Source organism: Schistocerca serialis, chromosome 8 (assembly GCF_023864345.2).
Source record: "Schistocerca serialis cubense isolate TAMUIC-IGC-003099 chromosome 8, iqSchSeri2.2, whole genome shotgun sequence".
Lineage (NCBI taxonomy): Eukaryota > Metazoa > Arthropoda > Insecta > Orthoptera > Acrididae > Schistocerca > Schistocerca serialis.
The window spans coordinates 460,096,992-460,385,349 of record NC_064645.1 but is presented as its reverse complement, the minus strand read 5'-3'; the positions used below and the strand labels follow the sequence as shown (position 1 = coordinate 460,385,349).

At 42.7% G+C, this 288,358-nt stretch overlaps 1 protein-coding gene across 1 annotated transcript; it reads left to right on the top strand.

The window, feature by feature from the left end:
- Positions 1-70,981: 70,981 nt before the first annotated feature.
- Positions 70,982-238,581, top strand: LOC126417069 (lipase 1-like). The gene is made up of 7 exons (XM_050084962.1): positions 70,982-71,068; positions 76,218-76,413; positions 154,893-155,007; positions 160,545-160,788; positions 201,658-201,742; positions 219,250-219,392; positions 236,794-238,581. Exons 1-7 carry the CDS (start codon positions 70,982-70,984, stop codon positions 236,959-236,961), a joined length of 1,038 nt encoding a protein of 345 aa, XP_049940919.1. The 3' UTR covers positions 236,962-238,581.
- Positions 238,582-288,358: the final 49,777 nt, after the last annotated feature.

Here is a 288,358-nt window from a genome sequence, read left to right as displayed (position 1 = left end):
TTCCAAGTTAAACCACGACGTTGCCTCATTGGCGGAATTTAGCCAGCACGCTGCGAATTGTTCCGAACTTTCTACCTGTGCTCCACCTTCCCCTGGCAGTGTTCTTCCTTTGAAAAGTCCTTCACACCCCTCTTCATAACTCTGGCTGCCTCCCTATTTAGCTGACCTCTGTTCAGCTTCTAGTGAACAAGCCTCGCATCTACGTTTACACCCATCCAGAAGAAACCTTAATACGGAAATGTAGTAAAGGATGTAGCTATCACTGATAGTGACTTAAATCGTACTCTCTTTTCCACCTGACTAACTAATTTATGGGAGTTTCATAATGGTAAGTAACAATTTTGACAAAATGGTTTCGTAACATGCGCAGGGCTTATACAAGGCTCATCAACATCAGGGTCATTGAAAGACGGTTGGAGGAGCAATGGAGGAAACAGCATCCTGACACTTGCATGAAACAATTTAATGATTCGACGATCGCTCTTTCCGGATATGATATGTCTAGTGTCTTAACTACTCAGACACTATTTCTTGTCCTAAAGGTGCTGAGGATATAGAAAAGGCTTATGGAAACTCACAACAAACGTAAGCTTTGATAATGATAGAACCAGAAGTGGCGAAATGTAAAGATGATATATGAGGTTGCTAGTGAAGATGGACAATGTACTCATCACTAAGTATGGGTAATGGATAAACACAGCAGAGGCGAATGTGCTAATCAGTATCAGAATTGAAAGTAATGATTTGCTTATCAAAACTGCAGTTATATATTAGCGGAAGAAGTGAGAGAATACTTCTATCTACGAAGCTAGATTACATGGGATGAGCAAATAAAGGGAGATCTCAGGAGTAGATTACAGAACTGACGAAAGAGTTCTTTACACGAGAGAGAGTGAGAGTGGGAGAGAGAGAGAGGGAAACAAGTTGCTGAAAATGTACATCTAGAGCACAGAATTGTTCTAGTGTTTAACTTGGACTGCCGGAAGTCCAGATAAGAAGAAAATTGAAGCTTCAAAAATGTTGTTTTGTCGAAGAGCGCTAAAATTGAATTGGACAGAGAGCAAATTAAATAAAAAAGCACTAAAAATTAGAGGTAAGATCAGTTTCTCTCTGGCATATGAATTTCTCCCAGCGCGCTAACACGCCCAGGAAGATGTTTAGCCAAAGAACTGACAGATTAATAGGACATCCCCAGTGATTTCTAGAGATATCGAACCTTGTACTTGAAATTGCAATACAGGGGGAAAACAGTAGGTAGAGACAACGACTAGAGTACGAAAAACAGAGTATAGGTTATGTGGGGGTCTAGCATCATCTGGAGACGAAAAGATGGGCACAATATAGCGAAAAGTAGAGGACAGCATCAAGCCCATCAAAAGAGATTATAACTTAAAAGAAAGAAGAGAGAAGCTGAATCCCAGTGAACGACGACAGGACTTATTAATCGAAACCTCAAAAGATAGTCAAGGAGGCATGACAAATTAGCATAAAAGTTTGTACACTGCGAGCGTACAAGCTGTGGCGGGAGTTTAGAGCGGCAGTTTCTAGCCGCAGAGCACGTGGCTGGCGGTTGCTATGGGGCCGTGGCGAGCGGCTAGCGTTTATGCGGCCTTGAAAAAACCGAGCGGGAGTTGGCAGGGGTGCGTATGGCCGTGTTAGCGCGCTGGGAGAAATTCATATGCCAGAGAGAAACTGATAAAAACAGAGCTAAGAGTGACACGCAAGTGCGAGTTGGCACTCATTCACAGAAAAATATGTAAATCTAAATTACCTAGACGTGCCACAGAAGTATATAATAGATTAACAGTTACTGTCGTCTTAAAAATTGTAAATTTATGAAAGTTCAAAAGCTAATATCTCGGTAATGTTTTGGCTGATTAATATGAACAAAGTATTTACGGATGTGGCTAGTAGAGCTGCATCGAACAATTATAGCCAATTTAGGTGAATATGTACTATTGTTGAATGAGAGGTCGGAATATGGGATTCGACTGAGAGAAACTGTGTTTTTGGTAACAAATTTAAAGAGACGATACTAGCGGAAGCATTCTGAAGTTAAATAATAGATGAGTATTTAAGTATGCAGTTTGATTTGTTTATTTATATTTAGTATCAAAAATTTGGTAAAACAATATCACGCCACAAGAACATTTTTTGTGAAAAAACGGTGCAAATACAGAAAATTGGACCTTAAATTGGTATTGCCTGGAAATTTTCCATATTTTTCAATGTGTCATATGTGTTTTTGTGTTTAGTTTTAGAAAATTCATAATTCTTTTTGTCAAACATTGTTTTGAGTTAGGCAGTCGTTTCGAGGGTGCATAGGGCGGCCATCTTTGATGACAGGGAGTTGGGTTTGACCGACGCTAAGAGACGGACGTGCCGCCTATCTGGGGGTAGTAGTGGGTTGGCAGCCACGTTCGCGGCAAGTATGTATGTAGCGACGTCGAAAACGGTCAAGTGGAGCGGAATATAGTGGATTAGGACAACAGACAACAGTATATTTTGTGAACCGTGAACAGATTGTCGAGTGTCGTGATCGCGACATATGAATTTTATAGTGAACTGTTGTAGCATCAATTATTAATGTACGCTCTTACGTAAAAGCCCCTCAGACTGCATTTTAAGTTTTTAGTGAATATATTGAAGACTTTTGTGGAAAAATAGATATAAACTACTTGTTCAAATTAAAAATCAACGTGAGTGACTCAATATTTTTTAAATTTCACCGCAATACCTGCGTGCATTGTATTTTTATATTTTATTTCGGCTTGAAAATTGAGTGTGCTGGTACCCTATGACGAAAAACGTAGTCAAACATTGAGACCAGCCACATCTCTGGGCCGCTCAATTAACCTGAGTGTTGAGTATAACAAATATGTATATTTTATGTATATTTTCGTACCATAGCACGCTGGGGCTCGAGCCAAACTATTCAACTACAGTAGGTAGCGCCCAGTACCGTCGTAACACACATTTCAGTCGCCTGTGATTTCCTTTCTATTTGCATCTAAAAGTCTTGGCAGTTCAGACATTCGCCATTACAAGTGGTATTATCAAGCGCACCGTACAAAATAATCACTTGCCCCCTCCCTCCCAGGAGACACCGTTTTACTGACATGGTAACGCCGCCTCTAGTCTTTACAATGGCGTCAGTTTGGTGAGGAAGAGGGTACACACGTTTCTTCAGGTATCCAGCTGAAACCACCCACTCAGTGATAATTAGGTCCAGTTGAGCTACAAAACTGCTGGAATGTTCATTCTTGCGCTGCATTCGCTGATCCGCATAGTCCCAGATTTTCATAAGGGATTAATATCGCGCCAGTTGGTGTGTGCTGGTATAGTGAGTGTTTATCAAACCAGAAACTCATGCATGCAGCAGTGTGAACAAGGATGTTTTCATCCTCGATGAGGAGAGTGTCTCAGCAAACTCACCATGAAGATTTAGAAGAAACAGAGACTCTTAGCCAGCACGAATGTTTAAATAAGCTTTTTAAAGGTAACTTCAATGAATCAGCTAGAGTCATGGTACAAATAACGCCGCAGAAACATCGCAGAACCATCCCCACGTTCCATACACAGTGGCCTAAGCACCTCATTGGCTCGTCGGTGTATTCGACACCTTCTATCATTTGAAGAGAGGCAGAAATGCGACCCATCCGACCAGAGTCCCGGTGATATGTGAGCTACTGGCCGGTTTCTGTGCTTTCACATTTATTGATGATGTTCAGCTTTTTGTGCCATTGCCTTTTGCGAGGCACCCAACACAAATATCCAGTGCATGCAGTTGCTTTTGCAGTAATCGTTCGCAAACTAGATGAGGTGGACCTACATTTACTGATAGCTGCAATTTCTGTCGACAAACAGACCGTCGTTGACAATTCTTCTGTAATGCCCATCGACGACGTTGTTTTTACGACCAGTGTTCTCACAGTCTGCTCCCTCGTTTTCTCCCAGTCTGCTCACAGAGAGATGAATGAGTGCTCCCTAGTTGCGGATCGTTAGAAGTCGGTAGATGTCGGCCGACTTCGGCCCGCATATGTTTCATGTCCAGCCGCTGCCAACCTCTGGACTGTAATACCGGACTCTTGAGTACGTATCCATTACGAAGTGACTGTAGTGCCGTGTTGTGCTGTGTCGCAAATATACATCTCTTGATGAATAACGAAGCGGTTCCTGGCCCATCAAGGACAGTACCAGTTACTTTTTCCACTTCCCGGAGGAATCAAGGAGTAGTACTTTACGGAGTTGCACTAGGAAAATAATTAATTCTGTCGCTGAATGTTACGAGCTGGGGAACAAACATAAGTTGCCACCCCTCTCTCATCACTCTCAGCCGTTGACGGTGATGTATGCGGGAGTAAGCTTCAGCTCTGTGAGACGGTTCAAATGGCTCTGAGCACTATGGGACTCAACATCTGAGGTCATCAGTCCCCTAGAACTTAGAACTACTTAAACCTAACTAACCTAAGGACATCACACATATCCATGCCCGAGGCAGGATTCGAATCTGCGACCGTAGCGGTCGCGCTGTTCCAGACTGAAGCGCCTAGAACCGCTGGGCCACATCTGCCGGCTCTGAGAGACGAAATTTTTTTTTTTAAGGTAATCCTGGGATATCACCAAACTCTCTCATCAAAAAGAAGTATATTTCAGCGTTTCATTTGAATTATTTTAAAAATGGTCATTTTGTTCATGTGTGTAAGGTCACGCGTACGGCTGCGTATGTTATGTTACCAGATCACACCCTGCAATCATTTATCCTGGTGGATTCTCACTTGCGAGTAATAAACAAAAAGAGATTCCTTTGGTATACTGGACGACTAATGTAACAGTAACAACGTCCATTAATCAATGTCTATTGCAGCGTAGCGGTAAAGTTGTTTGGCTGGCTTGCCGAAGGTAATGGATCAGAGTCCTGACACATCAGGATGTGGAATCCGCATCAGACAGGATTGATGGATGACACCGAAAAACTTCAAAGACGGGCAGCTCGTTTTGCACTGTCGCGAAAAAATGGAGAGAGTGCCACGGATATTACACGCGAATTGGGGTGGCGGTCATTAAAACAAGGCGTTTTTGGCTGCAGCAGAAACTTCCTATGAAATTTCAATGACCAACATTCTCCTCAGAGAGTGAAAATATTTGTTGTTGCCCACCGACATAGGGAGAAAATATCATCATAGTAAAATCTGAGACATCAGAGCACGCACGGAGAGTTTTAAGTTTCTTCTTTTCCCTCGGAGTGGTGGAGAATGGAACGATACAAAAATTGCCCGAATGTGGTTGGATGAACGCCCTATCAGGCACTTAATTGTGAATTGCAGAGTAATCATGCAGATGTAGACGTTGAATATGAAGATCAATGTCATCATTATTTTTATTCTAATTAATTACGGTTGAAATAAGAATATGGTTCTCCCAAGTATTCTTCCAGAGACAGTCATTGACTTGGACAACGATCCATAACATAACAGACAGGTGGAAAACCACGGCACGATGCCAAAGCGAGGTTATTGAGTGGCTGGAAAACGGATGTGTTGCTTGCTATGAGTGGGTGAGGAAGAAGAACGTAGACTTGCTAAACAATCGTAAGTGGTCAACGCGATTGATAAAGAGAAAGGTGATGCGGTTGTCCGCTTGCCGCTCTACAACTGTGATTTTAGTGCTGTGGAACAATAATGGGCCAAAATGAGAAGGATGTTTAGGGAGCGCAGCATTTCGTGGCACACGTCCAGTGACAATCTGTTTAAAATTTCCCGTGAATCCCTTTTGTTAGTAACTGCTGGTGACTCGGAAGGCTACTGCAGGAGGGTTCAACAGCTGGTAGGTGGCGCTACGGTCACGTCGAACTCGCAGTAGAGGAAATCATTATTCATGATACTGAATCGGGCTGTAGCGATGGTAGTCATGAATTATGCACAGATGAGGAATATAATGAGACTGATTCTCGACTGGTTTACGTGTGCTTACAGTACAGCGGTACATATGTTAATAAGTGTTCGAAATTTAAATCTTTTTTTTTTTTTTCATTGCCGCAGTGTAAATTTTACTATTAGGTCTTTTTAATTTCGATTTCACGAATCGTGTATCTCTCGACACGCTTATGTGTCAGTTTTTATTTCCGTAGACCTGCAATACGTAGCAGTCGACAGCTGCTAAGGCGCCCAGTAGATGGCACAGTCTGCGTGTGGTAAGTGCGGCCCGTTCCTCACGTGTGCCCTCTCCCTCTTCTGCTGAACATGTGCTTGGGAGGCGATTGGCCTACCTCAAATATCCATCATCTCCTTGTGAGCAGACTATCAGTGGTACATCTCTCCTTGTAGATAAACTGTACAGTCCGCGACGATAGACCAACGAAACGGACACTTTCATTGGCGATGTGGCCATGTTGACGTTCAAACACGAGAGCTCCGTTCTGAAGTTTCGTTAAGTCTCTCCATCAACCCATCTTAATGCTCTAATTCCATACAACGACTCGCACGTACACAGTATGTCCTGTGCATTGAGCTTGCTATTACAGTGGCGCACGAAAAACCCACCCAGAGCGCTAGACTGGACATTGCGCCCACCAACTGTCATCTATCGTTTCGAAGCTGTTGTGACTACGTATTGTATTGTCAGTGCGAAAGCCGTTAAGATGCGTGAAGTAAATAGAGATGTTCCTCTTCAAGAAAGAATCGCGGTAGAGAAGGCGTACGAGTCGGATCGTTCATTTAAGGAAACTCGAGACATGTTTTCAAAGAAATTTCCTGCCCTTCCCACACCAGCAAAGAGAAGTTTACAGGATTTGTTGACAAAATGGCGTATCATAGCGACAGTAGCAAACGCAAAAAAAGGGGAATCGAGCCCCGTCCGCTCGTAGACCTGGTGTCATCGCAGATATAGAGCACGAATGATCCATACTCCAAAGAAGTCGACACGTAAATTGTCACTACAAGTTCACGTTTCGCTTAGTTCTTGTCAGCATGTTTTGTGCCATATGACGGTGAAACCTTGAATACAGACATGTGTCTAAGAGCTGCAGCAGGTAGATAAGGCTAAGCGTGGGAATTACTGTACCTGGCAATACTGAACAACTGCAAGTGGATCCACTGCTGTACTTCACGACTGGTGAAGCCTGGTTCCATCAGATAGCACATGTGAACTTCTAGGAAGGCAGATACTGATCAACATATAATCCCTGTAGGATTAATGAGGAACCTCTTTACGGTGAAAAAAATCGGAGTGTGATGAGCCGTGTCAACATGTCGGATTGTTCGTTTCATATGTTAGAGAAGAGTAAACACTGCAGTCTATAGACAAATATTTGAGGAATTTTACGCACAGATGACCCAACACGAATGTACGTGTGCTGCCTTTCGACAGGATGGGGCAAGCTGTCACATTTCACGCGAGTCATCTCGCGAACTCATCAAAGATTCACAGAAGAAAAGACTGTCGGCAAAGGATTGTGGTCGCCGAGTTCACCTGAACTGTGACCTTTATGACAATTATCTGTAGGGCAGTCTAAAGTGAAAAATGTAGGCGAGTCACGTAATAACTTTGGAAGACCTGAAGGACAACATTCGTTATGAAATTTTGAGAACTGACGCGGCAGTGTTGCGTAAAACGTATATTAACGTATTAGGGCACGCGCAAAAGTGCACTGAAGCGAAAGGTCATTCTTCAACACGTAATATAATGTACCAACGGCCTTGTTGCGGTGGTAACACCGGTTCCCGTCGGATCACTGAAGTTAAGCGCTATCGGGCTGGGCTAGTACTTGAATGGATGACCATCCGGTCTGCCGAGCGCTGTTGGCAGGCAGGGTGCACTCAGCCCTTGTGAGGCGAACTGAGGAGCTACTTGATTGAGAGTAGCGGCTCCGGTCTCGTAAACTGACATACGGCCGGGAAAGCGGTGTGCCGACCACATGCCCCTCCATGTCGGCATCCAATGATACCTATGGGCTGACATGGCCGCTGGTCGGTACTGTTGGGCCTTCATGGCATTTTCGGGTCGTAATAGGTCCATGACTAAGGAATTTATTGCTAGCGAACTCGAGCAGTAGTAATTTCGACGGACTGCTCACGCACTGCCTGCGATATGTAAGCTATAAGAGAATCTCAGACCAGAGAGCAGTGTTGGCTGCAGTAGAAACTGTGTGGCAGTAGGAGTGGTAGTAGCTAGCAGTCGTGTCTATGGAGTTGGCTGGGCCGGTCGTGGGGAGCGATGGCAGTGCCTGAGCCATGTAGTATAAGGTAAAAGCAGCCTCGCGCGTATGTACTATTGTTATATCTGGTCCCATGTAAGAGAATCAAAAATTCTTTTAATAATAATCCTTTTTATAAAATTAACTTTTTGACAATCATTCATCTGAATTTAAAGAATTTACTAATTTCTGCAATCCATGGTCATCCCGATTATCGTAAATAAAAATCAGTCGTTTCCTTTTATACATGACAAATGTAGCAGCCACCATTGCACTGGGCTGTGCCAGAAAAATTTCATATAGGAGCAAATATACGGGTTATCCGGTGACTTCATTCAGGTAAGAATTTTCTATTTATACAGAATGATCTTTCAGGGCCATGACACAGCACTGCTGACGTCCAAATTTACCAGTTTCGATTCGCAGTCAGTTATTGAAAGGTTATATATAAGTCACCAATTTTATTGAGAGGTTAGTTACTTTATTATTGCGAGGTTAGAGAATAATAAACTGTTGGGACGTTACACTAAATGTGAATGTTATACGTATTTTTACTGTTGGGGTGTTACACTACTAACCAACCTCTCAATAAAATTGGTGACTCACATATAACCTTTCAATAATTAACTGACTGTGAACTTAAACTGATAAATTTTGGACGTCAGCAGTGCTGCGTCATGGCCCTAAAAGATCATTCTGAATAAATTGAAAATACTTACCTCAGTGATGTTGCCGGATAACGCGTATATATCTCCTCCTATAAGAAATTTTTCTGGCACAGCCCAGTGCAATGCTGGCCGCTAGATTTGTCATGTACAGAAGGAAGACTGAATTTTCTTTACGATAATCGGGATGAACATGGATTGCAGAAATTAGTAAATTCCTTAAATTGAGATGAATGATTGTCAAAAAGTTAATTTTATAAAAAGGATTAATATTGAAAGATTTTTTGAAACATTTACATGGGACTTGATATAACAATAGTACATATGCGCGCGGCTGCTTTTACCTTATACTACGTGGCTCAGGCACCGCCATCGCTCCCCACTACCAGCCCAGCCAACTCCATACACCTGACTGCTAGCTACTACTTACTCCTACTGACATTGCTCTTACTGTAGCCAACACTGCTCACTGGTCTGAGATTCTCTTATAGCTTACATATCGCAGGCAGCGCGTGAGCAATCCATCGAAATTACATCTGCTCGAGTTCGCTAGCAATAAATTCCTTAGTCATGGACCTCTTACAGGGTGAAGTTTAGTTCATAATGTAATGTAATGCAAAACACAGAATCAGTCCAATAGATATAGATCTTAGCATTATCTTATTTGTTATTTCTTTATTATCCAGTTATTACACATTTATCTATTTGTTGTTGTATCTGTTCGTGGCGGACAACAGTTCGTGCGTAGTTGGCGAGAAGTTTGTACTATGGCCCAGTTTCTCGTGCGCAGCGGCATAGTATGTAAGGGTTTGGTGTGTATTACGAAAAATCGATTTTGGGGTTGACAGAAATACACTAATAGCCATTAAAATTGCTACACCAAGAAGAAAAGCAGATGATAAACGGGTATTCATTGGACAAATATATTATACTAGAACTGACATGATTACATTTTCACGCAATCTGGGTGAATAGATCCTGAGAAATCAGTTCCCAGAACAACGACCTCTGGCCGTAATAACGGCCATGATACGCCTGGGCATTGAGTCAAACAGAGCTTCGGTGGCGTGTACAGGTACAACTGCCCATGCAGCATCAACACGATACCACAGATCATCAAGAGCAGTGATTGGCGTATTGTGACGAGCCAGTTGCTCGGCCACCATTGACCAGACGTTTTCAGTTCGTGAGATATCTGAAGAATGTGCTGGCCAGGGCAGCAGTCGAACATTTTCTGTATCCAGAAAGGACCGTACAGGACCTACAGCATGCGGTCGTGCATTATCCTGCTGAAATGTAGGGTTTCGCAGGGATCGAATGAAGGGTAGAGCCACGGGTCGTAACACATCTGAGATGTAACGTCCACTCTTCAAAGTGCCGTCATTGCGAAGAAGAGGTGACCGAGACGTGTAACCAATGGCACACCATACCATCACGCAGGGTGATACGGCAGTATGGCGATGCCGAATACACGCTTCCAATGTGCGTTCACCGCGATGTCACCAAATACGGATACGACCATCATGATGCTGTCAACAGCACCTGGATTTATCCGAAAACATGACGATTTGCCATTAGTGCATCGAGGTTTGTCGTTGAGTTCACCATCACAGGTGCTCCTGTCTGTGATGCAGCGTCAAGGGTAACCGCAGCCATGGTCTCCGAGCTGATAGTACAAGCTGCTGCAAGCGTCGTCGAACTGTTCGTGCAGATGGTTGTTGTCTTGCAAACGTCCCCATCAGCTGACTCAGGGATCGAGACGTGGCTGCACGATCCGTTAGAGCCATGCGGATAAGATGCCTGTCATATCGACTGCTAGTGATACGAGGCCGCTGGGATCCAGCACGGCGTTCCGTATTACCCTCCTGAACCCTCCGATTCCATTTTCTGCTAACAGTCATTGGATCTCGACCAACGCGAGCAGCAATGTCGCTATACGATAAACCGCAATCGCGATAGGCTACAATCCGACCTTTAAGTCGGAAACGTGATGGTACGCATTTCTCCTCCTTACACGAGGCATCACAACAACGTTTCGTCAGGCAACGCCGGTCAAGTGCTGTTTGTGTATGAGAAATCGGTTGGAAACTTTCCTCACGTCAGCATGTTGTAGGTGTCGCCACCGGCGCCAAGCTTGTGTGAATGCTCTGAAAAGCTAATCATTTGCATATCACAGCGTCTTCTTCCTGGCGGTTAAATTTCGCGTCTGTAGCACGTCATAATCTCCATGGTGTAGCAATTTTAATGGCCAGTAGTGTAGGTAGCCATGAACTGTCATAGGCTGTAGTGAAGGGTGTAGTGGTATCTCCTCTTCGCACAAAGACTAATGTGCAGGAAAGCACCGCTTTGGTGTGAACCTCTTTTCGTCAGTTTCGGCTCCCACCCAGAAGCGCGCTTTGCCGTTCTCCGCGGACGCTGTCAGAGAAGGCTGCCCGGGGAGGGAAACTCGAGCGGGCTAATTCCTGGGGGACTGCTAGTGCTTCATCGCAATGCGACACCGCGCCGACCCGCTCTCGTGTAGCGCGGCGTTGCACTCATTTTCCTGCCAGCGACAGCCAGTCCGCCCTGCTTCGGGGCTTTATTGCTTCCTGAACAGGTGAAACCCGAGCACGTCGCCGTTAGGAGCGAAACTCAAGTGTGCTATTCGGCAGAAAGAAAGCTCGAACCGAAATAAAGGTCAATGGACTCCTGCTGTAATTATTACAGAAAGAAAGCTGCAGTACGCATTTCCACGGCTAATAGTCGCGCGAAGTTTATTGTGAATACGACTCTACTAGGAAGGATAGGAAAGTTTTGCGACAGATTTTCTCATAGGTCTATAACACTATCAGTGCCCCTACAACTACATTTATACTACGCAAACCACTCAACGGTGTGTGGCGTGGGGCACTTTACGTGCCACTGTCATTACCTCCCTTTCCTGTTCCAGTCCCGTATGGTTCGCGAGAAGAACGACTGCCGGAAAGCCCCCGTGCGCGCTCGAATCTCTGTAATTTTACATTCGTGATCTCCTCGGGAGGTATAAGTAGGGGGAAGCAATACATTCGATACCTCATACAGAAACTCACCCTCTCGAAACCTGGACAGCAAGCTACACCGCCATGCAGGGCGCCTCTCTTGCAGAGTCTGCCACTTGAATTTGCTAAACATCTCCGTAACGCTATCAAGCTTACCAAATAACCCTGTGACGAAACGCGGCGCTCTTCTTTGGATCTTCTCTATCTCCTCTGTCATCCCGACCTTGTACGGATCCCACACTGATGAACAGTACTCAAGTGTAGGTCGAACGAGTGTTTTGTAAGCCACCTCCTTTGTGATGGACTACATTTTCTAAGGACTCTCCCAATGAATCTCAACCAGGCACCCGCCTTACCAACAATTAATATTATATATTCATTCCACTTCAAATCGTTCCGCACGCATAGTAGATATTTTACAGAAGTAACTGCTACCAGTGTTTGTTCTGTTATCATATAATCATACAATAAAGGATCCTTCTTTCTATGTATTCGCAATACATTACATTTGTCTATGTTAAGGGTCAGTTGCCACTCAATGCACCAAGTGCCTATCCGCAACAGATCTTCCTGCATTTCGCTGCAGTTTTCTAATGCTGCAACTTCTCTGTATACTACAGCGTCATCCGCGAAAAGCCGCATGGAACTTCCGACACTACCTGCTAGGTCATTTATATATATTGTGAAAAGCAATGGTACCATAACACTTCCCTGTGGCACGCCAGAGGTTACTTTAACGTCTGTAGACGTCTCTCCATTGAGAACAACATGTTGTGTTCTGTTTGCTAAAAACTCTTCAATCCAGCCACACAGCTGGTCTGATATTCCGTAGGCTCTTACTTTGTTTATCAGGCGACATTGCGGAACTGTATCGAACGTCTTCCAAAAGTCGAGGAAAATGGCATCTACCTGGAAGTCTGTATCTAATATTTTCTGGGTCTCATGAACAAATAAAGCGAGTTGGGTCTCACCGTTTTGCTATGTCAGCATATAGATAATACCCAAGTTTAGTATTTGAGTACAGTATAATGTTACCCTCTGTGAGGATTTTATACATTTAACCGTGAAATGCCTAAAGGATTTTTGCTTATCAGACTTGAAATGTTATTTTACGTAAAATCACTGAAAGCGTCAGATCCAATTTAGAAAATGTTTTCAACTAATCAAATTTATTCAAAAGATAAGAATAAGGTCGCCAGCATAATTAGCCACAGAAATGTGAAACATTTCTTTTAAAGACAAGGTAAATAGTTTTGGTGGAAAAGCGGCACCTATACCCCTTTCTTACGAGAGTGCAATGAACCGTACCACAAGCAGAAAAATGTTATAGCGGATAAAAGTAGATATTGTGAGATATTCAAGTTTTCACAAACAAAAATGACACTTTAACCCTCGTCAACATTAAATACTTCGCCAAACCTGAATTATTTCATCATTACAGCAATTGCAATTCATTACTAAACTAGAAATGGATATGGGCCTAGTCTTATTTAATCAGATATTTCCTACACAGTACAAATTTAATTAAAATTCACTTGCATTAAAATTCACACATTCCTTAGTAATCAACGTTGTAAATGTGTTTGTGAATAAGGGCACTCGTAGTAGCTTTGCCTTCAGTAATAAAAAGGCCGGCCGGTGTGGCCCTTGCGGTTCTAGACACTTCAGTCTGGAAGCGCGTGACCGCTACGGTCGCAGGTTCGAATTCTGCCTCGGGCATGGATGTGTGTGATGTCCTTAGGTTAGTGAGGTTTAAGTAGTTCTAAGTTCTAGGGGACTGATGACCACAGATGTTAAGTCCCATAGTGCTCAGAGCCATTTGAACCATTTTTCAGTAATAAAAACAGTAAGTAGGGGACTCCCAATCTGATATTACTCTTTTTATCACAAAATGTGCACCAAACTCAACATAAACTTTAAAAACATTTGGTATATTCACTAACCAAGTAACTTTATGCATTTTGAACAACTTACAATTGGGGGGGGGGGGGGGGGGGGGCACTTAATCTTGACTGCTATTATAAAGCAAACTGGACATATTTTTCTGAAGCAAATTAAAATCAGTAAACTTTGGTAGCACTCTTTCATAAATTTGACTCACCTTATATGCCTTTCCAACAGTTAATGCAGCAGATTTTTTTTACCAGATATTGTATTTCAAATCTACCTTTGAAAACATTTACTTTAATTAACCTCAACATGACTTGTTAACTGTTCGTCATCAGCACAATCATTTACGTTTATAGCCAGAATTTAACCAAGAAATCTTTAAAACCACAAAAAACTTTGAACTGAAGCAGTTCAGTTACTAGGAAGGGTTTCATAAATGCAACACTTATTTCCTCCCTCAACTTCAACAAAATCAACAGTAATTTTACGCATCTGTTAGCATTCAATTTCAAGCAAAAATAATCAAACATTTTGTTTTGATTATCAGTTCTCATACTCAGTTCACTCGGAAATCATTATTCAAAACGAAAGGATCCTAAGAGGTATCAGGATATGAAACAATTCGAGGTAGGTACACGAATTTAACATGGGTAACTATTTGCACATACTAAATGTGCTGATCCAACACTTTACGAAAGTACTGACTTCTCCCTTCTGCTGAAGTGATTGCGCAATGTTGGTAGCGAGTACATAACAACAGGTTGACTTTCCGTTGGAAGTGATATGCTCTGTTATTTTCTTCTTGGCGACAATCATCAGCTTTTATGGTATGTTCCACCAACAGAACAATGTATTAGAGCCATTCATCCACCCGAGGCTTTTCCATAATATCTCCAAGCACTGAAAGCCTCACTCGGCACCTGCACAAAGCACTTTCCAATTACTAGCTGCCGACTGTACGGTTGCTAGTCTCCGACTGACTATTGTTCCACCTTCTCCCTTGCACCAACCACATTTTGCGCGCGCTAACTCACTTTCGTTTCAGAGGGGAAGCACACCAAGTTTTCATTTATACAATTCAAAAGTCCTAAGTGTGAATCAGCATATACATACTTGTATATTCATACCTGTTACAAAATCCTTTCATTTACATATATTAGTAAATCAACAAAAAATACATATAATTAAAGTCATCCTCCTCCAAATGATGTAAAGTGTTCTAACGGTGAAGAGAAAACATAGTGCATATCTTTCTACACCTTTACAGAATATCAAAGATTACATACCAAAGAAAACATAGTTTATATAAAGCATAATTACTGAGAAAAAAATATTTAGGATCTTAACTATGGTGTTACAGGTGGTTTGATGATCAAATACTCCCGGTAATGAGAAGTGGAACACTGGACTGAAGACCACAACACAACACACACAAAACCACTCTTCTGTTATAGTGTATCAATTATTTATGTGCCTTCATTCGAGCCGACATGCTGACGACTACTAAAACTATGGATTTGAAAAAGAGGTTGTGAGTTGTACATTGGCTTAACAGGTATCGTTCAGTTCTCCGTAATTCTCACAACTTACATATATTCTCAATACGCCTGCCTTAAAGCCAATTTTATGTACTGAATCCACTTTCTATCACTTGCTGAATGTTACCGCTATATGTTTAATAGAAGCCACTGAGACGTAAGTCTCTGGTCTAAACGCTTGACGGCATACACTGTTTGAGAAGGACTTAGGATTTTGACTTAACTTGTTACCTTTCTTGCTGTCTCTTTCTGTGGACGTCTTTATCAGAATATAAGGAAATATGCGCTTCATCTAGTAACTCTATTTTCTGTCACAATCGCCTATGATTTATTTTTCATCTTAGCTAGGAATTTTCTGCAGAATTTATACTGTATAATCCGTTCTGAATACGATTAAAATATCTTAACTAGTCAGAAATGCGTAAACTTTACGCGACTTGGACAATAAACGGCAATTAATATATTTAATCACACTGTGGCAAATATAAATGCTTAAACTCTATGACGCAAATAGTTCCCCGAAATAAGTGTGTCAAATAGTTTTTGCTAACAATACTGAATTCAGCGAAACGATGTCTTTCTCTTTCATTAATTTGTGCAACGAAAGATCATGTGAAGAAAGGAACCACGAAGCGGGTCCATTGTAGTTAAACACCTTTGGCAGCACTTGAAACTGGGAAAGTTAAGGCTGTATTGGCGATGGAACAGCGTTAACGAGATTACTTGACCTTTTTGCTGGAATACACGAGAATAGAATGTTTCTATGGGTGGTGGATCAGGTACAGTTCCTTTCTGTCGGTATGCTTTTGTGAGTAGTAAAAGAAAAATGTAATGACCTATGTAATCAGAAAGATAGTGGGCGTTCTGTCTATACTAAATCTCTAAAACGAAAAGAGGCTGTCGTATTGAAACAGAGGGCTCATTGTAAACTCTTTTGTGCACAGTATTTTCCCATTGTGGCATTCTCTGAAATTATTTCAATACGCAAATTATATGCACCACGACTCCCACTCCGACGCCCTTAAAGGAAATTGTCTCCTGAACTCAGCTTTAGGTTGTGGCGCATTCGGGAAACGAAACACCTAGAGCATAGAAATGGCTTTCCACGTCCACAATTATCTCCCCACGTAGGGGAAAACAGGATAAAGAAATGCACTTCAGTAGATCAGCAACGAAAGACTTATAGCCAGTACGTGTAGGTATGTTATTGCGCAAAATTTACGCTATCCATCTCAGTATTCTCAGTTAAAATCAGCGCGACATCACAAACCCTCGTGGTCAATGCCTTTTAAGATCTCTTTTCATGTTGCTGTAAGAGATTTAACTTGGACAGTTTGCAGTTCCTTAGTGGGAAATTGACATGTTTGTGTTTCTGAATATTCCATAAATAATCCACCATTTTGGATTATTTCGTATTAGATCACTATCAGTAACAACAGAATTGTTCTACCCTCCTTCCACAAAAAGAAGTCAATGGCCCTACAGAAGAAGCGCAATGAGTTGGAATGAAATCCATAAGACAAGTCGCTGACGTGGCAGACATGCTACTTAACCTCGTGGTGTACATGTCCACTGCAGTGGACAGGTGTTACTGGTCGCTTCTTTGGCGTTTTCGATTAGTCCTGGCGCTGAAAATGCATGCAGCCCACTCCAGTGGACACTCCCAACAGGTTCTTTGCCCTACTTCATTTGCAGGCACAGGATTGGCCGAAAACGCCGAAGATGCGACCAGTAACAGTTGCCGCTGCAGTGGACAAGTGCACCACGAGGTTAAGACAGACGTCCTGCATTGTCCAATAGCCTGCGACTGTTACACTGGCGCCAGCGTATTTCTCGGATACGGCACATGAGAATACGATTAGAGAGGTTGAGACGAGTACAGAGGCATATGGCAAGTCATTTTTCCGTTTCTCAACGCGCAAATCGAATGACAGAAGATCAGTAACGTGAGAAAATGAAACGGATACAGCTGTTCTTACGATCTTATTTATTGTCTACTTATCAGTTTCGACGCTTCAATGTGCCATCTTCAGGCCTTAATTGATGCCGAAGGGGTTAGCACGATCCATATATTCGCTGCATCAGTGGCCAATATAACTGATTGGGGCAGACTATCTGTAACTGAGATGTTAGCACACCAACCATCAACATCACAGTTAGAGGTAGTCTGCGCAAATCAGTTATGTTGGCCACTGATGCAGCGTATATATGGTTCGTGATAACCCCTTCACCACCAACTAAGGCCTGAGGTTCCCGCACTGAAGCGCCGAAGCTGATAGCTACACAATAAATGAGATCATAAGGACAGCTGTAGGCATTTCATTTTTTTACAGTAATGAGGGGCCGTGGTCCTCAAGACCTCCAGTCAAAAGGATGGCCGGCCGCGGTGGCCGAGCAGTTCTAGGCGCTTCAGTCTAGAACCGCGCGACTGCTACGGTCGCAGGTTCGAATCCTGCCTCGGGCATGTATGTGTGTGATGTCCTTAGGTTAGTTAGGTTTAAGTAGTTCTAAGTTCTAGGGGACTGATGACCTCAGATGTTAAGTCCCATAGTTCTCAGAGCCAGTTGAACCATTCAAAAGGATGGACATACTAAAATCAGTGACGTTGTTATTAGGTATTCAAGACCTCGCCTTTTTTCAGTGGCTTCAACACCGGATAAAACGTTGCCCAATCTCTGGAGATATCAAGCTAATACCATGTAATACCGCCTATTTGCCTTGATTATGGCATATTTTCAGCGAGGAACAGAGTACTCAAATTTCCTCCGTATCCAACTGAAGAAACACTAATGAATAAATTCCGCAGCATGACGAAATTTAGGGTGATGTTGACATACGTTTGACCCACAGTTCCAGAGAGTCACAGACATGTTGTGTGTGTATAAGGAACGTATGCATATAGTCCAATACACTTGTTGGTGGGTTGGTGATTCACATGTGTACGGAGTCCTTTAGACTCGTAGTCATATGCAAGAGCAAGAAGACCACTTTTTGCTCCCTTTTCAAGGCAGCTCATATCAAGTAGTCTTCTGATGGTGTAAAGATGCGCCAGCTGTCACCCTAACTGCAACAGGAACTGCCGCCTCTTCTGATTTGGAGTCAGGCTTCGTGGGTGATGATGCAACCATATAATCATTGCAGCGATTCCACCAATGTCGATCATATTATACGGAGGTTGGAACTTTAATAGTGGCAACTATTTATTTACAGCTCGTACAAAATAGATACGTTTTTTCAAAGTTTTACTGACCTTCAAAGTAGTCACCAACATTGTGTATAACCCGTTGCCATCCATGTGGAAGTCGCGGATACTCTTAGCAGTGTCAGTTGTGGTGACAGTTCGAGCGGCGCGGTCTATTGCCCGACGTATCTGTAGCAGTTCTGAAGCGAATGCCGTGAAGTGTTTCCTTCAGTTTAGAAATAGAGTTGAACTCACGAGGGCTTAAGTCATGGAGTGCAGTAGGTGGTATAGCACTTAGCACCCCATCAGTCAAACAAATCAGTAACAGCTTGCACTGTACGTGCTTGACCATTGTCCTGCAAAATGATGATCTGGTCCTGCAGAAAGTGTCATCACTTCTGTCTCTAAGCTGGTCGAATGATGTATTCCAAAAGTGAACAGCATAGAGACAGAAGTGATGACACTTTCTGCAGGACCTGACCATCATTTTGCAGGACATGCAGAATGGATGGTAGATTTCGTATTTTCAGTGAACTTGACTCCACACTGCCCACAGTAAGAGAGGCTATGCAACATAACTTCTTCCTGATTTGATGGGGATGCATTTCAAATGGAAACCGCTTTAAACGACGGATACATTCTGACAAAGCTTAGTTCCTCACTGGCGTTAAAGAAAATGCAAATTCGGAAGAATTCATTGCGGCCTTGAAGTAATTACGAGGATAGTTGTACAAAGGTTTTTAAGCCGTTTTCGAGACCGTTTGCCGTTTCAGTTGAAAGCATCCCTGTGCACATGCAAATGTAACCGACCTACGTGCAGGGTAATTCCAGTTTTAATGACAAATATTTTTACATTAAAACTGTCCACGACATCTACATCACTTTCCTCAAGTGGTGTTTCCTTAACAACGTTGCAAAAGTGCTACAACATTTCAATCGACATATTTGTGTCAAAGGCTTCTATCCGATTGTGAAATTAGATAAGTTACGATTACATGGCCAATGAAGTGCGAAACACTGTGAAATTTTCTGCGTCTGTCCATAAGCCGACAGTTTGTACCAAATAAACGTTATATTGCGTCTTCAGTGCCTCAAAAATATTTAGATAATACTGAAAATTTGTCTTGCTTGTGATCTATCTTGTTGAGAAATTTGAAGCGTTCACAGATTTCCCCTCCCCCCCTTCCTCACGCCTAGACAGCGTGGCGTGGCAGTGGGGGAAGTGTGCCAGCCAGGCTGAGTGCTTTGGTACTCGGGTTCCAACCATGGCCTGCAAGAAAAAAACGCATCACAAAGGAATTATACAAATTGGCTACAAATCGATATTCCTCTGGTACCGACGGAAAATGTGAAATTGTAAACTTTAGACAGTCGTTCCATGAATGTGTGACGCTGCATTGCAATTTCATTACACAGCTGGCAAGGAAAGTAAACAGGGGATATGTCGATACCAGGGTGTAAAGTCTTTGCGAATTTCATTGTGGGTACTCAGCTGGACAGTATCTATGTCATGCAGAAGCGCAATGGACAATATATGCAGATGTCTGGATTCGAGAGTGGACATATAGGTGGACTCAAAGAATCCAGATAGAGAAACTTGGTTCTGTACATGGGCTATCGCCTGTATTAGTCACACTTACAGCACGAATGGTTTGAAACTGGACGCAGGTGGCCGAAACTAGTCACCATCAAGAAATAAAAAATGGATACTTCTCAATGCAACTTATGACAAAGTACAACCATTTATTGCAATTATTTTTATTTATAAATTAATCATCTGCTAGCGCAGGCAATACAACACCTCATCAGGCAACTACAGTCTCACACCTCTGGAGCATCTGAGGAGGGCAGCAAACTGGAACGAAGAACAGCCGAGACGAGATGTTCTGAACTTTTAAGGGGACCCTAAACGTCCTATAACTCCAATGTTAAATCTACATTTTCTTATGAACTATTAACACCAGAATGATGAAACTTTTACAGTATAATATGACATATATTTAATACCATGTACAATCTGGATTTTAATTTATTGGTGTTTTTTTGGGAAGATATTAATTATTTTGTTACTGAAAATAATTGACACATTTTTGGCATAGTATCTTGGAAATAAAATCTGTTATCAATTATGTATCACAAAAAGGCTATGATACAAGGTGTATATTGGCACTGTTTACATTTCTTGAAAATTTTAAGTCTTTATCTCTAATAGTTTAGCAGAAAATGTTCCTTATATGGCAAGAAAGTGAACTTGTGGAAAACGTGATTCAAAGTATCACTAACATTTTAGTGGAGTCCAGCACCATAAGAGGGGTTTTCACTGTCACTAGACATCTCCCCATCTAGCCTTCTTTTCACACCTTTCATTCTTTGTCTGGCGTGCCTCTCACACTCCTTTTCTTTCCTTTCAGCATCCCATTTCCTCTCATTGTCTATCGACATCATTGCACTCACCATGTACTTTCCGGGCATCACATCCAACTTCTGCAGCACATTTCACTTTATAATGTTACCTTTGTTGTACGTGGCAATGGCATCATATACTCCAAAATGATGAATATGAATTTCCACAAACACATTTTTTGTTATTCTGGTCCAAATTACATTATTCACACTCATTTTGATTTTGTGTACGTCCATGGAGACATTTCTTCAAAAGTTCAGTTGAAGAAAGATCTCTGAAAATTGGTTTTATAGCCTTCGTGACAGTTTCTGGTAGACTGTGATGATGCTTGTATACACGTTCAGATCCCTGATCCATAGTCTCTCTGCAATCTGTTGATTACCTCGTCTGTCAATCTTTTAGCTCCACCCAAAGGTTTACCATCACTGAGTACTTGGCCTTTCATTGTGATCTTCAGTCGACGCAGCCTTGTTCCCATACGTTTATGAACGTGACCTATGCACTCCTGTTTAGTAATGGTAACATCATTTCCATAAGGTTTCAGCTCAGATACAGCAGCAAAAGACTTCGAATCACCATCACCCAGGAACTGTAGGTATCTGACCTTGTACCACAGAAGAGAGCGACTGAAAATGTCTTTCACACCGGAAACTTCCATGACCCCACTAGACCCACTGTAATTCCTTCGACAGTTTTCTGCGTGCTCATCCTTCACTGTTTTAGGACACCTACAGTGCTTGGATTTAATTACAACATCTATAACTTTTGTAGTATCAGCACTTGTTGCCGTTACTACCCCATTATGTGAAGTGTGCTCGCGCTTCTGCCACGTACCATCTATTGCGACAGTCAGGTCCCGAGGATTCTGAACATCTGGAATTTCTTCATTCACCGCCACAGCCTCCTCCATTGCTTCTTTCATGGATTCTTTGGCAATATCTTCAACACAGGATCCAACAACCGAGTTATATTTTGAGAATTTCGTTGGTGGTGGTGGCAGATTCATTACATCACAAAACATTTGACCAGCAGAGTATCCCTTACCGACTGATCTTAGAGCATAAACACATCTAATATTTGCACCATAGTACTTGCTTTTTCACTATCAGTTTCACCTTGGCCTATTTCGACATATTCTGAGTTCCAAAATGAAACACTATAATGACAATTAGTACAATGGAGACAGATTTCTGCTGCAAGTCCTATGTGTCGCTTGACATTTACTGACATACTCAATTTGGAACATTCCTTACACAGTACTGAGCTCTCAATCACCTTTGAGTGCAATGAAATGTTAATTATTTCGTTCACATTATCCTCACTACACTTCTCCAATAAACTGCAATATTTTTCAGTTGATTCATGCAACTTCTTGCTTGTGCTAGAGACAGGAGTAGATCTCACTTCATGAATAACCTCACTATTTTCAGAATCATTTCCCAAGGTCGGAGAAATTGTCACAGTTCCACTAGTGTACCTCGGAGGAGGCTTCTTCCGCTTGTAAAATCTGTTACTATATCGAGGCATATTTGATAAGTTCCAGTTACGCAATAGAAATAAAACACAAATCGTGCAATAGCCACCAAATGCTCAATGTAAACAACAGTATCCAAAGACTACAATACGTAGACAAAACAATTGCCTATCAAATCGTGTTGCCAACATGATATAAAGTCTTTGGAAAGACCGGAAGTTTTGAAAAACGATGTTTTCAATGAACATGTATCCTTGGAAATTTAATGTCGCGACATGCCCTCTATAGCACATTATTGAAAATAATATTTTCAATACTTGGAGTTGAGCTACAGGGAAGATTAATACGTCATTTTAAAGAGGAAGATCTGTAGTATTTTATTTCACAATAAACTAGAAACCCAAAATTTCATTAATTTTAGGTCCCGGGTTCACTTAACATTCAGTATTTGATACTGGGACAACGTGTTGTGCCCATAGAACATTTAATCTGCTGGGGGGCTCATAGCATTTGGGTTTGTCTAGCCCGAAGTGCCGTTCCGCTATCTCTGTGAACAAAAACTAATACGGAAACACCGTAATTTGAGCAATGCAAATTTATTGACTAGCTCTAAAAATTCAACAGCGAGAAATAATATTATATTCCCAAGAGCGTAGTTACTTAATGTCGAGTTGGATATGTAAGGCTAATTCATCGAGTGACCTCAATAAAGAGTACATACGAATGTATTTGATTTTAATATTGATTCATATAAACTGACAGGCGTGTTAGTCACGTTAAGCTTGTGCAGCATATGTTTTATTTAGATCTGAAATAAAAGCACCTAAAATATTAAGTGCATTATTAGTAACCTAACCGTTGATTTTGTATACCAGTTTTGCAGGTGTCTTAAAAGCTTTAGTTTATTTTTGGGGTGAATTTGGCTAACAGCTTAGAAACGCATAGTGCAAGAACATCGCCTGTTTTCGACAATTCACACATGTCGCTATTTGTTTCTGTGGGAAAAGGGCTGCCTTCATTTTTCAAACTACAGTAATATTCAAAATTTCCACGTCTTTATTTATCACATTTCATAATAAATTTTGACTTCATTATACAACAAATATCGCGTCTAAAAATTCAGAAACTGAATAAATATCCAGAAAAGCCAGCTAAAATTGGAAAATTTTTTTTAAAAAAAGGTCACACACAAATACACACAAACAGCATCACATAGAAATAAAATTATCTGATCAAAGGAATCCGGATGCAACTATATAGTGCGGAACTGGACACTAGATGTCAGTAGAGGCGGACCCGCCGGTATAGAAGGTGGCCGGGAGTACTGTGTTGTCCAACAGGAATGTCCCGAAAACCTTGGTCGGAACCGGAGGATTGTAACCATATTGATTTATTTCTGAGACAATGCCCTTCAACGAGAAAGTTCTCGTCGCCAAACGTTAAAATTTGTGTGTGTGTGTGGGGGGGGGGGGGGGGGGGGAGGGTGTGTGTGTTGTACAAGTGTGTGTATACAGGGTGTTTCAAAAATAATATACGTATTATAAAGTATCATTTTGTCCCAACTAACGATCACTGCGCCTCGGCTCGACTACTGGAGAAACGAATATATATTCTAGTTTATATTACTAGTCGCTAGATGTCAGTTGCCTTCTGTTTTGCTTCGTAATCATCATGTTTTTAAAATGGCTACTCCGCAGCAGAAATCATTTTGTGTTTTCGTGTTTGCGAAGTGCAATTTCGTGATTACAGTGCAAAGACGTTTCAGGTTGAGGCACCAAATCGATCCTCCGAATGGATGGAACATTCGCAGTTGGTACCGACAGTTTCTACGTACAGGATGTGTATGAAAAGAAACTGTCCTGGCCGCCCTCGTGTTCCTGAAGATGTTGCACGAATCCAAACCGCTTCCCAACGTAGTCCGTCAAAATCAACTCGTCGTGCCAGTCGGGGGTTACGACTGCCTACAACACCAATTTGGCGTGTTTTGAGACGTCGATTGGTTATGAAAACGTACAAGTTACAGCTGTTACAGGCTCTGCGTCCTGATGACAAACGCAAACGTGTGGCTTTTTGTAACGAGATTCTTGATGCTATTGACAATGATAACACTTTCGCACAACGCATTGTGTTCAGTGATGAAGCGACTTTCCATGTTAGTGTTCAGGTAAACAAACACAACATTCGAATTTGTGGCCTACAGAACCCACATGCAGCCATTGAACATGTACGAGAAAGCCCAAAGTCAATGCGTTTTGGGTGGTATCCCGATCATCTGTTTACAGCCCATTCTTCTTTGAGAACTGTTAACATAGCAGCGCGTCAGCAATCGTGAATAATTTAATGATTATAAAGAAACCGCCTCGATTGCAAATAGAAACTGGATGTTGACCTAGGTTTCGGCGCGGATAACCACGCCTTCTTCGGAACACACTAAAACTACAAACTGCCTAAAGAGGCATGATGGTCCAACATTAATACAGATCGCCAAAAAGGGCAAAAGACTCGCATAAAATGTAAAATAAACGGTACGTGTGTACCATGTCAATAGCTGTACTTAGCTCAAACGTCAATTTACCTGAGAGCCTGCGGCCCACCGAACGTTGGCTGGGGTGAGGAATCACACTTCTGACGTTTGAGCTAAGTACAGCTATTGACATGGTACATACGTACCGTTTATTTTACATTTTATGTGAGTCTTTTGCCCTTTTGGGGGTTCTGTATTAATTTTGGACCATGCCTCTTTAGGTAGTTTGCAGTTTTAGTATGTTCCGAAGAAGGCGTGGTTGTAATCATTCCATTCTTCTTGGATGGAAACACGATTAACGGTCAGCAGTATCTCGCTATATTACAAAACTGATTGTTTCCGAGGCTGCACGAAGACAACCTCATTTTTCAACAAGGAGCTGGCGAGTTAGCACGTCTCAGCTGGGCTCCACGGTCACCGGATTTGACACCCTCTGACTTCCTCCTGTGGGGTTTCGTTAAAGACAACGTTCATGTACCACCACTCTCACAGGACCTGGAAGAGTTGAAGAACCGGATCTGTACTGCCATAACACCAGTGACGAGTGACATGCTTGCCCGCGTATGGGAGGAATTTGAGTATCGATGTGATATTGTTCGTGTCACTGATGGAGGATATATTCAACATCTGTAATCTGAACTTGAGAGATTCGTAAACATGTGTGTAAAGTTTCATATTTGTATGCCTTAAAGTTTAATAAATATTGTTGTTGTTGTTGTGGTCTTCAGTCCTGAGACTGGTTTGATGCAGCTCTCCATGCTACTTTATCCTGTGCAAGCTTCTTCATCTCCCAGTACCTACTGCAGCCTACACCCTTCTGAATCTGCTTAGTGTTTTCATCTCTTGGTCTCCCTCTACGATTTTTACCCTCCACGCTGCCCTCCAATACTAAATTGGTGATCCCTCAATGTCTCAGAACATGTCCTATCAACAGATCTCTTCTTCTAGTCAAGTTGTGCCAGAAGCTCCTCTTCTCCCCAATTCTATTCAATACCTCCTTATTAGTTACGTGATCTACCCATCTAATCTTCAGCATTCTCCTGTAACACCACATTTAGAAAGCTTCTATTCTCTTGTTGTCTAAACTATTTATCGTCCACGTTTCATTTCCATACATGGCTACACTGCATACAAGTACTTTCAGAAACGACTTCCTGACATTTTAAATCTATACTCGATGTTAACAAATGTTTCTTCTTCAAAAACGCTTTCCTTGCCATTGCCATTCTACATTTTATATCCTCTCTACTTAATCCATCATCAGTTATTTTGCTCCCCAAATAGCAAAACTCCTTTACTACTTTAAGTGTCTCATTTCCTAATCTAATTCTCTCAGCATCACCCGACTTGATTCGACTACATTCCATTATCCTCGTTTTGCTTTTGTTGATGTTCATCTCATATCCTCCCTTCAAGACATTGTCCATTCCGTTGCATTGCTCTTCCAAGTCCTTTGCAGTCTCTGACAGAATTACAATGTCATCGGCGAACCTTAAAGTTTTTATTTCTTCTCCATGGATTTTAATACCTACTCCCAACTTTTCTTTTGTTTCCTTTATTGCTTTCTCAATATACAGATTGAATAACATCAGGGATAGGCTACGACCCTGTCTCACTCCCTTCCCAACCACTGCTTCCCTTTCATGCCCCTCGGCTCTTATAACTGCCATCTGGTTTCTGTACAAATTGTAAATAGCCTTCCGCTCCCCGTATGTTACCCCTGCCACCTTCAGAATTTGAAAATATTATGCATTCGATATACGTATATTCTTTTTGAAACACCCTGTATTACTGAATGGAGTGAAGGTGTATGCCGGAACTGGTAAGCCCTCCCATTTATTGGCAGTTGGGATTCCCCGTCTGTCCACTGCCAGCTTGACTGAAGAGAACTGCGCTCTTGAGTCGGCCAGATCTCAAACAGCCCGCTCCACTACTAGAAGTGGAGAACGAGAGGAGTTTTAAAAAATGGGTCCTCACAAGGGAACCTCCCCATCGCACCCCCCTCAGATTTAGTTATAAGTTGGCACAGTGGATAGGCCTTGAAAAACTGAACACAGATCAATTGAGAAAACAGGAAGAAGTTGTGTGGAACTACGAAAAAATTAGAAAATTATCAAACTGATTAGTCCATGCCAAGATAGGCAACAACATGGACCGTGGGACTGTAGGAGCGACGTGGTCCCGTGGTTAGCGAGACCATCTGCGGAGCGAGAGGTCGTAGGTTCAAGTCTTCCCCGTGTGAAAATTTTAATTTTTTATTTTCAGTTTATGTGACAAACTCTTACGTTTTCATCACTTTTTTGGGGGTGATTATCACATCCACAAGAAAACCTAAATCGGGCAAGGTTGAAGAATCTTTTTACCCATTCGCTAAGTGTACAAGTTAGGTGGGTCGACAACATATTCCTGTCATGTGACGCACATGCCGTCACCAGTGTCGTATAGAATATATCAGATGTGTTTTCCTGTGGAGGAATCGGCTGATCTATGACCTTGCGATCAAATGTTTTCGGTTCCCATTGGAGAGGCACGTCCTTTCGGCAGCTAATCGCACGGTTTTGCGGTGCGGTCGCAAAACACAGACACTAAACTTATTACAGCGAACAGAGACGTCAATGAACGAACGTTTAGATCACAACTTTGCGAAAATAAAGAAAGTAAAATTTTCAGTGGAGGGAAGATTTGAACCAAAGACCTGTCATTCCGCAGCTACTCACGCTAACCGCAGGACCACGGCGCTCCTCAGCCTATTATTTCCTTGATGTTGCTTATATTGCTCATGGATTACTCAGTTCGTATATTTTGCTTATTTTTTTCATAGTTCCACACAACTTCTTCCTGTTTTCTCGACTGACCTGTGTTCAGTTTTTCAAGGCCTATCTACTGTGCCAACTTATAACTAAATCTGAGGGGGGTGCGATGGGAAGGTTCCCTTGTCAGTAGGAAAGCTATACCAGCAGAACAACTCAAGCAGCTCACGTATATTGTTGGTGCTCGACTGTGAAGTGGAGACGCAAAGGAACAGCCACAGAACTTAGAACTACTTAAACCTAACTAACCTAAGGACAACACGCACATCCATGCCCGAGGCAGGATTCGAACCTGCGACCGTAGCGGTCGCGCGTAGCCTGTTGCACAAGGACCTTTATGTTTTTAAATATTTTAGCGATGACTATCCTTTTATAAAGAACTATCTTTATCGGCTTAACATGTTGTGCATAAGTTCAGCGCAAAATAAAAATGTCTTACAACAAGACGTTTTACGACCTTAAGATGACGGCATAATCTGTTGAAACCTGGTTGTCTTAGATCAAAAAATATTTCATGCGATCTTGGCTGTTGAATGGTTTTTTAACGACAGCTAAATGAAGATGAGGTGTACACCTACTGAAGGAGAGGAACTGTGCACTGCAGAGAGTGGTTGTAAAGAATCGCACACAGCTAGAAGGCCGTACACAGCTAGAAGGAATAAGTCATGAGTTCCAAAGTGCTACAAGCTGTCCGACTAGCACGACGACTGTGTGTAGGGAGTTAAAAAAGAATGTGGTACAAAGGCCGAGTAACTGCTCGAACATCATTCCAGTCAAAGCTAAGCGACGCTGGAAGTGGTGTACAAAGAGTGGAGTCACTGGACAATGGATGACTGGAAACTAGCGATAAGGAATGATGAATCACGCTGTGCCATGCGACATTCCGATGGAAGTGTTTGGGTTTGGCTAATGCCTGAAGAGCCTTACCTGCTATCATGAGTAGTATCATCAGCGAAATACGGAGAAGGTGGTGATACGGTGTGGAGGTGTCTTTCGTGGTAGGAGTGTGGTCCCTTTGTTCCAGTGAATGAGGACGGAGAACATTACATTTTGTAGCACTGTGTACTGCGTGCAATAGGGGAGCAGTTCGGAGACGATTTTGTTTGCATCAATATGGCGTTTCACCCTGTCGTAAAACAGAATCTGTGAGGCAATGGTTTTTGAACTGTAACATTGCCGACCTGAACCAAAGAGAACACTTTTGGGATGAGTTAGACAGTCGACGTTGTTCCAGACGCCAGCACCCGACATCAGTAGCTTCTCTGGTTTCGGTTCTTCAGGAAGAATGAGCTGCCATTCCTCCACAGACATTCAGACACTTCTTTGATAGTGTCCTGAGCAGAGATGAAACTGCCGTAAAGGCGAAGGGAGGACGCAACCCATATTAATGCTCGCTACTGGGTGTCCGGATTCTTTTGACCAGGTTGTGTACACTTTTAAACATTTTGAAGGACAAAATTCTTCCGTTTTTATTTCTCGTGCAATATTTTTTATCTTCGTTCATCTCTAGGCAAACTAAGATATTAATCGCACATAACCATTTGCCACATCTTACGGACTAGTAATGTACCGGCCGCGTGCGACTGTAATAATTGATATGTTTATGCGAGTAAAACGTAAAAAATTAGTCATCCTGTCGTCTGCAAATGTTATCTGCAGATTGACAGTGCTCGAAATGTCGAAATGTGTATTCATTGAATGGGTTGACTTACAGTATACTAACACAGTCGTAAATTTACATTGACTTGTAAAATATGTCCATGGGAGATCAGTTTGAGTTCCAGAGAATTGTTGGAACACGAGAGGTAGTACTGACTCTTCGAATTATCTCAAAACATTCACTGCAGAAAGGAAAACCTACATTTTTAGCATTCGTAGATTTACGTAGAACTTTTGACATTATTATTTCGAATACACTCTTTGAAATTCTGTACCTGTTGCGGGTGGAATGCACGGAGGAAAGATTTATTTACAACTCGTACAGGAGCAAGACTGTAGTAAAATAGTCGAAAGCCATGGAAGGGGAGCAGTATTTGAGAAAGGATTGAGACAGTGTTGTAGCCTCTCACCAGTGTTATTCAATCTGTGTACTGAGCATACATTAAAGGTAAGCAAGAAGAAATTTAGAACTGAAGAGGAAATGAAAACCTTGAGTTCTGCCGATAACGTAATTTCATCAGAAACGGCAAAAAAGTTCAAGATCATATGGTCGGAATGGATGGCATCCTGAAAGGAAGTTATAAGATGAAAGCCAGCGTCAGTAAAACAAAGGTTGTGGAATGTAGTAGGATCAATTCCATGTAATGATGATATTAGATTACTAATGATCCACTAAAAGTATTTGATGAGTATTGCTGTTTGGAAAGGAAAATAGCTGTAGATGACCGAAATAGGGAGGATTTAAAGTACAGACTGACAATGGAAGAAAAGCTTTCCTGCTGGAGCCAAATTTATTGACATAAAATATAACGTTTAATGTTAGGAAGTCTTTTCTGAAGGTATTTGTATTGGGTGTAGGCTAGTACTTAAGCTGTGGTGAAGTAAGCTTGAGGGGCGCCGAGGAGGGGGATGGGGATTAGCCTATACCCCCCACCCTCAGGACAATAACTGTTCTTCTTGATCTGAGAAAACAAAAGATGCTTTGTAACATAACTTTCAGAGTGAACAGCCTCGGAAATTTTCTGAATATTTTAGTTGATTTTATAGTAGATTAAGGAAGCACCTTCGTCTTCGTTCACTCTAAAGGTTTTGGCACAGTGATACAAAATTTCTATAACGTTAGCCCCCTGGTTCCACTCTGACCGAAGGGAAATGTGGACAATAAGCATTTTGGGCAAGAAGAGAATAGAAATTTCTGAAATGTGGTGATACAGAAGAATGCTGAAAAGTGGCTTGGTCAAACAACAAAGAAGGAGATACTGCTCGGAATCGGGGAAAAAATGTAACTGTAGCACAGTGTGACTAAAAGAATGGCTCGGTTGATAGGACGCATCAGAGATACCAAGGAATTTTCAATTTGGCGAAGAAAGGAAGTTGGTTTATGAGGTTTGGGGAGGGGGGGGGGGGAGCGACCAACGTTTGAGTACGATAAGCAGGTTTAAGTGGATGCGATGCTGGTTGCAGTAGTTATGCAGACATAGAGAGCATTACCCAGGATAGATTGTTGGGAGATCTGCGTGAAACTTACTTACGGAATTAAGACGACAACAGCAACACTATCGGAAAAGTTCGTCATGTTTTATTACTCCTGCATTAAACTCTGTCTCGATATTGTCTAGTATGTGAAGTACTTCTTGATAGTAAAATTGTAATCAGACAACTGTGAGACTTTTCAACAGAGAGTACCGGTAACTCTTTCTCCTTTTATAAGAATTTCTCGTTGTACCTGTAGTAACAAGAGTGGTTCAGCACTATAGTCATAAATCATAAAAGGAAGGTGAGTAAGTGCTGTAATTTCGCTTTTTGCGTACCGTTTAATGGAACACCGCTTTACCTAAGTCAGGTGACAGTCGCAAACTGATGTTGACTATATGCGGGATTAAAAATGCTGACATTTCTATCCGTATTTGGTACTAAAGGTATTTCACCTTCTATACATTACGATGACGCAGTGTGACCACAGTTTCTCTTCCTTGTTGAGATAGTGAAGCTGACAGCCCGTGCTTCCAGTTTTGTTAGTTGACTGAATCTTTTTCCCATTTTTATATGTTGGCTCCAGGACCACGAGCCGTATCAACTGAAGTCTTCTTCCCATCTTATCTTTGACTCCGTAACCTAGCAACGAGTGCTGCGGTGTCCCGCCAGAGTGCAGCACTTGCGCTTCCCCCCAACCCCCCTCCTCGCTTGCCTTCCATTAGAGCGGTGTCCGCTAAGGCTCGCTTGTACAAGGGAACTGCGCCTACTCGTAAATCAGCGATTTCGTCCATATGAAAGTGACAAAAGTGGGAAATACAGATGACCAAGTGTCATCAGAAGTAGCATTTTTCGTGCGGTTCGGGCGAAGCATGAGCCATCTGTGTTAGCTTTGTTTTCAGGAAGCGGTGGGCGCAGCGGCAAGATTACCGAACCAGCCGCGATAGTTGTGTCGAACCCCTGCGCGGGAACGATTTTCGTATTTCAAATTTTTACGTTATTTCAATGCAAAAACGGAAGTAATGCTTTGTATAATATGTTCACTATCGTTTTCTTAAAAGGCATCGAAACTAAAGGAAAAGAAAATTTGGAATTATAAATAAATTTCCAGGGAGATTGTAAGGCGTACATTTAGTATTTCACAGTTGACGATTTACACGTGTTGCGGTAATATTCATTGTAAAAACAGGGGAGTCAACTAAATACCAAGGAAGTACAATTACAGACGACTTAAATTGGAACAATCACATAGATAATGTTGTGAGGAAGGCAAACCAGAGATTGTGTTTTATTGGCAGAACACTCAGAAGATGCAACAGGTGTACCAAAGATACTGCCTACACTACGCTTGTCCGACTTCTTCTGGAGTACTGCTGTGCGGTATGGGATCCTTATCAGACAGGATTGACGGAGAACATCGAAAAAGTCTAAAGAAGGGCTGATCGTTTTGTATTATCGAGAAATGGGGGAGAGAGTGTCACGAATGTGTTAAGCGAGTTGGGGTGGACATAATTAAAACAAAGGCATTTTTCCTTGAGGCGGGATCTATTCCCGAAATTTCAGTCACCGGGTTTCTTCTCTGAATGCGAAAATATTTTATTCCCGCAAAACTACATAGGGGGCAATGATCATCATGATGGAATACTAAAAATCAGAGCTCGTACAGGAAGATTTACGCACCGTTAGTTTGTGGAACGGTAGAGAAATTGAATATGGTTTAAAGAATCCACTGCCAGGCACATTAGTGTGAATTGCAGTAATTTTCTTGGCATCTTGCACACAACATAAATGCGGCATTTTTAAAGTTTCTTGATTGTTTTACGTTTTTCGTAAAAAAACGAACTTGATTTATATTCATAAAAGGTTCTCCTTCATCCGACAGTTTGGCAGAAAATCAGGAGTAACGCGTCATTTCGTCTAATATTAGCGAGGACAGAAGGTAGTAAGCAGTGGAATGTACTTTGATGCAGTTTTCTCGGGATGCGATTTCTTTAATAGTACGGTACTATTGAGATGCAGTAAAATACAGACTTTGAAAACCTAATTTCGTTTCCTCTTCCGATGTGTTGAGATCAGTTTTGAAGCCTTTTGATCAAATTCTTTACTCAACGACAAAAACAGACATCGTAGGGTTGCATTAGTGGAATGTATCTGGAGTCTAACACTTTAATACTGCACAATGACATTCTGTCTCCATACTAAGAAATCTCGTCGTACAACTGTTGATTTTTTTTTTTTTTTTTTTGTTCTTCCTACGAGTCAAATTGTTCGCTTCCACGTAGTAATTCATCATATCAGTTGAAAATTTTTTGTATAAGTTTGTTGTAAGACACCAAGAATCTGATAAAGTAGACATTTTATGTTTTCCCGCGCACTCATCCAACTTTTTTTTGAATCCTCGGTCCAGAAGAGCACTGGGGCCTATTGTTCGCGTACAGCTGCCGCGAGCTGTGGACGCTGCAAGTACAATCCTTCCTTTAGAAATTCGTTCGCAGTTCGGAATTTTCCTTTGCCTTTCTTTTCCATGAATTTTATGTAAATATTAATAAATAGAACTATAGAGTATTATTTCCTTTTTTTCAGTTTAAATATCGTAAAAACAAAAATTAATAGTTTTGGTATAGGAACTCGACGCACTCCCTCCCCTTCTTACCGTTCTGCAATGTTTACGCAGCGGAAACCGCTGCCTGGAAAGAAGACTAATAGGAATGGCACATACTCGCCCGACTTTCACCAAAAATGGGTAATTTTTTTTGTAAACGCTTGACAACCTGGGCTGATACTTCCTTCACTTTCATTTCTGCCCAAGCACTGCATATACCATAAAACTGGTCGAAAGCAGTGTTGGCGAATAGGTGCGGTGCTCTTGTAAGTGACCTCTCCGGACATAGGACACAGTCACTGCGGTGCTGGTTCAAATGGCTCTAAGTACTATGGGACTTAACGTCTGAGGTCATCAGTCCCCTAGACTTAGAACTACTTAAACCTAACTAATCTAAGGACATCACACACATCCATGCCCGAGGCAGGATTCGAACCGGCGACCGTAGCGGTCGCGCGGTTCCGGACTGTAGCTACTAGAACCGCTCGGCCACACCGGCCGGCGGCCGCTGCGGTGCGCGACATTGTTCAGACCAGCATCGTTCGAGAAAACCTCGAAACCTCGACCTGTGCACGCGATAGTCTGAAGGGTTGGGCTGCTGGCACACCAGGGCCAGCTATGCCGTCGGCACACGGGCCGTTCTTTCGAACACCAGCGGCAGTTGTCGGTTCAGAAATCACACAGTTTACGAAATGGACAGGCGTAAAATTCCTGCTTTAGCTCTGCTAAAACGCAAATTTTCTCCCTTGTAAATACGTTAGTGATGTTCTGCTGGCAGTGTAAATGAATAAAAACTTCAAAATGCATGAATATTGTATAAGGCAAAAGGGATAGTAACACGTCCAGTCAGTGAGGACATCGGCTTACAAAATGTACATTACAAATAATGGCATACAAATTTACAATAATTCTCCATATAAGATAAAAATTATTTCAACATTCTCACTTTTCAGTAAAACCTTAACGTCATTCTTACTTTGTCAGTGTTCCTATTCAGTAGCAGAACCTTTAAGACAAGTGAAATTAAAAAAAAAACTGAAATAAGAAAGTGGAAAATATCTTACTGTAATTAGTGCAAGCTGATTTGTAGATGAAGCCAATCGAAGAAACTGATTCCTCAGATCGATCGCACTTATATTTACGTAACATCAAATATTATAGAACATTCTTGTTTAAACTAATAAGAACATTTCAGAACATACTAGAAAACACGAACGTTAGTAACGAACTCGCATCAAGTGGGACACGAACCAGAACAAATTACGTGTTACGTTGCTAACCTGCATCTTTTTTCATTACATTTGTCCATCGCAAAAGATCTGCGACCATATTTTGCATCTTACCATCTCCTGAAAGCCTTAATCATAGATGTGTAATTAAGTGACATTTTATTATAAAAATTGTACCAAGAATAATGCGTTTTTATGGATTCTCAGTATTCCTTGAACCGGTATACGTTCAAGATACACGACCTACAATAATACTTTAATCGCCGTTAGGACCTTTCCCGTCATCTTATTACAACAAATCGTACAATTAATGACCGGTTTTAGAAGGATCCGCAGCTTGCTTCGTCGAACTACCAGTGGAGCGCCGAAGAAAATCAATCTGGCGGGAAACCTTTCTAACACACGTTTTCAATCGCCTTTGTAGCGCAGCAAGTGCCTTGTGTACGTGACTGATTACAAGAGGAACTTCAGCTAACTTTTCCAGCTTAATTTCAGTTCAGTGTCGTGTCAGTGCAGCATGTAGTCTGTCTCTGAAAGCGTTCTCATAATTTTTGCTCCCTTACTAAAATGCTAATAAGGCTCGTAGACCACGGCTGCAGTGTTTAACAAATGTCTTATGCAGGACCATCAGCCCCACACCGCAGGCGGCGGAAGTTCTTCTTAGAGTTATGTATAGAAGGCTATACGGAACGCTGAAAGATGCACTTGAAGAGGAGCAATATGGTTTTAGAAAGCGAAAAGGGACACGAGATGTCACAGGACTTATAAAGACTGTTGGTGAAATATAGAAAAGAGGTAAGAAGTATTTGCGGCCTTCGTAGACCCCGGAAAGGCCTTTGGATATCTTCAAGAGCATGGGAATAAAGTGGAAAGAAGGAAAACTGATAGCAAATTTGTACTTGAATCAGAAGCCAAAAATACGAATAGAAAATGAGACCTCGCAGGGCAGCAAGATCAGGAGAGGGCTAAGACAGACCTCTTGTCTCTCACCGATCCTATTTAACATCTATTTGAAGAAAATAGTGAAAAGTTATTTGCATGAGAAAAGAGGTTTCAGGATAGGGGGCAGAAAATACATGTAGTTATACAGTTAACAGAACAGGCAAGAGCATTCATCTATGTGGGAACTTGGATTAGGGAAAATATGCATCGTGAACAGAACAACAGAGTCAGGATGGAGCAGGCCAAAGGGGCATTTCAGAGGCAGAGAAGACTCTCAGCTGGTAATTTGAACACGGAATTAAGTAAGTGGGTAATTAAATGCCTGATCTAGAATATGGCCTTTTATGAAGCATGGACATTGAGAACGCAGAACGAGAGGAGAATTGAAGCTAGTGAAATGTGAATGGGGCGCAGAATGGAGAAGATCAAGTGCGTTGGTAAAGTCAGGAATGAGGATGTACTGGAAGGAGTTGGAAAGGATGGGAGAATTTGCTCACCTAAACTTTATAGCATATAATTCGTGAGGTGATTGCCTGCTAGTAAAAGTAAGTGAAGGTTTTGTCCCGAGGAAGAGATGGAGGGCAGAAGAAGACACCAGATGCTCAGTAGACCGCAAGGAAAAAGGAAAGTAAGGACATCTGTTCCTCTAAGCATGGAGAGATATGAAGTCCAAACCTGCCGAAAGGCACATAACCAAATACTGCTGATGGTTCGGAATGAAATTTTACTCTATGCTGGTATGAAACTTCTGGCAGGTTAAAACTGTGTACCGGCTCGAGACTCTAACTCGATACCTCTGTTTTTCGCGGGCAAGTGCTCGACCGACTGAGCTACCAAGACACGACTCCTGACATGTCCTCATAGCCTCACTTCCGGAGGGTGCTGATGATGAATAGCCGCGCGGGATTAGCCGTGCGTTCTAAGGCGCGAGTCCTCCCTCGGGCATGGGTGTGTGGGTTTTTCCTTAGGATATTTTAGGTTAAGTAGTGTGTAAGCTTAGGGACTGATGACCTTAGCAGTTAAGCCCCATAAGATTTCACACACATTTGAACATTTTTGATGATGAATATATAGAGCTAACCAGAGGTCTGCCGACAAATTTTCAGAGGTGGTAATGTGGACCAAAACAAAAAAAAAAAAAAAAAAAAAAGAAAAAAAGAAAACAGCTAGTTAACATGTGCTCTAAAATGCATACCTTAAGAGCTATGAGTACATTAAATAAAGTATTGTCAAATTATGAATTTTTTCCGTGGCGAGCCGCACTTTCAGTTGCATGGGAAACATCGGTACTTCTGATGAAGTTCCTGTTTTAACATGTTCCTTTTGCAGTTCTCCCCCTTTCCTTGCAAGTGGTTAAGGTACGCATTTTTATCCACGGCTGGCACTTCTCATAAAATGCTGAAATTTGGTAACTTACAAGGGAATTGTGTGACCACCAAACCTCGTAACTGCACAAAAATGTTCGCAGAATATAAATCGCCCATCCCAGAAACAGTGGCACGAGTCATTCGCATGGAGAACTGCGTGTCTTACCCCTACAGACATTTGAATAAACACATATACAAGGTCTAAGAGAGGAACTTCGGGTAGCGCTAACAAACTTAACGTCGATATTATGGGATCAAAAATATACTTATTTCAGTGTGGTACCTTACTGCTATATTTACCTTTACTTTAAATAATTTTATTATCTGAACAATAAACGTTTTCTGCTGACCTGCCAGTGTTGCACAGTTATTCAGTCTTGAAAGTTCACGTGTGACATTTCAGTGAAGTGGTCAAACCAAGGGGGGACAGCACTGCATTCATATCTGACAAAGACTACTTTTTCACCTTCAGCATCACTTCTGCATTCAAACAGTTCAATATTAAATGCCACTATAATTACACTGTCAAACGATGCTATTGGTATGTCATCGTCATTACCTCACGTTTGCAAAGCATATTGTAACATAGGCTTGTAATTCGATGAAGAAAATTATTTGTAAACACTGCCAGGTAAGTATAAAAAGTTTGTTGTTCGGATAGCGCAAATATTTTAAGGGGCTCCGGAAAGGCTCAAAATCATGAAAAGTTCAATTTTTACTTTTTTGCGTTTTCTGAATCAGCAGACTATTACCTTTTAATAGATATATAATTTATTCAATTCTGAAGACTACAAATATTTTTAAATTTTTTTTGAAATGTGTTCTACATGGGCGTGACCCACTGTGGCGCTGTTAAACTGCTGTCAAATGGTGTTATTATTAACGTCCGTGTTCATCAGGTACATTTTAGTGATGTGAGATAAAGTATGTGTTGTGGCTAACCTGTGATGGTTCAATATATATCGCTGGTGTGATTGTCGATTGTTTCATGTTTATTTACTCTGTCGTTATCTCGAAAATATTCATAATTAATTCTGTTTCTTGAGTCTCTGTTTTGTTGAAGTATAATAATGAGTAAAAGTAAAGTTATTAGAAATCCTCTGAAGGCTTTTAAGAAAAGGAGAAATGTTGGAAAGCCAAAGGTATGTGTTATTACTGTAAACAAGAAAGACGATAACCAAGTGAGTGAACCTAACCTCTCAAGTACACCTGCCCATAGCAGTCAAAGTGGGAAAGAAAATACTTCACAGAAGAAGCTTGGTTCAAAGAGTGAAAACTATGAATGTTTTATGGGCGAATCGGATGTGAATGAAATATTTGATATGTCGGTTCTCAAAGGAATTTTTTCAAACTGCGTAAGATGTATTCATTGTAGTGAAGTTGGTCTGGAACTCTCATAATAAAGCACGTAGGACTTGCTAGTGAAATACAACTGAAATGTGATAAGTGTTCATACATGACCACCTTTTGGAACAGTGTTGCAGTAACTGCAACTGAAGAAAATGGTAGCAAAATCTACGAACACAACAACGAGCGATGCTTGCTTTAGACAAGGAACGCCTTCGGGCTGCAGACAGGGCTGTAAAGAGTCTAGAAATACAAGCAAGAGTAAACAGGAGGAGGAACAAGAGGAAGCTGGAGGAGGAGTTTGCAGAGGATGAAGATAATCTATCCTATGGACCTGGAATGCACTAAAAAGTTAATCCAATCTTTGTCGCTCGATTCCCAAAACTTTTATTTTCTCATACTAATTACATGTTTTCTAAGGATCTTCCAAACATATTTGTTTCAAACTTTCAGTAAATGTTACACAGTACCTTCTGCATAATTTAACACAGCCTTTTTCCAAAAAAGCTGTATATTTTTGAATATATAAATAAAAAATTGCAAAAAAATATTGTGAATTTTCATTACAATTGGAAAAAAATCATATATAATAACTGAACTAAAATTTTGTAAAATCCCTGTGTTAAGTTGTAGCCCATATTCCAATAAATAATCTGTAAAAAGTTCAACTTCCTACCTCAAATACTTTGTGAGGAAAGATGTAATTTATAAGCGTTATTTTAACATTGCAAGTATCGGGCGTTCCGGAGCCCCTTAAGCAGAGGTATTTATAGCCGGAAGTCACGACATGAAGAAATATGTGTCGTTTTCTTCCTATAATACAGATGTTAAGTTTCTTCAATTTTGCAAATTTCCTCTCTTAGGTCGTGAATAGGTGATCAATGATCATTTAAGTATCTCCTCCAATAAGACGGGCAGTTTTGCAAGCGACCGGCTCATACTACTGTTTATAGGAAGATCGATTTGTATTGTAAGCACATTTTCGTACTGTTCTAAGTGTTCGAGATCACACATTTTCCTTGTTAGTATGTACGAAGATTAGAAGGTGTTAGTGGTCAGCAGTTGGTATTAAAACCTCACTGTAACTGCATGACGTTAGTGAAGTTTGCTTGTCAAATCTCGGTACAGTTCGTACATGGACACACACGCACACAACGTAAGGTGTTTTCCTGCTACGATACAAGAGCACAAGAATACACCCCTTCCATTTGTGCCAGCTGAGTGCAACAGAGTGCACCAAGGGCAAGACATTTGTCTTGCTCTTCGTAAGCGTATGAGATACAAGGTTTTGGTTCAAATGGTTCAAATGGCTCTGAGCACTATGGGACTTAACTTCTGAGGTCATCAGTCCCCTAGAACTTAAACCTAACTAAGGACATCACACATATCCATGCCCGAGGCAGAATTCGAACCTACGACCGTAGGGGTCGCGCGGTTCCAGACTGTAGCGCCTAGAACCGTGCGGCCACACCGGCCGGCTTCAAGGTTTAATGTAATTTCTTACTAAATGTCGAGATTCGTAGTTGTCTCTAGGCAACCACAACATTTCTTATCGATGATGTATTACGGATGGCGCAACGTAAGATCTGATCACTGGGGGCTTCACAATGTCATTCACACCTGTGAAATGCATCACCCCTTTATAGCGGTTACACTGCACTTCATACATCACATCGCCTGCTGTAGATAGTGACGTACGTACGGTGCCATATGAACAGAAGTCATCGGCTTTTGCCGGTGTACGTATAAAGAAATATGGATGGATATACATACACTAAGCTTTCAAATCTCGGATAGTCTCAAAACACAACTCAAAATAGTTCGTATTTCACGGCCCCGAATAAGGTTTTCGGGATGTTTCCCTTGGCTGTAACACAAAAATGCCGGTGCTCGATACAGCTTCCCTCGGTACCACTATTCAGCTGGGAAGACCCTGGCGCTATAGTCGGTAAAAGATCGAAAAGAGTGCACTATTTTTAGGGGTAGTGAATGAAAGTTAGTAAAAATAAATCCGAAACTATCATCCTTTTGACAACTGCAGTATTGACAAAGAAATTTGCTGTCGAAAATTTAGAATTATATATATTTCACGCAACAAAACCAAGAACTATTTACGCTTCAGGGAAAACACATTTCTTAAATATGCTCTTGGCGTTACGCAGCGTCATTATCAAATACTAACACAACTATAAGGTCAACGGCTTTGCCGCAGTGGTAACGCCGGTTCCCTTCATATCACCGATGTTAAGCACAGTCGGACAGGGTTGGTGCTGGGATGGGTGACCATCCTGTGTGCCGAACGCTATTGGCAAGCAGTGTGCGCTCAGCCCTTGAGAGACAAACTGAGGAGCTACTTGACTGAGAAGTAGCGGCTCCAGTCTTGCAACCTGACATACGGCTGGGAGAGCGGTGTGCTGATCACGTGCCCCTCCATATCCGCATCCAGTGACGCCTGTGGCCTCAGGATGACACGGCGGCCGATCGTTACCGCTGGGCCTGTTCGGATGGAGCTACAAACAACTGTAAATAAAAAACCACACAACTATGAAGACGACGTTTCGACCGTTGTTGCAGGGGTCCTATTTAAGACAAGTAAACTGTAGTACAAGATGGCTTTGCACTTGGTTTGGTGTTCCGTAATGACGCGGCGTAAAAACCAAAAGGCACGAAAAACAATATTTCCTTTATGTAATTTTGTCATGTGATGACATGATGGAGACCGTGGCTGTTGTATGAAGACAAATGTTGGTGGTGTTAGGACAGCAACCAGCCACAAATTTGCTTTTAGTTCCTTTATTCAAAGGGTACCGTTACCGGTTTCGAATCGTTGTGATTCATCCTCAGACGGTTTACACGCTTTTTTTATGACACGTGGTGTGTTTTTTACAGATTAATTTTCCCAAAATATAAATAATACATAATTATAAACACGCCACACACAGATGGTTGCGTTACAGATTTTCGTTGCATGTGACTTACGTGAAACGTCGGTTTGGAGTGTTTGTTTTCATAACATTCGTCCAACAGATGCAAATACATTCCCACTGCATTCTTATTGTTGCACACGTAAATTGTTCTCATTGAACACTTTAGATTTGTCACTGAGGAGATTTCTACCACGCACCACATGTTTTGATACATGCAAAGAGCTTACAAACATATGAGTATCACAGATGTTATGATATATCGCAACATTTGACGATGATGTCCTATGTTTGGAAAGGATCATATATTCATTTACGCAACTGTAATGCCTTTTACACTAGTACAGAGACATTGAATTTTTGAGTTGATATTGTTAAATTAATCATAAAGTAATATATAACTTTGCTACTTGATCTGCACATAGGTGTACTAATATTATTTGATTTGGAGGTTGGAAAGTAATTTTTGGAAATTTTTCAGGAAAGGGGTGTTAGCTAACTCTGTTCGTTAAGGATATAGTCTGGGGTGCTGTTTGTCCGTGTGTGTATTTCAAATTCTTCTAATATATTCCTGATTTACGGTAAGGGCTCTTGGAGGTATTTACATCATGGATTACTTTTTGTTGTAATTTATTATTTGTGGAAAAGCTGATTGTGATATTTTTCTTCTTTTTAAATAAGTTTGCTATTTGGTATGAAAGTCGGCCTATGTATGGGAGAGTAGCATATTTAGGTTTGGCTTCTGTGGCACACTGATTTACCTTGAAGTGACTGCTGTGAAGTGGATCTGTGGTTTTTGTTTGCATTTTGTTGTGGAGTTTTTCTATTATTGTGGGTTTATATCCATTATTATGAGCAACTGTTTTAATTATATTGATTTCATTTTGTTGATCCGTCTCGCTCATTGGTACTTTTTAATTCGATGTAGAAAGTTAGTTTGCAGAGATCTGTGAACTCACATAAATACTTTCACTTATTCTAGAGCGTAATTACTTTAGCTTCAACAACAAACTGTTCCAACAACGTGATGGTTTGGCAATGGGAAGTAGCTTAGCTGGGATATTGGCTGACATTTACATCGACCATATAGAACAAAAATTCTTCTCAACCAACCAGCACATCTCAAACAAAATAATCTACTACAGAAGATATGTTGATGATACAATCTTGCTTTTTGATGGTACAAGCGATGAAATCGATACATTAGCAGCAGATCTAAGCAAAATGCACAAAAGTATTAAATTCACAGTTGAACATGAAACTAATAAAAGCATTAACTTTCTAAAGTGGTCAGTGAGAACAATTTACGTGTGCAACAATAAGAATGTAGTGGGAATATATTTACATCTGTTGGACGAATGTTATGAAAACAAACACTCCAAACCGACGTTTCACGTACGTCACATGCAACGAAAATCTGTAACGCAACCATCTGTGTGTGGCGTGTTTATAATTATGTATTATTTATATTTTAGGACAATTAATCTGTAAAAAACACACCACGTGTCATAAAGAAAGCGTGTAAAACGTCTGAGGATGAATCATAACGATTCGAAACCGGTAACGGTACCCTTTGAATAAAGGAACTGAAAGTAAATTTGTGGCTGGTTGCTGTCGTAACACCATCAATATTTCCTTTAGTTCATTGTTCAATTTTCGTTTTTCCTGCTGGCTGCTGGTTTTGGTACTAAGCATCATTATCAGGTCGCCTTATGATGAAAAAAACACAGTACACAGTTAAAACAATTTCTTAAGAAACATAAAAGAAATATTTTTTCCCATGCTGGCAAATGCATGGTTTAGAGCGCAACCTTCACGGTTCAGGTAGCCCCGGTGTGCAATCGTCATGCCCACTTCCTAAGCAGATGTGACATGTACTGGAAATAAAGTTCAGTGCTGTACTTTAACAGGTATAAAACTGCTGCTAGCAGTGATTGGAGTAACGCCTTTTTCTTCCTAAAAACGTATGACAATATAAAAGCAGTCCAAAAAGCAAAAAAAAAAAAAAAAAATCATAAATTGTGAACAAAGAATAAAGCAGTCCCCACTGTAATAACATTAAAAGCAAAACAACAAATCTAGGTTGCTATGTTTCCGTTCATCGTTTGTCTATGGCATGTATCACTGTAAAATCCCGTTCTGAACATGAATCTTTTAAGCAAGCATTCGTTGTTCATAATAATACCATTATATACTAACAGCCGAAAGTACTTATACTGGAAAGATTAGCTAGTATCCAGTGAAAATAGTGGCGCACTATAACTGTATATTTCGTGGAGTGCTGGAAATAGTACGTGGGGCGGTCAGTAAATGACGCAACACACTTCTGTTCCCGGAAGCAGGTTGGTTTTTTCAGGATTTCAATACACCAGATTATTCACCACTCCTTTGGCGAGAAAACCCTATTTTGCAACATAATATTCCTTCAATGCGACATCCTTACGCCACTTTAGTGGGAGGACCCGTGCGCTCGTATGGTAGCACTCTGCTGGTCGACGTTGGAGCCAACGTCCTGTTGCATCAATCATCTCCCTGTCATCCACGAATTACTTCCCACCGAGTGAATCCTTCACTGGGCCAAACCGATGGAAGTCCGAAGGTGCGAAATCCGGGCTGTAGGGTGGAAGGGGAAGAACAGTCCAAAGACGTTTTGTGAACTGCTCTCGCATGCGCCGACTTGTGTGGGGCCTTGGGTTGTCATGGAGATGGAGAAGTTCGTTTGCAGTTTTGTGACGACGAACACACTGAAGTCGTTTCTTCAGTTTCTGGAGGGTAGCACAATACACTTCCGAGTTGGTCGTTGCACCGTGAGGGAGGACATCAAACAGAATAAACCTTTTAGAGTCCCAGAAGTTTGTCGCCATTTGCGGCTTTGAACTTTCTTTTCGGAGGAGAGGTACTGTGGCCTGTGGCACCACTCAGTGGACTGCCATTTTGTTTCCAGTTTGGAAGTGAATCCACGTTTCACCGCCGGTGACGATGTTCCGCAAAAATTTGTCACGATCAGCCACATATTGCGCAGGCAAATCCGTGCAAATTGTCCTTTGTTGCTCTTTATGGTCTACCTCTTGGAGGCGAGGAATCCAGTGGGCCCTGGAGGCTTTTAAATAAAATGATGTGGTGCGATGTCGTGGCCTTCAACTACGTACGCTCTGAATCAGAGTTGAAATATTAAACGTTTTGGCTGGTTTCTTTGTCTAATTGCCGCATTACAAGCCACATACTGCTGAGTCTGCAGTATACAGTATGATTAGACACATGAATCGAATGGTCGGAGGTTCCTATCACTCGGCAATTGCGAATTTTAATTGCAACATAGTAATTTATAAGTGAAAGATTGCAATTAAATAAATTCTGCCGGTACTATTTTAACGATTTTAAATGATGAGTATGATAGCCTTTAAGAATGCCCTTTATTACTGTAAAACACTTATTGGTGTCGATGGTCCAGCAGTTAAACAAAATATAAGTTGAATAACAGGAAAACAATAGATGCCTACTTCACGTAATTAGTTATGAGCAACGACAAGTCTCGCGAGGTATTCACTTCAAAACGCATACTACGTCTTCACTGCAGAGGCCATGGAAATCTCTTAAGTGCACCACTTTGCACTACGAAATACTTCTATCTCCAGCGACCGCACGCAAAACTGCTCCACTCCCCAAGTCTTTCCTGCGACTGTGCGTCCTTCGCGCCGTACTGTCCCTGACTCTCTCCATGTCCTGTGCGACTGTCCCTCGCGGTTAACTGTTCAGAACTCTCCCGTGTCCTCTCCCGTCTCTTCTCGTACTTACATCCAGTCTCCCCATTCACGAGCTCTATGATTGGCTAGAGCGCTCCTGCCATGTCTTTAAGCAATGCACACTCACAAACATAATGAAACACATTCGAAATACTGGATTTACATGTAAGTAACCTGAAATTAAATAAATATTCCTACGGCTGGACCATAAACACGCTCTAACACACATTATTAAATACATGAACAAATTAAATAAATATACGAGGCCTGTTCAGAAAGTAAGCTCCGATTGATTGCCAAATTGAAACCACAGTGAACATCAGAAATGTTGTACTTGTAACAATTAGCTACACCTTTCAGCTACGTCTCTACGTAGTCGCCGTTCTGACTTAGACTTTTGTCATAGCGTTGTACCAACTTTTCAATAGCCTCATCATAGAAGGCAGCCGCCAGTGCTTTCCGCCAATTCTCCATGCTGGCCTACACCTCGTTGTCTGTGTCAAAATGTTGTCTTCAAAGACAGCGGTTCATGTGACCAGAGATGAAACTCAGGGGGAGACAATTGCGGACTGTATCGTGGGTAATCTCACATTTCCATTTGAAAACGATGCAGGAGCATTGCCCCTGCAGAATGCGGCTGAGAATTGTCTTGAAGAAGAAACAGCACGACAGTTATGTAATGTTAGCTGCATAGCTTCAGGCGAAATTTCTCACCAGGCCCTCGTACTTGGCGGCAGACACTATTTTCTAGACATCTTTACGCACTCACTGCGAGCTCAGAAATGAGAAGAGCGACGTGATGCTAACTGGGGTTATACTAGAGACACTACCCAACACACCTGTGCAAAGCTTTATCGGATTTTCATAGTCGTTTCCATTTCGTGACCGATCGGAGCTTACTTTCTGAACGCCCCTCGTATATCAAAGGAATGGAGCAGAAGTAAGCCAGAAGCCTAATGTCTCTGTTCTTTCTAAAACACAGTAAATAATTGACCAATTTCTTCATGAATAGTATATGTGGGATCCAAACAAATTATTTACAAGCATGCTGCTACCATTTTTTCATGTCACTGTGGAGTACTTATACGATTAATAGTAATCTGCCACTTTGACCTCCAATAACTCATGTACTATTCAAGTTACTTGCCTGTAATTGATACCAGTTTAGGTTTCAGCTAATAGCTTTATATAGACACATTGATCGACAAAATCGGATGAACCGTTTAGATTTTGGGAATTCTTTACTGGGTGTTATACAATTTACAGCCAGTTACTAAACTTTAAACTAATATAGGTATTGAGAATCTGATCACACCATCAGAATGGTTGTGCAAATAATGGTAATGTACATGTTTCTTTTGAGGTATGATGATTCTTCTGTCTACTATTAATTTCCATATTAACTGTGAAATGTTTACCATGAAGGTTACACAAAGTCAGACATCTTTGGCACTCCCAGCGTACAAGTCTCTTTCATCGACACAGCGTCACCAAGGAATTCCCAGCTACATGGTCCGACCATTGTGCGGAATCACGCGCTTGCTAACGAACCACGGTCCGAGTGGCCACACGAACTCCGAACAGAATATTTTCAGGGCGCCACAACTCACCCGTTACTTCACAGCACACACCTTTGAAGGTGGACGAGTGTGTGAGCGCTGCCAACAGACACGCCCAGGTGTGCAGCGAGGTGTTTTTTCGTGATCTGGCACCACGAATGAAAGTGTCTGCACGTCCCAACTCTGCAGATACACTCCTGGAAATTGAAATAAGAACACCATGAATTCATTGTCCCAGGAAGGGGAAACTTTATTGACACATTCCTGGGGTCAGATACATCACATGATCACACTGACAGAACCACAGGCACATAGACACAGGCAACAGAGCATGCACAATGTCGGCACTAGTACAGTGTATATCCACCTTTCGCAGCAATGCAGGCTGCTATTCTCCCATGGAGACGATCGTAGAGATGCTGGATGTAGTCCTGTGGAACGGCTTGCCATGCCATTTCCACCTGGTGCCTCAGTTGGACCAGCGTTCGTGCTGGACGTGCAGACCGCGTGAGACGACGCTTCATCCAGTCCCAAACATGCTCAATGGGAGACAGATCCGGAGATCTTGCTGGCCAGGGTAGTTGACTTACACCTTCTAGAGCACGTTGGGTGACACGGGATACATGCGGACGTGCATTGTCCTGTTGGAACAGCAAGTTCCCTTGCCGGTCTAGGAATGGTAGAACGATGGGTTCGATGACGGTTTGGATGTACCGTGCACTATTCAGTGTCCCCTCGACGATCACCAGTGGTGTACGGCCAGTGTAGGAGATCGCTCCCCACACCATGGTGCCGGGTGTTGGCCCTGTGTGCCTCGGTCGTATGCAGTCCTGATTGTGGCGCTCACCTGCACGGCGCCAAACACGCATACGACCATCATTGGCACCAAGGCAGAAGCGACTCTCATCGCTGAAGACGACACGTCTCCATTCGTCCCTCCATTCACGCCTGTCGCGACACCACTGGAGGCGGGCTGCACGATGTTGGGGCGTGAGCGGAAGACGGCCTAACGGTGTGCCGGACCGTAGCCCAGCTTCACGGAGACGGTTGCGAATGGTCCTCGCCGATACCCCAGGAGCAACAGTGTCCCTAATTTGCTGGGAAGTGGCGGTGCGGTCCCCTACGGCACTGCGTAGGATCCTACGGTCTTGGCGTGCATCCGTGCGTCGCTGCGGTCCGGTCCCAGGTCGACGGGCACGTGCACCTTCCGCCGACCACTGGCGACAACATCGATGTACTGTGGAGACCTCACGCCCCACGTGTTGAGCAATTCGGCGGTACGTCCACCCGGCCTCCCGCATGCCCACTATGCGCCCTCGCTCAAATTCCGTCAATTGCACATACGGTTCACGTCCACGCTGTCGCGGCATGCTACCAGTGTTAAAGACTGCGATGGAGCTCCGTATGCCACGGCAACTGGCTGACACTGACGGCGGCGGTGCACAAATGCTGCGCAGCTAGCGCCATTCGACGGCCAACACCGCGGTTCCTGGTGTGTCCGCTGTGCCGTGCGTGTGATCATTGCTTGTACAGCCCTCTCGCAGTGTCCGGAGCAAGTATGGTGGGTCTGACACACCGGTGTCAATGTGTTCTTTTTTCCATTTCCAGGAGTGTAGATCGGCGGGCGGGATATCGGACAAGTTTGCTCGGACAAGTTTGTTGCAGTGATGAGAGACGCCTCGCCCAACGACTCGCCGTGATTTTGTTCACTATCAGGTCTCCGTAGACATTTTGCACGCAGCTTTGAACATCTGCGATGCTCTGGGTTTCCGCCAAAAGAAAATAGTGGCTCTCTGCTCAGAACGCACCTGCGTTACAGACGACATTTTGAAGGCTACGTATAGTGCCAGAACCTATGGGAACTTCATGGTACTGTAGAGGCAGAAGCGGAAATATTCCACCATGTACCACAACAAATTTCGCATTTTTTTCAACTGAAACCACCGAGAAAAAAGTGTTGCATTCTTTATTGAACACCTATCGTATATCTTCAAAAATGGATCAAATGGCTCTGAGCACTATGGGACTCAACTGCTGAGGTCATTAGTCCCCTAGAACTTAGAACTAGTTAAACCTAACTAACCTAAGGACATCACAACCATCTATGCACGAGGAAGGATTCGAACCTGCGACCGTAGCGGTCTTGCGGTTCCAGAGTGCAGCGCCTTTAACCGCACGGCCACTTCGGCCGGCCGTATATCTTCAGTTGGCCATGCTGCTAACATGCATATGTGCTTGCGCCATCTGCTGCATGTGATTGGACGCGTATGGTATACCATTCACTTCAGAACGGAGCGATGGCAGCGGAGACGGATATTAGGGAATTGCGAGGAGTTGTGTCGCGTGTACAGCGCTGGAGCTGTCCAACGCAAAAAGCGCCTGGAAGGGCACCGCCCGCCATATCTGTGTTCCAGACAGGAGTACGTATCCAGATGGATAAAACAGTACCGTGAAATGTATTCCGTAACCACTGTGAAGAAAAAGGACCCGAAATGACAGTCCGAACACCGGGAAATATCCGACGAGTTCGTGCAGCTCTGTACGGAATGCCATAGCGATCCGCCAGTCGCCATTCCAGAACATCAGAAATCCCTGGCAGGTGTCTGCATAAACGAAAAAATGGCTGACATCGAAATAAGTGTCCAAGGAATAGAAAAGCAACTGGAATCACTCAATAGAGGAAAGTCCACTGGACCTGACGGGATACCAATTCGATTCTACACAGAGTACGCGAAAGAATTTGCCCCCCTTCAAACAGCCGTGTACTGCAAGTCTCTAGAGGAACGGAGGGTTCCAAATGATTGGAAAAGAGCACAGATAGTCCCATTCTTCAAGAAGGGTCGTCGTGCAGATGCGTAAAACTATAGATCTATATCTCTGACGTCGATCTGTTGTAGAATTTTAGAACATGTTTTTTGCTCGAGTATCATGTCGTTTTTTGAAACCCAGAATTTACTATGTAGGAATCAACATGGATTCCGGAAACAGCGATCGTGTGAGACCCAACTCGCTTTATTTGTTCATGAGACCCAGAAAATATTAGATACAGGCTCCCAGGCAGATGCTATTTTTCTTGACTTCCGGAAGGCGTTCGATACAGTTCCGCACTGTCGCCTGATAAACAAAGTAAGAGCCTACGGAATATCAGACCAGCTGTGTGGTTGGATTGAAGAGTTTTTAGCAAACAGAACACAGCATGTTGTTATCAATGGAGAGACGTCTACAGACGTTAGAGTAACCTCTGGCGTGCCACAGGGGAGTGTTATGGGACCATTGCCTTTCACAATATATATAAATGACCTAGTAGATAGTGTCGGAAGTTCCATGCGGCTTTTCGCGGATGATGCTGTAGTATACAGAGAAGTTGCAACATTAGAAAATTGTAGCGAAATGCACGAAGATCTGCAGCGGATAGGCACTTGGTGCAGGGACTGGCAACTGACCCTTAACATAGACAAATGTAATGTATTGCGAATACATAGAAAGAAGGATCCTTTATTGTATGATTATACGATAGCGGAACAAACACTGGTAGCAGTTTCTTCTGTAAAATATCTCGGAGTATGCGTGCGGAATGATTTGAAGTGGAATGATCATATAAAATTAATTGTTGGTAAGGCGGGTACCAGGTTGAGATTCATTGGGAGAGTCCTTAGAAAATGTAGTCCATCAACAAAGGAGGTGGCTTACAAAACACTCGTTCGACCTATACTTGAGTATTGCTCATCAGTGTGGGATCCGTACCAGATCGGTCTGACGGAGGAGATAGAGAAGATCCAAAGAAGAGCGGCGCGTTTCGTCACAGGGTTATTTGGTAAGCTTGATAGCGTTACGGAGATGTTTAGCAAATTCTGCAAGAGAGGCGCCCTGCATGGCGGTGTAGCTTGCTCGCCAGGTTTCGAGAGTGTGCGTTTCTGGATGAGGTATCGAATATATTTCTTCCCCCTACTTATACCTCCCGAAGAGATCACGAATGTAAAATTAGAGAGATTAGAGCGCGCACGGAGGCTTTCAGACAGTCGTTCTTCCCGCGAACCATACGCGACTGGAACAGGGAAGGGAGGTAATGACAGTGGCACGTAAAGTGCACTCCGCCACACACCGTTGGGTGGCTTGCGGAGTATAAATGTAGATGTAGATGTAGATTGTGAAACGGGTCTACCGGCCACTGTGACCGAGTGGTTCTAGGCGATTCAGTTCGGAACCGCGCTGATGCTACGGTCGCAGGTTCGAATCCTGCCTCGGGCATGGATATGTGTGATGTCCTTAGCTTAGTTAAGTTTAAGTAGTTCAAAGTCTAGGGGACTGATGACCTCAGATGTTGAGTTCCATAGTGCCTAGACCTATTTGAACCATTTGAAACGGGTTTGAAGTTTCACAGTTACTGCTGGCAGATAGGCACAATTTCTGCACAACATTAGTAGACGGAATTGACCAATATGGCGCATTTCCGACAAAACTTGTGATACCTGAAGAGACAAAGTTTCGTCTGAATGGGTTTGTCAATAGACGAAATGTCCGACATTTCTCGCACACAAAGCACAGCCGACGAAGTCACCTGTCTTTTCAGCTCCTGATCTCATTCTCCACAAACTGATGCGCTGAAAGCTGCAATCCGGGAAGAGAGAGAGGTTTTAAGAAATAAACCTGTATTTGGCCTTTTAGTAATGGCAATGTATGTGGAACAGTTATCTATAAATTAGGTGCATGTAAATGTACACTAAATCTCGTAGTAGCCAAATGAAAGTGTATTACTTTCTTCAACTGTGTGTTATTCCGCAACTGTCAGTTGACGATCTTTCGCCGCTTTTCCAGTTCTGTGTTTAAGCCAGCAGTGTCCGTGAGTATGACAGAGCTCTCAGTGGCGCCGCATAACGCTTCCAGCATACCATGTCGCAGTTGATCAACCCTCCACTTTCACGATGAGCACTTCTCTTGTGCAACGTGCAGACGTGAGATGCTGCACCGATGCCCTTCTGGTATTAGGAGAAGAACCCAAAGAACTGCAACTCTAATTCATACAATCGTGTCGTGATGTGAAAGTTATCCCCTTCTGCCATTTAAATACAACATTTATGACCAAATGGTGGTGGTGCTGTAAAGCTATCAGCGAGGAAAACACTTTACGTATATACACTACAGGCCATTAAAATTTCTACACCAAGAAGAAATGCAGATAATAAACTGGTATTCATTGGACAAATATACTAGAACTGACATGTGATTACATTTTCATGCAATTTGGTTGAATAGATCCTGAGAAATCAGTACCCAGAACAACCACCTCTGGCCGCAATAACGGCTTGATACGCCTGGGCATTGAGTCAAACAGAGCTTGGATGGCGTGTACAAGTGCAGCTGCCCAAGCAGCTTCAACACGATACCACAGTTCATCAAGAGTAGTGGGTGGCGTATTGTGACGAGCCAGTTGCTCGACCACTATTGACCAGACGTTTTCAATTGGTGAGAGATCCGGAGAATGTGCTGGCCAGGGCAGCAGTCGAACATTTTCTGGATCCAGAAAGGCCCTTACAGGACCTGCAACATGCGGTCGTTCATTATCCTGCTGAAATATAGGTTTTCCGCAGGGATCGAATGAAGGGTAGAGCCACGGGTCGTAACACATCTGAGATGTAACGTCCACTGTTCGAAGTGCCATCAACGCGAACAAGAGGTGACCGAAACGTGTAACCATTGGCACACCATACCATCACGCCGGGTGATACGTCAGTATGGCGATGACGAATACACGCTTCCAATGTCCGTTCACTGCGATGTCACCAAACACGGATGCGACCATCACGATGCCGTAGACAGAACCTGGATTCATCCGAAAAAATGACGTTTTGCCATTCATGCACCCAGGTTCGTCGTTGAGTACACCATCGCAGGCGCTCCTGCCTGTGATGCAGCGTCAAGGGTAACTGCAGCCACGGTCTCAGAGCTGATAGTCCATGCTGCTGAAAACGTCGTCGAACTGTTCGTGCAGATGATTGTTGTCTTGCAAACGTCCCCATCTGTGGACTCACGGATCGAGACGTGGCTGCACGATCCGTTACAGCCATCCATATAAGATGCCTGTCATCTCACTGCTTTTTTTTGTTTTTTTTTTGTTCGTGATTGATCGTTGTGTTTGGTCGTTGCGGACGTCGCAAGACATCCTGCTCAAGTTCGGTGGTTGATCCTTCCGCTCAGTTTTTTTTTATTACAGAGGCCAACCGGCTTTCTGACCGAACACGCTGAGTTACCGTGTCGGCGCTGTTAGTGATACGAGGCTGTTGGGATCCAGCACGGCGTTCCGTATTACCCTCCTGAACCCACCGATTGCATATTCTGCTAACAATCATTGAATCTCGACCAAGGAGAACAGCAATGTCGCGATACGATAAACCGTAATCGCATTAGGTTACAATCCGACCTTTATCAAAGTTGGAAACGTGATGGTAGGCATTTCTCCTCCTTACACGAGGCATCACAACAACGTTTCATCAGGCAACGCCGGTCAACTGCTGTTTGTGTATGAGAAATCGGTTGGAAACCTTCCTCATGTCAGCACGTTGTAGGTGTCGCAACCGGCGCCAACCTTGTGTGAATGCTCTGAAAAACTAATCATTTGCATATCACAGCATCTTCTTCCTGTGGGTTAAATTTCGCGTTTCTAATACGACATCTTCGTGGTGTAACAATTTTAATGGCCAATAGTGTACTTCCCTTGCGTATCAAGATACCTTAAAATAGTAGGTGGATTGCATTTAAAGTATCATTGTATGTGGGCTGAAAGCGTTTTATGCAAAATGAGATCGCTAATGCAAGTCTACTTTCTTAAAATAGATATTTGTCTACAGAGCATTTGTTATGGTATTTCTGGCCTTTCTGTTCTGATGAGCCTAGTGGAACTGAGACAGTTTATCTCTTCGTTGACCGGTTTAGGTGATGAGCGCAATTGTCGAGCACGGTTAATCGGAGTTGGCGAACGCCCTCTACGGATATCATTGCCGGCGTGTGCTGCGCTCGCAGTTTGAAGCTCCCGAGAAGTGGGAGCGGCAACTTTCAGAAAGTTGGGCGCTATTAGCGTTATGTCTACGGAGGAAGGAATGCGGGCAGCCAAGTTGCACGTCAGCGGGGCTCGCTCAAGTTGAGCTGGCGGGCCGGGATTCAGATAGAGCTGCAGACGCGGCGACGTCGCGTGGGAGGCCGCTTATCTGGCGGCGCACGGGTGCCGCCTCCGCCTCCGCCGCCCCCGCCGCCTTCGCATATCGACCATAACGCGGCGCCAGCTGCAGGCGCCACGCCCCGAGTAAGCCCGCCGCGACTGACAGCCGCTTCCGACGCTGCGCCGGGGCCGGCCAGCGGGCTGCCTACCAGGCAGGCGCTCGTGCCTCCGTGAGTGGCCACTGGCAGTCGCTTTGCCCGTGTTATACGCAGCCGTCACTGGCCTTCCAGTCATGGTAGTGGTCCCAACCCACCCAGGAAGCCTGTTATCTTGCAATGCTCTTCCGTCCGTTTGCACCAGCAGTTCCAAGCATCGTAGTCGCTGCTCAGACGCTGAGCAGTGACGTGACGAGCACCTTGTAGATTTGACACTGACAAGCCAAAACATTAAGACTAACTCTTTAATAGTTTGTTTGTCTGTCTTTCGAACGAAATACATCATTGATTCTGCGTACCAGGGATCCGACAGTTTTTTGGAAGTTTTATGGATGTGTGTGGCATTAGATGACTACGATCGGTCATGCAGTTCCGATAAATATAAATATATATATAAATATATATATATATATATATATATATATATATATATATATATATATATATATATATATATGACCTAGTTGTTAGTGTCGGAAGATCCATGCGGCTCTTCGCGAATGATGCTGTAGTATACAGAGAAGTTGCAGCATTAGAAAATTGCACCGAATTGACGGAAGATCTGCAGCGGATAGGCACTTGGTGCAGGGAGTGGCAACTGACCCTTAACATAGACAAATATAATGTATTGCGAATACATAGAAAGAAGGATCCTTTATTGTATGATTATATGATACCGGAACAAACACTGCTAGCAATTACTTCTGTAAAATATCTAGGAGTATGTGTACGGAACGATTTGAAGTTGAATGATCATATAAAATTAATTGTTGGAAAGGCGAGTGCCAGGTTGAGATTCATTGGGAGAGTCCTTAGAAAATGTAGTCCATCAACAAAGGAGGTGGCTTACAAAACACTCGTTCGACCTATGCTTGAGTATTGCTCATCAGTGTGGGATCCGTACCAGATCCGGTTGACAGAGGAGATAGAGAAGATCCAAAGAAGAGCGGCACGTTTCGTCACAGGGTTATTTGGTAAGCGTGATAGTGTTATGGAGATGTTTAGCAAACTTAAGTGGCAGATTCTGCAAGAGAGGCGTTCTGCATCGCGGTGTAGCTTGCTGTCCAGGTTTCGAGAGGATGCGTTTCTGGATGAGGTATCGAATATATTTCTTCCCCCTACTTATACCTCCCGAGGAGATCACGAGTGTAAAATTAGAGAGATTCGAGCACGCACGGAGGCTTTCCGGCAGTCGTTCTCCCCGCGAACCATACGCGACTGGAACAGAAAAGGGAGATAATGACAGTGGCACGTTAAGTGCCCTCCACCACACACCGTTGGGTGGCTTGCGGAGTATAAATGTATATGTAGATGTAAATAACAAGCCGCTGATTTACGTAAGCAGTGATTCGATGATGGCGCCAGATAGTGACCTAGAAGGGTTGCATACGTTTACATCAGGCGAATTTGGTCGCCGAGACATCAGTGTTAGTTCAGTGTACTGCTCCTCAAACCACTGTAGCACTTCTCTGCTCCGAAACACACACAGTTATACTGCTGAAAGATGACATCGTTGTCGGGGAAGACACCAAGCATGAAGGGATGTAGGTCATTCGCAGCTGTTAGAGTGTCTTCGATTACCGCCACAGGTCATATACAAACGCAGGAGAATAATTCTATAGTGTAATACTGCCCCCAGCAGCCTGAGTCCGTGGTGCGCTGGAACGTTTCGAGCCGCCGTTAACCATGATGACGGCGTTTGTGGAGACGACCATCAACCTAGTGTAGCAAAAATGTTATTCACCCAAAGAGCCGACACATTTCCACTGATTGACGTTCGAATCCAGACCACCCCGTGCCCACTGCAGTTGTAATTGACGATGTCGTTGGGACATCATGTGAATATATAGGGATGGTCGGCTGCGGAGCTCCATGTTCAAATGTTCGATGAACGGTGTGTTCCGAAACACTTGTGCGAGCACCAGAACTGTGCTCTTTCGGCAGAGATGCCACCGATCAACATCTATCCAACTTTACAGAGCAGACAAGCCTCCGAAGCACACGTTCTGTGAAGAGTCGTGGACGCCCAACCACTTAGCGCCTAGTGATATTTTCACTGTCCTTCTACCTCTTTCTGTAGATGTTCACGACAGTAGCACGTGAGCATTCGACCAGCTTCGCCCTTTTCGAGATACTCGTTAGCAGACTCTGTGTAATAATAATCTGCCCTTTTCTAAGTCACTTATCTTCATGGATTTCCCCATTTGCAGCCCATATCTTCACTAGGGGGATCCCTTGTCCGTGTCTGCTGCGCTGACGTAGTTTTGTTACTGCGTCACGTGCCCGTAACGCCACTAGGCAGCATGCAGTGTCGCGGCAGACTGTCAGCATGATGTCTTGTCCTATCAGGTGTACATTGAATACGCAACGAAATTTGATTCTTTAATCTGCAGGCGCAGGTCAGTTCTGGGGGGTTAGGGTTGGTCCCAGTTTATTACTCTTCTCGGTCTTCTTTACCCTCTGAAGCAAAATTTATTTTCACCACGAACACATGCGTAGCGTTTCAAGATGCTTGTGACAAACGTCTAAGTGTGATGGGGAACAACTTCTGTTACAAACAAAACGCTCACTGTCGCTTCGCAGCAACGCTAGGCGTCCTTCAAGCGTTCGCCGGCTGCGGAATGACGAGATTTCGCCGAACCAGCAGGGTCTACTAACATGGTGTGCAGCGTACTACCTACCCCAGTAAACTGATAGTGATTCTCAACAAGAAAACCAAAGAATGAGTGTCTCTAAACGTTGAAAGATGTCTTAGAATCAAATCAGGGACTTCATTTTGCGCACCTTACCGCCTCTGAAGCCCAGCAGATGACTGGGAGACACACAACACAAATTCCCTACTCCCTGCCGCATGTTAGGGGCATAATGAGTTTTAAAGGAAGTCTAATGTCGCCGGGAAGCATTAGCAGACATTTTCTCCAAAACAGAATACGCAGTTGCAGTGCCTATGTTGTTAGGAAGAACGATGAAACTGTGAATACATTTTATGTGTTTCATACCCGCTGCAGTCGCCGCAGTGCATCTTCCTTTGGATATACCTGCATGTCCGAAAGAACATTGCATCGTTCTTCTGAATAAGACAGCACTGCAATATCGTTCTTATCCATCGATACCAGGCAGCGAGTTTCAGTCAAAATGTCCTCCCGGGTACACGAATTACACACTGTGTGTGCGAGTACAGGTTATTGCGCAGGAGCGGCGACATGGAAGTTCGGGCCTGCCCGTGAAACGTGCACGGATAGCTACAGCGGTTAAGGGGGGTAGGACGTCTAATGGACCGACTTGGAGCAGGAGAGGCACCACAGGACATTTTAATTTCCACTGTCTATCCTTTTACAAATAAATTTATTAAACTTTGTCAGCATCACCAGGAAGGATTCAGGATTCACACTCATAGCAGTGAAAGTTCGAAAACATAACTAAATGATTTTTTTTACATGTGAAATTTCATCATTTTTTCACTTACTAATCGCAGTATTTGTTCCTATAGGTACACTTTTCTTCATAAGTAAGAGAGATTCTTCGATGAATTTTGCACAGCGTACAAAACACACTTAAAGGTATATGAAACTCTAGAATTTTCCAAATCTATTAAAAACTGTGGTAAAATTGAGGTAATTAACTAGAAAATTTGTGTTTTTTCTAAACATTAAGTTTAAAATATAACAGCTCATTCGTTTTCTCATTAATTAAATAACTTCTAAAGTTTCATACACCTGTAAGTATGGTATGTATGCTGTGCAAAATTCATAGAAGAAACTCTCTAACTTATGAAGAAAAGTGTACCTACTGCAACAAATGCAGCCATTAGTAAGTGAAAAAAATGATGAAATTTCGCACGTAAAAAAAATAATTTTGTTATGTTTTCGAACATCCACTGCAATGAGTGTGAATCCTGAACCCTTCCTGGTGCTGCTGACAAAGTTTTATGAATTCATTTGTAAAAGTATAGACACTGGAAATTAAAATGTCTTGTGATGCCTCTCCTGATCAAAGTCGGCGCGATTGACGTCCTACCTCCCTTAAGGGGACCGCTTGCGTAAAGCGTAAAGGTCCAGGTTTGGGTCCTGGTCCAGCACAGATTTTCATTGTCTTCATTTTCTGATGGTACTTGCAACTAGGAATAAATTTAATGTGCTCTAACAAAAGTTGCTTTCCGTGATGTGATCTATTGCTCCCAGATATGTGTCGCAAAGACTTTGAAATACCCTGTGTCTATGACCGTGGTGCTCTGTGTAGACTCTAGTGGATAGAGTACTAGGCTCAATCACTGGTGTCCCATTCTAGATAAGGGCGTGAATTTTTTCCTCATTCCAGATTCTTTAGGAAGGCCCTTGGTCCACTGTATCCTGACATGAGACGAATACCGGGAATTTTTCTCGAGGGATGGAGTGTTAAATGTGACTGAGATGCAGGGCATGCCACCCTCCCAGTACTAGTACCACTGCAAGAAAGTGCTATACTCTACATTGCCAGGGGCTGTGCGCCACAGAGTTTACTTTGTATGTCTATGTAGGGTACCAGAAGACGCCTGCACAAGAAGTAAACGACGTACGGGAGACTGACACTTATCAGTGCGTAGACTATTTCTGCAAGTATTTGAGTGACATTACAGGTGCTCAACATGGGCACAATTTCTGAAGCAGCGAATGTCACTATATACGTGCAGTTATTGGAAAAGCTCAAACAAACTGCCCACGAAGCTGCGGCAGCAACCCGTTTAGGAAATCTGTTCATTAAATTGCCTATCTGCAGGCACAGACTAAATTCGATGTGACAGCTCAGAGCGGATAATTTGTCTGCAGGTTCTGTCACGTCTGCCTCCTAGCGCAAGTACGCGATGGCGCACATTACGGATAAAAACTTAGAGGACTGGTCTATCCACCGATGTGTCCGCTTCCCGTATATCTTCTAGTATTTGTCAACTCGTCTTCTCGTATCACGAAGGTACTTATGAATGTTTGCGATCCGCGCATGCTTTGCTAACTTGACTCAGCTGTTACTGAAACTTTCGGGTTCTACGGTCGTGGTCCTCGAAACTTTTTCCTTCCTGACGTTTCGTCCGGAGCTGCGCTGGAAATCTTCACAGGTGGTCCTAATTCGCGGAGTCTTGGCGACTGACCAGCTCATATTTATCGAGAATCTCGCGCAGCGTACAGTCTCGTATGAATGGGAAACAACGCAGGTCATTCCCGTTTACAAAAAGGATGAGGTCGGATGACGCACGGGATTACAATCTCTTTGCAGGATGACAACACGTTTCTCTATAAAAGAATCGCGGATTAAGGGAAGGCCACTATCGTGACACACAGCTTGCTTCATTCATACACGACAGCTTGCAAACAATAAATGCAGATGAGCAGATGAATTACATCTCTCCAGATTTGCGAATTGTGTTCCACACTGCATCACACCGTCGACTAGTAACCAAGATATGTTCACACTGAGTATTTTCGCAAATATAATAGGACTATTTAACTAATAGAACTAAGTACATTATATCTGACGGCGAGAGATTCACAGAAACGAAAGAAATATCTGGTGCGCGCCAGGGAACTTTAATAGGACCTCAGTTTACATAACCGGTTATTCGGATATGATCGGCACCAATATAAGCTTGTCTACTGACGACGTTGTTGAGTGCAAGCAAGTATCGTCTTTGGAAGGTCTGACCAATCTGAGAAAAACTTGAAAAAATATTTGCCCTTGGTGTAATGAATGACAGCTCTCTTTACATCTATGTAAATGTAACACAGGCCTACAACAAAGAGAAAGAACCCTATAGAGTTTCATTACAAGATCAGTGGTTAACGGCTTATAAACATTTAGAATTAATATCAAGAAGTGATATGGTAATGGAATAATCGCGTAAAATCAGTGTTAGGGATGGCGAATAGTACATTTAGATTATTATAAGGTTTCTGGAAAAATGCAGTGCATCTGAAACAAAATAGCATTCAAGACTCCAGTGTGACCAATTCTAGAGTACTGTTCCAATGTTTGGGTTCCTTATCCGATGGGAACGACGACAGGCATTGAAACAATTCAGAGATCCACTGCTAGGCGGCAGGGTCTTGATAACCCGGCATGCTCGGGGATCTGTCGATGATAGATTGCCCAATATGCCGGATCATCAAGGTCATCTTCAAATACCTGGTTTTAAAAAAGGGGCACCAGCAAAATCTACAGTTTTAAAGCACGAAAACATGTAACTATTATTTACTAAACACAACAGGAGAGATAGCAGAACAAAAAGCTATAAGTACCTGTTGCTTCTCTGTAACATCAGAACTGAATTAAAAGTCAAGTACTGTAACGCTCTATTAAATCAATTTAAGGCTCGAAGTGTTAGAAAACTGCAAAAAACGGAAATAGTTTTTTACACCAGTTACGAAGTAAAATAAGCACCACTGATTTGAAAATATCAAGAACAAGCTAATTAATAAAAAATGTTACTAAGAATTGGTGCAGTATAATCGGAAGCAATGTCTTCAGGATTGGCACAGATATCTGACGTTGGCAACGAGGTGAAATATGTTGAATTTATACCTACCACTGGTGATTATCCTGAAACTCTTTTGTCAGCCCTATAGAGCATTGCAGAAATGCTAACTTGTTCTTTGGATTTCCGTTTCTGACAAAAGTTATTTTGTATGACGAGTAGACTCAGAAATTGAGAAGTGTTATGTTGTTAGCTGCTCTCATCGAATTTCAGAAGTGTGTTTCAGGCTTCTGAAGCTTCAGGGTTGTTCCCTTTCGTTACTGTCAGTTTCTGGTGCCTCCTGTGGGCTGAAGACACTCTGTAATATCACGTCGTCTGTCAGCTCTTCTTCGATGGTCAAATTTCTGTCAATGTCGATCCACTCGTCAACTTCTGCGGCTGGAAACGCACTTAGAGCGTCCAGAATTCATCACTCGTACAATTTCAGAGCGATTAGTTGTCGACTCATCGTTTATATCGCTTTCCACTCGGCGTCTTCGACCAATTTGTGCCATAATTTTCTCCGGGCCTTGTATAATGTACTTTTTAACAGAGGTCCAAGGAGTTGCAGCCTTGCTGTGCACGTACGAACTTTCTACTGTGCTGTAGTCTATTTGACAGTCGCAGAAGTAGCTTAGTTTTGTACAGTACAATGACTTACAAAATCATTCAGCACATATGCAAATGTAAGTACTGTAACTGCATTGATTGACTGCACCGTCGGTTCGTGGTTGAATATTTTATACTTTATGAATGAAACACAAACAACACTTGTGTCTACAATATTTATTATTTGTTTCACGAATTGATTTTCGGCTGTTACGAAGTCATCAGGTAAAAGATAAGTATGCGATACCGTAAAATTTTGTTGATTCAAAGATTTTAAAATAGTGCACCTAAAAAGTATCTTCATTTCCAGAGATAAAAGATATTAATGTTATAATCAGGAATAAAACAAGGATTATTTCATTGTAAATGCGATGTAAGACTATATAACGAAGATAAAACATATGATAAATTAGCAAATGAATTATAGATAAATTACGACAATTGTTTATAGAAAAAATAATTGAACAATAACCTTTGGTGACATATTCCAAGGACACGGCTGTACAAAATAATCTTGTCTTTAATAGGTCCTAAATTACAAACAAATAAGATATGACAGTCATATTAAGCAGGTGAGTGAGGCAGGTGAGTGAGGTAGATGTGACTATACAAAGCAAAATTTTTAACATAATGAGAAAAACTATACTAATTAAAGGAATAGGAGGCATATGAGTAAGAGGGATAATTTATACCATGCCCATCCTTTATCTCATCTGGAAATGGAGTTACTCTTAGACTCATTAGTTTAAAATCTTTGATTCAACTAAATTTCACAGCACCACATATTTACCTTTGTATCTGATGATGGCGTAACAGCCGAAAAGTGATTTGTGGAACTGATAATAAATATTGTACAGAGTTATACCGTTCTTGTGTGTATTTAATTTATAAGTACTGTAAATTTAGGTCTATAGAAAGAGGAACTGTTGATACTAGCACAAAGCTAACAAAACAACTTGCGAAGATATAATCACTCAGTGGGGCTGACAATACTGTTACTTTTTCTTCTTCCGTGTCCGGATGCACCAATTATATCTTCCCTTCCCAGAAATTAGCAACGTAGATTGCTTTGTCATTGACTTTCAAAATATCATCTTTAGTGCATGTCATAGACATATCTGGGCAGATCAGTAGGTGGTCCAAGTCCTGTATTGCTCCGCATTCACACCTGTCGCCATCACTGTAACCCCATTTAAATAGGTTTGATTTGCACCCAGTTACTCCAGTGCGCAGCCGGTTTAGTGACCTCCAAGTTGTAAAAGGTAGTTGAAATCCTGCAGATCCCTCCTCAAGTAGATCCATTGTGGAGTGTGGCACCATTTCTTCCCAAAGAGATAGCCGCCTTGCGGCGGGTTTGGTGACGAGCTCTTCAGTAGTTTCAATGAAACTCCTACGGGATTTCAGCCGGACACGTTGTTTTCGGTGCATATGCAACGGGTGTCGAGAATCATTCTTTTGTTTTGATCTTTCGATCTCGGCGGCTACTTGTCTGCGGATAGTGGGTGGTGCTATGCCTATGATGGGGTAAATGATGTCTGTGGGAGTTGGTTTGAGGCATCCTGTGGCAATACGTACAGTTTCGTTTACGGCGACGTCAACTTGCTTAGTGTGAGCAGAATTCCTCCAAACTGGCGCCGCATATTCCGCTGCTGAGATACTCAGCACCAGACCCGTGGTGCGCAAAACATGTGGTTGAGCTCCCCACGATGAACCTGTTAGCTTCCGCAGTATGTTGTTCCTGGCACAGACCTTTTTTTTAGTGTTGTGACAGTGCTGCTTAAAAGTAAGTGCTCTGTCCAGTGTTACTCCCAGGTATTTTGAGCTGTTTGTATGTTTCAGCTCTTCCCCTTGCCACATGACTCGGAGTTTCCGTTTGGCTTGTTTGTTCCTAAGGTGGAAGGCGGATACTTGAGATTTACTAGGGTTTGGTTTGAGATTATTGCCGTCGTAATAGGTAGCAAGTTCTGTTAAGGCTCCTGTGAGATTCTCCTCCACTTGTTCAAAGGTTTTATCCTGTGTGGCCACTGCTGCATCATCAGCATACATGAACATTCGTGTTTGGCGGCTGATGGGAAGATCATTGGTATAGATGTTAAATAATATTGGAGCCAAGACACTACCCTGTGCAAGTCCATTTTTCTGTGTCCTCCAACGGCTGTTTTTAGATTGTAAGGTTACATAGTAGCGTCTGTTTTGTAGCAGACATTGCACGAACATGGAAAGGGTGTAGTCCTTAGTGACATTATACACTTTCTGGGTAAGCAACTTATGGTTAATTGTGTCATATGCAGCACTGAGATCCAGGAATGCGACCCCAGTTACTTCTCCTCTCTGATATCCGTCTTCGATGTACTGTGTGAGATTAAGAATTTGGCCACAGCATGATTTTCCTGGTCGGAATCCAGCTTGTTCGTTAATGAGGGCTTTGTCCACATAATCAGCTATGCGTTTGAGGACCATTCGCTCCAGCACTTTAAATAAATGACAAAGCAGTGATACAGGCCGGAAATTTTTAGCTTCAGCTGGGTCTTTCCCTGGTTTTAGTAACGCAATAACCCGAGCTTTCCTCCACAGTTTAGGAATTTGCATTGTTGTAATACAGTTATTCATTAGCTCTAGGATCCATGCTTGTACTCCCGGTCCAAAATGTTTAATTTGCTCAGATCTCAGATCGTCGAGGCCAACGCCCTTATTGTTTTTCAAATCATTGATGGCATCTTGTAGCTCCTGAATGAAGAACGGGCGAGCTAGGAAGCTAATCTCCTCGTTCAATTTTCTTTTAATTTTGCCATTCCTGATCTTCCTTTTAGTTTTTCCGTTCATGAGTAGTTGGTGAGCTATCTGATCGGGTGTAACTTCACTGTAATTTGGTTGTGGTTCTGTTGGGTCGTTGTTGAGACTTTTGACCAGTTTCCATGCCTTCCTACTGCTGTGCTTCATGTCCGTCTCTTGTAGGAGGTTGCACCACTTTTCCTTTCTCACTTCGGAGATACCAGACATCAGTGCCTCACCTGCCTGGATCGTTTCCTCTGAGAAGGGGTCCTTATTGTATAGTTCTTCATACTTTTTCAGAGCTTCCTTGCTGCTACCATTCAGTCCAGCGATATACTGGGTGCGGCACCCTCTAGGTATGCGCCGTCGAGAGATTTTCTTGACGAGGTCTATAAAAGTTTCATATGATAGTATCTCTGGTTTAATTTCCAAGATTTCCTTATCAAGGTCCTCTGTAAAAAGTTCCCAATGAGCTTTTTTGAAATTGAAGCGTCTCTTAAAGGGCATTACGTCTGATTTGATTACTGCAGTAATGCAGCAAGTTATTGCTCTGTGTTGCGATCTTGGAATTGGGTCCTCGATTTGCTTTACAGTTTGCAGGGATACCTTTTCGGAGACAAAGATGTTATCTGGATTAAATCCTCGTTTCCATCTTCCGCTGTTAAATGATGCAGGCAATTTCAGTTTAGCCTGGTCTGCCCAGGTCTCCAGCATTTCGCCATCGTAATTTGTCTCTTTATAACCCCATGCGAGACCGTGACAGTTAAAATCTCCTAGTACAACTTTAATGTTTTTTGAATGGAAATTTCCAGGCTCCGTAAATTTGAACCTCGCACTGGGTGGTTTGTACACGGATGTTACAGTACATGAATGTAGCTCAATAGTTAAAATTTCTATATTTTTTTCGCAGGTCAGAGCACAGGAGCATACGTCTAAGTTCGGTTTCACAAATATAGCACCTCCGTACCTTTCGTGTGGTCTCTCGAGAACTAATTTCATGCCCTGTATTTTTGGTCTATGGCTAGTTGGTGCTCTGTGTGTTTCTTGTAACACTAAAACATCACAGTTGTTTCGTTTGCACGTGTCAGATAATAAAATTTCTTTATTTACAGATAAGCCTTCAATATTGCAGGAAGTTGTCACTAGTGATGGTCTTAATAAAGGCCTTTTTTGAGTCTCTTCGGAGAGTTGTTTTGTCATCTTTGGTTTTGGTGCTCCGGTGTTTGCAGGATTGGCCGACTAGGTCGTTTCCAGGGGACGCCCGATTGCTTGTTGTTCGAGTGGTGAACGCAATCTTCGTGGAGGCTCCTGCAGTGTCTGTTACTGACGAGGCGTCACGCCGAACGCATCCGATGTTTCTCGAAGTCTTCCGACTGCACTGCCAACCGCGCTGAGCCGAAAATACGGGAAAATGTCTGTTGCGTGCCCGATTGAAGCGGCTGCCGGATTATCGACTGCCGGATTATCGCGGGCTTATTGCATAGTGCAACAGAAATTCTCTAGAGACATAAATGGATATCCTGGGAAGAGCGACGACGTAGTTTTCGCGAAACCCTCCCGGGTAAATCCAGATGTCTTTGAACAAGACTGTGCTATCTGCGTCGTACTTCTCGCCAAACGATCACGAGAACGAGGTGGGAGACACTACGCAACGTCTCTCCTGCGCCAACCTCTTCATCTCAGAGTAGCCCTGGCAACCTACGTCCTCGATTATTTGCCTGATATATTCCAATCTGTCTTCCTCTGGAGTTTTAACCCTCTACAGCTACCTCTAGCACCATGGAAGTTATTCTCTGATGTCTTAACAGTTGTCCTACCATCCTCTCCATTCTTGTTGTCAGTGTTTCCAACATATTCCTTTCCTCGCCGATTCTGCGCATTAACCTCTTTATATTTACCTTATCAGTTCACTTACTTTGCGACGTTCGTCTCTAGCACCACATTCCAAATGTTTCGATTTTCTTCTTATCTGGTTACCCCACAGTCCGTGTTTCATTACCACAAAATGCTGGGCTCCAAACCTACATTCTCAGAAATTTCTTCCTCAAATTAGGGGGTATGTTTGATACGAGTAGAACTCTCTTTGCCAGGAATATCCTTTTGCCAGAGGTAGTCTGCTTTTGATGTCGTACTTGCTCCGTCCATCATTTGTTATTATGCTGCCTAGGTAGCAGAATTCCTTAGCTTCACCTACTTCGCGACCACGAATCCTAATATTAAGTTCATCGCTGATGTCATTTCTGCTACATCTCTTTACTTTCGTCTTTCTTGGATTTAGACTCCATCCATATTCTGTACTCATTAGACTTCTCATTCCATTCAACAGGTCCTGTAATTTTTCTCTACTTCCTCTGAGGACAGTAACGTCATCACCGAATCTAGTCACTGATATCCTTTTACTTTGAATTTTAATTCTACCCTTGAACTTTTTAGAACGAACAATAGGGGCGATAGACTACATCCCTGTCTTACACCCTTTTCAATCCGAGCACTTCGTTGTTGGTCTTCCACTCTTATTGTTCCCTCTTGTCTCTTGTACATATTGTATATTACCCATCTTTCACTGTAGCTTATCTCTATTTTCCTCAGAATTTGGAACATCTTGCTGCATTTGATATAGTCGAATGCTTTTTCCAGGTTGACAAATCCTATCACCGTATCTGGATTTTTCTTTAGTCGGGCTTCCGCTATCACGTCAGAATTGCGTCTCTGGTGCCTTTACCTTTCCTAAGGCCAAACTGATCACCATCTAGCACATCTTCTATTTTCTTTTTCATTCTTTCGTATGTTATTCTTACCAGTAACTCGGATGCATGAGCTATTACGATGATTGTGCGATGATTCTCGCACTTGTTGGCTCTTACTGTCTTCGGAATTTTATGGATGATGTTACTCCAAAAGTCAGATGGTATATTGGCAGACCCATACATTCTGTACACCAAAGTGAATAGTCGTTTTGTTGCCACTTCCATCAATGATTTCAGAAATTCTGATGGAGTGTTACCTTTCCCTTCTGCCTTATTTGATCTTAAGTCTTCCGAAGCTCTTTTGAATTCTGATTCTAAAATGGCTTCTAAATCTAACTGTGTTTCCTCTTCTATCACGCCATCAGACAAGTCTTCGCCCCTCATAGAGGCCTCCAATGTACTCTTTCCATTTATCCGGTTTCTTCTCTGTATTAAACAATGGAATTACCATTGCACTCTTAATGTTACCACCCTTGGTTTTAATTTCACCGAAAGTTGATTAGACCTTCCCATATGCTGAGGCAGTGTTTCCGAAAATCATTTCTTTTTCGATTTCATTGCATTATTCCTGAAGCCATTTCGGCTTAGCTTCCCTACACTTCCTATTTATTTCATTCGTAAATGACTTTCTGTATCCCAGAATTTCCCAGGAAATTTTTCTAATTTCTTCTTTCATCGATTAACTGAATTATTTCTTCTGTTACCCATCGCTTTTTCAGTAGTTACTTTCTTTGTACTCATGTTTTTCTTTCCTTGTGTGATTGCCCTTTTTTGGAGATGTCCATTCCCTTTCAACTGACCTGCCTACTGAGCTATTCTTTATCACAGTATCTATAGCCTCAGAGAACTGTAAATGTGTCTCTTCATTCGTTAGTACTTCCACATCCCTCTACTTTTCCCACCGATTCTTCCTGACTAGTCTCTCAAACTGCAGCCTCCTCTTCGTCACCACCAAAGTGTGATCTGATTTCGTGACCATGATGTAATGTCACTGAAATCTTCCTGCATCTCCCGGCCTTCTCCAAGTATAGTTCCTTCTTCTCTCGCGATTCTTGAACAAATTATTCGCTATTAGTAGATGACATTTGTTGCAGGACTTAATTAGTTTCTCTCTTCTATCACTCCTGGCAGCAAGCTGATATTCTCCTGTAGCCCTTTCTTCACTTGTTTCCCCATTCGTCACACGGGCAGAAATTTTTCCCTCACTCACCACCAGAATTTAACAGGTTAGATAAATTGGTCGATGTACCCTCCTCCATCCGTTATGTAGGGGCTTTTTTTTACGGATATTTATGTAGATGTTCCGTTTCCATTGGTTTAGTACTGTGTGATAATTCACTTCTTTACAATAGCGCAAAATGTTTGTAATAGCAAGAAAATTTGGTATAGGTTGAATGTAGTCCTGTAATGCAGAATGCGTAAAAGAACTAAGTGGGATCAATAAGAATGGAAGATGAGAAGACAAGTCCCTAGATTAAAAGTGAAGTAAGGCTGGGATGCAGTCTTTCTTCTCTGATGTTTAACTTGTACATATACCAAAGAAGGAATTGTGGAAGTAAATCAAAGTTTCACAACTGGGATCAAAATTAAGGATAAAACTCCTCATAGGTAAGATTCGCTACGACACTGGTATTCTTCGCAAGAGTGAAGAAAAGTTACGGGACCTATTGAATGAAATGACAGTCTAATGAGAACACTGCAAGAACTGACAGCAAACAAAAGAAAGACGAGAATATTGTGCAGTTGCAAAAACGAGATTTGGGCAAACTTAGCATTTAAATTGGGGTCAACACAAAACCGTAGAGTTATGCTGCCTTCCAAGCGAAATAACGCTCGAACTGCGTAATGAGGACGTATAAAAATCCGGGAGGCAATGGCAAAGACAGAATTCTTCACCGAAAGAAGTCTATTAATATGTACCATATGCAAAGGCATTCGTGAGATGTACGTCTAGTACGTAACGTTGTGTGGAAGATAATCATGGACTCTAGTAACAGTGGAGAAGAAGGGTATTGAAACGTTTGAAACGTCGTGTTAGAGAAGGACTAAGTGTGCTAATTAGAAGTTAGGGTGTTCTCCACAGGACCGATGAGAAAAGGAGTATGTGGGAACACTGGCAGGATGAAGAGACAAGAGAACAGGAAATATGTTAAACTGCCAAGAAATAAATATAAAAGTTAATAGCTAACATCCGTCTACTGTCTTGTCGGCAGCGTTTTTATTTTTACTGTGCCTATGTACAGCTACATTTGATATAACATTATAAATAACTTAAGGGAATTTCCTGAGTGGGACGTCAAATACACTCAGTGTCAGTCAATAAAACTCACAGATACCCCTTCCTGCCGTGTTGCATAGAAGGCACTTACGTTACAATTGAAGCTTTTATGGCGAAGGTGCGACTTTGAAATTACGTTGGCGTAGGAAAAACGCTGTTGGAAGCCAGTAGAAAGATCTTTTAAAATATTATTGAGATTTCCATTTATTTCACTGTATCGTAATTGCCAAGAATATTCACTATGGTTGTTATGACACTAAGTAATAGCTACAATCGTCCTTGAGGGGTAAATAAAAGGAAAAATCCTTATGGAACGACAGAGAGTCGAATACGTCCAATAAATGAGGTCATTAATTGTACATGTTACTCTGAAACCAAGACGTTTAAATACAGAAGGTGTAAGCGTTGCAAGTTATTCCCCGATGCCTTAACACGATACCTATAACCCTGTCCCTTCTTATTGCCAGTGCTTTACATGTTTCTTTCTTCGCTGATTCTGCGAAGAATCTCCTTATTTCGTACCTTATCAGTCTATGAGTCCAGTGTAACACCACATCTCTAAAGGTTCGATTCTTTTCCGGTTCCCACACAGTCCATATCCCACTATCGTACAATGATGTGAGCCAAACGTATACGTTCTCAGAAATTACTTTCTCAAAATAAGGCCCATGTTTGATACCAGCACATGTCTTTTGGGCAGAAATGCCCTCGTTGCATGTGCTTGTCGGCTTTTCGTATACTTCTTGGTTCATTTCTCATGTGTTATTTAACTTCAAAGGCAGCATAATTTCTTAGGGGGAGGTTTACTATCTTTTGGGTAAAAAAATCATTTTTTTAAATTGCATTTTTGGATCAATAAAAGTGTTTAGAATCCATACCTGAAACGGTTTTTCCGAATAAGGAACGGAAATGTTTGTTATTCGCGGCTGAACAAAAAAATGCACCTGGCCGAAATCGGCCTTTTCCACGCACCAGTTTTTTTCTTTCGGAGGACGAGTTATTGTACCGGTACTTGGGAGGAAACACACAAAATTCAAATGAAAGTTTGATGCGTGTGTTTGGAAGTTAGCCCCCAAGCATTTGCATTCTGGTGCAAAGACTGTGGAGATTGCGACTTTCCAGCTTCAACGAAGGGTATTCAGCAATTCTGAAGACCATGAAAACGATGGACGTCACCCTGGGACTCTATTCGACGCAGTTCGCCAATCATTCGGACGACCACCGGATTCAAGCGGCCGAAAACTGCTTGTCGCCGGCCGTGCGAGTGGCTCTGGAGCAGCACAGGATAGCCCAGATCGAGCAGAACGCCCTCTATGAGAAAGAGGAAGGACTAGTTTACGGACCCGGAATACGAGATTTAACATACGTTGCATAATATTGCATTTATATGTAGTCATAACCTAAACGCGTTTTTCTCGAAATGACTTTTTTTTATCGCGCGGTATGGTAACTTCAAATCTACTGAACCGATTGGCATGATTCTTAGTTTCCGACGAAGCTATCTAAATTGTCTTGGAGTTGTACCACTTTTATTCCGATCCATCAACTATAAATATTTTTACTTGGCCGACGAAGTCGAAAAATCGATGAAAAAAACCCTATTTTTTTTCAAATGGACGCCATTTTGTTCCTACAGTCCAAATAACTTAAGTGAGGTACAACTCCCAAAGAATCTTATATACTTCGCTAACGTCAACTCAGTTTTGATTTCAGACGAGCCGGCTGACCTGTGACATACCGCGCGTGGAAGTCTACATCGAAATTTTGTTTCGTTCCGACGGCACTTCCGCCTTTGCTCTTCGACATTTCCGGTCGAAAAACTTCCACTTTGTAGAGGAAATATCAATAAACATTTTGACCAAATTTGACACTGATATCTATAACACATACCGAGAAAAAAAATCTCAAAAAACACGCTTTTTTCGGGCCAAAGACAGTAAACCGCTCCTTCGTATATTCTGTGGTCACAAATTTTTGTAACTTTATCGCCGATCTCATTTCTGCTAGTCCTCGAAATCTCGTTGCGGGTTTAAATAAACCATAACTGAAGCAGAAAATTATTATTACTGTTATATTCTGAAATCGGTCATAGCCCTTTAAAAACAGTACACTGAGGACAAAGCGTTTTAAAAGTAATTTAGTAATTGCCAGCGCAAGAAACAGACAGGCTCTACCATTTCTGCTATGAGACTGTATCCCGTGCACGAAAGACCGAGCACAACCCCTAATGCTGCTGCACTTTCACTGCCTTATGAGGAAGCATCCGGAAAGGTAAGGGAACAGGGGAGTTGGAGAACAACGGGTTCATGCTGCTATATTGGATTTCCTGACGCTGCTAGGCGGGCACGACGTCGATGCAGACTTGGCAAAATAACCTCCTCCGCTCGTGGAGGGAGCGTTCCCGGACAAGAAATTGCCCGCGATGCGAACATCCCCTCAGAAGAGCCAATAGGCGCCGGTAGCGGGGCAGGCAAACAGGGTGCGGTGCTATACGCGGATCGCGAGGGTGGATGCCGAAGAGACAGGTGCAAAAAAATACGCGAGGGAGTAGCGGAGCTTTGCCGGCGACGAGTGGAGGGAAGCGGCGGGCACGTGCTGATTCCCCCACTGTGGAAGAAAGCGGCAGAGCGCTTTGAGGAGTCGCTGCTAGGGGAGCGGCCCCCGCCTTTAGGACTCCCCAGGCTCTGCTCGCGTTCTAACAGCTCTGGAACAAGACCGACAACATTCAGAAGGCCTTTCTTCCAGTACTGATCTACTGGAATTGCTTTCGGTCCTTAGAGATGCGTACCATATTGAGGAAATCCTTTAGGCAAACGAGCAAAAATTTATAATACTTTTTTACGAGGTATTTTCATTTTTAACTATCACCTCGAAAAAATAAAGTTACTCAATTAATATTTTGTTTGTTTGTATGCTCATGAAAATAGTGGTGGCAAACAATGAAATACCGCGTACCGTAACTTGCCAACGGAGCAACCTCTCATGACGTGTTACCTAGTTGTGATCTGGGTATTTGTGTTTACACTATTACTACAGACGTAGACGTGCAATGAAAACGCTGGAGCGTAGTAATCAGTCGTCCTTTCTTTTCAGGCTTTATTAAAGCAAATCTAGATTTCGGCTAGTAACTAGCCAATATCAGTGCTGATACAGTAGTCTCGAAGAACTGTGACAGGAGCCCGAACAACAGGGGCCTGACGTATTAGGACATGTATTAAAGCTCTCAAATACTGCACTGATAATGGCTACTTAATAGCCTAAATCAAAATTTGATTTAATAAAGTCTGACAGTATAGGATGGCTGAATGCTGCGCTCCATCATTTTGAAACTCATATCATAGTCGTTGAGTGCATTCCACACTCGTAATTGAAGGTAACTTGATGCACATGGATTGGATTGGATTGGATTGGATTGTTTGGGGGAGGAGACCAGACAGCGAGGTCATCGGTCTCATCAGATTAGGGAAGGACGGGGATGGAAGTCGGCCGTGCCCTTTCAAAGGAGCCATCCCGGCATTTGCCTGGAGCGATTTAGGGAAATCACGGAAAACCTAAATCAGGATGGCCGGACGCGGGATTGAACAGTCGTCCTCCCGCATGCGAGTCAAGTGTGCTAGCCACTGCGCCACCTAGGTCGGTACACATGAATTATGTAAAACAATAACTAGATATTAAATTCAATTTAATGCTACTGCTGTAATAATAATTCAGCCACCACATCTGCTTTTTTTGTATTTTGTTTACTGCTACGAGTTTCAAGCGATGGATCATTTTCAAGCGCTGTCTTAATACAATAAAGCTATTACCAGCATGTACGACAGCTGTCCCGAAAGTAAGGTCTTGTTGTTGTTGTTGTTGTTGTTGTTGTGGTCCAGAGATCGGTTTCATGCAGCTCTCCATGCTACTCTATCCTGCACAAGCCTCTTCATCTCCGAACAACCACTGCAACCTACATTCCTCCAATACTTGATGCCTCAGAACGTGTCCTACCAACCGATTCCTTCTTCTAGTGAAGCTGTGCCACAAATTCATCTTCTCCCAAATTCTGTTCAGTACCTCTTCATTAGTTACGTGGTCTACCCATCTAATCTTCAGCATTCTACTGTAGTACCACATTTCGAAAGTTTCCATTCTCTTCTTGTCTACACTGTTTATAGTCCATGTTACACTTTCATACACGGCTACACTCCATACAAATCCTTTCAGAAGAGACTTCCTGACTCTTAAACTATACTCGATGTTAATATATTTCCCTTCTTCAGAAATGCTTTCCTTTCCATAGTCATTCTTCATTTTATATACTTTCTACTTCGATCATCATCAGTTATTTTGCCCCACAAGTAGCAGAACTTATCTTCTACTTTGAGTGTCTCATTTTCTTCTTTAATTCCCTCAGCCTTACCTGATTTAATTCGACTACAACCCCCGACCCTCGTTTTGTTCATATTGATCCTCAGATTATATCCTCCTTTCAAGACACTGTCCGTTCCGTTCAGCTGCTCTTCGATGTCCTTCGGTGTCTCTGACAGAATTACAATATCGTCGGCAAACCTGGAAGTTTTTGTTTCTTCTCCATGGATTTTAATTCCTATTCCTAATTTTTCTTTTGATTCCTGAATTGCTTGCTCAACATATATATTGAATAACATCGGGCTAGGCTACAACTCTGTCTCACTCCCTTCCCAATCACTGATTCCCTTTCATGCCCCTCGAATCATAACAGCCATATGGTTGCTGCACAAATTGTAAAAAGCCTTTCGCCCCCTGTGTTTGATCACTGCCACCTTTAGAGTTTGAAAGAGAGTATTCCAGTCATCAATTTCAAAAGCTTTCTTTAAGTCTAAAAATGCCATAAACGTAGGTTTACCTTTCCTTAACCTATCTTTTAAGATAAGTCGTAGGGTCAGTAGGTGGTCCAGTGAGGTCCTATCAGACGGGAAGTGGAAACCACAGTGAAAATAAAAATGTTTTATTTGCAACAGTTTGCTGCACCTTCCACCTACGTATCTACATAGTCGCCGCTATGATTCAGACGTTTGTCGTAGCGTTGTGCCAACTTTCCAATAACCTCGTCATAGAAGGAAGCCGCCTGTGCTTTCCGCCACTTCTCTACGCTGGTCTGCAGTTCCTTGTTTAGGCCGAAATGTTGTCTTTATAGCCAGCGGTTCATGTGAGCGGAGATACAACTCAGCGGCTGCCAATTACGGGCTTTATTGTAGGTGATCAGACACTTCCCATCGAAAACTATGCAGCAGCGTCCCCATTGATCTTTCAGTGTGCGGCAGAGAACTGTTATGAAGAAGAAAATACGTGACTGGTACGTTATGTGGTGTTCCATGAAATCAGGCGAAACCTCTCAGCGGGCACCCATTCTAGGCGGGAGACACTATTTTCTAGGCTTCTTTATGTTCTCAATGCGTGCTCATAACTGAAAGCAGCTAGGTGACGCGATCGACAGGCATACTAGAGGCACTTCCCAGCACATTTGTGAAAAGCTTCATCGGATTTTCACTGTCATTTCGCGAACTATCGCACCTTACTCTCAGAATAGCTCGTGTATACAGTAAAAATATGCTGCCTGTTATTATACAGCAGGTCGTACATTGTGCGACTTCGTATGTTATGTCATACAAATTTTATTTTATTAATAGTAAATTCTTTTTGTTGAAAGTTTTACAAAAGGATAACTAAAAGAAAATAACAAGTAAAAAATGTACATATACTATAAGTACTATGCATATATACAATTTTATTTAAACTTGTTGATAACTTAGGAAATGATAGTAAATAAGATTTATGTGGATGTATTTTAAATTAAAATTAAAGCTGTATTTAATGGAAGAAACAAGAGAGAGGAATTTGACTAATACGTGATGCAACAGTTCTTTTCTTCATACATTCTGCAGGTATGGTTACATGTGCTACATACGTTGCCTTGACAATGGTAATACTTAGTTTAATTTATTGATTAGTTAGCTTATACCGTGTTTCCGAACTTGACGTAACAGCGCAGATCGCGACTTGATTTAAAATGTCATTGTCAGCTGCATCAGGTGCGAGGGCTCGGTAAAACTTCCAGTCAGTCACACCTGATGCAGCGAACGAAGAAGAAATGTCACATCTTCAGACTGTGTTACATGCTATGAAGTGGTATAACAACAGTTACATAGAGAATTACATTTTCATACTTATGCGATTTAGTGGTAGAACCCTCGCTTACTTTTGTTATGTTTGTATGTTTACCTTGTCTTCATTTCCTGTGTGTGTTATAGCGTCTGATTTCGTGTCTGTGTCGTTTACTATGTACTGCTGATCTGCCCCATATGGAGTCTGTCGTATTCTAGCGTACGGTCTCTCCAGTTTGTATGTCGCATAAAGTGCTTGCAATACTTCGTCGGAGATGTTATTTATAGACTACTAGTCATCTTGTCTGCGTATTAACTGTCCTATTTCCTGGTTACCTAAACTCGGTCTTATGTGACCTAGAGCATCACAGATGAGCGCTACGTGTTCAGGTGTGCCATTCTCACCATAGGGACAAGTATGAATCTTTTTTAGGCCAAACCTGTGGGGATGCACAGGATACGGGCCACGGCCCGTGAGAAAGTGCACCATTCCGCATGCTGGATTTATGTACTTCAAATTCATCAGCTCTTGTATACCGATGAAGAAAGAGTAGAGTCGTCTTTCCTTATCAGTTGCGTCCCATTCTGTCTGCCATGTATCGATTATCCAGTTGTTGATTTCCGTTTGTGGGTTATGTCTTGTCCAGTTATTTCTCTCATTTTCCCACGTCTTCCCCCTCTTCTGCTCTGTGGCGAACTGAAATGTCATAGGGAAAACTCCCAGGACCACGCACATTGCCTTAATCGCGGTAGTGCCGAAAGCCCCTGAGATTCTGAGTACAACATGCCTTAGCGCTTATTGAATGAAACAGTAACGAAACGCCCTGCTCTTCTCTGGATCTTCTCTATTTCCTTCATCAGTCCTGTCTCGTACAGATCCCAGGCTGACGAGAAATTATCGAGTATTGATCGAGCGAGGGCTTTGTAAGCTAGCCCCTTCCTGGGTGGGTTACATTTCTTGACGATTCTTCTAACGTATCTCAGTCCAGCATCTGCCTTACTTTTATGTGGTCATTCCACTTTAAGCAGCTCCGTCGACAAAACCATATTTGTTTTAGTGACGTAATTGCTTCCAGTGATTATTGTGCAGTCTTGTAGTCATACAGTAACGGATGTTTCTGTCTATTCATTCGCAATACGTTACATTTGCGTGTGGTGAGGATCAATCGCAACTCCCTGAACCAAGGGCCAGTCCTCTGTAGATATTCCCGCACGTACTCGTGGCTGTATATGGTATCCAGCGACGAGGGAGCGTTTCGGCCACACTCGCACAACTCCATATCCGCCTGTCGCAGGTGGAGCTGGCGCGCCAGCACGGCTACGCGGCCGAGGAGCACCGCGCGGTGACGGCGGACGGCCACGTGCTGGCGCTGCACCGCATCCTGGCGCGCCAGTCCGCTGGCGCCACTGCCGCCCCCGTCGTCCTGCTGCAGCACGGGGTGCTCGCCAGTTCGCTGGACTGGGTCATCGCCGGACCGGACACCGGCCTGGGTGAGTTAAGGCAGCCCCTTCCCTTCTTTACCTTCCTCCCAAACGGGTCGAAAAGGGCAACAGTTAACGCGGAATATAAACCATTTTAAGTGTCTTAATACAATGAACAGCCAAAGAAACTTGTGCACCTGCCTAATATCGTGTAAGGCCCCCGCGAGCACATAGAGTTGCCGCAACACGACGTGGCATGGACTCGACTAATGTCTGAAGTAGTGCTAGAGGGAATTGACATCATGATCCTGCAAAGCTGTCCATAAATCCGTAAGAGTACGAGGAGGTGGAGATCTCTTTTGAATAGCACGCTGCAAGGCATCCTGTTGTTGTTGTGGTCCTCAGTCCTGAGACTGGTTTGATGCAGCTCTCCATGCTACTCTATTCTCTGTAAGCTTCTTCATCTCCCGGTACTTACTGCAACCTACATTCTTTTGAATCTGCTTAGTGTATTCATCTCTTGGTCTCCCTCTACGATTTTTACCATCATCGCTGCCCTCCTATGCTAAATTTGTGATCCCTTGATGCCTCAGAACATGTAATACCAACCGGTCCCTTCTTCTTGTCAAGTTGTGCCACAAACTCCTCTTCTCCCCAATTCTATTCAATACCTTCTCATTAGTTATGTGATCTACCCATCTAATCTTCAACAGGCCGGCCGAAGTGGCCGTGCGGTTAAAGGCGCTGCAGTCTGGAACCGCAAGACCGCTACGGTTGCAGATTCGAATACTGCCTCGGGCATGGATGTTTGTGATGTCCTTAGGTTAGTTAGGTTTAACTAGTTCTAAGTTCTAGGGGACTAATGACCTCAGCAGTTGAGTCCCATAGTGCTCAGAGCCATTTGAACCATTTTTTTAATCTTCAACATTCTTCTGTAGCACCACATTTCGAAAGGTTCTCTTTTCCTGACCAAACTATTTATCGTCAATGTTTCACTTCCATACATGGCTACAGTCCATACAAACACTTTCAGAAACGACTTGCTGACACTTAAATCTATACTAGACGTTAACAAATTTCTCTTCTTCAGAAAAGCTTTCCTTGCCATTATCAGTCTACATTTTATATCCTCTCTACTTCGATCATCATCAGTTATTTTGCTCCCCAAATAGAAAAACTCCTTTACTACTTTAAGTGTCTCATTTCCTAATCTAATTCCCTCAGCATCACCAGACTTATTCGACTACATTCCATTATCCTCGATTTGCTTTTGTTGATGTTCATCTTATATCCTCCTTTCAAGACACTGTCCAATCCGTTCAACTGCTCTTCCATGTTCTTTGCTGTCTCTGACAGAATTACAATGTCTTCGGCGAACCTCAAAGTTTTTATTTCTTCTTCATGGATTTTAATACCTAATCCGAATTTTTCTTTTTATTTCCTTTACTGCTTGCTCAATATACAGATTGAATAAAATCGGGGAGAGGCTACAACCCTGTCTCACTCCCTTCCCAACCGCAGCTACCCTTTCATGCCCCTCGACTCTTATAACTGCCCTCTGGGTTCTGTACAAATTGTAAATAGCCTTTCGCTCCCTGTATTTTATCCCTGCCACTTTCAGAATTTGAAAGAGAGTATTCCAGTCAACATTGTCAAAAGCTTTCTCTAAGTCTACAAATGCTAGAAACGTAGGTTTGCCTTTCCTTAATCTTTCTTCTAAGATAAGGCGTAAGGCCAGTATTGCCTCACGTGTTCCAACATTTCTACAGATTCCAAACTGATCTTCCCCGAGATCGCCTTCTACCAATTTTTCCATTCATCTGTAAAGAATTCGTGTTTGTATTTTGCAGCTGTGACTTATTAAACTGATAGTTCGGTAATTTTCACATCTGTCAACGCCTGCTTTCTTTTGGATTGGAATTATTATATTCTTCTTAAAGTCTGAGGGTATTTCGCCTGTCTCATACATCTTGCTCACCAGATGGTAGAGTTTTGTCAGTACTGCCTCTCCCAAGGCCGTCAGTAGTTCCAATGGAATGTTGTCTACTCCCGGGGCCTTGTTTCGACTAAGGTCTTTCAGTGCTCCGTCAAACTCTTCACGCAGTACCGTATCTCCCATTTCATCTTCATTTACATCCTCTTTCATTTCCATAATATTGTCCTGAAGTACATCGCCCTTGTATAGACCCGCCATGTACTCCTTCCACCTTTCTGCTTTCCCTTATTTGCTTAGAACTGGGTTTCCATCTGAGCTCTTGATATTCATACAAGTGGCTCTCTTTTCTCCAAAGGTCTTTTTAATTTTCCTGTAGGCAGTATCTAACTTACCCCTAGTGAGATAAGCCTCTACATCAGGGATCCTAGATATGCTTAATAATGTTCATGTTTGGGTACTTTGGTGACCAGTGGCAGTGTTCATGGAGCCACTCTGTAGCAATTCCGGACGTGTGGGGTGTCGCATTGTCCTGCTGGAATTGCCCAAGTCCGTTGGAATGCACGATGGACATGAATGGAAACACGTAATCAGACAGGATGCTTACGTACGTGTCAGCTGTCAGAGTCGTATCTAGACATATCAGGGGTCCCAGATCACGCCAACTGCGCACGCCTCACGCCATTAGAGTCTCCACCAGCTTCAACAGTCTCCTGCTGGCATGCAGAGTCCATGGATTTATGAGGTTGTCTCCATACCTGTACACGTCCATCTGCTCGATACAATTTGAAACGAGACTCGTCCGACAAGGCAACATGTTTCCAGTCATCAACTGTCCAACGCCAGTATTGACGGGCCCAGGCGAGACGTAATGATGTGTGTCGTGCAGTCATCAAGTGTGCTAGAGTGGTCCTTTGGCTCCAAAAGCCCGTGTCGTTGATGTTTCCTTGAATGGTTCGCACACTGACACTTGTTGATGGCCCAGCAATGAAATCTGCAGCAACTCGTGGAAGGGTTGCACTTCTGTCACGTTGAACGATTCTCTTAAGCCATCGTTCTTGCAGGATCTTTTTCTGGCCGCAGCGATGTCGGAGATTTGACGTTTTACCGGATTCCTGATATTCACGGTGCACTCGTGTAATGTTCGTCCGGGAAAATCCCGACTTCATCGCTACTTCGGAGATGCTGTGTCACATCGCTCGTGCGCTGACGATAACACCACATTCAAACTCACTTAAATCTTGATAACCTGCCATTGTAGCAGCAATAACCGAGCTAAGAACTGCGCCAGAGACTTGTTGTCTTGAAACTTCCTGGCAGATTAAAACTGTGTGCCGGACCGAGACTCGAACTCGGGAGGTACTGGTCGAATTAAAGCTGTGAGGACGGCGAGTGAGTCGTGCTTGAGTAGCTCAGTTGGTAGAGCACTTGCCCGCGAAAGGCAAAGGTCCAGAGTTCGAGTCTCGGTCCGGCACATAGTTTTAATCTGCTAGGAAGTTTCATATCAGCGCACAATACGCTGTAGAGTGAAAATTTCATTCTACTTGTCTTATATAAGCGTTGCAGACCGCAGTGCCAAATTCTGCCTGTTTACGTATCGCTGTATTTGAATATGCAAACCTAAACCAGTTTCTTTGGCGATTCAGTGTGTGATTTAATTAAAATGTTCAGTTGCGAGCGGCTAGGAATGGGAAAGGAACCAGTTTCTACTGCCTCAGAGATTGAAATAGAAAACAACTAAAGTCTTATGTCACTGTTGGCTGCGAGATATCAAAGAGAAGTTCAGCTGGCTAACTAAATGTTTTCTTATCCTTCGCGCACATTTGCACCTTTCCTCCGCAAAATGTGAGAGTTGCATGTTGAAGTGTATGTGATAAGTATAGTAGTTGAGTGGAATGGGAGTGTGTGTAGTGTGGTATCTGTCTGTGTCGGATGATGATGTGAAGATGGACTGTATCAAAGCCGGTGCTGGCTCGTATTCTACTCCTCTCGAATAGAAACAAAAGACGTTGCCGAGTTTAACGTCCCCATCCAACGGACGGATCACCATCAACAGTCTCATGATACCTTCACTCCATGACTCAATGCGGAGGGGTTTGGAATTTAATTAAGGGCACAAGCGTAAAATATGTTGAGGAGGAAATTTACGCAGCCATCCTTCCGCCAGTTTCCGTAAAGGCAAAATGTGAACCAGCCAACAGGGCGCGACGTACAGAAGCTGTTACTTAGACGAGAACAGCTCACGACCAACGTTGCATTTACGTCGGTTATCAAACGAGAACTGGCTTATTCAACTGCGAAAAGTGACGCTACTGAGAGTACACAATGGAAGCAAAAACTTTGCAGTACAACTGGTTCCACAAAGTAACTGTTGGCGAGATAACTTTGGATGCGTGTTTGCGAGCCGTCGCCGAATTCACTGTGAAATGTTGATCTATGTAGTACAAATATACTTGCAGCTGGAGCTTTTTAATTCACTTCCCATCCAATTGGGCTCAAATATCTGCAATGGCCACTGGATAGGAACGTGGTTCACACACGAGGGGAACTGACAAATTTTACTGCTGATTTGAGACTGCATCTAACGCTCCAGTATGGTCCACGGCCTATAAAGGCATAGAGTTCCGCGTTCTGGCCCTAGAGGGACTGTCGGTGTAGCCGACCGCCATGTCCTGCTTTGGCAGTGGCGTCATAGAATGCGCCATATGGTCGGCACACCGCTCTCTCGGCCGTTGCCGCGTTTCGTGACCTCGAAATAGCGACTACTTTTGGAAATAGTTCATCATTTGACCTCCACCAGTCCTCCCGCCGAGGAAAAATGCCTGGTAGTGCCGGGAATCGAACCCGTGTCCCGCACTTGGCAGTCAGACGCGTTGACCATGCATGTACGGAGGCGTACTACAGTCTATACCTCGTGCTTAGAGATGAGCTAACATCAATCTACAGAATTTCTCTGAGGCGATGCTGAGATCGCTGGATAACTAAGTCTGAAACAATTCGTAACCCACTGCAGAGACGAGTTCAGTAGCACTGTTTTCAAATGAGAGGCGATACGTGGACTATCCTCTACAAAAGGTACTTGCGTGCAATGAATTGTAACGTACGCTGAGGTGACAAAGTCACGAGGTACCTCCTAAAACCATGTCGGACCTCCTTTTGCCCAGTGTTGCGCAGAAACTAGACGTGGCATGGACTCAACAAATCGTTGGAAATCCCCTGCAGGAATATTGAACCATGCTACTCCTATAGCTGAATTGAGAAAGCTTCAACATAGGAATGACGCATCCAACCGGTTGCAAATAGCTGTTATTTGCAACCGGCTGGCTGTGTGATTCCTATGTTGCAACTAATATACGGTTGCTTAGAAACAGCCATGTTTAAAACTGTAAAATGGAGAAAGTGTTGCTGGTGCAGGAACCTGTGCACCAACTAACTGTCCCATAAATGTTCGTGGGCTTCATGTTGGGCGATCTGGGTTGCCAAACCAATCTGTCGAACTGTCCAGAATGTTCTTCATAGCAATGGTGAACAATTGTGGCGCAGTGACATGGCGCGTTGTTATCCATTAAAATTGCATCGCTGTTTGGGTGCGTGATATCCATGAATGGCTGCAGATCGTCTCCAGAGAACCCAATCCATTCCATGCAAACATAGCCCACACCATTATGGAGCTATTACAAGGTTGCACAGTGCCTTGTTAACAATTTGGGTCCTTGACTTCGTGATGTCTGCAGTACACTTGAACCCTACCATTAGCTCATACCAGCTGAAATCAGATCTGACCAGAACACGGTTTTACAGCCATCTAGGGTCCTATCGATATGGTCACGAACCCACGGAAGGCGCTGCAGGCGATGTCATGTTGTGAGCAAAGGCTCTTGGCGTATGTCGTCTGCTGCCATACACCATTAAGGCAAAATTTTTCCCCAATGTCCGAACGGAAACGTTTGTCGTGTGTCCCACACTGACTTCTGCGGCTACCTCTGACAATCATATACAAAGGCCTCTGCTCTCGGTCGTTAAGTGAAGATCGTCCACCACTGTGTTGTCCCTGCATAATGCCAGAAATTTGGTATTTTCGACACACTCTTTACACTGTGGATTTCGGAATAGCGAATACCTTAACAATTTCCAAAATGTATTGTTCCATCTGTCTAGCTCCAACTACCATTCCACGTTGAAAGTCTGTTAATTCTCGTCGTGCGTCCGTTATCACGCCCGAAACCATTTTACATGAATCTCCTGAGTACAAATCACCGCTCCACCAATGCGCTGTCCTTCTACAACTTCTGTAGGCGGTACTACCGCCATCTGTGTACGTGAATATCATTACCCCATGACTGCTGCCACATCAGTGTGTAAAGCGCTGATGTTCTTGTGTGTTTTAATTGCCTGACATTGTTAGTGTAGCAGAGTTGTAGTTTTCCTTAGAAAAACTATTTATTTTCCAATATCACAAGGAAAGATACATCGATTTCTACCACTTACGTGGCCCTCTTCAGATCACATAATAGAATGCATTATTTACGTCGACTCCAATAGCAAGACGTTTAGTCACAATCACGTTTACAGTTTTGACTTTGAAAGTGTGACGGTGACAAAGCGTCATACTTCAGGAGCCAATGTAGACACTGTATTTTATTATGCAATCTGAAGAAGGCCAATTAACTGGTCTAAACTAGTAACTGATGTATCCTTCCTTGCGATCTTCCAAAATAAAAAGGTTTATTTCTCGTTAAGGTAAGGCAAGGGTGACACTTGATCCAAATTTGATAGTCACTGAATCCTAAAGTTTACGTATCGAATATTTTGTTAAAAGAAGGAACATTTCATACAGAAGTCAATGGTAGAGAGTAACCACACATTCACTAAGATACTAGCAGATGTTGAGGGTACCATTTGTAAAGTATTGATAGACTAAAGTGTCTACCTGAGACAGAACTTTTTAACCGAACAGTATCCGCTTGATTAAGTCTTACTAAAAAGCATAACCCTACAACATTATTGCCCAAAAAAGACAGGGGTTACAACCGTTAAATAACATTGCCTCAAAGTAAACGAAGAAATTTTCTTCTTCTCTCTCCTCAGTTGATATGTAAATACTCTATCTTTTCTGTAAGTGACGCATCAGTGTTCTACGAGTGTACTGCTCTTAAAACAACTATTTCGCAACATTTGATACAGCATATTTATTAGTATATGCTTTGGTGGAGACATCACCATCAGAATTTCGAGAGCAGCTTGCACACAGTAGAGGGCTTCATTTCTGTCATGTGAGAATTTCCCTTTTGTAAAAAAATTAGGCTTGGGTGGTTCACACAGTATTCAGGGCATGCTGTACGCGTGACTTCATAGCAAAATCAGAATTTAAAATTTTTATGCTAATGTGGTTTAATGCAGAATAATAGAAATAACTTCTTGCGGAAACATTTCACATTGTGCAGCGGCTGTATCGCGCAAACTGAGGAAATAATTCAACATATTCGTGATAAATTAAAACGCATTTAATTGGAAATTTCCATTCCATTTTAATTTATAATTTCATCTCTTCCCCGTTTCTGATATCTATACAAAAGAGCACTTACTCGTAAATGAGTGTATCTGATCTCTATCATCGTGATTTTACTATATTTGTACATGAATCCTGTTTCCTAGTGGATGATTGTTTAGGCAGAACTATTATGGGGTCATATTCGCACGTATATTGAAGGAACATTCTCCAGGACTTCAGTTTTCACTGCGTGCAAAAATCACCTTACATGGCACTATCTGCATCTGCCTGGGTACACCACAAGTCGCCATATGGTGTATGGCGGAGGGTAGATTTTGCACTAAATTAAATCCTCTTCGCACCCTCGCCCCCTCCGCGGGCGGTACGCGAGAAGATTGATTAGAAAATGTTCCTCCGTAGTTTATGTCTGAGACACTACCACGCCGATTTAAAGAACTATCCAAAATATGCAGTTATATTTTGAAAACGAAATCAGTTTTACTGTTGTAACTATCCGTTTATATTGCACATGTGTAAATGAAACTTACAGGAATAGAAATAGAATGTGTGTGCTTATTAAAATGAATGTAACACGTCAAATCGTATGTTTTCTATCTCCAATAATTCAACTTTTAGAAATCTTAGATGTATGGTGAACGTAAGTGTCTATATCATTTGAGTGGTTTTCATAGTTCTCAGCAATCGCTAAATCGATTTTATGTCATGTTCTACATCTCCAACGTACAGAGAACCCAATTACTGTATACACGTTTATTGATCCAGACATCTTTTTTTCTATTATCCTACAGATTACACGTCCATCCGAAAGTGCGACACTATATTTAATTTATTTTCAGCAGTATCTCAATGTTTTGTTGCTATTATTAAAAGCAGATCATCTTTGACAGCTGTTTAAATTTTATGTCATATTTACTGAGATTTTACCAGCGTATGGATACTGAACAATTTTTTGTCAGTGCTGATTAGTTCACGTTAGCCTGCACGCATACGGGTTGTAATATTAAGTCTTTTTTAAAGTGTATAATGTTGTAAAATAGAACTGTTGCTGAAAGAGTGTATTTGGTTATCTTGTTGCCAAAACCTTAACTGCCCAGGCTTCACAATATGCATGCTTGCTGTGAAGGCCGGAATAATGCGGCAACTACGACGGTTTCTTCTCTGGTGTTATCGTACCATATTAGAGCCTCAGAGTTCATCAGCATGATAGTCTGCTAGTGTATTGGAAAATAAGTGAGGAATGGATATATTCGGCAGATATTCGTCTGAGTGGCTGTGAATCTAGTTACAGTCTCGAGGAACTTTTATACAGCGTTATGGAATTTCCGTGACTTCCTAACAATGAACATGGGAACGTTTTCATTACGAGCACACTGCCGGACCTGGACTCGAACCCAAGATCATTACATTTCCGGACAAATGGTTTTCTTCCCGTTCCCCCTTATACCTCATCCATTCGCTTTCGTTTATAGCCTTCTTCGACTAACTTCATTAGCTATATTTCATGAATGGTCGAATAAAGGCGAATTTTTTCATTTTCTAGTATTATCTCGTATTTGTATGAAGCGTTAAAAAAATGGAAACAGCTTCAGTGAGCTTCCTGCTACGTTATCTTCGTTGTCATGTAAACATAATTAAATTTCTTGAAGTTATACTTTTTGCAACTAAAAATTGCCTTCTTGCGTTTTGGATAACATTTTTTGTATCTAAATGCAGTTCTTATGACTAGTGCTGGTATGTATAGTACGTAAAATGAATGTTCTATTGAAATTTTTTGTAGGTGACTGTCTGCAGCTGTTAAATATTAAAAAAAAAAAAAACATTTGTGCCGTCAGCTCTACCACTGTGTGTTCATTCTCTACCCGTTTCGGTTATTACAAACATCTTCACAGGAGAAACGTGTAAGGCACAAAAAAGACGAATACAGAATGTACACAAGCATCATACAAAATGTGGGAATTAAAACAGGTCATTTTAAAGCCATAGCATATCATAATGTACATCAATAAATCAAAAATACAATTTCGTCAAATATGATTCAACCAAATTAGACGATACATAGCTAATAACGGTACGCCTGGACACAGTCCATATAATGGGAATGCCTTGGCACAGCTTCAGTAATACACAGTTGGTGACAACTCCATACTTAACAACTGACACGTTATAACTGTCAAAAGTACAGATACCATATGATCGCCAAAGAGATTAAATTCACGCACGCACAAAGTACAAATACCTAAAAGGTTACAAATACTCTTTGGTCTGTCGAATTTTACCTGTAACAAAAATAAAGAAACGATATGACTTGCATTCTCTGAACCACGACATGGTAAGTACGTACATAGCCCATTGTAGTAGGGCACATCGCATTTAGTGTTACAGAAATTAAAAAGTAAATATTTACTTAAACTGAACACTCTGGAATAAGTCAATTTAACTTATTGTAATGGAATAGAAACCGTCTGAAAATGTCTGGGAAGTTTGGTGGCCAGCGCAAGTGTTTAAACTCAGAATAGTGTTCCTGGAGCCACTCTGTAGAAATCTGGTCGTGAGGGATGTCGCATTGTCCTAATGGAATTATCCAAGTATGTCTGAACGCACAGTGAACATGAATGGATGCACGTGGCCAGACAGGATGCTAACGTACGTTTCACCTGGCAGAGTCGTATCTAGACGTATCAGGTATCCCATATCACTCCAACTGCGCACAACCCACACCATTACAGAGCCTCTACCAACTTGAGTAGTCCTCTGCTGACATGCACGGTCAACGGATTCATGACGTTGTCTCCGTACCCGTACTCGACCATCCGCTCGATACAATTTGAAGCGAGACTCGTTCCACCAAGAAACATGTTTCCTGTCATCAACAGTCCATTGTCGGTGTTGACGGGTCCAGTCGAGGGGTAAAGCTTTGTGTGGTGCAGTCACCAAGGGTTCGCGAGTGGGGCTTCAGCTCCGAAAGCCCATATCGATGATATTACGTACAATGGTTCGTACGCTGACACTTGTTGATGGCCGAGAATTGAAATCTGCAGCAACTTGGAAGCAAGTTGAACGATTCTCTTAAGTCGTCGTTGGTCTCGTTCTTGCGGGATCTTTTTAAGGCCCCTGCGATGTCGGAGATTTGAAGTTTTAGCGGATTCCTGATATTCACGGTTCATTCGTGAAACGTCTTCCGGGAAAATCACCACTTCATTGCTACCTCGGAGATGCTGTGTCCCGTCGCCCGTGCAAAGACTATAACACGACGTTCAAACTCACTTAAATCTTGATAACCTGCCATTGTAGGAGCAGTAACTGATCTAACAACTGCGCCAGACACTTGTTGTCTTAGATAGGTGTTGCCGACCGCAGCGCCGTATTCTTCCTGTTTACATATCTCTGTATTTGAATACGTATGCCTATCGACTTTCTTTGGCGCAGCAGTGTATATGCAAATGATCGGCATGGCAGCGCCAGCAGCGGCACGAAACTGGTTGGGTAGTGCCTTCCACGTATACGTGTAATCTTTCAGCCTCGTCACTTTCTTCTGTAGCAATACGAGTATCTACCCGAAGCCCGCATCTCGTGGTCGTGCGGTAGCGTTCTCGCTTCCCACGCCCGGGTTCCCGGGTTCGATTCCCGGCGGGGTCAGGGATTTTCTCTGCCTCGTGATAGCTGGGTGTTGTGTGCTGTCCTTAGGTTAGTTAGGTTTAAGTAGTTCTAAGTTCTAGGGGACTGATGACCATAGATGTTAAGTCCCATAGTGCTCAGAGCCATTTGCCATCTACCCGAACAATGCGACGACATGTGGAGCTCCAGGGGCTGTCGTCACGTCACTCTACAGTAGTGTCGCGGGAACAAAGAGAGGGCGGTGACTGGGAGGGGGGTGGGGCCTCCGGTAGTGGTGCGCCCAACCACAACAAGGGCCACAGGTCTGCCACCACGTCGTCTTTTCGAACGAATCTTGATCCTGTGTGCACAACGGGCGTATCCGTGTGTGAATCAAGTTTTGACGCACTGCTTTCGTTATCGTCATTTGGACCAGCAAGTTGTGGGGCGGCAAGTAATAATATCTCAAACAGTTTCATATTTAGTTTATAGGTTATAAGCAGAAATATTTGGTAGGCCTATGCAATTCTTATGAACTTCGCGCGGCCTTTTAAAAGGGCCTGAAAACTATTTGTGCAGACAACCAGAAAGCGATGGAGAACGTACTGTCCATAGTCTTCAATCTACAGGTCCACTTCTCAGCTCACCTAACAGAAACAAAATGTTGTAATTAGTTTCCTTTACTGCACGTCTACGGTCACAAATTTTTTACCACCAGACTACCTGTTTCGGTCTATAACGACTGTCATCAGATCTGTTTTATCTCGCTATGGCTCCAGTATATTAGGACATGTTTTTTTAAAACAGATCTGAGGGTGGTCATTGTAGACCGAAACCGGTAGTCTGATGACGAAAAATTTGTGACCATAGACGTGTAGTAAAGTAAATCTATTCTATATTCGTGTCACTGTTCAATTCGCGACCATGTCGCAGCTTCTGAAAAAGTTCTAACTCTCTAAGAATAATGCAAAGGAGTCAGGAATCACGATGATAAATAAAAGTCTACTGTCATTTAAAGAAACAGTATATTATGATAAATTTTCACATGCAACAGAATAAGTGTGAAAATCATTAAAACTCGTATTCAGCACTTGAAACAGTTCACAGAAGATTTCTGCTGTTTGTTCCCGTTTACGAAAAAGTTAATTGCTCGTCTGAAAAATGGAGAATAATTTCGAACATTAGCCACACGGTTTTCCGTAACACAGCGGGCAGCACACAAAACAGAACTCGGAAAACAAAACACGAATTTTCCAGATAAATTCATAATCCAGGTACGTTCACTTTTACACAGTTTCACCAGTTATACGCGATATATCATTGAACCGAAACACAATAATGTCAGCCATTATTAACGCCAGCCGAGGGTTAGGCGGACGAAACATACTCGCAGCGGAGCGCAGCACATTCCCGTATGACTGACAACGATCGAATAACCTTTCAGGTGCAGAGGCCTCGTTATTTATATACGCTCGGTGCGGACGGCGAACGGAACGCTTGCTCCAAACTGGTTCCGCCTCACCAGCCAGCACTTTCTACGGTTACATAATTATTTATATCGTTGTTATTTGAACACTAACAACGATCCTAATTTTTCTGTAAGTATGTCTGTACTTCATTTACTCCTAGAAAATCCTTAGCCCAGTAGCTCTTATATTTTGAACTCCAGAATTTTCTAAACGAATCCGACAATAGATGGTACCCTCTGAAGTGTCTCTGTCTTAATTCCGTACTGTGGCGTTCGCTGTGTTATTCAGTGGTTTGGTATTTAACTAATTTGTAAATGAAAATGATAATCTTATTTTATTACATTGAGTAATTACTAAATAAATTTTCTCCCGGCTAAAGATTTGGACAAGTTGCTAAAGAACTCCAAGTTAACGGCGTGTTAAAGTGTTGTCTGTAAGTTGTGTAAGTGTCACTAAATCACAGTTCATACAACAGATTCTATACAACAATTGATTATGATGGAAATAGTTATCTTCAGCAAAATGATCATTAAAACCACCGAATATCAGACGCGCACAACACTGACGTATGTTACCTGAAACAATATTATTCGCAACTCGTGCGTAATTAATTTCGGCTCCACACATCAGCTAGAAAAGTTTGTTATAACGATCGTGCTATGAGCACTGTTTTTAAAGAACCAATCTGATTCGAATCATTTTCATTAAAATGAGTTCGGGACCACAGGTGCACACTTATTTTTACACATGTGTATTATGTTCGGCATTTATGTCTTGCAGAGTTGCGTAATTTGAGTTTGCCGCTGAGATAATCGTTAAGATGGCGGCAGACAACTGATAGAGACTTTCTATTGTTAGACGAAATAAGTAAGTATTTGAAATGCTTATTAAACTCCATAAATTCTACTTTCGTATTGTGCACTATTTAGACTTCATCAAGCAAACATTTGATTAGTTTCTAAGGAAAACACAGACAAAAACGCGATACAAATCGCTATCATCAATGGCTGCGCTCCTTGCAACGGAAAGAAATAATTAACACAGATAATGTTTACTGAGAGAGTAATTAAAGTTACAAATAATTATTCACTCATATTTATAATAATAATGAACTCTATTCTCAAGTAATAATTAACAAATAATTACAATTTCTTAACAGACCTCAGTTTACCGAGCGAGGTGGCGCAGTGGTTAGCACACTGGACTCGCATTCGGGAGGATGACGGTTCAATCCCGTCTCCGGGCATCCTGATTTAGGTTTTCCGTGATTTCCCTAAATCGTTTCAGGCAAATGCCGGGATGGCTCCTTTGAAAGGGCACGGCCGATTTCCTTCCCAATCCTTCCCTAACCCGAGCTTGCGCTCCGTCTCTAATGACCTCGTTGTCGACGGGACGTTAAACACTAACCACCACCACCAGACCTCAGTTTGATATGCGCCCGCAACCTACAAAAGCCAACCAACAAAAGGTAAAAACAAAGGAAGACAAACGCAGATGATAAAAGGAATTTACAATTATCATTGTCTTTGTATGATAAACATCGAGATGTCCAATTACATAATAGAATATTATATACATAATTAATATTTATCATCGTTTTCACTATTTTTTTTCATACGTCGAATAGATAATGTTTATAACTGTTAGAGGCATAATTTCCTCTCGTCGCACTGTAGCTAAAATTTATCTCGTGGATGTTACAGTACCTTATAAAATTTACATAATTATCTTGAGACTTGATACAGCTTCATTATTGCACATAACGAGTATAGTGCTGTCATCTTGGTTTTGTTGATTAACAACAAAGCTGAGTTAATCAAACTCGCTTTAGAAAATTTGGGCACAATTTAATAATTCAAAATGTGGATGTGGTATCTTTATGAATACTTACGGTATACTTCTTCTGATAAAGTGAACCTAATTCCAGAAGCAGAGCTCTGTAACTCCAATATTACATGCTTGTAATATTTCGAAAAATGTGAGATAAGTGAGAAGGTGAAATAGGTAACTTCCTGAAAACTTTTACCATGATTTTTAAAACAACACACCGCCATTTGACTGTATTGTTGTTTATTTCATTACGACTTAGGTTTCAACCTTTCATGCCATTTTCAAGTGACTGGGTTTATGTCATTAACGTTTATTGCAGCACATAGACTCAGTCACTTGAAAATGTCATAAAAGGCGTAAACCTAGGTCGTAATATAAATAAACAACAATACAGTCAAATGGCGGTGTGGTCATTTAAAATTATTGTATGAATGTTGCTTAGCAACATCAAAAACTTCTACCACGTATTTTTATGGTAAGCTGCATCAAATTCCGAAACTTGAACTCTCTAGCATTAATATTATGTGCGTCTGAGAATTTTACAAGAAGAGTGGTTGTGTGAAATAACTAATTAGCGAACCATGCTGCGATTCACAATATTAAATATTTTAATAATCTCACAGAATCTGACCAAGTTTTGGAACAATACTTAAATACTTTATTTTATGTAAGTGTATGACGCAGACATTTTGTTAGTGGCATCAGCATACATCAGGAACTCTATTGCACTGACATTAATACTTATTCGCTTCAGTACCGTTGCCTTGCTTGCCCACAGTCTGACAGTGGTTAGTTCTCGTTCGTGGAGCCGTTTATTTTGAAGGCAGCCGTTACATTTCTGACATGTTGATTGCGGGTGCTGTGTCCTGTCAACGAGTTTCAACAAGGTAATCCAAGACCATATTTTACCCCTGCTGTTCTTACAGGGTAACAATTATTGAACTACATGCAATAAAATCGTCATAATTTCTCAACGGTTTGCGTTAGGACGTTCGAATTGCATGGTTGGTCACGGACCATGATGAGAATTAGTATGTACAAACCTGTGGTTTGCTTTAGCAACGAAGACCACTTTCATTTGGATGCGTTTGTCAATAAGCAAAATTGGGGCATTTTGGGTAGTAAGAATCCGAATTTCGCAGTCGAGAAGTCTCTTCACTCTCAACAGGTGACTGTGTAGTGTGCAGTGTACTGTCACGGAATAATTGGTGCGATATTCCTCTCTGGCTCGGTGACTACCGAACAGTACATGGAGGTTTTGAACTATCCAAAGTGGTCCTGATTTCAACGAAGTGTGATTCTTGCAAGATGGAGCTCGATCCCATCGACGTAGGAGAGTGTCTGATGTCCTGGACGTGCCCTCTGGGGACTGTATTCCTGCTCTAGGGTGCCCAGAGGCCACTGGCTTGGGCCTCGATTGGGCACCATATTCTCCGGATTTGAACACAAGCGACTCCTGTTTGTGGGGCTATATTAAGGACGAGGTGTACATCAATAACCACATAACCATTGACGGTGAAAACAGCCATTCAGGAGGTCATCGACAATATCGATGTTTCGACACTTAAGCGCGTCATGCAGAATTTCGCTATTCGTCTGCGCCCCATCATCTCCAATGATGGCAGGCATATGGAACATGTTATAACCTATATCGAAATATCTAAAAATGGTTCAAATGGCTCTGAGCACTATGGGACTCAACTTCTGAGGTTATTAGTCCCCTACAACTTAGAACTAGTTAAACCTAGCTAACCTAAGGACATCACACACATCCATGCCCGAGGCAGGATTCGAACCTGCGACCGTAGCGGCCTCGCGGTTCCAGACTGCAGCGCCTATAACCGCACGGTCACTTCGGCTGGCTCGAAATATCTCTAGTGACGTTTACATGTTGAGTAAAGTGTGTACACACCGTAGTTTGTATATAATTTAGGTTTCTTTTCATGTTCACTAGTGTCCAAAGTTAAAGCGTTGCAACGTTGCGTTTATTTCGCCACAAAACATTATAAACAGGTGATAGTACAGCACAAACAATGGAGAGAATACAGAACGTAAACAACTGCAACGTGCATAACGATAGACAAAAACGTTATTCGTTTTTTTTTCATCATAACGGGTTTGCACACACAATCCGCCAACTGGTTAATGTGCTCAGTATGGGGTATGACCATCTCTGGCAGCATTACAGGCCTGACAACGATGGGGCATGCTGTGAATGTCATCAGTCTCATGTTGAGGCAATAACGCCCATTCTTCCTGCAGAGCGGTTCGCAGTCTTGGAGTATGGTTGGTGGACGCTGACGTGTCTCCCTAGTGCATCCCAGACATGCTCTAGGGGATGCAAATCGGGAGCAGCCCACGTCATGTGTGCAGTATCTTCCGTTTCCAAGAAAACATCAACCACGTGTGCTCTATGAGGTTTAGTATTATCGTCCATCAATACGGAGTTCGAGTCCACAGCACCTCGCAACAACCGCACATGTGACCCCATGGTCTCATCAAGATACCTGACAGGAGTTAAATCTTGCTGATTCACCCGTACAATTTCATGAAGAGGTGTTCGAGTGGTCAACAAAAAAATGGTTCAAATGGCTCTGAGCACTATGGGACTCAACTGCTGAGGTCATTAGTCCCCTAGAACTTAGAACTAGTTAAACCTAACTAACCTAAGGACATCACAAACATCCATGCCCGAGGCAGGATTCGAACCTGCGACCGTAGCGGTCTTGCGGTTCCAGACTGCAGCGCCTTTAACCGCACGGCCACTTCGGCCGGCCGAGTGGTCAACACAATCCCTGCTTATACCATTAGGGATCTTCCTCGATATCGGCCTCTTTCCGCAATGTTTGGGTATAGAAATCGTATTCCACGTTCCCTCGAGATGTGAACCCATCGAGAATCACTTCCGAGACTAAATTAGGACTCATTTGTGAAAAGAACCTTAGCCCACTGTTCGACGGACCAGGTGGCATGTTGAGGACTCCACTCTAGTTCTTTTCTGTGAAGACGTCTCGGAGGTAGACATACAGCCGGTCTCTAACAAAGGTCTCTTTTCTGAAGCCTTCTGCACACCGTTTACCTCGATACATAACGTCCAGTCGATGCTGCGAGGTCAGAAGCCAGTTGCCGTGTGGTACTAAGGCGGTACTGTCGTGCCCTTATAGCCAAATAACGATCCTCTCTTCTGAAGTCACACGTGGTCGGCCCTGTCCTGGTCTTCGGGATACTGTTTCAGTCTGTATAAAGTGTCGCTTCATCCGAGAGAAAAACAGAACGATTCACTTTAAGCTATCGCGCCAAATTTTTGAGACTGTTGCGTCTCATTTCTTTCTATGGTCCTCCACTGCAGAGTGTCTGGTAGGCAACTTGTCTGTGCCGCACTGCACAGTCTGTGACTGTGTACACAGCGGTTGTGGATGTGGGACTACCCGCCGAACACTATCCCGTTTGATAGGTGGGCTGATGTCATCTTTGGGATCGTTGTCCGTTGACCGGAATGCCGTCTTGCATGCAGAACACTATCGTACGGACACCTGACTTACAGTTTATATGATTATATCACGAATTAGACACAGGTCGGGGAAATAGCAGTTTGTACAATATTGTCACCCTGTATGGCCCTCGATACACAATGTTTTCTCCTGAAGCGCTTACCAGCTCGGTCTCCAGACGTCTCAACCATTGTAATGACCTGGTCACTGGCACACCTCCACTCGTCAGTCACTGAGAACTGCGGTTCAGAACCAAAGCAGTATGGTCCACAGCCCGTGGTCTCGCGGTCGCGTTCTCTCTTTCCGAGCACGGGGTCCCGAGTTCGATTCCCGGCGGGGTCATGGATTTTCACCTGCCTCGAGGTTACTGGGTGTTTGTGTTGTCCTCATCATTTCGTCATCATTCATGAAAGGGGCGATATTGGACTGAGTAAAGGTTGGGAATTTGTACGGGTGCTCATAACCGCACAGTTGAGTGCCCCACAAACCAAACTTCATCATCATCATCATCATCGTCAAAGCAGTATCGGGCGGCAAATCCATATCTGTCGTGAAAGCTCAGAATGACTCCTTTATTAGCCGGATTACGATTGTGGTTTGAACACCATGTAAAAAAGTTTCATACCTGGTCTTGTATGTCCCTGAATCATCTACAGTCATGCATTCTTAATGGATGTAGCATACTCACAATGTGTAAAATCATGCCCATCCAGGTTGTGCAGTTCTAACGGTCAGCCGCGTGGGATTAGCCGAGCGGTCTCAGGCGCTGCAGTCATGGACTGTGCGGCTGGTCCCGGCGGAGGTTCGAGTCCTCCCTCGGGCATGGGTGTCTGTGTTTGTCCTTAGGATAATTTAAGTTAAGTAGTATGTAAGCTTAGGGACTGATGACCTTAGAAGTTAAGTCCCATAATATTTTACACACGTTTGAACGTTTGAATCTAATGGTCAGCAGTGTAGCACAATGCGGGCCCCACTGTGACTGTGCAGGTCGCAGGCACCGCTGACGCTGCTAGGGCCAGCTTCTGGGCAGACGGACGGGCTCATGCAGAATGCAGCAAGACGGGCCGGAATTCCTCGGCCGCGCCGGCGACTGCGGAGGCGTGCTCGCTTAAACGTGTTTATTTTGGCCACGCCGGCCTGCCGCACTCTGGCGTGCGCGTAATTGCTATTGAATTCACAATGCAGTCCGCGGAGGCACGCGGCGGCGTTTTCTGCAGCGTAATAACTGTAATCCCGTCTGGCCCTCTGGATTAAAACAGGCCTCGCGGTGATCTTTACGGAATCAATATCGCCCAGGAGAGGCAGGCCGAATAGGGGCTACACTGTGGCGACGTCAGACGCACACTGGTCAAATGAATGGATGGAAGGGCACAAGTGTCTGACATCCTCCAAACATAAGCTTTTATGTATTTCACAGCCTTAAACATAAAAAGCGCATACATTTCTAAGAGCACTGACAACTCTTGAATGATAAGGTACTGATTCAGTCCATACGTGAATACTGAAGAAAAATTGGAAGGGGAGTCAGAGAAGTCACCTTCGTGTTACCAAATACATTGTAGCGCCATAGAATGTAATATAGGCTTGCAAATTCGAATACAGAGATATGAAAATAGGTACAATACGGCACTGCGGTCGGCAACGCCTGTGTAGGACAGCAAGTGTCTGGAGCAGTTGTTAGATCAGTTACTCCTGCTACAATAGCAGGTTATCAAGATTCAAGTGAGTTTGAACGTGGTGTCATAGTCCACGATGGGACACAGCATCTCCGAGGTAGCGATGAAATGAGTATTTCCCGGTACGACCATTTCACGAGTGTACCGTGAATATCAGGAATCCACTAAAACATCAAATCTCCGACATCGCTGCGGCCGGAAAAACATTCTGCAAGAAAGGGACAAACGACGACTGAAGAGAGTCATTCAGCGTGACAAAGTGCAACCATTTCGCAAATTTCTGCAAATTTCAATGCTGGGCCATCCAACAAGTGTCAGCGTGCGAACCATTCAACGAAACATCATCGATAAGGGCTTTCGGAACCGAAGGCCAGCTCCTGTACTCATGATGACTGCACGACACAAAGCTTTACGCCTCACCTGATCCCGTCAGCACCGACATTGGACTGTTGACGACTGCAAACATGTACGTTGGTCCGACGACCCTCGTTTCAAATTGTATCGATCGGATGAATTTGTACGGGTATGGAGACAACCTCATAAATCCATGGACCATGCATGTCAGCAGGGGACTATTCAGGATGGTGGAAGCGTTGTAATGGTGTGGGACGTGTGCATTTAGAGAGATATGGGACCCCCGATACGTCTGTAACAGACTCTGACTCGTGACACGTACATAAGCATCCAGTCTGACCACCTGGATCCATTCATGTCCATTGTGAATTCCAACGGGCTTGTACAATTCCAGCAGGACAATGCGACAGCCCACAGATCCCGAATTGTTACAGAGTGGCTCCAGGAACACCCTTCTGAGTTTAAGCACATCCACTGGCCACCAAACTCTCCAGACAAGAACATTATTGAGAATACCTGGGATGCCTTGCAACGTGCTGTTCAGAAGAGATGTCCATTCCATCGTACTCTTACGGATTTATGGACAGCCCTGCAGGATTCTTGGTGTCAGTTCCCTCCAGTACTACTGCAGACATTAGTCGAGTGTATGCCACGTCGTGTTGCGGCACTTCTGCGTGCTCGCGGGAGCCCAAAACGATATTAGACTCCTGTACCAATTTCTTTGGCTCTTCAGTGTGTATACTGAGCAGCGCTAGAGGAAGCTTGCAGACACTTCAGTTAGAAAAACGTAGAAGGAATATGTGGTTCTCTAGTTTTTCGCGGCGTCTTCGAGGGCAAAATAATCCACGGGTGTACTGTCGGCAGTATTTGGAGACATCCTGTCATAGCCATGAAGTACCTGATAACAGGGACAGGATCGATCGTCGAAATATTGTACCATTTGGACCGTATCAGCTGACAATAAATCAGTGGATACCTTTGTCAAGGAATCCGTATTAACGCTGCATACCTGAGTCAGCTTCGTTTATAAGCTTATATGTTTATTTATATATAGCTTCTTATTGGCTGAGAGAATCAGCGAACTCATCTGCTTTCCATTATAAAATTTTCTTCAGTCAGAGTTCAAAAAATTGTTTTTTTGAATCTGAATTTTCAAGGGGGTACAGCTTTCGTGAATCAGACGACAAGTTACGATACAGCATGGGGAGAAAGGCCGATGCTAAACTTTTTTATGTAATTCCTTGTCAGAAGCTAGAGCCTTTAAGGAACGAAATACTCTCCGATCGCCCTTTTCCAAATTTCTGAATGGAAAAGTATCAGATGAATAATCCACAACAATGGCCCGCCTAAAGGCTCAGTCGTCGTTCCCACCATGTTATTTTGTTTGTCCACGAAATACCAGCAACTGGCTCCAAGCAAGTCCAGTATGTAGATGACATGGCGTGAACGTGGTGGAAGGAAAATAGCAAGCAAAGCAAAAGAACACTCTCGGTGGGCTTACCAAACTGAATGAATACTTTTGCAAATGGAGATTCCAAATAAACTGAAGTAAATGAGAAATCACAACTTTTCCGTGATAATGAGGCACACATGAATTAAGACGCGTTGTTTTACGAGGTCAAAGTTTTCGACAATTACTTCGTTGAGCCTGTAGGACCTATGACCGATTTAAAGTAACATCTAATACTGTGAGAACTTGTCAAAGAAGCCTCGATCAAGAGTAAATCCATTCCACTAAACAAATGGAAACAACCGGTGAGAGAATGCAGAAAAGCAACGCAGCTCCGCAGTTTTTTCTTGTATTGTCAGCTGCTGAATTTTGTGCTACTGCAAAGGAAAACAAAGCACCTGTAACTAAGGTAGATGTACGTCTGAAGAAGAACATGCTGACCATTACTGGCACTGCTAGCTTCGGCTGCCTGTTTTCTCCAATATTACCTTTCCGGATCTCAGAAGAAAAGCTGCCTTCAGCGAAAACTTTTGACAGAATCGCAGAAGAGCTCATATCTGAGTAGCACCTCCCAGAACCCACCAAGTATTAGTCTGAAGCCACGTAAGCAATCTTCGGTCGATTTTAGGCATTTTCGATGTCACCGAGAAATGGAAAGAACACTGCAGTGAACACGCATCATTCCCAGCGGGGTCAGGGATTTTCTCTGCCTCGTGATGACTGGGTGTTGAGTGATGTCCTTAGGTTAGTTAGGTTTAAGTAGTTCTAAGTTATAGGGAACTGATGACCATAGATGTTAAGTCCCATAGTGCTCAGAGCCATTTGAACCATTTTGAACACGCATCACAAAACGCCCGCCCATCTAATTCAAAACCCAACGGCGAAGGCTCCAGGGTCTGGTTTTCCCCGCCACTCGACGTGACAAGCTAGCTGTGCCAGGACCCTGAAGAATCGTGGTTGTTGGGAAAATTATGTGCTCCGGTGGAGTAGACAATAACGCAAGTAGTGGAGTAGTTACTTCTCGATGCTTTTAATGATGACCTGTAAGACTGGCATGAAGTTACTCCAGGTGCTGCGATCTGGTTGTGAAATTTAAACACTGGTCTATAAATTTATTGAGTATTTAAGTATTTTTTCAACGATGTCCTACAATAATAATAATAATAACAATAATAATTACCACACAATATCCACCAGTACATCAATGCAATACAACTACATCCAAACTTATATATACAATTACAGAAATCCGTAATTATTGATACATGTTCAATTACCTGAAAGTTCCTAAATGCAATACAACATATACCGTACAGTTAAAAGGAAGTGACGCTTGATCAAGGTCCGCGTCACTTTCCATTTTTAACCAGACTTAACGTCTGAGAAAGTAAAGAAATAATAATAATACTGCTTGCCGATGGCTGCTCAAGACATGCTAGCAGTCAACGTTTCATTCATGATCCTACTAGATGATGGGGTTCAAACTCCAGTTCGCCCTACCCGATTTTAGTTTCTCGTAATTTTCCTGAATCGCCTAAAGTGAGTGTTACGATATTTCCCTTTATAAGAGAGCAGTCGTTTTCCTTCGTCATCCTTCTCCAGTCGGAGCTTCTCGTACACCTACGAGGGACCGTTCATTAAGTAAAGCAATACATTTCTTTCTGAAAGCGGGTTGGATTTATTCAGGATTCCAGTACACCATATTTTTACGCACTCTTTTGGCTACAAAATCCTTTTTTTCAACATAATCTTCGTCCTATGCGACGGCCTTACTCCACTTCACTGGAAAGGCTTCTATGCTCGCACGGTACCACTCTACTGGTCGACGCCTCGCTGCATCAATAACTTCCGCATCACCCACGTACTACTTCCCGGGGAGCGCATTCTTTATCGAGTCAAACAGGTGGAAGTCGGAAGGTGCGAGATCCAGGTTGCAATCAACGAAGTTTCGTGAGTTCATCTCGGGGGTGCAGGCTCGTATGAGGTCTTGCGTTGTCGTGGATAAGTTCGTTTGCATTTGTGTGACGACGAACAAGGTGAAGTCGTTTCTCCAAGTTGTTGGTGGTAACATAATACATTTCAGAGCTGATCGTTTCACCATGAGGGAGGACATCAAACAGAATAACCCATACAGAGTTCTAGAAGACAGTCACCATGACTTTGACGGCTGAGGATGCCGCTTTGCACTTTTTTATTTTTTATTTTTTTAATGGAGAAGTGGTATGGTGCCTCTCCATAGACTGCCCTTGGTTTTCGGTTCGACATGATGAACGCATATTTCATCGCCGTGACGATGTTCGACAAGAAACTGTCACGATAAGCCTCATAAAGCGCAAGTTACGCGGCACAGATGGTCTTTTGTTGCTCTTTATGGTCTTTGCGTGACCTTGTCGTGATGATGACAGACGCCACGCCCAACGAATCGCCGTGCTTTTGTTCACTTCCAGGTCTCCGTAGACATTCTGCAAGAGCCTATCAATGGCAGCGATACTCGGGTTTTCTTTGAAGGCTACGTATAGCGTCGGCACCAATCGGAACTTCATGAAACTATAGGGGCGCGAATATTCCACCATGTCCCGCAACGAATTCCGCACTGCAGGGTATGGATGTAAATGTAGATCTTGTCGTCTCCATCCCACTGTCACCAACACAGTTACTAGCTTTCACTCGATGAGATTAGGCGGAGAGTTTCGGAAATTGGGCCAGGGATCGGCTTATGGTAGACTACCTCATAGTCTCTTCTGTGGCTCATGGGAAAGTTTTACACCACAGTTATTGGAACCTGCCTACCACCGAGCGATGCCGCCATGCTCAAGCGACCTCTTCGCAGAAGCCGATTCAAAATCGTCCCTGTGGTTGAAGCCGTGCTTACATACAGCGCGGTCGCCGTACGTAAGACGCGGCCACCACCTTCTCTAGCACCGTGTGCCATCGTTCCAATGGCAGCAGCGCGACACACTTCAAAGTGCTCACAGTGGGGGGAGAGATGCAGAAGTCATACTGCTAGAGACGGCAGAGTCAGTCACGATGCAGCCCCACTTGATAAAGTCGCGTCGTCGCGGCCCGCAAGGGGAGTCATCTGGTGGACCTCCCAGAGTACGGAGCAGGTATCCTCTCAGTCGCGACGCTGTTACTGTGATAGAGTTTACGGGACATGAACTTTGGCTACGGACTTGGACACGCGGGATTACGCTGAGTTAGGTTTCTTGTTTTCAGAGTAAATCTTCTAAGTTGTAATTAATTCCGAATTTCTGTTTGCTAGTTTGTATCTGTGACACAACATTAACCACCAGAATACGGGAAACTAGCGATGGTTAATAATAGCAAGAAGTCAGTGACACCTGGAGCGGCAATACGTTCGTAATCCGCGGGAATTCAGCGTCTGCGGATACTCGATTCCCCAACACCTGATCAGGTAAGCATGACATTATTGTGGTGCTCACGCACGCGTTAATGAGAGATAGAGTGGAAAATTGGGGGAAGAGCGAAACGACACCTGCGGACGGCTTCCCCGTGGAAGCCCGCAGAGTGAGATCCGGTGTTGGGCGAGTGGCGTATCTCGCCGTCTCTATCTTAAGCCCCCGCACGCAGCACGCGAGCTCTGCCAACAACTCCACAGACCGCCACGGCTGCCCGAGAGGTCGATGCAGACGCACCAGCGTATCCGGTAACAGCTCGGCCACGGAGTTTTCACTGTACTAACACGACGCAGGATTACGTACCTCTGAGCCTACAACAGGTACAATTGCCGCTGTCACTTTGTATTGGGAGACACTTCCTTCATTGAATCTTTTCGCTGAACATCTACACCGAAGAGCCAAAGAAACTGGTGTGCCTAATATCGTGTAGGACCCACGAGAGCAATCAGAAGTGCCGCATCACGACTTGGCACGGACTCGACTAATATCTGCAGTCGTGCTGGAGGGAATTGACACCACGAATCCTGCAGGGTGTCCATAAATCTGTAAGAGTACGAGGGGGTGGAGATCTCTACTGAAGAACACGCCGAGAGTCATCCAAGATATGCTCAATAATGTTAATGTCTGTGGAGTTTGGCGGACAGCGGAAGTGTTTTACCTAAGAAGCGTGTTCCTGGAGCCACTCTGTGGCAATTCTGGATTTGTGGGGGTCGCATTTTCCTGCTGGAAGGCCCAAGTACGTCGGAATGCAGAATGGACATGGATGTATGCAGGTGATGCTCACGTACGTACGTGTCACCTGTCAGAGTCTTATCTTTTCGTATCAGGGGTCCCTTATCACTCCAACATCACACGCCCCACATCATTACGAGCCTCCACCAGCTTGAACAATCCCCTGTTGACATGCACTGTCCACGGATTCATGACGTACTCTCTATACCCGTACACGTCCGTCCGCTCGATACCATTTAAAGCGAGACTTGTCCGTCCAGGCAACAAGTAAAAGCAAGTAAAATCACGCTCTATTTTTTAAAATAAATACCGCACCACAAACAAATTATCTGAATGGGACGGAAATCGTTGGATGTTATGTAATGTACAGCCAAACAAATGATTATAATTGTAGTAATATTTCAACAGAAAGAGTTTCACAAATTGATCAAGTCAAAAACGCGTTGGCCCACATCTGGCCCTTATGCAAGCAGTTATTTGACTTCGCACTCATTGACAAAGTTGCTGGATGTCCTCGCGAGGGATATCGTGGCAGATTCTCTGCACCTGGCGCATTAGATCGTCCAAATTACTAGCTGATTCGGGGGCCCTGTCCATAATTCTGCAGATATTCTCAATGGGTGAGAGATCCGGCGACCTTACTGTCTAATATATGGTTTGGCAAAGACAAGCAGCAGAAACCCTCGCTGCGTGCGGTCGGGTATTATTTTGCTGAAATATGAGCCGAGGATGTCTTGCGATAAAACGGGCCGTAGAATATCGTCGACGAACTGTTGTGCTGTAACTGTGCTGCGGGTGACAACCAAAGGAGTGCTGTTATGAAATGAAGCGGCACCCAAAATCATCATACCTGCTAGTCGGGCCAAATGACACGCTGTAGCCAAGCAGACATGGCGCTTCAGTCCGGAACCGCGCTGCTACTACGGTCGCAGGTTCGAATCCTGCCTCGGGCATGGATATGTGTGATGTCCTTAGATTAGTTAGCTTAAATAGTTCTAAGTCTAGGGGACTGATGACCTCAGATGTTAAGTCCCATAGTGCTCAGAGACATTTGAATTTTTTTGCCAAATGACGTGTTGGTACCCTACCTTTGTCCGGCGCGTCTACCAACACATCTTCGCTGATCATAGGGACTCAGTTCGAAGCGGTACTCATCCCTGACGACAATTCTACCGCACTCAAACAGATTCCATGTACTTTCTATCGGCTCTCTTCTCTGTGGTTTAATCTCACCGAGGGCTGTTTGACTTTTCTGTATAGTGAATCAGTGCTTTTGACGGCTATTTCATTTTCGATCTCTTCACATTCACTACCTATTTACTTCGTTCCTTTTTTTTTTATTTGCTTCTGTCGTCGATCAACTGAAACATGTCTTCTACTACCCTGATCCTATATTTGTCCGTCCGACATCTCTAATTGCCATTTCCAATGTTTTCAGTTCTTCTTAAATGGACTACCTGTCTTGGAATTTATTGTCGTGGTACCCACAGCATCTAAAGTCACCTAACCTTTCTTCAGTATCTCACTTCTTTACACATTGATTCTTCCCGACGATCTCCTTGAACTTGAGCCTACCCTTTATCATCAATAAATTGTTGTATCTTCTCCTGCGCAGATCTTACAAACCAATAAATGATTCCGAAATCTCTGTCTGTTCAGGATGTAAACCAATTGGAGAGCGCGGAATACTCAGAAATGGAGAAAACCGTTAACGAATCCCGTGTATGATATGCAAGCTGTCGCATGCTTCTGTAGGTACGAATGTCGCATGTTCAAGCTCAGACACAAAAAGAGGTTCTTTTCTTTTCTAAGCAAAAATACCGTAATAATAACGAGCTTGGAGACTGCGACTCTAAAATTAAATATTTTTGTCGTTTCAAATCTGACATTCACTTTCATGATAGTAAAACTAATTTGCGAACTGTTCGTCTTGGCTAAAAACATTCCAGGAAAACTGAATCACAAACCTGTTACTGGTACGATTGAGTATTTGAGGACTGTGACTGATGCGGCTACGTATTGCCACTTTGTAATCCTTAATTCTCGTTTCTTATGCCGTTAAAATGCTATAGAATATACCAGTTCTGGAAGGCTATGAATCTATGAATAATTACGTATGTTTTTAGTTTTCGTTTTTTACTGTTTCCGGTTCCAAATTTATTGCTTTACTTTAGAAGCGAACTTGTTGAATGCCTTTTCACCATACAACATCAATCTGGTCTGAACCTTAAACAAAGAGGAACAATATTTTTCTAGCTTGTATTGTGATTACGTACATCAGTGTTGAGCTGAAACTGATTTTTACTGTCTGCAACATGAAGCAGTGAGAAGTAAATCTACAGAGAAGTGAATGCAAGGCTTCAAGACCGGAAAAAATGCTTCTAAAAGGCGTACGATTATCTGCGTAACACAGTATTTCACAGCTAGATTTCTGATTAAATGCACGAGCTAAGAACTGTGAAAAAATATCTAACGTCGGCATCTTGATGTTTTTTTGTAGTCTTTGTACCACTCATAGAGTTAATGATTGATGTCAGCTGTGGTCTCAACATGATCCAGGTTATTTCCTAAATAGTCTTTGACTGATTGTTCCTCCAGACCAACAATCCTTTGAACATGTTCTAGGAAACGTTCAAGAACTTTGAATGAAAATTTCATTGTACAATTTCCATTTACCTATGATTTATTAAGGCTACTTGAGATGGTCTTGTCAGTGAAGATCCAAGTACCTGTCCATAAATCATACACCTTTGCTGCTTTGACGCCGTTCGATTTTTTTCGCATGAATGTACATGTAGATGCCATCTTTCTCAGAAGTAACTATATTTTAAATCATTGATAATGACGTTCCTAACCATGTGGATCCACTTTAAGGTACTCAAGTTTCCACTGTGCCGGCCTTAGTGGCCGAGCGGTTCTAGGCGCTACAGTCTGGAACTGCGCGACCGCTACGGTCGCAGGTTCGAACCCTGCCTCGGGCATCGATGTGTATGATGTCTTTAGGTTGGTTAGGTTTAAGTAGTTCTAAGTTCTAGGGGGACTGATGACCTCAGCAGTTAAGTCTCACAAAGCTCAGAGCCAAGTTTCCACTGTGTTAGTACTATCTTAGACAATATGTATAGATATTTTCAGAAAATAATAATTGAAAAATAAGCACCCATATCACTGTGTTGTCGGGGCTGACGGTCTACTGATAATGCGCGTGCCTGGTAACCGAAAGGTGGCGAAATCGAATCCCAGTGTACTTTAGGGGCACCTAATTAACTAAAGTGGCGTCCAATTGAAAGACTTTCACCTGATAATCGAACGACATGGAATTATTGTTGTGTTGATATATTATCGAGACTCTTTTGTTAGCAACAGACGTACGAAGTCGTATAAAGAAGACGCATACAGATTCCGAAGAATTCAAAGCAACTGAAGATAGATCTACAGCGTCGAAAAGCCATTGAACGTGACTTAAAATAGCGGTTTTTGTAACTTCTGGTGGAATTTATGCGTACATACGACAGAAGTAGCGCTATACTTCTGATTCTATTGTTGCAAGCATAATGTATAAAATTATTACGATATTAATTTCTTGTTTCCTCAAGATGCATGTATGAGTTTACTCATCTGTATTTTCCGTCGAGCATTACTGCTATTACGATGATATTAATTCCTTCTCTCATTACGACGCTTGTAGCAGTTTTCTCGGCTGTATTTATCGTCGAGTATTTTTGCTGTTAAGTTGGTATGATTCCATTCCCTCACAGCTCTCAGTGAGCTGACCAACAAAGTAGAAAGTCACCTCACGTTACCGGATCAGAGCGTCGAAGTTCCTGTTGGAGTCTGCCCGCCAGCCACTTGTGGCGCCGTTAACGCTGCTGCAGATAGTACTTGAGGACATTTGAGGAGCTTTCGCAGAACACATGGGACATGCGGGAGGTGCTACGTGTCGGGCACCATTTTCAAGTGCCGGTCAGACTTAAGAGCGACCGCCACACACTCTCGCGGCTTCTGCTGGAGTATCCAGCCACTCGACAGCCTCACCGGGTCGGCTTGCACCAACTCCGCTCTCTGAAGGGTCGTTCAGTGGAGAGCTGCTGGCTACTGAGGTGACGCGACGACCACCAAAAGTGTCTCCGAGCACGCACTGGGCGAAGCAAGAAAATAAAATACGGCATCCGGCTTCTGTACCCACAACGCCATACCTCGGCTCGAAACGACTGAAATCGAAAAGAAATTGTTTTAAAATGGGGAACTGCGTGCCTTCTACCAGCCATCAAATGCGTTTATCTTTAAAAGTGTCCATTCGAGAGAAGAAGCACCAGTTGCTGAACAAACTATGCAATGCAACAGGCAATTACGACCAACAAATTTACAAGAGTCATTAAAGGTATTAGTTGGCATAAATCTAAACATTTGGTTGAAACAATCGCTCAGTTAAGGATATTGGGCTATCGTTTATATTAACTTAGGCTTCTTTAACGGACAAATGACCTTTTGCAGTACATTCGTCACAGTATTCGCGCAGCAAACTTGCACACATCGTTTCTTGCTGAAGTGATGGTTCAAATGGCTCTGAGCACTATGGGACTTAACTTTTGAGGTCACCAGTCCCCTAGAACTTAGAACTACTTAAACCTAACTAGAAGTAAGGGATCTTAAGATCTGCTTCACGGGGTAGTCAGACAGGGCGAAATCATCATTTTAGCATTTATTATGACTCAAGCTCTGGGTGGAAGGCCCACACAGGTGTGTTGGTGCTGCTTAAACACAGGAAATAGCAAGTCGTACGTTGGGACACCTGAGCGCTGGAGCACAATAGAGTCGCGACTGGCCGGTTTTGTAGCCAGATGGAAAAGATTATACTTCGGAAACTATGATAATCTGGGACGCAGCTAAGAGGAACGAGAAAGCGTCATCTTGTAAATCACGCGGGCTGGGTTATTTCCGCGGATTTTTACTTAGAAGCGTACCATTGTATGAGTATAGGTATTTCCTCGCAAACCTCCCGCGCTGGACGACAAAAGACTAAAATATGGTTGGTCGGCGTGCAGAAGAATCTGTAGAGAGGGAGAATATTCCGTGGTTTCGGGAATATGATTCCTTTTCGAAATTACGATGGTGGGGAGTCGAGCCTTGCTGAGAAGTCAGCAGTGGAGAGACGAGGTCTTCCGTTGTGAGTGCCCGTGTGTGACGGTCGCTCGGTATCAACTATGTTGATACAGACGGACTTGCTGTCTTTACTCTCAGGAGAGTTTATAGTTAGAACAGTTAGGCACTGTCTGTTGCGAACCTATACGATTCTGGATTTCACCTCCGGGTTGGAAGTCGTCGTTGAGTACCCAGAGCTCAGTAATTGAGAGCACTTCCTCTGCCTGTACTTACATTGAGACGTTATCTGAACTCCGTCCTTGTGGCTGGGAGTTGTCGTTTCTCGTCTTTAGAACACAGAGAGGAGAAGTCAGCATTAGAGTATAATAGTCAGAGGACCGCCTTCTGCCGTCCGAGTGTTTAGAAGAGTGTATTTTGTGACTGGAGTTCTTCCATCGTCGCAGACGAGTACGAGAACCATCACTGCGACGCACCGGACACAGTACATACGATGACATCGCAAATTGTTCGGCGTATTAGGGCTATAAAGCTAAACAGCTGTAATCACTTTAGTTTATTTCCACTGAGGTTCCACATCACCGTAGATCATCTTTGAAAGTAGTGTCTTCTAGTGTTTGGCACGTAGATGATGTCAGTCATTTCGCGTTATTGATATTAGAGCGTGCAGTCATAATAAGGGTCAGAGTTGGGCAATTGATTAATAACTTTAGTTAGGAAATATAGACAATTGTACTTAAAGGGTTGATTTTAATGTAAAATACATATGTATTGAACAACAACGTTTATCTTTCAGTAATATTAGCTGCCTTCATCATTCGTTTATGTTTAGATTGTTCAAATGTTTCAAATGGCTCTTAGCACTATGGTACTTAACATCTGAGGTCATCAGTCCCCTACAACTTAGAACTACTTAAACCGAACTAACCTAAGGACATCACACACATCCATGCCCGAGGCACGATTTGAATCTGCGACCGTAACAGTCGCGCGGTTCCCGACTGAAGCGCCTAGGACCGCTCGGCCACCGTTTAGATTGTAATTTATAGAATTAAGGGATCCTAAGATCTGCTTCAGGGGGTAGTCAGACAGGGCCAAATCATCATTTTAACGTTTACTATTTTCCGTTGCGAACATTCATTTTCAACCGCCTGGAATAGCATCTTGGATGGTGTTTGTTAAACGATCCTAGTGCGAGTCGTTTACGAGATAGCGTATTTTGATAAGTTCCCACACTGACAGCTGTTCAATACCTGTGGTAACTTACAACGTGACTGCATACTCTAGTTATGTGGATTATGACCAGTAACGAGACAACTATCACAGGTTGTATTCAAAATTCCCACCGGCAGCAGCAATACACGCTTCCAGTCTAGTATGGAACGTCTGCTGCACGCATGTCAGTATTTTACCGGAGATGTCCGAGCAGGCTGCAGTAATACGTTGTTGCATATCATCTGGCGTAATTGATATGTCCCTGTAGACAGCACATTTCGACTTTCTCCACAGAAAAAAGTCTGCAGGCGTCAAATCCGGGGAACGATTCGTTAAGGCATGCTGTAGTACTTCCTGCAGTATGGGCTGGGCGGCTCTCACGTTGGTACCACAGGCTCCTCCCAGTCTGCAGAAGAAGGAGTTCTAGCATCCGTGGAAGATAATCTGTTAGGAGGCTGCGATACTCGTGCACGTTCAGGTTCCATCTGTGAAAAACGGGCCTGAGCTGATGCCTCACTATCCCACACCACACATTTACACACCATGGACGCTGACGTTCCATCTGACGAAGCCAACGGGGACTGTCAACAGACAAACAGTGCATGTTTCGGCGGTTTACCTGGCCATGATTGGTAAATGTGGCTTCATCACCAAGCAAAGTATATGATACATCTGGAGTGTCCTATCTTAAGGTACAGAAGTTAACACAATTCTCATAATCGCTGCCACGCAGCTCGCAGCTCATAACAGGTATCTACTGTCTTTACGTTTTCTAGGTATTACTCTACCACTTTCACGTACTGGTTGAAGAGCTGGATACATAATGGCCGTGATGGTTGACGTCTGTTGGAATATCTTGCTGCGCTCTTCATACACTCTCCGTACAACGTGAGCATTTGGGCTTTTTCTGCATTGGTAAACCCCATCGTCCACTTTTGACCTACTGCTTGGAATGTCACACTATAACTGACTAGCAAGTAGCAGTGCACTCAAGGAAAACACGAGCACACTGTTAGCAAACATAACAACATCTTACGTGGCAACTACGCAGGTTGAATGGCGCAGATAAACATCGGTGTGGATACTTTATACCTCTTAAACGACGCATTCTAGAATCCTCTAATAAACACCATTGACATTTAAAAAACCATTTATAATGGATCAAATCAGACCATTGACATTTGTTGATTAGCCAACAAAAAAAAAAAGAAAATGGTTCAAATGGCTCTGAGCACTATGGGACTCACCTGCTGAGGTCATTAGTCCCCTAGAACTTAGAACTAGTTAAACCTAACTAACCTAAGGACATCACAAATATCCATGCCCGAGGCAGGATTCGAACCTGCGACCGTAGCGGTCTTGTGGTTCCAGACTGCAGCGCCTTTAACCGCACGGCCACTTCGGCCGGCCGATTAGCCAACAGTACGGGCCCATGGCTACCATTCCATTCCGTAAAAACCTCACGTGAATAGCATTTTCCATTTCGGCAATATATGCGGAGCAAATTTCAGCTTAGTCACCCTGTATTTAACCAACAGACGTCTCCACTGAGGAGAGACTACGGGTACATGAAAAATTGTCGGCGAGTGGAATCTCGACGGCACACCGCGTATGACTGTATCCTCCTTTTACTTACTTGTTCCTCTTCTCTCCTCATGGGTTATGTTATTCCACCTTTTCCAGTCAACAGGTCCACCCATCTCTTCCGTCGTCTTCCCCTCTGTCTTGTCCCTCTAGGTTTTGTACCCAAGAATTTATTTTAAAAGTACGTTTCCATACATTCTGTCCACATGTTCCCAGAATATGTTTACATCTATTTTCTTGTTCATGGAATTAACTTGTAATTCATTACTAATGTTTTCATTTCCGAAGCGGTCTCTCTAATGCACGCTTTGACACTACGGAGAAATCTCATTTCCACAGCGTGGATCCTGATTATATTTTTTGCGTGGGAACTCAGGTTTCAGATCCATAGAGCCTAGTGCTGCCACGTCTAAGTAAAACTTCGTTGGTGTCTTATCTTTGGTTACTTATCTTTGTAGCTGTTTCTAGTTCTTCCACCAACTGGTTAAATTTTAGCATCTTGTCATCAGTTTCGTTCACCATATTTTGCCCTATGTCACAGACGACATACTGAAAGTATTACTGTTCCAGTAATCATTATTTTTTATAATTTTAGACTTCATAGGCGATTTTCCCTTCATTGCCATAATCTTTGTTTTATTAGTGGAGGTATTCATGTTGTATTTAGAATCCAATAAATTAAGGTGATAAAAGGCTCTTTGAAGGTTATCTTTATTTTCTTGAATTATTATCTCATAATCTGCGTAAAGTAGAGTATTTAAACCTTTCTTCGTGTTGATATCGATGCAGCAGCCAATGTTTTGTTTCCAGGCCCTGACGGTCATTATATTGAATAGAGTTGGAGACAGGCCACGTCCTCACCCCAACTTCTTTTCATTTTGCTAACTGTTTAGACAAGTAATTTAAATAAATCTTTAAGTTATCTCAATCTACGATTATAATTTCTATCTATTTATGAAGAGCTTTAACAAAATAAATTGTACGCATTGGAAAACCTCTTTTTCATAACACCCGCAATAGGTATCTACTGTCTTTTTTAAAAGCTTTCGCATAATCTACAAAAGCTATCTGCGTCTGTATGCTACATTCTTTTCATTTCTCTGCCAATTGTTTTCTACTAAAGTACCATCAGTCCGTTTAAAAAACCTATTTTTTTTCTAATAGAGCTATGTCGGAGATAGGCATGTCCATTATTTGATGTAGTACTATAGATTTTATAGCCAATTTTAAAGACGCTAATTCCTCTACAGTTGTTTGCGAAGCTTCTGTAGCCTTTCCTAAATGCAGAGAAAATTTTAGCCAGGTTGCACTCTTCAGCCACCGTATCCGTAGTTCATCATATGTTATCGAGATATATCAATGTCCCTACAATGAAATATCTCTACTTGACACTCATTCCCTATGTCAATTTACTTTATTTTCCTCGTATCCTCCCGCTACTTTACGTCAGTGGAAAATCTGTATGAGATTCATGCATATATGGGACAATGAGCAACTATTAACTTCACGAAATATGACAATTTCTACTGACTAAAATTGTGTTACTGCATGCAGTAAGTTGGTTTATTACTGACTCGGAAATATTTTAGCTTTCAATATACCTTTAGGTACATAGTCTCGTACAAGTTATGAATCATGACTGCCATTATGTACTCGTAAAATAAGTGAGCTCCAGGAATTGAAATAAGTACAAGTGTCCAGTTAATTTATATTTTGAGCTTAATTATAAGTATACAATTTTGTTTTTTGATACGTAAGATGGATGTCTTTAATCTGTATTTTGGTTACTGCTATGTACACGTGACAATATTTACTTTTACTGTCAATGTTTTTTGATGCCCAAAAATGTATTCAGAGTGAGTCGCAAGAGGATAGTCGGACGATACGGGACCGAAATATCAGTGGAAGAAATTTTATTTGCGCAGCTGCATGCCCGAAATTTAATGGACTAAATATGGGAGCACTTTACTAACGACATTCTTGTCAACCTGAACAAACGGGAAGGTCTCTTACCTCATCTTTTACAAGTATTCTCTTTCTGCAAATACTGTGTCAAATGTAATAGCGTAAACGTCTTTATATTGCGAGATAATGGCTCTCCTTGGCTTTTAACCATCTCGAGGCGTGTAATACCCGTATATTTCATTGGTGTTATCGTGTGCCTACAGCGCTGGCGTACGTGGTTTCCGTGTAATAAGGTGAGCGAGCGCGTGTCCACGAAGCACGCTACGTACAAAATAATTCACTACAAACAAGGCAACACGTTATTTTCTTAAAGAAAAGTGCAGCAGATAGATTTTGTCACGCTGACCGCTGTAACTTTGGAACAGCACTTAGAAAATAATCTCCATTGCGAAATAGAGCTACATTAAACGGATTTTATACATCGCGATTTCATATGTTTGCAGCGGTCTTAATAGCTCTGGTAATGTCTTAGCATTAACATCTCTGTTGGCGCTCCCAAGGCGAGGATAATATTTCGTCCCGAAGCACGACGGTAATCTTTGCCCTGGGATAGAGAGAAACGCGTCACGTCTGAGGCACAAAAGGAGAATTTACACACTTGTGTTCACCTACAGCACTTTGAGGTTAAGAAACTGGATTCCTAAATTACTGAATGGTGACCCGACCCCCTAACAGTTCACGACTTCCTGGTGCTCTTTTTCTTTTTTACTTGCTTCTTGAAATCTATGAGATAAGGTGTAATTCTGTGCCGGAGGGAGCGCTATAGTGCTCACTCAAGCAACAGTTTGTTCCAGGGACAATACTGCGGAGCACCGAAGGTCAGTGGACTCAGAGGCCATTTAATTTTCTGTGTAGCCTACTTGTAGATGAAACTAAGTTTCTGAACACAAAATTGATGAGAAGCGAATCATCGGCTATCGGAAAGTCGTAGAAGACGAGAATCGAGGTGCCTGGAACGTGGTGTTAGGGAAGTGTGCTAAATATTAGGTGGATTGACAAGAAAGAAATGATGTGGTTCTTCGCAGAATTACTGAACAGAGCACTTTGTGAAAATATGAACTAGAAGAAAAGTGTAGGAAGGCGCGATATGTGTCCAGGGAATAACTTCCATGGTTCTATAGGGTGCCATAGGAGACAATATTGTACTAGAAGCCTGAGACTCTGCATAACTTCTGCAAACTGCATCCAGACAAACCATGATCTGTACAGTTCTCACTTTTTACACTTTCCTACCAAGGAAGTGTCCTACCAAGCGATACCTTCTTGCGTTCATCTTACCCCATAAATTTCTTTTCGATCCGTTTCGATTCAGTACCTCTCTGTTAGCATTCCAATGTACTCATTTTTATGTAGCTTGTAACCTTTTCTTGTCTGTGCTGCCTATGCCCACATTTCACTTCCCAAATACCTAATAAAAACTTCCTAGAACTTAAAGTTTATAGTCGTCTTTAATAAATGTAGGTATTTTGGGAACACTTTTACTTCTTGTTGCCAATATACCTTTTATATCGCATCTGTTCCTCCAGTCATCAGCTGCTTCCAAATAGCAAAACTCATCTCCTACGATCACTGTCTGTCTCATTTCCTAATCAGATCCTCGTGACATCAACAGCATTAACTCAACTACGTTCATTTACTCTTGTTCTACTTTTATTAAAGTTCATTTTACAACCTCTTTACAAGACACTGTCCATTCCTTTCAGTGGAACTTCCAAATCCCCTACGGCCTCTGACAGAATTACAATGTCATCACAGAATCTTAACTTCTTCATTCCTTCGTTTTAAAATGTAATTCTCCTTCCCAATTTACTCTGCTGCTTGCTTTGTTTACATACTGAACAACATCGTAGAACGGCTACAACGCTGTCCTATTTGTGCACAACTTATAAATGTCATCTGTCTTGTGAACAAATTAAAGACCTGCATGGCATTTCATTTTTTTTTTTTTTTTTTTTTTTGTCCCTGCTGACTTCAAAATTTCAAAGAGGGTATTCCAGTCAACATCGTCAAAAACACCCCCTAAATATACAAGTACTATATACAAACGTAGGCTTGCCTTTTTTAAATCAGTATTCTAAGATATGTCGCAGGGTCAGTATTGCCCCGCGTGTTCCCCCATTTCTCCAGAATCCAATCTCATCTTCACAGAGCTCAGCTTCTACCTGTTTTTCCATTCTATGGAAAATTCGTGTTAGTATTTTGTAGCCGTGACTTATGTAACAGATGAGTCGGTAGAATATTTCGTATGTACTCAACTACATAGCCACATTGATATCAATTTCCTCCAACATACTCGCCAAATACAAGCCTATCTACGTCTCTAAAGATCTCGGGGCCAACTGGACGTTAAGGCCTAATATTTGTTTTAAGCACAGGTGTGCGTCTTCTTCTGAAATCTTGGAGCCCAAAAAATGTTACAGTCGGCTCTGTGGTTGTACATAGCTGAAGGATATGTATTCAGTATACTGTGAGGATTGTTTTCGCTCACGTTTTCCGAACAACACTGCCTTTTTTGCCTTTAATTCGAACTTTTGTGGAAACGTCACGGGTGCTGAGGAAGTATTCCAGCCTCGCAGCAGCTATCGCGCCCGCTGACAAATGGCTCTCTCTGCTGTAGTGTTTTTGTACACAGCCTGACAGCAATAGCTTTTTGTGCCTAACAACGTTACTTGACCGCACACATGTCATCCATCGATCAACAGCGATTATTTCTGCTTCCAACAAATACGAATAACACCGCGGAATACAATAAATCAACGGGACGCGGAAGATTGATGGAGCTTCTCTCCAAATTCCATTACCGTTCTACCGTATTGAAAAGTTGCGTTTGAACATTTCCGAAACGTGACATTCGTATTAAAGCGAAATATGGTTTTGTTGTATTTGTCGTGTCACTTGTTACTATTCATAGTTATTGAGGGTAAGCTGCATTTCTACAATTACTAAGGCCGGGATTTGTAAGTCAAATAATTCTAATCTACAGTCGATCACAACCCCCGTATCCATTCATAACCTACTTCAGGTGAAAATTAAGTGAACTTTATAATTGTGTAGACGCTGAAGTGTTATCATTAAGTATTTGATACTACGGCATAATTTCATGTATCACAAATTACGTTCTCGGAAATATTGAACAGAGGAAGAAAATCACTGTCGTTTGTAACGCAGCCCTAGGATCATACTATATAAACATCTTTCCTAATTTGGAATTCTGACCGTAGACTAAACGGACACCTAACGTCGTGCTACAACAAAAATTTCAAACACACGTAGTACGAGTACTGTAACTTGAGGTGAGCATTTTTGAAATGAAGGAATTCAGTGGAATTTATGACGTAATTAATATTGACGATGTTGACGAAGGGGTTGTTGTTGTTGTTATTGTTGCGGGCGTCAGTCCTGAGATTGGTTTGTTGCAGCTATCCATGCTACTCTATCCTGTGCGAGCTTTTTCATCTCCCAGTACTTCCTGCAACCTATATCCTTCTGAATCTCTTGGTCTCCCTCTACGATTTTTACCATCCGCGCTGCCCTCCAATGCTAAATTTGTGATCCCTTGATGCCTCAGAATATGTCCTACCAACCGGTCCCTTCTTCTTGTCAAGTTGTGTGACAAACTCCTCTTCTCCCCAATTCTGTTCAATACCTCCTCATTAGTTATGTGATCTACCCATCTAATCTACAGCATTCTTCTGTAGCACCACATTTCGAAAGTTTCTATTCTCTTCTTGTCCAAACTATTTATGGTCCATGTTTCACTTCCACACAAGGCTACATTCCATACAAATACTTTGAGAAACGACTTCGTGACACTTAAATCTATACTCGATGTTAACAAATTTCTCTTCTTCAGAAACGATTTCTTTGCCATTGCCGGTCTACATTTTATATAATCTCTAATTCGACCATCATCAGTTATTCTTCTCCCCAAATAGCAAAACTCCTTTACTACTATAAGTGTCTCATTTCCTAATCTAATTCCCTCAGCATCACCCAAGTTAATTCCACTACATTCCATTATGCTCGTATTGCTTTTGTTGATGTTCATCTTATATCCTCCTTTCAAGACACTGTCCGTTCCGTTCAACTGCTCTTCCAAGTCATTTGCTGTCTCTGACAGAATTACAATGTGATCGGCGAACCTCAAAGTTTCTATTTCTTCTTCGTGGATTTTAATACCTACTCCGAATTTTTCGTTTGTTTCCTTTACTGCTTGCTCAATATACAGATTGAATAGCATCGGGGAGAGGCTACAACCCTGTCTCACTCCCTTCCCAATCACTGCTTCCCTTTCATACCCCTCAACTAGAACAAAATGTATGACAGGATTAATTACACTATGAAACGAAGAAATAATGAGCCCTCCCTTCTTGAATCTGTCTGCAAAAAGTGACGGTAGTTCGGACACTTCTGACGTCGTTGTACAGAAACATATAACCACCAATAGCAGATCAAAAAGGCAGAATTCAGTGTTCTGATCCACAGATTGTATACTGTCCCATTATCCCGCGAAGCTCATAATTGAAAATTGAAAATAGTTCATTTCATGGCGTATTCAAAAGGATTTTGTTGGTAAAATTAACGATAATATAACACTGAATGCGTAGTACGGCTCATGACTCACTGATATAAGGAGCTTCGACCCTCCTCACTCCAGCAAGTAGCACATATTTTCCTGAAAATAAATTCCGTATCATACCTCTATATGGCATTGTTTGTATCAGAGTGGCCAAATACAGAGATATGTACACAGGCAGAAAACGGCGTTGCTGTCGGCAACACCTGTGTCTGGCGCAGTTGTTAGATCGGTTACTGCTACTACAATGGCAAGTTATCATGATTTAAATGAGTTTGAACGTGATGTTATAGTCGGCTCACGAGCGATGGGTCACAGTATCTACGAGGTAGCGATGAAGAGGGGATTTTCCGTACGACCATTTGACGAGTGTACCGTGAATATCAGGAATCCGAAGAAACATCAAATCTCCGACATCTCTGCGGCCGGAAAAACATCCTGCAAGAAAGGGACTAACGACGACTGAAAAGAGTCGTTCAGCGTGACAGAAGTGCAACCCTTCCGCAAACTGCTACAGATTTCAATGCTGGGCCATCAACAAGTGTCAGCGTGCGAACCACTCAACGAAACATCATCGATATGGGCTTTCGGAGCCGAACGCCCACTCGTGTACCCTTGATGATTGCACGACACAAAGCTTTACGGCTCCCCTGATCCTGTCAACACCGACATTGGACTGTTGATGACTGCAAACATGTACGTTGGTCGGACGAGTCTCGTTTCAAATTGTATCGAGTTGATGAACGTGTACGGGTATGGAGACAACCTCATAAATGCAAGGATCCTGCACTACTGGCCATTAAAACTGCTACACAAAGAAAATATGCAGATGATGAACGGGTATTCATTGGACAAATATATTATGCTAGAACAGACATGTGATTAAATTTTCACGCAATTTGGGTGCATAGATCCTGAGAAATCAGTACCCAGAATAACCACCTCTGGCCGTAATAACGGCCTTGATAGGCCTGGGCATTGAGTCAAGCAGAGCTCGGATGGAGTGTACAGGTACAGCTGCCAATGCAGCTTCAACACGATGCCACAGTTCATCAAGAGTAGTGACTGGCATACAGTGACGAGTCAGTTGCTCGGTCACCAATGAACAGACGTTTTCAATTAGTGAGAATCTGGAGACTGTGCTGGCCAGGGCGGTAGTCGAACATTTTCTGTATCCAGAAAGGCGCGTACAGGACCTGCAACATGCGGTCGTGCATTATCCTGCTGAAATGTAGCCTTTCCCAGCGATCGAATGAAGGGTAGAGACACGGGTCGTAACACATCTAAATGTAACGTCCACTGTTCAAAGTGCCGTCAATGCGAACAAGAGGTGACCGAGACGTGTAACCAATGGCACCCCATACCATCACGCAGGGTGATACAGTCGTGTGAAGTTAGCACCCCTTTTTCGAGAAATATACATTTTTTTCAGAGTTCTTGATAGATATGGCATAGTTCTAGAGTTCTTTGTACAAAATTTCAATAGTTCTGCAGAATTTAGCGAAGAAAACAACAAAATTCTAAAAAATTTTCGTATCGAAAACATTTTTTGTCAATTTTCGTAAAAATTAAACTTGTACAACAGTTCTGAGGACAGTTCTGAACAGAACCCCAAGAGCTCTATCGAAAATCCCAACAACATTTTTCTATGGCGATAATGGTTTGAGATAAATTGATTTAATATGGGACACACTTTCTTTACGGAAAATATAAATATATTCGTACAACAGTTCTGATGACAGTTCTGGACACCACGTGAAGAGTTCTATCGAAAATCCTAGTGAAATTTTTTTGTGCAGGTAATAGTTTAAGAGGTAATTGCAACTTAATTAAGAATTCCATAAGAGCCCCTACTGTGAAGCTGGCACCCTTTTTTTCAGAAATGTATACTTTTTTCAGATTTCTTGATAGATATGCCATAGTTCTAGAGTTCTTTGTACAAAATTTCAATAGTTCTGCAGAATTTAGCGACGAAAACAATATTCGAAAAAATTTTCGTATCGAAAACATTCTTCGTCAATTTTCGCAAATTGTAAATAAGTACAACAGTTCTGAGCACAGTTCTGAACAGAACTCCAAGAGTTCTATCGAAAACCCTATTAACATTTTTTTGTGCAGCTAATAGTTTACGAGATAATTGCAATTTAAGGAGAAAATCTTTTCACTTACTGTGAAGTTGGCACCCTTTTTTTCAGAAATGTATATTATTTTCAGAGTTCTTGATAGATATGGCATAGTTCTAGAGTTCTTTGTACAAAATTTCAATAGTTTTGCAGAATTTAACGAAGAAAACAACAATACTCGAAAAATATTTCGTATAGCAAACATTCGTTATTAATTTTCGCAAAAAGTAAATTCGGACAACAGTTCTGAGAGCAGTTCTGAACAGAACCCCAATAGTTCTATAGAATATCATAATTACAATTTTTTGTGCAGCTAACACGTTACGATATAATTGCAATTGAATTAGGGAACCTCTTCACTTACTGTGAAGTTGGAATCCTTTTCTTCAGAAATATATATATATATTTTCAGAGTTCTTGATAGAAATGTCATAGTTATAGAGTTATTTGTACAAAATTTGAATATTCCTGCATAATTTAGCGAAAAAAACAACAATACTCGAAAAATTTTTCGTATCGAATACATTCTTTGTCAATTTTCGCAAAAAGTAAATTCGTACAACAGTTCTGAAAAGAACACCAAGAGCTCTATCGAAAATCCTAATAACATCTTTTTGTGGCGATGATAGTTTATATGGTAACTGCTTTGATGTTAGACCCACTTTCTCCACAGAAAAAGTAAATTCGTTCAACAGTTTTGATGAACAGTTCTGGTTAACAGGTCAAGACTTCTATCTATAATCATAATAACATTTTTTGTGGTTGTAATAGTTTGTATGGTATTTGATTAATTGTGGGGCACTCTTACTCAAAAAAAAAAAAAATTATGTCTGTTCGTATGCTCTGATGCCAGCTCTGGATAGCATTGTAAGAGTTCTATCGAAAAAACTAGTAACATATTCTGTGCAGGTAATTGTTTACGTAGTAACTGCCATTATTAAGGAATGCTTATGAGCATTTCCCGTGAAGTTTGAACCCCTTTTACGATAAATATAAATTTTTTTCACAGTTCTTGATATATGTGCAATAGTTCTAGATTTCCCTGCTCAAAACACGAATAGTTCTACAGAATTTCGGGAAGAAAACAATAACACGGCAAAATTTTGGTATGGTAAAAAATTATTTGTCAGTTTGGAAAAAATAAATTTGTATAACAGTTCTGTTGGCAGTTCTGGATAGCACCGGAAGAGTTGCATTGAAAATGATAAGAACATTTTTGTGGCGATAATAGTTTATACAATAATTGTTTTAATCTGATACTCACTTTATCTAATATAGCAAAATTCGTAGAATAGTTCTGATGACAGTTCTGAATATCACCCACAGAGTTCTACCAAAAACTATATTAACATTATTTGTGACGATGACATTATATGAGATAATTAATGTGTGGACTCACTTTTGTCATGTAAAAGTAATAAATTCGTACAAAAGATCTGACGGCATTTCTTAATACGACCCTAAGAGTTCTACCGACAACTGTAATAACATTTTTTGTGGGAATAACAGTTAATGAGATAATAGCACTTTCGAGAGACCCACTTGGTCTACATTATAATAAATTGGCACAACCCTTTTGCTGCCAGTTCTGGATAGCACCGAAAGAGTTCTTTTAAAAACCCTCATAACATTTTTATGGTGCCAGTAGATTATGAAATAGATTGTGTGTTCACTCTGCAGTGGGTGTGCGCCGATGTGAAACTTACTGGCAGATAAAAACTGTGTGCCGGACCGGGTCTCTAACCCCAGGCTGTGACCAAAGAATATCGTCACAATATCCTTTCGTCCAGGAGTGCTTCTTCTGCAATTTTCGTAGGACAACTTCTACGAAATTGGGAACGCAGGAGATGAAGTACTGCTGGAAGTACAGCTATGAGTACGATCGTAAATTCTCACTTTTATTTTGGAAAACCGAAAATCGAAAACCGGATTTATATTCTACTGAATACAAAAAGTCTAAATGTTCAGCACTATACAAATGCCAGTACACCTTCTTAAGACTGACTGTAGTAACTGTAGGTGGAAGCGTGGGATGTGCACGCTTAGATGATTCAAGGAGAGAAGGCTCGTCAGTGCAAAACAAACAGATGGCTGAGAGAGCAGATACATTCACACGCGCCACTAACCAGATGGTGTCACACCTGTCGAGAATCGCACCAGAGGTACAATGAGCTGTGGTGGAGTGCTGTTGGCGTGGTTACTATGCAACTTACTTGATGGGCATCAATTCACCGTTATATTAATGTACAATACTTGAGAAACAATGTCATTCACACACTCCGAGTTCCTTATCACTCAGTACTAGACTAAATTACCGGCCTGGTGATAAGCAGCCTATGTACCTCACCGACTACACATCTTCGTGTTATAAGAAAAAAAAGAGAAAAATACCAAGGGACACAAAATATGAATCCGGATAAACCGGAAATCCGGATTATTGAGGACCAAATAAACGAGGTTCTTATTTACAAATTTCGAACTTCTTATTAACTTTAATACTGTATCCCCTCAACATTATAACACCTCTATCAGTCATGTATTGAATTAGGATTTAAACATACTACTTAGTTCGTTTGTACGATATATTCAGTAAATATACTTACATTTCTATACATTGTAAAGACTTTTAACTCTCGCTGTAGTGTAACTCATCAAACTTCCACACTTCCTTTCTAACTAGAACAAATGTTTGCAACAATATTAACGACATCAATTTCAAATTTATTCGTTACACACAGCACATGTTTTTATGTATCCTAGCGGCTGGTGATGTTGCAATATAACTTTCATCCATGAGGGTCCTGGGCATATTTTTAGCTGTTAGTGGGTCCTGGATGTCATGAGAGTTCAAAACAATTACTGTTTTACGTGATAAAATTCATCTGGTTCTTCCTGATTCTAAAAATATACACTTCATGTGTGCCTTTCATTGTTGTATGTATGATTCAGTATCGACGCTAATGCTCTCTTGATGAGATATGAGCCGATTGCTCGTTTTTATCCACTGTGCCCTTTCGTATTTCATTTCAGCGATTAGTTTATTTGTTTATCAACGTAGTAAGTAGTACAAAGCTAATCCAGAATGTAAACTGCACTTAAATTCTGTTTGAACTGTTTAATAGTCAGTGTCCGCTGTCTGAACGTCAAATATCAGATTAATACACTGCGCCTGGTTGCGTTATTTTATAGGAATTTTATTATTTTAAGTGGGAAGTACTAGATAATGTTGAAGAAATTCGAAGCATATTGTTCGAAGAGCATAATATTATTCGAAATTTACCTGTACCAATAGGTGCAGCCAAAGCAGCATTTGTGAGGCTGTAATTACCTCATAGATAACGATATTTGTCTATTGTAGTTTTGTATTCCAATCAGAATTTTGAGAGCATCAAAGCCTCATTTCAGCGTGAGAGAGGGGTAAAATCAATAGATGATATTGAATTGAAAGCCTTCATCAGTCTCTTGTTTTTAATTGTTGTTAACAAAAGTAACAGATAAAGCCTGGAAGATCTGTGTGGAACTGATGGTGATGGCATTGAAAAATTTCACCTCGCAAACGAACTTAAAAGGTTTCAAATTTATTCTGGAGAGACTTAGATTTTACAGTCGCGCTATTCGTGATGAAAGGAGACAATTAGACAAGCTAACAGCTATTCGGGAAATATTTACTGTGTTTGTACGCAACTACCACAAATCTTACGCCCTTGGAGAAAATGTTACAGTAGGCAAGAAGCTGGAAGGATTCTGTGGTAGGTACAGTTTTCGCCAATATGTATCAATCAAAACAAACGAGTATGGATTCTTAAGTGTGGATTCTTAAGTATTTTACCTGTACAATTTGGAAATATACGCTGTGTTGCAACCAGAAGGATTTACCAACTGAGCAATAAACAATTTGATGTTGTTCTGTGACTGTGTAAACCTATATATCAGTCAGGTCGAAATGTGAAAGCGGACAACTGATTTACTAGTACTGGAATGATAATAGAGCTATGAAGGGAGAGTTTTTCTTTTGTTGGCATGATGAAGAAAAACAAGTGTGGAGATTTCTCTAGAGTTTGCTATCAGTAAAAGAAGGGCTGCCCACATTTCCTTTTTTGACTTCCACAAGACTGAACTCTAGTTTCCTCCGTACCTAAAAGGGTAAGTGAGTGATCCAGGCATCACGTTTGCATGAAGATAATTCGATAGATGCTGACATTGTAGATAAACGGAAGCCATCCACCGTAAATTTTAAAATAGCGTTAAGTGTGGTATTTTCACAGCGGATAAGCCGAATGCTTTGTACAACGCTGCAAGAAATGTGCGCCGCTGGTCAATGGTTGTATTTTTGTAATGATCAGTACAGTTGGAATCTATGCACAAGTGATTTATTGTGGCAACAGGAAGAATTGTATCAAAAGGAAAGGGTTCCTGAATCAGCTTTGTTATACAATGTTGTTTTCTTCGCTAAATTCTGCATAACTATTGAAATTTTGTACCGAGAACTCTAGAACTATGACTTATCTATCAAGAACTCTGAAAAAAATATATATTTCTGAAAAAAAGGGTGCCAGCTTCACAGTAGGAGCTCTTATGGGGTTCTTAATTAAGTTGCGATTACCTCTTAAACTATTACCTGCACTAAAAAATTCTACTAGGAATTTCGATAGAACTCTTCACGTGGTGTCCAGAACTGTCATCAGAACTGTTGTACGAATATATTTAATATTTTCTGTAGAGAAAGTGTGTCCCACATTAAATCAGTTTATCACAAACTATTATCGCCATAGAAAAATGTTATTAGGATTTTCGATAGAGCTCTTGGGGTTCTGTTCAGAACTGTCCTCAGAACTGTTGTACCAGTTTAATTTGTGCGAAAATTTACAAAAAATGATTTCGATAGAAAAATTTTTTCGAGTATTGTTGTTTTCTTCCCTAAATTCTGCAGAACTATTGAAATTTTGTACAAAGAACTCTAGAACTATGGCATACCTGTCAAGAACTGTGAAAGAAATATACATTTCTGAAGAAAAGGGTGCCAACTTCACAGTAAATGAAAAGATTTTCTCCTTAAATTGCAATTATTTCGTAAACTATTAGCTGCACAAAAAAACGTTAATTGGGTTTTCGATAGAACTCTTGGAGTTCTGTTCAGAACTGTGCTCAGAACTGTTGTACTTATTTACAATTTGCGAAAATAGACGAAGAATGTTTTCGATACGAAAATTTTTTCGGATATTGTTTACGTCGCTAAATTTTGCAGAACTATTGAAATTTTGTACAAAGAACTCTAGAACTATGGCATATCTATCAAGAAATCAGAAAAAAGTATACATTTGTGAAAAAAAGGGTGCCAACTTCACAGTAAGTGAAAAGATTTTCTTATTATAATGCAATTATCTCGTAAACTATTAGCTGCACAAAAAAACGTTACTTGGATTTTCGAAAGAACTCTTGGAGCTCTGTTCAGAGCTGTGCTCAGAACTCTTGTACTTATTTACATTTTGCGGAAATTGCCAAAGAACGTTTTCGATAAGAAAATTTTTTCGAATATTGTTGTTTTCTTCGCGAAATTCTGCAGAACTATTGAAATTTTGTACAAAGAACTCTATAACTATGCCATATCTATCAAGAACTCTGAAAAAAATGTATATTTCTCGAAAAAGGGGTGCTAACTTCACACGACTGGGTGATACGCCATTATGGCGATGACGAATACACGCTTCCAATGTGCGTTCACCGCGATGTCACCAAACACGGATGCGACCATCACGATGCTGTAAACAGAACCTGGATTCATCCGAAAAAATGCCGTTTTTCCATTCGTGCACCCAGGTTCGTCGTCGAGTACACTATCGCAAGCGCTCCTGTCTGTGATGCAGTGTCAAGGGTAACCGCAGCCACGGTCTCCAAGCCGATAGCACGTGCTGCTGCAAACGTCGTCGAACTGTTCGTGCAGATGGTTGTTGTCTTGCAAACGTCCCCATCGGTTGACTCAGGGATCGAGACGTGGCTGCACGATCCGTTACAGCCATGCGGATAAGATGCCTGTCATCTCGACTGCTAGTGATACGAGGCTATTGGGATCCTGCACGGCGTTCCGTATTACCCTCCTGAACCCACCGATTCCATATTCTGCTGACAGTCATGGATCTCGACCAACGCGAACAGCAAAGTCGCGAAACGATAAACTGTAATCACGATAAGCTACAATCCGATCTTTACCAAAGTCGGAAAGGTGATGGTACGCATTTCTCCTCCTTACACGAGGTATGGCAACAACGTTCCACCAGGCAACGCCGGTCAACTGCTGTTTGTATATGAGAAATCGGTTGGAAGCTTTCTTCATGTCAGCGCCAACCTTGTGTGAATGCTCTGAAAAGCAAATCATTTGCTTATCACAGCATCGTCTTTCTGTCGGTTAAATATGGCGTCTGTAGCACGTCATCTTCGTGGTGTAGCAATTTTAATGGCCAGTAGTGTACATGTCAGCAGGGGACTATTCAGGCTGGTGGAGGCGACTTGCGCGTCGATGAGGATGAAATGATGATGAGGACAACGCAACACCCAGTCCCTGAGCCGAGAAAATCTCCGACCCAGCCGGGAATCGAACCCGGGCCCTTAGGATTGACATTCTGGCGCGCTGACCCCTTGTTTTCATTTTGTTCGATATAGTTCGTTGCGTTTGGTCTGGGCGGACGTCACAAAACATCCGTTCGAGTTGATCGTTGATTCCTTGACAGTATTTTTCTGTTACAGGGAGCACCCAGCCCTCTGACAGATCACGTCCATTCAGCTGCCAGGGGCGGTCTATCCAATCGTGTCCGTTGTGCATTGCTGCAGTGGCTGCAGGAATACTCTTCCGAGTTAATACACTTCCGCTGGCCACCAGACTCCCCAGACATGAACATTATTGAGCACACCTGGGATGCCTTGCAACGTGCTGTTAAGGAGAGATCTCCACGCCGTACTCTTACGAATTTATAGACAGCCATGCAGGATTCATGTTGTCAGTTCCCTCCAGCAATGCTTCAGACATTAGTCGAGTCCATACCATGTGGTTCGTTTTGCAACGCTTCTGCGTGCTCACGGGGGCGCTACACAATATTAGGCATGTGTACCAGTTTCTTTGGCTCCTCAGTGGATAGCTCCTGCGTTTTACATTCCAAAGAATAATGGCAAAATATTCGGCCCATGGCAGACTGCAACACGAGATAAATTTAAGTGATCGTGGATGTATAGTATCATTTGTGGTGGCTGTAATACTAAATATGTAAGTGAGTTTGGGAGAGATCCGCCTTAGAAGGCATCTCAACGATTCCAGATCAGACTCGGCACCAAGAGCGTATTTGGGCGTAACCTTATTACCGACATCCGAAGGAATATGCAGGTACTACATTTCGAAAGCAAAGTAAAAATCCTTAGTATTTTATAAGAAGTTGAGATTTACCGCAGCTCCAAAAATATTCCTTGAATCAACCTTGAATGAGCAGACAGATCTGCAGCACAAGGATCTTTTAGCGAATTTTGACTGTCTAAACAGATAGGCGTTACCCTTATAGCCAACTATTTTATTTTAACGAAATTCCTAGCTGCCCAGATTATCGTTAGTCGATTAATATTGGTACTATTTTTGTGAAAGAGGTAATGTGTATTACTACTCGGCTTTTATTAATAGTTTACATTTAATCTATCCATTTTCAGTATTATTGTAAGTTGTACTTGCGAAAGAGGAAAATTGTATCGTCACTCAGACGTTATATTTTAACTGTCCACATTCAGTATTTTTACAAACGGTACTCAATCTTTTCTATACCGTCTTCCATATTTTTTTTTTTTTTGTAGTTCAGCAAATTTACAGCCTCCCACCCATCTCGCACCCTTTACGTCTTCTGTAGCAACGGGTTTGTTTCCGTCGTTGTGGCGCCACCTGTAAACACTTTCTGCATTGCAAAGTGGTCAGTACTATCTTCCTAGCCTGCCCGCTCAACCACATTCCTGCTTTTAGAATGCTAACGCTCTTCTCGTTGAGCGGGTTCGTATATAGAAACTGTCTATGTGCGTTACTAGTCTATATCTTTGTTTGGCAGGTTTGGTTTTTAACAAAGTATTATTTCTATAGGTTCTGCTAGCCCCTTCACTTTAACTATGGACTACCGCTTTTAACCTACTATTTGTGTATAATTTGATCAAAACCAACCAAAGAAAAATTTAGTGTAGAAATTTAAATCCATGGAGAAGAATAAAAACCTTGAGGTTTGCCGATGACATCGTAATTCTCTCTAGGAGATCAAAGGACTTGGAAGAACAGTTGAACGGAATGGACAGTGTCTTGAACACGAAGAAAAGCAAAACGAGGGTAGTGGAATGTAGTCGAATTAAATCAGGCGATGCTGAGGGAATTAATTAGGAAATGAGATACTTAAAGTAGTGTATGAGTTTTGCTATTTCGGCAGCAAAATAACTAATGGTGGTCGAAGTAGAGACGAAATGAAATGTAGGCTGGCGATGGCAAGGAAAGCGTTTCTGAAGAAGAGAAATTTGTTAGCATCGAGTATAGATTTAAGTGTCAGGAAGTCTTTTCTGAAAGTATTTGTATGGAATGTAGCCCTGTATGGATGTGCAACATGGACGATAAACAGTTTAGCCAAGAAGAGAATCGATGCTTTTGCCTGGTGTACTACAGAAGAATGCTGAAGATTAGATGGGTAGATCACGTAACTAATGAGGTACTGAATAGAATTAGGGAGAAGGGGAATTTGTGGCACAACTTGACTTGGAGTAGTGATCGGTTGGTAGGACGCGTTCTGAGGCATCAAGGGATCACAATGTAGTACTGGAGGGAAGCACGAAGCGTAAAAATCGTAGACCTAGACGAAGAGATGAATATATTAAGCAGATTCAGAAGATGTAGGTTGCAGTAGTTACTCGGAGAGGGAGACGTTTGCACAGTATAGAGTAGCATGGAGAGCTGCATCAAACCACTCTTTGAACTGAAGACCACAACAAAAACAACAACAATTTGACGTAAATGATGGGGAGCGGCTCTAAGGCAGTTAGCTTTCTGCCATGACTTGTTAAAAAGGATCCTTGTGCGTACTCTTCAAGTAATCCTATGAAATACTACTTTTCAGTATCCTTTTATTCTTTAGAGAGTTGTTATTAATTCTATGTAAAAAAAAAAGGAATTCCCTTATTAATTTTGTACAGATCGCCTGAGGATGCGTCTTCAACGAACGCGAAACCGGTCGTGACTCTTTAATAAAAAGTATTTTACAGCCAGTGCTGATCATTTCATTCAAAATCCATAGTTATTTGCTTCAGGAGTTCTTGTTGCAATCGGGATAAGACCACATAAATATCGAAAGAAGTGCTCGTGGGATAGAAAGCAACTGAAATAGTTCAACAGAGGACCTGACGGAATACTAATTGCATTCCACACAAAGTATGCGAATAAACTTGCTGCTCTTCTGTCAGCAATGGTCTTCTTCCTCAAGCGAAGCGTTGCAAATGGTTAGAGAAAAATCACAAGTCATTGCTGTTTGTAATGTGTCATCAAACAGACGCATAAAACTATAGGCCTGCTTCTGTGACGACGGTCTGTTGTAGAATTTTGAGACATGTTTCATGCGCGCATATTATGGAATTTCTGGGGACCGGATATCTCCCCTGTAGAAATCAAAGTAGGTTCCGAAAGTGACGATCAAGTGAAACGAAGCTTACATAGGCGTTGCCGGCTACAGCGCCGCTTTCTGCCTGTTTACCTTCCTGTATTTAAATATGCATGCCTATACCAGTTTCTTTGGCGCTTCGGCTTCTTTTCAACACAAACTTATGTTTTTTCCTTTTTTTTTCAAATGTAAACCCCGTATTATTTCCTAAGCAATAAATAACATGACGAATCACGGAAGCATGACGTTGGTTGCATCGCAATACATCGTCAAGAAGTGAAGTTGGAGCTTGAAATAAACACAACGCAACGCTACTGCACATCCCAAGCTGCAAGCGTTAACCCCACTTTGATTGTAATAGTGATGTGATTGACGCACTGCGATGCAACAAACGCTATATTTATTGCTATTTGCACTGTTACTAAGTAGGCTGGAACCATTACAGTTATCCAGTAACACACAATGAAAAGTGCAGTGTTTACGAGTTTGTACGTTATTCATCTTTAGTACAGTATTAGAATAAACATAACGGTAAGGAAAAATCGAGTGTCATAAGCCAGGGTAAACATAATTTATGACTGACGAAGGATCTAACAGAGGGGTAAATGGTAGTTGTACACAGTTGTGCGACTGGACATCTGCACTGATTCCAATAAAGTGAATAACAGTGCTGATAGCAATATGTACAGTGACTGTTGCATTGTAGTACATCAGTCACATGGCGATTACAAGCAACATGACGTTCAAACTTGCGTCTTGGGAAGGGAAATACAGACGTATGTCGTTTATTTCAAGTGTCAACTTCACTTTGGAATTTATTGGGATGTAATTAACGTATTGCGATGCGACCAACCCCATTCTTTTTGTGGTTTTTCATGTTATTGAGTGCGTAAGGTATAATATAGAGTATCCATTTGAAACAAAAAGTTCGCGTGGAAAACAACATTTGCTTACTTTTCAAAAAGTCTCATACTATTTACTTTCATGAGGTCCTGCCTTACACTCATACCCATGAAAGTGTTTTGCAATATGTATTTTTGTTCGAGAGATATTTGCGCTGAGACGTTTAAGTAGACCACCCTGTATACGAGGTGCGGCTAGAAAAAAACCGGGCTGATGCTGGAAAAAACATTTATTTACAATTATTTACAATTTCATGTTATCTCCTTCAATGTACTCTCCTCCTCGGTCTCTACACCGCTCCATACGAATTTTCCACTGTTCATAGCAATGCTGCAGATCATTTTCGGTAAGTCCATACATTACTTCCGTCGCTTTTTCTTTTACTGCTTCAACAGTCTCAAATCTAGTTCCTTTCAAAGCTGACTTGACTTTAGGGAAAAGAAAAAAGTCACAGGGGGCCAAATCAGGTAAGGAGGGTGGATGATCTAAGATGGGAATGTTGTGTTTTGCCAAAAACGTCTTCACTGACAACGCACTGTGAGCTGGGGCATTGTCTTGGTGAAGGGTCCATGACTTTTTTCTCCACAAATCGTTCCGTTTTCTCCGTACTCGCTCACGTAGGGTAGCCAGGACGCTAATGTAGTAATGCTGATTCACTGTTTGTCCCTCTGGTACCCAATCAATGTGCACAATCCCTTTGATGTCAAAAAAAACAATCATCATTGCCTTGAATTTCGATTTTGACATTCGTGCTTTTTTTTGTCGTGGAGAACCAGGAGTTTTCCAATGCATCGATTGGCGTTTAGTTTCGGGATCGTAAGTAAAAAACCACGATTCATCGCAAGTAATAACATTTTGTAAGAAGGTGGGATCACTTTCAATGTTTTCCAGAATGTCAGAACAAATCATTCTTCGGCGTTCCTTCTGTTCAATTGTGAGACACTTTGGAACCATTTTTGAACACACTTTGTTCATGTTGAAACTTTCATGAAGAATCTGCCTAACACTTTCCTTGTCAACTCCTGTTAACTCAGACACGGCTCTGATTGTTAAACGGCGATCTTGTCGAACAAGTTTACCGATTTTTTCAATGTTTGCATCAGTTTTTGCTGACAATGGTCTGCCAGTGCGAGTGTCATCACTGGTGTCTTCGCGGCCATCTTTAAATCGTTTAAACCACTCAAACACTTGTGTTCGCGATAAACAATCATCGACGTACACTTGTTGTAACATTACAAACGTTTCACTTGCAGATTTTGCTAGTTTGAAACAAAATTTGATGTTAACACGCTGTTCTTTCTGTACACTCAACATTTTTCCGACGCACAGACAAAACGTCAACTACTTAAAACAGACGCCACGGGCAGACTGAGTGCAGGAGGCAGATGAAACTCGAGCAGTAGGCGGAGCGACAGTCACGTGACAGGCCACGCGACTTTCAGCCTTATTGCATTCGTTTTATTGTTTCACCAGTACTAGTCCGGTTTTTTTCTAGCCATACCTCGTAGAGATGAACCCGTAGATAACGTCGAAAATTTCATGACGCTTTTTGCGGACGATGCTGTTCTATACACGAAAGTCGTGAGTCTAGAAACTTACTGTAGCGAAATGTAGGAAGACCTGCAGAGGGCTGAAACTTGGTGCAGAGAGTGGCAATTTGCCGGCCGGGGTGTGGGGTGGCCGAGTGATTCTAGGCGCTACAGTCTGGAACTGCGCGACCGCTACGGTCGCAGGTTCGAATCCTGCCTTGGGCATGGATGTGTGTGACATCCTTAGGTTAGTTAGGTTTAAGTAGTTCAAAGTTCTAGGGGACTGATGACCTTAGAAGTTAAGTCCCATAGTGCTCAGAGCCATTTGAACTATTTTTGAAGAGTGGCAATTTACCCTTCAAGATAAACAAATGTAACGAATTGCGGTTACATAGAAGAAGAGACCCTTTACTGTGTGATTACACGATTGTAGAACAATCACTGGAAACAGTTACTTCAATAAAGTATCTATGAATATGGGTACAGAGGGATTTGAAGTGGAAGAACCACTTAAAATTAATTAAGGGTAAATCAGATGCCAGACTGAGATTCATTGGAACAACCTTCAAGGGAACAAAAAGGAAAAAATAAAGAGCTCACATGACACTCATTCAAGCAATACGTCTGAGTGGGGTCCGCACCGGACAGGGGTGATAGAGAAAATAGAGAAGACACAAAGACGAGTAGCAAGTTTCGTTACAGGTTCGTTTAGTAAGCACATAAGCGTCACTGAAATGATCAACCAACTCCAGTGGAAGACGCTGCAAGAGGGGCGTCCTGCATCACGGTACCGAGAGCGCACGCTCATAGAAGAGTCAATCAGTATATTGCTCTCTCCTTCGTATGCCTTGCGAAAAGACCATGAAGATAAAATTAGAAAGACTCCAATCAACACGGAGGCTTCCTTCAGCTATCGTTCTTCTTGTGAACGATTCGCGAGTGGAGCAAAAAAAGGGGGAAGTGAGATTGTACAAAAGGTACCCTCCGTCACACATGGTAACGCCGTTTGAGGAGTATAGACGTAGATGTATCTGCAGGTACACTACTGGCCATTAAAATTGCTACACCAAGAAGAAATGCAGATGATGAACGGGTATTCATTGGACAAATATATTATACTAGAACTGACATGTGATTACATTTTGTCCGCAGCTCGTGGCCGTGCGGTAGCGTTCTCGCTTCCCACGCCCGGGTTCCCGGGTTCGATTCCCGGCGGGGTCAGGGATTTTCTCTGCCTCGTGATGACTGGGTGTTGTGTGATGTCCTTAGGTTAGTTAGGTTTAAGTAGTTCTAAGTTCTAGGGGACTGATGACCATAGCTGTTAAGTCCCATAGTGCTCAGAGCCATTTGATTACATTTTCACGCAAGTTGGGTACATAGATCCTGAGAAATCAGTAGGCAGAACAACCGCCCCTGGCAGCAATAACGGCCTTGATACGCCTGGGCATTGAGTCAAACAGAGCTTGGATGGCGTGTACAGGTATAGCTGCCCATGCAGCTTCAACACGATACCACAGTTGATCAAGAGTAGTGACTGGCGTATTGTGACGAACCTGTTGCTCGGCCATCATTGAACAGACGTTTTCAGTTGGTGATATGGAGAATGTGCTGGCCAGGGCAGTAGTCGAACATTTTCTATATCCAGAAAGGCCCGTACAGGACCTGCAACATGCGGTCGTGCATTATCCTACTGAAATGTAGCCTTTCCCAGGGATCGAACGAAGGGTAGAGACACGGGGCGTAACACATCTAAATGTAACGTCCACTGTTCAAAGTGCCGTCAATGCGAACAAGAGGTGACCGAGACGTGTAACCAATGGCACCCCATACAGTCACGCCGGGTGATACGCCAGTATGGCGATGACGAATACACGCTTCCAACGTGCGTTCACCGCGATGTCGCCAAACACGGATGCGAACATCATGATGCTGTAAACAGAACCTGGATTCATCCGAAAAAATGACGTTTTGCCATTCGTGCACCCTGGTTCGTACACCATCGCAGGCGCTCCTGTCTGTGATGCAGCGTCAAGGGTAACCGCAGTCGTGGTCTCCGAGCTGGCAGTCCATGCTGCTGCAAACGTCGTCGAACTGTTCGTGAAAATGGTTGTTGTCTTGCAAACGTCCCCATCTGTTGACTCGGGGATCGAGACGTGGCTGCACGATCCGTTACAGCCATGCGGATAAGATGCCTGTCATCTCTACTGCTAGTGATACGAGGCCGTTGGGATCCAGCATGGCGTTCCGTATTACCCTCCTGAGCCCACCGATTCCATATTCTGCTAACAGTCATTGGATCTCGACGAACGCGAGCAGCAATGTCGCGATACGATAAACCGCAATCGCGATAGGCTACAATCCGACCTTTGTCAAAGTCGGAAACGTGATGGTACGCATTTCTCCTCCTTACAGAAGGCATCACAACAACGTTTCACCAGGCAACGCCGGCCAACTGCTGTTTGTGTATGAGAAATCGGTTGAAAACTTCCCTCATGTCAGTACGTTGTAGGTGTCGCCACCGGCGCCAACCTTTGTGAATGCTCTGAAAAGCTAATCATTTGCATATCACAGCATCTGGTTCCTGTCGGTTAAATTTCGCGTCTGTAGCACGTCATCTTCGTGGTGTAGCAATTTTAATAGCCAGTAGTGTATATCCCTTGTTCACTAAGCAGGTCTGTGCAAGATATCACTGCGTTCACACGACAAATATTGATTGTTATTACGCGTTTCTAGGCCCGAAAGACGTGGCTTGAAGAGTTACCCGCAAAAAATAATCCCATATGACATTAACGAATGAAAGTAGGCACAGTAAGTCAGCTTTTTATTTTTATATCACCTATGTCTGTCAACATTTGCAAAGCAAATGGAGATCTGTTTAATGCTTTCGCGGTTCTGTGGTATGCTCCTCCCACTTGAATTTATTATCAATCAGTAATCCCAAGAATTTAACACTGACAACGTCTTCTATCCTTTTGTCGTCGTATTTTGGGGAAATCCTGGTGAGAAACCTCTAATAAGTTCTTCACTGCATGTAGTGTATTTTTTTCAAAACTTAGTGACAAAGAATTAGTTAGGAATCATTTATTAACACCAGCGAAAATTTCATTAATCCATCTTTCTAAGACTATACTCGTCTTGCTAGTTACTGCAATGTTTGTACCATCTGCAAACAAAAAAACTTGGCATCTGGTAATGTTGCAGATAAAAGGTCACTGATATGCACAGGAAAAATTGAGGGCGCTAAGATGGAACCCCATTGGACACCAAATGCAATTATTTCCATATTGGATGATGCCTCATTGGTTAATAAATGTCTCTTTCCTCATGACAACCTTTATTGTTTATCAGGGGTAGAGGATATCAATCAGTTTAAATCATTTTCTTTTACACTGTAATTTTCTAACTTACTTAAAAGGATACTGAGATGCCTTTGACAGACCAAATGCCTTTGACAGCTCGCAAAAATAATAAAAAAATCATGAAATTCATTGTCTAATTAATAAAGTACATTATCACTGTATGTTCTGATAGCTTTGTTAACATTAGAGTCCTTCAGAAACCTGAGCTTTGATAATACGTCGTTTGTTGCTGGATGGTTGACAAGCAAATTATATATAACCTTTCCTAAAGTTTTGGAGAATACTGGCATGAATTGAAACTGGACATAAATTTGATGGTATTCCTTTATCTCCATTCTTAAACAACGTCTTAACTTCAGCACATTTTGATCATCCAAGAAACGTTCCACTGATAAATGACCGGTTACACAGACAGCTAACATGTTATTAAACTCAGAAGCATACTCATGCTATTTGATTTACTTTGTTGGCACTTTATGGCAACCATTAGAATTTTTTTGATTTTAAAGTACTTCTACTAATGTAGTCAGTCATATTTATGCTACGGAAGCTATGTGTAATAACTGGTCTGAAATACTCATTGGCACCATTTACTGAATCAGACAACCCTATATTTTCAGTAATAGTTATGAAATACTTCTTAAAAACTCCTGCAACTCTGCACACATCTGTTATCAGAGTATCATTTCCTCTTAATGTTATCTGCTCCTCTTCCAGTTTGCTTCTACCATTCTCCTCCCTCACAGTGTTCCATACTGCCTTTATTTTGTTACCTGATTTAATTATCTGCTTTCATGTCCATATTACTGTCTTTCGTATTCTGTAATACGTCTTGTAGTGAGGTAGCATCAACGTCAGAGCTGTTTCTGACCGACAGATACAGCTTCCGTTCTGTTTCACAAGATACCTTTGTTCTTGAGTAACGCAGGGCTTGTTTGCAGGCTTTGGTCCAATGTGGGTTAGTTTCGGGGGAAAACAGTATTCAGATAAGGTAAGGACTTTATTAGTAAAGGTGTTGTGTTTTCCATTCATGCAATGAGCACTGTATACATCTCTACCGTTCATGTCTGTAAGGAGTGTCCTAAGATAACCAATCGTTATCTTATTGATTATGCTCTTAAATTCAGGCTCAGGAGATTTTATTCCTGTTCAGAATTAACATTTAATAAAAATGGGCTCAGAGGCCTTTGAATATTAGTTTTGTAACATAATTTTGTTAATTAGACATTCCTATAAAGTTATTGCCAGTGGCTGTGATCAGTTAGCTACCCAATTTTGAAAGTTCTATACTATTCGCAGAGGATCTTTTCTTTATGTGATTTGATCCCCTGGTTTAGTGTGCTGGACATACAAATCTACTTTTCTTTAGATTTACTACATGATGTTGATTGAAATATCGATGAATCTTACATAACAAAATCCTCTACCCTTTCCAGTTGATGTCCGGTTTTAATTTTTTGCCTGCTGTTATAAGTAATTTTTTGAATTAATTGCGACTATTGACTATGTACAACTTTTACCTGTATCTCGTATACAGTGAAGATTGTTCATAGATGATTTTGCATATGACTGATTACAAGAAAATAACTATTCAAACTTCAGATTACTCTTGCTGTTGGTTTCTGGACCGGAAAAAAGTGATGTGTGTAAGGAAGACACCACACAATAAATATTTCCTTATCGTATTTGTTTCGTTTTGTAATTCATAAAACATCGTATGTTATCTTGCCAACTTTTCTTCTTACTACATCTGTGGTTCTTTACGGTAACTACCACCTGCACAGATTTTAAACTGCATTTAATTTGTGTAAAAAAATTTCTAGTGCTGAACTACCAATTCAAAATAAATGGATAGCGGCATATTTGCCCTTTTTCAATATTTAGCTTTTTCTCATGTTCACTAAGTTTTTGAAGTTGTCGATTTATTATTTTCCGAAATCAAAGACAATTCAGAAATGACTCAAACATTGCAAACTTGGGGAAAATACTGGCAACAGAGAATTTAAACCTGTGTAAATAGATATCAAAATGAGAAAGAAAATAGTTTTTCATAAGAAATAACTGTGCAATATCAAACTTCTGCTGGTCCAAAATATAACAAATCAAACCAATTTTATAAATTTTAAAACGAAAAGAGTCTCACATTGTCGTTAGGTAATGCCAAAGGTTAAATTTCATTTCATCCTCATCGCCTACACTATTTCATCCACCACTGTATTTATGTAACGTGAACCTTTTGCAGCTGGGGATTAGAAAATATAACTATTTTATGACATGCCCACTCAAAACTGAAATACGTAACCTACATCTGAGGAATATGAAGACTAGTGAAACTGGGTACTTTTTCAAAATATTGGACCGTGTTTGAGATTAAATTCTTTGTGTTCAGTTTGTCTTACGGAACTAAATGAACTCTGGATGGGAGCATGTTTAAAAACACGCAGGTCACAACATTCTTTGCTTCCATAAGTTATAAGGGACAGTGTGCAAATCTCTAGGCAACTTGTCTTTCTGCTTCTATAAGCCAGTCTTCTTCTAAAATTAAATATCTAGCAGTTATTTCGTTCTTCGGTATCTTTTGTTATTGTTAGAGCCAAGTCCTCGCTTCTACAGACTGTAGGTGACTCGTAATATCGAATAGTAGAGACACTTGCCTGTAAATGCCAAGCTACTTTTCTTAAAAGTTCGGAAACCGCTTTTATGTCATTACACTTGCTGTCGCTAATTACCGTAGAAGAGCGAATGGGAGACCCAGACGTATTACGCTTTATGGCAAAGAACAGTCAAATGATAACAGAAGGTTGGAGAAGTTCAGGCAAGAGAAATGAAAAGTATCCTGGGAAGAACGTTCTCACAGTGGCACCGAAACCTTGGGAAAAAGTGTTGAAGAAGAGGTGCTGCGATAACCCAAGAAGTTTTAACGCTTCCTGATGACGACCGTGAAATGTAAAAAGTATAAAAATCTTTTCTGACAGCCAGTGGAAATTAAAAGTGTCGTTGCAGTGCTAAGGCATTAGTTCGAGAGAATGTTTTGCCATTACATTGCTAAACGTTAATTTGAAATCGAGAGAGTAATGATGGATATGTATTATCAATTAAAATGCACACAACACTGGTGTAATATTCTACTAAAACATTTATTTCATAAACCGATTTTGGGCTGCTACGCCATCATCAGGTGCAAAGAAAATTATGTGATGCAATGAAATTTTTCTGAATCAAAGATTGTAAACTAGTGCATCTACGGAGTACCTCTATTTCCAGAGATGAAAAATTTTAACATTAGGTTCAGGAATAAAACAATAGGGCTTATTTCAGTGTAAATGCAATTTAAGATTATTTAACTGAGATAAAACATGTGGCACATTAACTAATGAACTATACACAAATTACAACAGTTGTTCATAGCAGAAAAAAATTCAACTATAAACGTTAGTGACATATTGCAAAGGTGTGGATACACAAAATAATCTTGTATTTAGTAAGTCCTAAATTGTAAAGACCTAAGATATACTAGTGAGATTAAGCAGATAAGTGAAGCAGTTGTTTGTTATCATAGAAAGTAAAAAGGGTAAGAAAGGAATACATACAAGTACATGTAATTGTGGCAAATTCTGTACAGGTCAATGTGGCACAGCAATACGCACCCACTTGGAGGAACACCACAGAAGTTGGAAACTTTGAAAACGAGACTCTAATTTTGCAGTCCACTTGCTTAATGAAGGCCATAGTTACAAGGAGAAACATGAGCTATTACATCACAAGCATAAAGAGGGCAAGATGAACTATTTTGAAATAACGGAAATTAATAGACATATATTCGTCTAATGTAAATACAGAAAACTTCAACGAATCACTCTGAAATAGTTGTTTATTCCATGAGCCGGTTTTCGAACTTTCCAGGCTCATCTTCAGATGGTGTAACGAGGTTATGCAGCAGTTTCAAAGTGTAATGCTGCGTGCTGCCTCTGTGGCAATAAGATGGAACATAATAGGTAACAAAAGAAATTAAAAGTGAACTTATATGTTATACCTACTTTTCTACATCGTCACCAAAGACCTCAACACATTTCTCCCATCGTGGTAACAAGTTCAATATGCCCCGTTCGTATAAGTCTGTGTGGTTCGTATAAGCCTGTGTGCAGACTGCTGATTTTACTTACACATCTGTCGCTAAACCTCTGTCGGCCACGAAATTCTTCATGGGACCAGACAGATGAAAGTCCGACGCTGCAATGTCCGGATTATATGGTGGATGCTGGAGCACCTCCCACACAAATTTGGTGATTTTCTAAAGAACAGGAGCAGCAACGTGGGGGCGAGCGTTGTCACGAAGAAGTTCTGACACCGTCAGAATTAATGTTGTGACCTTTGTCACGAAGAGCACGACGGATCTTAACCAGTTTCAATGTAGGCTGCAGCATTCACAGGGGTCCTGTGCACCAATACCACGCCATCCATACCCCAGAACATTGTCACAAGCACTTTCCTAGCAGATTGAGTCACTCTGAGTTCTTTTCGTGCTGGGAAAACGGCCTTCTTTGTTTCGGACGTGTAGTGGTAGGCCGATGACTCATCACAGTGATTATGGCTTTCAGAATCTCACACCTTTTTGCGGAGTAATGTAATTTCACTGGCCCTTGTGGTTGTTTGTTAGGTTCTTATTCACCTACCGAGCACTAATTTTACGAAATTTCAGCATCTCGTGGACAATATCGTCTAGCACACCGTAGCAAATATTGAGCTACTGCGATGATATTCGCATTTGCGTTGAAAATTGCTGCCTCGATGACTCCGACATGCCGCAAGAAGTACCTCTACTCTCCTGTACTGCGAGTCACCTACAGTCTACAGAAGCGAGCTGGAAGAGGGGAGCTGCCGCTCGTGGCCGAGCGGTTCTAGGCGCTTCAGTCTGGAACCGCGCGACCGCTACGTCGCAGGTTCGAATCCTGCCTCGGGCATGGATGTGTGTGGTGTCCTTAGGTTAGTTAGGTTTAAGTAGTTCTAAGTTCTAGGGGACTGATGACCTGAGATGATAAGTCCCATAGCGCTCAGAGCCATTTGAGCAATTTGGAAGAGGGGACTTAGCCCCAACCATAACAAAACATATTGAAATTACTGCTAGATATTTACTTTTATAAGAAGACTAGCTTCTATGTTACCGCCCGTCCGGATCATACCGAATCACTAAGGTTCAAACAGCTTCGTAGAAGAATGCGCATCAACTGGAGACAATGCTACGCTCCATACAGTCCTTCCCGTAAACGCCACACATGTCCCTGTGAATTTTACTCGGTTTATGTCCTTCTACCCACAAATATAAAACTACACTTCGCTGCTCTTCACACGTTGACTATAGTAATATACGTACCATGTTTGTTTCGTAGTTCAGGCTTCTCCCACTAGAGCTGCTAGTGAAAACAAAATACCGTCTGTAGCGAAAACTTCAAACTATATCGTTGTGAAATTTCAACATTCCATCTGCAGTTCCAGGAGAGGAAAAAATTACTTTGCGTTACTTTTCCATCCTCCCTCGCGTATTGCGTCCAAACAAAAGAGTGCTCCTCCTTTCCTCCCTATGTTTTGCGGCCCAGGTCACTTTCAGATTCGATACATTGGTTGGCAGAGACGGGTGTTATGTGCGCCTCGGTCTGTGTATCCATTAACTTCAATGGCACGTTATCATCATTCAGCCGTTCGTTAATGACCAAAGTGCTTTCTTTCGGAATAAATGGAGAGATAATGGCTGTCAATAACGAAGTTACGCGTGTAGAGCTCGCATGTGGCGCTGACAGTACTCTACTAGCACTGTGTCATAGTGACTCCCATTACGCCCTGCTGATCCACCGTCAGGCGTTGTTAGTTTCTCTAGTCATAGACAAACAGTAAAACGTCAGAGAAACATTTAGTCTAATTAGATATAAAAGCATTTATATGTTCAACAACATTTTCTTCTCTGGAGCACTGCTGGTGAAGCAACTGAAGGTTTCTAACATTCTTTATCTTGAGCTGCTTGTTGGTGCTGAGTTACTTCCTAATATATTGCATAGCAGGAATTTTAATTCTTCCAAAATAAAAGCCAATCTTTCAACGGAGACATCAGATTAAATAACACAAACCAGGACTGAATATAAATATGTTCGTTATCATTAGCATCTAGTGTATGATAGAAATTTAATAACCTAGGAAACACACTAGTTTTCGTGATCCAATGAAAAGTGGTAAATAGACAAATGGGGTTTCGAGTTTGCCTGTACGAAGTCTAGTTTTGAAAAAAAAATTAATTGCTTGAAAGTAATCAGGGAAGTTAAGAAAAAATGAAAAAACAGTCAAATTTACTGTGAAATGTTTTGTCTAATAGTAAAAATGAAATAGATTAGAGAAAAATCTGATGTCGGTTTGTTTGGGGCTCAGAATTGGTATTAGTGTTCATCTTAGACTTTTAAAGAGTGCTTGGAATATTTGTGTACTGAGATAGTATTGCTGTATCTGATATCGAACATTATTCAACGGCATATCAAATGTTTCTCTAATCTATTTTATTTCTTACTTTTAACAAATCATTTTACAAGACATTTGACTGTTTTTTTTAACTTTTTTATTATTAAAATGAAATGAAAACCCTTAGCTGCTTACAGGCCATGATATACGTCAATGGGGACAGATGAAAATGTGTTCCGAAAGAACAGATACCATCTTAGTATATATGTAGTTAGGGCTCACCGGCCACTTGACCATCATCTTCTTCTGTGCGGATGCACAAACAGTGCCCGACCTCTTACGGAAATCGGCAACGTGCCGCGAGTAATGAGTATAATGGGCGGGGGCACTAAGAATGTAGTGCGGGACAATACGATGGGGGTTTCGCGGGAGGCGTGCCAGAGAGAAATCCCTGCAGTCGCACTACCATCTGTGTCCTCCGTGGCTCAGATGGATAGAGCATCTACCATGTAACCAGGAGATCCCGGGTTCGAGACGCAGTTGGGGCACACGTTTCCATCTGCCCCCGTTGACGTATGTCAACGCCTGTAAACAACTAAGGGTTTTCATTTTATTGTAATTTCATTCTAACGAGCTGCATGGTCATGTCTGAAAGAACAGATACCATCTTAGTATATATTTCTTTTATTAATTCGAGGAATTCGTTTCTAGTCTTCCATTCCTACTGTCCTGTCTTGGTTTTTTTACATGATAGAATTTACTCGTCTTTCCCTTATTTTTCTCAGATTTTCTGACATCCTGCACCAAATTGCATTGTCAAATGCTTTTTCTGTGACGATAAATCCTATGAACGAATCTTAACTAGTCTGAATTCAGGCTTTTATTATTATCGATCAGTCTCAGAACTGCCTCTCTGGTGTCTTTACCTTTCCGAAAGCTGAGTCTGATCGTTCTCTAACACTTCCCCAGTTTTCTTTTCCATTATTGTGTATATTATTACTTCTATATATACATCTACATCATACTACGCAAGCCAGCTATTGTGTGTGGCGGAGGGTATTTTCGGTATCACTATCTGATCCCTCCAACCCTGTTCCATTTGTGAATAGTGCGTGGGAAGAGCGATTGTCGGTAAGCCTCTGTATCGGCTGTAATTTCTTGAATTTTCTCCTCGTGGTGAATAAGCGAGATGTATGTGTGTGTGTGTGTGTGGGGGGGGGGGGGGGGGGGGGTAATATGTAAGCAACCTGGATTATGAAATGTTAAGCTGAGATTGCGATAATTCTCTCACTTATCTGTCCGTGCAAACTTCGGAATTGTACAAGTGAGATTTATCCGAAAATTTGGTTGTTGTTGTTGCGGTCTTCAGTCCTGAGACTGGTTTGATGGAGCTCTCCATGCTACTCTATCCTGTGCAACCTTCTTCATCCCCCAGTACCTACTGCAGCCTACATGCTTCTGAATCTGCTTAGTGTATTCATCTCTTGGTCTCCCTCTATGATTTTTACTCTCCACGCTGCCCTCCAATACTAAATTGGTGAACCCTCGATGTATCAGAACATGTCCTACCAACCGATCCCTGCTTCTAGTCAAGTTGTGCCACAAGCTCCTCTTCTCCCCAATTCTATTCAATACCTCCTCATTAGTTATGTGATCTACCCATTTAAACTTCAGCATTCTTCTGTAGCACCACATTTCGAAAGCTTCTATTCTCTTCTTGTCTAAACTATGGCTACACTCCATACAAATACTTCCAGAAACGACTTTCTGACATTTAAATCTATACTCGATGTTAATAAATTTTTCTTCTTCAGACACGTCCCAATGTCCCAGCCTCATAGATTCTACACATTAACCTGAATAATCATTTGGTTGCCTTTTCTGCCAATTATCTTAGGAACTCCTAAGGCATATTACCTATCCCTTCTCCATTAGTTGTTCGTAAATCTTAGAGAGCTCTATTAAACTCTGATTTTAATGTTATTACACCATGTTTTGCATATCAACTGCTATTTCTTCTTCTGCCACATCATCTGGCGTCTTCCCGCGCATCCCTCTCTCCCCCTCCCCCCGGCCCCTTTACATACCTCTCTCCTCCACCCGCATAGTGGCTTTGAATGTTGTACTCATTCCATGTATCCGCTTTCTTTTCAGGTTATAAGAACAGAATTAGCCTTGCACTGTTAATGTTGACATCCTCAATTTATGAGGTCCTAAATGTACTTACAGATAAATAAGAAAACATTACTGCAGTTATTGCCATGCTAACTTACAGTTTCCATAGACGAGTAGGTCGACTAAATGACCAATATGCATTTTTCCTATGCTTCCATTTGTCAAGTGCCAACTTCAGTAAGCAGTCGAGTTACATTTCCAGTTTGGTGCACTGTGTGTAGACAGAAGAGTCGAAGTTAATTTTCTGTTTTTAATAAGGCATGTCTCTGTGAATGGTGCACTGTGATACATTTATAAATATTTATTACAGAGAAGCAGTGTATTACCAAATATAAAAACGTAGGGCATTTTTAGGAAAGATGAACTGCTGTCATATCTTTGTGACGAAATAAGTTACAAGAAAGACAGTTGAGTTGGATAATGTTCTCTTGGTAAACAACTATTTCTTGATACATTATATTATTTTGCTTCTGGACAAAAAGAATTGGGATAGTCAAGATAAAGGGATACGGTATCTATACACAGAAGAGCCGAAGAAACTGGTACACCTGCCTAATGTCGTACAGAGCAACTGCGGGCATGCAAAAGTGCCACAACACGATGTGGCATGGCTCCACTAATGTCTGAAGTAGTGCTGGAGGGAACTGACACCAATCCTGTAGGGCTGACCATAAATCCGTAAGAGTACGAGGGGGTGGAGATCTCTTCTGAACAGCACATTGCAAGGCATACCAGATAGGCTCAATAAAGTTCACGTCTGGAAAGTCTGGTAGCTAACGGAAGTGTTTAAGCCCAGAAGAACGTTCCTAGAGCAATTCTGTAGCAATTCTGGACGTATGGTGTGTCACACTGTCCTGCTGGAATTGCCCAAGTCCTTAGGAATGCACAACGGACATGAATGGATCCAGGTGATCAGACAGGATGCTAACGTACATGTCACCCGTCAGAGTCTTATCTAGACGTATGAGAGGTCCCATACCGCTCCAAATGCACATGACCCACGCTATTACAGAGCATCCACCAGCGTGAACAGTCCCTTGCTGATATGGAGGGTCTACGGAGTCATGAGGTTGTCTCCATACCTGTACACGTCCACCCACTCGATACAACTTGAAACGAGCCTCGTCTGACCACACAATATGTTTCCAGTCATCAACAGTCCAATGTGGTGTTGCTGGGCCCAGGCGAGGCGTAAAGCTTTGTGCTGGGCCGTCATAAAGGATACATCAGTGGGCCTTCGGCTCTGAAAGCCCATATCGAAGATGTATCGTTGAATAGTTCGTACGCTGACACTTGTTGATGGCCAGCATTGGAATCTGTAGCAATTTACGGAAGGACTGCACTTCTGTCACGTTGAGCGATTCTCTTCAGTCGTCATTGGTCGTGTTCTTGCAGGATGTTTTTCTGGCCGCAGCGATGTCGGAGATTTGATGTTTTACCGGTTTCCTGATATTCACGGTACACTCGTGTGTGGTAATATGGAAAAATCCTCACTTCATCGCTATCTCAGATACGCTGTGTCCCATCGCTCGTGCGCCGACTATAACATCACGTTCAGACTCATTTAAATCTTGATAACTTGACATTGAGCGGCAGTAACTGATCTAACTGTGGGATCCTGCCCACTCATCTTGTATAGGGTGCCTAAAAGACGCTGCGTTCTCGCAATGCTACACAACAATTCAAGCAAATCACATTAATAAATTTTATTACAGTAAAGAAGATAGACAATACTTAACTTTGATTTTACAATGGTGTCGCTAGCGATGGACGACATGCAAATAAGTCAGAGTCCCTTGCAGTATACAAGGTCCATGTAAGAAATTGATATGGATCAGACGTGACTGGAATCATAGTGCTCTCCTAGTACTCTGCGAATACTGTTAGCCGATGCTGGCAGGAGCGGCGCTTATTTTCTCTTTGTCTAGAGGGCGCTGCTGTAGTGGTGCTGTCCTTGTCAGCGGGTATTAGCTGACGTCGTCTCACCGCCTTCTTTGCTCTTGCAATCTTCGTCTTTGTGACGTCACTGATCGTTATGCTGGAACACTAATAACATTGCTTGACACTTGCTGCCTTTTATAGGCGTTGCTGACCGCTGTGCTGTGTTCTGAGTGTTTACTTATCTATGTATTTGAATATGCATGCCTATACTATACTACTGGCCGCTAAAATTGCTACAGCAAGAAGAAATGCAGATGATAAACGGTTATTCATTGGACAAATATATTATACTGGAACTGACATGTGATCACATTTTCACACAATTTGGGTGCATAGATCCTGAGAAATCAGTACCCAGAACAACCACCTCTGGCCGTAATAACGGCCTTGATACGCCTGGGCATTGAGTCAAACAGAGCTTGACTGGCGTGTACAGGTACAGCTGTCCATGCAGCTTCAACACTGTACAACAGTACGTCAAGAGTAGTGACTGGCGTATTGTGACGCGCCAGTTGTTCGGCCACCATTGACCAGACGTTTCCAGTTCGTGACAGATCAGGGGAATGTGCTGGCCACGGCAGTAGTCGAACATTTTCTGTATCCAGAAAGGCCCGTGCAGGACCTGCAACATGCGGTCGTGCATTATCCTGCTGAAATGTAGGGTTTCGGAGGGATCGAATGAAGGGTAGAGCCACGGCTCGTAACAAATCTGAAATGTAACATTCACTATCCAAACTGCCGTCAATGCGAACAAGAGGTGACCGAGACGTGTAACCAATGGCACTCCATACCATCACGCTGGGTGATACGCCAGTAAGGCGATGACGAATACACCCTTCCAATGTGCGTTCACCGAGATGTCGCCAAACACGGATGCGACCATCATGATGCTGTAAACAGAACCTGTATTCATCCGCAAAAATGACGTCAGTTAAATTTTGCGTCTGTAGCACGTCATCTTCGTGGTGTAGCAATTTTAATGGCCAGTTGTGTATTTAATAGAAGGCACTCTGTTCTGATTTTCATTAATTGCTAATCAGAGAAGTAATTTTGCAACATTAGATTTTAATTTCACCGATTTGAAAATTGTTTGACTGAGACTTACTCATAGTTAACTAGGGCGAATATCTCATCTTGATGGTTGAGTAGGATATGTTTGGTGGAAACTGAGTAGGAACCACTGAACAAGAGGAACTGTTCCACGCGTGAGTGAAATGCGCAGCTGCGACAGTCAGTAGGGGAACAGTACTGCTTTGGCTGTGAGGAAGTGGGGTCGCCGACAGGGAAGAGCTGTTGGTGGGGGTGGGGTTGCGGTGCAGCCAGCTTTGGGCACCGTGCCCTCGGGGGGCTCGCTCGCACGCCCTGTGTTTGTCTCCACCGCAGGCAAACACAGAGCAGCAGCCGAGGTGGGCTTATCTGTGGTGCCAGACTCGCACCGTGTCACGCACAAACGCACCCAGCCAGCCTCGTGCGTCCGTGTATGTTGGCACTGACGTACCAGAGTTTGTCCCAGAAGCAGGCCACACTTGCGCTATCTGGCAGTATCTGTCGTCAGCTACTATGTGGACCCTTGAGCCAACCAGCTGACTCACTGGCACAGTGCTTTATGTATGCAGCCTCTCTGTCTGAGAAATTCCTTCAGATCGCTAGTGTCTCATGCTAATACTGCCAGTGGAAATGCTGCAAATGAGTCGTTAAATTTTTACTAACTGTCGATTGGTTCTATTCAAGCTTGCGCTGGTAAACGAGTATTGCATTAGTACATGCTTAAGGTAAGTTCTTTAAGTGCCGATGATACACTGAAATGCCAAAGAAACTACACTACTGGCCATTAAAAATGCTACACCACGAAGATGACGTGTTACAGACGCGAAATTTAACCGAAAGGAAGAAGATGCTGTGATATGCTAATGATTAGCTTTTCAGAGCAGTCACACAAGGTTGGCGCCGGTGGCGACACCTACAACGTGCTGACTTGAGGAAAGTTTCCAACCGATTTCTCATACACAAACAGCAGTTGACCGCCGTTGTCTGGTGAAACGTTGTTGTGATGCCTCGTGTAAGGAGGACAAATGTGTACCATCACGTTTCCGACTTTGATAAAGGTCGGATTGTAGCCTACCACGATTGCGGTTTATCGTATCGCAACATTGCTGTTCTCGTTGGTCGAGATCCAATGACTGTTAGCAGAATATGGACTCGGTGGGTTCAGGAGGGTAATACGGAACGCCGTGCTGGATCCCAACGGCCTCGTATCACTAGCAGTCGAGATGACAGGGATCTTATCCGCATGGCTGTAACGGATCGTGCAGCCACGTCTTAATCCCTGAGTCAACAGATGGGAACGTTTGCAAGACAACAACCATCTGCACGAACAGTTCGACGACGTTTGCAGCAGCATGGACTAGCAGCTCGGAGACCATGGCTGCGGTTACTCTTGACGCTGCATCACAGACAGGAGATCCTGCGATTGTGTACTCAACGACGAACCTGGTTGCACGAATGGCAAAGCGTTATTTTTTCGGATGAATCCAGATTCTGTTTACAGCATCATGATGGTCGTATCCGTGTTCGGCGACATCGCGCTGTATGCACACTGGAAGCGTGTATTCGTCATCGCCATACTGGCGTATCACCCAGCGTGATGGTATGGGATGCCATTGGTTACACGTCTCGGTCACCTCTTGTTCGCATTGACGGCACTTTGAACAGTGGACGTTACATTTAGATGTGTTACGACCCGTGGCTCTACCCTTCATTCGATCCTCGCGAAACCCTACATTTCAGCGGAATAATGCACGACCGCATGTTGCAGGTCATGTACAGGCGTTTCTGGATACAGAAAATGTTCGACTGCTGCCCTGTCCAGCACATTCTCCAGATCTCTCACCAACTGAAAACGTCTGGTCAATGGTGGCCGAACAACAGGCTCGTCATAATACGTCAGTCACTACTCTTGATGAACTGTGGTATCGTGTTGAAGCTGCATGGGCAGCTGTACCTGTACGCGCCATCCAAGCTCTGTTTGAATCAATGCCCAGGCGTATCAAGGCCGTTATTACGGCCAGAGGTGGTTGTTCTGGGTACTGATTTCTCAGCCAGCCGGAGTGGCTGAGCAGTTCTAGGTGCTACAGTCTGGAACCGTGCTACCGCTACGATCGCAGGTTCGAATCCTGCCTCGGTCATGTATGTCTGTGATGTCCTTAGGTTAGTTAGGTTTAAGTAGTTCTAAGTTGTAGGGGACTGATGACCTCAGAATTTAAGTTCCATAGTGCTCAGAGCCATTTTGAACTGATTTCTCAGGATCTATGCACTCAAATTGCGAGAAAATGTAATCACATGTCAGTCCTAGTATAATATATTTGTCCAATGAATACCTGTTTATCATCTGCATTTTTTCTTAGTGTAGCAATTTTAATGGCCAGTAGTGTAAAAATAAAATGTTGTTTTTGTGGTCTTATGTCCAGAGATTGATTTGATGCAGCTCTCCATGCTACTCCATCCAGTGTAATCGTCTTCATCTCTTAATAGCTACTGCAATCTACATCCTTCTGAATCTGCTTAGTGTATTCATCCCTTGGTCTCCCTCTACGATTTTTACCCTCCACGCTTCTCTCCAGTACTAAATTGGTGATCTCTTGATGCCTCAGCACGTGTCCTACCAACCGATCCCTAAAAAAATATTAATAATTAAATAGTTTCCACTGAGGAGCTGATAAGCGAATGTCTTGGAGGAGACCAGGGTGGAAAGATGGGCTGAATTGGATGAAGAAATATTCGGATTGCAGTTAAGAAATAACTGAACATTTATTTTCTGGTTAGATTACTCGAAACACAAAAGATATGAACTGAAAACCATCGTGGAAAGGGACTGCTGGTACATAATACTCTTCACAAAACAGAGCATGCACTTCATGAGTGATACCTCAACACGTGGAGAGTATGTAGTATAAGTAAAGAAAGGATTCAATGAAGCGTATGCACATGTATGAGTATATTCATACTAACAGACAAAACAGAGAGCAGAATAGAATCTGTAAGGATATTACCATACACTATACATTAGACCAGTCAGTAACTGTTTTTACCGGTCAGTGGCATGACCAGCAACTTACGTAACTTCGGAAATACAATAAACAAAAAAGCATGTCGAACAAAAGTGGTTTAGCACACTACATAGAATTTACATTAAACAATGAACATGACTATACCAACAGCCATACGATTGAGCAATGGACAAAGTTTCACTTCAGTAAACGTTCGGGAAGACCACGCATCTCTCCATAAATTCTACCAGAAAGAAACACATTTACCAACAAGATGATCTTTACAAACGTGGTCTAACTCAGACGAGATAGACGGTGCAAAACGCTGAACTAGCGGAAGATATTCGTATCACAAGAACTCACATTCACAGGGAAGACTATTTCAAACTCTACAGCAAAAGAAGATGCATTACCAGAACTGAATGCTCGGTACTCCGCATGAGAAACACGTGGGGGCGTTCGTACAATCTTGCACGCTGCAAGAAACACCAAAGGGCTAAAAACGTTTGTTTTGCAACTCGTTGGCTAATTTTCGCAACTTCTTCAGATTTACACAGTTGCTGTTTCGCAGCTTCGTAGCCATGTTTAAGATTTTGAAATATAGTATATGCTTGCCCAGGTATCAAAGGCTGTCGCCAAGTACATGGACATTAATTTAAAAATTTTAAAAATAGGGCACACTCCTTGTGAAGAATATATATCTGTAAGTATCGAAACCTAGGTCAAGGGTTAATAAACCTTTGTTTTGCAACTGATGGGCTGATGTTTTCAATCTCTTAAAACACGAAACTCGCTAAATTAAATGAAATTGAACGATAGAAAAACAACTCTAGCACGAACATATAAAGAACACGCAATCTATTCAGAAATAAAGAACAGAAAGTAACTGAATTTAGACAAAGGTTGGCTAAAACACTCTCCCATCGCTAAGCTGCGGTAAAACAAAGGGGTTAAGCTAATGAAAAGGAATATTAACAAACATGATACCACTTCCTAAAAAAATGAATTATACGGTTTAATTTGATTTGACGAGAACTTCAAAATAAACTAAGTCTTGCACATCCCAGCTGCCTTGATTACAGTACTAGAGATGATCTGAAAAAAACGTATTCGCTAACTGAAACCCCAAGGTGCAGCGAGACTCTAAGCTACCCGAGCGAAGTCCCTCGGTAGCGCCTGAAATGGTCAAAGAAAATACGCTCCAGCTACCTGTACGAACCTAGGGACAATAGCTGTTGAGCAATGACCAAAATTTTCTCTTTAACCCGGCTTAGCTCTATCAAAACTCTACACAAAAGTTGGCTAAACTGCCGCTAGCATCCAAAAGGACACAGTGCCCATGGATCATGGCATTTTGAAGCATCACACACAGACAGTTATGCACTCTCTCAAGCAGATGGAACAAATAATAGGAAAGGGAACGCAGAAACATATCATATCATGTTGTTGTTGCTGTTTGGTCTTCAGTCCTGAGACTGGTTTGATGCAACTCTCCATGCTACTCTATCCTGTGCAAGCTTCTTCATCTCCCAATACCTACTGCAACATACATCCTTCTGAATCTGCTTAGTGTATTCATCTCTTGGTCTCCCTCTACGATTTTTACCCTCCACGCTGCCATCCAATACTAAATTGGGGATCCCTCGATGTCTCAGAACATGTCCTACCAACCGATCCCTTCTTCCAGTCAAGTTGTGCCACAAGCTCCTCTTCTCCCCAATTCTATTCAATACCACCTCATTAGTTATGTGATCTACCCATCTAATCTTCAGCATTCTCCTGTAGCACCACATTTCGAAAGCTTGTGTTTTCTTATCCAAACTATTTATCGTCCATGTTTCACTTCCATACATGGCTACGCTCCATACAAATACTTTCAGAAACGACTTCTTGACATTTAAATATATACTCGATGTCAACAAATTTCTCTTATTCAGAAACGCTTTCCTTGCCATTGCCAGTCTACATTTTATATCCTCTCTACTTCGACCATCATCAGTTATTTTGCTCCCCAAATAGCAAAAGTTCTTTACTACTTTAAGTGTCTCATTTCCTAATCTAATTCCCTCAGCATCACCAGACTTATTCGACTACATTCCATTATCCTCGATTTGCTTTTGTTGATGTTCATCTTATACCCTCCTTTCAAGACACTGTCCATTCCGTTCAACTGCTCTTCCAAGTCCTTTGCTGTCTCTGACAGAATTACAATGTCATCGGCAAACCTCAAAGATTTTATTTCATCTCCATGGATTTTAATACCTACTCCGAACTTTTCTTTTGTTTCCTTTACTGCTTGCTCAATATACAGATTGAATAACATCGGGGATAAGCTATAACCCTGTCTCACTCCCTTCCCAACCACTGCTTCCCTTTCGTACCCCTCGACTCTTATAACTGCCATCTGCTTTCGGTACAAAATTGCAAATAGCCTTTCGCTCCCTGTATTTTACCCCTGCCACCTTCAGAATTTGAAAGAGAGTATTCCAATCAACATTGTCAAAAGCTTTCTCTAAGTCTACAAGTGCTAGAAACGTGGGTTGCCTTTCCTTAATCTTTCTTCTAAGATAAGTCGTAGGGTCAGTATTGCGTCACGTGTTCCAACATTTCTACGGAATCCAAACTGATCTTCCCCGTGGTCGGCTTCTATCAGTTTTTCCATTCGTCTGTAAAGAATTCGCGTTAGTATTTAGCAGCTGTGACTTATTAAACTGATAGTTCGGTAATTTTCAGAACTGTCAACACCTGCTTTCTTTGGGATTGGAATTATTACATTCTTCTTGAAGTCTGAGGGTATTTTGCCTCTCTCATACATCTTGCTCACCCGACGATAGAGTTTTGTCAGGACTGGCTCTCCCAAGGCTGTCAGTAGCTCCAATGGAATGTTATCTACTCCAGGGGCCTTGTTTCGACTCAGGCCTTTCAGTGCCTTGTCAAACTCTTCAGCTGTATCGTATCTCCTATTTCATCTTCATCTACATCCTCTTCCATTTCCATAATATTGTCCTCAAAAACATCGCCCCTATATAGACCCTCTATATACTCCTTCCATCTTTCTGCTTTCCCTTGTTTGCTTAGAACTGGGTTTCCATCTGAGCTCTTGATGTTCATGCAAGTGGTTCTCTTGTCTCCAAAGGTCTCTTTAATTTTCCTGTAGGCAGTATCTGTCTTACCCCTAGTGATACTCGCTTCTACATCCTTACATTTGCACAGACGCGCCGAAGATCAGGTGTCAAGAAATACCGGAAAATCGAAGTCAGCAAAACCGGTGGAAAGCTCACATGAAGACTTCTCATTATTACTCATCAGGGGAGTACAGCTAACTCGAATGGCTAAAACCTCCAAGGATACTAAATACATAAATGCAGACAAATAAATTGCTAAAAGGATTTATTTCGACCAATCGAAGCTGACTGTGACAGAAAGGAACTCGCAATCGAAGGAAAAAGAACAATGTGAGCAAAAAAATTAAACTGCAGATGAACAGGCAACTTTCAAATGTAAACGTTGAGCGAATGATTATAAACTGAACATAATCTGGAGAGAGGTGGAATTTCGTTCTCATTACCGCGAATCACACGTCTCGACGCGCCTGTATTTCACGAGCGCCGCCGACCAGCTGTGCCTGATTCAGACATTACGCCCAGCTTGCGCACACACAGCGGGCAACATCGGTAATTGCCGGTGGGCAAAGCTGGGTGCGCTTTAACCCGCTGTTGCTGCGTGACTGTCGGGGCTTCACGGCTCGATATGCGGCGGCATGAAAGAATAAGTTCAAGGAAAGCGCAGAAAATTGCAAATAAGTCTGATTCTCTCAGCAGAGAAAGTATGTGTGTCACGTGATCATTTAACGTCTTCTGTGGTACTAGAGGAAGCTGTAAAAGACGAAACTTATAGCGCCACATAGATACTGAAATATGTACAACAGATATCATCATCATAGGCATTTACTCGTTGACGAACATGAAATGTCTTTGGTACCGTTACTGTGAATTCTTTGGTCGCTAAATGGTCCTATTCTGGAGCCACAGATTGTTCCGCAGCAATGCCATACCCAGTTGATGTTAACTAAATGATGTAACAGGTTTGTTCCTCTCAAGAGCTCTTGTCCTCTTCTACGATCTCTCTTCCTACTCTCTTGTCCTGAGCTCGTGGTCTCGCGATCGCGTCTCGCTTCCCAAGCACGAAGTCCCGGGTTCGATTCCCGGCGGGGTCAGGGATTTTCACCTGCCTCGAGATGACTGGGTGTTTGTGTTGTCCTCATAATTGCATCATCATTCATGAAAGTGGCGAGATTGGACTGAGCAAAGGTTGGGAATTTGTACGGGCGCTGATAAGCGCGCAGTTGAGCGCCCCACAAACCAAACATCATCATCATCATCTTCCTATTCTCCTGCAGTTATCACCGTTTTTCAAAATTAAGTGTTCCTTGGTGAACAATTTGTCCCCATTTGGATCTATATAGGGCTGCAGTTACCAGTCATATGAGTTTGTTTGACATTTTCTCATATTTGAGTTGAGGACTTCTTTATATCGTTTTGTTTGCCGTCCCTGACTGCGTTGGCCATTCTTCAATTGGGAGGACAAAATGCTTATTTTTCTTCGCCGATCCTGCCACTTTACTTTCAGTATTCTCCTTAGGCAGCGTTGGAAGTATTTTTCTAAGGACTTTAAGTGATGCCTGTAGGTGGTCCGGGTTTCACATCTATAAAGAAGTGTAGGCACGATAATGGCATTGTAGACTGTAAGTTTAGTTTTAGCACTCAAATCGTGGTTATCAAACACTCTTTTAAAAAAGACGACCATGTGCAGTACTTGCACACTTTAGTCTGTGTTGAATCTCTGCATCTATGTTTGAATTTGCGGAAGGATGGCTTCTCAAGTATGTAAAATACTCTACAATCTCTAGAGGTGTTTCATCAACTGTGATAAATGTAGCGGGTGCAGTGGAATTTGGGGCTGGCTGATAGACGACGTTCGCTTTGTCTGTGTTAAGCTCGAGACCAATGGATTTGTATGCCAGACTAAATGCATTTAGGGTAGTTTGTAGATCCTCCTCTGTGTTTGCCAAGATAACGTTATCGGCTGCAAACGGAAGTTCGATAAGAGCTGTTGTGATTCTTTTGCTTTTAGCTCGGAGTCTGCTAGGGTTGAATAGCTTAACATCAGTCCAATAAGCTATTTCAACACCCAACAGTAGGTTTTCCCTCATAAGGTGAGGTATGGTTCCCACAAATATCAAGAATAGGCTAGATGCAATAACACATCCCTGCTTGACTCCTAGGGTAATCTTAAACGTTTCTCCGGGTGCGGCATTCATGTTGTCATGTAGAAGCCGAAGTATTTTGATGTAATTTCTAGGACATCCATTTGATGCCAGAATTTTCCAGTGTGCTTCTAGATTAACAGAGCCAAGAGTTTTGGCAAGGTCTATGGATATCATGTACAGGGAAGGGCTGGTTCCGTTCTTTAGGTTTCTTATGCATTTATCTTGCACTGAAAATCATATCCACCGTGTGTAAGCGTGTATCGAGTAGCACTGATATCGATTATGATAACATCACTATGATCGCTTCCTTGGCTCTTTTTTTTCCGCTTCAGAACGAGCGAGGGAGTCACTTGGTGGTGTTTAACCGTGTGCGTGGTGTGAAGATGTTAAGGAATCAGTCTAAGAGAACAAGTAAATTTTGTGACTATAAAGGTGTTTGATGCTGTGTAATCATTCGTATACCTCACGAGACGTAATCCGCGATTCGCGAAGTCATAAACCACGAGAACAATCGCGAGAACATGATTAGATGCCAGCGAGAATCTCATCCACGCCGGCAAACTTGGATTACCTATATTGCCACGAACGCCGCATTTGGATAGCAGTGTGGGATGATGTATTGTGCGGTCTAAAGCCGCACTGTTTCGGGTAGGATTTTTTTTTTCAGCCAGAGGAAGTAGTCAGTTGTAGAGAATCCTACAAAGGATCTTTCCCACAAATTACGAGAGCTCTGGGTGTATCTGGTACTCTGAGATTGGCAAAGCGGAGGAAAAATTGGCAGACTGCATCAAACAGTAAGGGCTAGCAACCCCTCCATTCTCTCCCTCCCCCCTGCTCTCCTCACACACACACACACACCACACACACACACACACACACAAACACACACACACACACACACACACACACACACACACACACACACACACACACACACAAAATGTTGTATTTTTAGCCATAGTTTCAGATTGTGGAATAACAGTCAACTGCATTGGGACAGTTCCTTGAAGTTAAGGGTTTGGTTTACCAAAAAAGTTCTAATTTTACCTACACTGCCGGTTTCAACACATTTACGAATCGTTCTTAAATGTTTTTCTGTTTATTTCGAGGTAAATATCTGTGAAAAGCTGCTACGTTCCCCTTGTTCCTTGCTTCGCGCGTTGAGTGATGACAGCGAGAATCTGCGTAATTGGCTCGAGTTGTGTACAGCAGGGTACCGGCTGTCCGACGCCGGCTACGACGTCTGGATGGGGAACCTGCGCGGCAACGTCTTCTCCAAGGAGCACCTCACGCTGTCCACCAGCGATCAGGCGTACTGGAACTACAGGTGAGAGAACCTCATCTCTATCTACTATTAGTAGTACTAAATATTACTATCTTCACTATCTCACGCTCATATATTTAGGATAATGCTGATACATGGTGAAACAACGCTCTGGTGTACGGTTTGTAGGTTTAGATCACCTCGTGGTATGACCATGCGGTGCATTTGGCCTGCGGTCGTCGCACGGTAGCGCTGGCAGCAGTCCACATACACAGAGGTGTGTTGGTGTATGTCAGAGTACGGTGCAGCGAGTAAGTGTGCAGACGTTTTCAGACTTGCTAATGGTGACTGTGTGTTGAAAATGGCTCAAAGAACGCATATTGATGACGTTATGAGGGGTAGAATACTAGGGCAACGGGAGGCTGGTCAAACACAGCAGGTCGTAGCATGGGTCCTCCATATGCCACAAAGTGTGATCTCAAGATTAAGGCAACCACTGCAGCAGACAGGAAACGTGTCCAGGCGCTACAGTACGGGTCGTCCATAGTGTAAAACACCACAAGAAGACCGATATCTCACCATCAGTGCCCGCAAACGGCCACGGAGTACTGCAGGTAGCCTTGCTCGGGACCTTACCACAGCCACTGGAACACCTGTCACACAGTCTACAGACGTCCGAACAGACATGGTTTATTCACCCGGAGATCTGCAAGGTACACTCCACTGACACCTGACCACTGGAGAGCCCGTAAAGCCTGGTGTAAAGATCTCAGAGCATGATAGTTGGAACAGTGGTCCCAGATTATGTTCACGGAGGGTCCAGGTATAGTCTGAACAGAGATTCTCGCCAGGTTTTCATCTGGCGTGAACCAGGAACCAGATACCAACCCCTTAATGTCCTTGAAAGGGACCTGCATGGAGGTCGTGGTTTTGTGGTGTGGGGTGGAGTTATGATTGGTGCACGCACACCACTGTATGTCATTGGCAGGGGAAGTGTAACAGGTCCGGTGTATCGAGATGTCATTTTGTACCAGTACGTCCGCCTTTTCAGGGGTGCAGTGGGTCCCACCTCCCTCCTGATGGATGATAACGCACGGCCCCACCGAGCTGTCATCGTGGAGGAGTACCTAGAAACAGAAGGTGTCACGCAAATGGAGTGGCCTAAACCATCGAGCACGTCTTGGATGCTCTCGGTCAATGTATCGCTTCACGTCTTCAAACCCCCAGGACACTCCAGGAGCTCCGACAGGAACTGGTGCAAGAATGGGAGGCTGTACCCCAGCAACTGGTCGACCATCTGATCTAGAGTATGCCAACCATTGTGCGGCCTGTGTACGTGTGCATGGTGATCATATCCCACATTGATGTCTCGGGGTACATGCGCAGGAAACAGTGGCGTTGTATAGCACATGTGTTTCGGGACGGTTTTCTCAACTTATCACCCATACCGTGGCCTTACAGATCTGTGTCGTGTGTGAACCCCACGTGCCTATGCTATTAGGTATATGTCGTCCATGTAAACTGGCCAGAAAAGTTTTTCCATCGCCCTCATGACAAGCACACTATCTATTCAGGTTACCTTCAATTCGGAAAGTGGGTGCACTCAGTGACTGTTATGTGACTTTTAAATTATAGAGTGCAGCAATCATTTGTCCTTTTTAGATTTTATTACGCAAATCCAGATTTCGGCTAGTAGCTAGGCATTCTCAATGCACTATTTTCTATTCTCAGTGTATGTAAGTCCCTGTTGTTCGGGCGTCAGTCATAGTTCTTTGAATACTACTATATAAAACCTAAAAAAAGGACGACTGATTGCTGCAGTCTATAAATTATATTCATACTTTCTATTTCTTTTTTATATAGAAAACCTGTTGCTGAGTACCCTTTTGGTACATTCAGCAACCTGTGTTGTAGTAATTGTGTCCATTTGGTCCTTAACTAGCACAGTTAATATTTTTCCTGCTTTGTGTTGATAAACCTCTCAGTTTCAGCTTGGTCTGATGTTTCCGATTCCAGTTGTTGTCTCGTCTTTGGATCCTTACCGTGTTTACGTGCTACTCAGCTATCTCATTCCTGTTACCGCGAGTCCTGTAATTTTTGTGATGATTCCTCCAGTTGTCCTCATCTGCCACCTGTTCTAAAAATTTAGCAGTCGTTGTGTAATTACTACTACTTTGATGTTCAGAGTTATTGGGACCGAGCGAGGTGGCTCAGTGGTTAGCACACTGGACTCGAATTTGGGAAGACCAAGATTTAAACCCGCGTTCGGCCGTCCTGAGTTAGGTTTTCCATGATTTCCCTATATCACTCCCGGCAAATGCCTGGATAGTTCTTTTGAAAGGGCACGGTTGACTTCCTTCCCCATCCTTCCCTAATCAGATGGGACCAATGACTCGCTGTTTGGTCCCCTTCCCCAAATCAACCAACGAACCAGATTTGTTGGAGAGTTCCCAAACTATCTCTCATTTTCTGAACCGTACATACAAATATTCTAATTTGTGGAACCAGTTCTCACAAAGCTCCTTCATCTAGATTCTCACGTTGCCGTCGTATGATACCGTCACTTCGAAATTAAGCCACACGCAGTCTTGCTATTGCTCAGAACTGTACTATTTCGAGATTTAGTTTCTGTATTCTCGAAAACTCGTGCCAGAGACTCCGAGTTTCAAGCCCCACCCCTTAACATTCTCTGCTAATGCGTCAACAGCAGCATTAATTTTCTGTTAGTCTGTCCACATTCTTGGCAATACCAGTTCACTGTTCTTAATAAAATGCGTTGGGTACCATCCATCCTGCTTTTTGAGTGGATCAGATCGTTCCTCTTTCGCAACTATGCCTGTACTATGTACGTGTTACAAGACTCTACTGCAGTTTCTGTTCTGTGTTCGCAATGTTGCTCATTATTTGTGAAGTGGTTGTCGCCTACGTATCCAGTTCCGTCTGTTTCTTTTCGTAAGTTTAGATCTCCCTATTAAACTTAATATCTTTTGTGGCTACAACCGTCCTCAGATTTGAAAACTTTTGTGTGTATGTGTTTTTCTTCTCAGTTTAATTTCGCAGTTTTCCTACTGTGCTATCCGCAATACGTTCAGTATTGACTTGAATCCTAACCACTTCCCAGTCATATCGACTATTCATATCCGCAACGTGCGAATTTACTACCGCTATTTCAGGCTTAACATTATCGATTTCGGTAACCGTAACCCATATTGCTGTTTTAGTAGAATCAATCTTTTCGTTCAGAGTCCCAGTATTTCTGTTGGTCGATACATTGTGGGCATCCACAAAACACAAAAAAAACTACTTTGAGCATCTATTTTACATGACAGCAAATCATTTTATTGATCTAACTTTGGAATTAATCGTTCACATTTCCAGTAGATTCTAGTTGTGTTGCTGACTCTGGTTCTTTTTTAATTTCCAAGTCTTATTCATTGTCAACTGATTGTGTTTTGATTTGTGTTTCGTATTCGGTGGAGTTGACAAAAATGCTTGGAATTCCGTTTCTGTACAGCGTTGGATTTCTACGGCGGCGTCTGTGATGATTGCTGCCCTCAAAAATGGATTCCACTGCTCGTGGCTTTCTTTGTTCTACTGCCTGTTCCTTACGAAAGTGGCCGAAAGTTACAGTTTCATTACGTTCGACATTTTTGCTTCCTTTACTAATCATAGCTGTGTTTGCTGTATCGCACTTACAGTAGTTTTTTCCTCTACTGACTTTTATTTTATGTGTGTGGTTTTTTATTCGTCGCTAAAGTGGTTTTACGCGTACTCACATACGGATTTGCACTAAATTCAAAATTCAGGCCAATAGACGAAACCAGAACTGATACTGTCCTGTCTCTTTGTCACCACATCTAACCTTCGCCCTCTGTTGTCGGCTATGTGAAATTTGGCACTGAACAAGTCAGCTCAACCGCGTCAGAAATTTTTAAGACAATGGTTTCCAAAGTGCATAAATGATGCATGGGAAAACTCTTCAACATAGAAGATCAACCAGTTGTTTGGAGCTTAAAACGTATCACATGCAAGGCATTCGTTCTGATACCACCCATCCCGACCAGAGGCTCTCCTCATGGGTGCCACCCACATACAGATAGGGCCATCTGGATGGCGGCCATTGTAAGGAGTTCTGATGCTCCAAAGTGACAAGCAACCACTCCTCAGCATGCATAGGGAGGAAACAGCTCAGGTATCACAAGTGTGATCCCTGTTCAGGGGTTTCAGCCAGATGGGTATATAAAAGGCTCACCATATGGAATGACTACATATGCTGGTGACAAAGTGGGGGGGAGAGAAGTTAGTGGAGAAGGAAAAGGGGAACGATGTGGGGAGAGGAATCCATGCTCTAAATGCTAGGGAGGGCATTCTCCCCCAAATGGCTCACGCTTTGGAGAGATAATTTAGAAGCGGAGGTCAATTGGTAAAGATGGAACAAACGCGCCAAAAAGGAAGGATGAAAAGGAAAAAGCAAGGGGAACAAAAGCCAGAACGAGTACAAGAAACAAGATGGATAGCCAGGTCGGTTTAAGTAAGAAAACAGAGAGAAGGGAAGGAGTGGTCAGAGGGTAAGGAATGATAACAGGGAGAGAGGGGCTAAGGGAAGGAGTTTGATGAGGGTCCCCACTTCACCACTGCAGAATTCAGCGATCAGCTACTGCTGTTGTTGACTATGGTAGACCACCAATGATTCAAATGGCTCTGAGCACTATGGGACTTAACATCAGAGGCATCAGTCTCCTAGAACTTAGAACTACTTAAACTTAACTAACCTAAGGACATCACACACATCCATGCCCGAGGCAGGATTCGAACCTGCACCCATAGCAGTAGCGCGGTTCCGGACTGAAGCGCCTAGAACCGCTCGGCCACCGCGGCCGGCGATCGACCACCTCCTCTCCTACAGGCAACAGCGCCTGTAATTAGGATAGCTCCCCATGAATATGAAACAATGCTATGAGCAATATCACACTACAGGGATAAGCTTCCTCCAGTTTTCTGATGGTTCATCCATATGTGAAGTCACCCAATTGTTGTCACTGGTCATGATGAAATGAAGAGCACCAGCAGAGTGCACTGTAATTGCTCTGTGATTGACACACACAGTGATTTCCCTTTCTTTCAAGTGCCTCGTGTTGTAGGACGAACCCAGTTTGTCTCCATAATCACAGTGACCTCACACCATGTGGCGTCCACCTCTCTTTGCATGGCTGGGAGAACTTGGGTAATATGCTCTCGTTTTCTCATTTATTTTTCACCGAGTAGTTAATTTTTTATGATACATTATATCTCTCATTGTCTAATTTTGCAGAGAAGTGCACATGGCAGTTCGGTTCTTTAAAGAATCTAGGATGAGAGGAGTTACTAGTTGTAGTTAGGTGGCAGGTTGAACGTCTCGTTTGGCCGACAGGCTACAGGGTTAAGGCGTCTCGTTGTTCAGTCAGTACTCTTATCCTACGGAACCTAAAATTGTCTTTACTTAGGTATTATCTTGCCCTTGATTCAGAACGGATTTAACACGACAATGCTTTATAAAATTGTGTATTGTTCTGTGAGCCTCCTGATGATTAGGCCTGTGTTGTGTGCTTGCTGCGCCGCAGCTGGCACGAGGAGGGCCTGCTGGACATCCCTGCTCTGGTGGAGGCGACGCTGAACGCTACTGGCGCGCCGCGGCTGGCGCTCGTTGGGCACTCGATGGGCGCCACGGCGGCGCTGGCGGCGCTGGCGCTGCGGCCGCGGCTGGCGCGCCACCTGCACCCGGTCGTGCTGCTGGCGCCAGTCGCGCGCCTCAAGCGCTCCACCAGCATCTTCACCAGCACGGCCTCGCTCTGGCCGCTCCTCATGGTAAGCAGCCGGTGCCACCGGTCGCTGGCACCAGCGCCGAACCGAGGTTTATTTATTTAGCGTATGTGGTTTCGAAGTACAAATGTTTTCATGTTTAAATACATACAGACAGATAAAGATAAAACCAACATACATTATAACACATAAATAATGTCTCGTGTTATGGACATTAAATTAAGGTTAAAGTAGGCATACACAGGTTGTTACAATAAGGTATCTTGTCATAGATAAGATAAAATTATCATATAGAAATTGTTGCTATAAGGTCATTCAGCAATCTCTGTAAAGTTCTATGTCTAGGTTTTCCATCCACTCGACGGCTGCAGGGGAGACTGCATAAAGTTCTCGAATGGATCCTTTAAACGCACGTTTAGGTCATTCCTGAATTATGTACTGGATCTTTTGCTCTGGATGTCCACAATCGCACTGTGGTGAATCTCGTATGCCCCATCTACAGAGCATCTCGCCACTTCTGCCATGACCAGTTCGGAGTCTATTGAGTATAACCCAAGTTCTTCTTGGCAAGTCTGCACTAGTTAGGTTTCCACCAGGTGATATTTCATTGCAGTTCTTGGATAGTCCAGTCTGAGACCATTCATTTTTCCATGAATACATAGCATCGTAAGACGTAGTCGTAAGGTCTTGAGCTGTTCTCCTTAGTGATCTTCAAGATCTTAGTCGGGAAAGATTTGGGGCAATGTCCTGATGGATTGGAAGGTTGGTATTGGAGGAGATTTTACGCCATTCATTAACTAAGGCGGTATGCCGCCCAAGTTGAGGTGGAGCTATACCGTGGAGAACAGGAAGTCAAGGTAGTGGGGTGGATTTAATAGTCCCAGAGGTGTAGAATTACCAGCCGCGCGGGTTAGCCGCGCGATGTCGGGCGCCTTGTCACGGATCGCGAGGCTCCCCCAGTCGGAGGTTCGAGTCCCCCCTCGGGCATGGGTGTGCGTGTTGCCCTTAGCGCAAGTTAAAGGTAGATAAAGTAGTGTGTAAGCCTTGAGACTGATGACCTCAGCAGTTTGATCCCATAGGAGCTTACCACAGGTTTCCAAGTATTACCAAACGTGCACGCCACCCCACCACCTCCTGTTTCCCGCCGTAACTGCGTGTAAATGACTAATCTGCAGTTTACACTTTAGTGTCTGGCAGAGGGTTCTTAACCACATTCAGACTGTTTCTCTAACGTTCCACTCTCGACATGAGCGCGGGAAAAGCGAGCACTTAAATGTTTCCGTACGAGCTCTGATTTCTCCTATTTTATTACGGCGATAATTGCTCCATATTCCATCACAGACTTACAAAGACATGGCTGCAAAATTTATAGATTTTAAAAAGCCATTTGATTCGGTTGATATGTAAAAACCAGGCAGAGTGATCCGAGAAATTAGCAATAAATTCAAACTAGTAAACCTTATTCTTGAAACGCTCACTAACACCAAATCAAAACTACGTTTCGGGGTGAAATATCTAAGGCATACGCCCGGGTTCCCGGGTTCGATTCCCGGCGGGGTCAGGGATTTTCTCTGCCTCGTGATGGCTGGGTGTTGTGTGCTGTCCTTAGGTTAGTTAGGTTTAAGTAGTTCTAAGTTCTAGGGGACTGATGACTATAGATGTTAAGTCCCATAGTGCTCAGAGCCATTTTTTATCTAAGGCATTCAAAATAAAAACAGGTGTAAGGCACGGTGACGGCCTGCCTCCACTCCTATTCAGCTGCGTCCTGGAGAAAATAGTAAGAGAATGGAAACAAAAAGTAAAAGAACATGAACTATCACCAAAATGACTCGGGACTAAGAATAAAGGTATTTAAATTCATTGCGTGGCATTTGCGGACGATTTTGCCATTCTTTCTAACAACCTAACAAATGCAGAATTACAAATAAAAAACAAAGCCTGATTAGGAATTACTGTAGAAAAAACAAAACTTATGTCAAACATAACAAATGCTCCATAAATCCTAAAATAGGGTATTGGACGGATAAAGAAGGATAACAAATTTAAAATTTGGGAGAAAAAGTTCAAGAAAATTGCTTACAAAACTCGTTGCAGAAGAACACAGCGTACGTAAAATCGAGAGAGTATGTGGTCTAACCAGAAAAATTTACAACAGAAGGTCCCTGTCTAAAAAATCGAAAATATAGCACTACAACACAGTAGTAAAACCAGAATGTCTCTGTGCAAGTAAATGTTTAGTACTTGTGGTAGCGCGTTTCCCTTTCGTCCCTTACCTTCACCTAGCGGTGAACTCGTTGCAGCAGATCGCCGGTAGGAAAGCCGAGCAGAAACCTACCGTACTGCAACTCGCACCAGACTGCACACATCGTAACTGTTCTAAGAATCGGGAAAAGGTCTTAATTTTGAATGAAAGGTGAAAATACTGGCAAGACTTTGGTATATTCTGAACGTTGATTATGTACACGTTCACTGCCAAGCCCGTGCTAAACTTAATCTTAACACGTTATGTACAAACCCTTTCATTTGCCTTAGCAAGTTTATGGTAATGTATTTCCCGAAATCTGAACAGCTACTAAGCACGGATTGTTCTTAAATGAAAACGCTCGCCATACTATTAAGTTTATCGGGGTCTAATGCACTCATCTTTTTAGTCACCAATCTGCTCAATATGCCACGCGGAATTACTGTCTTTTCTCATACACAAAATTCCTTAAAAATTCCGTACTTTCTAAAAAGCACAACGGAATAAATATGTATTCATTTTAAAACACTTTTAAAACATGTAGCGTAACTGAAACCGGCAAATAACTTCCTTCTGAGCTCATACGACACACGACCGTACCATTGAAAAGGCTGCCCACCAACTACCTTAAACTGCTGTAAGCATTCTATATCTCCAAGAGAAAAGAAGAGCGAAGAATATTCCGTTGTGATTGGTCAGTTTTCTTTAAGTCCATTAAAAAAACATTATTCTCCCGCGTTAGTCCGCGCTTTTCATGACTAACCAATCAACAAATAACACACTTTCGAACTGCACTTTTTCCCAAAACACGTATTTAACATTCTGATATTTTGTTCATACTTTACATTATTAACCATTGTCATTTGCACTCGAATTAGCTTTCCTTTTACCATAAACTTGCTAAACATATTATGATACAAAATTCCCCGTCGTCTGCGTTCACACGGTCTTAAAAATTTCTCACGCTAGTTCGTACAGCGTTTATCAGTAGAACAATGATCTACATATCTACTTTAGCCCATATTCATGCATCAAATGGTTCAAATGGCTCTGAGCACTATACGACTCAACTGCTGAGGTCATCAGTCGCCTAGAACTTAGAACTAATTAAACCTAACTAACCTAAGGACAGCACACAACACCCAGCCATAACGAGGCAGAGAAAATCCCTGACCCCGCCGGGAATCGAACCCGGGAACCCGGGCGTGGGAAGCGAGAACGCTACCGCACGACCACGAGATGCGGGCATGCATGCATCATTCACACTACTAAAAGCATATACAAAACTGTACAAACATAAACGAACAAAAAAAGCCTTCAAGAAAAAAAAACACAATAATTCATAAAAACAAGCTCTTGACCTGTTTCTAGAATATCTCTGTGCGCTGTTGTACTCTGGCGGATGAAAATTAGAACTACGTACTCGACTGGACCCGCGTCAGACCGTCTGTCGTTGTGCACGCACGAGTCATTCTCCCGATACACGGGCTCCAGACAGGAGCAATATAAGGCGCCACGCCACATACTGAATTACAAATCACACGAACTCCTAGAAGTCCTAGAAAGAAGAATCATTCGAAAAATACTTTCTTAAATACAGAGATTTGAAAACTGAGAAGTAATGAAGAACTATATCGTAATGTAGAAAACACAGCGGAAATGCTACGAAAGATGCGACTCTCATTTTTTGGACATTTATACAGAATGAACAGCAACAGGTTAACCAAACAGATTTTTTAATATCTTTCGGACGATAAGTCAACAATAGCCAGGATTCAAGAAGTTAAGAGAGATTTGGGAAGAAACAACATAAATGATAAAGATGCAACGGAAAGAGAGATTTTTATGAAGCAAGTGTTGAAACGGAAGTATCCAAAGGCAGGAGAGAGAAGAAGACAGAGTCAAAATGGTCTGAGGATAGAAAAAGGATACCAAGTGGGAAGATGAAAGAATACTGGACGAAGAAGAAAGAAGAACAAAGGAGGAAGCATTGAAATTAGCACGTGGTGCTTAGTTAGCCCAAACGGAGAAAGAAAGAATTACTCCTTATGTAGCTGGACGTCAAAAAAAAATATATTTGCTTGCAGAAGAAAAATGAAATTTCAGGAAAATGTCTCGCTGCAACGAAAAGCAGCCCATCTCGCTTATCATGACCATGGCACTCTCTCCCCTGTTCCGCGCTAATACAAAACGAGCTGCCCTTCTTCGAACTTTCTCGGTGTCCTCCGTCAGTCCTATCTGACAAGGATCCCATACAGTGCCGCTATACTTCTAAAGAGGACGGAAAAGTGTAATGTAGTCAGTCTCTTTAGTAGATCTGTTATATCTTCTAAGTGTTCTACCAATAAAACGCCGCCAAGTACTGATAAGGATTACCTCACAGTTTTCTTTATTTAGAGCCAGCTGCCACTTTTCATACCATACAGATATCTTATCCAAATCTTTTAGCAATTATGTGTGATCTTATGATGATTTTACTAGACGTAAATGAGAACATCATATGCAAACAATTCAAGAGGGTTGCTCAGATCGCCTCGCAAATCGTTTGTATAGATTAGGAACAGTTGAGCACCAACAATATTTCTTTGGGGAACGTCAGATATCACGTTTGTTATACTCTCCGCGATTTACTGCAAACTCTGACGTTTCTCACTCGCCACAGCTGGGACGATACTCCAGAAGCACGCTGTTTCTTCGGAAGCCACTTATGAGGAAGGGGTCAAAAGCTCTTGGTAATCTAAAAATGTGGAATCAATTTGAGATCCCCTGTCGATAGCACTCATTGTGTCGCCTGAATGAAGACCTGTTTTTGTTTCACAAGAACAATATTTTCTGAATCTGTGCTGTAACTTTATCTACGCAGATTCACCAAAATTATAATTTTGTAAGTAAGTTTAATAAAAATGATGCTCAGCGTAACAGACTGTACAGTGAAATCTGATTCAATAACTAGATGGTTTAAAATGGTTCAAATGTGTCTGAGCACTATAGGACTTAACTTCCGAGGTCATGAGTCCCCTAGAACTTAGAACTACTTAAACCTAACTAACCTAAGGACATCACACACATCCATGCCCGAGGCAGGATTCGAACCTGCGGCCGTAGAGGTCGCGCGGTTCCAGACTGTAGAGCCTAGAACTGCTCGGCCACTCTGGCCAGCGAACTAGATGCGTTATATGCTTAGCACAGTAGCAGAGTAACTTAAGACTTCCGATTTATTCATATGTATCAATTTCATTCGCTCTAGAATAACTGTAAACTACTGAAACGAATGAAAAGCAAACTAGATGTGGCATACTACCCTTCCACAAATGTGTGCCTCGTAACATCTATCGACGAGTATCAAACTATGACAGTATATCGCAGTAGTCAGACCGTGTCATGTAGGTAGCAAAGTGCCTGTCCCTAAACAAGACGACTCAATAAAACCTTCGAATTAGAAGAAAAGAATTTCTTGCGAAAAGACAGTGGGACCAAGGGTCGTACCAGATGGCAGGCGATGGTACACATCCAATCGTCAACTCTACCCACACCAAGGAAACTTTCCCTAGCCGTCAGAAGATGACCAGATTTCTACTGCCACCTACAGCGTGGACCTCCATAGGCTGTCTTGTAAGATCTTCAAAGTGGCAGTGGCCAACAAGGGTAAAGCCACTGGCTACCTGTGGATCAGGCAAACAGAGAATGACTTAGTAGGACTTCATGCAAAGTAAGATTTAATAACTAACAGTGCTGACTACCATTCAGCTATTGAAACCACACCGTTCGTAACATCCCTTGCAAGAGCACAATGGTACAGGAAATGATATGAGGAACAGCATGTATAGTTTTACGGGAAATAAAGAAATGTTATGATAACAGAAAAGCTCAGGGTACTAAAAAGAGAACCAAGAACACTAAAAGCACCGTGTTCCAGAGATGGCCCAAACTATTTTTAAAAAATACCAAATACACAAGAAAGACCTCCTTCCAGTGATCTTACGACTGCAGCCGATGACGAATGGCAGAGCTTAAGTTTGTTGCATCAGGATTGCACTTAGATGAACTGTCTATAGGTACAACGACTAACAACTTCCATAATATTATTTATCAAGGTACAGAAGGCTGGTTTTAGAATTCTTTTCTATTTATGCAGCATATCCACCAGACGAAACTTGGGAGCACCAACAGTTCTAGTTGGAGGAACAAGTAAATTTCATATCCCATGCACCTAATTTGCTTGCTTCCTATACCGCTGCGTCTCGCTCCAGTCCTCATTCGGCAGAAATCGACAAATATCGGAAACCTTCGGTCAAATACAACATTTGCCCTAGCACCCGCTAGCCGACCTTCGTGGTTTTCCAACACCGTGGCCAAGTAGTTGCAACTTCTCCATTGTTGAATATGAGCGAGATGTGTAGGCGGCAACTGTGTGAGGCACTGTTAAGACGTAAAACACGTCAGCATGCGACCTCTGCCAGCTCTGCCAGGCAGAGGTCTTTTCTCTGTGGCGATTCTGGTACGAAATACCAGTGCATTAATAAAACTGTCACAACAGCTTGCATTTACCGGAAGATATGTAAGGGAAGGGCAGGAAAATTCACGTAAACTCCAGTTTAATTCCTAAACCATGTTGTAGTGATCAGAGACGCTTCCTATATATCGAGGGATCCCGTGTTCGATTGCTGTCTAGGTCGGAGATTTTCTTTGCTTGGGGACAGTTTGATTGTCGTTATTATTTCATCCCAACTTCATCATAAGGAGGCGAAAATCACCGACATTGCGTCAAATAGTGCTTGCACCAAGCGGCCACCCACCCTAGATGGGGTGGGGTCTCGAGGTCAGCAGTGCCATACCGCCATTTTTGTTTTGATTTTTGTTTTTCGGTCTGTCTTTTGCGCCCCCTCTGCGCCTGCACTTGTGGCGGGGGCCTATCTCGCGCCGCCACTCCCCCTACACTCGGTACGGCACTGCCTGGCACCTGTTATCACCAGCAGCTGCACCATCAGCATTTTGACAACCACTGTGGCCTTTCCTCGTTGTGTACCAATTAAAACTCTGACACGCCATCAGCGCCCTCACCAAAACTGATGCACTCATGGTACGGCATTATATTCATATCCTCCCTTCTGACAAAATCTTATTGCTGCACAATCAACGAACTGATCTTTATTGACAAAGAAATATCAGACACCGAAATAGGAGACACTGCAGACACATTTCGTTCCAAACGTTGCTGACACTGTATGAGATTTCAACAAAAAAAATTGTTTTTTGTACGTCAATGGTAACAATATACACTCCTGGAAATGGAACAAAAAACACATTGACACCGGTGTGTCAGACCCACCATACTTGCTCCGGACACTGCGAGAGGGCTGTACAAGCAATGATCACACGCACGGCACAGCGGACACACCAGGAACCGCGGTGTTGGCCGTCGAATGGCGCTAGCTGCGCAGCATTTGTGCACCGCCGCCGTCAGTGTCAGCCAGTTTGCCGTGGCATACGGAGCTCCATCGCAGTCTTTAACACTGGTAGCATGCCGCGACAGCGTGGACGTGAACCGTATGTGCAGTTGACGGACTTTGAGCGAGGGCGTATAGTGGGCATGCGGGAGGCCGGGTGGACGTACCGCCGAATTGCTCAACACGTGGGGCGTGAGGTCTCCACATTACATCGATGTTGTCGCCAGTTGTCGGCGGAAGGTGCACGTGCCCGTCGACCTGGGACCGGACCGCAGCGACGCACGGATGCACGCCAAGACCGTAGGATCCTACGCAGTGCCGTAGGGGACCGCACCGCCACTTCCCAGCAAATTAGGGACACTGTTGCTCCTGGGGTATCGGCGAGGACCATTCGCAACCGTCTCCATGAAGCTGGGCTACGGTCCCGCACACCGTTAGGCCGTCTTCCGCTCACGCCCCAACATCGTGCAGTCCGCCTCCAGTGGTGTCGCGACAGGCGTGAATGGAGGGACGAATGGAGTCGTGTCGTCTTCAGCGATGAGAGTCGCTTCTGCCTTGGTGCCAATGATGGTCGTATGCGTGTTTGGCGCCGTGCAGGTGAATGCCACAATCAGGACTGCATACGACCGAGGCACACAGGGCCAACACCCGGCATCATGGTGTGGGGAGCGATCTCCTACACTGGCCGTACACCACTGGTGATCGTCGAGGGGACACTGAATAGTGCACGGTACATCCAAACCGTCATCGAACCCATCGTTCTACCATTCCTAGACCAGCAAGGGAACTTGCTGTCCCAACAGGACAATGCACGTCCGCATGTATCCCGTGCCACCCAACGTGCTCTAGAAGGTGTAAGTCAACTACCCTGGCCAGCAAGATCTCCGGATCTGTCCCCCATTGAGCATGTTTGGGACTGGATGAAGCGTCGTCTCACGCGGTCTGCACGTCCAGCACGAACGCTGGTCCAACTGAGGCGCCAGGTGGAAATGGCATGGCAAGCCGTTCCACAGGACTACATCCAGCATCTCTACGATCGGCTCCATGGGAGAATAGCAGCCTGCATTGCTGCGAAAGGTGGATATACACTGTACTAGTGCCGACATTGTGCATGCTCTGTTGCCCGTGTCTATGTGCCTGTGGTTCTGTCAGTGTGATCATGTGATGTATCTGACCGCAGGAATGTGTCAATAAAGTTTCCCCTTCCTGGGACAATGAATTCACGGTGTTCTTATTTCAATTTCCAGGAGTGTATTACTAATTGTTGAAGTCTCTGATTTAACAATTTATGCAGTTAAATATTTTTCATTAATCTTATGACTGGGCCGGCCGCGGTGGTCTAGTGGTTCTAGGCGCGCAGTCCGGAACCGCGGGACTGCTACGGTCGCAGGTTCGAATCCTGCCTCGGGCATGGATGTGTGTGCTGTCCTTAGGTTAGTTAGGTTTAAGTAGTTCTAAGTTCTAGGGGACTGATGACCACAGAAGTTAAGTCCCATAGTGCTCAGAGCCATTTGAACCATTTCTTATGACTGGTTTGTTGTGAACAGACATCACTTCCTCTCCTGTGCCAACCTCTTTATCTCATACCGCAGTAGCAGTCACGCCGTACCTCCTCAATTATTTGTTCCATGTACTCCAATATCTGTCCGTCCCTATAGTTTTGGTCTTGATGGCTTCCTCTAGTACCCTAAGATTTATTCCTTGCAGTATTAACATGCATCGTATTACTCTCTCCCCTCTTCTAGTCGGGGTTTTCCACATGCTCCGTTCCTCGCCGATTCTCTGAAGGACTTCCTTACTTTCTGTCAGCTCACTTAATTTTCAACGTCCTTTGTAGCACCATATCTGAAAATGCTGCTCTTTTTCGGTTTTGCACAGCGCATAAAATAGTATTAAGCGCTTTCGTGTGTGAATGGGTGTGGATGTAGTTGTAAGTGCCGATGACGAGAAAGTTTAATAGTATTTCTTTGCTTTGTTTATCACTTTTTTCGTCCATTTTACTTCGGTCTGGCTTTTACCAGAGATTTCAGAGCTAATTTTATGTTCCGCATTGCGTTCCATCGCTGTTAATACTTTACTGTACATGGAAAACGTCGCCTCAGCTGCTGCTGAGGAATGCTTTAATTTCTGCTACTGGATACATTCATTGATCATTTTCAGGCGACGGACGTCTAGAACCTTGATACAAATGGCAACAGTTTCTTTATGGTCGAGCTCCATGACAGAATAATAACGAGTACAAAAGCATCTGCAGCACAGTGTTGAAGAACCAATCTGAAGTGAGCCAACTACATAATACGTCCGCCAGCACGAAGTGTTGCTTACCACATGTTTGTGTAGCTATCTCTCTTCGTCTAGCCTGTCCCCCACTATGCTTTAGAGACATTTGTACTTGTTAGCATTCCATCATGAAGCTCGGAGTAAAACCTGTTCAAATTGTGCCTTTCTTAATAATCCTGACTGTTCGCCATATTAGATTAAGGCCTGTTAAAGTAAAGAGTGTGACTATCTTAGCAACCCAAAGTCAATAATTGTCGAAACACGCCATTTAATAGCTCTCACATATGTGAACTGATTACAAGTTAATAGTTGCTTTCGCATTAGAACTGACACTGATTCCGCTAAGCGTGATGTAATTACTGTGAGCACCGGGACCATACAAAATATGACCTTCCGTAGCAACGAATCTGCTTTATAACTCAGCCTCGAGAGACCAGAATGAACCTGAGCGGCCAGGAGAACAGATGGTTCTGGTTTAGTAGCCTTTACGCAGCACCAAACCTGAGTGTCGATTAGACCTCCCTTATACGAGAAAACCTGTACATTAGACATGTTACCGATCTGCACGCTCGTCATTATTAAGATTTTGTGACTAAGCTCACTTGAGACAGCAGCATCGGACTGCGTCGTCAAAGAGAGGAAATTGACTGCGTGTTGAACGTGGCCAGTGACTTGACGCACGGTCGATGTCCTATTTTTACTGAGCTAAAAACAAATTTTTCCTGAAAATAAAAGATGGGCTGCAGTACAAAGAAAGAGACGTGGCAAAGTGAAAACTATTCAACTCCAGGCTAATCTGCTTCATTGCTTTCTGTATGTTTTTTTTTTCCATCTTAGGACGAGCCTTCCTCTCCTTCTTCTTCTGAGACGCCTCCCAGTTCAAAATTTTCATTGGACACCAATGGTGAGGTATTCTCTGTATGTGTACCCTGTTGCCCAAAGTTTTTATTATTACATTATCTCCATTGGCCTCTATACCTCTTCATTTTGTATTCTATCTTGCCTCATGAAGAGCAGACGTCTTCTCATATAGTCCATTTCCACCGTTCTAATTTTCTCCCTATTTTCCTTGTCCGAGGCTACATCTCAGCTGCATACAGAACACTTTTTTTACGGCACTGCCGATTATTATTATTCATTATTACGCCGGCCGCGGTGGCCGTGCGGCTCTAGCGCTGCAGTCCGGAACCGCGGGGCTGCTATGGTCGCAGGTTCGAATCCTGCCTCGGGCATGGATGTGTGTGATGTCCTCAGGTTAGTTAGGTTTAAGTAGTTCTACGTTCTAGGGGACTGATGACCTAAGATGTTAAGTCCCATAGTGCTCAGAGCCATTAGAACCATTTATTCATTATTACACCATGAAAAGCTTTAGTAGTTCTGTTCCCCGTTGCCATTGCTCAACAAATACCTATGTCACATGTAACGGAATTATTTATTATTGTTCCCAAATGTCTTTTGCTTTTGCAGTATTTTATTTCCCCTTTCTCTGTGTCAGTTTTCACCAAATCCTGTCCCATCCCTACATCCAAGGAAGCAGATTAAAGCGGGAACTTGCATCACTCGTGAATTCTCAGTTACCAGTATTTGTCGCACGAGGGGCGTTTGAAAAGTCCGTGCAAAGTCAGAGAGCTGGCACCACCGGCGGGTATCGAGGTCATGTTTAGTTAGTAGCATCTTTGGAAAGAATGCACGCCAAGTTTCATCCATATTGGTCTATTTCTTAGTGTTTGGCATTCATGTGAATCAAGGAAGTCGAGTGAATGTCAAAAAAATGGACGAAAAAGAATTTCGTGTGGTGATTAAACACTACTTTATGAAAGGCAAAACACCTCAGGAGACCAAAGAGAAGCTTGATAAACATTAAGGTGACTCTGCACCCTCGCTTAGAAAAATTTATAAGTGGTTTCAAAATTTTCGGTGTGGCCATATGGGCATAAGTGATGCTGAACGTTCTGGACGGCCTCTGGATGTTACGACTCCAGAAATCATTGATAAAATCCATGATATGGTGTTGGATGACAGAATAGTTAAGGTGCGTGAGATTGCTAGTGCTGCGGCCATCTCGAATGAACGGGTACATAGTATTTTGCGTAAACATTTGGACATAAGAAAGCTATCCGCAAGATGGGTTCCGCGCGTGTTCACGCTTGACCAAAAACGGAATCGTGTGTAGTGTTGCAAGGATGGTTTGCAGCTATTCAGGAAGAAACCGCAGGACTTTAAGCGTCGTTTCGTCACTTTGGATGAAACATGGATACATTGCTATACTCCTGAGACCAAACAACAATCTAAACAATGGTTTAAAAGGGAGAATCTGTACCAAAAATGGCGAAGACCATTCCTTCGGCCGGAAAGGTTACGGCGACTGTCTTTTGGGATTCGCAAGGGATAATCGTCATCGACTATCAGGAAGAGGGTACAACTATTACAGGTGCATATTATTCATCGTTATTGGACCGTTTGAAGACCGAGTTGCAAGAAAAACGCCGGCGATTGGGACCTCAAAAAATTCCTTTTCCATCACGACAATGCACCAGCACACACCTCAGCAGTTGCGGTCACAAAATTATTGGAAATGGAATTCCAGCTCGTTCACATCCCCTCTATTCTCCAGACTACGCTCCCTCGGACTACTATTTGTTCCCCAGTTTGAAGAAATGGCTGGCGGGAGAAAGATTTTATTCAAACGAGGAGGTGATTGCAGCAATTAATAGCTATTTTGCAGACTTGGACAATTTCTATAATTCGGAAGGGATCAACTAATTAGAACAGCGTTGGACGAAGTGTTTAAGTCTAAAAGGAGGCTACGTCGAAAAATAAGAAAGGTTCACCCCAAACACGTAAGTAGTTTTTATTTTTGCACGGACTTTTCAAACGCCCCTCGTAGCATCTATTCACGAGTTTCCTTTCTTTCAGCAAAATCTATCCGTTCTGTAAATATCTGAGGCTGAATGTACCGCTACAGACAATATTTCGTTGGCGTGGGATATTTGAGCGATAGTTCGATGTATTCATGTTTTGGACTTAGAGCTCTTGTACTTTTACTGTGTTTGCAGTTAAAATTATTGGATATATGTCCCATCTTTTATGCAAAACACTGTTTTTTCTTGTTACCCGAACGTGTTTCCGCGCCCACTGATGGTGGTACAGAGGTGCCGAAACAAGTTTGAGTAAGAAGAAACAGTCTTTTGTATAAAAGGAGGAATCTGTATCCAAAATAATAGTTCGGTTGTTGGTGCAGTCCACGATTGACCATTTATTGTGCAAGGGGATGAAGAGAGAAGTCGACCAGTCTTGTGGCCACTCCCCAGTTTCCCACACTCGTTTACGGAATGGACGAAGAATATCAGCTCATTCCTGCTACTGATAAACACCCGGAAAGAGGAGTTAATGAAACAGGGGGAAAATGTCAGACCCGTTTCAAAAAATGGTTCAGATGGCTCTGAGCAGTATGGAACTTAACATCTGAAGTCATAAGTCCCCTAGAAAACTACTTAAACCTAACTAACCTAAAGACATCACACACATCCATGCCCGAGGCAGGATTCGAACTTGTGACCGTAGCAGTCGCGCGGTTCCAGACTGAAGCTCCTAGAACCGCTCGTCCACAGCGGCCGCCAGACCCGTTTCAATTTATACCAAAGAATGCCTACAATATTTTACATACACATAACCTCAAGATATTCGATGAACGTAACCGACAGTGGAAAATAAAAGAGTTCTTAACAACTGAAGAGGTGGTCTATTGATCTGATAGAATTATATTTTCCTTGAGAGAGATGAGTCTCAACTTTATCTTCGATAATGATAGAAGCTGAAGAAACAAATTAAAGTTTGTACCTTAAGTGGACTTTGACCCTGGGTTTCGTGCATACTAAGCAGATGTGCTAACCATTACGCCACCGCAGTGTGTGACTAACATAGCTGCATGGACCACCGTAGTCGAATGCCCTCCCTAACAGAAACTTCAATTCACATCTTCAGCACAGGCCATTGGATTACGGTAGTCAGCACAGCGTGGTAGCCATACGCTGTGGTGATGTAATATTTAGCATATCTGCCTAGTAAGCAAGAGACCTGGATTCAAGTCCCGACTGTGGCACAAATTTTAATTCATTTCTTTACTTTCTAGCGTTATCAAACGTCAGAGGTACTGTTTAATATTGTCAGAGCCCTGTGGGTACACATATTGTTTCGGAGATGACGGACGGCCCGCTTGCTTTCCAGACGGCGTCACGTATGGGCGGCGTGTGGGCGTTCCCTCCGGACGCGGGGGCGGTGCGGTCGCGGATGTCTGCGCTGTGCCGGTCGCCGATCGTGGGGCGAGCACTGTGCGCCCGCTTCCTCGACACCGTCGCCGGATACACCGCCAACCTCAACATGGTCTGTCTCACTCTCCCTCTCAATACGTCTCTCTCCTCCCCCTACTGCTGCGCGTTTTCTCCTCACTCATTACTACTGTTCTCTCCTCGCGAGCTTACCCACTGAAATCTGTAAAGTTTTTTAAATTACCGCTCCCAGTCACAAATTTGTCAACTATTAGATTACTTATTTATTTAGCGACATGTTTCGAGGGTTAAACCTCATCTTCAGGCTAAATGGCACTACAAAAACAACTTTACGTTAAGGTCATACTGATATTACATAATATTTTCGTAAATGCTGTGGTCATTTTTGTTCTTCTGGCGTGGCAGTCTCCTTGTGATGTGTTGTGGTGTATCCATTTCCGTGGCTCTCTTGGTTACTGTTCACAAATTGTCACTAATGTAGCAGTAACTTGGAAACACGATCACAAACAGTTCTGTAGAATGAGTATGACCTTAATGTAAAGTTGTTTTTGTAATGCCATCTAGCCTGAAGATGGGGTTTTACCCTCGAAACATGTCGCTAGTAAATAAGTAATCTAATAATTGACGAAGTTTGTGACTGGTAGCGGTAATTTAAAAATACCTTTACATATTTCTTGAGACAGTCACGGTCCAAAAATAGTCTAAATGGCTTCAAATTCATTGAAATCTGATTCGAATGACTTTCAGCTGCTGCAGACATCTGAAACTAATTTTTAATACTAACTGATTTATAACTCCGTTATAAAACGTGCGAGCGCTAGCCAGTCGTCACTTGATTTAACTCATTTGTTTATTATATATAATTACACTCACACACTCATTATTTGGCCACTATGGACGTAGAAACACCATCACTTCGAAAACATCAGCACCTAGTTATGTCTGTTAAATAAGGGTCACCTAACCACGGAAGAAATTGTAGGAAATAGGTTTCACAAATGAAAGTATATTTCACAATTAGGAAACTTTCGTTCAGTTTTAAAAACCAACATGAAATCTTACTGGAATGTTACTCCTAGAAACAGAAAACTAATACAAGAAACTGAAGCTAATTATGAGGGACTTTGAAGTCGTTAGGAAGATTGTAAGAAATGAAAAAATTAGCGCTTCTCATCTGGCCAGCTCGCATTTTCAAAATTAAAGAGAGAAATAACTCAAAAAACTCCGCTTTCTAGATGCACAAACGAATAAATTAAATGCGAGATGCTCGGAACACGCGCTCTGACATATAAGAAACACCTCTTGGTAACAGCGTTTCTGTGAAACCGAAACTTACATCTTCAGAGTGCACAGTCAGCACAGGATGAAAGCCAGAAAGCAAATGATTAAAAGATTTCTATGTTCACATTTCTTAGATGAACACGTGTCAGAAACTCTTTTAGAGGGGCGACAGGGTGCTTGTTGCCAATATGAGGAACGTGAAAGTGTTTTGAATCTTGAAACAGAGGGGAAGGTGCTAAAATGTCAAACAAATACGAATATTACAGTTATCAGCTTAGTACCGAGCCTGAACACTCTTCTTTATTGTTGGACACAGCACACACAGTGTCTTAGTAGGATGGGCGATACGCTGGAGGGGATAAGAAGTTCCTCATGTTGCAAGCGAAATGAAAAGGCGGTGTTCTTGTTAATGCCCATAGAAATATATACTTACAACAACTGAGGTGGGCACTTCAGAGTTTAGGCGCTCCTTCGGCTGGAAATAATGATGTATACCGGGAAAGTACCACATTAGAATTACCTAAGGTGACCAACCCGACTTGTCCCTGGGAGCGTCACAGATGTTTGCTACTCGTGACTTCAGGCAAGTTTTTCTGTCGCAACTGGATAGCAAACACGGACTGTACCGGAAATCGCTTTCTTGAATGAGAACCATCAACCTAGAACAAAATGTTCATGCTGCCCGCTTTCATTGATGAAATAAACTGAGCTCATACAGATTGGTGAAACGATATTTACCTGCCGCGTTACACATCAAAATCAGAATCTTATGCTGCTGCGAATTTGAATAACGTATTTCTTTCTGTAAACTTGGTCGCAATTCCATACATAATTTTTAGTATTTTTGGCCTTTGTCTAGAGATTCCCTTTTCTGACAGGTTGGAAATTAAGGTCAGTAACCTGAGCCCAACTTTCGCGATTGTATTATGTTGGTGCGTAAGTTCGTAGAATTTTTGTTTTGCATTTTGGTATTGTGGTTGCTATAGGTCTATTTACCGATTGCCATTTTTTATCTGTAGTTCACTGTTGCTGTTTGAGTTTACGTATTGACATTTTGTCATTTGAATGTAGTAAGTGAAGCCAAATGGAGAAATCGGAACATTTCCGACATATTTTTCTGTTTGAGTTCACTGAAGAGGTAAGAGCAGCGGAGAGAACCAGGAACGTTAGCACCGTGTATAGAAATAATACCCTTGGACAGAGCACGGCAAGAAAATGGATTTTTTTCGTTTCAAGATGGATCTTTTTGAGATTAATGACTTTCCACGCTCAGGAAGACCTTCGGGGTTTGATGAAAATCTTTTAAACGTATTGACCCAAAATGATCCACGTTACTGTACTCGGGAACTGACAAATGTGATGAGCTGTGTTCATTTCACCACCGTGAGACATTTGCACGCAACGGCGAAGTTTCAGAAATTGTGTGTATGAGTATCGCATACTCTAAGCCAGTGGTTTCCAACCTGGGGGGTAAAATTAAATTTTCTGAGGGGTGAAAACGAAACAATACGGTTCTGTTTCAGTCATGAAACTGAATTATTTTCAAAAAATCGTTACTGTTATCACAGTTTTCTAAGATTCTCATACAGGTTATATAAGTTATCAATAATAGCTTTTTTTCTCAATTAATAGCATTAATGTGATGGAGGTTACAGGTTCCTCACATAGTCCAACCACTGCACACATATGTTTTGCTTTGTTCCGTACATCGTTGATTGTAAAGCTAACACATATATGTTACAAATACTAAATATCTCATGAAATTGCCGACCGCGGTTGTCTAGCGGTTCTAGGCGCTCAGTCCGGAACCGCGCGACTGCTACGGTCGCAGGTTCGAATCCTGCCTCGGGCATGGATGTGTGTGATGTCCTTAGGTTAGTTAGGTTTAAGTAGTTCTAAGTTCTAGGGGACTGATGACCACAGATGTTAAGTCCCATAGTGCTCAGAGCCATTTGAACCAAACTCATGAAATTATCTTCTCCAAGATATAGATAGCATCTGCAGTAGTACAAAAACTGCTTTGAAACAGATAAATGAATTAATTGACAGCACGACCCTTCAGTAACTAGAGAAGGGCTACTCTAGTGTTTTACACATTGTTACTATTATTATTATTATTATTACTATTACTATTACTATTAATGGATGTGATCAGGCACTAAACATTAACAGCCTGAAATCGTCCAATTTCTCCCAGTTCAGAAGTAAGGCGCGTGGCAATCAAGTGGTTTACGAACGGTAAGTATAGTGCACACATTTCAATTCGGTTATTTTAAATGGGCCGGCCGAAGTGGCCGTGCGGTTAAAGGCGCTGCAGTCTGGAACCGCAAGACCGCTACGGTCGCAGGTTCGAATCCTGCCTCGGGCATGGATGTTTGTGATGTCCTTAGGTTAGTTAGGTTTAACTAGTTCTAAGTTCTAGGGGACTAATGACCTCAGCAGTTGAGTCCCATAGTGCTCAGAGCCATTTGAACCATTTTTTTTAAATGGGGCTGGAGTGTGCAGGTCAAGTAAGTGCCACAAAGGAGAGGAGTAATGCGGGAGAATAAGTATCTTTTGTGAGAACTGTCTGCCCTCACTGTGATTAGATAGCTTTCTTATCTGAGAAGAATTTGTAGGTAGCTCTTGTGATGCACCATAGAATTCCATTCTAACACACACACACACACACACACACACACACACACACACAAACTAAACATCATTCACCCTCAATCATTTTAAAAATAAAAGTGATAAACGAAGTCTTTCATTCTACATTGTAGTTACGAGCTATAGTTAATGATAAGGTGGGGGAGGGGGCGGGGAACCTGTGGTATAAGCCAATATCACAAAAATCAGCGGGTGGCGATACGTTCATCTCTGCTTACTCATCGAACAACAGCAGCCATCCCTATCCTGTAATTTTACTGGGTGATAGAGGAATGATTCAGCCCAAACAAAGTAACAGCTCACCGTACAATGGTCCGCGCGCATCCACGAAAGATAATATTATGCATGTGATGGAAAAGCGGCGGTGTGGTGTACTACGAATTGGTTCCCCGAGGTGTAACCACAATGCTGACATCTACTGTCAACAACTGAGACGTCTTGCAGACGCATCCGCAGAACAGCCACCAGGAAGACGTAAAGTGATGCTACTTCACGATAACGCGCGCCCGCATTCCGTTAGCTTGTTAAGAAACACTATATAGGAGCTGGATTTGGAAGTCACTCCCCACCCACCCTGTTCACTTGATATTGTGCCCTCAGATTTTTTCCTTTTCCGCGCTCTATCAAAGAACGTTCAAGGAACTTCCTTTCGGGATCAAAACGCGCTCCGAACGTGGCTCGGCGAATTCTTCGCCTCAGAAGCGCGTTATTTCTACAGTCGCGCAATGGAATAGATATGCAGTTATGGACCGCGCGGCTGGCCCCGGCGGAGGTTCGAGTCCTCCCGCGGGCGTGGGTGTGTGTGTTTGTCCTTAGGATAATTGAAATTAAGTAGTGTGTAAGCTTAGGGACTGATGACCTTAGCTGTTAAGTCCCATAAGATTTCACACACATTTGAACTTTTTTTTTTTTTTTTTTTTTTTTTTTTTGGAATAGATACCCCAGCGTGGGCAGACGTAAATAGTAAAGGAGAAAATATTATTGCTGTCTAATAAACACGACAGATATACGTGACACAGACTTTTAAACTTGTGGAAAAACGCTACGAAGCTATCCACCATCGTAATTGTTCTGATATAGTTCGACTCGGGTGAGCCTAACATAAAAATCCCCTTGAAATAATTTATCAGCACAAAACGCACAGCTACAGCCCTAGGATATCCATCTGACTGCTTAACTAATGTACTGGCTTTCGAAGCGTACTGGCTGCCAAAATCCACACTAATATTATAAATCCGAAAGTAACCGTGGCTGTTATATGTCCACCTGTAAAGCGCTGAACCGATTTCGATGAAATTTGGTAAAAAAGGAAGAAGGAATATCGATTCCTAAGGGGGTCAAGTGATGCGCAGCTCTGCCCACACCCCTCTGCACACAGTACTAGGCAGCGATACACAGCTAAAATGAGAAGTCAGATACTTGAAGTTTGTCACAAAACGGTACACATACGCTGCTGGCCATTAAATTGGCAACACCGTGATGGGTAGAAAATAGCTAAATTTTACTTATTGTGTATCTGTAACACAAAAAATGTTCAAATTTGTGTGAGTTCCTAAGGGACCAAACTGCTGACGTCATCGATTCCTAGACTTACACATTACTTAAACTAACGTTTGCTAAGAACAATAAACAAACACATGCCCGAGGGAGGACTCGAACCTTTGCCGTGCAGTACCGTGCAGTCCCTGTAACAAATACTAAATATCTCATGAAATTATCGTCTCCAAGCTACAGACAGGAACTGCAGTAGTCCAAAAACTGCTTAGAAACGGATAAATGAATTAACTGACAGCCTCAATACGCACGGCCACTCCGCGCAGCGTATGTAACGCAGCATCTCGTCGTACTGTATAACATGTAGCGCGCTAACTTGTGAGACAAGAACACAAACCAGGATCGGATCGACTGCGTGCAGAGGATTGATGATAGTGGGATCGTTTAAGCAACTGTTGCGCTGTTCCGCAAGGTGAGCCTCAGAGAATCTGTGCATGAACAACACACAAGACAAAGTTTACACGAATCATAGACAGACGGCGCTCACGACTTCCCTACGTTAAGCTGTCCTCTCACGGGACGTGGAAACGCCCATGGACGAGCAGCTGGTGACGTCACAGCGGGGAATCTGACGTTTCTCTACATTGTGGAACGTGAAATAATCAATGTGGTGCGTCAGATGTTTGTCCCGTGGAGACGAACGTGGCCAATGAGGTGCGTCAACGATTTTAAGTCAAAATTAGAATTTAGTACCAGGGTTGCCTAGAAAGTAGTGCACTGCATTTTTTTCTCACCCCAAAACAATGCTACGAATGCGAAACTTTATGTATGTATTATTTGACGCCTTCTGAGTGAGTGCGCCAAGTTTCCGTCACTTCCGACAGATAGCGTAGCTGTAGGACAGTCTCAAAATGGCGTCTGTATGTGGTGTACGCCACAAGCAATGTGTCATCATTGAATTTCTCACTGCAGAGGAAGAAACTGTGGGGAGTATTCACAAGCGCTCGTACAAAGTCTATGGAGCATCTGCTGTGGACAGAAGTACAGTTAGTCGCTGGGCACGGAGGGTGAGGTCATCAGAAGGCGGTTCGGCGGAGCTCGACGATTTGCAGCGGTCGGGGAGGCCATCCACGGCTGTCACACCTTACGTGTTGCAGCGAGCTGGTGTTTTCATTCTCGAGGACAGACATATTACGACCCGGCAGTTGGTGCTGCATCCGTCAATCAGCAACGGAAGTGTGGATGCAATTATCCGCACTGTTGGACATTCAAAAGCATGTGCAAGATGGGTCCTACGGTGTCTAACGGTGGATCACAAATCGCACAGAAAAAATATTTGTCTTGTTTTGTTGCAAGGTTCTGAGCTGGGTGGAAGGCCTTCTTGTCCCGGATTGTGACAGGTGATGAAACCTGAGTTCACCATTTTGAGCCCAAAACGAAACGACAATCGATGGAATGGCTGTCCTTCTGCATATACAGCTGTAAGAACATGTGGTGACATGTACTGCCACGAGTCCGTAGAAATATAACGAAAATGCACTGAATATGGCTATCTGTAACCGAAATATAGATTTTCAAGAATAAGAAAAGCTAATGGGATTGCAACTGACTGCTACGTGCGTCTCTTTCCTTCTTTCAAGTTTTTTTTTCACCTTATCTTTTCTAAAGGTTGCTGGGTCTTCCTTATTAAACAAATAGAACGATTATCATCAGAAGTCGATGGTGTTTATTATAAATAATGTATTTCATGCAATCCTTGTTGCACAGTCCAACGAGTGCAATGTTTGCCCAGTGGCCGGAAATATAGACGTTTCTGCCAGTCTATGCCAGACAGTACACACAAGTTGGGTTTTTCTTTTTTTTTTTTTTTGATCATCAGTCTACTGACTGGTTTGATGCGGCCCGCCACGAATTCCTTTCCTGTGCTAACCTCTCCATCTCTGAGTAGCACTTGCAACCTACGTCCTCAATTATTTGCTTGACGTATTTCAATCTCTGTCTTCCTCTACAGTTTTTGCCCTCTACAGCTCCCTCTAGTACCATGGAAGTCATTCCCTCATGTCTTAGCAGATGTCCTATCAGCCTGTCCCTTCTCCTTATCAGTGTTTTCCACATATTCCTTTACTCTCCGATTCTGCGTAGAACCTCCTCATTCCTTACCTTATCAGTCCACCTAATTTTCAACATTCGTCTAGAGCACCACATCTCAAATGCTTCGATTCTCTTCTGTTCCGGTTTTCCCACAGTCCATGTTTCACTACCATACAATGCTGTAATCCAGACGTACATCCTCAGAAATTTGATATTAGTAGACTTCTCTTGGCCAGAAATGCCTTTTTTGCCATAGCGAGACTGCTTTTGATGTCCTCCTTGCTCCGTCCGTCATCGGTTATTTTACTGCCTAGGTAGCAAAATTCCTTAACTTCATTGACTTCGTGACCATCAATCCTGATGTTAAGTTTCTCGTTGTTCTCATTTCTACTACTTCTCATTACCTTCGTCTTTCTCCGATTTACTCTCAAACCATACTGTGTACTCATTAGACTGTTCATTCCGTTCAGCAGATCATTTAATTCTTCTTCATTTTCACTCAGGATAGCAATGTCATCAGCGAGTCGTATCATTGACATCCTTTCACCTTGTATTTTAATTCCACTCCTGAACCTTTCTTTTATTTCCATCATTGCTTCCTCGATGTACAGATTGAAGAGTAGGGGCGAAAGGCTACAGCCTTGTCTTACACCCTTCTTAATACGAGCACTTCGTTCTTGATCGTCCACTCTTATTATTCCCTCTTGGTTGTTGTACATATTGTATATGACCCGCCTCTCCCTGTAGCTTACCCCTGCTTTTTTCAGAATCTAGAACAGCTTGCACCAATTTATATTGTCGAACGCTTTTTCCAGGTCGACAAACCCTATGAAAGTGTCTTGATTTTTCTTTAGCCTTGCTTCCATTATTAGCCGTAACGTCAGAATTGCCTCTCTCGTCCCTTTACTTTTCCTAAAGCCAAACTGATCGTCACCTAGCGCATTCTCAATTTTCTTTTCCATTCTTCTGTGTATTATTCTTGTAAGCAGCTTCGATGCATGAGCTCTTAAGCTGATTGTGCGATAATTCTCGCACTTGTCAGCTCTTGCCGTCTTCGGAGTTGTGTGGATGATGCTTTTCCGAAAGTCAAATGGTATGTCGCCAGACTCATATATTCTACACACCAACGTGAAGAGTCGTTTTGTTGCCACTTCCCCCAATGATTTTAGAAATTCTGATGGAATGTCATCTGTTTCTTCTGCCTTATTTGACCGTAAGTCCTCCAAAGCTCTTTTAAATTCCGATTCTAATACTGGATCCCCTATCTCTTCTAAACCGACTCCTGTTTCTTCTTCTATCACGTCAGACAAATCTTCACCCTCACAGAGGCTTTCAATGTATTCTTTCCACCTATCCGCTCTCTCTCTACATTTAGCAGTGAAATTCCCGTTCCACTCTTAATGTTACCACCGTTGCTTTTAATGTCATCAAAGGTTGTTTTGACTTTCCTGTATGCTGAGTCTTTCCTTCCGACAATCATATCTTTTTCGATGTCTTCACATTTTTCCTGCAGCCATTTCGTCTTAGCTTCCCTGCACTTCCTATTTATTTCATTCCACACCGACTTGTATTTCTGTATTCCTGATTTTCCCGGAACATGTTTGTACTCCCACCTTTCATGAATCAACTGAAGTATTTCTTCTGTTACTCATGATTTCTTCGCAGCTGCCTTCTTTGTCCCTACGTTTTCCTCCCCAACTTCTGTGATGGCCCTTTTTAGAGATGTCCATTCCTCTTCAACTGTACTGCCTACTGAGCTATTCCTTATTGCTGTATCTATAGCGTTAGAGAATTTCAAACGTATCTCGTCATTCCTTAGTACTTCCGTATCCCACTTCTTTGCGTATTGATTCTTCCTGACTAATGTCTTGAACTTCAGCCTACTCTTCATCACTACTATATTGTGATCTGAGTCTATATCTGCTCCTGGGTACGCCTTACAATCCAGCATCTGATTTCGGAGTCTCTGTCTGACCACGATGCAATCTAATTGAAATCTTCCCGTATCTCCCGGCCTTTTCCAAGTATACCTCCTCCTCTTGTGATTCTTGAACAGGGTATTCGCTATTACTAGCTGAAACTTGTTACAGAACTCAGTTAGTCTTTCTCCTCTTTCATTCCTTGTCCCAAGCCCATATTCTCCTGTAACCTTTTCTTCGACTCCTTCGCGTACAACTGCATTCCAGTCGCCCATGACTATTAGATTTTCGTCCCCCTTTACATACTGCATTACCCTTTCAGTATCCTCATACACTTTCTCTATCTGTTCATCTTCAGCTTGCGACGTCGGCATGTATACCTGAACTATCGTTGTCGGTGTTGGTCTGCTGTCGATTCTGATTAGAACAACCCGGTCACTGAACTGATCACAGTAACACACCCTCTGCCCTACCTTCCTATTCATAGCGAATCCTACACCTTTTATACCATTTTCTGCTGCTGTTGATATTACCCGATACTCATCTGACCAGAAATCCTTGTCTTCCTTCCACTTCACTTCACTGACCCCTACTATATCTAGATTGAGCCTTTGCATTTCCCTTTTCAGATTTTCTAGTTTCCCTACCACGTTCAAGCTTCTGACATTCCACGCCCCGACTCGTAGAACGTTATCCTTTCGTTGATTATTCAATTTTTTTCTCATGGTAACCTCCCCCTTGGCAGTCCCCTCCCGGAGATCCGAATGGGGGACTATTCCGGAATCTTTTGCCAATGGAGAGATCATCATGACACTTCTTCAATTACAGGCCACATGTCCTGTGGATACACGTTACGTGTCTTTAATGCAGTGGTTTCCATTGCCTTCTGCGTCCTCATGTCGTTGATCATTGCTGATTCTTCCGCCATTTCCCACCCCTAGGACAAGAGAGTGCCTGAACCTCTATCCGCTCCTCCGCCCTCTTTGACAAGGCCGTTGGCAGAATGAGGCTGACTTCTTATGCCGGAAGTCTTCGGCCGTCAATGCTGATTATTTATCAAAATTTAGGCAGTGGCGGGGATCGAACCCGGGACCGAATACGGTTTCATTATGAATCAAAGACGCTACCCCTAGACCACGGGTAGTTTTTGTTATTATAAAATTATCTGTAAAACATATATACCTATCTCTGGGTTTTATGGACTGCTTCATGTTTGGAGTTTGCCACTAATATTCTTTTTAGTGGTGGTGAGCAGTTTCGAAAAAATCACATCATTTCACATGAAATTGCGAAACGAATCTCGATCTTTAAATGTATATCTGATGAAGTATGTTACTTCGAGTGATGGTAGTCAACGCAGTATCGATAGTGTGAAATATTATGCATGCACAAATTGACATTAAAGACTATACTTTCACTACGTTCCATTTAAAGTTGAAAATGGGATGGAGATTCCACTAAATTACCCAATAGCTTCTACTAATATGTGTCTCAGATCTCTTCTTCGACAGTCGATAACGCAGCTGTATTAGAAACGTCCATTTTCTTAAAGAAATAGTGTGGTTTACACGTCAAAAGCAGCCGGGAACCGCCCATGGAAAGCGCTAAGGTCGCATATCACTATGAGGAGGCAGGCTACGTTCCGTGGGGTACAGGCAGGTCGTTTCAGGACGTGCAGCACCCACGAAGGACACCACGTCTGGCGAGCTGTGCGATGAGAAACACTTCCCTTGTGAGGATAACTCTGGGTTACATTGACGACTGTGGCATCAGGAAGGGCACCCGGGCTCAAAGTTAAACAGTAAATTAAAATTTGCCAAATCCTGACAATAACGTCTCCGTACTACCGAGGATATAAGCAATGGAGAAAAGTATATGTTTGAAATTTGTGGTCGATTTGGGGGCATGGCATAATGGTTGCGAACACGGAGTTTCCACCTCCGATAATAACTACAACTGTGAACCAGCTGGCCACCAAATCGAACTGGGGTGTGTGACAGACACGGGTACGTCATCGCATGCTTTTTCAGCAGTATGCCAGAGTCCATCAGTCTCAGCTGCTGGCGAGTGTTGGCATGCCAGTCCGTCAACAGCCCACGACCAGGTGTCGTCAGTGGACGAGAAATCTTCAGGACGTGCGAGCCAAAGGATGTCAGTCGTGTACCTTCTGTGTCGAAGTTGTCCACGACGGCACGTCTTCATGCAGACTCATTCTGAGGTAACGTCTGAGAAATACCTAAGACAGGACACAGCCAACGGCCTTAACACGTCGGCTTCTGTCCAAATTACCCGCAATGCGGAGCAAAGGTCATCGTGTTTCGTACCCAGTGGACTTTGCATTTTGATATTTGAAATGTATGCGACATGCGTAACAAACAACAGGAAGTTCCAATACATATGAGGCACCATAACAATGCTGAAGCTGTACTTTCCGAAACAAAAAAAAAAGGTACTGGTTTTGAATATCTGCTTGAGTTCGCGCGCGTTATTTTAGAGGAGTGGACAAAAGCAGTAGGGCGAGAGCAGGAGTATCCATCATTCTAAACGAATGGCGGTCAAAGTACATAACCTCTTGGGAAGCAGTTACTGAAAGGTTGATAAAGCTCAATCTGAGAGGTAGAGCCATGAATGTAGTGATGGTGGGAGTGTATGTCCCTATTGAAGACGTCGTTGGAAGTAAAAAAAGAAGAGTTTGAACATATGCTGATAGAGGCTATAGAAGCCTTTGTAAGTGGTCATCAACTGACATTGACAGGAGATTTTAATAGCAGAATAGGGAAAGAGAGGAGTAGAATGGTATTGGAATGTATGGGGAGTATGTTAGGAATGAGAGTGGGGAAAGGTTGGTGCATGTATTGGAACAGTATAACGTAACTCCACTTCTTCTACTGGCTATTGATGGCGGAGATATGCCATGAGCACGAACAAGTAGTAATTTGCGGAATGGATATTTTAACGCTACTGAAATCGTCCGACACATATACGTTCCCCAGTAGGAGTACGTTAATCTCGATAATTATGTAAATTATCGTGTGATAACGTACCCGTTTCCTAATCTTATCCGGTGGGTACGATAGAATGTCAGGATAAGCCGACAAAATTCAGTCCCCCCATTTAACGAATAAGTTATAAAATGTACACAAGACACAAGATTAATTGGTACAGGAAAATACACTCATGCTCATAAATTAAGGATAATTGCAGAATGTGGTTCAAATGGCTCTGAGCACTATGGGACACAACTGCTGAGGTCATTAGTCCCCTAGAACTTAGAACTAGTTAAACCTAACTAACCTAAGGACATCACAAACATCCATGCCCGAGGCAGGATTCGAACCTGCGACCGTAGCGGTCTTGCGGTTCCAGGCAGAATGTGGTGCCACACAACGTGGCACTACACAAAACTGGCGCTACTAGCACAGGCCCTTAGGGAACACACACGACACAGATCTGTAAGTCCACAGTATTGATGATAAGTTGAAAAAACCGTCCCGAAACACATGTGCTACAAAACGCCACTGTTTCCTGCGCGTGTACCCCGACATCAATATGGTATACGATCACCATGCACACGTACACAGGCCGCACAACGGGTTGGCATACTCTGGATCAGGTGGTCGAGCAGCTGCTGGGGTATAGCCTCCCATTCTTGCACCAGTGCCTGTCGGAGCTCCTGAAGTGTCGTAGGGGTTTCAAGACGTGCAGCGATACGTCGACCGAGAGCATCCCAGACATGCTCGATGGTTTAGGTCTGGAGAATAGGCAGGCCACTCCATTCGCCTGTTATCTTCTGTGTCAAGGTTCTCCTCCACGATGGCAGCTCGGTGGGGCCGTGCGTTATCATTCATCAGGAAGAAGGTGAGACCCACTGCACCCCTGAAAAGGCGGACATACTGGTGCAAAATGACGTCCTGTTACACCTGACCTGTTACAGTTCCTCTGTCAAAGACATGCAGGGGTGTACATGCACCAATCATAATCCCACCCCACACCATCAAACCACGACTTCCCTACAGGTCCCTTTCAAGGACATTAAGAGGTTGCTATCTGGTTCCTGGTTCACGCCAGATGAAAACCCGGCGAGAATCACTGTTCAGACTATACTACCTGGACTCGTCCGTGAACATAATCTGGGACCACTGTTCCAATGACGATGTACTGTGTTCCTGACACAAGGCTTTACGGGCCCTCCTGTGACCAGGGGTCAGTTGAATGCACCTTGCAAGTCTCCGGGCGAATAATCCATGTCTGTTCAGTGGTCTGTGGACCGTATGTCTGGAGACAACTGTTCCAGTGGCTGCGGTAAGGTCCCGAGCACGGCTACCTGCAGTACTCCATGGCCGTGTGCGGGCACTGATGGTGAGATATCGGTCTTCTTGTGGTGTTGTACACTGTGGACGTCCCGTACTGTAGCGCCGGGACACGTTTCCTGTCTGCTGGAATCGTTGCCATAATCTTGAGATCACACTTTGCGGCACACGGAGGCCCCGTGCTACAACCTGCTGTGTTTAACCAGCCTCCAGTCGCCCTAGTATTCTACCCCTCATAAAGTCATCTATATGTGTTCTTTGAGCCATTTTGAACACACAGTCACCGTTAGCACGTCTGAAAACGTCTGGACACTTACTTGCTGCAGCGTACTCTGACATGTACGGACACACATGTGCGTATGTGGACTGCTGCCAGCGGCACTGCGTGACGACCGCAGGTCAAATGAACCGCATGGTCATACCCCGAGGTGATTTAAACCCGCAAACTGCCCACCAGAGCGTTGTTTCACCATGTATCAGCACTATCCTTAATTTATGAGCATGAGTGTACTATCTACTAAAGGATAAATGGCTTGATTTTAACACATCTATTCATCAAAAAAACAATTTAAGGAAACAAAATAATGATTACAAATCTCACAGTCTCCCTGTATTAATACTGGTCCTTAAATTATCTGGCTCTGCCCTATAATGTGCTCGCGATCTGTGATTAGGCGCGGAGTAACTGACATCCCCCGTTGTGCTAAACAGCAAGAAGGAATTACTATCTCAATGAGCAGTGTGAAACAGTGCAGAAAGGAGTGGAATACGTAATTCACCAATGTAAATTCACTTTCCTACACGCCGGTGCACAAGGAAGATCACCGTAATGATCAGAAGCTATTACCACAGAACTTCTCGCCTCAGCGAGATAACAGCAAAATTGTACTTCACCAAAATTACAGCCGAAGACGTCAGTCGACTTCCGTGGACCTCCAAGACGACTCTTCTGCTCCACGACCCCGCAACCACTCTCTTTTTACCTCTCTCAACTTTTCACTCCTCAAAGTCTTTTCTCCCCCTTAAAGTTGGCGAATCATCTTTCCGGAAGGCGCTCGTTTCTGAACGCCGACCAATTACAGTTTATAATCCAGATCGAAGTTTCTGGAAGTTCTTTCTATTTCCGTAGGAAAGTACGCGAATACCTGGTGCCATGTGTTTTTGGCTCACCAGGCCGTTTTCTCACGCCTACTTGCAGGACTCATGTTTCCGCTTTGCAGTTGGTGCAGCTAATGGACGGGTCCCGGGATTAGCGCCGGAAGCTACTGTCCCGTCCTATTGTCCGAAGGAATGTGTGAGCTTCCTGTGTCCTTCCGTTCTACCACAAGTTTCACATCTCTGCTTGTTCCGCAGTCACCCAACATGCAGACATTATACAATAAATTAAGGGTACTAGACGATGTCAGTCACATACATGTTTTTAATGAACGAGCACAAAACTATCTTTTCTATCATTGAAGGGGCTTACTTATGTCGTATTGGACGTAAACGCAGTTTGTAAGTTGTAAAAGAACCCCACCTTACAACAGTATGAATTACGAGTGGAAAATACATCCTTTGCTCAGAAGAATATACGTAAATTTACATGGGATAACCATACAAGAGGGTTTAAATTAATTATAGATTATCGAATCTTGACGCAAAATACCAATTAAAAATTCACGAGGTCAGGATTAAAAGAGGGACAGATTACGGAAATGAACTTGGTTAAATGTAAAGTTTATATTCTCCATATTTTCTGGAGGATTGGCGAACAGAAAGGCACCTAAGTATGAATTGCACTGTAGCAATGTAGCTGCAGATGTAGATGTTATATCGCCTTCATGTGCTGGATGCAGCTATGATGCCCAAACGGAGGTGTATTAAGTGGAAGAAAAAACTTAAATAGGACTACTGGCCACTAAAACCGAAACACCGTGAGGCGGCATACAACAAACGTCAGACTGAGGTGAAGTGTACTAAAAGCTTGGATAAGAAAATTTCAGCAGAATCGCAAAAATTTGGTAGAAGTAATGACGTTTATAGTCTGTGTACAAGGAAAGATTACAGTCTAAACAGCACTTGAATGAAGATTTTTCTGATAAGACTGTGTTACGTCCCGTGGAAGAAGCAGAAATCTCTACTAGCACTAGCAAATTAGATACTGCGGTTTATATCTTCTCTATATTGGCCAGGATCCTACGACTGTGATGTTAATAAAGAATCGATACTCTCACGAGGGCCTACTAAATGTCGTGCGCGATCTCTACGGATCGAAGCGCCTGGCGTCCGAGAGGATAGACATAAGGTTTCCTCGGCCGTGCAGCCACACCACGGCACGAGATGTGCTTGTTTGCTACCAGGCACTCACCTTTAGGGACACTGTGGCATCGTTTTAAGCAGCACACACTCTCGGAACAGTGACAGTTGCTGCGACTTCCGTCAACACGTCAACAGCAGCTACAGAGGCACCCAACAACATTTGACATAGGAAAAAATGGCACCGAGTCCTCTTTATCAAGCGAGTTTCATTTCTGCATACAGCATCGCGATGGACCTATCCGCGTGTGGGGTCTCCGAGAGGAACTGCATTTGCCAGCTATACGTGGCCAGCATCTGGCGTGGTAATACAGGATACCTTCTTCTTCTTCTTCTTCTTCTTATTCTTCTTCTTCTTGCGGATTATCTACGGCTGGCGCCACTCCTCCGCCCGCAGTAGCCTTCTTCTTCTGTCTTCACTTTTCTCGCCGTTCATATTCCTTTCCTCCATTGCCTCTCCACATCATTTTGTCAGTTGCGTCGTTGGTGACCCCTATTCTTCCGCTAGGACGGTATTCACTGTAGTATCGTATTCATTCATCTTATTCAAATGGCCAACCCACATCAGCTGTTTTTGTTGGATGACTTCACAGATGTTCCTATCCATTTTCATCACTTGCCGGATTACGTCATTTCTTATCCTATCCATCCTAGTAATAACTTGTGTTTCGTCTTAAGTAATCCATCTCAGTGGCAAGCAGTTTATTCTTAGTTCTTCTGTTAACGTCCCAGACTTCTGCCCCGCACAAAACTAGAATCTTGACTCCAGTCTTACACATTCCCTCCTTCGTTGTTCATCTTATCTTTTTGTTCCACAGAATAGAGTTCACTACCCTTCTTACAGCGCCGTTGTTAAACCTACTAGCGATTCCAGCATTGCTTGTCCCCTGCTCGTTAAATAATACACAAAAATATTTTGCATTTCCCACACCTACAATTACTTCTCCATCTACCTCCAAATTATTTACTTTTTCCGTTCCAACAGCCAAGTACTCAAATTTCTTCATGTTCATCTTCAGACCAGCCTTATTGTCTTCTTGTTTAAGCTTTCTTCTTTTACAGCTCAGATCATCTTCATATTTTACCCTTGCAATCTGGTCATCTGCAAAATACGGGCTAAATATTTTGCTGCCGTCTACTGTCACCCTCATAACTTGGCTTTTTCAATGCTAAGTCAGGTGAATTGCTCCTAGATGCAGCTTAAGGAGTGTTGGTGACAGCCCACATCATTGCCGCAGACCCTTCTTCACATCGAATTCTTCTGTCCAACTAATCCAAGTCCTTATTCTGACTGCGTTATTTTCATATAATTTCATAGCAGTATTTAAGAACTTTATGATGTAACAATTCACTAGCTGACGTTCGTGTTGACTTGATTGTTCTTCGGGCCTTAGCACTACGAGCTCCACCAACCATCCTTCTTACATATTCACATATTTCTTCCCATGCCTTTTTTCCTTTGTATCACTTCTCTTTTTACTTCTCTGTTTAGTGTCCTATATCTAGCTCTACTTTGTCATTCATATTTAGGAATGTCAAATAAGTTTATTTTTATCCTTTCAACCATGTCTGCTCTTTCTGCATCCCACCAAACTGGTTTCATTTTTTTCACATATGTTCCAACGGCTTCTTTCGCTGCTTCATCTATGGCCTTCTTTATTTTAAAAAAATGGTTCAAATGGCTCTGAGCACTATGGGACTTAACATCTATGGTCATCAGTCCCATAGAACTTAGAACTACTTAAACCTGACTAACCTAAGGACATCACACAACACCCAGTCATCACGAGGCAGAGAAAACCTTCTTTATACACTCATATTTATCTTTTGCTGTTCTCTCTGCGCTCTCCAGTGTATTTGACAATCGCTGTTGGTGTAAGTACTTAGTACTATCTTCCTTTAAACTGTCCAAGTCTCTGACACAGGGAGGGAAAAATGAATACTTAAATCGTTCTGTGCCATCTCTGATTTCTCTTATTTTACTGCGATGATCATTCCTCCCTACGCAGGTTCGTGAGAATATTTTCACATTCTCGAGAAAGTTGGTGGCGGAAATTTCGTGAAAGCATCTCGCGGGAACGGAAAATGCCTTTGTTTTAATGAGTGCCACCCCAACCCGCTTATCACACCCGTCACACTCTACTTCACGATAATAGAAAACGAGCTGTCCATCTTTGAATCTTTTCGATGTCTTCAGTCAATCCCGTCTGGTAAAGATACCATACTGCATCCTCTAGCAGAGGTCGAAGAAGCGCAGGGGAGACAGTCTTTTCAGTAGAATTGTCGCATCTTGTGAGTCTTCTGACAGTAAAACACGGTCTTTGCTTTGCCTTTCCCACAATATCGTCTATGTGAGCGTTCCATTTTAAGTTGCTCATAATTGTAATTCCTAAGTATTTAGTGGAAGTTACAGCGTTTAAATTTATGTGATTCATCGTGCAACTGAAATATAACGGATTTCTTCTCGTACTCATGTCACACTTTTTCTTATTCATAAAAAACTGCCAGTTTTTGCACCATACAGATATCGTCTGTAAGTTTGTTTTGCGATTGCTTTTGATCTGATGACTTACTAAACGGTAAACAACAGCATCATCTACATCTACAGCTACATCCATACTCCGCAAGCCGTGGCGGAGGGTACCTTGAGTACCTCTATCGGTTCTCCCTTCTATTCCAGTCTCGTATTGTTCGTGGAAAGAAAGATTGTCGGTATGCCTCTGTGTGGGCTCTAATCTCTCAGATTTTATCCTCATGGTCTCTTCGCGAGATATACGTAGGAGGGAGCAATATACTGCTTGACTCCTCGGTGAAGGTATGTTCTCGAAACTTCAACAAAAGCCCGTACCGAGCTACTGAGCGTCTCCCTTGCAGAGTCTTCCACTGGAGTTTATCTATCATCTCCGTAACGCTTTCGCGATTACTAAATAATCCTGTAACGAAGCGCACTGCTCTCAGTTGGATCTTCTCTATCTCTTCTATCAACCCTATCTGGTACAGATCCTACACCCGTGAGCAGTATTCAAGCAGTGGGCGAACAAGTATACCTCCTTTGTTTTCGGGCTGAATTTCCCTAGGATTCTTCCAATGAATCTCAGTCTGGCATCTGCTTTACCGACGATTAATTTTATATGGTCATTCCATTTTAAATCACTCTCTCAGGTAATTTATGGAATTAACTGCTTCCAGTTGCTGACCGGCTATATTGTGGCTAAATGATAAAGGATCTTTCTTTCTATGTATTCGCAGCACACTACACTTGTCTACATTGAGATACAAGTACCATTCCCTGCACCATGCGTCAATTCTTTGCAGATCCTACTGCATTTAAGTACAATTTTCCATTGTTACAACCTCTCGATATACTACAGCATCATCCACAAAAGCCTCTTTAACTTCAGATGTTATCCACAAGGTCATTTATATATATTATGAATGGCAACGGTCCCACGACACTCCCCTGTGGCACACCTGAAATCACTCTTACTTCGGAAGACTTCTCTCCATTGAGAATGACATGCTGCGTTCTGTTATCTAGGAACTCTTCAATCCAATCACACAATTGGTCTGATAGTCCATATGCTCTTATTTTGTTCATTAAACAACTGTGGGGAACTGTATCAAACCCCTTGCGGAAGTCAAGAAACACGACATCTACCTGGGAATCTAGGACGGCTGCTCAGATTGTCCCATAAATGGTCTATATAGATTAGGGACAGCAATATGACTATAACACTTCTTTGGGGATCGGAGGATATCACTCCTGTTTTACTCGATGATTTTCCATCGGTTAATATTGTGATCCTTCTGACGGAAAATCACGAATGCAGTCGCACAAGCAAGTCGATACTCCATAGGCATGTAATTTGGTGAGATGTCCCTTGTGAGGAACGACTTCAAAAGCCTTCAGGAAATCTGGAAATACTGAATCAATTTGATATCCGCAGTCGATAGTACTCATTATTTCGTGCGAATAAAGAACTAGTTGTGTTTCAGGAGAATTATACTTCCTGAATACATGTTGACTTTGTGTCAAATCTCTTGCAATGTTCGCTATAGCAGACCCTTCTAAATGGTGGCTGTAGCATCAGATCAGTCAGATCCCGTGCTTTCGTTCATACACACTATCTTTAATATAACTCCACAGAAAGAAGGCGTAAAAAGTGAGGTTAATGGCAAGCATATATCTAATCAGTGACGCAATCCAAAAAGACTCTTTTAGAAAACGCGTTTAAGGAACCAGAACAAAGGTGACATGCTGATGTATTATTCGTCTCCTCTTCCGTAACGCGCTCTATACTGCAGTTCGGCAATCACAGGAGCGTCCGAAGCCTTATTTGCCGATGAAGCAGGTTGAAGAGAGGCAGTTGCGTGACCGGTGAGCCAGTAATTAGCTTCCGCTGTTTACCGGCTCAGGTGGACAATGAGGTTCGGAAAAAAAACAAAAAAAGTGTAGTCATACGGTGGGACGACAGTAGCAAACAGCTTCATGTAGCTGCCTCTTACTGAAAAATGCGGTTTTTCCCGATCGACCGTTTGATAATTTATTTCAATTTTCGTTCTAAAACAGCGATTTAATGTGTTATGTGATAGAACAGTAATCGAAAACAGCGCGGAATTACTATGTAGGGGATTGCCGTATCGAAGTGCTGCACACCTGGGCAAATTTAACTGTAGTTAAATTATGAGTTGGTATCTCTGAGCACAGTCGTGTCACATGCCCTTGCATTAAAGGGTTTGAGTACATTTCACTGAGAATGTGGATGAGGATGACGCCGACAGAACCACGGGGTTTACCAATCGCGCATGGCTTTGCCTAACAGTGTTACTGTATGGTTTACCGCATTAGGTATTCTCCCATTCTGCCCCTGAGATTCTTTGCTTCCCTCATCCCACCAACTAAATGTTGTTTGCCAGAAACAAAACAAAGGTATAATCACGATGTAGAATAAAAGAATAGCTATTTTATCTTGTTACATGACTTTTAGCGCTAAGGACTACTTGATACTACACCAAAATCAAATTGAGGTCATTAATGTCTCATCCATTTCTATTCCCCCTCTACCTCTGTCTTTCTGTAACGGTCCATCTCTCGCCATATCTCCCCATACACTCTGCATTTCTTTCAGCCCATGACCTTACGTGATATGAATACTTTCCGCCCTTTGACTACTGCTTTACAATTCCAGTTCTCCGTCTGAACATGGATCACTAGAAGTTAATAATAATCTTGTATATTTTCCGCGTTTCCACTTAGTATGTGACGTTCTGTCTTCACGTATTCTAGCCAGGTACAAGCGCTGCTCCATGAGTGCTGAATCGCTGGACCAAAGTCCAAGAGTACAGAGTTCGAAGACGGAGCTCAATCCTGCACTATTTCCATTAACTCATTCAGCTTCTGCATAATCTTGCTCCCTTGTGTTTTAGCTCTATTGCAGGTCAGATAGCTCGCCTGCCTCTGCCTGGTTAAAAACTGGAAGTATATCATGACACGTTCTGAGATGCGAAATATAACTTTTATTTTACTCTGTGACAGTCGAGTTCGCCCTGCTGACAGCTTCTCATCCGCTCTCTACCCAGACAGTCCAATTTCCAATGCATGTTTTCCTCCCAATAAAAAGGTTCAAATGGCTCGGAGCACTATGGGACTCAACTGCTGAGGTCATTAGTCCCCTAGAACTTAGAACTAGTTAAACCTAACTAACCTAAGGACATCACAAACATCCATGCCCGAGGCAGGATTAGAACCTGCGACCGTAGCGGGCTTGCGGTTCCAGACTGCAGCGCCGTTAACCGCACGGCCACTTCGGCCGGCCAATAAAAAGGGGTCATCATTGTTATCTGTTTCACAGTCCTGATCTGCTCTTGAGTACTGCTCTGTACACACTTAGTATTCGTATGTTTGCTTTCATAGTACTGTGTCACATGTTTACATTCATGCCAAGCACTACATTTTTTAAGTAATGACTAATACAATGTGGTTGCTTAAAACATTTTAACTCTCATCCGTAAAAATAGTCCAAGAGCGAAAGTGGTAGATATTTGGGTTTAAAATAAAAACAACTGATGGGTCGAATGTGCATTTTATACGTTATTTATTTCACTCTCTTTAACCACCCATCACCCTTCCTTCAAAGAGTTTAGCCTTCCAGTACTACAACTGCAGACACTGATATCATTGCGAAATACATCTGACTCTATCGTCAAAGAACACAATACAAAATTACACATGACGGAGCGAGATGTATTACACAAGATTAAACACTGTAAATATACTACCGGTTTTAGAGCTGTATATTTAAGCATTGATTTATTATTTGTTATATCTGTACATCAACACACTAACAGCCTGCTTATCCTCCTTAGAGCAAGAATTGGAAGGAAAACCATGCACGTTCACTCTCGGCGATAACGACTTTGCTAACAATGGTAACTGCATGTAAGTGGCACAATAAACGGTGTCTGATGGGTCCGTCGTTCGGTTTCGTCACATATCGGATTTGTCCAGAACACTTCATATCGACTTCCCCGTTTTTTGATTTCTGCAAACGCCTGAGACCTAGCAGTTGTAGTATCAAAATTGCGTGGTGAAGTTAAACGTTGCAGTTTGCGTTAGTAGCGCCGAGCGCCGATTACGTCAGCATTTCCCTCACACGCCTCCGCCCACCGAAAAGACTAATCTTGTCATTTAGATTTTTGTTCATAGTTTTCAGCAGCTGTTTTTGAAAAATGCCGGCTTTATTTTTTTTATTTTATTTATTTATTTATTTATTTTTTACCGCAGCTGGTGTGCTATTTCTTCAGAACGGAAGTCTTGTGATTCCAGTCACGTCGCTACCCCTCAGTGCAATCGGACTTCCTCTTTGTCCAATCTATACTAACTTGTTTCACACAATTAAAGAGAATGTCTGGACGTGATGAAAGCTCATAAAGCAGTAAGACACCTTCACACAGTGAAAGTAAATTTAAGTTCTACTACAATATCAAAAGATAAACTTCAAATATTTACCTAAAATCTCCAAAAAATATAATATAAAAATATCGGCCATCGATATTGTTATTTCGATATCGATATATCGTAGAAGGTAAGCCACCTAAATAATCGATACTTTTGGAAAAAGAATCGATATATCGACATTTTATCTACAGTCCTAGTGCGTGTTTGTGTGTCTACCTTAAGGCTACATTTAAGGATGGTCCACTGAGACACAAGATTTATTCTAGAGGTACACAGAGGCTCTAAGCTACTGGCACATATTAGTTTGCCAGATAGTCACTATGGTTGTCCAAGCACTTGTTTCGTCGGAAAATAGGTATACTGTAACCAGCATGAAATAAATCAGGGTCCATGTGCAGGAGTCACCTAGCAAAAAGTATAAATGGCTTCTGAAGTGACGACCGGTCGCAGGGTTCCTCAGTAGACCGAAGAGACGTCAAATCGCTTCGTGCGGGATCCAGTCCGTTTGGACGACGTTCCAATGTATTCCATCGGAAAATCTGAACAAAATCACCCTTCGTCGTAGCCAACTGTAGTTGGGTGTTTTCGTGCAGAAATACGACACCTGTCGAACGTAATCTCAGTCCTTCCTCCGAATCGTTGTCTGCAACCGTTCCAGCGGGGCAATATTAACGCGTGTTCCCATTGTATCCCCCCCCCCCCCCTCCTTCCTTCTTCCATCTATTGTCCACATTAAACAATGTCCAGTCCAAGTAATTAATAAGCAAAGTCTTTTACGAAGATTTGAAAGGAGCGAAGATTACAATAAACTTTCAAATTTACTTAGCTTGTCATGTTGAGATAGCTCCATTTCTTCCTGTCGGCGGTCTGATTCTTGAAGCTGAAAATCTAACATCAGGTCCTCACTGTTGGTTTGAACCAAATAAATCGGAAGAATGTTGTTATAGAATTTTTTTACGTATATATATTTTCCACTGATTTTCTCACGTTTTAGTACTTCATATAGTGTTTTGATTTTTCACATTAACGAAGCGGAAATTACATCGTTGACGCCTATTATAGAAAATACGTCCGATCACAGCAGATGCAAGCTTATGACTTTCACACTCTGCGGAAATAACAATATTCCAGACGGTTCAAATTTTTCTTAATAAGTGAATTCCTACTAGTTTTTGTTACATTATTAATTTCTATTATTATTTCATAAATTAATATAGAAATAAACGTAGTAAACAGTACAGGATAATTATTAACAGAAATATTAAGTGTGCAAACAATTGTTAATTTCAAATGTTTCTAAAAAATAATTTTAACTGTACATTCTGAACCAGTATTTATCGATTGTAACATCGAAACTAAAATATTTTATAAAGTAGTTCCTTTTGATAAATTTTAGATCCAAATATAAAATACTGTTTATAAGATTATATGAAAGTTTTCAGAAAAACAACTGAGATAATACCGACCTGTCCAAAATACGAAAAGTAATACTGGTATCGACAACCACTGTTGAGGTAAAGTAATGCTAGAGGTGGACGTCCAATTACACCATGGGTGAGGACATAAGCCAGTAGCACAAGCTGCATGTCCTGAGTAACTATGACAATACCTTTATTGGCCGATACTGTTATTTTGAATCTTGTCAGGGGAAAAGGAGGGTGTGTCCATGACACTGACATTTTATTTGCCTTAGTTGCTACAATTTGCTCCTACGTTTCGTCCCCTGTGTCGATTCGGAACACGAATGGACTTGCGCTCCTCCTAATACAGCAAGAAGTGCTGGCGAGACAACACCATTCGCTTTGTTTCACTCTCATCTGACAGGTAAGAGTTGCTGCATGAATTCCTCTGGTAGTCCGACGTGTTATGCAACATATCGACTGCCCTGCCAGTGATGTTGAGTTCATGTGCAGTCTGCCACACACGAATGCTACGACTGCGCTGAGATAAACCTTCGACCTGACTTACGTTTACTGACAGGAGTAACCAAATGAAAACAATCAACTCAGTCAGTAATACTTTTACGTATCGCTTGGACTATTATTCATTCATTCATTCATTCATTCATTTCTTTCTAGTGAAATGTAATAGTTTTACTTGCCGGTTGGGCTATTATTCATTCAGTCATTCATTCATGTCCTTCAAGTGAAACTGTGGCAGCAATCGAATCAAAAGAGATCCCTATAGTCCGTTGTAGTTTTGCATGTTGGCTGAATTATTCATCATTTTATAGCAACTAGTCTGTACTCTGTCTGTCGGCCAGTCTGAGTCTTTTAGGCGTTTTCCCAACAATCGTCTAGACAAATACTAGGCTGGTAAAGCCTTCAGAGAAAACTGACGAATGTGACAAGCATTTTTCGTGAAAATAAGCTTACGACAAGCAGCAGGATATGTTTGAAAAGCACGTGATTAATTATCCAGTTAAGAAAAAAGGTATCCTCTAAGCTTGCTGTTCACATCACGGCAGTATTCAGCGAAAAATAATTATGGGGAATGGGTGCGAAACCAACTAGAGGAAAGGACCATGGCCTCAGCAATTAATAAGAAAAGTCTTTTATGAAGATTTGAAAGGAGCGAAGATTACAATGAACTTTCAAATTTACTTGTCATGTTGAGACAGTTCCAATTCTACCTGTTTAGCGGCCTGATTCTTGAAGTTGAAAATCTAACATCAAGTCCTCACTGTTCCTTTAAACATAAATTTGTAAGGCAATGCCAGTTATTAAACTGTTCAAAACTAATCAAATATTGATACTTAAGGCCAGAAGTGCGAAAAATTCCTATTTCGATAAATAACACATAAATTCTGAAAATAGTTCATTTTTAGACATGTACTTTTCATTTAACTCTCTTTGAAATAAGGTATGTTACATGTCTTTAAAATGTTGGCAACCCTTGTCATGGGTCACGTGTAACCGAAAAGGCTGAAGAAGTATCTACAAGGAAACACTCCTATCGGGAAACTGAGTGAAAGCTTTCATACAGCTACTGACATAGCAGTCAGAAACTTGTGTCAGCCGTTTGTCTCGCACTGAGTGAAACCAAAACCATTCGCACCCTGAGAGTAGGTGAAAAATATGCTTATACCTGATCATGGCCGCAAAGACTAGTTTCATCCAGTTGTATCTTTCAACTGAAAAAAAAAAAAACAACTGAACGGAAAAAAAACAGTGGACTGGCCAATCGAGTGTTTAAACTGGACGATTGTGATTTCGCCATACAGTTAGAGGCGCTTCGTCGCGGTGACCTTTGATCTCTCACACGTTTTTTGTGACCTTATACTCGCTCCGTAGGCTTTAACTAGGTGGTGATGAGTTACACCTGGAACGTTTTCTTTGAAAGCAAAAATATTATTACACTTCACACTTTAATCGGCGACTACCCGTATCAGTCAACCCCTCCACCTTGAAACTGTACTTTGGAGGGCAACGGCACAGCTACCTCCATCTACCGGCAGCATTTAAAAGCTTTGATCATCTCCTCTATCTAGACATGGAATTTAATTCTCACGGGGTGTTTTTATACACGTGAGGGCTCTTGTTACATCGAATGATGGACTATCCTCGTACAGCACAACAAAGACTACTACCATCAAAGCTTTTTCTCCGTCGACAACATTTGTCTTTGCTTAACAAGCATTTCTCTCTTTGCAGACTCTCTTGCCTGAGCTGTTTGCCCATTATCCAACGCAGACGTCCATCAAGACCATGTGCCACTTTATGCAGCTCATGGCGTCAGGTGAGATTTAGTATAACAAAGTCAAGTCTTTATATTTTATGTCGCATTCCTGAACTTGGGAGGTAGACGTTACTGTGCTGACCCAGCAGCGATGGTGTTTTGGAAGTACGTCTTATCTAGATACACACTGCAAAAGTCAGCGTTTGGAGCATGGTGGAGGGTAGCTTGTACCACTTCTAGTCGCTTCCGTTCCTCTCCCACTCGCAAACAGAGCGAGTGAAAAACGACTGTCTAAGTGCCTACGTACGAGCCCTAATATCTCTTACCTTCGTAGTCCCTACGCGAAATGTACGTTGGCAGCACTAGAATGGTTCTACAATCAACGTGAAATGTCGGTCCAGTATATATTCTCAGTACTGTTTCGCGAAAAGGATGTCATCTACCATAAAGTCATTCTCATTTGAGTTCACGAAGCATCTCCGTAATACTGACCAATCGATTGAACCTACCGGTAACAAATGTAGCAGCCCCACTCTGAAGGGCCTCGATGTCTCCCTTTAATCGACCTCGTGGGGACCCGAAACACTCCAGCAGCACTCAAGAATGGGACGCACTAGTGATCTACACGCAGTCTCCTTTACAGATGAACCACACAGTCTCAAAATTCTTCCAGTAAACGCAAGTCGACCATTCACCTTCCGTACTACCGTTTCTAAATGTTCGCTCCATTTCATATCGCTCGGTACTGTTACGGCTAAGTATTTAATCGACAAGGACACTACTTATTCTGTACACCAATAGAAGTGGATTGTTTTCCGACTCATTCCCATTAACGTACATTTTCCTACATCTAGAGCAATGTGCCATTCTTCACACCAACTAGAAATTTTGTCTAAGTCTTCTTGTACCCTCCTACAGTCACTCAACTTCTTCCCCTGCACCACAGCGTTATCAGCAAACAGCCGCAGATTACTGCCCACCCATTTTGTGTATATAGCGGTCCTATAACACTTACCTTGGGCGCTTCTGATGATACCCTCATCTGTGATGAACACTCGCCGTCGAGGACTACAAACTACGTCCTATTACTTAAGAAATGATAATTAAGTCAAGACCTTAAGCTGTCGACAGGCGTTGATATACATCAACGGGGACAGTTGAAAATGTGTGCCCCGACCGGCACTGGAACCCGGGATCTCCTGCTTACATGGCTGACGCTCTATCCATCTGAGCCACCGATGGCACAGAGGATAGTGCGACTGCAGGAATTTCTCCCTAGCACGCACCCCGTGAGACCCACATTCCCAATTTAATGTCCACACACTACATTCGTAGTGCCCCTGCCCATTACACCCATTACTCGCGGCAGACAATCTTACCGAGTCCCGTGAGAGTTCGGGCAATGCGTGTGCCTCCAGCACAGAAGAAGAAGGTTAGTGGCCGGTTAGCCTTAATTATACGAAGATGGTATCTGTTCTTTCGGATATGTCTGGAAGAACAAATACCATCTTCATATATTACTTAAGAAGTCTTCGAGCCGCTCACTTAAAGCATCGGCCATGCGAAATACAGCTTCCCTTTTCTCACATGATATACTGAGAGCTATGGATGAAGGAAGCGTAACATGCAGATTCCATATTTCTAGATTTCCGAAGAGCGTTTGACTCGGTTCCCCTTTGCAGGCTTTCAACGAAGGTACGAGCGTACAGAATAGGTTCACAGATATGTGAGTGGCTCGAAGACTTCTTAGGTAATAGAACCCAGTGTGTTGTTCTCGACGGCACGAGTTTTCATCAGAGACAAGGGTATCGTCAGGAGTGCCCCAGGAAAGTGTGACAGGACCGCTGTTGCTCTCAGTATACATAAATGATTTGGCTGACAGAGTGGGCAGTAATCTGCGCTTGTTTGCTGATTATACCGTGGTGTACGGTAGGATGTCGAAGTTGAGTAGGAAGACACAAGACAGACAAAATTTCCAGTTGGTATGATGAATGGCACCTGACCCTAAATTTGGAAGAATGTACGTTAATAAGGATGAGTAGAAATATGAAACCTGTAATGTTCGGATACATTATTGTTGGTGTCCTGCTTGACCCAATCAAGTTGTTTAAGTAACTGGGCATAACGTTACAAAGCGAGATGAGCTGGAACTAGCATGTGAGAAGTATGTTAGGGAAGGCGAATGGTCGACTTCGGTTTATTGGGAGAATTTAAGGAAAGAGTGGTTCACCTGTAAAGAAGACGGCATATAGGACGATGGTGCGAACTATTCTTGAGTGCTGCTCGATTGTTTGGGACCCTTACCAGGTCGGATTGGACGAAGACATGGAAGTAATTCATAGGCGGGCTGCTAGATTTGTTACCGGTTGGTTCTAACAACACGTAAGTGTTACGGATATGCTTCGGGAACTCAAATTAGAATCCCTGAAGGGAAGGCGATGTTCCTTTCGAGAAATACTATTTAGAAAAAGTAGAGAACCGGCATCTGAAGCTCATTGCCGAACGCTTCTACTGTCACCAACATACATCGCACGTAAGGACTACGAAGATAAATACGAGAAATTAGAGCTCGTACGGAGACGTACAGACAGTCGTTTTTCTCTCGCTCTATTTGGAAATGGAACAGGAAAGGAAATGATAAGTAGTAAGTAGGTAGCCTCCGCCACGCACTATACTGCGGCTTGCGGAGTACCTGTATGGATATAGATGTAGACAGCTGAAAACGTATTCCGAACGCCCGTAGCTTCGTTAACAGTCTGCAGTGCGGCACCGTGTGTAAGGCTTTCCGATAATCATCTAGGATTATGCCATCTGCCTTTTACTCTTCATCAATGGTTAGCAGGATATCATGCAGGAAAAATGCATGCTGAGTTTGAAACGTCCCCTTTGAAAAATTGTACAAGACTGTGCTTAAACTGACACACAATATTTTTAGCGCAACGCAATCTGACTTTCAAAAATCCCTACAAAAGAATTTATTTTGAAACATAGTTACATGTTAACAGTTTCTAAGTGTGACAAAGAGTACTAGTAACGTGAAGTGAAAAATTTATAGTAAAGACTAAATTAAAAAAAAAAAAACAGATTATCTCTCAATAAACGGTTTTACATGTGAAATGTGGTGCAATCCTTTACTCTTCCTAGTACGCAGAGATTCAACTTCAACGCAATTATCATGTGGTATACATCGGATTCTGTAAGGTCCATTGTAAATCAGAAAGAATTTGTGACTTAAGTGTTTCTTCTTATGTGACAATGAATGAGCTTTAATGAGAACTTTCTGACCAATATATAATTTCTTTGCATTTGCTCTACCGTGTAGTTTTTTCTTTTGTCTGCTGCAGATTTTATATTTTTAATAGCCAAATCAATTATGTCTTTGGGTCGAAGTTTACGTGTATTCGGGAAAGGTACAAGCTCTCTGATTCTGTTCGGTGGTTCTTCATTCTTCAGTACAAGAGTAGGTGGTAAAACAGTGGAGTCATGAGGCATTTCATTCAGCACATTTTGAAATAAGTGTAAATATCTGTCCCAATGCTGATGCTTTCTGTGACAACAAAGTCTGCAAAGCTTATTGATTTCTTTCATAATCCGTTCAGACGGGTTACAATGTGGTGAGTACAATGAAATAAAAACAGGTTTGATTTTATGGTTCCCAAGCATGCGTGACCAAACAGCAGATCTGAATTGCGGTCCGTTATCTGAAATGACTTTAGCAACGTGGCCAACTTCACGTAAGAAATTTTTAACAAAGGCGTTGGATACAGACCGTCCAGTGGCTTTACGTAACGTAGTGAAAGAAACAAATTTTGAAGTAAGTTCAACAGCGACTAGAACGTACGAAAATCCATTCGATGTTCTGACAAGGGGTCTCAAGAGATCAACTGCAGCAAATTCTTTTAATTTAGGAGGAATGATAGGAAACAACGGAGCACGATGTGAGATAGTAGATGGTTTCGCCTTTTGACAAAGTTTACAAATAGACAAGACTCTTCGAATTCTCTTTTCCATATTGTTAAAATAACAAGTCGTTCGAAGAATATGATAACATTTTCGTGGACCAAAATGTGCGTAGCTGAAATGAATGTACCAAATGAGCTTATTAACAAAACCATCTGGATTGCAAAGTACCCATAGCTTGTCATCAACAGTGCAGCGTTTGAAGAGTATGTTGCATCCAACCAGATAATAATGCCGGATCTGAGTGTGTGTATTTTCATGCCATTTACTTTTGATGTCTTTCCAAATCGGATCTTTATCTTGTTCATGAGCAATGTCCTTTAAAGATGTGGTGATGAAGTTTTCAAAGGCGACTTTCTGAATGTAAAGAATACTGAAATTTTTCTCGAGGTTGCCTTCTGTGTTACTTTTCTCAAGCCCAGCCTGTGCGCGTGACAGTGCGTCCGCAACAATGTTTTCCTTGCCGGGAATGTAGACTATTGTGAAGTGGAATTCTTGCAGAAACAATGCCCAACGTTTTAACCTGTCATGATTTAATTTTGAAGACATAAGAAATTGTAATGCACGATGATCACTGTATACTTTTACGTGCTTACCAGAAAGAAAGAAACGGAATTTGTTAAATGCCCAAACGATAGCTAAAGCTTCTAATTCTGTGACGGAATAATTTTTTTCAGATTTTGTTAGCACTCGGTTAGCAAAAGCAATGGTTTTCTGAACAGTTGTGTCATTTTCTATGGCTTCTTGAAATAAATGGGCACCAAGACCGACTTTAGAAGAATCCGCGCTAAGGCAGAAATCTTGTGACAGAACTGGATGAGCTAGTATTGGCGCGTTAAGTAGCGATTCTTTCAAAGAATTGAATTCCAACTGTGCTTGTTCGTCCCAGTTCCAAATAGTATTTTTTCCAGTGAGAGAGCAAAGTTTTGGTGTAACAAGAATTTGCATATTCAGAAAACGACGGTAAAAATTTACGAGACCTAGAAAACTGCGGACTTGTTTCTTGGTGGGTGGAACTGGAATGGCTCTGATTGCTTCTAACTTTTCAGGATTCGGCTGAATGTATTCAGAAGAAATAATATGTCCCAAAAACCTCACATTTGACCTACCGAATTCAGACTTTTCCAAGTTAACTGTAATTCCAGATTCTGCAATAATACGTAACAAACTGTTGAGGATGCGATTATGTTGTTCCCATAAAGTTTCTGCTATTAGAATATCGTCCACATATAAGGTGATGTGACGTTTTAAGAACTCAGGTAATATGGAATTTAGCCCGCGAATGAATGCTGCCGAAGAAATGTTCAAACCAAAAGGAAGTTTCCGAAACTCATAACAAACGCCGAAACAAAGGAAAGCTGTGTATTTTCTACATTCTGGATGAAGTTCGATCTGATAAAAGCTGGATCTGAGATCAATGGAAGACAATACTTTTACACCATTAAAATTTTGAAGAAGTTCTTCCAACGTTTGCGGCCTGTCTGTTTCAGGAATAATGATAGTATTGATTTGTCTCGAATCTAAGACAAGCCTTATCGATCCATTTTTCTTCTCAACAACATGTAATGGATTGTTGTATGAGCTTACTGCAGGCTCAATAATGCCCTCGTCAAGCATAGATTGTATTTCTGAATTTGCTGGAATTACGTATGGTCTAACACAAAATTTAGTATGCTCACGAACACGAAATTGGTATTGAAATCCATTGATCGTTCCTGTTTTGTGAGTAAAAACTGTAGAATGTGCTTGTAAAATCTCAAAAAGGTCCTGCCTATCAGTGTCATTACAATTCTCAATTGTTTGAGTTTTATTCAGAATTAACTAATTAGTTTCAAATATGCCGTCGATATAATCCCTGTCAGAACTTGCAGAGTAATTGTTAGTGTCTAGTTCCGTAGAAAATTCCGAACTGTTGTCTAACAGAACGTAAAGCCGATTAATTTCCTCGTCATGGTTTGAGAGCCAATCTTCAAATTTCAAAGCTATTGACTTACCTTCTTTCTCTAAACTTATTTCAGCATCGTGAAAGTTTAAGATTGCTTTGTATTCATTCAAAAAGTCTACTCCGAATATAATTTCCGTCGACAATAATGGAACAATAAGAAAGTTCATAGAGAAGCTGTGGCTTTGACAAAAGAATTCTAAGTTGGTTTGTTGGCGTACATCTACACTTTTTCCAACGATTGCACCTTGTAATTTAATCTTACGTAAAGGAAGTGTGGGGCAATCGTTCGATTTGGCATTTGCTAAAAGCTGTTTCACTAATTACTGAGATGGGACTGCCAGAGTCAACTACTGCCGTAAATTTTACGTCATTTACAGTAATGTGAATCACTGGATATGCAATGTTGTTATGTTTTACGTCGTGTTCCTGGAGTAAGATGTCCCTAATGTCTTCCATTTTTACGTAATTACTAGCTATGGCAGCTGCATCGTCAGTTTCATAAGTACGTTTTGTGGCTGCCAGCGGTATGAGTCATTGCCTACTGTGTCTTCGTTGGCGCGCATCGTTATTTGGATTTGGAGACCTAACTTCTATAAATTCACCTTGTCGAGAGGGCCCTGCTCTGTTTGAATCCCGCCAGTTCTGATGCAATTCAGGTCTGTCGTTACGATCATATCGTCTGTCGTCATGTTGGTAGATTCCATAGTTTCTTTCTTGTCGGTCACGTGGTGGAGAATTTCTCCCTGAATCGCAACTGCACGCTGGACCATTGCATCTAAAGTTATTCTGTCTCCCTCGATAATAATTATTTTGGTTCCCATATTGTCTGTTTCTCTGATTGTCTCTGTGATAGTCATTACCACGGAGAGGTGATCTTTCCCTGTAATTATTACTACTCTGCCAACGGTTGTCATACGGGTGGTGTCTGTTTTGGTCACGATTTACGTTGTAAGAATAGCCTTGTCGTGTATTATTTCTGTCATCGCGGAATTGTGACAGATGTGACCTGTAATTGTTGTGCTCCTGTTTTCGCGTTCCACGATTGTCAGTGTCAATTTCCAGTTCTTGTAACAGTCCCTGAAAAGCTTCACTGTCGTCTTTTCAACGTCCTACTAAAATAATATGTCGTAAATGTTCAAGCAGTTTGATTAAGCAAATGCGGATGAGTTCTGAGGGGCTGTATGGGTTTGAAAGATACTGGTTCTTATGTAACATGTCTTCAAAATATTTGATAAGACTGGAAAATTCAGATTGTTCGAAACGTTTCATCATTATGATGCTATGTTTTACTCGGTCTTGTGTAGCTTGAGACCAATACGCTGAGAAGAAGGCATGATAAAATTCTCCTTCACTGTGACAATCGTGAATGACCGATCGCATTCTTACAGCTGGTTCATTCTCCAAGTAGCCACACATAAATTCTAACCTGTGCTCCAGTGACCAGTTGGGAGGAAAACAATGAGAAAATTGATGAATCCATGCTTGTGGATGAATTTCGTTGCCAGAATTCTTAAATGTTTTGAATTTACGTGTAGTAATGAACAGCTTATAGTCAAAATCATCGTGTCAGCGAGTCGCACATCGATCATTGTTATTTCATTTCGGCGGTTCCATCTCAAAATCCAATGCGCCTGGCCAATTTCATTCATAATTTCCGAAGTGTCCTGTGTTATTATCTTGTGGTTGTTCCGTATTTCTATGTCCCTCTTCCCATACTGGAGCGCGAGTGTCCTCTGAAATATGTAATTCTTGTATTACTTGTGCCAACACATCTTGTACTTCCCGGATTTCTCTTTTGTACAGTGTATTGATTTGATTTTGATTTTGTTCGAATTTTCTAATTTGTTCATACTCTTCAGTGTCCGTGAAGGCTACAGGTCTTGTTTCATTCAGATCATCATCTACCTTTGTAGATATGTTAGTGAACTGATCTGAAGGTTCGGCTACTTTATCCGACAGTGAAATTATTTCCTCTGTGTGTTTTTCTGAACCAAGTTTCAGAGTGTCCATTTGTGTTGAAATCGTATCTCCTGTGTCCTTTCAGTTTTCCTGAGTTTTTGCAAGTTGCGCAACCGAATCGGTAGATGCAATTGAGTCAATTTTAGCTTGCAAGGTCTCATGATTTTCATGAACAATAGTTTGCAGTTCTTTTATGGATGCTTCGTGATTCTGTAATGCATTTTCATGCCGCGAAAAAATAGGTTGAAAATGCTCACAAATTTGTGTTTTTACGTCATTACAGACTTTTTGACATTTCGATTCAATGTTATGTAACTCAGTAGTTAAATCTTCACGTGTTTGTTCAAGTTTGGTGTCTAACTTTTGAAGCTTTTGCTGTGTTTGTCTCTGATTTTGTCCCATTTGTTTCTGATTTTGTTGAAGCATTTTGTCTAATTTTTGTAGCCTTTGTCGCATTTGTTGCATTAACTGTAATAACAATGCACTGATGTCTGAAACATGTTCCTCAGTGCTTTTCGGCAGTGAAGTTGCACCGGCAACATTCACGTTTTGACAAGCAGAAAATGTGTCTTGACTTAATCGAGAAAACGGTGAGGACCCAAAACCTGAATCTGCAGTATTTGCAAGATTGTGTCCTGCCATTCCCGATTCCTGAGGCAGGCTGTCGCCGACCGATCGATCGATAATTGTTTCACTGTCTACACCATTGTTTGCCGCCCGCTCCATTTCCCTATGCACAATTACCAGATTACTATGTTGAACATTAGTTAATTCATTACACGGTGGAGCTAACACACTGCTTTCGTCTTCACTGTCATTTCTAAGTTTACTTTGGAGCCTAGTATTACGTTTTTCACACGCCATTATTGTCACAATATTTCACACGACAACGCAGAAAAGCACAATTTGAAGAGCAAAAATAAGAAAACACATTAACATAGGACTGAAAATAATATCTAGTTAATTGCAAGCGCAGCTGCGAAATACTTGGTGCAAATCTACATGCATGCCACAACTGTTTTACTGTAGAACAATGAAAGACTGCAACTACAAAGGAGATTCTCTCTACAATTACGCGCTAGCATTAAACAATAGCTACACCAATTACACAAACTACAAGAAAAAATCAAAAGATTCCAGTGAGGTATCCTCAGCTAAGGGTCGACGTATGAAACGTCCCCTTTGAAAAATTATACAAGACTGTGCTTAAACTAACACACAATATTTTTAGCGCAACGCAATCTGACTTTCAAAAATCCCTACAAAAGAATGGCCCTGACTAACATTAACCTATACCTTTCACAAATCACTTACCTCACCAAAAATCTTCGTTACTCGAACTACTGCAATACAGCGAGCGCCACTACTTCCAGCTAAATGAAAAATTCAAACTACTGAAGGCACTAACTACTGATAGGCATAGTTAGCAAACGAAAGATTTTGATAGAGAACAAACAATGTATTTACCCTAATATTGTTCAAAAGTTATATTATATATATCAGTTCATGGCATCCAGTCTTACAAATTTACTGTCTCTGATGGACACACGTCCAGATCAGGCGCTCTCAAAAATCAGACATCTCACTTCCCCACATCCACCACTGGTGGCGGCTCATCTCCAACTGCGCAACGCTACGCGCTGTTAACATCCAGCTGCCGAACACCACAATGGCGGAGAACAATGCAAACTAGCCACAGACTGCACACAGCACAGCCAGTGATTTTCATACAGAGCGCTACGTGGCGTTACCAATAAGAAAACCTAAACAGCCTACTTACAAGTTTCGCACGAGCGATACTTTCTAAATCCGTACTGATTTGTGGAAAGTAGCTTTCCATCCCATTGAAATTTCAAACTCAGAATAAGTTCAAGAATTCTTTGAAAGCTGTATTCTGCAGCTTTCAAGGCATAAATTCAAAATTTTCGAATTATGTATTTGGCTGATAGTTATGGAGAGGCAACTTGTACGACAGTTCTCGTGTTACGGCCGAAGGAATCAATCCCAACTTACAGGCATTAATATTAGTTTGGTAACAGTCATTTATTTTAGACACTATTGATCACGTTGCCCATAAAACTATATAATAATTACTAAGCTTTCTTTCCCTAATTATAATGCCCGATTTCTTGTGAGCTGTGTTTCCATATAGCCACGCGGGATTAGCCTAGCGGTCTCAGGCACTGCAGTTATGGACCGTGAGGCTGGTCCCGGCGGAGGTTCGAGTCCTGCCTCGGGCATTGGTGCGTGTGTGTTTGTTCATAGGATAATTAGGGTAAGTAGTGTGTAAGCTTAGGGACTGACGACCTTAGCAGTTAAGTCCCATAAGATTTCACACACATTTGAACATGTTTTTTCTTCCATATCCTCGTTGCCGACATCATCTTACCGTAGTGACACAAATAAGGCCCGTAATTGTCGTGAGACTATTATTGTATGTATTTTCGGTGAACTGCACATCATTTGCAATTTTAGAATATATTTGATAAAGTGATTTATTTTCTTGGTATTAGCACAAATTAATCATTATAGGTCTAGTTCGCTGATGACATTGTAATTCTGTCAGAGACAGCAAAGGACTTGGAAGAGCAGTTGAACGGAATGGACAGTGTCTTGAAAGGAGGATATAAGATGAACATCAACAAAAGCAAAACGAGGATAATGGAATGTAGTCGAATTTAGTCGGGTGATGCTGAGGGGAATTAGATTAGGAAATGAGACACTTAAAGTAGTAAAGGAGTTTTGCTATTTCGGGAGCAAAATAACTGATGATGGTCGAAGTAGAGAGGATATAAAATGTAAACTGGCAATGGCAAGGAAAGCGTTTCTGAAGAAGAGAAATTTGTTAATATCGTGTATAGATTTAAGCATCAGGAAATCGTTTCTGAAAGTATTTTATGGAGTGTAGCCATGTATGGAAGTAAAACATGGACGATAACTAGTTTGGACAAAAAGAGAATAGAAGCTTTCGAAATGCGGTGCTACAGAAGAATGCTGAAGACTAGATGGGTAGATCACATAACAAATGAGGATGTATTGAACAGAATTGGGGAGAAGAGTAGTTTGTGACACAACTTGACTAGAAGAAGGGATAGATTGGTAAGACATGTTCTAAGGAATCAAGGATCACCAATTTAGTATTGGAGAGCAGCGTGGAGGGTAAAAATCGTAGAGGGAGACCAACAGATGAATACACTAAGCAGATTCAGAAGGATGTAGGTTGCAGTAGGTACTGGGAGATGAAGAAGCCTGTACGTGATAGAGTAGCATGGAGAGATGCATCAAACCAGTCTCAGGACTGAAAACCACAACAACAACAACAGGTTTAGTTCACGTAAAAATTATTGTTGAAAACGTCGACCCGGTGTTAGACGGATAAAGTGTAAGAACCTTAGCATAAAAACTGATGGTTTACGAGGTGACTATTGGAAACTTCGGTAACATGCAGAAATTGAGCACATATGTGCCAACAAGACATCTGATGGTTATGTGAGGGTGACAAACAGTTACAAATCGGGATAGAAAAGGGAAGGTGATATAAAAGATATAGAAAATCCCTTCATGTAGTTAGTGTTTGAAAGAGCAGTGAATTACCTGATATCAAGCAAAGCAGGAGGTGTCCGTTTTCTGGAACTGTGGGAGATAATGGCGCAGAATGGTGTTGGAACAAGCGAAAGAAATCTCTGTTACTAATGACTTAACGTAAGATACCCAGAAATACGCATTAATGTAAGATTTCCAGAAAAGTAGTATCATCGCGCTGTGAAAGAAAGAAGGAGCGACTGAATAAGGAAACTATCGAATGATTAGTCTGCCACTTACCCGTTTTCCCTAAGGAAATTTCATAGGAAGAGCCGGAAAAAGTTACCTGTCATTATTTGTAATGGTAGCACTTTTTTTCTCCGTGGAGTACGTGGTACGTACAATACGCCAACTTGCAACCAATAGAAGCAGTGAAGGCCACTGGCTCATAAAGTATAAAGCTTGCTCTATCTGCATTTTCTGTCATCAGACTAGCATGAAGCGCGGAAAATGTGATGGCTGCAAATTCCGATGCACGTCATCATCAAATGTATTTCTGAAAAGAGTGACGAGAGTGGGAAAATATTTCGGCAGCGTACTCGCACGTCAAATCAGCTGACAGACGCCCCTATCACCACTGTTTGAATTCGTGTCGATTCCGAAGCGCGAGGAGCTACGGGCGAGTGTGGGTATTTTTTTCGGAGAACGCGATAATAAGTTCGAGGTTTCACTGAGCGACGTCAGAATGGCTCGTGCGCACGCCACCTGTCGTTGGCATAAAATATTTTCATCTGCGGCTGAATAATTGAAAGGCCGATGTTGTCGCTCCGTACAACACCTGAGCGCTGCGTCGCGCCCCTGCACGAATGCTTTCTGTTCAGAGCGAACACTGACGTGCTGCGACACCCACCCTCTCTGCCCGTGCAGGTTCTCTGTCCTTCAGCCATTCCAGTGGTACTTAATTATTCCTCCGATTTCTGTTATCTTCCGATTCTAAATCGCAGCGACTGTATGCAGATAACAATTTCAAAACAGTTTATCCGTTTTACATGTAGCATACAAACTCAAGAACCAAAGAAACTGGTTCACTTGCCTAATATCGTGTAGGGCCCCCGCGAACACGCAGAAGTTGAAACGTCCCCTTAGAAAAATTAATGAATTACTCTGCTGATAAACCTCTTACATTATTTGATTTTCAAACAGCTGAGCAGAACTAAACGTACTCAGACATTTCGCCCTTTACCTATTCTGATCAACACTAAACTGAAACACAATATTTTTAGCGCACGAAATCTGACTTTTAATAATCCCTACAAAAGAATGGTCCTGACTAACAAAAAGCTATACCTTTCATGAATCACTTACCTCACAAAAATCTTCATTACTCGAACTACTGCAATACAGCGAGCGCCAATACTGCCAGCTAAATAGAAGATTCTAACTACCGCCATCTCTCTCCCCAGATCCACCACTGCTGGCGGCTCACCTCCAACTGCGCAACGCTACGCGCTGAGCAAACAACAATGCAAACCAGCCACAGACTGCACACAGCACAGCCAGTGATTTTCATACAGAGTGCTACGTGGCGTTTCCAATAAAAGAACCTAAACAGCCTACTTACAAAGTGCATGGAGTCTGAAGTAGTGCTGGAGGGAACTGACACTATGAATGCTGCAGAGCTGTCCACAATTCCGTAGGAGTACGAGGGGTGGAGATCTCTTCTGGATAGCACTTTGCCAGTTATCCCACATTTGCTCAATAATGTTCATGTCTGAGGAGTTCGGTGGCCAGCGGAAGTGTTCAACCCCAGAAGAGTGTTCCTGGAGCCACTCTGTAGCAATTCGGGGGTGTGGGGTGTCGCATTGTCCTGCTGGAATTTCCCAAGCAATGGATGCAGGTAATCAGACTTGATGTTTATGTACCTATCACCTGCCAGAGCCGTATCTAGACGTGCCAGGGGTCCCATATCACTCCAATTGCATACGCCGTACACCATTACAGACCCTCCACCAGCCTGAACAGTCTCCTGCTGACATGCAGGATCCTTGTTGTTGTCTCCGTACCCGTACACGACCATCCGCTCGATCCAATTTGAAACGAGACTCGTCCGACAAGGCAACGTATTTGTAGTCATCAACAGGCCAATGTCGATTATGAGACTCAAAGCATTGAGTCGTGCAGTCATCATAGGGTACACGAGTGGGCCTTCTGCTCCGAAAACCCATATTCATGATGTTTCGTTGAATGGTTCGCACGCTGACACTTGTTGATGGCTCAGCATTGAAATATGCAGCAATTTGCGAAACGGTTGCAGTTCTGTCACGTTCAACTATTATCTTCAGTCGTCGTTGGTCCCTTTCATGCAGGATATTTTCCGGCCGCAGCGATGTCGGAGATTTGTTTTTTTACCGGATACCTGATATTCACAGTACACTCGTGAAAAAGTCGTACGGGAAAATCCCACTTCATCGCTACCTCAGAGATGCTGTATCCCATCGCTCGTGCGCTGAATACAAGACCACGTTCGAACTCACTTAAATCTTGATAACCTGTCGTTGTAGCAGCAGTAACGGATCTAACAAGTGCGCCAGACACTTGTTGTCTTATATAGGCGTTGCCGACCGCAGCGTCATGTTCTGCCGGTTTACATATCTTTGCATTTGAATACGCATACCCTTACCAGTTTCTTTGGTTCTGCAGTGTCCCGTAGTTCAGCCTATGTGATGTTTGCCAACTCAGTCATTTGACGGTCGAACAAGTGAAGTAGTAACTGAAGTGGTGCAGTGGTCTGACAGCGAATTCGGTTTATGGTGCGCGTTACTGTATATTAATTTTCTACCTGTTATATCAGAGTGACATCAATGTCGCATCTGCATAATAAGCCGTATCTGTTCGGTGTTGCGCTCATAGTTGAGCTCAGTGGATGAAAGGAGGAAGTGTTAGTGAACACTGTGAGACGGAAGCCTTGCGGACAAATGGATTTGACATGACATTAAAATTCCAAGATTAACAGTTAATTCGTTGGTTGATTTGGGGAAGGGGACCAAGAAGCTAAGTCAATGGTCCCTTCACGTCAGGGATGGATGGGGAAGGATGTCAGCCGTGCCCTTTCAAAGGAACCATCCCCGCATTTGCCTGAAGCTGTTTAGGGAAATCACGGAAAACCTAAATCAGGATGGCCGGACGTGTGTTTGAACTGTCGTCCTCCTGAATGCGAGTCCTGTGTGCTAACCACTGCGCCACATCGCTCGGTATTAACAGTTGTTGAAAGCGAGGGGTTAGAAGCGTTCATGTGATCAGGACTGGTAAGTAAAAAGTCATTAAAGTAACGTAATACTCAGACCAAGAAGTAAATGTGTTTTCAGAAAAAAATATGCGGTATTCATTGATTAAGCAACATTTCTTTCTGGCATATACATGGTGTTTCACTACTACCGGCACAAACGAAAGGAGAGAGTAGAGGAAAATGACACTGGCAAATAACAGTAACAGACATAGTTCCAGAAATGAATGGTTTTCGCGATACGGCGTATGCACACTTGCAGTCAAGGCAATGTTGAAACTGGATCTTAATTATTTTTAAGCTAGTGTAGATTTGTAATTACCGCTTGTTTAGCTGAAAGACGCACGGAAATATCTGACGTTGCATCTCTGAGAATAATGGAATTCCGACTGAGAACATGAAGAAACAGACATTAGTTATTCTTTCTACAAATGATAAAGAAATAAGTTCTCAAATATCCGACTGCGAACTTTAAAATATTCTCTAACAGCTCCTAACAACAGGTCTGCAATACTCCTGTTCGTAACAGACAACATACCTCGTCATGCCACTGCGACTGCGTGATCAGCTTCACGCTACAAATATTTCAAAACCAATACTGCCATCCATGCAGAGCGCAAAGCGTGATCATAACAAATTTTTATTTATATAGAAATTTAACGATCAGGAGGGGTTTCATCAACTACTCCTAAACTGGGTAAAAAACGAAAGAAACCAATAAAGACTTTAATTTACTACATTCACAAAGTAGATTATTTAAAAACTGATAAAATTTACACAGACTTCAACTATTCCACAATGTCTTTACTCAATAAACACGTTTCTGGCCACGACAAAGATACGAGTATTACTCTCAATGTATGCACACACAAATCTGACAAAATCTCTCCAGTGCGCAAGCAAGTAACAACTACGTGCAACAAAAGGCAAATTACCAAGAAATCCTCAATTAATAGCCAAGTCTCCTCCGGCGCTGCCAGCACGATCAAGGGAGGCTGCGATCTCTCATGTCGCTCGGCTTCCCTCCACCGCACCCTGCGTCCGACCACTTCCAACTCTTCTCAACAACTACTGTTCGCAGGCTGCTATTCGTGATAATAACATCTCAGGCTCAGAGTTTATGTCTGCACACCGCAGCAGAGTCATTTGTCAACTTTGCAAAGAAGTGTTAACGTCCAAGTTGCAACGTTACAACGTTGTCAGTGTCTTAAGGCTACGTTTATCTCGGAACACAGCAAGTAAGGTGTAAATTACAAACTGATGAACTGCCCTTGTTTGATTTATTTATCATTCCGGAAGTAAGCCAATACCATGGCCAGCTATGTCCTCCGACTCAAAAGCGTTGGATATTTTTTGTGTGGGGACATTTAAATGGTTCAAATGGCTCTGAGCACTATGGGACTTAACATCAGTGGTCATCAGTCCCCCTAGAACTTAGAACTACTTAAACCTAACTAACCTAAGGACATCACACACATCCATGCCCGAGGCAGGATTCCAACCTGCGACCGTAGCAGTCCCGCGGTTCCGGACTGCGCGCCTAGAACCACTAGACCACCGCGGCCGGCGGACATTTAAATGTTTCAGTTTATTCTAACTGTGCTGATGGCGCTGATGAACTCTGGGAACGCGTTGTAGATGGCTGTCAGTGGGATCGGAAAGCGCCTGGGAGTTTTTGAACATCGGTGACGAGACGTGCTGAAGGCTGTCTTCACGCTACCAGAGGCCGCGTGGAACACCTGTCGCAACATACTCGTCCTCAATTGCATATGTGCAGTGTGGAACCACGCGGACTGTGTTACAAGGTGCTCATGATCTCGGTCGTCGCACGTCGCATCGGGGAAACCATTGGTTTCTGGACCTATATTTGGATTACTACTCGTTTTGTTGTCCTCTATACTTCCCTCTCATTTGTACCAATAACAAACACCCTACATATTGGTTCTTCCAACTTGTACTCTGAGACACAAAATATATTTAACAGTACGTCAAATTAGAACGAATGAAGACAAACCTGGCAAGGAGAATTTTTAATTTTTTAAAAGAAAATAATTGTATTTAGTAATTTCCTGAATATAGGTGTCTGCTTTAAGAAAACCGGGAAAATATTAATGTCATTCCACCACTCTGGAACTGTCGTCTTGAATTTATATCACATGGAAGTACAAAACTACACAGCTATCAATTCCATATACCGCATGACAGGAAGAGGATGACATATAATGAACAATTCTGAACCACTTGCAAACATATGAATTTATTAACAGACTAAAAAAGGCAGGAGGAGGCTGATATGGTTAAGAAACTTATGCTGCCATCAGAAAGTCTGCATCTGAGGGCGTTGCTGCAGTGTATGTGTGACCCTACACGTCTCCGATGCGGGTATATAAGCACCGACATGTAGGCAAGGGGTTTGTGTGGGCTTAGAACGGTAACTTTTTGGGTAAAAGCAAAAGTCAGGGCCGCAATAACATTTGTTTATTGCGATCGGTTTCGGCTTATACTAAAGCCATCCTCAGAATACACAGTGAACGATCGTGGTATCACGTGAGAAATAGGGGAGCCGCCAGCACCATCCAAAGAAGGCAAAAAAATTTGAGGATGGCTTTAACATAAGCCGAAACCGGTCATACAAAACAAATATTAATCCAGTCTCTTGTCTGTAACCAAAGTATAGCACCAGATCGCTGCGCTCCACGGACATCGTTGTCTAAATTTATGGAAACTTTCTGCTTGTCACTTATCATTGCCTAATAGACATTTCAAATGTTTCGGGTGCCTCTTGTGAGCAGCCCCAGAACTTAAATCTGTGGCACCCTTGTACAGAGGACTGTTACATTTCCCTCAAAGAGCACGCATCAGCGCTGTGCGGTAACGTGGTGTTTCGTGTGCCCACAGGCCGCTTCAGCATGTTCGACCACGGTGCCGAAGAGAACCAGAGGGTGTACGGCAGCGCGCAGCCCCCGGAGTATCCCTTGCACAGGGTGGCGGCGCACACCGCCGTCTTCTACGGGGACAGCGACCCCTTCACTACCGCCGAGGTGAGCTCCTCAACAGCTGTAGGACTGCGTGAGGGAGGTGACTGTACCACTAAATAACTCGAAAACTCTTATACTCTTTTCACCAACTGCGACATAGTCGCGTATACAAACAGTGATCCAATATTGTCAAATGTTTTTTATTCCAGTCTTTGATCTCAATATCAATTCTTTAGACGATGACCGGTTTCAGTCCGTAATGACCATCCTCAGGTCTTTTTTACACCATGTCCTAAAGTAATAAGGCCATTATGGCTCTTGTTCCGTGCCACGTTACCGAACATTACCGACTGTAAAATATACACTATATGATAAAAAAAGTGTTCGGACGGCATCATGTAATAAGGAATTGACCACTAGAGATCTCGTAAGGCGGAACCACGCGTTTCTCCAGAGAAACAGCAACAACAGATGGGCCGGTTAAAAGAGCTCACTTACTTAGGGAGCTCACTGTAGTCTGATTAAAATTACTTGCAGAATGAAATTTTCACTCTGCAAGAGAGTATGCGCTGACAGGAAACTCCGTATCAGATTAAAACTGTGTTCCGGATGGAGACTCGAACTCGGGACCTTTGCCGGGCAAGTACTCCACCATCTGCGCTACACAAACACGACGCGCTACCACTCCTCACAGCATCAGTTGGTACAGCACTTGTCCGGGAAAGGCAAAGGTCCCGAGCTCACTTCTCGGTCCGGCAAACAGTTTTAATCTGACACGAAGTTTCTTACTTGCTAGTTGACACTTCACGGATTGGAGCTGGATTCTTCCAACCAGAGCGAGCGTTTCACCGTTTTCGAATTGCCACAACACGTGATGAGTTCACTTCCAGTTCCTTGTTCCGCTTTCTTTTCTTGATGTGTTTGGGTCCCGAATTCTGGGTCTGATCTTTTTATTTTGCGTTTCATCAGACATGATAATCATACCAAAAACAAAACATACACACAACGATCGGAACGAAATACGCATATTTCATATACAGCATTGGCCAAACACTACTGGATCCTTTCGCTCAAGATGCGATACAGCGTCACATATTCAATTATTATCATCACAGAGACCGGTCTACAGCAGATAAACTTCATACGACACTGCATGAGGCTGAACTTTTCAAGGCAGCAAATCTTTGTCGAGAAGTTCTGTAGAGGGATAAATAAAACGTTGTTACGGCAAGTAGAGGTGTAGCCCGTGGTGCGTAAGTTACAGTCCTGACGCGCAGAAAGTCGTGGATTCGATCTCCACAGGAAATAATTCTTTAAATTTTTTATCCTTTGTCACGTCATTGTCATTATTCCACTTCACATCGCTTTACAACTTTACGCCAAGATATTTAATCCAGCATCTACATCTACATATATACTCCGCTAGCCACCAAGCGGTGTGTGGCGGAGGGCACAATTCGCGCCAAAGTCATATTTCCCCCCACTGTTCCACTCGTGGATCGCGCGGGGGAAAAACGATTGTCTGAACGCCTCAGTACGAGCTCTAATTTCCCTTACCTTTGAATGGTGATCATTGGGCGATTTTAAAGTTGGCGATAATAGTATATGCTCTACATCCTCGGCGAAGATCGGATTTTGGAATTTAGTGAGCAGCCCCTTCCGTTTAGCGCGTAGTCTATCTGCAAATGTGTCCCACTTCATACTTTATATGAGGTTTGTAACGCTCTCGCGATGGCTAAATGTACGTCACGGATCTTACCGCTCTTCTTTGGACCTTTTCAATCTCTTGAATCAGACCAAACTGGTAAGGGGCCCATACAGACGAACAATACTCTCATACTGGGCGAACTAACGTATTTTAAGGAATTTCCTTTGTTGAAGGACTGCATCGCTTCAGGATTCTGTCAATAAACCGCAATGTAAATTTCGCCTTGCCGTTACTTGTGTAATCTGGTCATTCGATTTCAAATCGTTTCGAATTCTCACACCCAGATACTAGACGGATGTTACCTTTTCCAAAAACTGGGCATTTATTTTGTACTCTTACATAATGGGGATTTTCGCCTTGTTATACGCAGTACGTTACACTTACTAATACTGACAGATAACTGCCAGTCATTACAGCACGCATTTGTTTTCTGCAAATCCTCATTGATTTGTTCACAGCTTTCGTGTGATACTACTTTGCTGTAGACTACAGCATCATCGGAAAACAGTCTAATGCCTCCGTCAATACCACCAACCAGATCGTTTATGTAAATCGTAGAAAGCAGTGGACCTATTACGCTGCCCTGGGGCACACCTGAAGTTACGCTTGTTTCTGTTGAAGTCATCCCATTCAGGACGACACACTGCTCTCTGTCTGTTAGAAAACTTTCTATCTAACCGCGTATGTCATCGGATAAACAGGAAGCGCGCACTTTTTGGAGCAAGTGACAGTGCGGAACTGAGTCGAACGCCTTTCGAAAGTCGAGAAATATGGCATCAACCTGAGAGCCGGCATCTAGATCGTGTTGTACATCATGCACTAAGAGGGCCAGCTGTGTCTCGCCGGACCGCTGTTTCCTAAAACCGTGCTGGTTACTGCAGATGAGCTTCTCAGAGTCTAGAAAGGTCATTATGTCTGAACACAAAATATGTTCCATGATTCTACAACAAATCGATGTCAGTGAAATTGACCGGTGCATCCGATTTTCTACCCTTTTTATATATTCCTATGACGTGGGCCTTCTTCCAGTCCCATGGAACTTTCCGCTCTTCCAATGATTTCTCATAGATGATTGATAAGAATGTTGCTCTATTTGTAGCATAGCCAACATATAATCTTACGGGATACCGTCTGGGCCAGATGCCTTCCTGGCGTCTAAGGATCTTAACTGTTTTACAATCCCAGATACACTAAACACTATGTCAGCCATTCGATAATTGAAAGAAGTAATGATGCTGCAGTCTTCCACCGTAAACGAGTTTTTGAAAGCTAGGTTTATAATTTCGGCCTTCTGTTTATCATCATCCGTTACATTACCCGTACTGTCAGCAAGAGAAGGTACTGAATTACTTGTTGCATTCATAATTTTACGTACGACCATAAGTTTTTGGGGTTATTTTTAGAATCTGCAGATAAAATATTGCTTTCAAATTCGTTGAAAGAATCTCTCATTGACCTTTTGACACCTGCTTCCATTTCACATAATTTCTGTTTGTTAGCGGGGCAGTGACTACGTTTAAAACGACTGTGCATTGTGTCAAGCAGCCCACTACTAACGCCGTAGGGGGTGACGCGTAACATTACATGATAGTTTATCTTACTCATTCCCATTAACTAAACTTTTTCTACATTTAGAACGATCTGCCATTCATCGCATCAACTATAGATTGTGTCTGTCATCCAGTAAAGTCCTACCGTGAATTAGCGACGACACTTCCCTATACAACACAGCATCACTAGCAATCACAAACAGCTGTCCACCCTGTCCGTCGCATCATTTATGTGTACAGAAAATAACAGCAGTCCTGTCACACTTCCATGGAACATTCCTGACGATACCCTCATCGCTGATGAACACTCGCCGCAGAGGACAAATCCCTGGTATTATTCCTTAAAAAGTCTTCGAGCGCCTCACATATCTGTGAACTTATTCCATATACTCGGATCTTCGTCAACGGTCTGTACTGGGCCACCGTGTCAAACACATTCCGAAAATCTGCGAATACGCAGTCATTCTTAAACAGTCCGTAGAGGCGTCACTGGCTACCACGGACCAGCTTATCTTTTTTTTTACGTACTTACATAATGCTCCTGATACGATTCAGTTAACAGATGTCGTAAACCTGTTCTACAACCGGAGCATTCCTTACAACTTAACAATAAAAACTGAAACATTTATTCCAGCAAATACATCCTGGCGAAAATTGGTGCCAGAATAATTAGTTGTATAGCAGTTAATAGTGACAGTTGTCAAAGTGACTGTATAAGCACGCTACTGTTTAATGTACTCGTGGACATGGTCATAGAGAAGGTATAGGTTCAAATGGTTCAAATGGCTCTGAGCACTATGGGACTCAACTGCTGAGGTCATTAGTCCCCTAGAACTTAGAACTAGTTAAACCTAGCTAACCTAAGGACATCACAAACATCCATGCCCGAGGCAGGATTCGAACCTGCGACCATAGCGGTCTTGCGGTTCCAGACTGCAGCGCCTTTAACCGCACGGCCACTTTGGCCGGCGAAGGTATAGGCTATCAGTGTTTATAGAATGGGGAACAAAGAAATAAAAACCGTTTGTTATGCTGACGATGCAGTTCTGCCAGAGAATAGTGAAGATAACCTCCATAAACTTGTACATTAATTTGACGTGGCAGCCAGACTCTTAATATGCGCATATCCACTCAAAAAACCGAATGTACGATTATTTATTTGGAGCCAATTAGACGCAAATTGGAAGCGGATAGGAAAATTATTCAGCGGGTAATGACATTTAAATGCCTTAGTATCGAACTGCCCAACTGTGGAAATGTTGCAAATGATGCTAGAAAAGAAGCAGCAAAAGTAGCGTGCCAGGGTCTTAAATGATACAATTTGTGAAAATACACTCCTGGAAATGGAAAAAAGAACACATTGACACCGGTGTGTCAGACCCACCATACTTGCTCCGGACACTGCGAGAGGGCTGTACAAGCAATGATCACACGCACGGCACAGCGGACACACCAGGAACCGCGGTGTTGGCCGTCGAATGGCGCTAGCTGCGCAGCATTTGTGCACCGCCGCCGTCAGTGTCAGCCAGTTTGCCGTGGCATACGGAGCTCCATCGCAGTCTTTAACACTGGTAGCATGCCGCGACAGCGTGGACGTGAACCGTATGTGCAGTTGACGGACTTTGAGCGAGGGCGTATAGTGGGCATGCGGGAGGCCGGGTGGACGTACCGCCGAATTGCTCAACACGTGGGGCGTGAGGTCTCCACAGTACATCGATGTTGTCGCCAGTGGTCGGCGGAAGGTGCACGTGCCCGTCGACCTGGGACCGGACCGCAGCGACGCACGGATGCACGCCAAGACCGTAGGATCCTACGCAGTGCCGTAGGGGACCGCACCGCCACTTCCCAGCAAATTAGGGACACTGTTGCTCCTGGGGTATCGGCGAGGACCATTCGCAACCGTCTCCATGAAGCTGGGCTACGGTCCCGCACACCGTTAGGCCGTCTTCCGCTCACGCCCCAACATCGTGCAGCCCGCCTCCAGTGGTGTCGCGACAGGCGTGAATGGAGGGACGAATGGAGACGTGTCGTCTTCAGCGATGAGAGTCGCTTCTGCCTTGGTGCCAATGATGGTCGTATGCGTGTTTGGCGCCGTGCAGGTGAGCGTCACAATCAGGACTGCATACGACCGAGGCACACAGGGCCAACACCCGGCATCATGGTGTGGGGAGCGATCTCCTACACTGGCCGTACACCACTGGTGATCGTCGAGGGGACACTGAATAGTGCACGGTACATCCAAACCGTCATCGAACCCATCGTTCTACCATTCCTAGACCGGCAAGGGAACTTGCTGTTCCAACAGGACAACGCACGTCCGCATGTATCCCGTGCCACCCAACGTGCTCTAGAAGGTGTAAGTCAACTACCCTGGCCAGCAAGATCTCCGGATCTGTCCCCCATTGAGCATGTTTGGGACTGGATGAAGCGTCGTCTCACGCGGTCTGCACGTCCAGCACGAACGCTGGTCCAACTGAGGCGTCAGGTGGAAATGGCATGGCAAGCCGTTCCACAGGACTACATCCAGCATCTCTACGATCGTCTCCATGGGAGAATAGCAGCCTGCATTGCTGCGAAAGGTGGATATACACTGTACTAGTGCCGACATTGTGCATGCTCTGTTGCCTGTGTCTATGTGCCTGTGGTTCTGTCAGTGTGATCATGTGATGTATCTGACCCCAGGAATGTGTCAATAAAGTTTCCCCTTCCTGGGACAATGAATTCACGGTGTTCTTATTTCAATTTCCAGGAGTGTACATTGGGAAAGATGCAAAGGCAAGAACGTACGCAACAACAGTGATACCAGTTATGACTTACACAACTGAGACAAGACCCAAAACATCAAAAACTATAAGAATTTTAGAAATGACGCTAATGAAAATACTGCGAAGGATTGTAGGAAAGACACTGACAGATAGAGAGGGAAGTGAAAGCGTTAGAAAAGGTTGTAAAATTTTCTCCATAAATGAGTGGGTGCATAAGAGAAAACCTGAACGAAACAAACACGTAGAGTGAATTGTTACACGGAAGATTATGAAAATCGTAGGAAATAAATTACTAGCTGGTAAAAGAAATATAGGCCGTCCAAGGAAAAGATGGAGTAACAAACTCAGCGCACGTAAGGGGTACTGAAGAATACAGGCTAAGAAGAACAAATATTTGGGAAGATATTTACTGTTGTGTACTGGGATACGTAGCTATACGCCTGGACACAGGTCATAGTCCTTCGGCCGGCGTCGCAGATATCAACCGTCCGTATGCCAACAGCACTTCTCTGTGACCCGTTGCTTTACAGATTGTCCGTTTCCCGATTGCTTAAATAAATATCGTGTGATTCCCAGACTTGTCATATTCTTTTGATTTGATGCTTGAGTGTCAGTTTCACACTTTATTTAATCAATAAGATGATCATTTGTCCCCACTAGGTTTCTGTGGTACCAATTCCAGACAGTTACCCCCCCCCCCCCCTCCCGCTCACCCCACCACCATCCCACCCTCACTAACTCCAGACTGTGGACTATGAACAGTGTCCATGAACAAACTGTCACCAGAGAGGATTTGTTCATGTGCTGGCTCTCCACAGTTTCTACCCACAATCGATCCAACAACTGTGGTGTTACCGTGCTGATAGGTTTAGTAAGTTCTTGAAGATTGCTTATTTTACTGGCATAAACACGTTCATTCACGTAACACGTAAACGAAATAACTGATTGATGTGGTGTCTAGAGAAACCCGCCAGGGTAGCCGAGAGCGCTGACTCGGGTAGTCACGCTAGCCCCGGATCGAATCCGTCCAACGGATTGACGACGACAGCCGGTGTGTCGGCCAGCCTGGATGTGGTTCTTAGGCGGTTTTCCACATCCTCCTAGGTGAATTCTGGGCTGGTCCGCACGTCCCGCCTCAGTTATTCGACTTGCAGTCATTTGAACCCCATTCACACTATTTCACGATTCGCACTAGACGCAGACAGCTGGGGTACTCTTCTTCCATCCCGGGGGGTATGGGGTGGCGGTAGGAAGGGCATCCGGCCACCCTTTAAAATTAACCATGCGAATTCCGTACTTAATCCTGCCGATCCTGCGCACAATGCGGGATAAAGGCGGTAGCAAAAGAAAGTAAGAAAGAAAGAAAGAAAGAAAGAAAGTGGTGTCTAGAGAAATAGTACACAGAGCAGGGATTCGTCTGGCGCGAACCACTTTCATAGGAAAGTTTTTAGTGCTGTGGTTTTCTTTACTGCGAAATAAGTGATACGGTGCTTAGTTGACGCATCACTCCGCACCACATATCAATCTGGTGACAATTTTGTAGGTGTTCTCGATATCACGTTGATGTTCTACTGCTCATTTTAGAGAATTATGGTTGTCAACAAGTGTCACTTGTAACACAGTGTATTTTCTTTCGCCCAGGAAACACTGGGGTTTATCTGTTGGCAGCCGCCTCTGTATTATAAGCTTTGTTTGGAATGAAGAAATAAATGGGAGAACAGCACGAAATAAAATAAAATAAAAGCATTTTGTACGAAACCATCGACACGTTTAAAATCGCTAATCATATAAGCATCTCACTAACTACTCTTTTCAGATATACAGTTAGTTGTGTATTATTCCCAGGCAAAATGCAATTTGCGACCACGACAGGTTTTGAAGCATTAAATACAAGAGAAGGTTGCAAAACCGAGAGAATCTATTAACTAATGTTCGACAGAAATAGTGATTTACAATGGTGATCAGCATCGTGGACCACAAAACATCGCCGGTTGACAAAATACTTAGAAAGATAATAACTTCTTGACAGTGGTGATACCGCTTATGCTCTTGCTTTAATGCGTTTTAGGTAAGGGTGCGGAAAATTATTCGCCATTTCGTAAATTACATCAGCGACCTCTCGCAGCCACTGAGGTGAGAAACGCAGATGGAACAACCGTTTATGTTGCGGTTTCCACTCGCGGTGTTGGCAAATGAGAAAAACGCGGAATTTTAATTACTGCAGTGTTATAAAAATACTGCATTTTTCGCTTCTCCGTGTTTAACGCGCTTGCAAATTACCGTCGTTTGCGGTTTTCTGTTTACTGAATTGTAGCGTTAACGGGTTCGACCAGACACACTGCGAAAGCGAGCAAGTTGCAGTCGAAAAGGCTTTGCTAAACAAGGCTCTCGCTACACGGAAAGCGGTATTTGCTCACAACACATAACACTGCAGCATTCTATGCAGCTAAGTTCAAAATAAATACGTAATACTTGTTGTCAGTCTTATTAATTTACACTCCTCATACTCAAATTTCATTATTTTACGTCGAAGAGTGCTTCCAGGACCGACTATGTAGTCCGTAATGCAGGTCTCGTCGGCTGATCGATGATTAATTTTACTGTTGACTCTAGCATTTTGTGCTCTTTTCCGATATTTCCTTCGTTCTCATTTCTATAACGTTGGTCATCGTCCTTTGTCAAAGTGACTGACACCCACGGTTGGGGGAAGACTATACAGCTCAACTAAAAATCTCTGCATTCGAATAGAAAGTGGCCAGTCAAGAACCGAGGTATGAGTTTAGAGTTTTAGAACAACTGGTATTCAGTGCATAGATAGCAGTTGTTGTGATTGTATCTACAGGACTACCAGTCAGGAAACGCGTGGGGCCAGATTTTCAGTCTAAAGGAAATTTTATGGGTGTTGTTTTAGGATTTACTCTTAGGGGAACACTCTTCCAATCACGAGCGTTTCAGAGCGCTTCTCCCTTCAGCTTTTGCAGTCTGGAACAAACTTCTGACACAAAAGTAGATATTCAGTTGCACTGCAAAACATTTTCTTGAAACGTGGATAAAAAATTCAGACGTATGTGTACAATGGACATCCAATGTGCACGGGCGCACGGGGACATGAACTGAAACTATTTTCTAGAATTTTTGGTCTCACAAGTGTTTAAACGTTCACGAATTTTCGGACGAGCGATACTCATCCATTCTCCAGTGACGACAATAGTCGAAGACTATTCGTCCGAAAGCTCGTGGATAATAAACCACATGACGCAACTGAAGCGTTCCTCGTCCATTGTCAGGTGTCAGCTTGACAGTAGCCGAGGGGTACTGGTCTGGAAGCTCGTAGATAATAAGCCACTTGATTCAGCTGGAAGCTCGAGGTAATTTTATTAGCTTCAGGTCTGCTATAATGTCGCAGAGAGACTACGTAAAACTGAACTCCAACAGTCTTTCATTCTTTTGATCATTCTCTGTCAACGGCCCCATTTTCAGCCGCTGTCTAAGGCGTCAGAGGAGAGCAACGCTGGGCAATAGGAACGCATACTTGAGCAGCTCTCACGGGACTGTTCTCCCCCAACCTCCAAGGATCACTGATCGACCCCACCACAGACTGAAAATTTGTCGTTCATACGGCAGTAAGACTAACCAGTATGCCTTACCTTTATGTATTAGGGATGACCCTCCGGCTGTATTTGTGGCACTTGCTTTTATTGCTGCAGATTTCAATATGATACATTACAATACGAATAATGACTTTGCCCTCACTAGCGCACTTTACGTTTCAACTACTTTGGTTGGTTGTTACATTTCTGTTTCGTGATTTATTCGGGTATCACCCCGTGTAAGTGACACGTTATGCGTTGTTCCACCTGAACTGTTTGTGTCAGTGACACAAGAGAACTACAGCACCCCTCCTATTGTTAATATAGCTCAGTTTGGGTGTACCCCCTATTGAATAATACCAAATGCATCGGACTACAATATGCGCTTTCATTGTTCTTGGCTGTTAGTACATCTATCTAAACTGCCTGATTTTAGTGAAATAAATATTAATATTTTGTAGTATACGCACTGTCCACAGCTCTTGTCTTTTGTCAAGGTCTTAACACTTTGATGGTCACACGCAATTATGAAACATGGAATTGTTTTAGTTAAACTGCATAAATGAATCATAAATTAAAAAAAAACAGCTATAATAGTTTGCTACACCAAATACAATAATGACAAAGATCTGTTTAATGTAATCAGGGTCATGAAGATGGCGTAATGGAAAATTGAAAGCGATTGCAAATAAAACGAGAAACATAAATGCAGCTGAAGGTATCATCCCTACTACATAAACATATAGTGATAACTGACGTCCTTGGTATATAAAAATGTAGCAACAGCTCTGATCCCCACTACATGAAGATATAGTAACAGTTGTCGTCCTCCCTACATAAAGATGCAGAAACAATTATCACTACTACACATAATGGTATAATAACAGCTGTCATCCCATGATCCACCAGACGGTGGATATTAGTTTTTATTTATTGCAGTCATAAAACAAGTGTGTCCAGAGAAGATCGTATAATACATCAATACATTTAAAATTCTCTAGATAGTGGCATACATTTTTTTTAAAAATTTGTGATGCAATATTAAGATATCAAATTACACACAAAATCTTAGTAATAAGCGTTTATGTAGAGAAAAGTAAATAGTTAGTAAGAAATAACACGAAAGTAAGTAATTAAATAATCAAAAGAGATGATGCTACTTTTTATGTAAATTTCTTCAGGTTACTTCCGTTTGTGGTTACCTAGCTACATCTTCGGGTTTTGCCTATGCTGCGTAGGAAAATAGCCTACCTTTCAGCCATCTGTAATTAATTGTCCAGTTATACTAGATTTGTCTGCGTGGTTACCTTCCGCAGTACAATAACCACGGAAGATGATTTACAAATAAAAACGAAATGCGTCTATTGTAATTCTCTTTAATTAAACTGCAGTAAACTCAAGACGGAAAACCATTAATAACAGAATTGTCCAGTTGTTTAGCGACTCGGAAAAAAACCTCTAATTATCTGGATTATCATTATTAATAACTAGTTTATTGATATTAAAAATGAATTAAAATTAAGTTACTATTGAATATGCTGTTGTTAACAGATACCACACAATACTCCACTGACCACGCAGTGTTTTTCTCTTCCTAAGAATCATAATTCGCGTCTTCCCTCCCACTCATTTCCTCTCTTCTGTTGCCACTTCTCACACCAATATTTGTGTTTCCAATAGTGGTTCTGAACTCGTTTAGTTCTTTTCCAGATATATTGTTCTTGACTATTTTCTATAACCGGAATGTGTCAGCATTCCTAATTAGGTACACTATTTAGTGCACTTTGAGATTTGTCGATGACATTGCAATTTTGGCAGAGGCAGTAAAGGACTTGGAAGAGAAGTTGAACGGAATGGACAGAATCTTGAAAGGAGGATATAATATGAACATCAACAAAAGCAAAACGAGGATAATGGAATGTAGTAGAATTAAATCAGGTGATGCTGAGGCAATTAGATTAGGAAATGAGACACTTAAAGTACAAGATGAGTTTTGCTATTTGGGAAGCAAAATAACTGATGATGGTAGAAGTAGGGTGGATACAAAACGTAGACTGGCAATGACAAGAAAAGTGTTTCTGAAGAAGAGAAATTTGTTAACGTCGAGCATAGGTGTAAGTGTCAGGAAGTCCTTTATAAAAGTATTTGTATGGAGTGTAGCAATGAATGGAAGTGAAACATGGACGATAAATAGTTTAGACAAGAAGTGGTTAGAAGCTTTTGAAACGTGTTGCTACAGATGAATGCTGACGATTAGATGGGTAGATCACGTAACTAATGAGGAGGTACTGAATAGAATTGGGGAGAAGAGAAATTTGTGGTACAACCTGACTAAAAGGAGGGATCGGTTGGTAGGACACATTCTGAGACATCAAGGGATCGCCAATTTAGTACTGGAGGGAAGCGTGTGAGGTAAAAGTCTTAGAGGGAGATTAAGGTAATAATACAGCGAGCAGATTCAGAAGGATGTATTTTGCAGTAGTTACTCTGAGATGAAGACGCTTGCTCAGGAGAGAGTAGCACGGAGAGCTGCTTCAAACCAGTCTTCAGACTGAAGACCACAATGACAACATTAGCTTTGAGGGTGTCCATGTCTTCTAGCAGCCACTTGGAGAGGGCATGTGAACACCACACTCTCAAAGGATCCTAAATCACCAGACTCACACAATGCTGACGCTGTCTTTCATGTACTGTGTAAATAGCGGGGGTAATGGCCTTGGCCTGTCATAAAGTGAAGCATACCTCCATTGTAGCCGATATAATTCATCTTTAGTCTCTCACTCTTATGTTCCGAGACAGACTGTATAACCGACGTCCTGCAATTTGTGCTCTAATCCCGATGCCATTCATCAAGTACCCAGTCCCGAAGATCTAACTTATTAGTTATTCTGGAACCCGTAATTTATTGTACTTTATCTGCGGTTTGCCGCCGCAATGAATATTCTGCAGCAAGATGTCGTACAGTGATGTCAGCGGGACTTGTTCCCAGAATGACGGGAAGGGCCTCTGTCGCTATAGCACCTTACGCTCCCGACTTCCGTAGTAGAGACGTCTTAGTTTGGCTCTTAGTCTTGATGGACATATTCGATTGACCAATATGCTGTGGACTCTTTAGGAAAAGTGTCTATGAGATATTAGTGATAGTAAAAGAAATATCCTGTTTCCAGGCTGTTTCCGAATTTCCGTGAATTTAAGGCAGAGGGCATCGCATATTTAGGAGAAACATTATCAAGCTCTTACACATGTATTACACTACACCTTCATATTATGCAAATGACACCTTGTTTTCTTAGACCAGCACCCTTAATTTTTTTGGTGTCACCTTTCGAAAAAACAAAGCAAGTGCTGATGATTACTGTAACAAGAACCACCTGAAGCCAAACCCACACCAAACTCAGACTTTGCGTTTTCCACCAACGAAACAGACAGGCAGGAATAAATCTGAAAGCGATTTGAGAAGGCATCGATCTGGAACATTGTTTTACATCCAAATATCTTGGTGTTGGAGTAGACAGATCACTTACTTTCAGGTGGCACTGCCCTAATATCAGACAAAAGTTGTCAGCTCCAAACATCATCCGGAAACTTGGTGGTAATTCAGGTGCCCAGTCCCAGGTGATCCGTTCTTCTGCTAAGGCACACTGTTTCTCGGCTGGTGAATATGCTTCCTCAGTGTGGAATAAATCCACCCACACGAAAGAAGAATATGTAGTCCTTGAGGAAACGGCAAGGCTAATTACTGGTTGTCTGCAACCAACTCCTGTTGATAAATTGTAGATTACGGGCTGTCGTTCCTCCTGATGTACATCGGTAAGTCACCGCAAATGCCGAAAGAAATAAAGTCGAAGAAAGAGCGATACTCTCGTTTCGTGGACGTAAGCCACCAAGAACTAGGTCTAGTTTCAAAAAGGAGTTTTTACAGTCAACATCTTCACTAAATACATCAGCCAAGAAAACCAGACAAAAGGGGCTGTGATCTCTATGGAGGGTAAAGCCAGCAGGAAGCTTACCAGATGAACACGGCTGGGCTCTGAGCACTATGGGACTCAACTGCTGAGGTCATAAGTCCCATAGAACTTAGAACTACTTAAACCTAACTAACCTAAGGACAACACACACATCCATGCCCGAGGCAGGATTCGAACCTGCGACCGTAGGGGTCGCGCGGACCAGATGAACACCACCGGGACCAGACCACATAGAGATCGCAGAATAGGCAACGACCGTACGTTGACAAATCTAAGGACAAGGTCATGAAATGGGGATAATGGCATCTGACAACAGTCTACGAACTTGTACAAGCACAGGCGGCGAAACATCTCCGTAAATGTTTATGTTGCCCTGTTTCTTGTAAAGAGGAGTCGTCAAAGACACAAGAAAATGCTACAGCAGTTCGTCGCTTATGGACAAAGACTGTTTGATTTTAGTTTTTTGTAGTTATATCCCTTCTATTTCTTTGTCTCATACTGTCTTTTGTGTATGGTCCTGAGTCGAGTTAATAAACTACACTCCCACGGCCCAATCTTATAAATAAAGGACCTAGAGGTGCCTTACCCCCACTGTAATTTATCTGCTGGTACCAATTCATGCCTTTATCAATATCATTACGGACTCTTTCGCGACAGAGTCCTTGAATAAAAAGTTCTCAGTTTACTTTTTACTTGACACTTCAAATTCCAATACAATCCCAGGCGATGCTGGAAAGAGAGTGCAGACATAACAATCTACAGACCTCAGAAGGGTCAACTCCGTGTTGTCTTCATTACGTGATCCAGCCACTCGGATGCCATGCTTTAGACATGTGAGCCACGCCAGTTGCACGACGGTTAGATCTAACCCTTGATGATAATGATGGGGACAATTATCAAAAGTTCAGGATTTTATCCGACTTTGACACGGCAAGTAAATGGAGAGCTTCCTTCCATTATTTTGAACAGGACTGCTCTTTGGCAACTGTTAGAGACAAGTGAATGAATCCAAACAGCCTACCAGTTGCAATAAAAGGTGGTTATATTCAACTTCTGAGCGTGGTTTCGACGAATGTGAACCCATCTTCTTCAGAAATACTTGTAACCTGCAGACAATGTAAAAGCAATAACTACAAACTCGGAAACTCACATATATAATAAAACAAGTCCAAGAGAATAAAAACTAGTATTTACTAAAATTTCACACTGGAAAAACGGTAAATAATGAAGTGATCCTATGCTGTCAGCGCACATCATTGTGTACATTGTTAAATATGTTGACCCCAATGACCAGTGGTTGTCAGTATACATTCTTTGTGTGTACGTGTTCGTTTCTCCCCTTTCGTATTTTCTGAAGGCACTATTTTACCCACTCTCGTTACTGCATATTTTTTACTGTACGATGACTCATACACTAATGTCCTTCATCGTCACATACGTTTATCACAGCATGTTCACACACTAACTTTATTACTGCGCATAATATAATGTACTTGTGGTCTTAAAAGTGTTTCAAATGCAAGTTAGCATATTTTACTTTAGAATAGCATCCTTTGCCATCCTTTATTTATCACTATTCCCTCATTAACTCAAAAAAATGGTTAAAATGGCTCTGACCACTATGGGACTTAACATCTATGGTCATCAGTCCCCTAGAACTTAGAACTACTTAAACCTAACTAACCTAAGGACAGCACACAACACCCAGCCATCACGAGGCAGAGAAAATCTCTGACCCCGCCGGGAATCGAACCCGGGAACCTGGGCGTGGGAAGCGAGAACGCTACCGCACGACCACGAGATGCGGGCCTCATTAACTCCCCCCCCCCCCCTCCCACTGCAAATGCATTTCCACTTACTGGCCATTTATGCCGCGGGCGTAGTTCCATCTCGACATACCCACCACCTGCCTGGTTTTCCTGGTGTTCGCGCTCTCCACTCCCTGTCAATCGGCGTACGGCTCATAACATAATCTGACATTTTATTTGATTGGTTTTATTTTTGTATTTTAACATTTTAACTATTCTTACTTGACAAGCCCTGACCACAAGGGCCAGAATATTTTTTAATGTATACAATGATATACGCTGACACTATGTTTTCATTGGACGAATGCCAAATTGCTTCGTTATTTGGTGTTTTGCAGATGTGAAATTTTAATAAATACTAGTTTTTATTCATTTGGTTATATTTAATGATATATGTGATGTTACGACTCCTATGTGATGATTTAGTCTCTGCATGACGCGTGAGTTTGACAAGCACACTATGTGATCGGAAGTATTCTGACACCTGCCTCAAATTACTCACAGTTCGTGGCGGCCTCCATCGGTAATACTGGAATTCAGTATGGCCTTGATCACAGCTTCCAGCAGGCATACCTTCAATCAGGTGCTGGAAGGTTTCTTGAGGTATGGCAACCCACTCTTCACGGAGTGCTCCACTGAGGAGAGGTATCGATGTCTGTCGGTGAGGCCTGGCACGAAGTCGGCGTTCCAAAACTTCCCAGAGATGTTCTATAGGATTCAGGTCAGGACTCTGTGCAGGCCAGTTCATTACAGGGATGTTGCTGTCGTGTAACCACTCCGCCGCAGGCCGTGCATTATAAACACTTTCTCGATCGCCATCCCCGAATTTGCTCTTCAGCAGCGAGAAGGAAGAAGGTGTCTAAAACATCAGTGTAGGCCTGTGTTGCCATAGTGCCACGCAAAAAAACAAGGGGAGCAAGCCCCCTCCATGAAAAACACGACTACACCATAACACCACCGCCTCCGAACTTTACTGTTGGCACTACACACGCTGGCAGATGACGTTCACTGGGCATTCTCCACACCCACACCCTGTCATCGGATCGCCACATTGCGTACCGTGATTCGTCACTCCACGCAACGTTTTTCCACTGTTCAATCGCCCAATGTTTACGCTCCTTACACCATGCGAGACGTCGTTTGGCATTTACCCGGGTGATGTGTGGCTTATGAGCAACTTCTCGACCATGAAATCCAAGTTTTCTCAGCTCCCGCCTAACTGTCATAGTACTTGCAGTGGATCTTGATGCAATTTGGAATTCCTGTGTGATGGTCTACATATATGTCTGCCTATTACACATTACGAACCTCTTCACCTGTCTTCAGTCTGGAACCGCGCGACCGCTACGGTCGCAGGTTCGAATCCTGCCTCGGGCATGGATGTCTGTGATGTCCTTAGGTTAGTTAGGTTTAAGTAGTTCTAAGTTCTAGGGTACTGATGACCTGAGATGTTAAGTCCCATAGTGCTCAGAGCCATTTGAATCTTCACCTGTCGACGGCCTGCGTCAGTCAACAGACGAGGTCGGCCTGTAGGTTTATGTGCTGTACGTGTCCCTTCTCGTTTACACTTCACTATCACATCGGAAACAGTGGACCTAGGGATGTTTAGGAGTGTGGAAATATCGCTACAAGTGACACCCAATCACCTAGCCACGTTCGAAGTCCGTGTGTCTAAATGACTACTGAGGTCGCTGATATGGAGACCCTGGCAGTAGATGGCAGCACAATGCACCTAATATGAAAAACGTGTGTTTTTCGGGGGGGGTGCCGATACTTTTGATCACATAGTGTATGTTTCCGAGTTTTTAGTTTTTGCTGTTACATTGTCCTTAGGTTACAAGAATTTCTGATGAAAATGGGTTTACATCTGTCGAAAGCATACAAGGCTGCTTGCATTCATTTACTAATTTCTTACACACCTGTACCAAGTTTGGTTAAAATTGCTCTACGCTTCACTGAGCTAAGCTGGAACATACGTACACAATCACAGACACATTTACACTGATACACCTGTTTTTATATATGTAAGTTTTCGATCAGTATTTCTCTGAACTGCTCGTTTTCCCTGTTCCCAGGATATGCGATGGTTGGCGAGTCGGCTTCCGAAGCTGATGGGCAGCTACCAGATACCAACCAAGTCGTTTAGCCACCTCAGCTTTCTGTGGTCCACAGACGTCGTCGATGCCCTCTACGACCCGCTGATCAACTTCCTTAATTACGTCCTCGACCATAACTGCTGCTGAAGTCACCGCACTAACGCCCCGTTATAGGGGACGCCATTTACCCTCAAGGGAAGCCAGTGTTGCTGAATGAAATCTCATCTACGAACTTACCGACCGCGCGCAATATGTTGGTTTACTTTGTACGTCTGAGACGAATATTTAAAGCAACATCTTCCAATTAATGTCAGCAAGCCTGTTACGTGAAAGCGTGTTTATTTTCTAAAATGAACTGACCGTCCTTTATTTCGTTTTCCTTTCTTTTTTCTTCTTTCTTTTTTAACGGAAATTATATTTCTAGAAGTTTCTGTAAATTCAGCTGTTTCTGCTTTCCCGTGATCCATTATTTATTGCTGCACAAAAAATATTGTTACTGCACTAAGTAGAGGAAGCACTAGAAGCAAATTATTTACAAAAATTCCTAGTCTGTTTTCCTAGATTTTTACTCGTATTCAGGTATTTCTTGCTGTGGAAGTTCACATTCAGTCCAACAAAGAATCGTCAGCATAACTGCGTTGCACGAGTGACTGTGAAGGAAGCAGAGACAGAAAAGAGTAGGGACTGGTACATAGTTCTGAAAATGGTGAGTCTCCTGGGAATATGCAACAGTTTAATAGGTATCCGTTTTCAGAAGCAAATATAATGATGCGGATTCTGTTCTAACGTACTGTGATTTCTGCGAATCTTGATCTCATTAACGTGTTCGGTAATCAGACCTTCCAATTACTGAATTTCACTCTTTCGTATGTCTAAACTGTCGCATATTATTAATTATTTCGTGGCATCGACTACTGAAGATATCCGTGATGTCATAGCGAGGAAGGGAGGCAGGAATTGTTTATTTCATTGTTCATTTCTAGTAATTAAATGTAATCAGCTTTCCCCGAACGGTAACATAACTCGAGGCTGATTGTTACTTCCAGTTTAGTAATTTGTAATGGATCGGAAAAGTTAGAGATCTAAAATTTAGGTACCTGGATTGAAGAATCCGTGGAACAATGACGGTAACACCACTGATTTTGTAGCAGACTATGGACAGAATCAAAAACTAAGATCGTGTGTCAACGTACATACCGTGTACCAGTGTACAAAGTAAGAAACATCTACGGTCTATTAACGCGGTAAATGTAGCTAGCCGTGTGTTTGGAGCCAAGTTATTCGTAGATTAATCCGAGGGCATATTATAAAGCAATAAGTTTCATCAGTTCCGTTAATTTAAGTACGGTATAAACCAAAGATTGTAAAACAGTGGTATAAGCGAAGGATGGAGGGATGAGTTACAAATACTGATAAACAAACCAAATTCGAGTACATCAGCTGAAAAGCGCTGTAGGTCTAAACGAATAATGAGGAGCGAACTTTCCCCTACTACAGTCACTGCTAAGATATTGCGCAAAATTTTGTGGAAGGATCGGATATATTATATCGATGCTCGGTGACATCGACTTGTGAGCTGGAAAAAAAATCATGCACTGCGGTATACACTGAGTCGAATGGACAATCGAGCAAACGTATTTGTTTAATAAACGGAAGTCACTTTCGCATTTTTATCAGAATGCTGTTGGATTCAGTGTCATTGATCTCACTCATGCTACTTACACGCGTATCCAAAGCATCCTCACGATATAATTTAAGAACTATATTATTCAGCATATGTTGTTTGTTGTTTAATACTGCGATGTATAGCAAGTTATTTTCTATGAAAATAAACACGTTTATAAAAATTTTGTTCCTTTATTTGATTTTTGGGGCCTATAGCCGCATTCTCAGGTGTACCTATTGCCTTTTGTCATTAAAAACATCATCGTAGAAGGAAGGGACCCTAGCTTTGTTGACGAAACGACATTATCCGTCAAGTGATTCAGTGCGTTTCGCGAATAACGCCGAGTAATGATGTTTTTAATTATAAAAAGCAGCATGTACACCTGAGGATGCGGCTATAGGCTATGAAACTGGTCGTGTCCAATTAAAGAGTTTTATGCACCCGTAAGCGGTGTTCTTTTTGCAATATGTGTTACCACAGCAGCGGATGCCCAGAACACAGAGTTGTTTGTATTAGCTACGAAACTAATACGAGCATACGTCACAAAATGTATTTTTCAATGTGATAGTCCTGGATGTTTGTGCTGATCTTTCTAGCTCTTTATTTCAAATACATAACGTGGCTCGATCTGAATCGTGAGATACAATCGGTTGAAATTGGATCACCAGCATCAATACTAGCTCGTGAAAAATCAGATATCCTTACATAAAAGGGAAGAATTGGCTACTGAGAATGTAGACAAATTAGACTCTTCTAAGTAAACTTTACTATTTCACTGTAGCTGGAGCTTCCATTACATCACTTTATTTTTATGAGAAAGATGCTGAAGTTTGGTTGATTTATCTTCATAACTATTCATAGCCTCCTTCCAAGACTTCTGATGTGTTGAATTATAACGCAGTATAACGGCGAGGTGCTGTGACACAAAATATATTTCAGGCGCCTGGAGTTGCCTTTTATTTAAATGTCTATTAACAGTCGTGGAGACCCCTTCTCCAAAATGAGGAAATTTCTGAATAAAATAGTGCTCTCTAGATTTTTAAATTCGCAGCTGAGACCGTAATTCTATCGATGGAATTTTTGCGGCTTTTGTTGCCCTCTTACTCAGATGTGTAGGATGCACATCTCAGTGGAAAGAAGACACGAGGGGCGTTCAGTAAGTAATGCAGCACATTTCTCTTGTCTGTCAGATTCGGTTGAAAAAAATGCTTAACTTGTTGTGGAACATCGTGTAATATTCCCGCTTCAGCCACTATAGATTCATTAAGTTCCGATAGGCGGCGGCTCTGTGCATAGCCTTTGAAACTTCTCCTTGGAAAATTTATGAATGACAGTGCTGGAAAAACTCTTACATTATTTGATTTTCAAACAGCTGAGCAAAACCCAACGTACTCAGACAGTTTTCTCTTTACCTATTCTGATCATCACTAAACTGACACACAATATTTTTAGCGCATCGCAATCTGACTTTCAATAATCCCTACAAAAGAATGGCCCTGAATAACAATAACCTATACCTTTAATGAATCACTTACCTCACAAAAATCTTCGTTACTCGAGCTACTGCAATATCGCGGGCGCCAATACTGCCAGCTAAATAAAAGATTCTAACCACTGAAGGCACTAACTACTGATAGGCATAGTTAGCAAATGGAAGATTTTGATAGAGAACGAACAATGTATTTACCTTAATAGCGTTCAAAAGTCATTGTACACACACACACACACACACACACACACACACACACACACACATATATATATATATATATATATATATATATATATATATATATATAATTTTGTGACATCCAATGAAACAAATTTCCTTTTTCTGACGGACACACGTCCAGATCGTCCTCTCAAAACTCTGGCATCAGTCTCTCCACATCCACCACTGCTGGCGGCTCACCTCCAACTGCCCAACGCTACACAAGCGAATATTCCAACAATGAGTCCAACCAGCCACAGACTGCACACAGCACAGTCAGCGATTTTCATACAGAGCGCTACGTAGCGTTACCAACATAAAAACCTAAACAGCCTACGTACACCTTCAAAATGGCGTCTGTGACCGACGTGTGTTCCAAGCAAAGAACTGTCATTGGGTTTATTTTGGCGGAAAACTAGAGAATTGCAAATACTGATAGGCGCTTGCAGAATTTCTGAGGAGACCTGGCAGCGAACAAAAGCACTGTGAATCGCTGCTCGAGGCGTCTGTCGTCGTTGCACGGCTGTGATTCCTGCAATATTAGGACGTGAAAACATTCTCATTCGAGGTAATAGATCGCAATCAAACACCTCGCTGCACAACTGGACGTCTCTGTTGGTAGTACTGACACGCTCGCCTACCAATTGGGGTACTGAAAGGTGTGTGATGGCTGAGTTCCTCGTCGCCTGTGCAGAATTGCTTGCTCATTAAGAGGCTGATCGTGACAATTTTCTGTCGAACATTATCACGGGTGATGAAACAGGAGTTCATTACTTCGAACCATAAACAAAACGGCGATCCATGAAATGGCGCCACACCGCCTCTCCTTCGAAGAAAATGTTCAGATCTGCACCCTCAGCCGGTAAAGGCACAGCAACAGTCTTCTGGAACTCTGAAGGGGTTATCCTGTTTCATGTCCTCCCTCATGGTGCAACGATCAGTTCTGAAGTGTAATGTGCTACCGTCATAAAACTGACGAAACGGCTTCAGCGTATTCCTCGCCACAAAAATGTGAACGATCTTCTCCTTCTCCATGAGAACTCAAGGCCTCACCCAAGTCTTCGCACCTGAGAGAAGCCCGAATAACTTCGTTCGACTATTCTTCCCCATCCACCCTACGGCCCGGTTCAAATACCTCTGAGCACTATGGGACTTAACATCTGAGGTCATCAGTCCCCTAGAACTTAGAACTACCTAAACCTAACTAACCCAAGGACATCACACACATCCATGCCCGAGGTAGGATTCGAAAATGCGACAGTAGCGGTCGCGCTGTTCCAGACTGAAGCGCCTAGAACCGCTCGGCCACAGCGGCCGGCCTACGCCCCGGATCTCGCACCTTCAGACTTCCATCTGTCTGCCCCAGTAAAGGATGCACTCCGCGGGAGGCAGTGTGTGGGTTATAGGACGGTTACTGATGTAAGGAGACATTGGCTGCGACGTCGACTAGTAGGGTGGTACTATGTGAGCTTACAGACCCTTCCAGTAACGTGGCGTAAGGTCGGTGCATTGAACGGAGATTGTGTTGAAAAATAGTATTTTGTATCCAAAAGAATGGGGAACAAAATGGTGCGTTGGAATCCGGAACAAAACCAACGTGCTTTGACAAAAAGTGTGTTGCACTACTTTTTGAACGCTTCTCCTATTAACTGGTAGGAAACTCGGAAATCTGAAAATTACATACTTCAACGACCAATCGTGAAGGCTGTTTCTCGCAAGGTACGTGCACTCTTTTGCCACCCTGTCTGTGCAATTATTGTTTCTAGTTCACTTACTTTCTTGGATTAAAAGAAAATGAACTTTCACGTCGAATCCAGTTCAGGGATGCCGTACAAGCAGTTTAAGAGACAGCGCGCTCTGCACTTTTACTGAAACTACCCATTTTGTGAAATGTCGGGGCAGCACTGCAGCTAGACGGTCCACGTCAGCGTGTCTAGGTATTCAGGAGCAGGTGAGAACGTTATAGCCATGGAACTGGTGGAGAAAGGGTTTGGGGGACGGGGGCGTGTGCGCCGATGGCCATGGTAACTCTTTCCACCACTTATAAATACATGAAAAATAGTAAAATTGAATCTAATGGAGCCTTAAAATGCATGAGAATATAAAATTGTGTGACTTGATTTCACGAGTACCTTTCAGCATTCCACTTTGTTGCATGTCCTACATTTCACAAGCTACACAGCTTCTTAAACTGTGATTTACGTCACATTATAAGCTAAACTGCTGGCAAACCACTGTAGCTACACCGTTCATCAATATGTCAAACTGAGGTTTTTGTGTATTGTAAGTGCACAATGATTTAGTCTACAACTCAAATGATACTAGAGTAACAACGACTTTAATAAATACTATTGAATGAAACGAGCCTGCCTTCGAAATAATTCCCAGAAACTCGTAGCAAGATACAAGCATTTGCTGTCTCACACGCTTATGCTTTACCTAAACATGGTTGACGTTAATTCTAAATGACATTTGTATGCCAAGTTATGTTTTATGTTGGTAGACTCAAACTGGCCATTGAGTAAATAGCCGATATTGCAAATCTGGCGTCAGCTAGTTGTGAACTGAGCGCATCACAAGACAGAATAAAGTTTGTTTACCTTTTCGATATGGCACAATCGTTTACAATTATGTATTTCGTTATTTTTTGGTTGGTTGATTTAGAGGAGGGGACCAAACAGCGAGATCATCGAGTATGGTGAAAGAAATGGGCCGTGCACTTTCAAAAGAACCATCTGTGGGGCGGTGGGTGGAATATTTTCTATAGTTGCTGCTCTCAACACAGGCTCTCTAACTACAATGTTGGCAACCAGAAAGTGATTAGCAAAAACGTGATCCCTGTAATTAAAGTTCACTGTGCCAACTCTGATGGAGAAATAAAGTTATTGATCATTGAAGTTCATTACGCTGAGGATTTATCATGATGTCTGGTATTCATAGAAAATGAAGTTTACTATAACACTTTTCACTGTGTTCTGAAAACGATAAAGCGTAAAGTTTACCCAAGCAGAGTCTATTGCGCAGATCCTATTATCCCCAGATAACGAAACTGTTCAATAACCGTTATCGATGTAAATGTTCAAAGTTAATGCTCGCCAAAATTTGATGTTAATACTCATCAAATGCCACCCCAGTAATGGTAGAATGTCTGTCCTGCAGCGAAAAGTGAAAATACGATGCACGCACATTGAGAATAAATCACTGAGGTCGTTCCGCAACTAACACTTTACCATAATGTGAACTCCTTGTTACGTGCATACCGAGTTACGTAATACGGCATCCAAGGCTGTTCCTTGCAACTGCACAGGAGCGATGCGGCTTCCGACACGGAGTGCGCGCTGATATGAATCTAGAAGAGAACTGGGGCCTGACTCTAGCTCACAACGCCGTTATTTACATAGCCGCGGTGCGGACCACCGCCGAAAGCGCAGCCGACAAAATTTACCTTCCTGACCAGCCGCAATAGACGAGCTCTGAACTTGCCCTTTGGAGAGACGCTACAGCTATAGTTTTATAGCTACCTTTTGAAAACTTCTCACAACTTTGTTATTATAGCGTATCTCCATTCTACCTAAATCTCAACATCCTAGCTTTATCTAATCACTTACTTAATCTACCTTGCTTCGGTACTTTTAGCACACAAAAACAGAAAATCATGAAATTCAACCAAAATATTACTTTGTGAGATCCAGCATGCTGTTTCCATTAAATTAAAATGAAAAAGGAATCCGAATATAAATTTACAAGTTTCTAGCTCCTTCCTGTAGCGCCGATGATTTTTATGTAGAACGTCCAAATTTAGAAAACTGTTAAAGTTACAAAACTGAAACTTAACACATTATCATTTTAGCATCACTCCTGACATGCTATTAACTTTTCAGATTATTTACTTTACTTTTAAGGTATTGTGCAACATTCGTGATGTCATAGCTAGTTACAGCGGACTAGGCTGGCACACAATGGAAAGCACATGAATTCTACATGGCGTGAGTAGGCTACTTCCCTACACATCCCGGCAATCGCCTAAAGCGTCTTAGGGAAATCACGACAAACCTAAATCAGGATGGCCAGACACAGTGAAACGGAACTTGTTGTACCGTTCCAATGTTTTATCAAATTGCTAGCACGCAGAAATTATTAGCAAGAGTTTCTTCTCTTGTAGGTAATGCCTCAGCTAGTGTCCAAAAGGAGAGAACTGACTAAACAGTGTTATTTATTGAATTTTTTTTCTGTTGTGTACCACGTTTCCCATTTTCCTTTCCTTTGTGCGGCCTGGACGGTATAAATGAGTGAGTGTGTGAACTAGCAGAAATATTTAGGCACAGATTGTAACACTGCATGAATGGTCGTTCAGGGGTAGGGTAGTACCAACCCCCCAAGCGTGAACAAGTTTAGCAGAGACTAAGTTTGCAGGTCAGGGCACAGATGACACGTAGGCGCGCGTATTGGCTCTGTCAGGTTGGCGCGCCATCCCCACCACGTTTGTAAGCGGAACGGTTAGGCGAATTCGGTTGGAAGAGCACTTGTTCCTGGGTCGTGGTGCTGGACAGACATGGAGACGCAGCTCTCGTTTTGGTAATGTTAACATAGGTATTAGATTGTCTGAAATCTGCTCTGTAATGAAGTCCAGATGTTGAAATCAGGTGCGAAATTACCACTGAACTCCATAAGGGAATTGATTTTCTTAATTTACTCGAATTTCAGTAGACTTTGCGTTAGTGCCTTGTTCAGACAACGCACCATGTGCCTGAAGCTCACGGCCACGTCATTGCTCTGTGCTTAACGGAAATTCACTCATTCAGTGTATTGTAATCTGCTCTTCCATTTACAGTAATATTTTGGGGATTTTTATTTATTTTCCATATGTTTTCTTTGTGAACTTACTTTCGCACCACGTGGTCGTTTGGAGCAACCACCGCATTGATAAATTGTAGTTTCGGTCTGAAAATATATTCTACACGATGAATAATCAAACGATAGTGAGCGAATGTAAAATAGGGAAGGAATAATCGTGTGTGTCCATATTTTTCTGGGTTTCTGTTGGCTACTGAAACTTGGCCATGTGGGTTGAACAGCATTTAAGTGATGTTTCTTGTTCACCCCCATAACGATTTGATTTGTTGGCGATGTTGTGCGTTAAGTAAAATACTCGTGCCACTAGGAAAAGTATCGGATTTTAATGCCCACTGAGTTGATAAAGATTTGCGAAATACTCTTCCACCCTGACCTTATTTTGCTTGTATTGTCTTTGCGGAACTTGTTCTGAGTAATCTATAGCAATTGAATGTAATAACCGTGGGTTTAGGTATAATTGTGCGGATGTATGATATTACATTGAAGCCAGGTCTGCGCTCCTCTGTCCCATTCCTTAATTACGTGGCGAAACTGACCCATGTTAATTAGAGACCGCTTTTGATGATGTACATTGCAAGAGAAACACAACTAGTTGTTGAAATACCATCGGTACTGAATAAATATCAATTAATCTCTACCCTCGACTGATTATTTACTCCTTCCATCACAAAGAATAGGTGGCAGTCAGTACCACAGTCGAATTCTGGGTCATGAAAGCAAATAAAAGCTATATACTGCCTATTAAGCCCTGTATAGGTGCCTTCTGTAGTGGTTCAAAAAAATGTGTTATCCGTTGCGTTCAAATTTTTACCGGTTCGTTAAAACCTTCCGCTATAAATTATTAATACCCAGCAATAACTCGCTGGTGCCAGTAATTTCGTGGACCACACGAATTTAAGACACCATTTACTACAGACGGTAGCTTGCAGGAGCGGTAGGACATGTCAAAGCGACGGTAATCTACCTACTTTCGTAGAATTTTACCACCACGAGTACTGGAAGGTTACGTTGCAACAGGTTTGAACTGTCGTCTTCCTGAATGTGAGTCCTTATGTTTTACGCATTTTAAAGTGGTATGAGAGCACCAATCAACGTTTTTATTTATAACTACTGCAATATGCATGGCAGATAAATCCGGTGGGCGGGAGAGTATATAGCTGTGTATTTGTTCATTACGGTAACTTTAACGACCTTTCTATAACAAGTCATAAGTCTGACTTGTATGATTTAATTACCGGTGTTTTAAATGGCGACGCTGGTCGGCCATGTGGTCTTCTGTTGGTCAGCAGTCAGTGGAGAGAGAGGGTCGGAGGCGGAGAGTCTGGATGGCGCTTGGCTGGCGGAGTGGACTGTCTTCTGAGGGACAACACAGCCGCGGCGTTACTACACTAACAAGGGAAAACCCGAATCGCACCCCGCCAGATTTAGTGATAGGAGGAACAGTTTACGTCCCGTCAGAAACTGAGCACCGATCAAGCATGAAGACAGGAAGAAGGTGTACTGAACTGTGAAGAAAAAAGCAAAGTAGAAACAGTTAACGATCCAGATGAATTCTTCTCGGGTTATCAGCCGAGTGGTGGCGCCGTCTTGTCGCAACGTTTCAATGAGTTCCGCACCCATCATCTTCTGATGAAAATGGGTACGAAACTCATTGAAACGTTGCGACAAGACGACGCCACCACTCGGCTGATAACCCGAGATGAATTCATCAGTGGAATACGCCGAGAAAGACTGCAGTCGCAGTGAACGGTCTATCATGGACAAAAAGTGCAACACAGAGCAGCCAGAAAAGATGTGGGTGTCGTGGTTTAGTTGGACTTCTAAGCAGGCGAGCCGTGTTAGAACGCCCCTCGTGCAGTTCTTTCTTTTCTTTTTTTTTTTTCGCTGTATTTAGATTCGCATCTTTGTCGTGGTGTAACGTCCGTTTGTAACAGCGAGGTGTAAGGAAGGAACCTGTACTGACAGTTGATTCTGCACAACTACTCTATCAGCAGCCGAAAGGAAGTGGCATTTGAATGGGAACCGCAAACGTTTGACGACAAGGCGACAAGTCAACCGAATCCTGCACCGGAAAACATTTCTGGTGTGTCACACACGGCATTAGTGACAGTACTTGTGCATATGACAGGAATCTCTTATCGACGCACCTAATTTGTACGCCTCCTTGCCCGATTTAGGTGTTCGTATGAATGTGAATGTGATTACTCCCAAGGAAAAGCTGAAAACATAATAGTTTGTCACATAAGCTTCAACAAATGAACGAAATAGTTTCACAAACACAGAGTCTCTCTCTCTATGCTCTGTCGAGACATGTTTATGAAGTTGCGTTCTCTTCTGGAAGTTTCGAATCCCGAATTCCTTTGTTGTAACATGGTTCACACCAGTTTGTTGTTTTTATTTCTGTGAGACGTCCGTGTGATATCTCACCTTCTCTCACCAATCGTCACATATAACTCCGGCGGTAACGTATTCTTACCACATGACTCATATTTTATAACCGATGTATAGTGTGAGAACCGCCAAGACTAAAGAAACAGAACAAACATTTCAGCGACCGGACGGACAGTTCACAATGTTGTGAAAAAAATAATAAAAATAAACAGTACGAGGGAGCTGAGAACACGGCTCGTCCAGTTTACAATCAAACACCGTACCCACTTAACCAATGGCTGTTCAACTTCGCTCAATATTGCATTCGTTGAGCTTAGGTCGTACATTGTTCTTATTTTTTATCTTTTTGGCAGTTCAGTACACCTTGTAACCTCCCAACAGCAAAATTATTATAATATTCACATTTGGTGTAACCTCCCTACAGAAAAATCTCGTTTGAGTTCCCAATAGAAAAATTTCATTCCAATAATAAAATTTCAAGTTTTAATGTGATCTTCCATTAAAGACTGACTGCATATCGAGATTAATAAGTTTTGATGTCAGCAGCTCTGCGTCATGGCCCTCCTGAGAATGTGAGAAAATTCTTACCTCACAATGATGTCGCCGGATAACGCTCTCTATATATCTGCTCCTACAAGAAATTTTTGGCACAACCCAATGCAATGCTGGCCACTAGATTTTCATTTGTACTGAAACAACTGATTTTCTTTTGCTTAATCAACATGAGTATGCACAGGTAAAATTCGTAAAATCTTTAAACTCAGATAAATGACTAGCAAAAGTTTTCTTCAGAAGAAAAGTTATTATTGAAACATTTCTGCAAGGAATTACATGGGACTTTAACATTACAATTGTGGTTAAATAAGTTGTGACAATTAACATATGCGCGTGGCAACAAAGAACAACAATTTATCTATTTTTTACCTTATACTACATCTCTCAGGCACTGCAATCGTTCTGCACGACTGGCCCTACACAAGCCAACCGCTGGACTGCCCTGTCCGAACTCCAGAACTCAGGTGCTCTGTGCGAGCTACAGAAGACGAATGCTCTCTACGACCTACTAAACTCCACTTACTGGCAACACTGCTCTGACCTGCGATACTATTGTAGCATAGATATTCCATACAGCAGGCAGTACGTGAGCAGTCCATCGAAATTAAATCTGCTCAAGTGCGCTAGCGAATAGTAATGAACCCGTAATGAAAACTTTACAACCTTCTTCTTGTTTTCACGCTTGATCTGTGTACAGTTTTTGACAGGCTATCCACAGAGCCATCTTACTACTAAATCTGAGGGGGTGCGGTGCGGAGTTTCCTTGTCAGACAAGTTACGCGTCATAGAACTGGAGCAACCGCATAGGTTTAACCGTTTTGTCTCTGTTTCGAGTGTTGTGTTTTTCTCGAGACTGGAGGACATCAGCTTGCCTCGAGTGGTGGTACATTTCCTGATGAGCTTTTAAGAACAGTAATGCAGCGTAACTCAGGAAATTCCACTACAATATTTCGCAAGAAACAAATGATCATTGAAATGAGTTAACTGTTACCTTGGAAAACATGAACAGAAGATATGAAGTGTAATTCAAATGAACATATGTCTGGACACGACATTTACATTCGTGGGAGTCGCACTGTAACCGCTGAAGCTTAGGACACATTTATAAAATACTACAGAAGGACAAACTTGTGCATCTGTTGCTAAGAGCAACCTCTAACTGCAAACAAGTCTTCGAAACAAAGATTTAATTTACTGAACATCGTTACTAGTTATTGGCCTTTTCCTATACTTTGCTGGATCTCACTGTACCTACGACCTGCAAGTAGCAGCTGAAGTGTCTGCAAAATCGGTCACTGGCTATGAACCAACAATTCTTCTCTGTTTCTCCCTAAGTTTAACTCAGCCAGAGACGATCCTGGATGTTCCGAAGTCGTCCAGAAGTGAAGTCTACCCGAGAAGGAGCCTACCTGATAAGTAACTATCGGCAGAGTGCTTCCGACAAGAAAAATCTCTGTTCTGTGTATTTTTCGGTGCCACGTAGTTTTGACTGGCTGAATACTAATTCTTGTGAGTATCATCCAGCAACAAGTAATCTTACAAGACGCTGGTCCCCCTCCTTTAGTTGGGTTTCAGGTGGTTAACCAGTGAAGAAACATGTTAGTCCTGATGCTGCAAAATGAGTCTGACGTTCTCTGTCTGCCCACTTTCGTGCTCTGGCCAATGCGGTAAGGCCTCTCTGAGCACAGTCGCAATCCTTACTCCCACCTCCAAATTATTCACGTGAACGAAAGGTAGCCGTTTTCACATTTCCTTAAACTTTACGTTTGGCCGCACCAGGCCTGTGTCGGCATCCCACAATCTTCATAGAAGCACCGAACTCCCTGTTCCCGTCTCACATTCTCAGGTGTTATCTGAACTGACCGCGTTTTTCAGTGGAGTATGTCTGTCCACTGTTTCCCTCTGCTGTGGCGGATCTTCTGGGATTCTACCGTTGAGCAGCACACATTTCGTGGCCACACTGTTCGTGAAAAGCAGACTATTTAGACCAGCAGGTGAGATGTAATCTTCTTTGTCTGATTTCAGACACATGGTGCCAGGGTGCCCTTGTTTCTGCCTCTCATTCCACAAAACACAGCCTAGTCTGACATTATAGCTGCATGGAGTTTCCCATCACACAAGGTGCTAGTGGCTACTCTGCGGATGGTGCTGCTAGCTGACTCCCTGCCGTTTCGTGGTCCAACTTCGCTTGCCCTCATCCACAGTGGAGTGCAGCGTGCTTACACGGCGGATTGTCATTCAGCTATTCATGCAGTTTAACGTATTAAATCGTAATTTACGTAGTTAAGCATTGGCAATCACTGGAAATAATTCACTTTGCATTATACAGTAGAAATCAATTTATGCCAATTTGATTTCACAATTTCTTGTAAGTTTCACGTAAGTTACACGACAGTTTGGGAACGACGGTCGTGTAACAGTAGCGGTGTTTGTCCCACCTCTCCACTCACTTCCAATGTCCTCAAGAACCTTACAGGCTTAGACAGTTCAGTGCCTCTGTCTCCATAACATTACTCTAACACTTAAAGAGTGGAGTAAAATTAGTAATTTAAAACAATGGGCTAGGACGTATTCCGATCAACTAGGACAGTTTTGCCCACCCTCGGGATAATAACCCTCAGAGGGGTAAAACAAAATTTTCTGATGGGTAAAAGCTAAGCGATTCGATGATGTTTCTGTCAAGTATTTGCAGAAGATCATTACTACTATCACAATTTTGTAGGACTCTAACATTGGTTATATAAATTATTAATAATTACTTTTTCCCTACTGTTGGCTTTAATGTCGTGAAGGTTACAGGTTCCAATCCACCAACTCCATACATATTTTGTGCTTTGTCCCATACATCGTTAACGACAAAAGTGAGACATGTACGTATCAAATGCTAAATATCTTACGAAAACGTCTTCTCCAAGTTGTTGATAGTACTTCCAGTAGTCTGGAAATTTTCATTACTTGCTTGAAAACAAGTAAATGAATTACTTGAGAGCATAACACATCTGAAATTACATAAGGCCTGCTAAATTGCTGCACACAGTATAATAATGTCCGCCCCCGGTACCTGAGTGGTCAGCGAGACAGAATGTCAATCTTACGGGCCCGGGTTCGATTCCCGGCTGGGTTCAAAAATGGTTCAAATGGCTCTGAGCACTATGGGACTTAACAGCTGCGGTCATCAGTCCCCTAGAACTTAGAACTACTTAAACCTAACTAACCTAAGGACATCACACACATCCATGCCCGAGGCAGGATTCGAACCTGCGACCGTAGCAGTCGCGCGGTTCCGGACTGCGCGCCTAGAACCGCGAGACCACCGCGGCCGGCTCCTGGCTGGGTCGGAGATTTTCTCACTAAAGCAGATAGAAGTAGTACTTTAGTTCTTATGGACAAAAGTGATTGTGTTGAGAAAGTGGAAAACTCCTCACACCCAATTCCTATCATATCCTCATCGAAGATCCTAATGCGGTGGACCTCGTTAACAAAATTAAACACCTGCCTATTCTACATGGTGCAAAGCTACTATCTTTTGATGTTAGCTGCTTATTCACAAACATACCAGTGAAAGAGTGCCTCGATGTATTGACAGAACTGCTATACAGTGCAAGTGTAAGCCCAGTACAGGTAGGAGACGTAATACTGGTCACCCAGACATGTATACAAGAAAATTATTTTCCGTTTGGATGTGCCCTATACAAGCAGATAGATGGCTTGGCAATGTGGTCTCCCCTCAGCCCTCTTTTAACTGAAATCTCCATGGACCATTTTGAAAAACAGTTCCTAAATAATGAGCCTCTCAGTGATAATATCAAATATTAGTACAGATACGTAGATGATGTACTGTGTCTGTGGACTGGAACCAAGGGACAACTGAACACATTTCTTGAACATCTAAACTCACAACACAAAAGATACACTACACCATGGAGTTTGGTGAAAAATAAATTAACTTCTTTGATCTCAACATGGATATCACTACGCACATAGTTTCAAAATTTTCAGAAAACCCACCACAACAGACACTGTAATGCCCTCATGTTCACAACACACAATATCACACAAACCTGTTGCATTCCATTCCATGGTTCATCGTCTTAAATCCATACCAATGCCAAAATAAAATTTTCAAATAAAATTAGTCACTATTAAATGTACTGCAAAAAATAATTTCTATATCCCTGAATTAATTGGCAAAATTTTACATAAAAATACAAAAAAGAAAAATGTTATCCTATGTTTATGCCCCATCAACAGCAACAGTCATATCTAAAACCAACTGGTGGACTGTCTCATAGTTAGGAAAGCTATCTGACAAATTAGCTACAACCCCCAAATCATGCAATTACAAAACTTCATTTGAAGTAAGAGGCATCACAGACCATATCCTATTCAACAGAAAGGAAAAAAATAACAGATTTATTAAATAACATTTGTGTTTACAGACTCACTTGCTATGACTCCAATAAACTGTACATAGGTCAGACAGGCAGGACCATAACAACTAGGCTGATTGTACACAAACGCTGCTGGAGATTGCACAAGTCAGACTCCGTGTTTGCTGAAGGTGTACCAAATCCACACAGAATTTCTGCATGCAGCCAACAAAGGATGAAAACTAAGCCTATTAGATGCCTTATAAAATAGACATTTAGCTCAAAATCATCAGCTGGTTCTAAATGATCATTACAGCTGAGCACATCTCCATTTTTAAGCTTCAGATGAAGATATCAATCAGTTACATACCCACAAATTGCTACTCAAAATTAAAACATACCATTTTTCCTATCCTTCACTCCACAAACTTCAATAATATAACTTGTAATGTGTCTGTGGCACAGCATAAATGAACAGTACTCAGTTTAACAGTATCTTGGAAAAAAAAGAAAAAAAATCCACTGAACATGTAATATCGTCCAGTTTAATTATTTGTTGTACTAAACATTTCCCATTGTGTAATGTGTAATTTCAACATTAAGAAATAAGTTTGATGCATAACACTCTATGCAACTGATTGTATCTTCGCCTTTAATGTCTTGTTACCTCAGAACCAGTGTCCCTTCCACACGCTAGTCAGTTGTCTCCTGGAAATGGCCTAATAAGCCGGAAACTAGTTCGAAATCAACAAAAATCAGCTGAAGAGAAACCATGCAATTGTTATTCAACCTTAAATATGGAACTGTTCTGCCAAGAAGTAACGGTAATATCCACGAATTAAAAAAAAAGTAGTGACTTATTCCGAATTTAAAACTCTACACAAGCGTATTGTTCTGAGACGTATATTTACAGCGCCTGACAGGGAAAGTGAGACACCCAGAAACCATGGCGGGATATGAGTGTAACTTAATACAATGACACAACATCAGTGGATGTATAAAGGGTGGTCCATTGATTGTGAACGGGCCAAATATCTCACGAAATAAGCATCAAACGAAAAAACTACAAAGAAAGAAACTCGACTAGCTTGAAGGGGAAACCAGATGGCGCTATGGTTGGCCCGCTAGATGGCGCTGCCATAGGTCAAACGGATATCAACTGCGTTTTTAAAAGAGGAACCCCCATTTTTTATTACATATTCGTGTAGTACGTAAAGAAATAGGAATGTTTTAGTTGGACCAATTTTTTCGCTTTGTGATAGAAAGTATAAGTACGTGGTACCACGTAACATTCCACCAGTGCGGACGGTATTTGCTTCGTGTTACATTACCCGTGTTAAAATGGACCGTTTACCAATTACGGAAAAGGTCGATATCGTGTTGATGGATGGCTATTGTGATCAAAATGCCCAACGGGCGTGCGCTATGTATGCTGCTCGGTATCTTGGACGACATCCTCCAAGTGTCCGGACCGTTCGCCGGATAGTTACGTTATTTAAGGAAACAGGAAGTGTTCAGCCACATGTGAAACGTCAACCACGACCTGCGACAAATGATGATGCCCCAGGTGGTGTCTCAGCTGCTGTCGCGGCTAATCCGCACATCACTAGCAGACAAACTGCGTGAGAATCGGGAATCTCGAAAACGTCGGTGTTGAGAATGCTACATCAACATCGATTGCACCCGTACCATATTTCTATGCACCAGGAATTGCATGGCGACGACTTTTAACGTCGTGTACAGTTCTTCCACTGGGCACAAGAGAAATTACGGACGATGACAGATTTTTTGCACGCGTTCTATTTAGCGACGAAGCGTCATTCACCAACAGCGGTAACGTAAACCGGCATAATATGCACTATTGGACAATGGAAAATCCACGATGTCTGCGACAATTGGAACATCAGAAATCTTGTCGGATTAATGTATGGGAGGAAGGATAACTGGCCCCCATTTAATCGATGGCAATCTAAATGGTGTAATGTTACTACAAGATGTTTCACGTATTGTCAAATGCATTGAGGTTGACGGGCATCATTTTGCGCATTAGTGTGGTATTTACAGGTAATCAGACTGTAAGAGCACGCGTTCTCAGAAATGATAACTTCACAAGGTACATGTATCATACTGGAACAACCGAAATAAAAAGTTGAAACGTACCTACGTTCTGTATTTTAATATAAAAAACCTACCTGTTACCAACTATTCGTCTAAAATTGTGAGCCATATGTTTGTGACTATTACAGCGCCATCTACCACAAAGCGAAATAAGTGGCCCAATTAAAATATTCATATTTATTTACGTACTACACGAATATGTTATAAAAAATGTGGGTTCCTATTTAAAAGAAACGCAGTGATATCCGTTTGACCTATGGCAGCGCCATCTAGCGGGCCAACCATAGCGCCATCTGGTTTCCCCCTTCAAGCTAGACAAGTTTGGTTCTTTGTAGTTTTTCCGTTTGGCTCTAATTTCATAAGATATTTGGCCCAGTCACGATCGATGGACCACCCTGTATACCATATTTCTCATGAGTCTTACTTGTCGAAGCTGTTGACAACAGTTTAACACTGAGACCATCACACCTCAAGCTGAGCTTTAAAAACTTGTTAAACTAGAATTATGAAATGGAAACCTGCAGAGGTGATGCACATGCACAGAGAACATATGATAAAACATTCAGAATTGGATGATTTATTCAAGAGAAACTGCTTCACATACTAATGAAATCAGTAACGCGTTGGTCCATCTCTGGCATTTACGCAAGCAGTTAACTCGGCTTGGCATTGATTGATAAAATGTGGGATGTTCTCCTGAATGATTTCGTGCTACATTTCCAATTAGCGCGTTAGACTGTCAAAATCCGGAGACGGCTGGAGGGCGCTGCCCATAAAGCTCCAGACGTTCTTAGGTGAGGAGAGACCCGGCGATCTTGCTGGCCAAGGCAGTGTTTGGCAAGCACGAAGAGAAGCAGTGTAAACTCTCACCGTGTGCGGACGGGCAATATCTTACTGAAATTTAAGCCCAGGATGGCTTGCCACGAAGGCAAACAAAAAGGGATGTAGAATATCGTCGACGTACGGCTGTGCTGTAAGTATGCCGCGGATCACAACCAAAGGGCTCCTGCTATGAAAATAAATGCCACCCCGGACCATCATTCATGGTTGGCGGGCCGGGTGGTGCGCGACAGTCAGGATGGTATCCAGCCGCTGCCCGGGGTGAGCCGTGCTGCATCTCGCGTTGGTGCTGTTTGTATGTTTCCGCCCTCTGCTGGAGGCCAGACGGTACCGTGTAGTTGGCATGGTTATGGTTGTTTGTCTTCTTCTCGTGTTGACTGGCGCCACTCGGTTCTGTAAGCGTTGCCTGTCCGCTAGTGGCAGCAGCGGCGGTTTAGATATGTAGTAACTGTTGGCCTATCTTTGGGGTGACGTCGTCGTTTTTCCGGGTCGTGTAAAGGGACCAGTTCAGTTGGGGACTCAGGAGCAGCCTGGTCCGCGCAGTGCCAGAAAACGGTGTGACAGCTGGCGGCACGCATGGACTGCCGGAAGCAAGGGCTCTAGTCACGAGGGTGCACGACCTCGTGGTAAACCAGATCCTGCAAGCTTTAAGATGGGTGCATTTCAATCCAAGCAGAGCACAGTCAGTCACCCTCTAACATTCTGCGTTGTGTCTGTTGTTCTATATCGTGTCTCCCTACCACTTTCGCGCAACGACGCTCTGAGCGTGTTTTTTAGGGAATTGACTAGTTTGAACCTGGGACCTGTTGCTGGTAAGGAGACGTCAGACCACACATGACATGTAGAGTTCAGAAGAGTTCAGTGAGACTAGCGATGATATAACCAAATACTTAATTATTTCAGCGTCAGCTCCACTCCACTCCCTGAAAAAGAATCTTAATACTAACTAAATTTAGTGGAAGGGGTTCAAGGATTTCCTATTTTTAGTTAGTTGGTAAAATAACGTCGAAAAAGCAGTTAAGTTTACCATTGGAAATTTTATTCTACTCACAAAACATTGTTTATAAATTGCACTATTGATAAAAGGAAATGTTTTAATACAGGATGGTAAAAACCAACTGCGTTCAACAAAAATGTGAACGAATATTCCCTGAATGGGTTTCCAAGTTATACAATGGATCGAAGGATGACCTATGCCATATCGCACCTATAATCTAGGTTTAAATTAAGTTTCACAAAAGAGAAAACTATCAAAATGGTCTACAGTGACCCTCAATTATCTTTAATTACTTATCTAACTTGTCGTAAATTAAAGTGGCTGATGCCGCTTCTCAATAACTATATAACAGAAAAATCATTGCGTTCCAGATTTTTACTTCAAGTGGCAAATGTGAACACCATGAGCTTTAATTGACGATCGACACTAGTATTACGCAAAAAGGGGGTGTAACAGATGAGACTTCTGCAGTTCTGAGTGAAGCTTTATGCGCTGTTATGCGGCATCGCGTGCGTTCATTACCTTGTCAGTGTTCTCAGGGGGCGGCGGACAGCACAGCTCCTCTCACCTCGCCGTCTCGGAAGCAACTCCCTCCTAACTTCTCCTTACTACAATTTACCGAAGTTGATTTAAAAAAAGCTATCTGGCTGTGTTTTCATCTGACCAATCAGGGTCTCAATGTTAAGCTTAAGCTCCGCCTACAAAAATTCTGTCTATCCAATGAGAAACGTTATATGTTTCATGGTGGGGCAATGTTTTCAAAGTTTGCAACGTAACAGAGACGCGAGAAAGTCTCACGCTAAAACTTGCAGCTGGTGTGGTCCTTTTAGTGTTATCGTAAGATCTATTCTGTTCTTCTGGAGGGCTCTATCTTTTAACTTGGGCTGGGGGGTGGTCCTAGCGGTTAGCTGGCGACGTGGGTGTCCGTCCCTTATCGTAGGGCCTTCTAGCTTAACACGGTTCTGCTCTCGGCTTCTGTTCTCGTTTCTCCCCTCGGAACTGCGTCTGTCTCACGGTGGGAAGGTATGACATGCATTTAGGCATTCTTGTGTTAGTCTGTGGTATTCCATTTGCTCACTCGTTACTCGTATTACTTTGGTTAATTTAATGTCACGATTTATTCGGAGCTATGTGACATACTACTGGATTTGCTTATCATGTCAGGGTTTTCATGGAAGGTGTTGGATTTGCCTGAAACCTTACAACCCGTGTGGGCCCTGTAGTACGGAAGTGATGTTGTGACAGATTATCATCGCAGCATCATGTGCAGTTTGGTGGATCTGAGTACGGCTTAGTACTTGAAGACCCTACTGTGTTAAAAGCACTTGGCTCAGTGGTTAGACGGTGTGGTTACTCAACTGTGAATTAATAAAGCAGTGAAGAGAAGCGTTTCACTCTGCCAACTGTCGTCAGAGGTGTCACAGTGAGTTCAGTGTGCGTTTGTATGCCTAATGAATTTGATGTCACTTACTTGGTACTTGGTTTTGGCTCGCTTTGCGATTGTTTCCGCAATGACGTGTGGTTGCTGATTCTGGTTGGTTACATTTCGGTTGTGCCTCGCACACAAATCGAGTGGGGTTCTAGTTACTGTTAGTTTGTCTGGTGTCCGGTACTGTGACTTGTTTGTTCAGATTTTCGGGTTTGTGGAATCGGACTGAAATGTGGTAGTGTTTCCTTTCACGTTGCGGGCGCTCTAAAAAAACTATTCTGGGGACTTAGTGCAGACCGCCGGTTCCGGCTTTGGCGTATTCTTCCATCATTGCATTTCGTTTATCGGACGTGAGGTAGCTTCAGCAATATTATCATTAGTCATTCGTTAGACTGCCACTAGTCTGAGTTACCATCTTGTGAAGCGAAAGCAACTCTTGGGTGCCTATCTCATCGCTTGCGAAAGTGTTTGTTGTCGGACCTTCTCAGAGGTCGATTCCTGGAGCACCGCCTGGATCAGTTGTTTGCTTTTTAATTAACTTCTGCTATTGTATTTGCTGTTTTACAGTAGGTTTCAAAATTTTTTAATATTACGTCCGTTCCTGGCGTGTAAGGCATTCAGTCGTGTTTGTGGTCATTTTTTTGAAAAGGTTTGGTATTTGTATTTTAGCGGTAAGCCGTAAAACCTTATTTATTGCCGTTCCTGGCGTCTGATACCTTCTGCTGTGTTTGTGGCCACTTTCCTTTTAATATTTCAATACCTGTAAGTTGTAAATTGCAGCGAGTCCTTAAACATTCTTAATTTATTTCCGTTCTTGGCGTGTAAGGCCTTCGCCCGTGATCACAGTCGCTTGTTTTTCTTTAAACATTATCTGTATCTCTATTTTGTGGTTGTAAGTCTTCGACCATAGATACTAGTAGACTGGCCTTGCTGTGCAGAAACTATAGGGCTGGTGTGGCTCCAACATAAGCCACGTGACTGTTGGCAAAACGTGGCGGGATTTCAAATCAGCGGTCTGCCACCCTATGTTAGTATCGAATTTTCCCCACATTTCTTAATCGACTGCCAAACGCTTCCAACAAAAATTAATTTTCAATTTGTGAAAAATTATGCCAGAACTACATTTGACCTGGATTTGTTCGCAGTACCATTTATAAAACCTAACAAATACATCGAACGACACTCTGGTGGGCAGCGGGACGAAATTACTATAAACTATCAGTTAAAGTACCATGTCGTTAAAATTCTTTTAAACAGTAAGAGTTGGCTCGTGTCAAAACTTTAAACATTGGATTCGCCACGTTTTGAGCTCTAGTCACTTATAAAAGAAAATGGGATATGGGAATTATGTCAACTATAGGTGTCAAAATTGTTGACTTTAGGAGCAGGTCCATTTTAGAGTATCAATTTTAGGTGCACTTCAAAGGTTCAGTTCCCACTATTTTTACAAAAGTTTAAACTACCAGATTTAAAAAAAAATGATATTTTAGATGAAAGGTGAGACTTTAAAGTTTCAGAAAATAATTTTGGAGCCTAGGTTTAAAAATGACAGACACTGTAAATACAAATTATAGATATACATTGTAAATAATAACTAATCTATCAAAACACTTCTCCGCGAAGTGCTTCTGGCAAAGGCGCGTGTGTGCAAATGGCTTAAAGTTTTTCCTTTTCAGGACCTGTATCCAAAGCTGCCTTCGGTTTTCATCCTTGGGGAACCTATGAGTAGAAAAGAGAAACGATTATACTTACTTATGTAACCGAATTATCACAGATACTTACCAAAATGTAATATGAGTCTGACATTACAGGCATCACTTTCAACACTTTAATGTACGTGATATTCTATTTCAAGTGTAAAAAAATACAAAAGTCACTTCAGCAGATATCAATAAACGCATCTGCACTATCATAGAAACACTTACACGTGAAATGTAATGCCATTTCCCCCGACAAAACGCTGAGTACAGCCATAAGCGCAACACGAAACAACCATGTTTTGCCAACATTCACGTGACTTCAGCCCAGGGATGTTGGAGCCACGGAAATGACGTCAGGGCCAGTCTATTGTATTTATGGTCGAAGTTGTAAGTGTATTGTCATATCGCTGACTTAGTTGTGGAATATCTTTGCGGGCAGCCGCGTCTGTAGAGTCGAGCACGGGACGCGGAACGGTAGTGTGTGGCTCTGCATGTGAGAGAAATCGTTAGCATAGAAGTTGAAGTGTTGCTACAAGTGCTATTACAGAAAAATGATAGAATAAGTAAATGATTCAGAGGAAAGAGCGTCAAGAAGTAATTTATAAACGAGCAGTGCTGCTGATAACGTATTTGTGTATCCTCTCGTTGCGTGTCGCACCGTACAGTGTCAATGATCCGCGCCGTGTTCGGTCTCCCAGAATGAATTAATGTGAATCAGTAATACCATTTACCACAAAAGAGAGCATTTAAGTGCCAGTGTCTTGTAGCGAGCGTGAGGACGTGCGTTCGGTCATCGCGTTCCGCATTATCAACAATCAGCCGCGCCACGACTGTTACGCGCACGCTCGTACAAGTGAGAACTGAGAACTGAAAAATTAACTTTACGGACAGTGTTAAAATACCATTACTAGTGTCAAGGAGGACTAGTACCAAATATCTGTGTATGCGTGACGAGCGTAAGAGCTTTCGTGCGATCATTCGGCTTCCGCATCATCAACAATCATCCGCGCCGTGTTCGGTACTTGTACGCTGGTCCAAGTGGACAGATAATCACAAGACTGTCAGCTGGGTTTAACATTTACGACTTATAGTGTAAACAGTGCAACCTGTGATTTCCACATCGTCTCAGAATACAGATGTTCATACCAGACGTAGGTCAGTGTTGTGCTTAACGTTGAGTGGCTCCCCTAATTCGATTGCATATTTCGATAAATAATGTCAGGCAAGCCAACAGCAGTGTGGAGCAGAACAGTACGACCGCCGCGGGATTATCAGGTACGTGATATGGACAGGGCGCACGCTCAAGAAAAGCAGAAACGTGTGGTGTGCGTACTGTAAGACCTTCGGTACACACACCATCAGATTATTCGACTTGTCGCTCTAGCGATGTAGGCGAGTGTCAGCAATGTGTCTCGTGGTCTTATCGTGGCGTGTTTATCTTCTGCCGTTAGGTCAGACGATAGAAATACCACTTGCACGCTTAGAGTAGCAGATTGACGGTGACCAACATTAAACAGAATTTGATTAATTTTCACATACATTTATTAAAATAATAAAAAGGCATAGATATTACGTAACTTGATTCTGGATGCTGTTTACAATGGACAATCTGAAGTTCCTTTAGTCTTGGTACGTTAATCTTATTCTCACATCTCTGATACTTGGCAAAGTGCCTATGCATTTCTCTTCATGGCTATGTACAGGAATATGACAATCTTATTAGTCGCAGACAGAAACTTGAGTATAGACTGGTACAGACAAATGCAGACTAAAGCAGACTGATGCAAACTGACTAATCGGAGGTCTGCACACTCGTTATAATACCTCGAGAGTTCAGGTATCACTGCGCGAGCGTGATCCGCGAGGAGAAAAGGTTCTACATTAGCAGCAATCTCATTGGCTACGTTACATATTAATACGCGGATCGGCGGAAGCAGAATTTGGTCCGTCTCTAAGACAGCGCCGTCTCGTAGAGCGGAGACGGACGAGCGCAGCGCCTGCGCTGTTGTGCTTAGCGGGGCGCGCTCTAGTGGGAAAGTTGTGTACGCGCTGACTACGCGGAACTATGTACACAACAAAACGACAACCACTTTGAGGTACCACCCCACCCATTTGTACTCCCGGGCGTGTTACATGGTGACTGCTGTATTGTAACGCATTGAATACACTACTATTTACAAAGTTGTTTATTCCTTCGTTAATAACGTGTGGAATTTTTTAAAATTTATTTTGGAGCCTGGAAGTACTATTTTAAAAATAAATGTGTGTAAGTGTAAAAGGCAACCAATAGTAACTGATCACGGCCCCGTCCACAATTGTAACCGAATCCTGCCTTCCCTTGACCACCAGGTCTCACGGGGGTTTCCAGACACGTCTTCGGCCTGGATTGTCATTGATTGGAGTACAATTGTCTTCAGTGATACTCCTGCTTCGAATTGCAATCATTTGTTTGACTGTGAACACACATAACACTCTTCTGAGTACCGCCCCATAAGGATAGTTCGTGGTGCGTCGGTTTTTGTCTTGGAGTGTATTTATTGTGTCTGTTTGTAAGTTGTGAAGGCCCTGCAAGAAGAGTAACGGACCCAGTGCTGAACCCTGGGGGGACCCCTGGTGCTACATCTGTCCCTAGTTGTGGGGTCGTAGCGCCATTACCCGCTGTTAGCGGGTCGTAAGGTACGCCGCCCCCCTGGCGAGCAGGTGCCGGGCTGCCGGCGGAGTCCACACCGCGACATCCTCCCGGAGCGGCGTGTGGCGGCGGCCGCAGCTGGCGGCGCCGGATGCGCGCGTGCCGAGACGCACACACGTGGCCGCCGGCCAGCCGGAAGCCGCGGCCAGACCTCCGGCGGCACCTGGACCGCCCGCCGCCCCCGCCTCCCGCCGTAACCCGAGAGGCGGCGCCGCGACCGCCAGCTGCCCCCCGCAGCCACATCTGCACGCAGCCAGCAGCCAGCCGCCTCCGCCGCTGCCGTCTGCGACACATCCTGCCCAGCCGGCCGGCGCCCGCGCCTCCTCTGTACGCCGACAACCCAGTACCACGGCAGCACACAGTTAACCTAAACTCAACAGTGTGTAAAGGGACGCTGGTACTTCACAGCGCTCGTGGTGTGTTATAAAAATACACTACTGGCCATTAAAATTGCTACAACACGAGGATGACGTGCTACAGACGCGAAATTTAACCGACAGGAAGAAGATGCTGTGACATGCAAATGATTAGCCTTTCAGAGCGTTCACACAAGGTTGGCGCCGGTGGCGACACCTACAACGTGCTGACGTGAGGAAAGTTTGCAACCGATTTCTCATACACAAACAGCAGTTGACCGGCGTTGCCTGGTGAAACGTTGTTGTGATGCCTCGTGTAAGGAGGAGAAATGCGTATCATCACGTTTCCGACTTTGATAAAGGTCGGATTGTAGCCTATCGCGATTGCGGTTGATCGTATCGCGGCATTGCAGCTCGCGTTGGTCGAGATCCAATGACTGTTAGCAGACTATGGAATCGGTGGGTTCAGGAGGGTAATACGGAACGCCATGCTGGATCCCAACGGCTTCGTATCACTACCACTCGAGATGACAGGCATCTTATCCGCATGGCTGTAACGGATCGTGCAGCCACGTCTCGATCCCTGCGTCAACAGATGGGGACGTTTGCAAGACAACAACGATCTGCACGAACCGTCCGACGATGTTTGCAGCAGCATGGACTATCAGCTTGGAGACCATGGCTCTGGTTACCCTTGACACTGCATCACAGACAGGAGCGCCTGCGATGGTGTACTCAAAGACGATCCTGGGTACACGAATGGCAAAACGTCATTTTTTCGGATGAATCCAGGTTCTGTTTACAGCATCATGTTAGTCGCATCCTTGTTCGGCGACATTGCGGTGAACGCACATTGGAGCGCGTATTCGTCATCGCCATACTGGCGTATCATCCGGCGTGATGGTATGGGGTGCCATTGGTTACACGTCTCGGTCTCCTCTTGTTCGCATTGACGGCACTTTGAACAGACGGCCGTTACATTTCAGATGTGTTACGACCCGTGGCTCTACCCTTCATTCTATCCCTGCGAAACCCTACATTTCAGCAGGATAATGCACTTCCTCATGTTGCAGGTCCTGTATGGGCCTTTCTGGATACAGAAAATGTTCGAATGCTGCCCCGGCGAGCACATTCTCCAGATCTCTCACCAATTGAAAATGTCTGGTCAATGGTGGCCGAGCAACTGGCTCGTCACAATACGCCAGTCACTACTCTTGATGAACTGTGGTATCGTGTTGAAGTTGCATGGCCAGCTGCACCTGTACACGCCATCCAAGCTGTGTGTGACTCAATGCCCAGACGTACCAAGGCCGTTACTACGGCCAGAGGTGGTTGTTCTGGGTACTGATTTCTCATGGTCTATGCACCCAAATTGCGTGAAAATGTAATCACATGTCAGTTCTAGTATAATATATTTGTCCAATGAATTCCCGTTTGTCATCTGCATTCCTTCTTGGTGTAGCAATTTTAATGGCCAGTAGTGTATGATTGTGTCATGATGCTCATATAGAAACACTATCCTCTTTGCCCTCGGTGGCTCAGATGGATAGAGCGTCAGCCATGTAAGGAGGAGATCCCGGGTTGGAGTCCCGGTCGGGACACACATTTTCGGCTTTCCCTATTGATGTATATCAACAACACCTGTCAGCAGCTAAAGGTTTTGATGTAATTATCATTTCATTCTAGAGAAGCTGCACTGTCATCAATGGTATCTGTTCTTTCGGGATCAGATACCGTCTTCGTACAATTAAAGGCTACCTGGCCATTGAGCTATGTCTGTGCGAATGCGCACGCTTTGCTTGAAGTATTGATTGTGTCATGATGCTCATATGCAAAGATCTAATATACTGAAGCACCAAAGAAACTGGCATAGACATGTAAATTCAAATACAGAGATATGCAAACGGCAATGCAACCCAATTAGTGTCTGCCTAAGTTATTGGATGGTTAATGCTGCTACAATGGCAGGTTATCAAGATTTAAGCACGTCTGAACATAGCGTTATAGTCGGCGCACGAGCGATGATACACAGCATCTCCGAGGTAGCAGTGAAGTGGGGATTTTCCCGTACGACCATTTCACGAGTGTGCCACGAATGTCAGGAATCCGGTAAAACACCAGATCTTCGACATCGCTTTGATCGGAGAAATATCCTGCAAGACTGTTGATGACTGGAAAGATGTTGCCTGGTCGGACGAGTCTCGTTTCAAATTGTGTTGAGTGGATGGACTTGTACAGGTATGGAGATAACCTCATGAATCCATGGACCCTGCATGTCGGCGGTAAATTGTTCAAGCTTGTGGAGGCTCTGTAATGGTGTGGGGTGTATGCATTTGGAGTGATGTGGGACCCCTGATAGGTTTAGATACGACTCTGACAGGTGACACGTACGTAAGCATCCTGTTTGTTCACGTGCATCCATTCATGTCCATTGTCCATTCCGAAAGACGTGGACAATTCCAGCAGGACAATGCGACACCCCTCACGTCCAGGGTTGTTACAGAGTGGCTCTAGGAACACTCTTCTGAATTTAAACACTTCCGCTGGCCACCAAACTCCTCGGACAAGAACATTATTGAGCATATCTGGGATGCCTTGCAACGTGCTGTTTAGAAGAGATCTCCACATGTCCTACATTTGCAGGCTTATGGACATCTCTGTAGGACTCATGGTGTAGCTTCCCTCCAGCAGTACTTCAGACATGAGTCGAGTCCATGCCACGTCGTCTTGCGGCGCTTCTGCGTTTTCGTGGAGGCCTTACATGATATCAGGCAGGTGTACCAGTTTCTTTGGCTCTTCAGTGTGTAAACCTTGTGAAAGTACAAGATTATTTGATACAGTCTGTTTAGCTATTCTTCTAACCTTAAATATATGAATAAACCAGAAAAGTACAAATAAACGGTCCGAGCCTCTCCAACGTATACCTTACATCATTGTTACTTGATGCGAAGAATTCTGCGTAGGGAGTGTGGTAATCATTTGGCCGAGCGCGGTCAAGCTGTTCCCCTTGTTGTTCCATTCTGGAAACACCTTTTCTACAAGGGAACTGCACAGCAGTCCCAGTGGACAGCGAAGAGAAACTATGGCACGTGTGATTTGACACTTTCCGTTTTGGGGACGCCCTTTTTCCGGTAAGAAGTGTACCGCAGACTGACTGAACTGGGCAGAGGAGCCTGCTGGCAGTCATAATGAGAGAGCATCTTGTGGTACGACGTCGAGGACGTGGTCTATTTCTGCTAACTTCGGAACAATTTCTCCAGTACGTGGAAATCAACATGAGTTCCAACAGCTCCGATCGTGTGGAACATAGCTCGCTTTGATCGTTCACGGGACCCAGAAGATGATAGATATAGTGTTCCCTGTATTCTGAAAGACATTCGAACAGCTGCATTACCGCCAAATGAACAAGATACGGATTATCAAACCAAATGTGTGATTGGAGTGAAGAGGTTCTGACCATAAGAACATAGCATGTCATTCTCAATGGAGAAAATCTACAGACGTAAAAGTAACTTCGGATGTAATCCAAGGGAACACAGCATATGCATCACTTTTCACAATATGCCACATCAAACATCAGAAGCTGCGTAAGAGTTTTTGAGGGTGATGCTGTTGTGTTCATAGAAGTCGAAGCCCATGAAAATATTAGCGAAATGCAGCAAGACCTGCAGAGGGTTGACCTTTGTTGCAGGGAGTGCCATAAATGTGGTGTCACCGCCAGACACCACACTTGCTAGGTGGTAGCCTTTAAATCGGCCGCCGTCCGTTAGTGTACGTCGGACCCGCGTGTCGCCACTATCAGTGACTGCAGACCGAGCGCCGCCACACGGCAGGTCTAGTCTAGAGAGACTCCCTAGCACTCGCCCCAGTTGTACAGTCGACTTTGCTAGCGATGGTTCACTTTATACATACGCTCTCATTTGCAGAGACGACAGTTTAGCATAGCCTTCAGCTACGTCATTTGCTACGACCTAGCAAGGCGCCATATTCAGTTACTATAAATACTGTCTTCAAGAATGTATTCTGAACAGATAATATTGTGTATCATGTAGCGTCAAGAGCGACGTTCTTCATTAATGGATTACAGTTAAGTATCAAACTAATTATGTCCGCTTTCTGAATTCACATTCCTTGTCACGTTCCAGACCTCACGTCAATATAGTTCTTCCCTCCTCACGCCAGCCTGCGTGAGCTAAAACGCGTGCATTTCGGCCTCCATTCGTAACACGGTGTTGGCTCTTCTGCTAACACAAAAATAAATATAAACAAATGTAACTTATTCCGTATACATGCACGGAGATACCCTTTAATGTACGATTACACGACTGCAGAACAATCGCTAAAGCTCTTGCTTCCATAAAATATCAAGGAGTATAGGTACGGACCTACTTAAAGCAGAAAGACAATAAAAATCAAATCGCAGAAAGGCAGATGTTCGAAGGAATTCATCTGAATATCTTCAAAAATTGTAGTCCATCAACAAATTTGGTAGCTTAAAAAACACTCCTTCGACCAATATTTGCAGGCCTCTGTGGCCGAGCGGTTCTAGGCGCTTCAGTCCGGAAGGTCACAATGCTTTGCGAGCGAGACAAAAAATTCTTAACATAAGACGATGTTACGACACTAGACATTACGAATAGGAAATAGGGTGATAGGATCGGTTACAAGTCGAGAAGTAAACGTTTCAGAAAGAAAGTTTGTTTTAGTCTATAGTCGCAGTTCTCTTATTTTGTCTACTGGCAACCGCTCTTCGTACACATTACCATCCTCAGGCCATTCTATGATAAATAAAATCACAATATACAGCTACAATAATGATCTCAGAGTCGTTTACAAAATATTTTCTCTCTGTGGTAACAAATGTGTGCTACAGAGTGCAACTTTAAAGTAAATAGGTGGACCCTTATTCCTGGCACGTACTCATTACGCTCGCTTCCGAAGTAAAGAAACTGAACTGCTCCAGAATAGGCCATGAGGGCCAACGGCACCGATCGGCCGCCGTGACATCCTCAGCCCACAGGTGTCACTGGCTGCGGGTGTGGAGATGCATGTGGTCAACATACCGCTCTCCTAGCCGTATGTCAGTTTACGAGGCCGGAGCCGCTAGTTGTCCATGAAGTATCTCCTCAGTTTTGCCTCACAAGGACTGACTGCACCCAGCTTGCCAACAGTGCTCAGCTGACCGGATGGTCACCCAGCCAAGTGCCAACCCAGCCCGACAGCGCTTAACTTAGGTGATCGGACGGGAACCGGTGTTACCACTGCACCAAGGCCGTTCGCTTCCCAACTAGGTGTTTCAAATACCAAAAGCAAACGTCAATGCCGAGCTTTAAACAAACGCAAAATGCAGCCAGCAGTTACATGACCGCCCGTTATGTACTGAGTTTGGTTTCTGTTCTTTAAAAAGAGACACACTGTAAAAAAAATTATAAAGAATGAAAATAGCATAAAATACGAAGTTACATAACGAAACAAAGAATAGAACAGCCCCCACAGTAATCCACGAGGTAAATGTGGATGTAAACTGGTCTCATCACTTACACAACAGCCGCGCGGGATTAGCCGAGCAGGCTACGGCGCCGCAGCCATGGACTTTGCGGCTGATACCGGCGGAGGTTCGAATCATACCTCGGGCATGGGTGTGTGTGTTTGTCCTTAGGATAATTTAGGATAAGTAATGTGTAAGCTTATGGACTGATGACCTTAGTTAAGTCCCATGAGATTTCACACACATTTGAACATTTGAACTTACACAACATTTTGGTTAAAGTGCCACATTAGGATAACTTTGACAGCACTACACGGTTGTATGGACTAGTGTTCGCCTATCCTGAGACCAGAGTCCATCGGTGCAACCTCTCACAGGTGTACGATAGGTACTAGCAGTACTTATTTACAGTATCATAAAATTTCTTTTTCCCATTTAAATTCACAGTCACAGCGAATTAATAAACTGCGACACGGTGTGGAGGAAGCGCAAAGCGGCGCTGCCGTGACCTCCAGCGTACAAACACGCAGACGCTGCCGGGCTAAGTACGACACTAGAAGACAGCCGAAGATCGTCCATTGACAGGTGTGTAGTAATAATTGGCCACACCGCGCCGCTAATCCCTCTGGTTGCTGGATGCCTTTCATTAAAGAAAATTTCGGTGTTCTAAAAGCGTAGACTTCCTATTTTGCTTTTAATGTTTTATTACGGTAGGAACTACCTTATGGTTTTTTGATTATAATAATTTCGTAAATTTCACATCTTATCCTATTTTCGTTCTACAGGGTGATTCAAAAGTAACTATACACACTTCGTATGTGTAATGTAGTACTCAAAAGAAGAGTTATGCAGTAGAGTAAGTATCACAAGTGCAACAGAAACAACACAAGATTAATTCTTCTGCGAAAGCAACGACATGAAGGGACCCGAACTTCAACTCAACTACATACTGCTTAGTTATCCCGAGACTTGTTCGGAATGGTGTCCATGTAGGCGAAGACAGTGAGGCGCTCGACTTTTTAGCGCTCTCAGAATGTTGCGGGCATCGTTCATCTTACTCTGCACACTTGCACAGCTGTTTTCAATTCGCTGCTGCAGTTGTGCTGCATTCTCAATTGCAGCATTACACAGGAGCTCCCTGAGAAGAACTGCATAGGTAAAAGTCCAGGGGCTTAACATCCTGAGTTTTGCGGCTCAAGAAACTGGTCCTGTACTACCCGTTGTCCGCTTACCGGGGTAAGCAACGCTGACATACTCTCTTGCCCCCCGACTGAAATGTGAAGGGGGACCGTCTACAAAGCAACCTCGATAGATATACAGAGGAACACAACACCCCAAGAGCCTGTACTGGCCCACCAAATAATACCTACCACAAATGACATTAAGCCGGCCGCCGTGACAGAGCGGTTCTAGGCGCTTCAGTCCGGAACCGCGCGACTGCTAGGGTCGCAGGTTCGAATCCTGCCTCGGGCATGGATGTGTGTGATGTCCTTAGGTTAGTTAGGTTTAAGTAGTTCTAAGTTTTAGGGGACTGATGACCTCAGATGTCAAGTCTCATAGTGCTCAGAGCCATTTGAACCATTTTAACAAATGACATTATGCACCATACCTCCGAAATGAAACCGTTTCAGACAGAACTTTATTTAACATTTTAATCTAGTTTAGATCCATGCATTACATCCACGAAGTGTCTACAGCCACTTTTGAATCACCCTATACACACGTTTCTTATAGTGTGTCTTTTTTAAAGAGCAAAAACCTTTAGAATTTCGATGGAGCAACAGCCTCACCTTTGCTTGCTCTGCTTCATTACTATCAAAGTGAAGTCCTCCAAGGTCTTGTTTAAGTTTCGGAAATAGATGAAAATCAGATAGCCTAAGTCGGGACTGTATGGAGGTTGATCGATGACTATGAATTCATTACGTCAGTTTTTCTGCAGATATTGCAACACTCGTTCGTGGTCTAGCGTTGTCATACTGAAGGATAGGATGTTCCAAGAGTAGAAAAACTCTTCGATTTCGAAACTCGATTATAAAACGCTCCGATATAAGTTATGTTACACATCGCCATATTACACGCAACAGTTCGGAACCATCTATCGGCAGAGGACAGAAAGTATGCAGACAAAGAGAATGAAGGTGCAGAATGTTAAAGAAGTTCGTTTTATTAAGAAAGCTTTAAGAGATTTCACAAAAAAAAAATCGGAGGCTTCACTTCTCAGCATGCCTTCGTAAATGCGCAGGCTGTTCACGGAAGAATGATCATAATTTTTATGGTCATAATTTCTCGCGCTAAAATTTAATCTTATGATATTCTGTTAGCTTAATGTGCAACAAACACGCTGTAGTAGATTCATTGTTAGGACTCCTGGTTCCCACCTGTGAGAGGCAGGCAAGGTCAGACATGTTCAGTACCACCTACTGCTGCAAAGGAGGTAACACGCTAGGGACAATACAGCTTTGAAATTCTGCTTTTGTCTCACCAAATCTGTAGCTGGTCCCTATACAATGTTACAGTAGGCCTATGGAGAGCCTTTTCTTCCCTACAGCACAGCTCGAAGGTGGTTTAAATTGTTTAAAGAGGGGAGACAATCAAATTGCTTCAAATTGCTCTGAGCACTATGGGACTTAAAATCTATGGTCATCAGTCCCCTAGAACTTTGAGCTACTTAAACCTAACTAACCTAAGGACATCACACAACACCCAGTCATCACGAAGCAGAGGGGGAGACAATCAATTTCAAAGGAAGGTGGACCCGGTGCTCCAGTTACGGAAAAAACATCATCACTGCTGGTGTCATTGTGAGAGAGGATCGACGAATTACCTTAGACTGAACATTTCTAGGCGCTTCAGTCTGGAACCGCGCGACCGTTACGGTCGCAGGTTCGAATCCTGCCTCGGGCATGGAGGTGTGTGATGTCCTTAGGTTAGTTAGGTTTAAGTAGTTCTAAGTTCTAGGGGACTGATGACCTCAGAAGTTAAGTCCCATAGTGCTCAGAGCCATTTGAACCATTTGAACTTAACATTTCATTGGGTGTCACCGTCACGTTGGTGACAGAAAAATTAGATGACATTCGCGTGCACATCTGCATGCTAGTTAAAGTTGATGTTAGAGGAAGAACCGGAGTTTCTTTCGCATGTAATCACTGCTGTTGTAACTTGGCTACGTCATTTTGAGTCCGAGAGCAAACAGCAAAGCTGAGTGTGGAAATGTCCATCACCAACCCCCAAAAAAGCAAAGGTTCTTCTGGAAAAGTTATGGTCATCTCATTCTTTGATATTCATGGAATGGTTTATCAGCAGTTCAAATGCTTCAAATGGCTCTAAGCACTATGGAACATAACATCTGGGGTCATCAGTCCCCTAGACTTAGAACTAATCTAAGGACAGCACACACACATCCATGCCCGAGGCAGAATTCGAACCTGCGACCGTAGTAACAGCGCGGTTCCGGTCTGAAGTGCCTAGAAACGTTCGGCCACAGCGGCTGCGTCACACATCAGTAACTGAACAAACTGAACAATACTACAGATATGTCCTGAAAACATTGCAAGTCCATATTAGGGGCAAAAGACCACATTTCCGCGAAGCCGCTGGATGCTGCACCACGATAATGTGCGGTCTCATATTGCCAATGTATTTGCTGAATATCTTGCAAAAATCAACGTGAAGTGTATCCCTCACCCTCCAAATAGTCCACATTTAGCCCCATCTGTAAGTCTTCTATTCCCTAACATGAAGAAATGCCTTCGTGGGAGGCATTATCAATCATCAGAGGTGATTTTGAAGGACCTCTCAAAAAATGGTTTCCAGCATGTATTTGAAGACTGGCAGAAACGCTGAGACAAGTGCATCGCATTCATTGGAGACTACTTTGAGAAGGACCATCAAAATTATGATGAGTAAAGGTATGCTTTAAAAAAAAATTATGATCATTCTTTATTGAACAGACCTCGTATAAGTAAGCTTTGTCTCTGGAGTCAGTTCGATTTTGTGAGTTTTTTTATCTTATAACATGTTCATATGTTCATGGAGATGAGGCTTTTGTTTATATATACTACAGTCCGAACAACGTGACTACCATACGGACAGTGGAGGAAATGTCCGTTTTACTAGAGCTAACGCAGAAATTTTATGCGGGGCCCTTTTCGTAAATAAACTGCGTGGTTTGGGAACCAAATACAGCCGACATCTGCCACTGGAGATCGTTACAGTTTCAAATCACGTTAACCGGCATATGCTGTGTGACGCGGGCGCTGTGACGTGTGAGGTGGACTTCCCGTCCGCGTCCACGTCAACGTTAGACGCTTCGTCCCGTGTGAGGAGGGCTACAGATTCCGTCCATATGAGCTCTGATTTCTCTGATTTCTTTGTCGTGTGCTCATTTCCCCACACGTATGTGGAGAGGAGTAATACTTTTCTTACACTTGTTGGAAGGTAAACTCACCGAATGGTGTCAGTAAATCCACCTGTGGAGCACAACGCTTCTGCCGTCGGAATTTGATGCACAGGTCCGTAACTTTCTCAGTCTTGCTACCAATGAACACATGGTGCTCATTCTTAATTCTTTTCTGGTAAGGCCCTACACTGACGATCCAGACGTAAGGAAGGAGGGACGGTAGAACATTTTGTCACTGATAAGTCTGAAAGAGCTATGACACTGTCTCATATAGCACAAAAACAGAGAAAAAAGTCATTCATGCTATTTAGAATGGAATAAACCCAGCGTTTGGGTTAAACACTTAGGAAAAGTGGCGAAAACTGTGCCAGCTGTCCGTATATTTCAAATCTCTCACTGGTGAAATGATATGATCGTGTGGCATTGATGGTCGGCAGCCCCCAACTGGAGAATTTCGGGCGTCGAGTTGCAATTCCTTTGAGTCGACCCCATACCAGGTGACCTAGATGTTGGTGATGATGGTGATGATGATGAGGACAGTACAATACCCAGTAACCGAGAGGAGAAAATCTCCGACCCAGTCGGGAATCGAACCACGGACCCACTGCATGTCAGTCAGACTCCATGACCACTCGGCTAAGGAGGCTGACTCGACCACTCCTTTCTCAGTCAGAAGGAAACTGCCACGAATTCACAGTACGCGCTGGTCGCAGATAGGGGCGGAGTATGCAGACACTCATACCGCGTTTTGGAGTCCAGCAGGGCTCAACGAGTCTACCGTGGTTTGCGAAACAGGAGGTTTTACTGCACGCAATAATGCAATCCTGTTTTGAGTTTGGCAAGAGAGATTACGTCTGGTAGATTGGTTCAAATGGGTCTGAGCACTATGGGACTTAACATCTGACGTCATCAGTCCCCTAGAACTTAGAACTACTTAAACCTAACTAACCTAAGAACATCACACACATCCATACCCGAGGCAGGATTCAAACCTGCGACTGTAGCGGTCACGCGGTTCCCGACTGAAGTGCCTACAACCGCACGGCCACTAGCGGCCGGCACGTCTGGTAGAAACCAATACTAGTACCAGAGTTGTGTGAGCGCCCAGTGTATGGGAGGAAGAAGCATCTGGTTACATAATGTTGGCTGGATGATTCATAGCATTCGGAGCTGTAGTCGGTAAATGTTTGTGGCTGGTACCGTGAGGAATATGGGGCATGTCCTGTGGTTTTGCGCATACATTACAGGATGCTGAACTGAAATTGAACTTTGTTCTCTTTAATTGAGGCCGCTGAACGCTATTTCGAATAACGGAGGAGGATGGCTGTCGTCAGAAGTTTGATATTGCATACTGCAGGTGGTGAGACATTACAGACTCGGTGTGCCCTGCTACTGGTTATTTGGAGCTTTTGGTTTCCTTCCTGGACGTATCTTAAGACACAGGAGCGATTTCTTCATAGTTGTTACGCGTGTAGGATGTTCTGGTACGACCTCTATCACACCCTCGCTGTTGATCTTCACAGCGTTGTTAGCTGTTTTTAACGGCAGATGGGCGCCCTGGTACCGTAGTTGTATGCTGTCATGTTAAGGGGGATTTAAACGATAAAATCTCAGCGGTGTAAATGTTAATGCAGATTTCCATCTGCATGTCAAGCTGCTTGCCTTTGCTATGCGTGAATGAGGAAACTGAATGCTATTCATGATTGTACACTATATGGGTAGTGGCCAAAATTTGTTTATATTTATTTATATGGAGGCCACAGTGCAGACGTCGGAGAACGTCTGGCATTTCTGGAATGGTTTCATGACCTGCAGTTTATAAAGATTTTTAGTTATTGTGTTTATCTAGATATTTTAACCATTTGATGTGGCTGGAAGCTCGAGAATATATTTTTTTCTTTAGTTCAAGTTTGTGATGTTAAAGTCCAAACTATTAAATGTTAGTTGATGTTATGCTTAAATGAGCTTGTGCCTGATAGCTGTTTGGTGGCTGATTTCAATAAATTAGTAATAATGTGTATGTTGTGGCTGATGTAATTTGTGCATTTGAAAATAAATGTGTAATGAAAGGTGTAACCTCTTCGTTAATTTGGCCCAACCCACTAAGCCATCTCTCTCTAGTCGTTTTGATTTTTATTGATTTTGTGTTATGTTGTCAACTCCGAGGGGCAGTGAGGTTCGAAACCTACGTCAGGTTGACTGGATTAGAATTTCAATCCCACTCGCCTCAAATGCTTATCCATTTCCCATATGTTATTCCTGTCAATAACTTGGTACACTTCCAACATTCACATGACACATTCGTCGGGCAAGGAGTGCTATGCACCCTCGGTACTGCGACCGGCGACTTGTAGGGGACAGAAAGCTTAAAAGCTTAAGGGCTCTGGAACTGGCTAGGGTCACCGCCTCACTGGCGCCTGGGGTGGATCCTTTACTCGAGAGGGGACCATCAGAAGAGAATGAAAGAGTGGATTAGTGGATTTCACGCGGGCTTATGCGGGCAGTACAGGAGAAAGGAAGGGTCCGAGAGAGGGCAGCATGGACATCGCGCCTTGGAGAGGCGAGTTTGCCACACTGTGGAACGGAGTAGAGGTTTAGAAGACCACTGCATGCCAAGGAGAAAATTTCCGGGGGCACTCTTCACCTTAGAGAAAACTGTGGAACAATATCTTAAACTGCCGGCAACTGTCATGTAGCCGATTACTAAAATTGTATTATCGGTTTTGCATCTCGGATTCCACAAAAACTGGCAATGCCTTTAGATGTTCAATCGCCAAACTACACGCAGCAGCAGCAGCAGCACTAGGCAGCAGCAAATGATTTGCAGCGCTGAAGCAGGAATGTGGAGGACAGGACACACTACATCACAGCTATCATGGAGGAAGCAGCTTATCTGGGATGCAAGAAATGATGATGACAGCTGTGGAATGATGATTTCTAAACTTTTGCATTCCATTTCTCTCAAAATAGTATCATTTCAATGATAATACTATCATGCTCGTAATCGTGTCATTTGAGTGTAACAGATGTCTGATATAACCATCGTCGTTATCTCCTAAAATGTAATTAAATCTGTTCCTATCCTCACTATCAAACGATTTCTTCAAAATGACAAAAGCAATACGCGTTTCTTTCTTAATTTTTTGGTGCTTTAGTATTAATATTTCTCAGTACAACAGCCACCACAACATCTCCTTTCAATTGAAAATCTTTTTTGTTCTCTACCTAGCAGATTTTCAAAGTGAGTTCCGAGTTTAGTACTTATAATACTGGTCAAAATGAACAGGAAACTTTCTGTTCCACTTGCCTGTATGAGTTTCAATAGATGATTACTTCGATCATGGCAATTTTTTTTTGTAATAATGTGAATTTAAATCATCTTTACTTTTGCGAGAAGAACAAGATACTCTATTGTGCACACAAGATACCTTTCATGGACACAGTCGGTCTGCTTTCGTTTAAGTGCCGTAGGGATACCACACAAGAAAATAGGTGATAATGCTACGTAATACCACCTACTGCCTTGATAATAATACCAGTCGAAACTTCCTTGCGAATTAAAACTGTGTGCTGGACCGAGACTCGAACTCGGGACCTTTATCTTTCTCATGCAAGTGCTTTACCAACTGAGCTAACCAAGCACGACTCACGCACCCTCCTCACAGCTCAGTGCCTCGTCTCCTACCTTTCAAACTTCACAGCAGCTCTCCTGCGCTTCTGAGGGGCTACACTGCACGTAGTATGCGAACTTTAAATTCGCAGACCCTTGATCAAACCCTAATTACGGGCGCCATTCTGCTATTTTGAAAATAAAGTTAAACTAAGGTCATTCATAATCCCCAAACAGAGCCTATGTATATCTTTTCATTGTCTTAAAAAAATTCCAAACCTTGCCTATTTTTTGCTCATTCTAATGAGAACCTGGCCTTCAATTTAGCGTAGTCACGGGAAACCTGAAACTGGATGGCTGGAGGGGTATTTGATCCATTGTCCTCCAGAATGCGAGTCCAGTGTGCTGGCCACTGTGCCGCCTCGCTTGGTTACTTTAGGTCGCTCCAGATGGTTATTCCCAACCATTGTACGGTACAGTACTAAATCTATTAAATTAATACTACTGGGTAGAGTTGTGCTGTACCAGCACTATGGTTCGGTAGTTTTAGTACATTACATAACTGACAACGTAAACAGTAGGATCACTGGTATTATTGGTAGCACTGGTAGAGAAAGAAACATAAATGAATGTGTAAGAGAAGCTGGCAAACGACGATTTCTCTTTGCTTTCTGTTTGTTTTGCTCATAGTATTAGAACGGCACATTATTTAGTGTTACTCCATCGCTTATTTTTTATCCTTACAGAATATAAATTGCATTTTCTAAATAACAAAAATTATTTGATCACGTAGCTTCTGCGCTTTTATATGGTCAAAGAAAGCAATTATTTTGTATGGAAATACAATTTACATTCACAAACATATGAGCCAAAGAAAATTATACACCAGCCTAATATCGGGTAGGGCTCCCGCGACCACGCAGTAGTGCAACAACAGGACGTGGCATGGACTTGACTAATGTCTGAAGTACTACTGGAGGGAAAAAGACACCATGAATCCTGCAGGGCAGTCCACAAATCAGAGTACTAAGAGGTGGAGATCTCTTCTGAACAGCACTTTGCAAGGAATCCCACAAATACTCAATAACGTTCATGTTTGGGGAGTTTGGCGGCCAGCGGAAGTGTTTAAACTCAGAAGAGTGTTTCTGGAGCCACTGTGTAGTGATTCTGGACATTTGGGTTGTTGCAGTATCCTGCCGGAATTGCCCAAGTCCGTCAAAATGCACGATGGACATGAATGGTTGCAGGTGATCAGACAGGATGCTTTTGTACGTGTCGTCTGTCAGAGTCGTATCTAGACGTATTAAGGGTCACACACCATTCCAACTCCACAGCTCCCACACTATTACAGAGCCTCCACCAGCTTGAACAGTCCGCTGCTGACATGTAGTGACCATGGGTTCATGAAGTTATCTCTATATTCATCCCCTTGATACAATTTGAAACTAGACGTCCAACCAGGCAACATCTTTCCAGTCATCAACAGTCCAATGTCGGTGTTGACGGGCCCAGGCGAGGCGTAAAGCTTTGGGTCGTTCAGTAATCAAGGGTACACAAATAGGCCTTCAGCTCCAAAACCCCATTACTACGACGTTTCGTTGAATGGTTCGCACGGTCACACTTGTTGATGGCCCTGCATTGAAATCTGCAACAATCTGTGGAACAGTTGTACTTCTGTCACCCTGAACGATTCTCTTCAGTGTTGGTTGGTTCCGTTCTTGCAGGATCTTTTTCAGGCCGCAATGATGTCGGAGATTTGATATCTGACCGGATTCCTGACATTCACGATACACTCGTGTAGCGGTCGTACGGGAAAATCCCCACTTGACCGCTACCTCTCAGGTGCTCTGTTCCATCGCACGTGCGCCGACTATAACACCACGTTCAAACTCACTTAAATCTTGATAACGTGGCATTGTAACTGCAGTAACCGATCTAACAACTGTAACAGACACTTGCTGTCTTATGTAGACTTTGCCGACCTCAGCGACGTACTCTGCCTGTTTACATATCGCTTTATTTGAATACGCAGGCCTGTACCAGTTTCTTTGTCGCTTCAGTGTATAATTATCGTTGTTGTTTTGCTCTCAACAAGCCATTCTTCATCAGGATCAAAGGTAAGCATTCCCTGTTATTAATGATAAATTCGAAAGTTGTTTATGAATAACAGATACATGTTATATATAAGTCCGACGAAGTACTTTAGAGCTATGTTTGATAAATTTTTGTTTTGCGTTTTCATTTTATCTTTTTGTTGATGAAATTGCGGTCTCTAGCGCTATATGATAAATTCGTATTGTTTTATTTAAATTTACTATATCATCCATCGTTTCACGTTACAAATCAACAAATTTCGAATAAAACTTCAATTAAACACCCACAAGTTCAAGTTTGCTATAAATACTGTTTATATTTGAGTAATAGACAGGAGGGTAATTATGTAGAACAGTAATATTCCGTAGTTTACGCGGCCCTTTATATCTCCTGACTTAGTCTCTAGACAGTTCACGAGTTTCCGTATTCAGGGCAATCTAGAAATACGAGAGCCATTCGGAAAGTAAGGTCCGATCATCGCGAAATGGAAACGACAGCGAAAGCGCGATTAGGCTTTGCACAAATGTGTATGCCCATCGATCATGTTAAGTCGCTGTTTTTAGTTCTGAGTGCACAGTGATTACGTAAAGATGCCTAGAAAATTGTGTCTCTCGCCAAGTGTGAGGGTCTGTGGCGAGAGATTTCGCCTGAACCTATACAACCCTCATAACATGACTGTCATGCGAATCCTTCTTGTAATTTTTTTTTTTTTTTTGCGTTGTCAAATGCATGAAGCTGTGTTCAGTGTATGCCGCCTTTAGAATCTGAAGATGATCATTGTATGGCCGAAACCGGTTATGACTGTGTTATAAACATGTGATTGCGTCTTAAATAAACAAAAAACATCGATCACGCACTCCATAGACAAAATGTCGTTTTTCCCGAATCCTTCTTCATGACGATATGCTCGCCCGCACTCTGCAGGGACAATGAAGATGCTCCTGCAACGTTTTCGATGGAAAGTGTTTGATTACTAACAATACAGCCCGTATTTGGCTCCCACTGAGTTTCATCTCTGCTCACAAGAACCACTGGTTATGAAGACAACATTTTGGCACAGACAACGAGCTGTAGACCAGCGTAGAGATTTGGTGGAAAGCACAGGCGGTTGCCTTCTATGTCGAGAGCATTGGAAAGTTGATACAATGCTATAAAGTCTGAGCGGAGACTGAGCAGAAAAGTAGATGGAAGGTCTAGCTAACTATTTCAGATAAAACATTTTTGAATTTCACAGTGGTTTCCGTTTCGCGACCTATCGAACCTTACTTTCCGAATGGCCCTCGTACACTGACCGCATGCGTACAGAAAGTTATGAGATAACTCCTGATGCAACACACGTTACATAACGTATCAAGGGTGCTAAAATAACTACCGCACTCTACGCTTACTTATGGCAGCCTCACTGGTGACGCGCGGGCAAGGCCCCCCACATTCGCACACGCTAGTGAACGTTGTTTCTTGAAGTCGGGAGCAGAGTGGAGAGGAGATTTGTGGTACTGGTGTGGGCGAGGAGACGGCGAATGCCGGAGACAGCCCCGGAGCCTCATCCCCCCGCCGCCCCAAGAAAAGCAGCGGTGGCACGATATTGCTTCCCGGCAGCCAGCAGCTAGTAGCGGGACGGCTGAAGCTCGGGGCGTCTCTCAAGGCTACGGCCGCGGCGACGCTACACGCCCGTGAACGGGCCAGCACCAGAATTTACTTTCGAAGCCGGCACAGTCCGCCAACATCCATGGTGCTGTTTGATCACGTGCCGGATCCGAAATGGTGGGGAGGGGGGGCGGGTGGCACAGCCCTGTGTGAGGAGGCAGGTTGGGAGGATGCAAGGGAGGGGGCGTATGATGAGTGGGGGCGGTGCCGGTGCCTCTCCCTATCTCCGACTCTCTCTCGCTTCTTATCCTCGGGGCCTTTGCTCTCACTCCTCGTCTGCCGCCTCCTTTTCTCTGCCACAACCCTCGCTCCCCTCCAGAAGTAATTTAAAGCGCGAACGCCGCGCGGGTTGCGACGGACGGAGTACAGCCGGAGGTGCCGGCCGGGAATGTGAAAAGTGGTCCGCGTCTCAAAGGAGGGCCGGTGCGCCGCCGCTACCGTGCGGCCGGTGATTTATAAGCCGCAGTTTGTGCCTCCTCGCTCACGCGGGGAGGACGCGCCAGCCAGCGGCAGAAACGGGTGGAGCCTACTGGGGGTGGAAGTGGGGAGGGGGGGGGCGGGATGAAAGGGGACAGGGCGCTTTGTCGCTGCCCACTACCTGGCGTGATCTACGCCGCCTCCGTATTGGCACAAGTAGGCCGGCGCATTCGAACAGAACGGCTTCTCTTTGACCAACAAGTGTCAGGGGAGGGTACGAGACGCCGCTATGCATCTCAAGCGAGCTGCTTCCTCGCCGAAAGCTGACAGCGCATTACTTGTCCACTCGCAAAACGAGAAGCAGCTCTAGAATCTCGGAACATATAAGGTTCGTATGAGCAGTTGCCAGCGGGCTCGTGCGCATGCGCAGAGCTGAATTCGCATATGAGCAGTGCCTTCCTCCCGCTTCTGGCTACTTGAAGCGTGGCTGTTTGCTGTATGAGCAGTAGCAGCTAGTAGCCAGAAGCTACCGGGAAAAATTTTTCTGACGCGCCCGAGCTGCCAGATTCGCGCATGCGCAGAGCAAGCTGAGTTTTACTAAGAGGGGGGGGGGGGGGTGGTCCTTCCTCACGTGATCCCGTGTTCCGTGTATATGTTTCGTGTCTTCGTTTACAGCTCCCACGTCAAATGAAAACAAAACAGATTTCTGTGGCCAGGAGCCATCAAGTGAATTAATATACATTCTCATAACCATGAAAGAGTTACAATTTTCTGATTTTATATTATTTCCACGTTATTAGCAATCGAACATTAATGCCTTAATGCAGCTATTTCTGTCTGTTTTATAGAGAAATTTGCTTCAGTTAATTTTTTACCGCTAAGGCAGATAGTTTATTTGAAACGAAGTGTTTCATTCCGCACTACTGCCTACTTTCAACCTCGTTCAATTTAAAGTGCAAATTTTCATTTTCTGGGACGAATGACGTTATACCATAATAAAGAACCAAACATGAGAACACAGTACTGGACCTCCAAGAAAATTGGTATCACGAAAATCACATGAAAAGCTGAATATCATGTACTTCAGAGTGTATCTGGACATAAAAATGTGCAATTAGAATGGAATGAAGCATTTTAGTATGGTTTAAGAAATTCCGATATTGCTGGAGTAGTCTCTGATGTCCTTTTATGACACTGTAACACCTCTTGATGCTACATACGTACGAACATACGTAATTATTGACTTGAAGCTGACTAAGTAGGCAAATTTGGTCAGTAGTTTTGAACTAAATATTTTGTTTCAAATATGACAGCTGTAGCAGAATTTTACATATCTGCCTTCTCTGAAAGTGTTTTTCGATCACAAGGTACTTTTCTGGTACTTCTTCTAGGCCTGAAGTTATTTCTTAATTTGTGTTTACGTCTTAAATTTATAGAATGCCATTCTATGCTAAATTTTAGGCTGGCAGCATATCGTGTTTTGTCATTTTAACTCCCAACACGGCTTCATATGTATTCCTAGAGTAGAATATAAACTGCCAGTTGTACAGTTTCTTTGCCACACGCACAACCATGTTAATTTTTTCACATTTTGAAATAGTCATGAAATTTATTGTCCTATATTCCGGTGTAAGCTACACAAGAAAGTGTCTTTTTTTGTTGCAAGAAATTTGTTTTCCATCCTACTAGCTTTTTGCAGTGTTGTGTAGATGTAAACCTGTTGGAAATGGTACATAACAATATTGCAGAGTACGAATTAAAAAAAAAAAAAAAAATGTGTCAAAGTCACCCCTTGGCAAAATTTTATGGTACTCCTAGCTGTGGAGTCTAATTTTGAAATGATATTTTGCCAAGAACTGCTTCCTTATTTGCATCCTTTATCTGTGTGGGATATGATAAAACAGTTGCTCTAAGTACAACTTAGTATGTCCTCTCAACAACATGCCGCACGGCTACACATGGTCACTTGATGCCCCGCCAGAAATACGACGAAAAGCGTATGAGCAAGCACCAAGCACGGGCTGCCTACGTCATCGTAGCTGCGCATGCGCAGTACAGCCCGTCGTCTGACGCTTTCTGGTAACTGCTCAAACGAACCTATATTCTCAGCTCAAATGCAATGAGGTGTCTCGAACAGAATGACCTCCTCCACGCCAACTAGCACTAAGCGAGGTGGCGCAGTGGTTAGCAGACTGGACTCGCATTCGGGAGGACGACGGTTCAAACCGGCGTCCAGCCATCGTGATTTAGGTCTTCCGTGATTTCCCTAAAGCCGGGATGGTTCCTCTGAAAGGGCCCGACCGACTTCCTTCCCCATGGGACCGATGGCCTCGCTGTTTGGACCCCTCCCCCAGATCAATCACGTCAACCGGCATGGATTCCGAAAGCAGTGGCCAACGAAACCCAATTTATACTTTTCTCTCATTGCTCACTGAAAGGCATGTATCAAAGGAGTCAGCTAGATGAGCATTTCTCGATTTCCGAAAATGATTTTACTCAGTACCATGTTTACCCTTAGTATCAAATGTACGATCGCATGTTTTGTGAGTGGTTTGGGGATGTTTTGAAACTGGTCACGTAGTAAGCTATCTGGAATGGAGAGTCATAGACAGACGTAGAAGTAACTTCGGGTGTGCCTCAGTAAGGTGGGTTGGGACCCTTGCGGGTTCATCGATCAACGATCTCGTAAACAATGTCGACAGTAAACATACTTTTCACGGATGATGTACTTATCTATAATGAACTACTGAATACATTTGTTGTAACTGTGATTCACAGTCATAAAAAGTTTTTTGAAGGACATCATCTTTACGCCAGTGACTGTTATAAGTTTTTATTATACTATTGCAATTTCGGCCATAGGCCATTATCGAGTGCTGATATTATGGCTTTAAGCCATGTCAGCTAATGAAAGCTGACACATTTATGTGTCGTTGTCAATCTTGTGTAACAACGACACGAAAGTATTTAACAGGATACATGATTGACAATGACGCACAAATGTGTCAGCTTACATTGCGTTGATATGGCTTAAAGCCATAATATAAGCACTTGATAATGGCCTATGGCAATAGTGTGGTAAAAACTTATAAGTCACTGGCGTAAAGATGATGTCCTTCAAAAAATATAATGAACTACTGTATGGAAGAAGCTGCACAAATATTCAGGCAACTTCAGTTAGATGTTCAGAAATGTACTGGAGGGTACTTCATAAAACGAAGAAGCGAAGTATGCTATGACCACAACATCAACGATCACGGTTTTTATCCGTCAGCTGATACAAAAACCCAGTGTCAATAACTCGTAGGAACCTATCAGACAATCTCAGTAGTAGGTAGAGCAGTTGCCAAACTTCATTGTTAGAATACTAGAGAAATACAATCAATCTAAAAGGAGACAACAACATCATAGAATATTACTCAAACGTGTGGGACTCATACCAAACGGGAAACGGGGGATACAGAACTGATGCAGTGAAAGACAGCACGAATGAATAGTTTTTTTCTCCCTTTTCTCCCGACAGCGGACGGTCCTAAAGATGCTGAAATAAATGAAATGGCAGACACCTCAAGGCAGACGCAAGTATGACGTGAAAACGTACTTATAAAGTTTTTAGAACCAGCTGTAAATGACGATTCCAGGAATATATTACAACCGTCTATATATCGCCTCCATAGGGATCGCGAAGTCAAGATTGGGCTAATTAAGCTGGAGACAAAGGAGTTTCATCAATCATTCTTGCCTCGCGCCATTCTTGAATGGAACGAGAAGAGGTTCTAATAAATGGTACGATGCAATATACCCTCTGCCATGCACTTGACAGTAATCTGCAAAATGTGGATGTATATGTGGGTGTGGAAGTTTTATAGTCTATTTTTTAATTAAATGGCATCCAACGCTTACCCCTTTGATGCTTATAGTTCATTTTATATACATATCTAAAAAATGAGAGGTAAAAAACTATCTTTCGTCATTATTAATAATTGTCAGTTGACCGATTTTGAAAATCAAAGGAAAAAATTACAAAAAATAATAAGAAAATAAATTTATTGTGACGCCTGTGAAAAACAAGGCCGGCCGGGGTGACTGAGCGGTTCTAGGCGCTACAGTCTGGAACCGCGCGACCGCATCGCTAATGGAAAAAGAAGCAAACCTTGACGTAAAAATGTACAGTTTCATTTTCTTTTCCTATCTTTCTACAGGAACAAAATTCGAGAGTCAGTTTCTGTAGGTGGATTTCATGCCATCAAAATCACAGTAAATCAGCTAAACAATTTTGCTATTCCAGAGCAGAATTATCAGAGGTCATCAGTGCACAAGGTCCAAAAACAGTTCAAGTTAAAGAACTCCAAGAAGTAGTTAAAACACTACAGTAGAAGAACAACTACAGTTCTGTGGCTCTAGGGAATATTTAAAGGCTTGAACAAAATTAACAATGTAATCATTTAATAAAATACAAATTTAATTGTGATTAAGACTGTACAACAATATATCAGTGTCTTCCGAAACAAGAGGGCAAATGACGATAATACATGTGCTAGAGCATAAAATAGTAATAACAATGATTTTTTAAAGAAAATTATATACTGTTTCATGGGGCAGCGGCCTTGCCGCAATGGTAACACCGGTTCCCCTCAGATTACCGAAGTTCTGCTCTGGCGGGCTTCGTGAGAGCTTGGATGGGTGACCGTCCGGTCTGCCGAGCGCTGTTGTCAAGAGGGGTGCACTCACCCTTTGTGAGGCCAGTTGATTAGCTACTTGACTGGGAAGCAGCGGTTCAGGTCACGAAAACTGTACGAAAGGTACTACGGAAACAAAGAAAAGCTTCATCATAGGTTTAAGAGTAGTCGAATCATAGCTGATAAGGAAAAGCTGAACGAAGCGAAAAAGAGCGTAAAGAGAGCAATGAGAGAAGCATTCAACGAATTCGAACATAAAACATTGGCAAACAATCTAAACAAGAACCCTAAAAAGTTTTGGTCATATGTAAAATCGGTAAGCGGATCTAAATCCCCTATTCAGTCACTCGTTGACCACGATGGCACCGAAACAGAGGACGACCGAAGAAAGGCAGAAATACTGAATTCAGTGTTCCGAAACTGTTTCACTGCGGAAAATCGTAACACGGTCCCTGACTTCAGCCGTCGCACGGACGCCAAAATGGAAAATATTGAAATAAACGATATCGGAATTGAAAAACAACTGCTATCACTTAGTAGCGGAAAAGCATCCGGACCAGACGAGATACCCTTAAGATTCTACAGTGATTATGCTAAAGAACTTGCCCCCTTTCTATCAGCAATTTATCGTAGATCGCTGGAAGAACGTAAAGTACCTAGCGACTGGAAGAAAGCGCAGGTCGTTCCCATTTTCAAGAAGGGTCATAAATCAGATGCGAATAATTATAGGCCTATTTCGCTTACGTCAATCTGTTGTAGAATAATGGAACATGTTTTGTGTTCTCGTATTATGACGTTCTTAGATAATACAAATCTCCTTCATCATAACCAACATGGATTCCGCAAACAGAGATCATGTGAAACTCAGCTCGCCCTATTTGCCCAAGAAATTCACAGTGCCGTAGACACTGGCGAGCAGATTGATGCCGTATTCCTGGACTTCAGGAAGGCATTTGATACGGTTCCGCACTTACGTTTAGTGAAAAAAATACGAGCTTACGGAATATCGGACCAGGTTTGTGATTGGATTCAGGATTTCCTAGAAGATAGAACACAACATGTCATTCTTAACGGTTCAAAATCTGCAGATGTAGAGGTAATTTCGGGAGTACCGCAGGGAAGCGTGATAGGACCTTTATTGTTTACAATATACATAAATGACTTAGTTGACAACATCGGTAGCTCCGTGAGGCTATTTGCAGATGACACGGTTGTCTACAAGAAAGTAGCAACATCAGAAGACTCGTACGTACTCCAGGAGGACCTGCAGAGGATTAATGAATGGTGCGACAGCTGGCAGCTTTCCCTAAACGTAGATAAATGTAATATAATGCGCATACATAGGGGCAGAAATCCATTCCAGTACGATTATGCCATAGGTGGTAAATCATTGGAAGCGGTAACGACCGTAAAATACTTAGGAGTTACTATCCGGAGCGATCTGAAGTGGAATGATCACATAAAACAAATAGTGGGAAAAGCAGGCGCCAGGTTGAGATTCATAGGAAGAATTCTAAGAAAATGTGACTCATCGACGAAAGAAGTAGCTTACAAAACGCTTGTTCGTCCGATTCTTGAGTATTGCTCATCAGTATGGGACCCTTACCAGGTTGGATTAATAGAAGAGATAGACATGATCCAGCGAAAAGCAGCGCGATTCGTCATGGGGACATTTAGTCAGCGCGAGAGCGTTACGGAGATGCTGAACAAGCTCCAGTGGCGGACACTTCAAGAAAGGCGTTACGCAATACGGAGAGGTTTATTATCGAAATTACGAGAGAGCACATTGCGGGAAGAGATGGGCAACATATTACTACCGCCCACATATATCTCGCGTAATGATCACAACGAAAAGATCCGAGAAATTAGAGCAAATACGGAGACTTACAAGCAGTCGTTCTTCCCACGCACAATTCGTGAATGGAACAGGGAAGGGGGGATCAGATAGTGGTACAATAAGTACCCTCCGCCACACACCGTAAGGTGGCTCGCGGAGTATAGATGTAGATGTAGATGTAGATGGTCAGTCTCCCAGTTCCGAATGCTTCTCGCTAGATGGCAGCACTGAACAGATATGGGCCATACGTATCCAAACGCTTAAAACTGCATATCATTTTAGTGGGACGCATGTGTCCTATCGCCTCGAAAGCGTTAGTCACAACTTCCTTGCGATTACTGCACCGCTTCTCAGGACGATACAAAATGGCTCTGAAGTCTGTATCTCTTACCAGAAATACGCAATGAAATCTGAGATTTACGTACGTCACAGATCTCTACAGTGTTACTAAGCATGTCAAAAATTTGTTATTAATTTTAATTAGAGCCATACTGGTGGCTTTCTTTTTATTATTTATATTTTTTATACGGTGAAACGAAGCATGCTGGACACATCTTTCATTTTAAATTTCATCAATTGAGTATTTTGCTATTTATAGAAGTCACAGTTTTCCTGAGGCTGTATAAAATTTGAATAAGATGCTTTAATCACAACTTAGATTATTTTGCAACCTAACCGCCATTTTCAGCTGTACCTAGATTTTCTGTTAACAAAAGAATGAAGTAATCTCTGGGATTTCAATAGTCTAGAACTGACGATTCGGAATCCTCATATAAATGGGGATCTAACCTGCACAGTTGAAGTTCATCTCAAATGTTAAACAGCTACTTTGTTTCTGAAGTAAATGACAGCATGCAGTGGATTTTAACGTATATTTATAGCAATGTCATTGCCAGTTTTGAGTGCTTATGAGTATGATTTTCTCTCACTTTCAGACAGCATATAAATTTAACAAAACAAAAAAAAATTATCTTTGAGCCTTCAGTTAAAAAACATTTTAGCATGTTTACATTCCAGCCTTGATACGCTTTGCCTGTCCATAGTAAAATGAGCTCAGTGTGCAGACTGTGAAACTATGCATTGTTTTTGTCTTGTCTTTGGGATAGACGTATTTGGAAATACCTGCCGCTGCAGATCCCAAATCTTTTTCCTTAAAGCAATTCTGAACACGTCACGAGATGTTATGCGACCATATGCCAAAGACACTAGAGTCTGTTCGAATAAAAATAAACCAAAAATAAATAAATTCAATACCGTAATAAAATATTAGAGGCCTTCGCTTTTAATTAGAGGACACTTGACACTTCCGTTTTGCAATTTGCATTGAGTAAAGGTATGATTACACTACTTTTAGACCGCAAAATCAATAATGGTTAGAAAGTTTCACAAGATGCATCCGGTTCGTTACCTACAGCGATTTTAATTGTAGTTCCCACTCAAAATCACCAGCGATAATACAAGAAGTGTACACGCACAACTGATGCTGTCGACAGCGTAATTAAGATCTAAGGGCTGTACGTATACTGCCACACTAATCGACAAACGTGTCGTACGTTTTACGTATTACGCGTTATAGCTGTCATCGTGATATGAAAGGGCGATAAAAGTTCAAAGGATACGTGGATCTCGGATAAACATGGAAAGAAATGTAAGATCGTCTATCACCATCGGAAAAACGCAGGAACGGAAAATGAATG

Coding starts and splice junctions, on each gene's coding strand:
- LOC126417069 (XM_050084962.1), top strand. CDS start 70,982: ATGAGACTGTATCCCGTGCACGAAAGACCGAGCACAACCCCTAATGCT. Junction 76,414..154,892: donor CGGACCGGACACCGGCCTGG/GTGAGTTAAGGC, acceptor TGTGTACAGCAG/GGTACCGGCTGTCCGACGCC. Junction 155,008..160,544: donor CAGGCGTACTGGAACTACAG/GTGAGAGAACCT, acceptor GCTGCGCCGCAG/CTGGCACGAGGAGGGCCTGC.